At 42.5% G+C, this 286,025-nt stretch overlaps 14 protein-coding genes, 4 long non-coding RNA genes and 1 other non-coding gene across 41 annotated transcripts in view; 11 read left to right on the plus strand and 8 right to left on the minus strand.

The window, feature by feature from the left end:
• Positions 1-328: 328 nt before the first annotated feature.
• grhprb (glyoxylate reductase/hydroxypyruvate reductase b) lies at positions 329-3,927 on the minus strand. Its single transcript, XM_052084562.1, has 9 exons — positions 3,682-3,927; positions 3,190-3,323; positions 3,039-3,111; positions 2,397-2,513; positions 2,195-2,283; positions 2,008-2,112; positions 1,768-1,903; positions 1,364-1,494; positions 329-549 (listed from the first exon to the last, which is right to left on the minus strand). Exons 1-9 carry the CDS (start codon positions 3,852-3,854, stop codon positions 428-430), a joined length of 1,080 nt encoding a protein of 359 aa, XP_051940522.1. The 5' UTR covers positions 3,855-3,927; the 3' UTR covers positions 329-427.
• A 1,154-nt stretch (positions 3,928-5,081) lies between these two features.
• On the plus strand, positions 5,082-16,116 carry uba6 (ubiquitin like modifier activating enzyme 6). 5 transcript variants are annotated; one of them, XR_007966138.1, is made up of 33 exons: positions 5,082-5,334; positions 5,572-5,665; positions 5,823-5,917; positions 6,185-6,213; positions 6,681-6,775; positions 6,877-6,988; positions 7,062-7,142; positions 7,246-7,368; positions 7,516-7,639; positions 7,740-7,843; positions 7,935-7,997; positions 8,448-8,524; positions 8,665-8,731; positions 8,876-9,019; positions 9,114-9,260; positions 9,353-9,433; positions 9,530-9,607; positions 10,195-10,376; positions 10,502-10,607; positions 10,704-10,793; positions 10,890-10,970; positions 11,069-11,197; positions 11,724-11,775; positions 11,852-11,915; positions 12,007-12,076; positions 12,181-12,252; positions 12,335-12,458; positions 12,959-13,152; positions 13,268-13,395; positions 13,963-14,050; positions 14,138-14,232; positions 14,993-15,503; positions 15,550-16,116. XR_007966138.1 is itself a non-coding variant. In XM_052084246.1 (32 exons), the coding sequence occupies exons 2-32, from the start codon at positions 5,625-5,627 to the stop codon at positions 15,132-15,134; spliced, it is 3,078 nt and encodes a 1,025-aa protein (XP_051940206.1). In that variant the 5' UTR covers positions 5,082-5,334; positions 5,572-5,624; the 3' UTR covers positions 15,135-16,116. The 5 variants fall into 5 exon arrangements, 3 of the variants coding, with proteins under 3 accessions (XP_051940206.1, XP_051940208.1, XP_051940207.1); XM_052084246.1 differs by having other exon boundaries at positions 14,993-16,116; XM_052084248.1 differs by having other exon boundaries at positions 5,098-5,121; positions 14,993-16,116.
• Positions 16,117-16,152: 36 nt separating this feature from the next.
• Positions 16,153-32,470, minus strand: polq (polymerase (DNA directed), theta). Of its 2 annotated transcripts, none has more exons than XM_052084235.1 (35): positions 31,997-32,470; positions 31,839-31,908; positions 31,418-31,758; positions 31,125-31,345; positions 30,427-30,603; positions 30,202-30,332; positions 29,966-30,122; positions 29,779-29,890; positions 29,478-29,679; positions 29,247-29,388; positions 28,499-28,645; positions 27,751-27,963; positions 27,533-27,675; positions 27,275-27,464; positions 26,800-26,942; positions 26,465-26,658; positions 26,091-26,215; positions 25,137-25,380; positions 23,435-24,797; positions 22,012-23,278; positions 21,760-21,891; positions 21,492-21,682; positions 20,913-21,120; positions 20,644-20,837; positions 19,739-19,867; positions 19,498-19,672; positions 19,289-19,409; positions 18,807-18,910; positions 18,638-18,720; positions 18,464-18,565; positions 18,265-18,376; positions 17,390-17,514; positions 16,964-17,099; positions 16,772-16,878; positions 16,153-16,501 (listed from the first exon to the last, which is right to left on the minus strand). In XM_052084235.1, the coding sequence occupies exons 1-35, from the start codon at positions 32,068-32,070 to the stop codon at positions 16,388-16,390; spliced, it is 7,689 nt and encodes a 2,562-aa protein (XP_051940195.1). In that variant the 5' UTR covers positions 32,071-32,470; the 3' UTR covers positions 16,153-16,387. The 2 variants fall into 2 exon arrangements, with proteins under 2 accessions (XP_051940195.1, XP_051940194.1); XM_052084234.1 differs by having other exon boundaries at positions 21,994-23,278.
• Positions 32,471-32,495: 25 nt separating this feature from the next.
• ptpn9b (protein tyrosine phosphatase non-receptor type 9b) lies at positions 32,496-42,417 on the plus strand. The gene is made up of 13 exons (XM_052084251.1): positions 32,496-32,622; positions 34,858-35,001; positions 35,145-35,234; positions 35,359-35,483; positions 35,592-35,697; positions 36,421-36,531; positions 37,275-38,170; positions 38,677-38,773; positions 38,860-38,929; positions 39,050-39,128; positions 39,214-39,364; positions 39,920-40,127; positions 40,269-42,417. Exons 1-13 carry the CDS (start codon positions 32,590-32,592, stop codon positions 40,490-40,492), a joined length of 2,334 nt encoding a protein of 777 aa, XP_051940211.1. The 5' UTR covers positions 32,496-32,589; the 3' UTR covers positions 40,493-42,417.
• Positions 42,418-44,154: 1,737 nt separating this feature from the next.
• Positions 44,155-54,230, plus strand: melk (maternal embryonic leucine zipper kinase). The gene is made up of 18 exons (XM_052084254.1): positions 44,155-44,337; positions 44,510-44,606; positions 44,687-44,772; positions 45,281-45,397; positions 45,479-45,622; positions 45,717-45,785; positions 46,126-46,218; positions 46,413-46,511; positions 47,521-47,589; positions 47,688-47,786; positions 48,113-48,199; positions 49,886-50,017; positions 50,097-50,255; positions 50,933-51,203; positions 53,099-53,195; positions 53,283-53,439; positions 53,515-53,618; positions 53,703-54,230. The coding sequence occupies exons 2-18, from the start codon at positions 44,528-44,530 to the stop codon at positions 53,878-53,880; spliced, it is 2,040 nt and encodes a 679-aa protein (XP_051940214.1). The 5' UTR covers positions 44,155-44,337; positions 44,510-44,527; the 3' UTR covers positions 53,881-54,230.
• A 14,130-nt stretch (positions 54,231-68,360) lies between these two features.
• pax5 (paired box 5) lies at positions 68,361-113,882 on the minus strand. 5 transcript variants are annotated; one of them, XM_052084264.1, is made up of 11 exons: positions 113,607-113,882; positions 101,507-101,672; positions 98,104-98,301; positions 97,435-97,499; positions 95,190-95,315; positions 87,885-87,985; positions 79,849-79,981; positions 74,790-74,891; positions 71,386-71,472; positions 70,937-71,023; positions 68,361-69,922 (listed from the first exon to the last, which is right to left on the minus strand). In XM_052084264.1, the coding sequence occupies exons 1-11, from the start codon at positions 113,656-113,658 to the stop codon at positions 69,840-69,842; spliced, it is 1,200 nt and encodes a 399-aa protein (XP_051940224.1). In that variant the 5' UTR covers positions 113,659-113,882; the 3' UTR covers positions 68,361-69,839. The 5 variants fall into 5 exon arrangements, with proteins under 5 accessions (XP_051940224.1, XP_051940221.1, XP_051940225.1 ...); XM_052084261.1 differs by having other exon boundaries at positions 87,801-87,985; XM_052084265.1 differs by lacking the exon at positions 113,607-113,882 and adding an exon at positions 108,175-109,104.
• A 6,977-nt stretch (positions 113,883-120,859) lies between these two features.
• On the plus strand, positions 120,860-159,599 carry zcchc7 (zinc finger, CCHC domain containing 7). Of its 5 annotated transcripts, XM_052084257.1 has the most exons (11): positions 120,882-120,975; positions 121,893-122,033; positions 122,835-123,411; positions 124,333-124,555; positions 146,358-146,404; positions 146,497-146,634; positions 146,717-146,884; positions 149,382-149,417; positions 157,607-157,702; positions 157,858-157,975; positions 158,281-159,599. In XM_052084257.1, the coding sequence occupies exons 3-11, from the start codon at positions 122,902-122,904 to the stop codon at positions 158,820-158,822; spliced, it is 1,878 nt and encodes a 625-aa protein (XP_051940217.1). In that variant the 5' UTR covers positions 120,882-120,975; positions 121,893-122,033; positions 122,835-122,901; the 3' UTR covers positions 158,823-159,599. The 5 variants fall into 5 exon arrangements, with proteins under 5 accessions (XP_051940219.1, XP_051940216.1, XP_051940215.1 ...); XM_052084259.1 differs by lacking the exon at positions 121,893-122,033 and having other exon boundaries at positions 120,860-120,975; positions 146,361-146,404; XM_052084256.1 differs by lacking the exon at positions 121,893-122,033 and having other exon boundaries at positions 120,860-120,975; positions 122,841-123,411.
• A 947-nt stretch (positions 159,600-160,546) lies between these two features.
• pgm2 (phosphoglucomutase 2) lies at positions 160,547-169,632 on the plus strand. Of its 2 annotated transcripts, none has more exons than XM_052084253.1 (13): positions 160,547-160,770; positions 162,353-162,520; positions 163,012-163,203; positions 163,502-163,585; positions 163,660-163,853; positions 164,769-164,958; positions 165,037-165,134; positions 165,515-165,695; positions 165,783-165,876; positions 166,933-167,062; positions 167,427-167,622; positions 168,954-169,087; positions 169,166-169,632. In XM_052084253.1, the coding sequence occupies exons 1-13, from the start codon at positions 160,696-160,698 to the stop codon at positions 169,266-169,268; spliced, it is 1,839 nt and encodes a 612-aa protein (XP_051940213.1). In that variant the 5' UTR covers positions 160,547-160,695; the 3' UTR covers positions 169,269-169,632. The 2 variants fall into 2 exon arrangements, with proteins under 2 accessions (XP_051940213.1, XP_051940212.1); XM_052084252.1 differs by having other exon boundaries at positions 160,609-160,770; positions 162,433-162,520.
• Positions 165,883-166,691, plus strand: LOC127613301 (uncharacterized). Its single transcript, XR_007966145.1, has 2 exons — positions 165,883-166,033; positions 166,322-166,691. It is a non-coding gene; the product is annotated as an uncharacterized LOC127613301 (long non-coding RNA).
• Positions 169,633-170,015: 383 nt separating the features above from the next.
• Positions 170,016-209,937, plus strand: tbc1d1 (TBC1 (tre-2/USP6, BUB2, cdc16) domain family, member 1). Of its 5 annotated transcripts, XM_052084236.1 has the most exons (23): positions 170,016-170,223; positions 170,850-171,322; positions 181,916-182,518; positions 183,818-183,907; positions 183,988-184,092; positions 184,984-185,116; positions 185,239-185,330; positions 185,923-186,039; positions 186,166-186,288; positions 186,401-186,546; positions 186,681-186,947; positions 187,219-187,329; positions 188,256-188,369; positions 188,502-188,635; positions 191,683-191,880; positions 195,782-195,943; positions 196,232-196,390; positions 199,888-199,988; positions 200,068-200,211; positions 200,841-201,000; positions 202,094-202,263; positions 204,721-204,897; positions 205,514-209,937. In XM_052084236.1, the coding sequence occupies exons 2-23, from the start codon at positions 170,858-170,860 to the stop codon at positions 205,829-205,831; spliced, it is 4,089 nt and encodes a 1,362-aa protein (XP_051940196.1). In that variant the 5' UTR covers positions 170,016-170,223; positions 170,850-170,857; the 3' UTR covers positions 205,832-209,937. The 5 variants fall into 5 exon arrangements, with proteins under 5 accessions (XP_051940196.1, XP_051940197.1, XP_051940198.1 ...); XM_052084237.1 differs by lacking the exon at positions 187,219-187,329 and having other exon boundaries at positions 170,017-170,223; XM_052084238.1 differs by lacking the exon at positions 188,256-188,369 and having other exon boundaries at positions 170,018-170,223.
• Positions 209,938-217,297: 7,360 nt separating this feature from the next.
• On the plus strand, positions 217,298-233,118 carry klf3 (Kruppel-like factor 3 (basic)). Its single transcript, XM_052084266.1, has 6 exons — positions 217,298-217,568; positions 225,571-225,631; positions 226,026-226,602; positions 227,116-227,263; positions 229,737-229,903; positions 231,307-233,118. Exons 2-6 carry the CDS (start codon positions 225,590-225,592, stop codon positions 231,486-231,488), a joined length of 1,116 nt encoding a protein of 371 aa, XP_051940226.1. The 5' UTR covers positions 217,298-217,568; positions 225,571-225,589; the 3' UTR covers positions 231,489-233,118.
• Positions 233,119-236,815: 3,697 nt separating this feature from the next.
• trnap-agg (transfer RNA proline (anticodon AGG)) lies at positions 236,816-236,887 on the minus strand. The gene has a single exon. It is a non-coding gene; the product is annotated as a tRNA-Pro (tRNA).
• A 413-nt stretch (positions 236,888-237,300) lies between these two features.
• Positions 237,301-248,126, plus strand: fam114a1 (family with sequence similarity 114 member A1). The gene is made up of 13 exons (XM_052084260.1): positions 237,301-237,420; positions 238,430-238,729; positions 239,959-240,031; positions 240,117-240,343; positions 241,050-241,184; positions 241,272-241,424; positions 241,505-241,640; positions 242,667-242,758; positions 243,278-243,478; positions 243,571-243,716; positions 243,813-243,885; positions 243,986-244,039; positions 247,487-248,126. The coding sequence occupies exons 2-13, from the start codon at positions 238,436-238,438 to the stop codon at positions 247,610-247,612; spliced, it is 1,710 nt and encodes a 569-aa protein (XP_051940220.1). The 5' UTR covers positions 237,301-237,420; positions 238,430-238,435; the 3' UTR covers positions 247,613-248,126.
• Positions 248,127-248,294: 168 nt separating this feature from the next.
• LOC127613299 (uncharacterized) lies at positions 248,295-249,570 on the minus strand. Its single transcript, XR_007966143.1, has 4 exons — positions 249,536-249,570; positions 248,811-248,852; positions 248,705-248,737; positions 248,295-248,513 (listed from the first exon to the last, which is right to left on the minus strand). It is a non-coding gene; the product is annotated as an uncharacterized LOC127613299 (long non-coding RNA).
• A 1-nt stretch (position 249,571) lies between these two features.
• On the minus strand, positions 249,572-251,337 carry LOC127613505 (uncharacterized). Its single transcript, XM_052084569.1, has 5 exons — positions 251,122-251,337; positions 250,413-250,694; positions 250,149-250,298; positions 249,639-249,787; positions 249,572-249,580 (listed from the first exon to the last, which is right to left on the minus strand). Exons 1-5 carry the CDS (start codon positions 251,207-251,209, stop codon positions 249,572-249,574), a joined length of 678 nt encoding a protein of 225 aa, XP_051940529.1. The 5' UTR covers positions 251,210-251,337.
• A 22-nt stretch (positions 251,338-251,359) lies between these two features.
• Positions 251,360-285,987, plus strand: klhl5 (kelch-like family member 5). Of its 2 annotated transcripts, none has more exons than XM_052084250.1 (13): positions 251,360-251,488; positions 270,922-271,110; positions 273,089-273,225; positions 274,125-274,321; positions 274,534-274,746; positions 276,066-276,252; positions 276,480-276,704; positions 277,776-277,851; positions 278,812-278,898; positions 279,348-279,422; positions 279,521-279,658; positions 284,800-284,971; positions 285,426-285,987. In XM_052084250.1, exons 1-13 carry the CDS (start codon positions 251,463-251,465, stop codon positions 285,480-285,482), a joined length of 1,779 nt encoding a protein of 592 aa, XP_051940210.1. In that variant the 5' UTR covers positions 251,360-251,462; the 3' UTR covers positions 285,483-285,987. The 2 variants fall into 2 exon arrangements, with proteins under 2 accessions (XP_051940210.1, XP_051940209.1); XM_052084249.1 differs by lacking the exon at positions 251,360-251,488 and adding an exon at positions 266,263-267,016.
• Positions 251,495-252,201, plus strand: LOC127613300 (uncharacterized). The gene is made up of 2 exons (XR_007966144.1): positions 251,495-251,959; positions 251,992-252,201. It is a non-coding gene; the product is annotated as an uncharacterized LOC127613300 (long non-coding RNA).
• On the minus strand, positions 279,518-280,524 carry LOC127613303 (uncharacterized). Its single transcript, XR_007966146.1, has 2 exons — positions 280,383-280,524; positions 279,518-279,754 (listed from the first exon to the last, which is right to left on the minus strand). It is a non-coding gene; the product is annotated as an uncharacterized LOC127613303 (long non-coding RNA).
• The window catches only part of rfc1 (replication factor C (activator 1) 1), a 14,354-nt gene continuing 12,346 nt past the window's right edge, over positions 284,018-286,025 (minus strand). For all 4 annotated transcript variants that reach the window (XM_052084245.1, XM_052084244.1, XM_052084243.1 and 1 more), the window contains one exon: positions 284,018-286,025. This exon is cut by the window's right edge. The gene's annotated coding sequence lies outside the window, so the exon portion shown is untranslated.

Consider the following 286,025-nt stretch of genomic DNA (forward strand, 5'->3'; position numbering starts at 1 on the left):
CTTCTAAACTTAACAAGATACAAACTTAGGTTTTTTTCTGTTGAGACTAAATTGATGATTCTGGTTTATGCCTTAGGGTCTTTGCGATGAAAAAGCTTTTGTTGATTGAGGCCAAACTGTCAGTATTTCTTGTTTTTGTTCTCTTTGATGTTAACATAGCGTGACCATACAGTATAGACAGCCAAGGGGTCTTGTTGATTGTCCATTCAGTAGTACATGCACTCTGAATTAAAAAAAAAAAAAGAAAACTATACATGCACATGAATAAACAAAAAACTAAAACAATGAAAGTTGAATTGTTTGTGATTTTTGACAAAAAAATTATTCGTTTTTTTTTTAATGAGCAACTTTTATTTGAAATGCTATTATGAGCGTCTGCTTCAGTATTATTTTTTTGCCAGTTCTCCTGGGCAAAAACAGTTCCAGCTCACAGTTTTAGCTCTTTGAGCATTGGTTCACCCCGGAGGCCAAGCAGGAGGTTGTTTGCCGCCAGGCTGGACATGGCGTTACGGGTGCTGTAGGAGGCACTGGCGATGTGTGGCAAAATCACTGTCGAAGGAACAGACACGAGGGACATAATTGCGGGCAGGCTAGGAATTGAATATGTTGACAAATAATATTGAGGCATCTGAGCATTATTTTGGTGTGTGTCTGGGAATTTTAGTCCATCGTGTGAGGACAGACGTCACTGATGTTGGATCTGATAGAGGGAAGAGCCCACAATAAAGTGAGGGCTCAAGTTCTTCTCTACACACACACACGCACGCACTATATATATATATATATATATATATATATATATATATATATATATATATATATATATATATATATATATATATATATATATATATATATATATATATATATATATATAAGTGGAAGACTTTTAAAAATTATTTCCCATATGCTAAATAGAAAAATCTCAAGGGATGCCACCAAAAAAAAGGGAAAAAATACACTGAAATAATGACGACCTCGTCTTAATTTACTCACAAATTTGTGTGAACTCTTGGCCTGTTTAGTGCAACACGAAGCTATTATTCTGCGATGTAAATGGCAACAGCTACCGTAATTGTAATTTCTAGTATCTAGTGGAAGAACATTTAATTGTTGTGCCAGATACAGTTGCGTCTTTCTTGAGATATTAGTTATTTCACTCTGCAAACTCAAAGCACTGAGATCTGAAATCATCTTTGTCCACTAAGTGAATCAAAATGTCATTTATCTGTTCCAGCCTCTCTTGTCATAACCCAAAAAATTTCTTAGCAATTATATGGAAAAAAATAAAGCTTCATTTCGTGTTGCACACCTGATGATTTCTCACAGCTTATGCCACAACCATGAACAATCATAAACTTACCACAGTTTTTGAGGGTGAACAGTGGATGGTCAGTTGGTAGGGGCTCAGGGACGGTCACGTCTAATCCCGCGCCAGCAATCTGATTAGTGGCCAATGCCTCGTATAGGTCGTTTTGATTCACCACGCCGCCCCTTCAACAACAATAACTGTTTGGTTTCATCAAATCACTGAATGGTTTGGGTTGGTTTAGTAATTTTTGTTCAGTTTTGGACTTGTGCTTTCTCAACTTTGCTTCTGAATGTTGTTAACTGTTGTGTTTGTAAATGCTTTTAGGTGTTGTGTCTTTGCTTGTGTGAAGCACATTGAGTTGCCGTGTGTATGAAATGTGCCATATATAAATAACGCTACCTCGCCTAGTATTAGGTATGTGTTCTTATTTCAGTTGAAAATTGTTTCTGTCTTACCTGCTTGTGTTGATGAAGATGGAATTTTTTTTCATCTTGGAGAAAAGTTTCTTGTTGCAGATTTCATGTGTTACAGGTGTTAAAGCACAACACGCCAATAGGAAATCGGACTGCTTTGCCAGCTCATCAAAAGACACTAGAGCAAAGTGATCAGTAGTAATTCACAGGAGAGCACCTTGACAAAATTCCATAAAGAGTATTCAGAATTCCCAAGTTAAAAGGTACCAGACTGGTTCTTACCATACTCTGCGTTAATGTCACTGGCCAGATCGGGCCGGGGAGACATGTCAGTGTAGATGAACTTTTTCACTTTAAATGGAGCCAGGCGTTCAGCAATGGCCACACCTTAAGAACCAAACACACATTTGAGTTAGACGATCCAAAATATTTGAGATAGGTTGACATGTTTGTTGTCTGGAGTTCTCACCAATCCTCCCCAGGCCTAAAATACCCACAGTGCTGTTTGCCAGCTCATGTCCACACAGCCACAGAGTTCTCCATGTCCCCCAACCTCCACTGAAGCAAAGGTTAAAAGGCAGCTTACAATGTGTGCACGATAGATTTGAGGAAATGCAAAAGTGTGTGTGTGTGTGTGCATGTGTGTGTGTGCGTGCGTGCATGCAAATTACGTCTTTGCTTCGTGTGTGGCCTCGATGAGTCTCCTAGAAGTTGCTAACAGCAGAGCTACAGTCAGTTCAGCGACGGCATCTGTCAGAACGTCGGGTGTGTAACCCACACGGATTCCTCTGCATGGACACACATCCATATTAAAAGATCACTATTATGTTTATTATTATTACTACTACTACAACTACTACCACTACTAATATTACTAATACTATCATCAGGTTCCTTCATTAAGTATGACATTATCCTAAACTTTGAACATTCTCTGTTACCAATCTTTCCTCCTAGCTCGCCTCGGGCTGTTGGGCTACTGTTAATATTGAACCCTGCTTTTAAACGGCTAAGTCTTTTAGAATGCCACACTTTTGCTAAGACTTGAGGGCTAGAAAAGAACAAATCATATTGACTTGGGTATTCCTTGTTTCTTTTTTCTTTTAGAACATGACAGTAATTTTCACTGCCATTGACATCTATAGATGTCAACTATTCATGATAATTGGGAGGACTGGCAGGGAATCAATCTGACTAGTCTTTACGTCTGGGTAGTGCGCAGAATACTGCCAGTAGGTGGCATAGGGATCCAATAGTGCAGTTTTCTAAATGCTGACATAATGGCTTTGAGGATTGTGTGACATCAGAATCACCTTCTCTTCAGCTCCTCCAGAGAGAGGTGGTCAAAGCCCACAGACATGGTGCTTAGAACCTTCAGGTTCGGACCTGGAGGAAAAACCCGAACATTCATGTGTGTTGAAAGTGTGTGAGATCATTTACGTTGAGCGTGGGCAGTCCCCAAACCTGCAGCATCCAACAGTTCGGCATCTATCTTCTCGGTCAGGACACAGAGGAGAGCATCAACACCTTTGACCTTCTGAAGAAGCTCCTTCCTTGGTACTGGTACATCATCAGAATCCCATAGCTCAAATTGTACCCTGGGAAAATACAGATCTTTTTCATTATTTCATACCGATGATTTTTTTTTTTTTTACAAAAGAAACATGTCAAGTGAAATCAAACCAATCGAGTCAAAATAATGACTTTTTTGTATGTATTGTATTTAGTATAGTATGTATAGGAGTGTTTTTATTTCAGTCACATGTGGAGATACCCTTGAGTCTACATGTCTTATCTCACCTACTGGATGACAAACAGCACCCATGTCTCCCCTCCCCCACAATAAACTCCACTGATTGAATTATTCAAGGTGCTATGTGATATGAAAAGTTGACCACCTCCAATATTCCTTATAGATACGGCAGCAATAAGTTTACAGGATGCTGGATCACTCACTGTCCAGATTCGTGAAGGATCTTCAGGCCCTCTGGTGGGATCTGGCGAGTGACGTACACCCGTGGTAGAGTTGACATGTCCCTCTGTATGAAGCCTACTGGAGCCCCAGTGAGTGCCAGCGGCTTGACAGTGGCCCGCTGGAGCTGACGCAGTGCTACACGACTGCACCACATTGCCAACAGAAAGAAAAACCACAGGGGAGGGGAGAGTTCGCTGGCACTTTGAGGTTGTGTACCGGCTGCGTGCAGACTTGGCCTCTGGTTGAGTGGGAGGTGTCTGCAGATCACTGGCCAATATGATTAGAGGGAGGATGTCTCTAGAGTCTGAAGGTGAATGTGATTCTATCATGTTTTCAGCATTAAGCAATATTATAGAGTACAGTAATTGTATTTGACACACATATGGGGAGAATTTTGAATTGATTAGGAACAACATTTGACTCGCTTCTCCCCTATACAGTCTTAATGAGTGTCAGGACTCAGGACAATGTAAATGTTTCACTTGATTGTTGAACTTTGCCTCTTTAAACAGGAAAGATACCAAATTCCAAAAGTTTGGCCGTGACGATAGTTTTGCAATCTCACGTTATCAAACAGAACACACACAAAACAAAAAAAAAAAACATGTATTTGCTTTGACTTTGAGCATGTGTGTGGCTGCTGGTAATATCCTGTTGTGGAATCACTAAACTCAACTTTGGGTACTGCTTCAAAATCCGATGAGCTCCAAAGTAAGACCTATGCCAAAGCCTTACTCTCATTACATAAATAATAAACACGACAATACAATAATGCTTAGTTTTGATTGACACTGATATGATTTATTTTAAAATTGCATTTTATTGCTGTGGCACACTCTTGTGGTTTTTACAGAAACGCGCTTTAGAGTGCTTTGTATTCATTTGTTGTCAGAAAAAGAAAAAGGATGATTCATTTGCATTATTGTTTCGTCACGTCATTAAATAAAAAATAAAAATCGTTTTTTTTAAATACGAGTGTTTACTGTGCAGCGTGTACTGTATATCTTAACGAATTCCTAATCCTTATAATGAACAAAGCACGTCCATAATTTAAAAATGATACATACAATTGAAGAAAAAAATCAATTGACATTTTTTTAAAGTAAGGTGTATCTAATTTATTGTTTATAATAAAGGAAAGAGGACAAATATGTTTTGAAGTCAGAGGTTATTGATCCTTGGATGTCGTTTTTTTAGGAGCAAGGCGAACGCTATTTGGAATCGCTCTTTAATTCAATATTAGTAGGTCTTTGATTACAGCGCACCACAAAACCGTCAACCGTTTGTCGTCAGAATTTTACTTTGGCGAGATCATTCGACGGTCCCGATCACGTGATCTTGTGACCCGGAAACGTTCCAAATTTCTAACCAATCACAACCATTTACTCAACACCGCTCCCCACGCACTCTGATTACTCTACGTATGAAAGATTTTCTTCATCGTAATAGTTTTAACAACGTTTTTAAAATTGTTTCGGAATTAGCAAGACGTTAACAGATGCCTCCGTTGGCAGCGAGACTATATGACACATGCGTCAGCACTTTCAACTAGTTTTGCCATGCTCCATGTCGGTGCTCGTCACCGGTGTCAGGCACTCGCACTACGATAGCTAGCTACAGCAACTCAAAAAGATGTTTCTGAGCTATGTTCTTTCATACATATTTTGTGTTTTGTATCGGGTAAATATGTGCTGTTTCGATAGTCTGCAAGAGGTCCGTATTGGGTAAATACCACTTTAACGATAAGTACAGTCAGCTGACGTAGTTAGCCATTCAGCTACAACCACGGTGCGTTATAGCTGTATTTTTTTTTTCAATTAGAAGCAGCAACATATGTTAACAGGTCATCTGGTCACTCTGGGTTTTTATAGGTCGCACCTTTATCTCTCAAGCAGTTGATTTCCACACCTCTTCCCCTCCCAGCATGGCTGAAGACTCGATGGAAATAGACGACTCTCTTTACAGGCAAGTGGTGTCATCAGAAAACGCAAGTTATTGACTGTTGATGGGGATTCAAATGACCTCAATGCTATATTACAGAACTGGCAAGAGCAATGCTTTGGGTTAATACTGTCATATAAAAAGCATCTTACTGTTCTGCTCACTTTCCCCTTCTGTCTAGTCGCCAGCGCTATGTGTTGGGAGACAGTGCCATGCACCAGATGGCCCAGTCTGCAGTCTTTCTCAGTGGATTGGGAGGGCTGGGAATAGAGATAGGTACTCTATCACAACATTGTAATATATGTACATTTGCTGATCACAGCATTAGTTGCGCCTGCACAATTGTGAGATTGTGTTGGATAACCCCAATACAATAGCCGTATCAAAGATTCTGCCTTGCATCGATAATGCTGTTGCTCAGTATAAAAAGCTGTTTTATTTTATCATTGAATTGTGCTAGTGTACCCAATGAAGTGTCCACTGTCTCTTCTACAATCATGAACAAGCAACTGGAGATTTGACAATAGATGTGCTTTTTCACAGCAAAGAACATTGTCCTGGCTGGTGTGAAGGTAGGCACTCTCTTAATGTTTAACTTGGGTAATATTGCACAGCTGTTGGGAGTAGTGATTAACACTTCTGACCCACAGTCAAGAGGTTCTGCATGGGTTCAATCAAGCCTGCCTGTGTGAAGTTTGCATGTTCTCCTTGTGCTTGCTTGCCTTTTCGCGCTATGGCTTCTGACCACACCCTAAAATGTGCTTGTTAGGTCAAGTAAAGACAAATAATTGTTCCTAGGTGTGAGCGTGAATGGTTGGTTGTCTATTCTGTGTGTGCCCTGTGATTGTCTGGGGAACAGTCTAGGGTGTACCCCACCTCTCATCGACCATAAGCTCCAGCTTACCCACGAGTCTAATTGTAACAAGCGGTATTGAAAATGGATGAATATCATCGATATCTTGTGGAAAAGAAATTCTCATTGCTGCAATTGTTTAGACATTATGAGAATGTAGTGTACAGTATGTTCTGTATTGTGCAGGCAGTCACCCTCCATGACACAAAGCAGTGTGAAACCTGGGATCTGGGCTCGAACTTCTTTATTCACAAAGAGGATGTGTTGAGCCAGCGGAAAAGGTAATGGGCGTCAGACACGAGCCATTCATCTTTTCTCACACATCAGAGTGATGTCCATCCATGCCAAGCTTTTATATCTTATTTTAAAATCCTTTCTTAAGGGCAGAAGCAGTTTGCCCCCGAGTTGCAGAATTGAACCCTTATGTCCATGTTGACAAATCCATCTCTGCTCTGGATGACAACACTGATCTCAGCTTTCTCCAAAAGTATCAGGTAAGTGCAGGTGCACCGAATAGAATAAATGAAATCGCTATGTTTAATATCTGACAACTATTTTTTTTCCTAGTGTGTGATTCTAACTGAAGCCAGACTGAGCCTGCTGAAGAGAGTGAACGAGTTTTGCCGCTCACAGCGCCCTCCTATCAGAGTAGGCCTTTTAAACGCAATCAAGCAAAAACTGATGGCTGTCCTACAAATGCATTTCAAACACAGTCTGTGAAATGTTAACACAAACTACACTGTCTCCGCAGTTCATTGCATGTGACACATATGGCATCTGCGTGCGGGTGTTCTGTGATTTCGGAGAAGAATTTGAAGTGTTGGATCCCACAGGGGAAGAACCAAAGGAGATTTTCATCCAGAGCATCACTCAGGTGAGCGGTTAAGTTTTCAACCAAATGTTCAGAGTGAATTTGGAGGACAAATTTGTTTTTTGACCATTGTTGCTCAATAGTACCCCATTAGGGCTACAAACTGTTGGAGAAATATCTCATTATTTATTTCAATAATTTTCCGCTCAGGACAATCCTGGTGTAGTCACCTGCCTGGACAACCAGCCTCATGGGCTCCAGACTGGCGAGAGTGTCGTTTTCAGAGAAGTCAATGGCATGGTGGAACTCAATGGCACTGCAAGACAGGTTTCAGGTATTGTATTATTTCTGGCAAGGCTGTTTTTTTTTCTGCAGAAGCTGTTATGATTGTGAAGATGAGTGAGAAATGTGTTGTTTTACTTGTCTATCTTTAGTCCTTTCCCCTCACAGTTTTGCAATAGGAGATACATCCCATCTACAAGAATATGCACATGGGGGTTTCTTTGTCCTTGTGAAGACCCCAAAGATACACTCGTTTGTAAGTCAAAAGTATCGAATAAATAATGGTTAATAATTAAGAAAAATACAATTGTGGTTTTTTTTCTCTGAACATCTCCATAACATTTTAGGAACCACTTGAGAGACAGCTGTGGGATCCTCAGGTCTTGACTCCAGACTTCAGTAAACCAGAGGTGACTTGAACCACAGGTGTTGGGGTTGTACTGTGGTGTATAATACAACTTGCAATCTCTTTTTAGTCGCACAGAAGCACTACACCCTGTCTTTTCCCCAAAATATTGGGATAGAGTTTCCCACATTTTTCAGGAGATGTGCCTGTCCGTACAAAGATTCACAAATAACTGACCCCAAAAAGGATTAAAATTGGTCATAATTGGTAAGATGGTGACAAAACACTCATTTTGTCTGCATATGGCAACTCAACTCACTTGAACAGAGTTCCTTGGCTCCAAGTGGAGCACAAAAACAGGAATTAAGTGGAGGATAGATTCCAAAACAAAATCAGTGAATTTGCGAATCTGTTGTGGCCCACTGTATTGATGATAATAAGTAAACGTAACCAGAAACATAACATTTACTTCTGCTGCAGCCTCACCAAAATTTGCTTGCCACCTTCCTATTAGGCACCACTACAGATCCATGCTGCCATGTTGGCTCTGGACACCTTTCAGGAACAGCACAATAGACTTCCCAACACTGGGTAATCAAAACTTTTCTGTGTCCAATCTGCCTTTTGTATGGAACATTTCAGTGTGCGCGCGCACACACACACACACACACACACAAAGGTGTTGGGCTTTGTTACGGTAATTCATGACAGAATTCACTGTATGCCACCAGCTGTTTACAGGACACCGAGACTCTCCTGAAATTAACTGAGGAAGTGAATGCCACACTTAGGAACAGCGTAAGTGGACCCACCACAATCCCAAACATGTTTTTTGAAAGAAGTATTTTGTGAGTTTCAGGTCATTCCTGTAGACATAAAGCCTATAAAATGTTAGCTAATCTTACCTTGCTGATGTTGCTATTCCTGCCTCTCTATATTTAGGCTCCTGTGAATGCAGAGTTGGTGCAATGGCTCTCGAGGACTGCGAGGGGGACGCTTCCTCCACTATCGGCTGCTGTAGGAGGCCTTGCCAGTCAGGAGGTTCTTAAAGCCATCACTGGGAAGTTTGCACCCCTGCAGCAATGGGTAGGCGTCATACTGTAATATCTCATTTGGATTTGGCACTCTGACGTGATCTTGTCGGCTATGTGTATATTGAGTCTACTTGTTTTTGGTGCAGTTTTATCTTGATGCCATTGAGATAGTAAAGCCACTTCAGAATCTGCCTGCTGAAGAGTTTCTTCCTCGAGGAGACCGTTATGATGGACTGCGAGCTTGTATTGGTAAATCATTGTGTGGGGAACTGCACAAGCTCAGGGTCTTCATGGTAGGTTTTTCCAGCTCTTAATTAAGTAAAAATGTTAGCACGGTCATATTCAGATCAATTTAAAATTCATGCCCCCATTTCCACCTTTGCAGGTGGGCTGCGGCGCCATAGGCTGTGAAATGCTGAAAAACTTTGCCCTGCTCGGAGTGGGTTTGACTCAGAGCTCGGGCCAGGTGGACACTTTACTTCTGTTTGGTTTTAACGACATATCTGTCATGCAATGATTTTCTTTACTATATGAAAAATTATTATTCCATATTTGTCTTCAGGTGTGTATCACAGATCCAGACCTCATAGAAAAGTCCAACCTCAATAGACAGTTTCTTTTCAGACCACAGCATATACAGGTGAGATGATTATTTCGATTAGCCTAGACGTTTTCTATATATTTTCCTTTTGTTTTTAATCTCGTACAAACCCAATAACAACGATATGTTAAACATTAAAAAAAAAACATGTTCAACCCACATTTAATTGAATACACTCCAAAGACAAAATAGTTAATCTTGAAAACAATAAACCTTTGTGTTTGTAGCAAGTAATGATGAATGTAATGGCTAAAACATGTGACAAAAAAGCTTGGATGGGTGGCAAAAAAACCAACTGTTTGGAGCATCCCACAGGTGTACGGGCTGACTGGGAACAGGTGGGTGCCATGATTGGGTATAAAAGGAGTGGGGAATTGTTCAATCATTAACAAGCAAAAATGGGGCGAGGTTCACCTCTGTGAATAATTGTGTGTTGAAATAGTCGAACCGTTTCAGGACAATGTTCCTCAATATACAATTGCAAGGAAGATAGGGATTTCCCCACCTCCAGTCCAATAATATCATCAACGCTTAGGAGAACTCAACTCCAACTCAATATTGGTTACCTATCCAGTCTCCCCAAACTCCCTACACTTCAAAAAGTTTCCTTTTCTCCTTCATGTCAGAAACCAAAGAGTACTACAGCAGCCGAAGCCACTCTGAAGATCAACCCAGACCTGCAGTTGGATCCTCACCTTAATAAGGTGTGTCCTGCCACGGAGAGCATCTACAATGACTCCTTCTACTCACACCTGAACCTGGTGGTCACTGCACTGGACAGTGTAGAGGCCCGGAGATATGTGGACAGGTGGGTCAAAACTCGTCTGGCTCTCCAAGCAGTCTCGGTGATCAAGAATTAATAATAATAATAACATGGATCTACAGTGCGCCTTTTAAAGGGCCTCAATTCATTTTTATTTTGTTGTTTTCCAGCCGCTGTGTATCTAATCAGAGAGCGCTCCTGGACTCTGGGACCATGGGAACGAAAGGACACACGGAGATCATTGTCCCAAATTTGACTGAGTCCTACAATAGCCATGTGAGTGTACTTGCAGACGCACTTCCCTGCAAATGTGTACTCTTCTTCAAGATACAGAATGAATGAATTTTTTGCTCCCCTCACTTTGTTCACCAGAGGGATCCCCCAGAAGAGGAAATCCCCTTCTGTACTCTCAAATCATTCCCTTCAGTCATAGAGCACACCATCCAGTGGGCCCGGGACAAGGTAGATCCCCATAAAGCTCATCAGAATTCATTCCCGCATTATACCAAAAATGGTGGTTGTTAATCCTATTGTCCTAATTTGGTCTTTACCATCTAGTTTGAGAATGCATTTGTCCAGAAGCCCTCCATGTACAACTCATTCTGGCAGACCCACAAATCAGCTGAATTTGTGCTCCAGGTGCAAAAATCACTCTTTTGTTATTAATCCTCATGATGAAGTGCTTCTCTTCCTATTGTTGTTTTTAGTTCTAATGATTTCTTTACATTTGTCCACAGAAAATGCAGGCGGGTGAAAGTTTGGAGGGCTCATTTGAAGTCATTAAACTGCTTAACAGGCGGCCTCATTGTTGGGAACAGTGCATAACCTTGGCTCGGCTGAAATTTGAAAAGTATTTCAAGAGAAAGGTAAGGAAGGACTCTTACAATGTCTTTATTTTGAAAACCACTGCACAAATCATTCGGTCCACTTGCTTTACATGCACTGTGCACTGAGACTTGATTTGAAACCTGCATTAATTTAACAATGCTTTTTTGGGGGTTGAATTTTCAATGCTGTAGAAATTCTATATTGGAAACTCCTCTCAATAAATAACATCAGAGAGGTGCCTCTCTCTTCACCCTAACGCATAGCTCAAGTGTACACAATTAGCACAGAAGATTTCAGAGACAGTTGACACAAACGGAGATGGAGTATTTAATTGCAAATCAGTGGTCCATCTCAATATTTTCTTCCATTTCACTTCCCAGTGATGCCATTTTCACATGTCCTAATAATTTTGTTCATGTTACCCATCAGGAACATATCAAAAATGAGCATTATTTTTGTGAAAGTGAAACATCTGGCACTGCTCTTGGGCTTGATATGTTTAGGGATGGTGCAGGTGTACCTATCCGCCTTTAACATTTTGATTGAAATGATCTCTTCATGTAGGCCCTGCAACTTCTGCATGCTTTCCCACTTGATACAAGGTTAAAAGACGGAAGTAAGTTTTCAACACATTCCCATTAAAGCATATTCTACACTTGGCAGCCAAACATACCACCGTCTCCGTTTGTCAGGTTTATTTTGGCAGTCTCCCAAAAGACCGCCAGCCCCCATCGATTTTGACTTAAAAGACCCCCTGTGAGTAAACTGCTTTGACGTTACCTTTCTTGTGTACTGCACAACTTATCTTACCCCACTGGACAACTCACTTTCCCCTTCATCCCTTCAGACATTTCACCTTTATTGTCAGCACGGCCCGGCTCTCTGCAGGCATTTATAACATTCCATACTCGGAGAAGGTGAGTCAATATGACATTGTGACATAAGAGCTTTCAGCCCGACGCCGGCAATATGCAACACGTATACAGACTGCTTCATTGTTGTTTTCACTTTCCCCTTTCAGGATCTCTGTGAAGAGGCGGTGGCTGAAATCCTCTCTCATGTGAAGATCCCTAAATACCAGCCCACTGTCAAAGTATGCTTCAATGTCACTGATATGGATTTCACCATAACGGGTAATGAACTCAATTTATCTCGGTGCATCGCCTCCTTCACAGTGTATCGAGACAGACGAGGCGGCAAAAAAGCCTGATCAATTGAAGATGCCTCTAAGCAGCGAAGAGGAGAGAGCGGCCATCGGGCAGTTACAGTATGCCATTGCTGGCGACTTTGTCAAAGCAGGTTTGTCTTCAGATATTTGTAATGCGGATCAGCACCAAGTCGATGCGGCGACTTCCGCATTCTGAAATCAAGGTTATTGCTTGAAGTCAATTAATCGCCACTGCGTGTTTTGGCAACAACACGGGTGCCTCGCTGAAATCAACAGGTGGGGGTCTATGCAGCAAACCAGTATCAGTTCCTCAAGCGTGTGGTAATAAAATGACTGTTAGCATGGGCAACATGAAAACCAAGTGTATCCTCAAACACTGTTTGTGTGTAAGTTTTGCTTTGGGGCCATCTTGTCGCATATGCCAAAGGAACTCTGTTAAAGTGAGATAAAGAGCTTCATGTAGTGCTTTTCTGCCACCTTCAAAACATGTATTGAATATTGCCTTTTGTCTTGTTAATTAGCTAAATGGAAAAATTAGATGGAAATTTTAAAACAATCTCACCCAGCCCTAGAACCGAATGAATATATTTCCTTAACTCCAAGTGTGGTGGTGTTCTCATGTGATCTCTAGACAGGTTGCAGATGTCGCCGCTGCAGTTTGAGAAGGACGACGACAGCAACGGCCACTTGGACTTTGTCACGTCGGCGTCTGCCCTTAGAGCCAAAATGTACTCCATCGAGCCCGCCGACAGATTCAAGACCAAACGCATTGCCGGCAAGATCATCCCTGCTATCGCCACGGCAACAGCAGCTGTGGCTGGACTGGTGAGAAGATCCCTTAATTCAACGGTCCATCTCAAAATAGCATGAAGTTCTGTTCAGAATGGTAACACAATTCGGTGCCTGATTGTCATCCATTCAACTACTTGTTATGGCTTAGGTGGCCCTGGAGCTGATCAAGATAGTTGGAGGCTTTGGCTTTGAATCTTTGAAAAACTGCTTTTTCAACTTGGCCCTCCCTGTAGTAGTCTTCACTGAGCCAGCGGCTGTCAAGCGGGCACTCATCAGGTACCACCGTTCGGGTTCTTATTCACATATGCGGCGAATTAATTGCATTTCCATTCATTTCAATGTGGAATGAGGATTTTTGCGATACAATCGTGTTCACTGAACAAATTATACTAGTCTCTTAAGGTCACTATAAGTGAAAGTGCCATTATGCTGAACTGTTGTTGTATGTTGTGAGGGTGTTGGTAAATGTTTGTTGCATTCCCTTACATATTTTTCTTTACGGCAATTAATACATTAGTGGATGATGTTGGAAACACAATTAATACTGTGACTTGAATTGCTGACAAGGCTCAATCCATCGTTTACCGCCTGCTTAGAATAATACTCAGTTTGGATCGATGGTGTCACAGAGCGTCTTAAGGGCAACATGATGGAGAAATGGTTTGCGCGTATTGGGTTATCGCTCACACATTCTGCCCCAAAAAACATGCTGAGTGCACCCTGCCTCTCGGCCTCAAAGTCTTCTGAGAGAGAAACTCCAGCTCACCCGCGGTGACTCAAATAAGGACAAGCAATTTCGAAAAGTGAGCAGTAATGTTGTGACATCCTCATGATGTCTTTCAGGGAGAACATCTACTTTTCCATCTGGGACTGCTGGACTATCAGAGGTCATGAGGACTTCACCTTGTCTGACTTCATGAATGCAGTCAGGGTCAGAAACACTCACTCACATTTTTGCAGTTTTTTTCCCGTTTATTCTGAACTTTCTTCAATGGTTATGTGCTTTTCTTTATTTCAGGAGAAGTATGGAATTGAACCCATAATGGTCGTCTACGGTGTGAAGATGCTGTATGTGCCTGTGATACCAGGACATTCAAAGAGACTTAAACTGACGTGAGTGCTACATTGAGAAACGTTTATTTCTTTGCAACACTGGAAAACAGCAAATTTTAATTAGAGGTTACCTTTTTTGGGTGTCCGTAAATCTAAATTTGACAGTCATTTTAAAACTGTCCGAGAGATATTATTAGATTTTTGTTTTTAAGTTTGAATGACAGACACAGCCGAGGCTCCCTCTGTGGTCACCCAGCCTGACAGTCCGTGCTGGCTTCAGGCGGCCGCCAGAAACTGATGACGACAGAGTTGTGCATTTCCTGTTTGACACAACTTTTACCTTTGCTGCTGGATACTCGTGGACTGAATCGAGAGTGGATGACAGGACATAATAACTACTTCTAGCGACTTTTCACCTTCAGCATCCCGGACGAGCCTAAACTTGTCTACTACTTCAAACATTTTTGTCCCATATAATGGACATGTCAAAATCTGTTAGTTATTACAGTGGTTGACAAACCAGGAAAGCTGGGGTTTTTTTCACTTTTTATGTTAATGAAGCTTTTTTTAAGTAGCAGAATTGTTCAACCTGTAGAGCATTGAACCCTCATTGATAATAAAGTTTAAAGTTTAAGATAAGATATCCTTTATTCGTCCCACACTGGGGAAATTTACAGCCTCCAGCAGCAAGAATGTATGTAGAAAGGACAAAGGAGAAAGACAAAAACAACAAACATGTTTCAATTAAATACAATTATATCCTTCTTACTGGAGACATGCATAACGATTCAAAATGGCAACCCGTGTTTTGTACGTGCAGGATGCAGAAGCTGATAAAGCCATCGGCGGGCCGCCAATACGTTGATCTCACGGTCTCATTTGCTCCAGAGAGAGCCGAAGACGAAGATCTCGCCGGTCCTCCCGTCAGGTACTTCTTCAGCCCCGATGATCACATGCCCTGACAACGTCCCACTTCTTGTCACCTTCATGTACGGCGTCAGAATGACCAGGAAGTGGTCGCAGCACACACTCCTCCTCAGCCTTGGTTCCTGGTTTTCTTTCCTCTGATCCAAACATAGGAATATGAAGGTCGCTGGGTAGCACTTAACTGTATTTCTGTACATACAGTATGTTCTCTCTTTTTGTTTAGTTTTTTACTCGTGATAATAAAGTGGACAGCACCGCCTGTGTTGATGCCTTAAGACCCCTTTTTGTGTTACTAAAGCTGGATTTTAAAAAAATTACAAAACCTTGTAGACACCACACAACCACACTTTTCTCATGTGTGACAAGCTGTTGGGCCAGATTTAAAGCCAGTTTACACTTTAGAGGTTATATCAGTGGAAATGCCGCCATACATGCCTGTTATTTTGAGAGGTTATATCAGTGGAAGTGCCGCCATACATGCCCGTTGTTTGCCCATTTAGCCACACTTGTACCTAAGTCAGTGCAACACGTTTCCAAGCATTGTTTGATCATCGTTGTTGCTCCACCTCAATGCTTATTTATTAATTGTAGACGGACTTGAGGTGGCATCATGCTGCTATCCCTTCTCGGATCACAAGCAACATTTTCTAGATTTTTATTCTGAATTTGTTTTCCCAAGCGTCCTGATGTCGCATTTATTTACTCCATGCTGACTTGGTGTCTGTTTTTGTGTTGATTAATTGTCCGGCTAAAAGTCCTCAAAGTGCTGTACATCATGTATGTTGGAAGCTTTCCTGTATATAGTATTTTGAAGAGGGATTGTTGGAAGAAAAATAATGTGGCATTGAATTCCACCTCCTCAAACAAACAGGTGGTTCCTTCCACTTTTTACTCAAAGGTCTGTACCACATTATTTTCAAATCAAATCAAACCTGTCAATGGGCAATGCTGATACCGTTAGTTCTAGTGACATTCATTCGGTGGTTCAATTAAAATGTGATTTTTCAGCCTGTTAAACCTGCAAGTCTCGTTTTGTTTAAAAGCACCATGCACTTTTTACGATATTGTCAAAATTAATTTATTTCATTGCTTAGTGTCATTGATATACGTGTTCAGATCCTCATCAGTACAGTTTAAAAAAACATCTCAAATTGGAAGTTTTCAAATAAATATGTTCACCCACTTCCTTTACCTTTAAAAATGCAATTACTATTTCATTATTTATGCTATTGGTTAAAAACATACTGTTGTTAAATATGACAGACTATACACAGAACAGTACAGTATATTAAATATCCAAGTCCTGCAAATTCCCCCAGCTTGGTCCTGCTTTGACTTTGGCTTTTAGCTTCACGTAAAGTTTTACTGCTGACTCCATCTCCCTCTTCACTATCTGAGCCACCTGTCAGAAAATAAAAACGGGACATAATTATGGAAAAACAATTACCTTGTCAGCCATGTTGTTAGGTTCCCCATAAGGGTGCTATCTTGCCACAATGGTGTATGACACTAATACATTTCGTGCAAATATCTCACGACTACAAACTGAATATAATCTTTTTTTATCAGGCAGAAATGGTTGATACCAGCTCTAAATCTCCTTTTAAAATGCAGCTGTACCTGATGTGGTGGCAGGTGAGTGTACAGTTAGTTATCTTCAACACTGTCCTACCTGTATGAGATTATCTTCTATAGTTTCATAAAACAGTTCGTCATGGAGTTGCAGGACAAAGTAGGCTCCTCTCAAGTGTGCGCCCTTTCGAGGATGACCGGCTGTACCTACAGCACACAGTTCCCCATCACACATGCACGTCACGCAAACATGAGATTTGGTCCTGACTGAGCATGCGTGGTTATGTGTCACCTGCATGTGTGTGCTGATGAGAGAGTGGAGATTTCGGGTATGTTTTTCTCAGCCGCCTGTGGATGTTGACGGTGGCGCGTTTAACGATGTCTGCTGCTGAGCCCTGGACAGTTGTGTTCACTGCTTGACGCTCCGCCTGGTTAGAACAAGACGTAATTGGGATGTATTTCATCATTCTATGATACATCAATGTCAATAAGATACATTACATTTGGCACGCATCACTACCTATCATCTGCCTAGGTCTATCCTAATGATCAATAATATAACAAATTCCCCCCCAAAAACAATTATTGTGATAATCTGCGTTTTTATTTTGTTGTTGGAGCGCCATGAATCTAAACGAACATTAAAACTTTCTACAAGTTCTACAAAGTGATCTGCTGTTAAACAGGACTTTCCACGGTTAAGCTATCAAGCGCATACGTGTGCTTTGACATGAGGATTTGTGCTGGTGATCCCAGGCAGGTATCTGCGACGTCCCATCAGAGTTTGAACGTAACCATCCTTGACGCACTTCTTCACCGTGTCTCTGAGGAAAGCGTTGATCCCTAAACACCCACAGAAACATCTAATGAGAGCCACTATTTTTAATAACAAACATAGGAATCTATACTATTGTTATTTATAAAAAACAAATAGACATTATTAAATATAATGGAAAGAATTACTAAGTTTTTGCCACATTCTTTGCTTTAATTCAATGGATGTTATGCCTCTCCTTATGTGTGTGCCTTGGCCACCTGGTGGCAGTAAAATACAGACATAGAAACATATATGGAGACGTCACAGTAATATTAGCTGTTGCTTGCAGAGGATAAAGAAAATATCCCTGTGAGTATTGTTATTATCGGACACAATGTTTTGCTCCACTGTTTGTGTTAAAATATCCGTTGGCTAAAGGGTTATAAAACCATGACACAGATGCTGTTCTTTAGCCAGCTTATGCATGGTGTGTTAGCATTAAGCTAGCAGAATTTCTGAAGGCAAAGTTACGTGGTTCTTTTAAATATAGTACGTGTGTAATTGTCTTTGTTTTATGTTTAGTTTGACAGGATTCACTGCCACCACATAGTGCTTATATCTCAAGTATACACAAGGCTTTAGGAGCCGCTTTGGGGCCCAGTTGGAGGTTGCTCAACAACAACAACAACAAAAACTAAATTGGCCCAATGACGCCTAGTATCTTCATGTCTACATAATTAGTGCGAAATGAAATGATAATTTTCAGACCAATTAAGTGAAATAGGATCATTGGTAATGATCTCTGGTCAAGTGTAAAGAGAAAAAGTGGTACCGACCTTTGTATCTGGCCTTGAAACTCTCAATATAGCAAGCTGCGTCATTCTCCTCCACGCCCATCTGCTCCCCTAAAGACTTGGCTCCCATCCCGTAAATGATGCCGTAGCAAATCTGGAAAAAAAACCCCAAATTAAAACGGATTTGAGGGCGAAGTGATTTTGAATGTCCATGTTGTCACACTCATGAGTCATGACGCACCTGTTTGGCTTGCTGTCTGAGGTTGTCGTTAACAGTGTCTGGGTTGATGCTTTTCCATTCGGCGGCGATGCAGCGAAACACGTCGGCGCCCCCATTTAGCACCTGGCGCGCACACACACGCTTTTTTGCACACTTATTGCTGTTTAAGTATTGACACCGTGAATCAGTCAAAACCTGCAGAAGACGTTGATCTTTGGACAGGTGAGCCAGTACCCTCAACTCCAGCTGGGAGTAATCGACCGCCAATATCATCCCGCCTGCAGCAAAACGAGGGCAACAAATGTGAGACATGGGGAAAATTCTAGGCGAGAAGGCATCGCATAGACTGAAATGCATCACGGACCTGAAAAGGGGACAAAAGCATGTCTCATGCTCACGGAGAAAGACGGGCCTGGATTGGCAGCCTCGCTAGTGGAAACCGACGGGGCTAAAGAACGTCTCTTCTTTCTGCAACATAAAAACTTTGATTTCTAGATGAATGGTGATTTTTAAGTCGTTGCTTAAAAAAACTTTCACTGTCCCAAAAATGCAAGCTTTATGGTTTTTCTTACCATGGTCATGTCAGACACCTGTTTGTAATTTAAGGCAACTGTTCAACCCTATTTTGGAATGTGGCCAGAAAACGGAGTTCACGGAAAAAACCCACGCAAGCGCAAAGCGAACGAGCAAACTCCACACAGGAAGGCCAGATTCCAACATTGTCACGCAGGTGTAAGCATGATCCAATGCATTTAATCCCCTCTGTCTGACAGTGACAATTCCAAATGAGTATCAGTGTTAACTAATGTCAAGCATACAAAGTATGTCAAAGCAGAGTTGCCGTACCCATATTTGCTCTTGTAGCAGCCATCTTGTGAAGACGGGCTCTCTCCCACCACGGTAGGCATGCAAATGTCAAAGTCTTTGGGCACATTCTGTATGTTAGGCTCTGTAAAGCTCACTCGCCCTATATCAATAAGGAAAAAAATAATAATAATACAGATACATATGAGTATTGTCCATGACGTCTCGATGGAGTGATGTGTGCAGCGTGCCTGTAGCTGTGTGCGTCTGGGCAATGGGGTAGATTCTATCCATGGCCAGTGTAGCGTGATACTGCTTCTCCCTCTGCAGTGGAAACACCACTTTAGTCAAAGCATTGGTGATCCTCCTCCACTCTAGAATCACGCCTGGGAGGGGATGCAGAGGCCGGAGCTTCTCCAGAACATCCTGTCGAAAGCAGTTTAGTTTAGTTGGACTCTTTTACAGCTTTTGGGGTAGAAACACGCCATTCACCTTGGTCGTGCTGAACTGCTTCCCCAGCCGAACTCTCCCTCCGGCTCTGCGGGTGTATCCGAGGGTCTTCTTGCTCTTTGATGTGCTTATGTCACCGTTTGGAGGCAGATGGAGCTCTAGGAATAAAACCTGCAAAAGGACGTGCATGCTGACAGATACTTTTTGAAGATCACGTTTCTTAGACACTCCTCTATACAAACCGATGACAACTTGGAGGGCCACCAGTAGAGCATTTACATACTGTAAATCACAAACTCCACCTCCTGCATATGCTTAGTTTTGTCACGAAAATCCACACATTATCGATTATTGAGAACTTGAGGAAAACTTTCAAAATTACCTTTCTCACGGTGATAAAAGTCTGTCTTGCATCCGTTTGGATTCAGCTGTTTGTGGATTTTTTCCCAAATATTTGTTGTTTTTTTTACATTTTTAAAAACATTTTGGGGGTTTATTTGTTTTTTTGGTGGGGATAACAACCGTTTTTGTAGAAAATGTATATCAGGGATGTATCTGTGTTGTTTGAAGAATTTTGGATGTTTGCAAGAAAATAACAAGATAAATACATTTTTTTCCTTGCCATGAAATTTTCTCATTTGTATTTCCTTGGGCATCAACTGTAGTTTAAATGGACTTTCGGCACATATTTTGGCAAGGAAATTTCTGTCATACATCTGGTAGGAAGCGTGTGGTCCTATGTGGTTTATCAATTAATTTATCAATTAAATTGCCCATCTGGTTCACACTACTGTATTCATATGAACATTCTTTGGTGGGCATCAGTTACCAGCGTTCTTTTCGTGGCACAACTCAATCCTGATCATCCCCAAAATAACAAGGTTTTACTGTACTCCCCACCCAAAAAAAACTTCCTTGGCCAAGCTTAAATATATAAAGCATCTGACCTGCGCTATGTCGTCAATGCTGGTAAGGGAGAAGCCGTGTCCCGCCAGCTCGTAGGCTTGAGATTCCAGCGCTTCCAGTTTGGCTTGCATCACATGCTTTTGTCTCTCACACTCGTCAACACTGAATCCCACTCCATTGAGTTCCAGCAGAGCCAGACAAACTTGCGAAGGCATCTCGACGCTCCTGAAGTATTCTGAGCAAGCCGTGACAGGACATGACCTGTCAAAATTGCTCAGAGTCATGTTTCTTACATCTTATCTAATCTTACCGAGTGTGCCTTCTTTGTCGAGTAGAGTATTGAGATGGTTCATGGCGGTGTATACAAGCACACTAGTGGTCGCTGCCCTCACACGGGGACAGTGGGCATGCGCATTTCCAAGGCCATCCAACAGAGGGAGCTCTTCTGGACAGTAGACTGTAATCATATTGACCAGAGTCCTCTCCTCGGTGCCAGGGTCTATCAGCCAGCATGCCACCTTGGGGAAAATATTAGCAAACATTAGGAAGAAAGAAAATGTTTTTTCATGGCGAATTATCTCATGCATACAAGAGTATATGCGGCGGAGCCCCAGACATAAGTATGCACGAGGAAGCACTTTGTGGGCACAAACTACTTTGTGTTCATGGACTATTACAGAGTTGACTTTAAAAGCTGATTGAGACATTTTCAAACGTTTTTTTTTATAATGTCCAAATAGTTTTAGCATTGTGCCAAAAAAAACAACAACAAAAAAAAACAGTACTTTTTGTCATTTCATCATTTGTTCGTGCCTCCTCCCAAAATAACATTTTTGTAACTTTTTATTTTAAATAAGAAAACTGGCACTCTACAGTATTGTACGCCTACCTTGGGGTCTTCACAGTTTCCCTCCAAGCTGATGCTGCAGCTCAACACCAGCTTTTTATACACTTGGATGATGTCATACGTGATAACCGTTCCAGCTGAAGGCTGGCTGAGAAGGGTTTTCACCTGCTCAAGCCTCTCACCTACTGGCAAACTGTCGTCCACATCCGGAGGGGCAAGGCTTAAACTCAAACCTGAGAAGCAACAATGAGCAACTGTTTGACCCGATTGCTGTGAGTGTGAGTGTGAGTGTGAGCGTGCGTGTGTATACCTTTGTTCTGCTTTCTCTGAAAGGATATATAGAATGCATCTCTTGCTCCCCAGCAGACAGACAGTCCAATCAGGATCAGTCCATCACTGCCTCTTACAGGAAAACCATCAGCACCGTGAAGCTTCTGTTGTGCTGTTTACACAAAGGGCATTCACACTGCGGTCTGACTGGACTTATGGAATACACACTAATCACATTTTCCCGCAAATGCAAATAAAAGACCGCATTGATTACCTCTCTTATATTTCCCACCTATTTCCTCTTCTGGCTCCTGCTGGCGCTCGACCCTTTCACAGGCCAAAGCCAGAGAGTAGCGTTCTTTAGTTTTCCACTCCTTGACAAATGTCTCGAAAAGGCGCTTGTCACTTGAAACGTCAATGATGGAGAACGTGCCGCAGTTGCTGGAGGAGAACGATGCATCTTGGGAAAGCTGAAGAGAGAAGCCCTCGTAGGGGTCTGGCGACGTACTCTCGCAGGGAAGGTGCAGAGCGGGTCCATTAGAAGGACTTTGGCTTTTGGATTTATGAACAACTCCCGTTAGATCACTCGCAGAACATTTTGGAGGTCTTACAGGCAGGACGCCCGAGGGGGTCGACTGAATGAGCGGCTGGGTGGTGAGGGGTGACTGGATAGACGTAGTGGTTAACTTTATTCTGGGCGTCACAGGTGCTGTCTCCTGAGTGGGGGGTATCAAGTCTGCAACAGAGCCAGGTCTCTGCATTCCACTCTCTGTTGCCTCTCGTGATGGTTGTGGCTGAACAGAATCAGCCACTGGGTTTGTATTGACCGGCCTTGCGCATTTTTTCCTCCCCTGCATGGACGGAGGAGACTTTTTGGGAGCCTGTACAGGGTATGAAGGAGGAATTTGTTCATTATTGTTTCTGTGTCCCAATGTACAGTTTTGCACAGGCTGATCAGACATACTGGGCCAGCAATCGAAGATCTCCTGAAGACCAGGACTGCAGTAAAAGCTGCTCTGACGTACAACATCGGTATGTGATTGTTTTGAAATGATATCGCATGATGGTCGGGAGATGAGTTCGCCTTCCTGTTCATTCTTGTTACATTCCTCAGTCAGCCTTCCCTGGCTTGTTCTGGGCAGTAAAGTTTGTGGCTCAGCTCGCGCAGATGTGAAATGATCCTCAGGAAGAACATCGCCTTCCATGTGATTGGCATCCTGTCTTTCCAGAAAATGCTCGCCCACCAGTAAAGAATCGCCCCACTCGGACAGGTTGAAAGAAGACCCACCCCACTGGATCGCTTCATGCTTCTCAACTTCCTGGTTGATGAGGACCTCGCTACGATGTTTTTCTTGGGGGGACAGTCGGGGGTGGATGCTTCTCGCCTGCTGGCTACCCTGCTCCTCGAAGGCTAATCGATCCTGATCTGTCTGGTGTGGGCTCAGAGAGTTCTCATACAAGCTGTCAAATAAGAAGCTGCTGCTTCTGTCGGGATCCTCCTCAGCACCGCCGGCGCCAGTGCTATTGTTACCGTCATCCACGTTGTCGACAGCAGAATTCTGCAGAAACATCGCAATCAAGATTATTTTCTGTCTTTTGGTTTCGGGTCGGTTAAATCAAGGTTCCACTGTATTCATTTGTATTTAGTACCATTTGGGTCAAACAAGTACCGGTACATGTGGAAAAAATGATCGAGTTGTAATATCATGACGCACCTGATGACTGGTGTCAAGGATGAGGTTCATCTGGCTGTCGGTCAGAGAAATATTGAACAATGGGCATTTGCTGTTTAGGGTTTCAAGTCCGGCACTTCCTCGGTCTTCGTTATCCTGCTCCGCGCTGGCTTCTACCATTGCCTCATTTTGAAGATGACCACTATCATTCAAATGCTGTGGATGGCCATCATTTTCATCGCAGTGGTATATATCTGGCTGGACAATTATCCGTTCAGTCTGAGTGTCCAATTCAAAACTGTCACCAAACGTCTCTTCTCCCAGACTGACCTCTGGCCGCCCTTCTTCACTTGGATTCTCTCCTATGTAGAGCTCTGGAGATGAAAACATGTCCACTTCTGCAGCCTCCGCCCATCTTCGCTTGGTCTCAGGCGAGGATCCTGGGGGTGAGGCAGGATGAGAGGACTCTAACACATCTCCATGTTTGTCCAGACGAAGTTTGGCTCGAGCGTTTTGAGCAGAACCAGGTGCAGGATCAGCGGCGGCGTTTAAGGCATGTGAAGTCAGCCCAGTTGAGTTTTGTGGCTTTTTGTCAGTTTGTATGGATTGAAGGACTTTGTTTAGGATCCTTGAATGCTTTAGTTTCCCTGGCTGCATAGGTGACATGCCAAGCCTTGAAGCATCATCTGATGTCTTTGCGTGAACACTCGGGTCTTCTTCTAACCTGGCACTTGGTGCTCTCAACCGAGGAAGAGGCATTAGCGGGAGATCTGGTTCAGAAGGTTGTTGGAGTTGAAGCATCGGGGTGGACACAATTTCAGCCAATTCTTGTGTCATACTTTTTACTGGACCATTAGGCTGATGTGTTTCCTTTCTGATTGAACCTTGAATTGGGACTCCTTCCTGTATTAATGTTCTTACCTCCTGGCTATTCGGATCTCTCTTTTCCAGATTAGTTTCACTTTTTGAGTCCGCAGCTTTGGATTTCTTTCTCTGCTCACTCAATTTTTCCTTGCTTTGCTTATCTAGTTCTGCTTCAAAATCGGTCATCTGAGGTTTGCATTTCCCGTGATCTCTTCTAGGTTCTCCTTGAGATCGTTGTGCAATCATATTAGCATCCACCATCGTATATTTCTGAGCAGTATCTTCCTCTTGGTGGCCTTTAACACCATCGGTCTCACCTTGCGGCGCGATACGGACAGCGGGAGCACAAGAGGGAACCGTTGCTGGGTCCCACTGAATGCCCAGCTGCGCCAAGTCTCTCTGAAGAAGGAGCTTCGCCTCCGATACTATCGCAACGGCCGCTTCCTGCTCGGTCAGCGCCCGCCCGCCACTCACCCAAACGCAGCGGAGGTTCCGTCGCTCCACAGCCTCCACTTCGTTCTCATCCACTGCACGCTTGGAGCTGAGGAAGAACAGTACATTTACAGGTGTCGAATCAACAAACTTTTCTTTGAGATGCTGAAGTGGCCAATAAATACTTTTTCATTTTAATTAGAGATTGCTCTACGCTTCTATTGCCGTCAAGAACACTATTGAGAACATGTTTTTGGTATTTAAATTTATTTAACAAAAAAAATCTGCAACATAGCGGGACCATGATACGTGAACTGTCATATTGCGGGAGATTTCTGCAGTTATGTCGAATTTTTAAAAAGATGTAAATACCATATAATAAAACAGTCCGTGTGGTGCTAAGGAACCGCAATTAGTGCACATTTTATACACACTCAAACCCTCTTACCTCTTAAATGGGACAGCGTTCCTCAGCGCTTTCTGCACATCGGCTACTGAAGCCCTGGCTAGTTCGGAAACAGTGCGCAAGCCTTGTGTGTAGAGCGCTCGGGCCCTTGTTGCAGTCAGAAGGGAAACCCTTACCAGGTCCACAAGCTCACGCTGGACGCCGAAGCTCAGGCGAGTCTGGTACTGCGACAGCAGCAGCTCCATGTTACCCCAACCCAGACGCCTACAGAACATTGTTACCATACCTGAAAGATGAATGGAGCATTTAATAATGGTGTGCCCTTTAGTGTACTTAGTTCACAGGAAACAACATTAGGTACAACAGTCCAATAACATATGCATCAAAATTCTACCCATCTATTTTCTGTATCATGTATTATGGTCACGGGTAACCTGGAGCCTGTTCCAGCTGAATTTTGTGGCATTAAAATTATGCCTCTAAGAAAAAAAAAATAATAATAATAATGCTCATGAGCGTTTACCAGAGAACTACTTATTTTTCAATGAAGCCAGGGGATAAACTGCCTCTTTTTGTTAAATTTGATTAAGTGATAATATTCTTACAGATTTTAATGTCATCCAAATGTCTGCTATCGGTTTCCTTTGAGTTGACCGTAGTATTATCGCTTGTTTGGCATGTATAAAATGGCATCTACAATTGGACGCTGCCTATGCGGTTGTCATGTGTCATGTGGTTTTTATGCTTGTTGGCTTGTCTGCCGATAGAACTGCATGCAGTTTTTTTTTCTAATACTGTAGGTAGGTCATTTATCTGCAATATGAGTGATAAATACTTACACTGCCAACATGTATGTATTACTTTGAGACATTTGACACAGAATTTTCTCACAGATCTCCATTGAATGAATTCTGCTGAATTTGAATACATTAGGGTGTGATGTGGAGAATTGGATGCAGTATCCCCATCTACATTTTCTCATTCATTCACAAGTACCTGCATATGTGGCAGCAGACTGTTGGAGAGACTGCAACTGCCCACGATTGCAGTTGTATTTGGATGCCACTGCTGCCAATGGTACCTCTCTGACCAGATCGTGCAGTACGAGAGTGGTGAAGAACCTGCGAAGGCATATCAAAAGATGGATAGAGTTTTTATTTCATTTATTTTGAAATTAGTACTACAGTGAAGGTAAATCTGGTTTTGACAATCGGAAAGAAATCATCCATGCACAACTTTGCAATTTTCTCCAAAAGAATATACTGTAAATCTTTATTAGCATTAACTCGACTCTTCTGCATTCAGTCAATCAGTGCCTCAAAAGACATACTGTAATTATCTCGTTATTAATACATAAATGTACGTATGACCTTTTATGGATTGCCATTTGTCTGCATTGCTTCTCAGTCTTGGCGACAAGTTTTGCACCGACTGAGCGAGCCAGGAAACTCTCCTGGACACCCACCAACTCAGCCACTCTCTTCATCGACGTGGACAGCTGTTCCCACAGACAGAAGAACTGATACCAATCTATTGTAGTCCACTCTGCATACAATGGGGTGATCTGGTGGGGAAAAAGCTTTCAATAAAATGTATGCATTGACACTTAGACGACCATGATTTGGAAGGCGTTTAGGGATCCTCAGTTGTGCATTTACTGGTACAAGTGGAGATGGGTTTGGACGACTTTCATTATAAACAATACCAGATAGAGAATGTGCAGGTCGTTTTCCAGCACAAAGCCCTTCATAGCCCGCTGCAGATCCGCAAATATTCCCAGCGCCTCGGTAGGAGAGAGGGAGGAGGACAAAGTGGCGGCACCGAGTTGAGTGGGACAATATTGCTCTTCTGCAAATGCACACACATCAGTTGATGAGAACGATTTATCTGAACGGGAACACAAACGGCGCTTGAACTCCCCACCCGAGAGCGAAGTAAGAAATCTGCCTTATTGAAGAGAGGTTTTTGACAGTGTCAGAAACAATACGTTAACAACAAAAAATGAGATAAAAATCGGAAACGTATTGTCAATGGGTTAAAGTGTCAAATACTTTTGTGTCTTGTCGCCCCGCTCATACTTGTGGAATTACAGTCTCTTTTAAACCACATTGGAATGTGTCTTCCAATTTAATCGAAAACACTTGCTAGAGAAAAGATACGTAAAACAATGAAATACTTACCTTCACCGTCTTTCTGAACACTGATAAATTCATTCTCCATGAGCCATTCAACACAGGCCTCAATTGCCCCCCTGTTGCCGTCTTCCTGTGAGTCCTGTTTGCCGTTACATTTCATGCCAGCGGCCAGAAGTGAACATGAAGCATATAACCTCACGTCCTGGGGGGTGCTGGCTACTCCTCCCACAATGATCTGCAGGTTGGAGTGATGTAATAATATTTGACACCATACTGAAGGTAGTCAATCAGTGACAATCACACCTCCAGAATGGCTCGCAGCATGCTGGTGGTGACGCCGTCTCCCTGCCTTCTCACTAAGCAGCTTCCGATTGGCTGAAGATCGCCTGTGAGGAGACTAACACCTTTCTGACGCTCAGCCTCCTTACACACCAGCACACTCTCACCTGGAATGAGGAAAAACTCATCGTGATTCAACTAAAGTGATTGTTTTCTGTCATTTATGCTCTACTTTTTCATACCCGTGGTGTCCACTCCTTTCCTCCCTGCTCGTCCAGCCATCTGTTTGTATGTAAGCGAGTCTAGCAGGTGTCCATTGAAGGTTGGCGTTCGAATGATGACCCTGCGGGCCGGGAGATTGACCCCTGACGAGAGCGTGGAGGTGGCGGCCAAGACCCTGACCATGCCCTGACGAAATGCCCCTTCCAAAACGTCACGTTCGTCAAATGTCAGACCTGCACAGACCCATTTTATTCTGATTGAACTCAGCAGAGGAGATTATTTTTTCATTCAATCAAATTCAGGCACCTGCAGCATTATCAAGCTTTTCTAGCAGCTGTCGTAAATTATACGTTGAAAATAAAGGCAACATATTATAGACATTTCACCCGAACTACTGCTGACTGAAACTCGCATTATGAAAGTCGCATTGTGAACATTACGGCTCAGCTGTTTTGTGGATTTGGTCACGTGACATATGACAGTTTTAAAATAAATTGTTCTTGTGATATCTGGAAAAAAATGAAACAAACACATAAATAAGTTCAATTTCCATTCGTTTGATGTTTATAATAAAAGCTTTTTCATGATTGTTATGCCTCCATCAGAGCTATGTGACAGATTTTATTCAAGCAAGCAATATGACATGGCGCCTCCATGGTAGAATTGTGGTGTTTTTTTTGCCATTTAAAGATATTTTTCATAGGACTTATGGTCTATGAGTCCAAAATTATTTGCGAGGTGTTTTTTTTTAAGTGGTTGTATATTTACCAGCATGGTGAAAGGCCACCCCCCATGGCACCGCGCGCTTCAGAATAGGATCCAATCCCGCCGGTGTCCGACTCAACTGGGCTATGACATCCACTAGTCCCTCCTGATCCAGGCACACTGGTTGGGGTTCTAATTCGCCCTCGTGTTCTGAAAGATATTTATACAAGAACTACAGTCTACGTTTGCATATTCACTGTTCGGCATTAGCTCATTTATGATGTTTAACAACAAAATTAAACAATGTTGAATTTAGTATTGTTCATTTGTACAAGAAGGAGTTCTTCACCACCATTTTGTCGCATTTATTGGCAACAAAACATCCTAGTGTTTTGTATAACATCCGGGTATACATAGAAAAAACATGGCAGTGAAAAATGGCAGCCTGCTGTAGGGAGATGCTCCCTAATTGGCGATTACTTCACCTACAATTCCGTGTATGAAAAAAAACTGTTTATGTTGATGTGATAAAACATTTTTTTCCGTATTATTGAAATTATTGGTGGGTTTTTGAAATAACGAACATTGACCAACATTAAGAAAAACCTTTGACAGGAATAATAACTATTAACTAACAACTAGTATTTCAAAATTATGTTCAAGTCTCCAAGTCTTATTACCGTATATCTGAGGGGTAAATTGTGTTATAGCTAGCAAACAATTACACAAATGTATTTGCACTTAAAATACTGCAGTAAAAGAAAAATAGCCACAAACAGTTTTTGATAAAATGTGTGAAACCGAAAATTACCAGTATGTTTGAGGTTGAAGAACTCTCTGGCAATACTGTCGGCTAGTTTCTCACACCAGTTCTTGGAGGGGCAGAACAGCAGCACGGAATGGCCCTCCCGCACTGTCTCATAACACAAACTGACTATGTGCTCGTCATCCCCCTTGATAAAAGTACAGTAGCGGTTAATAACAAGGATGTTTTCTTCTAATGTATCAAGTACCACATCAACCTACACTCAGTATCATTTACCTTTATTGGGAGTGCTGGAGTGAAGTGGCGAACCACAGAGAGGCTCTTGTCGTAGATGCTGCAGCCCACCTTGAGGCGCTCCTGCAAGGGTACCGGTCGGTAGTCGGTCTGATAAAGCTCTGCACCTAACCAGTTGGCCAGGAGGGACAAGTTGGGCAAAGTGGCACTCATACCTACTATCTGCACCCCCTCAGAAAGTGACCTATCGGAACAGGAAATCTCAAATAAAAGATTGTGCGCGCGCGCACGCGCACTCACACACACACACACACACACACACACGCACACACACAAGACAAACCCGGTGGTGTTGCGCTTCTGTGCAATGTAGCGAATTTTGGTCAAGAGAAGTTCAAGCAGATATCCCCTTCCGGAATCTCCAACCATGTGCAACTCATCCACCACGACCATACCTAGAAGCACAAATATCACCAGGTACATGTCACACATGATCACCACTCGCAAGCTGACTTTTACAGCTGTATTACCGAGTAAAGCTATGTTGTCTTCCTCTATTAGTCTGTTAATGAGAGAGTTGGCCTTCTCTATGGTGCAGACAGCCACGTCCACAGCGGTAAAACCGCCAGCAGCTGATGTACTTCCCATGTAGCCATCCACACGCACACCCGCCGTTCCAAATACGCTCTGCAAGGCCACAGAAATCTATGAACAACACCGTTTACACAATTGCGTTATTTACCATAATCTTCCTCCTATTCCTCACCTGAAGGTAGTGCATCTTCTCTTTGGCCACAGAAACAAATGGCAAAATCAAGAGAGCTTTTCTTTTAGTCTCCAACACGCGCTTCAGCATCAGCAACTCAGACACCAGAGTCTTTCCAGCACTTGTTGGAGCTAATAAAATCAGAAGAATACATCTTTAATTTTTTTTTTTTTAATATTTCAAATGTTTTTTTTTTTAACTCAGTGGAGATGATCAGTGCCTTACCAGAGTAGACCAGATTACCTCCCTGCATAACCTGACCAAGGCTGAGGCACTCAGCCTGCCAGGCAAACATGTGGGTTACTCTGTGCTTGTGGTAACACTCCAAGACTGGGGTGGGTAAACCCCAACTGGATAACAGCAGCTTGTCCAACTGTGTGTCAGGAACACACAAGGCCAAGCCTGTACAGTGGAGAACACACATCACAATACAATTAAGACAATCAAATTACAAACAGACATGATGGCTAAAGTGACAACATTTCTCCTTTACAAATATAGTCTATATATTATAATATTAATATTTTTGTGACCACATTTCTGTGACTGATCATGGGGGTAATAAATGATCCAATTAAAATTGGGAGGTCATACTGTACTTCAGACCTCGACATAATAAAATCTGGGGGCCGTATCCGGGGTTTCCCACAGACCGGCCCTCATAGAGAGCATGAAGTCAGACTAAAATGTAAAATATATACGGTGCTTTTATTTTGAAAGTTGTGCTTTTTATCTGCACACGTGAACTCTAGTACAAGCGAGGTAGCAAACATGATCTACAACTTATGTCTAAAGTGTTTCCAATTCAGCAAAGCTGTAAAAGACAGACTTTTCCCACGCCTGATTGAATGATGCAATAACCTTTTCGTTCACACAGAACAAAGAATCCATGACCATCGTCTTATGATGTAAGGCTGTTTTACCTGGCTGAGGTAAGGCGTCGCTGTGAGTATCAGGCTCAACGACGCTGGGAAACGTCAGCACGGAGGCGGACTGATTCTGTGATGATTGCTGCGGTTTAGCCCGCTTCACAGCAGCAGCTACGTGTGTAGGACTGAACAAAATGTGGTCCCCAGAAACATCATGAGATGGACCTGCACTCGTATTTTCAAGTCCTTGTTTGTTACAGCAAAGCTTCGGCCTCCTGAAATACAAACAATACGACATTAACAGTAAAAACAGCAAAAATATGAGATCAGTGCAAGTTATGACTCACAAAGTGGACGTTTCATCCCCTTGTTGACGTTTTGTATATTTTCTGACGCATGCAGAAGCTGGTCCTGAATTGTTGCTTTTCTGACACTCAGCAGGCTGTTGTGATTCCTCCAAGTCCTCACTGAACAGAAGCCGTTGAGCGAGGTCTTTGCATTTGGGTCTTCTGGAAGGTTTCTTGACTTTTTGTTTCAAGGCATTTTCCTGAACACTGTGAAATTCAGAGTCTGCAGAAACGTGCGCTTTCTTCTGTGCATCAGACGCAGTATTCCCGGGGTCGTTCACCTGCATTACATTCAGAATCTCTTCATCAAGGGCCAGCGTGGACTCTCCGAGAGCAACCCCCTGCACGATATAATCAAGTGACCTCTTGTGTAAAGATCTGTCATTAGACAAATACAGTAGTATACTAATATCCAACTCACCATTGTGCCGCCTCTGCCTGGCAGACAATTGGTTGTCTCTAACAAGTTATCACTGCGAGCTGGCTCCTCGCTGGTACGTAGAAAAAAGAAATTATCACATTTACCCGCGAACAGATGAAATAAAAGTACATATCTTTAACATCTACAAAAGAACGTACATTTTTTTCTTCTTGATCTTGTGTTGACCCATGTAGCATTTTCTTTTCAAAGGAGGACCACCAAGAGCACTCATGATGTGCTGATTTTGATGAGCGTGTTTGAAGGTTGCCGTTACTTAACATGACATCGGTTTGTTTAAAAACTATTTTTGAATGACAGTAGAAAAAAACACAACGGAAGACTGTTACGATGTGTCCGATCAAACATATATACCCTGCTTGCACGAAACTACGAATTCAAAAGTTCCGCCGCTGTAGCTGCACTTGTTCCCCAAAAAAACATTCCGATGGGAAATAATATCTGCATATAACGTTCCTGCATGATTTCGACGCATTAAAATATGAACTTAAGTCTTACATTTCTTAAAACATCGTCTTCTGACACTGGTTGGCTATAACGCAAATGAGTAAAATGTTTGCTCCATGAATTTAGTCTTTGTCTCCTAAAATAATTTGCCTGCGAAAAGGTCGTGTTGCAGCACGCGAGTGTGGGTGGGACTTGACTGTCAGAGGGAGAAGGGCGTGAGCAAGCAGCTGGTGGGCGTGCTCCCGATGCCCCGCCCTCTGCTCGTTGCGACGTTGCTGAGGCTAAGATGGCGGAACCCCTGTCAACTCAGGAGCACCTGGTAAGCGTTTTTTTTGGCGAAGTTTTCACCTGATTTTATGCAGCGTGTACCTTCCAACTTGATACAGTTAATTAAAGCAACCACTGAAGAGTTGCCGTAACATTCTCTGCCACTGACTGGTCTGAGTAGCAATAAGCTGCTGTGACTCGAACGCACCCTCCTTCAGGGCGACTGTCTCCGGTGTGCCTGACAGCGGTTAGCATGAGCAATGTTGGCTAACCCAAACTGCGGGCAATTGCCGCTGTTTATTTACCCACCCCAAACTATCAATTCCCCACTGTGTTTTACAAGTGTTGTTCATGTTTAACGGAGATATGTCTTTTTTTCAATATTACGATCAACGTGGCGTAAAGTGTCCGTGAAGCTATGGTTAGCATTTAGCGACCACATGCAATTTAGCCCCCGAGCAAATGGTAACAACTACTCTTAAGCAGCAAGGGAATTCTTGCACGCTGGTCTTTCTTAAAATATATGTACCTTCTTATAGAGCGATGCTCGTTTTAGAGCGTCGTCATACTGAAAACTTTCCAGGGTTGTTATTCTGTCTTATAAATCTTTCGTTCAGAGCTTACTGTCAAGTAATGTCATAATTTTCCTCTGAGACTTCTCAGAATTTACTCTTCCTATTCTCAGCAATTATGTTGTTGTCAATGCCGTATCTGTATTACAAGTGCAGAAGGCCTGTCATCAACAGCACAGCACGACATTTTGAACCAAGCGGGCAAGTCAAATTACTAATAATAAAGACGTGAACACTATTAAAGTGTCATCAAAAAGTATACAGCTTTTTATCTATGTTTTTTTAATGCATGGGGGAAAAAATAATCCCGGTATGATCTGAAAGGATTTAATACAGTCACTGTGCAAGATGTTGACAGAAGATTGCTGTGGATTGTCGGATGATGAACTCTCACTTATTCGACACCCTCCTTCCTGTAGTAGATGTCAGGCTGTCCAACTATGTACCCTCAAGAGAGCCTGCCTTCCTCATCAATTTATCCAGTTGGGAAGCGCTGGTTTTCTTGAATCTTCCTGTCCCCAGAGCACACAACTGCTCACTCAAGGGAGCTGACTATGACAGAGTGGTAGAACAGCTTCAGCATCTTTGTGCATATGATAAAGGAAGAAGCAACGTTAGCAAGGTCAAATGTGTAATTCCATCCATACAAATACTAGACAGGTGTACATTGCACAAGCCGTGTGAATATTTCTGAACTGATAATTGTCATAATTGAGCAAATTACACCATGAAGATAAACTGTTTTGACCAATTTAAGAAGTGTACCAAACTACTATTTGAACTATGGTGTGTACAACGTGACTTGTGTCGTTATGATTTTCTGCTCATCCCATAAGCGAGTCACTCAGGTGATTGGTTTCGCCACGTTTTTATGTTGCATGCCCTATTTCTTGCAACCCTCCTTTAATCTGGGTTTGGAACCAGCAGTGACTGGGTGTATGAGCACTGGCTGGGAATTGATCTTGTGCCACCTGCGTGAAAGGCCCCACAATAACTGTGATGACTATATGCGGTATTGTTTTATTCTTGTAAACTGAATTGGTTGGAGGTTCCTTACACCTTAAATTCCTTCAATACCTGGTTAAATCGTAACACGGTCAAGCGTTTTTGGTCAAAACCAATGTCGAAGGAGTGACACTTTGACGCACACTTGCATGTGCAAAATGTCTTGGGCTGGATACTGGGTAATTATAATTACCTGTATTGATTGTTGCACTATAAAACACCACAATATTTATTGACGTTAAAATGCAAGGAGGGTGCTTTTGTTGCTAAATCAAAACATGTGCATGGTTGGTTGGCTGCGTCTGTAAAATAAATCTTGTATCTGCAATGTGACCTATTTGTCTCTTGGGTTCATCTGAAATTTGTGAAAGTAAAATGCAGTATTGTTGTACCTGTATGTCATCCTCCTTGTGCTAGTTCTAAATTTGAGGACAGATGCAGCTGAGTTGGCTGTTGTGGCTTGGCTGTTGTGGCTGCTTGCTTCCATCCATGTCATGTTCCACAGAGCACAGCATTTGCGTCTGACTAAATTATTGCATGAAAATGTATTGTAGCTTCATTAGAGAAAAAGTTGAAGGCCCTGGTAGACATGATAATTTGATCCCAAGCCTCTGCTTATTCTGTTTCGACATTCTACACACGTGCGCATATACAGACACAGCCACAGACAAGTCTCTTTTCCATCCCTCTCTATCTGTGTCATGTTCCAGGCTGTGGAGGAGTTCCTGAGTGAGGTGCGTCGCAGGGAGCAGCTTCAATGCGCTGGGCTCGTCTCCCATCCCACAGCTGTTAAGTTTCTTATGGCCCGCAAGTTTGATGTCTCCCGAGCCGTCGACCTCCTCCAAGCATACAAGGTACAACTGGGCCCAGCGTGGGGACACCACTGAAATACCCTTTTCAGCTGTCAGTGAGATCTTACAGAGCAGGCAAATATTTACTCCAGAACTGCAAACTAATGAGATTATGCTTCTCTCCTGCCACAAACATAACGTATCAGAACACAAGAATCAAAGAGGGGATCATCAATATAAACCCTGACGAGGAGCCACTCCATTCTGAGCTGCTCAGTGGCAAGTTCACCGTCCTGGTTAGTGGTGGAGACCTACCGAAACGTTGCTGTATATCTACACAGCACAGATATTTGTATTCCTACCATCTTCAAACAAAAATATTTATCTGTGTGCCTCCTTTTCTTTTTATGTTCCCTCCAGCCTGGACGTGACGCAAACGGTGCTGCACTTGCACTCTTCACTGCTCGCCTTCATCGGCCAGATGTGACCACTCACAAAGCTGTGCTGCAGGCCATCATTTATCAGCTTGATAAAGCCATAGACAGGTGACGCGCACACAACCACTGTGCCCTGAAACTCCCCCTTTTCTTTACAATTAGTGCACCATCATGAAGCTATCGTCAATTTCTAAATGGTCTTTTGATTCTTCACAGTGTTCAAACTCAGAGAGATGGACTTATATTTATATATGACATGACCAACTCCAGTTATGGGAATTTTGACTATGATCTCTGTGTCAAGATTCTCAATTTGCTCAAGGTAAGTAATAAAGAATTTGGTTTTGCAGTGTGTCCAGATCAGTGATTCACAACCATTTGAAAATTATAGAGTTGTAAAGTTGAAAATTAAAACTACAGTGTGTCTTTTAAATAAATGCGTAAATATCTAAGTACGCCTAGATTTCACTTTGTGTAAATTTGAGTAAATTGTTCTTTAATAAGTCCCCACTTATACTTTTCGTGACATTTTTGCTTGGTGGTGTCATAACACCAGACTAACTTTTTGTCTTTGTTTGTTTTTTTACTAGGAACGCATTGGCCGCTAATCTGAAGTTTTAGAGTGCAAGTACAAAATTTAGGGCCGCACATGAATCACAAATTGACTTAGTACTGTAGTAGTAAATATTCAGATATCCACCCACTTTCACTATATTGTTGATACATGGGCAGAAGTATGGAGCAGATGTTTGCTATTTGCAAAAAATGTCCAAGATTAACACCAACAACAACATAAAACATGATACACACACGATTAGATACAATACATCTGTATTTGTATAGCGGTTTGAGATGAAAAATGTACCGGTAGTTGCACTGTCTCGAATTTTAGGCCAAAATGTCCTACTTGAGTGGCAGTCTTGAGCCCCGGGTGTGCTGTGAGATTTTGTCAATATAAAAAATGTCCGTCTGCTCTATAAAGGTTGGGAATCACTGGTGTTATTTTAAGATCACTGATTCGCTACTTACCGTTTGTTTCCTATAGGGGGCGTTTCCTGCTCGCTTAAAATGTGTCTTCATTGTGTCCTCGCCTCTTTGGTTTCGAGCACCTTTTGCAGTCCTTCGCCTCTTCGTGCGTGAGAAGCTGAGAGAACGGGTAAGACTGGTTTCACCAAGAAGGCCATAGTTTATCTTTTAAAAAGCTCCTGATCTTTTGCTATGAATTGAACCCCTGTTTATTGGAAGTCATCCATTCTCTTCCACCCTGCTGTAATTGAAAAACATTATCACAAAAAAATTGCAAGAGAAAAATGCATCAAATAGAAAATACTGTACAACACTGTATTAATTAACTGTGACGATCCCTGATGGGACAAGCCGAAAGATTTTCAAATGTATTGAAAAGTGCTGAGTACTGTGGATTACCGCTAGTTTGGTGTATGTTAAGACTCGACACTGACATTGTTATCTTGCGTTGTCAAGACAGCAGCTGCAGAACTCCCCCTATTCTCTCAGAAGCATATCGCAGAGTTTTATGTTCTGGGTGGGCAGGATTTTCCACTGGGTCTGAGGCTCACTAAGCTTTTGAAGACTTGGGACACAAGGGGGCATCCATCGTTTGACCCAAGAATGCTTCATTTTACCAGCAGCCAATCAGATCCCAACACTGCTTAAAAATGTTATTTATTTTCATCATACCCTTTTTCACAGTACTTTTTAACCAATATTTATGTATTGTATGTATTGACACAAAAAGCTGTACTATCCATGAAAAACCTCGCCGCGTCGGGAAAAAACACTGGACACTCGAACAAGGGCGTGAATGCTGAAACACGGTAGAGTTGGGGTTTACTGCATATGTCTATTGATATGTGTTTCCTTTTCTTTTTCATCCTCCAGGTGTGTACAGTGAAGGCTCACGAGCTCGCCAGTCACATCCCAGTCTCCTCCCTCCCTGAGAACCTAGGCGGGACATCCCAGTACAGCCATGTGGCCTGGATCCAATCCTGCATAAACGCAAACACTGTGGAGGGAGACACACAAGTACATGACACACACGACTGCGTGGGAAGCCTGCTGCGCTCTTACAGCCTTGAGTGCAAGGAACCGAGCATTGGCGCAACGCTGACCCATAGTCATTTAAGTACCCATCTGGGCTCTGAGCTAGCCGCGGCTAACTCTAACTTCTACGACGACAGCAATGCGAACCCTCACAACCACTGTGGTGTGGATGAGGGCAGGACTCTGGGTCATCCGAAGCTGAGCGCGCATTCTGCTGCAAACAGGCTACAGGGGAACCACCAACACTGGAACGGATCAGCTGGGAGTGGAAACAACATGGCCGTCAGTGGCTTGAATCCCAATTCAAACATGAATGGTCGTGGACGGCAAGCTCCTCCCCAGTCGGACACACCCCCTGACACGCCGCTCTCTCACAAAGGTGATACTGACGCAGTGGATGGCAGAACAATAGACTCGGATCACGGACTTCTGAATGAGCGTATTCAAGAAGTGGATGAGGAGGGTGAGGAAGAGGAGGGTGTGCCTCCGTTGCCCCAGAAATCTTTGCCTCGACCGCCCCACCAACCCGCCTCCCAGACATCACCCATGTCCTCGTCATGGGGTCCTGATGACGAGGACTGCGGCACGGAAGAGTCAGTTCACATGCCGGAGCAGGGAGGCATGGCGATGCAGGAGCTGGTGGATCATGTGAAAAGGAAGAAGAAGAAAGGGATCTATCAGGAATATGAGGAGATTCGCAAGGAGCCACCAGCAGGCACCTTTGACTATTCCAAGTGAGATATCGTCAGATGATCCTTATTTTTGCTGATTTTATAGATTCATGTTACGATAATGATCAAACTTCTAAGAACAACTGCTTCTTTCACAGTATGCACAGAACAGCAACACATATAATACATACTGTATACGTCCTTGCACGTAGAACCATATCTACTTGGCACTGTTTAAATTACATTTAAACAGTGACAGTGACGTAGGCATAGAGTAGTGATACGTTGTAACATGAGGATATTCCATATAGATAATAAATTGTTCATTTATGTATTATGTGTGTTAAGCATATTGTTTTGTTCAGGTTGTTTTGGGGACACCTGCATTGTGTTTAGCTAACAAATTCTTATTTCCTGAAAGCTACACCCTGGCAAATGTAATCCTGTCGTTTTATCTGTCAAGATCACCTATCCAGCACTTCCGTTCATCCTCATTATCCCGTGTGGGCAGCTCAGCTCAGTAAACTCCCTGTTGCGAGTTGACATTTTGTTTGTATGTTCATTTCCAGGAAACTCTCCAATCAGCTCAAGAACCGTTACAGCGATGTTCTGTGTCTGGACCAGTCCAGAGTGCGACTCAGCCAGCTCTGTGATGATGAGGACGAGGTAATGACAAATCCATCTGAAGCCGACTGTGCGGGAGGCCTCGTAGAGGACTGTCACACCAAGTTCTTTTGCTGTGTGCCCTGCAGACTTCAGATTACATTAATGCAAGCTTCATGGATGGCTACAAGAGAAGAAAGGCATACATTGCTACTCAGGGTAAGAAGCACACAATTCTACTCTTGATTGTTTTTAATGAGATTCACTCATATTATTATTATTATTATTACTGCTCCTGGCGCTATTTCTAATAAATCGGTTGCTATTTTTGTTCCTCAGGTCCTTTGCCCAAAACATTTGGGGACTTTTGGCGCATGGTGTGGGAGCAGATGGTACTTATCATTGTTATGACAACGAGGTGAATTCTTTTAAAGTGGCAGTTGCAAAAACGTGTACATGACCGAGTAAGAACATCTCATCTATGCACATGTTGTCTGTATCAGAGTGGTGGAGCGAGGACGTGTCAAGTGTGGTCAGTATTGGCCACTGGAGGAAGGCAGAACAGAGCAACACGGGTGTTTCCTGATCAGGAACACCCACATCCAGGTCTTCCATGACTTCAAACTCTCACATCTGGAGCTCTATAATACTCAAGTGAGTTCTTACCACCTGCACTCTGAGCAGTCCTCCACCACTTTTGTCCCCAAACACCTTCAAGCCATATCCGGTGGAAAGGTTAGATGGCATAACAGTTTCCGCTGCACATGTTACAAGTAACTGAGATGTTTTCTGAGTGAAAAATACTGATTCAAGTTAAAACATATGATAACCTGGGGTTGTGTAATAGGTATATTGAGTAGTTCAGTGCAAGTACTTTTCAAGGTTGAAATGTTACCAAAAGCACTTGTGATGGATGTAATCAGACCTGCTCCCCAACTCCCACCAACCCACAGGAAAACGAAACAGAAAAAATGAATAAAACAAAGCATCCATTGTAATAGTTGCAGGCGCAGACAGCATGACACATTTCAAACTCAAATTTTCCATCACACACTCTCAACTGATGAATCATGTGGTTGACTTGAAAAGAGCTATGGCAAAAATGTTCAAATTTCCGTTGCGCTTCCCCACGCTGTGGTCACAGGTGAGCAGGAGGGTATCTATTCTAATGTTGTATAACATGAGTCTAATCGCCCTCTCTTTGTCAAGTCTGGGGAGAGACGGGATGTTTGCCACTACCTCTACGTCAGCTGGCCGGACTTCGGAGTGCCCAAGAGTGCGTCGGCCATGTTGGACTTTCGTGAGCATGTACTTCAGAGGCGGTTAGACACAGTCCAGAGCCTGGGCTCCAGTTGGAAGGGGCCTCCAGGGGGCCCTCCTGTGGTGGTACACTGCAGTGCGGGCATCGGCCGGACAGGTAAATGCAAAGATGATGTTTTGTCAAATTCTGTTTTTTTTTTTTGTTTGTTTTTTTTTTGGTCTTTCAATATTATCTATTCTGTGATATCTATTACCGGTTTTGATTTCCTCGTTATGCTGGCATTCCTCCTGGCTTTAGGCACCTTCTGCACACTGGACATCTGCCTGTCCCGGCTGGAGGACATTGGCACAGTAGACGTCCACGAGACTGTGCGGCGCATGCGCACGCAGAGGGCTTTCAGCATCCAGACGTGGGACCAGTACTACTTCTGCTACACCGCGGTCATCGAATATGCCATGCGCCGCGGCAAGCTGAGCCCGGTGCAGTGGTCCGACTCGGACATAGAGACCGACAGCGAGTGAGAGACACACGGGCTGGAAGTCGACCTAAACCCAAGTCAGCATGGAACGTTTGGCAGTAGAAAATTGAGGGCGACGCCTGCAACTTCTATGACAAAAGAGCAAAGTGGATGTCTTGGTCTGGCTCTTGATGTGATGGGGGTGCCCCTCGTGTGAATGGACACGCAGGGCCACCTGAAGAGCTCTCTAAGAAAACGTGCGGAGAGCCCTGCCAATGTCAGGACAAATGGCGGGGGGAGCTCTGCTTACCCTGCACTTGTCCCATTGACAAGAACCTTGTAGCATTTTTCTATTGACTTGCACATGAGGAATGGCAAACTTGAACCCACCGACACCTTTATATTCTTTTCATCCTCAAACTGCCATTTCCTTTTTCAGGGGGGGTTGTGGGTGCTTTTGAGTGAGACGCGTTGTGAGAGATTATTTTGTGAGCCATTTGAGGATTTTATTTGATGTTCTTTTTGTCCCATGACGTTTTTGGTTCTTCCTATGGTGCATTTTCTACACGTGTTTCATATTGTGTGCATGTGTAGACTAACTTTCCAAAGCCAAAGTCATCACCCCGAATGTTTGGATGTACTCCTTACTAAGATATTATAGACTGAAACCGTGTATATTCTTGTAACATACAGCTACATTTATACATCGTTGTGCATAATAACCTCTTGAAGAAGTGTAAAAATGCCTTGTTTTAATACATGTATAATGGTTTTAAAGCTGGACAGGTAAATCGATCTTGTAAGCCAGGCTATATAAATAGCAACAAAATTATTTTAAAAGTGATGTCTTGACATTTTTACTCTTCTTTGATTGGACTATTTTAAAGTAATTTGACCTTAAAAGTCCACCGTTTACCTGTTTAATCTTCCGTATTTCGTTACCCTTTCCAGTATTCCTCCTTACTCTTGAGACATATTCTGTCTCCGATAATTGTGCCTTCAGGTTGTTCTTTTTGTTTCATGTCACAGTACAAGATCAATAGTAATAATGACAGCCACGCTCGTGCACTTGCATAGGACACGACACACTTTTTTGCCTTCAGTGCTTAGGAGTACCGTAATAGGAAAGTCCTGAGTGGACAAAGTTCTGGTTCTTCTTATCATTTGACCTCAGGGGCAATTTTGGGGGTTTCTTTTAATATCCGTTATTGCATTTTTCATCTAAATTATCATACAAGCTAAATCTTTATTTTGTATTTTCACTGTATTTTATCCTACTATATTTATGTCTTTGTAAAGAAGAAAAAAAGTACAGGTTCAAAGTCAATGAATGGTTCCTTTGCCACCACAGCAGAATCATTCAATAAGCTGAACAAATCAGACGTTGAACTACATACAGTACATATATATGATTTTTTTTTTTCGTGGCGTGTGTTGGAGAATACCCTCCCATGGTATTTTCGTAACTGACTCAGAGAATCGCTGATTGTTCAAATGCTTTCTGGTGTATTTTTTTAGGAGGAGGGTTGCTTGACAATATATTATAGTCTAGCCAAGAAAAGAACGGTAACGGAACAAAAAGTTTCTTCTGTGTGTCTGAAAATTGATTGATTTGTTAGCATGAACGCAAGAGTCTTGAATGTTTTAACGGGCTGCTATTTCATTCATCTTTGTGTATTTGGACCCCTCAATGCCAAAGGCCATTTTTATGTATTTCAGCATGGATCTCCCAATGCAGCCACACATCCACCGATACACGCGAAGAGTCTCACGAGCACGTGTCATGAAACGTCTTGCTGGAGGTAGCAAGCGCAAGAGCGTGCTAGGGTCTGGATTTTCCATATTTTTAAGTTGTCACATGAGTTATGCATAAAAACAAGATCATGTGTCATCCTTGTTTTACTTTTCTCGTGTATATCTTGTGATTGAATGTTGGCTTTTTTTACACCATGTACGCCTGGCTGGCCCATTAAAGCAATGCTATCACTATCTGGAAAGTACAGTATACAACATGAGTGATCGCTTACTGTCCGGGTAAAACAACTAAACTAAACAAAAAACAACCTGATAGGTAGCATAGAAATTTTATTTATACTGATACACAATTTGAAACACCTGCATATGTGGCTGCCATAACTTTTATTGCATATAATCACATTTAAAACACATAAAAAAACTGAATAGCAATATAACTGAATTCCTCCTTATTGGCACTAAATCCAATCTAAACAAAATAAACAATTTCTCCATTCCCTTCGAAAGCTCTTCCATCTCCCCCTCCCCTCAGGTCAAGAGTCTGGGTGTCATCCTTGATAGCACCCTCTCCTTCACCTCACATATCAACCACATCACTCGTTCTGCATATTATCATCTTCGAAACATCCACCGGCTCCGCTCTTCTCTCACTCCTCAGTCCACTGCTATACTTGTACACACCCTCGTCACCTCGCGACTCGATTACTGTAATTCCCTTCTGTTTGGTCTCCCCCAAAAAACCGTCCATAAGCTTCAACTGGTCCAAAATTCAGCCGCCCGCATTATCACACTCACGCCATACATAAACCATATTACACCTGTCCTTCAACATCTCCACTGGCTCCCCATTTTACACCGCATTCAATATAAAATCCTGCTCCTCACATTCAAATCCATTCATGACCTAGCCCCTCCATACCTATCAGACCTCATCCATATTCCTACGCCTGTCCGCTCTCTTCGTTCCTCCTCCTCTGTCCTCCTCTCTGTCCCCCCTGCTCGCCTCGTCACCATGGGAAATAGAGCCTTCAGTCGCTCTGCTCCCCAGCTATGGAACTCACTCCCCGCTGACCTTCGTAATACAGCCTCATGAACACATTTCAAATCCCGCCTCAAAACACATCTGTTTCGACAAGCCTATTCACTCAGACCATAAAGCCATTATTTTATTTATTTATTTTTGTTGTATTTTTTCTTATCTTATTTGATGTAGTTTTTAACATTGTACTCGTGATTTTAACTGCTTGTTGTAAGGTGTCCTTGAGTTTCTAGAAAGGCGCCCACAAATAAAATGTATTATTATTATTATTATTTAGTCTACTACATGATTATAGATGTATGTAATTCATTCGAAGATAAAATAACCTGCAAAGAGGGGTTTCTGTAAATGTGGTTGGGAGCTATTCACAATCTCAATTTGCCTCAAAGACAATTGTCAAGTAATATAGTTTGGGAAAACATTCTTGTTAAACTCGGTGCTTGAATGTGTGTCTCCTCTGCTGACATTTAACCTTTTTTTTTTAATCTACAGCGAACCAAAAATAACCTCGTAATACTGTACTCGGGTATCAATTATGCATACAAAGAACATCAAGTGACTGGTCCAAAGTAATGTTAAAAAAAATAACAACATGGTACACATTGTGATGTCATGTGGGGAAAATGCCTTTTTCCTCCTCTTTTTAAAACTCAAAACCGATTTGGAAAATTACTATTGAAGTGTGTTATATTACACTGATAAAAAAAAAAGTTCAATTCTGACGAGAGGAAAAGAAGCTGTGAATTTATGAAGATGAATTTGTAATTTTATATTAAATACAAGATTATTTTTTACACAGCACGGGGTGAGAACATGCAAAAAGCGGCAATCACTTGATTGCCGTACTATCCATCTTTCTCTAGAATTGTATGGAAGCATTTTCACGGAATTCCAGAGCTCAAAATAATTGCGACAGTAGCGCATTTGGCCACTCGAGGGCGGTCGGGAGCCAAAGCGGAAGCAGGAAGTTGACGTTTAACGTGCGAAATTCAAATTGGGTCTGACAAAACATTCCAAGCTGGCAGTAACCATTTAGCATTTTTGTTTTACACATCGCCTCATATTCTGGTGACGGGAAGAAACGTCATTGCTACAAACGTGAGCTTTTTCCTAACGTAAGTCACATTGCTTTTGCTGGTCGTATCCTTGTTAAGTGAACACATAATTGGCGAGCTATGAATCGGCGTTAGTGGTCGTATAAATTTAGCGATATACTGTTTATTATGTCAGGGTTTTCACATTTTGAGATTAAGTGGATGCGTTCATGGCTGGTGTTGTGTTCAACAGTCGGCTGAAGCAGGCAGAATGCCCGTGGAGAGGACCGAGCCCCGCGGGGCCGAAGAGCTTCACAAGTACTACGAGGTTTATGAGACTATCGGCTCAGGTAATATGTTGAAAGCACAAACTATCCCGGCGTTTTCTTGTACCGTTTTGACATTTAAATGTGTATTTTTCTTTTTCCAGGGGGATTCGCTAAAGTGAAGCTGGGTCGTCACAAACTAACAGGAGAGAAAGTGGCCATTAAGATCATGAACAAGAAGGATCTTGCGGTGAGTCTTTCAGACACAAATGTATTATTAAGAATGGGAATACTGTTGAAAAATTTAAGGGCTATAGCAGCTACAAATAGCACAGATTTATAAAATAAACAGAATACAATATGTAATCGAATACGTTTTATAACATTTAAAATATGAGAACGTGAGAATAATCGGTGAGTCAATGAATGACAGCTAGTTATTTTTGGTTGAGATTGGCTACACTGTGTTTTACCTGTCCACCTTTAAAACCATTATTTTATCATGAAGGAAATTCTGTTTGTATTCCGCATTTGTATAACTGGTCATTTTTAGACGCATAACAAACTGGATTAAATACAACCCCAAGTATTCATCCTAAAGCAAATGTCCAACGGTTTTTCCACCAATTCAATCCTATAAACGGTTATCCGTTTATACGATTGGTGAGGCATATATGTGGTACAGCTCAGCGGTTATTTCCTGTACGACACGTCAAAGATGAAAGTGTTCGCTAAAACCGGTTGACATAATTACCTAGGAAGATCTTCCTCGAGTGAAGGTGGAGATCGAGGCAATGAAGAACCTCAGTCATCAGCACATCTGCCGTCTCTACCAAGTCATTGAGTCCCCCACACAGATCTTCATGATACTTGAGGTGAGCAGACAGACGGGGAAGTCGATAAACTGCAGCTGTGTATTTGTCTTCTATGCCTATCCGTCCCCGTATCTCTTGCAGTACTGTCCAGGAGGGGAGTTGTTTGACTACATTATAGCCAAGGACCGGCTGTCAGAAGAGGAGACAAGAGTGTTTTTCAGACAAATTGTGTCTGCAATGGCCTACGCTCACAGCCAGGGTTACGCACACAGGGACCTTAAACCGGTAAAACCAGTGAGCAGGAGTGGAAGATTTTGAAGTTGTTAATGTGTCCTTTTGAAATGCAAATCTCATCATCTGCTGTCTCTCTAAACATTAGGAGAACCTGTTGATAGATGGAGACCACAACTTGAAGCTCATAGATTTTGGCTTATGTGCCAAACCGAAGGTACTTCAACTTGTCAACACTTTCGTGTGAGATCCAACACAAGATCACTAATAATGCTCAGTGTTGACTGCCGCTGTCTCAGAGGTAAAATTGAACTGGAGTTGGAAGTGGTGTTGAACGGTACCTTCACCACACTGAGAGCTGCTCCTAAACTTTATAGTCACGCACAGCTGATGCAGTGGAGTTATATACCACAGCAAATTATATCCACAGTAAGCATTGTGTTAACTTAAGACCCCTCTCCCTGTGTCAATCAAGACTTTGGAAAGACAGAATTCTTGTTTTGGATGTATGTTCAGTAGATGCAGCATTTTGTGTAACGTGTGATCATGTGTCACAGGGAGGCCTTGGTTATGAGTTGATGACGTGTTGTGGAAGTCCAGCTTATGCTGCTCCTGAGCTCATCCAGGGAAAAGCTTATATTGGCTCAGAGGTGAGTGCTTCACAGCTCTTTTTCCTTTTTTTGGGGGGGGGTTATCTTCTCATACAAGCTTGTCCCTAAATAAATGCCAGGAATCTAAATGGTCTTCCACTAATCACATAAACACGGTTTTCCTGTAGATTTACCTTGTCTTGGTGCCCTGAAGTAGGAATTAATTATTTCAAACACGCAATACTATGTTCCAGGCTGACGTGTGGAGTATGGGCGTGCTGCTGTTCGCTCTGCTATGTGGTTATCTGCCCTTTGATGATGACAGCTGCGTGGTGCTCTATAGGAAAATTACTGTAAGAGCTAAATTTTCATTTTCATTGTTTAATAATTGTAATTTTTTCCCGCAAACATTGACCATACTTTGACTGAAAAAACTTGTGGATAGTTAGGTTAGAGGAGTGTAAAAAGTAAACATGGTGAAGCATCGTTTAGCTGTTATGCTGCACGCAAGTGCAATAAGATGCCAGCATATGTGACGTCATTCCCAAGTGTAAATGCTTTGAAAACATTTGGGGGGGGGGGGGGCCCATATGCCTTTTACTCTTTCCTGTGATTGAGGTCTCCAAATGATGCTTATTCATTATCCTGTGAAGGGGAATCGTCAAAGTCAGGACAAGACTTTGACGACGGCTTGGAGATGCCTGGACATTACCAATAAGCGCTTAGCCAGGGGAAAAAAGCATACATCCAGATGTTAGTATTTGAAATGTAATTATCAGAAATTCCTCCATAAACTTCAACTTGTTCAGAATTCAGCAGCCCGGATCATCACGAGAACCCCCTCCTTCCATCATATCACCCCCATCCTCCGACAGCTCCACTGGCTTCCTGTCAAACTTAGAATCAACTTCAAATTATTTCTCTATACATTCAAAGCCATTCACAACCTTGCGCGCCCCTATCTGTCAGATCTTCTTCAAATCTCCGTTCCCTCTCGCTCATTCAGGTCCTCATCCTCCCTCCACCTTTTTCTACCCTCTGCCCGTCTCAGTACAATGGGGTGCAGAGCCTTCAGTCGCTCTGCCCCCAAACTCTGGAACTCACTTCCTCCCAACATTCGTAATATTGACTCTTTCCTTATTCAAAACTCAGCTCAAAACCCACCTATTCAGACTTGCCTACCCGCCTTAAATCTGTCTTTATTTATTTATTATTTTATTTGTATTTTACCATTGGTCTTGGCTGTACAGTGTCCTTGAGTGTTGTGAAAGGCGCTTACAAATGTGATGTATTATTATTAGTAGTAGTATTTCAAGTTTATTACTGCGCCCTAATGTATGTATTTGGCACATGTACTTTCAGAGAGGAAAGTATGATAACCCCTCATGGCTATCCCCAGGAAGCATCCTCCTGCTCAACCAAATGATGCAGGTATAATTACATGTATCGTAATGGGGAGAACAAAGTTTTAAAGCCACATATTGTCAGTGGAATCATTGAGTTGTCGTTACAATTTTTTTGGTCTTTAGGTGGACCCCAAGTTGCGCCTGGAAGTGCAGCAGCTACTTGAGCATCCTTGGGTAATGAAAGACCACAACAGCCCTGTGGAGTGGTGCAGCAGGCAGCCGGTACACAAACAAATCAATATTTGCATCTATTAATGTATACATAAAGCATATTTGCAACACAAAGTAGCCAATAGGTTTAATTTAACAAAAGCTCAGCGAGTTAAATGCAACACAATCCTTTATTAATATAGCACTTTTACAACAGTTAGAGCTGTAGCAAAGAGCTTTTCAGAGCATCTAACATTAAATAAAAATACAGTAGAACACAACATAACATACCGTACTTATACTATAAAACCACGCAAGTTGCATAACTTGCATCGCATCAAAGTTTAACTTGTTTGTGCTCACGGTGCTGTTCAACCAAACCAGTGTTTATTTTGTAGCTGGGTCACATAGACGAGGACTGCATCACTGAAATGGCAGTCAATATGAAGCGTTCCAGAGAAAGCACCACAGCTCTTGTAAAAGAGGTATGTGCCACTTTTTTTTGAATGTGTCAACCATGGGAAAGCAGAGGAAATAAAACAACAACAAAAAAGCCAACATTCTGCCATTTATCTTGATCGCACATTTGAACGACACCACAACTCCCAACCACAATTGATCTTCATTTTACATTTGCCGCTGAGCTATCACGCAACTCTGGAGATCTATATGCCCTGCTTATATTTCAAATACAGATCTGTGGAACTTCTTTCTTCGTAATTTGCTCAAAACCTTGGTGGAAATTTCGTGTCTAAAACATCAGATGTTGAACAATGTCACGCATGACATCACACGAGATTAAATTCAGCATTACTATACGACAGTTCACCTCGTCACACTGTTATGATCATGGTTGTTCTTTTAACTATTGTTTTTAGATTACTGTGGTGCCTTTCCTCACCAGTTTAATTCTTTCGATGACCTCACCCATTCCACATAAATCATGTTTACCAAGTAAACTGGATGGACATGTAATTAATCCATTCCGGTGGACAATAGAAAATGCTTGCTACATGGTTTTTAATGCAACAAACTAGCACTTAACGGTATTGCACATTAAAAAAAAAACATATCGTAATGTTGGCGGCCCGGTAGTCCAGTGGTTAGCACGTCGGCTTCACAGTGCAGAGGTACCGGGTTCGATTCCAGCTCCGGCCTCCCTGTGTGGAGTTTGCATGTTCTCCCCTGCTCCGGTTTCCTCCCACATTCCAAAAATATGCATGGCAGGCTGATTGAACACTCTAAATTGTCCCTAGGTGTGAGTGTGCGCGTGGATGGTTGTTCGTCTATGTGTGCCCTGCGATTGGCTGGCAACCGATTCAGGGTGTCCCCCGCCTACTGCCCGGAGACGGCTGGGATGGGCTCAAGCACCCCCCGCGACCCTAGTGAGGATCAAGCGGTACGGAAGATGAATGAATGAATGAATGAATGAATATCGTAATGTTGTAATTAAATAAAATGTAAAGAATTGTGTGCATCATGGTAATTGTTTGGCCACGAGAGGGCAGTATGATACAGATATACAGTACTGTACACACGATATTGAAACAGAAGACTTCCTCAGCTGCAATTTAGTTTTTTACAATGAATATATGCCTTTGTGTATTGTTGTATGCTCTATCTGCATGTGCTACTAACACTTGTGTTCATATATAGGTTGTTTATATTTAACTCTGATGTCTTGCATGACGTGTTGAACTAGGCATTAAGATAGTGACTTGCTGGTTTGGTTAAATATATACTGCGCAATCAATTGCCTTTATTTTATATTTAATTTTAAGGTCAACTTTAATTGGGAGTATCAAAAAATAAAACGGCAAACGCTTGGACTCTTTTTTTTTATTTTTTTTTAAAAACTTTTTAAACAAACTGGCGTGTTGTGAAGTTGGCTGCCACCAGAGGGAGCGCCTACAACTCAAAACTGTTTTGCGCCAAAACCACACAAAAATTGACAGACGGTCGACTCCTATCTCTCTTGTGAGTCGGGTCAAGTCGAGGTAGGACATTTTTTACGGAAAATTATTCGTAAATACGAGCCAAACCAGAACATGTTTTTTTCCAACCCTCTCACTACGTTATAACTCATGCAGTCATTGAGAAAACTCTCACAATTACTGTACAATTAACTCGACCTCCAGTACAGTGATTTAAATGAGGTGTCATGTGTGCAGTGGCACTACGACCACATCACAGCCACATACTTGCTACTGCTGTCAAAGAAGCAGAGAGGCAAGCCAGTGCGCCTCCACGTGGAGCCCCACATCACAGAGGATGCCTGCTCTCCACTACATGGCCGATTACAGGTCCAACTGCGACTCCCAGCATACCTTTCCTGTTCAATGTCTTGTCCTCAGCCACTAAAAGAAATTGTCCCTTTTCCAGGCTAATAAATCTCTTCATTTTGTCGACGACGACGAAGCTGTAATTTTGGATTCGTTGGATCTTTGCTCAGACTACATCGATGATTGCCCGTGGGTACCCGTCTCACGTCATACACCTCAAGGGGTGCGTGAAAGGACAATACGAATTATGGACGACAAGGTTGGTTCAAGTAGGGACTAATGCTGAATGATTTTGAAAAATAACCTAATTGCGATTTATTTTTACCCCTCAATATTGCTACTGCGTTTATTCTTTCAAGGCCCGTTTCCTTTTTTTTCAAATGCAAGCAATAAGTTTAACAATAAACAATTTCAGATTTATGACACATCAGTTTTGATATTACATATAAATAATATATCAAGGCAAATGAACCATGAATTAATACGAAGCAGTTTATTTACAGTGTGCACTTGAATTAGAAATAACTCACTAAAACTTTGACTCACTATCTATGACAACTTCATAAAATTCTATTGAACAAATGTGGCAAAAACATAATTCATTCAGTCATAAATCAAATTACAGCAATAATGCAAACAAATCTGTGGCTGTATCACTTAAACTTATGTTTTGTGAAACAATATGTTATGTGGACTGCACATCTTCAGCACTCAACTTGAAAATTACTATATAAATATGCATGTTTTTTTTTAAAATGATGAGAAATATTTTACAATTTTTTCCCCTCCAAAGTGCAGCGTCTGCATTTTTTAAATAGCATTCTATGACATTGCGATGTCGATTTGAATTTGATTAAATGTTCAGCCCTAGTAGAGACAAGTGCGTCTATTATGCTTTACCGGATAAATATTCAACTATAAAATGTATTTCTACAGAGGATGGCATCGCCGGTAGAGAAACGATATGGTCGAAGCCCGCCGCCTGACAGAGGTCAAGTGACAGGCCAGCACCACCAAGAGAGGAGGCGCAAAGAGCAGCAACAAGCCAGTGAGAACAAAGAGAATGTAGCTCAGCAGGAGAAAGCGGTGGAGATCTTTGCACAGCCTCCACCTCGCACTCCTTCCTCCAACAAGAACACACGCCCCAAGAACGTGTTGACCACACCCAATCAAAATGTGTCCAGTGGTACTAGAAGCACACCAAAAGGTTGGAATACGACTCTTATGTTGCCTAATAAGCTCCAAGGAGATTGAATTACTCTGCAAAGGTTCGATTGCATTTTGGGTTCATCCATGAATTCAAGTTTTTCGCTTCCAGCTTTGTGGAAGAACTTTGGGGAAAGCCCTTTATTTTGTGTGTACATGCACAAAGCAAAATCCATAAGGGCGTGCTTCGGTGACTTTGGTGGAAGAGTTTGAGAGACCAACTCCATCAAACATTTGGGGATGAACTAGAGGAGAGATTAGCCAGCCGGCCCGTTCTCAGATCTAATGTCAGTGTTACTTGGATGAATAGTTCAAAGACTCCTGTCGACACACTCCAAAAAGTCGAAAGTCTTTCCAAGCGCGTCCCAAAGTTGACATTGCATCGAGTGGTAGGAGTGATCAGGTGTCCCGTTACTTTTGCCCGTCCAGTGTTATTGTCTCTTTCCATTAATACATTTGTCGTCGTGTTTCTCTAATTATTACAGCACCCCAAACCACATAGTGAACATTTGCAAATAAATTGTCTTGTGGTAATAGCCTTATTTGGGGGGTGGTGGTGGTGGTGGATTTTTGTTCTCCTTGTAGCTTTTTCTGTTTCTATGATTTTCCCCGTCATTAGGCTTTTGAAAGTGGCCGCACGCACTTCCCACTGTCAACTGGCTGCTCGGCTTATCATGACGCTAATTCTATTGGCTGAAATGGCGGATCATTACAGCCTTAATTATGTGCCAAGGCAAATCTGATTGCGGATATTGTGTCCTTCTCCCCTTTTTTTTTCCTTTTTAAAATTTTTTTTAAACCACCTCACTCCAGAGTTCTGGCTGCTTACATCACAACTCTTATGTACTGCATCAACCTGGTGGAACTTTGAATCCAAAAGTCACTGTATACTAGATTTAATACTACGCAACACAGCCGTAAACGGTGTCAGTAAACGCAGCCAGTGAGGGAACGTTGTGGTCATTGTTGCCGGGTACTAACATGAAGCTAGCATCATGTAACAATGATAACGTCTGCAGTATGGAAATATTTTAAAGTGGAATATGGAGACAGTGCAATGGGCAACCTGCAGTTTGTGAAAATTGACTAGTTCACGTGGGGGAAAGGATCGAACTGCGTTTTAACACAACTAATTTAATACGCCACCTGAATAACTGATGTCCCCACACCACCAAAATACGGCTCCTGAAGAACTCACATGCCCAATCTCCCCACAAAGATTTGAATGTTTTACTCGGTTTCACTGATCCGCTAGCCATATAGAGGGTGTCATGTTGGGATAGTTTTGTGAGGGAAAACAAGACAATTTGGATCCATTCATTCATTCATTCATCTTCTGAGTCGCTCGATCCTCACTAGGGTCGCGGGGGGTACTGGAGCCTATCCCAGCTGTCTTCGGGCAGTAGGCGGGGGACACCCTGAATCGGTTGCCAGCCAATCGCAGGGCACACAGAGACGAACAACCATCCACGCTCACACTCACACCTAGGGACAATTTAGAGTGTTCAATCAGCCTGCCACGCATGTTTTTGGAATGTGGGAGGAAACCGGAGCACCCGGAGAAAACCCACGCAGGCCCGGGGAGAACATGCAAACTCCACACAGGGAGGCCGGAGCTGGAATTGAACCCGGTACCTCTGCACTGTGAAGCCGACGTGCTAACCACTGGACTACCGGGCCGCCCTACAATTTGGATCTGTTCTTTTTTTTCTCTCTCTCTTTCTCTCCTTCACACATTGAAGAGGTGTTAGATTGAGACCCAGATCCTCAAAATCAGTTGACTGACCAAAGAAAATGTGATTGGGACATCCATGTATATCATTGTTGTTGTTACTGAGATGATCCTAGGGTGGTGACGTTTCATTCAGGTCAGGTGTGTTTGTCTGTGTGTTGCAGCTGAAGGCAGTGGTTCTAAGGAGCCTCATAAGAGGAGAGTAGCAGAGAGCAAAGAGTCCACCAACATCGAGATCCTCGCCTTTAGTCCTGAAAGAAGGCAAGTCACACCCCACTGCAAGGGGTGGGGAAAAAAATAAAGACCGACACCATCTGTTAAAGGTTTTTTCTACGTCTTCTTCCACAGGTCTCGTTCTTTGGACATGGCCGGCAGCGGAGACAGCGGAAAGAAGCGAAGGGGAGGCCGAGTGTTTGGCTCCCTGGAGAGGGGCCTGGACAAGGTGATCACCATGCTCACCCCCAGCAAGAGACGAGCGTTGCGAGACAACCCGCGCAAGATCAAGGCACGCACGCGCTCCTGAATGAACACGCTTTTTCCGTTTGTGCCTTTTCTAACTGCGTGTTTCACCTCCCCACAGGCCCAGTACAACGTGACCCTGACGGGGCAGACCAACCCGGACCAGGTGCTGAACCAGATTCTCTCCGTCCTGCCTGAGAAAAATGTTGACTTCAGACAGAAAGGGTAAGAAATATCTGCCCCTGTCTCCCTCATCACCCTGAATATGAATGCAACATCGAGAAACTTCGTTATTTTCCTTTTGTCCAGCTATACGGTGAAGTGCAGGACCTGGGATGACTTTGGCAAGGTGACCATGGCCTTTGAGCTAGAGGTGTGCCTGCTGCACAGGCCGGAAGTGGTCGGCGTGCGACGTCAGCGACTAAAAGGAGATGCTTGGGTCTACAAGCACCTGGTGGAGGACATCCTGTCCACATCCAGCATCTGAGCTTTACAAGTCACTGATTTTTAATACCAGCAAGCCTCAAAACTACCATGACACATTACATTACCATTACATCATGTACAGTCAATTCTCCCCCCATATCAAAATTTTGTTTGATTTCTTGTCAGTTCACAAACAAATCATGTATAAACTGTATTTAATGTACAGATTTTTAATCTGGATATAGGAATGTTTTGACCTCTAAATCTGGTTGATTTTGTCGCATAAAGCACAACTTAGTTGTCTTTTTTTAAAATGTGTGTTTACAACGATGTTTGTTTTGTAAATCGATGTTTGTCTGGCATGTTTGTGACAATGTAAAGGGAGCAAAATAAATGGTTTCTGCATCTAAATTGAGTCAATTTCTCAAATAATTAAACAATAGGAAATATTGTCGCATGTCACGGGTGATCATGTTGCAGTCCAACATGTGATAAATCAAAATCGATGGAGAAATCGAATTAAAGCTAATTCGGTAAATAGTTTTACCCCTCCCATTCCCTCCAAACACTTAACTTTAAAGTATTGCTTAGCTGCTGTTCTCATTTTGCTGTCAAGAAATAGGAGACTATTGCACATTGCAAAGAAAACGAACGACACAATTATGCGAATAAAAGGCAAATTGTGCTCACATCAAGCAGCTTGTCACTACCATTTGAAATGAACTTACCCGTAAAAGAGAATTAAACAGTGTGCAGTGATCCCTCGCTCTAACGCGGTTCACTTTCCGCGGCTTCGCGGTTTCACTGATTTTTTTCGTGCATTTTTTAAAATACTTTTAACCCTTTAAATCAGAACGCGCCGGCGGTGCCGCATGTCGACAGTACAGTATTTCCAAAAACTATTATAGCTATTTTTTGAAAACGTTTTTTGGGGGGGGTTGTAAGTGGGCCTGAAAACAGGTTTTGGTCTTTGATTTCATTGTATATATAATTAAGTATTGTATAATAACTAAAAAAAATTAAGTTCACAACTTCACGGATTTTACGTATCATTGATTCTTTTTGGAACGTATTAATGAGGGCTTACTGTATATTTAAACACAAAAATTTTTAACCGAAACAAATCATATATTCAGGAATTTTGTGGAGGTAAAAAAAAAAAAGAATAAATACGGTAAATAAAATAAAAACAAAGGGGGAAAATCATTTCAGTATTCTGTCACTGTTCCTCCATACAGACAGGTGGCGCTCTAATTCCAATCCTGCCACCTGTTTTGCAACTTGTGTTTTATTTTGCCACCTAAGAAGATTAAATGTGAGGAATGTGAAAGGCTACAGAGAGATTCCGCAAGCTGAAATCATTTGACATTTTCCGGCTTTGGGTTGAAAGTCAAATTGTTTGCAGGTGTGAGTGGTGGAGAAAGATGAGACTTCTGCTGGCAGTGGCTCTCATTGTGCTCTTCTTGTGTAAGTCGAGAGTAGGGTTTTTTTCTTGAACGAGTAATATTTAACACTGCTGTTTTGAGACTTATTGTTGTTCTTCTGTGGGCGAGTACAGGGCTACACAAGGCCTGGATGTCCAACAGCACCGTGCATGCAACTCCATGTGAGGTACGTAAAAAAAAAAATTGGGCCTGCTATGTGATCTGGATTGAACTTTGTGGCAACAAAAGTTTCATGCATGCATCAACATGGTGTCTGGGGAAAATGTTATATGTTGTGAATGGTTCACAGGCTGTCGAGTGCACACTCTGTTCCAATGTTAGTATAGTACAGGAGTGTCAAACTCAATTTGGTCACAGTGGTGATCAGTCAGGGCCAGCAAGGCCTTCTCTGCTGCAGCACTATCAGAAGTGCGCTGACTTTGCATGTTTGTTTATGTCTTAATATATTCACAACAGTCTATATTCTTTATTTTTGCAGCATTATCTGGGTTTGGCTGCTTCAAATATGTTCAAATGTGGAAGTTGGATTTTGTTTTTTTTTTTTTGTCCCATCAGATTTCAGCCTCTGTGTTACCATGTCAGTTTAATCTAATCAAAACATGTAGCCAACTCCAAATAACACCTGTGTAGTGAGCTGCATAAAGAGTTACGTAACTTAATTTTTTTGTTTAGGCGGACACTAAAAGGATGAAAGTTAACGTTGGCTAGTCACTGATGTCAGTATTTTTTTTTTCTTAGAGGCTTTGCAATATGGTAATCGACAGGTGGATCCCAGAAAATGTAAAAATCTATCAGGAAAGTCCATTTATTTCAAAAATTACTTTCAAAATGTGAAACGTTTCGGGTATATTCGTTCACCACACACAAAGTGAATTATTTCAAGCCTTTATTCATTTGGATGATTATGGCATAAAGATACGCAAAAAAAAAAACGATACAGAAGGCCAACATTTCTGTTCAAGATCCTTTCTTGTTGGTAACATGAAATATTTGAAGTTCCTGAAACTTTGGAGTTTTTATTTTATTTATTTATTTATTTATTTTTGCTGTCCAAACATGGGACATGAATTGTATTGGAACAGAGTGGTTACTGGTCAACTTTTTTGTTTTTAAACTCAATTAAATTTCTGGGGTAGCTGAAGGCGGGCTATACACATTTCTGACGTGGCTGCAGCACCCACTATCCCCGATGTGGCACCATGCATTTTTTTTTCTGATCCCAATGTATTTACAATTGTGAGAAGCCAAAATCAAAGTCACGATTCAATTTTGATGAATTGCCAAAGCCCTGGTTCGAAGTGAATTTGGTTTTTCCTGTAGGGAGCATCAATGAGTGAGACAGTGGTCTCCCTCCTCTTGTCTCCACTGTCTCTGTACTCCAACTTGATGTCCACTCTGGTCAGACTGGTCCTCTCCATCCCACCGTTGGTCTTCGGTGCCCTTCATCACTCAGTGTTGCTGCTGGTGGCGACGCCCGTGTGCGTGCTCAGCCTCTTCATATCAGCGCTCCTTACCTGTGTGTGCGCGGGCCTCTATCTGCTGCACTTGGCTTTGTTGGGGGGCGTGGCCATTTGGACGCTCACTCAGCAGCCCGCTGATGTCGGTCATGAGAAGGTCAAGCACCATGAGAAGAGACGACTGACAATCTTTGGTTTTGTCAAACAAACCTAAGATGCTTTAAAAAAAGTGCAATAAAAACACCTTATTCCTACTTTTCCCTTGGCTTATTTAATCAGCATACAACTTGATTTATTAGATCCATACACTCTCTGTTTAATTTGGCTCTGCAACAGGCCTGGCTTGAATGAGTGTGAAAATCTAAAGCCACTCGTTGTCCACTGATAGATCTTTTTCATTCTCCCTCTCCAGCTTTCTTTCAATGTGCACCCCCAATTATGTGTGGTTTGTTCCCCTGCTTTCTCATCATTAGCCTTGTCTGTCATATGGAGATGAACAGACGTGAGGAAATAAGAACAAGGAATTTTTTCCCCCCCCTCTACTCAAGTGTTGTTTTGTTTGTGTGCATACAAAACACAAGCTGAGAAACTAATAAAGCGAGTTAACGGCCAGAGAAACTACCGAGGAGATGTTGCAGACTATTGGCTTAATTCAAAGTGGCAAAAATCAATTTTCGACGCAGTATATTTACACAGCACCCGCGCAGCCCTGACATAAAAAGTAATGAGTGAACTTTGTGTCTGAAAGAGACAGACAGAGGGGGAAATGAGGCTGGATCATAGAGATTTATGACATGTCCGTGGCCTTCTAATTAGCATAAAGACTGGACCGGCCCATTCAAGCAGAGAATTAAAAAGCCTAATTGTGCTGTCAGCCTTCCCCTCTCGCTCTCGCTGTTGACTCGACTTCATTGCGCTCGCATTCACTCTCCTCTGTGTTCTCGCATTCGTTTATGAAGGAGGCCTGCTCTGATGTAGATTAATTGTTGACGATAAATGGATGCCGGGTTGTTTGTAATTGTCTCTCCGATGGCCCGTAGCAGGAGGAGGAGGAGAAGAGTCGAGAGACACTATGACCGAGCAGTATTGGGCTCTTATGAAATTGTCCAGGTGCAGCTCAAGTTGGAAATATTCAAGGGACACTTGATTGGGCTCAACATTGGTACTTACAGTATATAATAGGTTTCGATGTAAAAATGATTTCGCATTCAAATCCCGCCCCCCTGTGAAAGATTAATATAATGCATTTTTTTCATGACTACATTCTGTACATTTTAATGATGTCCATTGTTTATGGATGTGGCCTGCTCTTTTTTTCATCCCAGCCTGACTGTTTGTGAAGGAAGCAGGCAAGCATCGCAATATTGCTTCCTGACTTGCTTGGGCATGTTCTGTTGTCACCTAGTGTCTGAAAAGAATCACTAGTAGTCCCCAAAATTCATATGCACAGTTCTATTTGTGTTCTCTTCAACCTTTGAAAATATAAAAGCGATCGGTACAATATTTGGGATTTTATTGACGTTAAATGTGAGCTCCGATGATGAAAAGCCATTGTCACTTCCACAAGATTGAAAATATTGTGCCGATTATGTATTTATTTTATTTTTTTTTTGATTTTTTTTACAGCATGATGAAGAGGACAAGAGTGCACATGAACTTTTTGTGTTAATTGGTCACACTCTTCACGCATTTCGCAATGCAAAATTTTTGTTCGACTCCAAACCTAGGCAGCTTTTTGTCATGTTTCGGTTTATGACCAACAGGTGGCACTGTGGGGATTCTCCCTGCAGCTGCACACCTGTTGGTCATTAGGTAATTAGTGGCTTTAAAAGGACTCCCTGCCTGAGCACTCATTGTCGGGTCATTGTTTGCTCTTGGCTACTGTCATGTTTGTTTGTTGCTGTTTCTTTGCTGCTGTCATTTTTGTTTGTTCAGTCATGTTTTTGTTGGTGAGTTTTTAGATTCTGCCATGGTTTTTGTTTACTTTGGATTAGTTTTGTTCTGAGCACTTTGTTTTGGATTTAGTTTTCTCTGTTTTAATACAATTCAAGTAGAACCTGCTCCTCTCTCCTGCCTGCTTTTTGGGGTCCACCACCACCAGGCAAACGTAGCACTATTAGCCCCACCCCGCAGCTAACACGCTAACACCTCTACCTCTGTCCGGCTAGCAATTAGCGTTCGGCCGCTGACGCAGCAAAGGTTACTGATTTCTCATCGAATGTAATGGTGCAGGCTGTTATAAAACAATGGCCTGGCAAATGTGACATGTGCGAGGCTCCATTTATGCCTATTTCCCAGGAAGTAAAGGAGAACGGAGAGGGAAGACCTTGTCCAGTTTGTGCATTTAGACTGTCAAAGCATTCCTTGGAAGGAGTAACAGACAAGGTTAACACTTCGAGGCCTTACATCGCTTCCTCTTCTTCACCACTGACAGCTTCCACACACACTTGTAGACAACATTACTCCTTTAAACTTTGCCACTTTGCCCCAATCGTGCTACCTGCTTTTTAACCTCGATGCCCTTCAACTCCATCCCGCTGTTCCCCCTTGTGCTCTACCGCCTACCCCTCCCCCCCCCCCCTTCCTACCGCTCCCTCACTCTAATTGGTCTCCGCTAGGTTAGCTTGGACAGGCCTATTCATCATAGCACCATCCTCAGAGACAAACCCTGAGGGATCCTGCAGGGATGGACAGAATCAGATGGGAGGGTGAGAGGGTCTGACGCTTGTCAACCAGTTCCTCATCTTCTCGCTCTCCCACTAAAAAGAAAAAACGTCTCAACACTTTACGATCACTTCATAGCTTCATAGACAATTTTGCGGAGAAAGACGAAGCGGTGGAGGGAGGGGCAACGTCGACATATTAGTCAGGCTATTAGTTCAACAAGCTTCTTCCATGCTTGTCAGTGCTGCCCCAACACGCTTGCATGGTACTCACGGCTGACATTTAGTCCGTGTGCCGGTTGTGTGATATGAAGTGACATGGATCTAAATGTGTGTGTGTGAAGGGGTTGTTGGGCATTAGCACTCATTTTTACCACTGGTATTGTGTACTCAATTTTGTGTGTGTGTGGCTGCAAAGGGCAATGAGAAGCATGTAACGACTGATTCTGTGTGGTCCAAATGTCTGCAGTGATAAGGTCAAACTGGATGTTTTTCCACTTTGAGTGTGTGTGTGAGTGTGAGCGAGAGAGTGCAGTTTCTCATCTTTTGATGATTAGACGGCCAGATTAGCCTCTGTTTTTTTTTCCCCCATCACGATATGTACTGGTATGTTTTTAAAACTTTGGCGTCTTGAGATACAAGTTTAATGTAGTTTCATGACCATGCTTGGAACTGAAAAACCTGGATCAGAAATTATCTTTAACGGACTAGCAATGTCATGAATCCATTCCAGCCTTCCCAGAAAATACATTAAAAAATGTTGTAATGTGTATTTTAATGAGAAGAAATTGCACACCATAATATTTCAAAACATACAGTGATGACAATTAAATATGGTTAAAAATAAGTTCACCAGTTTTGGCAGTGGAAATCTGCTTGCCGTTCCTCAAAATTACTCAACACACAAACATTAATATCGAATCGGATGGCAACAAAACTGAGTCTACTCCAAAGTGAAAAAACTGTCCACAAAGTGGAATTCAGGCCATGGAATTCACCAGAGCTTCACTGGTTGCACTCTTCCACTTCTTCATGATGTCATTTATCTCATTTCTCGATATGTATTATCTATCAAATCCAGGGGTGGGCAATTATTTTTTCGGGGGGGCCAAATGAGAAGCAGAAAATATTGTGGAGGGCTGGGCCAAAAGTTAGAAATCGAAATAGAAACTAAAGAAGATGGGGCAATGTCTTTGTATGCCAGTAATAATGTAACATTCTCCTCCACCATCACACTCAGCACCGGTTCTCCTCAAGGATGTGTACTGAGCCCCCTGTTGTTCACGCTCTACACATTTGACTGCTCTCCGACTCTTATTAGCGGTCCAGTTTGCGGAAAGTTTTTAACCTGATAACAATCAAACCATTCTAGGAAATGTTCATTTACTCAAGCCACAAGCAATTCACTGTGAGCATGGAAATTGCCAGAATCGGACGGAGTAAGAAGCGTTTCCTTGTTTTTCAAAGTCTCGTAGATTTGAGTCTTTCCGACTCCAGGCATCTCCTGAATGTTTCATACTTTGTTACCCGCTTCGTTTAATCAGATACATAACACTTTCCCTTCCATGGTCATTACTCTCTCCCTCTTTCTTAGTCTTCCCCTCCCTCCCTGTGCTCTGCAACTTGAAGTAACTGCGCCACCTGGTGTTGAAATAGCTGTCATTACAAGTCCAAACGAAATGAATGCAATCAAACCTTAATTGTGCGCCAATCTTCGGCGGGCCGGATTAAAAAGACCAACGGGCCGGATCCGGCCTGCGTGCCGTAGTTTGCCCACCCCTGATCTAATCCAAACTACCATGGCGATGATTTGGCTCATTGTGAATTATATCACGTTGTGATCTCATCCATTTTTGTGCATGTTGATATCAGTTTCTCCTGCTCTCTACTTTTTCCATATCTCCTGGGCATCACTCCTTCTTCCTCTTCGTTCGTTCATTTGCTAATCAGGCAAGGCCCAATTATACTCTGTTGGCCCCCACGCCTCCTCTCCTAACGGGGCTCTGGAGGGCCAAAAAGTACATACGCTGATTGACGTTAATTTGCATGACTCCTTGGCCTCCATGAGTACCACTGTTGTCCGTCTTCTCATTTGTAGAGGAAGAGTGGAGGGTGTGTGGGGGCGGGCTTCAAATGTCACGTTATCTAATCCGGAGTGATTAAAATGGGGAAATTAAAAGTCGGAATCAAGATTCAACTTCATAACTTGATGAGTTTGGAAAATACTAATGGCAAGGTCACAAAAGCAAACATTTTCTTTAAATTGACACCACTAACATTAGATCATATGTGTCAAACTCAGGTCCTGGAGGGCCACTGTCCTGCATGTTTGCATCAGATCATCAGCTAGCTCTGCGCAAGCCTGACATTGAACCTGTTCATTTGAATCAGGTGTGTTGCAACAGGGAGACTTGGAAAACATGCAGGACAGTGGCCCTCCAGGACCGGCGTTTAACATCCATGATTTAGATTATACAATTTCTTCACTCTTGCACAGACTTGTCATAAACCATGACATGATTTGTTTGTACCAGCATGGGTCAATATATGCTCCAGGCCATATTTCATTTTTAAAATGAACAACAGAGCCATATTATCCGAGTAAAACTTGATCATGTAAAATACATTATTTTAAACAAAACAAACATTAACAAATAACATTTTCAGATTTCATTTAATGTTTAAAGTAAAATGCAAATGTAAAATTGCTTAATCTACAAAGTGTATTTATTTCTTTGCAAGAATAAAATTAACCAACTACTCAATTAACTCACTGAACACAAAATGAATGGGGTGGCGGTGGGCTAGGCAGCCCTTAACCCAAAAAATTCTCCACGCTTTCCTGCCTCACACATACCAACAGACTCCATTCACAAATAGATGTTGGAAATAAAATTAAGCTAAAGATTTGATTGACTGACTCGTGTCATGTAGGATGTATTGCAATGCATGTGCTAGCTCCCGTTTATTTTATTCTGTGTACACTTTAATACCGTGCGTTGGTTAAAATGAAACTCCTACTACCATTAATCCCGTCAAGTTTGCACTGAGTAAATTAGAAGTGCTTATCAAAATTATCCAATAATAGTTTCGGGGTCCATATAGAAAAGCAAGTGTGTCTAGATTTGGGTGAGAGTCAGCCTATAGGATCTCTGCTATACAATATGAAGCTTAATGGATTAGCTTTAGCTGGCAAGGACCCAAAGGAACAACACACACACACACACACACATGCTCACTTAATTTTTTGTGTTGTGGCATCTGGGCAGAGACCCAAAGTGAGGCCAACCCAGCCTTTGTCTCAAGCTGGCTATGTGCTGTTCTTGGTGTGCATGCCGTGTTGTCGCCATGTCATGGTTTGTGTCCTATTATCACCCCTCCCCTGCACATTACCCCCCATACACACACACACTGGAATTATCCCCCCCCCCCACACACACACACACATGCGCTGATTTAACCACCCCCCACCACCACCACCACCACCACCTTTGTTTCCTCCAAATCTACAGGAAAGGAGTGTGCAAATTTATCCAAGAGCCAAGAATAGCACCACGGGACGCTTCACCCATCACCCTCTTCTAATTTTGTGGCATCCAAAATGAATGTCCTGATGATGAAAGCGCATGTGTGTTTTGTGTGTGTGTGGGGGGGGGGGGGCTTCACATTGAGCATAAGACAGCCTCCCTCCATGTCTGTATATGAAGACCGAGGCTGGGAATGTGTCAAGGAATGTGGCATTTACACTGGTGGATTGTTGTTCTGTATTCTCGTTGCACTAATGCACTCACACTTCCCTTTCCAAAAAAAGTTTTTTTTGTTTTTTATTCTGAAGGATCAATAAAATTAATTCTTCGCTCCACAATACAGGTACAGAAATGGAATAAATCACCAACAGTCACTCAGGTGGACGAATGGACAAATGCACAGATGGAAAAGATGCATCGAGCAAACTGTCAGTCAGAAATTCACAGTGTAAACGCAATGCCAAATATGAAAAAAAATGACAACAATAGTACCAATGTAAATGTACCAAAATTGATCACATCTCCACTATTTCACCGAGTTTTAGTAACAGCAATAGGGCAGTAAAAGCAAATGGCAAAGCAAAAGGCGAGGTCTCCAGTGATATATGATATCTTTGGCAAATTTGCACTGCAGTCAAATACATTCAAATATTCAGACAACACACAAAACACAAAAAGAGGAAAAAAACAGCAAGTTTTGTTTTGCACCTACAAAAACAGTGAATAGAAAACATACACAGTTTCTTTTACGTCTTGTTTAAAATCCTTCCCCTTCTAGGATATTTGAAGGCATTTCTCGTCCTCGAAAGTCTTTTCTGAAACTTTTGATTTGTATTTATTTTTTATTTATTATTTTTTTTACAAGAGTTTTAAACAGGCATCACAGGCTTTGGTGAACGTTACAGATATGTCGTCTTTTGAGAGTGGTGAAAAACTACTTTGTGTTTTTCTTGTTGCTCACTGATCTCTCTTAGGGAGTGGCATTTGAACATTTTTTTTCCATTACCGACACTTGCTTCAAAACTGAATCACCAACTGATTCCACACGATTGACAACATTTTTAATCGTAAGTGAAGCAACTATTATACCTCTTCCTACTGTAAACATCCCTCGCACACCCCAAATAGGAAGCCATGATGTAAAATAAAGTCCGTATTGGAATACAAAAGGCCACAGTTAGGTGAAAAAAAGTCATCCTTCATTTTTTTTAACTCATTTTATGTGAGCCGTGTCTTGTTTATGAATAAAATTAAGACGTACACAACATGGCTGCACTTCACTATGAGATCTGTCCAGAGCGCGGTTCATATCAGCAAGCAGCAAACAGATTGTGCCACTAATTGCTGTCAAGATGTGATGCCGAAATCCCCTCAGGTTTTATATAAAGGCAGCGGCCATCTTCATGAATTCATGTTGAGGCTGCACGCGCACTCCGTGAAATACCAATAAAGAAAAAGGCTCATTTGCCTTTATTTTAACACAGGAAAAAAAACCCATCACATAAGCGGCCTTAATAATGAGAGGAAAGATCACAAGACACAAGTTTTGCCATTGAAATGACCTCACTTTGGCACAAAAAGCCTGACTTTTATTCCTTTTATGAATTACTGACAGGACAGCGAGCATCGCGACCGAATGGTCAGTGAGAGAAAAGTAAGAAAAAGGATTAATCGGTTGTCTGGAGAAAAAGGGAGAAGGTCACCAGGCTGAAATCCAACAGAATAGTTTAATATTCCTAATCCTGGTGGTGTGGTGGCGTAAAGTGGGGTGTGGGGGTGGGGGGATATGATGAGATTAGAGTTGAGCCAGAGAAAACGGGATGAGCTTCTGATGGCGCAGCAGCTTCGATCTCCCCAGGGGGAACACGGGGGCATGGGCGGGGTTGAGTGGCTCCATCCCACTAAGCAAACGACGAAAGGAGCGGGTGTGTTCTTCAATTTAAGTGCCACCGGTACCACCCACAAAGACAGACCACACCCCCACCGACGCGTTTTCTGCTCAATGTCATGGCTACCATTCGGGCAGGCCAATGAGTGGCCGCTTTCAGCCAGTGTGAGCCAATTAGGTCATAGCAATGGCAATTTATGTTGTGTGGCTATGCTTTTGTTGATAAATAATCCTGTTAATGTATCAGCAGGCTCCGTTGGGGCCTCCTTGGTGCTGAGGCGTCTACAAGGGAGGACAGGAGGCACCTCCGGCTTCACCTCCACAAGGAGAATGGCCTACGATCAATATGGTATACGCGGAGTGCGTGCGTATATGTCGGCGGGGGAAAAGATGTTCGTCTTGGATTGAATGTGGAAATACTTTATGCGTCAACTACTTGGCTTTTTAAATACAGTTTATGCCATTTTAGTGTCACTCTTCAGTAAGATAGTGAGGCCCATTTAGCTGAATAGAGTGTTCTCTGAGAATGTGACATGTAGGCTATGCATTAGCTAGTTTGCAAATCATGGCCCCAGCAGGGACATTCCAGTCACCTCCTCCAATCATATTTTTAGTAAAAACTACATACTCAAATTTGTTTGCAAATAAAATGTAATCAAATAGAAACAAGGGTAGGACAAATATATAAATGATAGATTAGTAAATAGTTTATTAATGGCGTATATCCAATAACATCAAGTAAATTACATACTGTATGGTACAGTGGTACCATGACTTGCGTGTTTAATTCATTCTGTGACTGAAGCTTGCTCATTCCTTGGAAAATTTGTAAATTGGGGGGGCTCATAGATCAAGGGGCATAGTATGCATAAAGCGAAATATGACAGGACAAAGCGCCAGTATTAATTTATAGCGATCAAACATTATTCGGTTACGAGTGGTGCATAGCATTTATTTTATAAGCGGTAAAGTACAACATTACATGGTATTTGGTCTGGCAAGTACAGTACCAAATGTTATATGATATGGCCTGTTATGATCGACTGGAGTAAATTGTGCTTGGTATGGTACCTGTGCAGCAGTAAATGACATATGATATACAAAGTAGGATATGCCATCCAGCAGTCAATGGTATATGATATGGTACATTCAGTAGCAAATGCTATATATTCATCCGGCAATAAAATGTATACCGTACGGTAAATGATGTGGGGTATACAATAATAAATTATATAAGATATGGTACCCACAGTAGCAAATCATACTGTATATTGTGTGGCTTATGATATGGTACATGGTCTGGTAAATTGTATGTATAGTATATACTGATTCCCGACCACTGTGCCGTGGCATGTTAGTGTCCCATGAGAGGTCATGTCGCCTGTTGGAGAAATTACGCATTTTCACTGAATTGCTCTAAAAAATATTTGTTCTTTTATCTATGCCGGCGACGTGTACTGACATACAGAACAATTAGATGCTGTTCAACTAGATGGCAGAAACTACAGTACATAACTAACCTGCCTATCTGCTTTTTTTGTAACATATTTGTTTGCTGGTGTGCCATGAGTTGATTCTATTTTATTTTGTTTTAAATAATTTGCATTCTGAGTAATTTGACAAACACTGCTGCAGGGCGTGATCTGAAACATGCAGAAGAAAACTGCACATGCAGTCATAAATGTTATACGGCATGGTACCTACAGCTTTGGTATCCTGTATGGCTCTTTGTATAAATTTTCCCAGCATTCAAACAGGATCCACTTGAACTGATCCAAACCGGGGGTCGCCAAGCTTTTTGAAAGTCAGCGTTATTTCTCGATTACTGGTTAAAGGGCTATCGGTTGAATACACATTTCTGAAATAACGCATTGCCTCAAAGTACCTTTAATTAAATGTTAATAATTTAATAGTATTCTACTCTTTGTCCATGTGAAGACAATGATCATAACTTAAATAATTTCAATAATTCCCAACAATGATTTAACAAAGTAAGGGGGGGAAAAAACAATTGTCAATATGCAATAAATTAACTTTATAAATTTGTGCAAGAGTTTTGCATTTTGAAATGATCACAACATTCTGCAACATTCCAAGGAACCCTCAGTGTCCAACCACTAGTGAGCAACTTTTTACAGCTGGCGGGTTACTCACATGGTGCTTGTTGAGCTACTTGATGACCGCGGGAACTATGTTGGTGACCCCTGGTCTAAACCATTCCTTCTCACTGAGTTAATATTGAATACTCACGTTCAATTTTAATGCAAAGAAGTGACTGTAATGTCCATGTTGTGATGTCCGCGCAGGACCATGAAACACAGTTCAACTCTTGTCATTGGAGCATCGGTGTAACTGGAATACAAATGAGTGTCTATCCTATTGTAGTTTCCAACTGTGCCTTGGCTTGTTTCGAATTTTTGTTCACAGGGCTTGTTTTTTTCTGACATGCGGTCATGTTGAAGGGGTGTTAAAGGCACTGTCCTTTTCAGCTGGTGTGGTTCAGGTTTAATAATGCCTCAGAAAGATTTAGAAAGAAAGGGAGAACTGAAAGAAGGCTTCGACTGTGCCGTGTGGGCTGGCAGCACAAAAAGAGAGCTGACAGGAGATTTTTCTATAGAGTTGCGCACTTACAACTTTCAAGGACTATGAATACAAAAGAATACGCTCAATTCTGATTTCCAATCTGCGGACTAACAAAACCTGAAAAGCTAATGCTGTTTATATATTAGGATTTGGTGCATCCAATCGATCACAGAGGCAGTGGAGTGCTACAATGAAAAGAAACTAACACCAGAAAACATTTGTTTTTTTTCATTTAAACCTTAAGGAACTCATTATTACTCAAATCTAAATCCAAAATGTGAATAATTTATATTGTTATGTATCTCTTATCTTTCAGTCTTTATGGTGTATATGCTGTAGGATGTAAGACGGGAAGCACATTCAATTTTAGGAAAATTCTGCCCATGATCATAGACCAGCATTGTGGTTTTCAGTCAGATCCATGTTGACGGACCAATCAATCTTCTACTGTGTGTAGCCGGATAGTGATAAGGCCTCGACCCTGGTGTCATAAATTGTCACAGCGCAGAACTAACAGATGAAATAAAAACAAAATCTTTTTTTTTCTTTCACAAATGTTTTTTTTTTAACTGAAACAATTTGGGGATGTAAAATAGCAAAGGGGCAAGCAATTAAAGCATCATTGAGAAGAAGAAGTCCAACTACATTTCATAAGAAAGTCCCAAAACTAAAATGGCGCCTTTTAGCAATGATTGAGTCTCTTTGTGCTTTTGTAGTTAGTCAGCCGATCCACTAGGGGGGCGGGGGGGGGGCATCTTTGGGGAATTTAAAGAGAGCGCAGGGGAAAGAGAGAGAGACAGGGACAGACATACAAAGAGAGAGAGAGAGAGAGACTGAAAAAGTGGTGTCATCACTTCCTGATTTCCTGACTCTTCTTTGTGAATAAGCAGGAAGTGGATAAAATGGCTGTGGACAATTTTTTTTTAAACAAGAAAACCTCAGAACACATTTATAAACGGACAACCATTCTTGTTTGAGTGTTTTTTTTTGTTTTGTTTTTAGACTTTACTGCATCATCATCACTATTCTAGCACAACAGCATGACACATTATAAATGGTTACAGGCATTCACTCTCCTCGCTGAGTGCAGAGCAGACAAGCTTCTCAATATATTACTCTTTCTCCACCATTATAAATAGCTATTGATGACTACGAAATCTTGGCGGGGGAGATTGGATAGCACCTTCCTGTATGGTAACACTCCCTGTTTGAATTTAGTTGGGTCTCATTTCAACATAGTCCATAATTCATTTTACACTTGAGGTCTGTGCTTTGTCCGAAAGGCTCATCCTCGTCGTCGTTATTTTGTTGTCATCCAGGGGTAGGGAACCTATGTGGGGCCGTTTCAGATGCCTCACTAAAGCAAACCAAGTGTGTCTGTGTACTTCATGTTTGTAGCCAAATTGATTGGTTCTTTTCATTTGGCAGAACATCTTTACCAAAACGATTGGTTTTGCTCAAATGTTATGCTCTTAAAAGCATTACAAAAAATCTTTTTAACATAGACTGAAAAATTGGTGTATGCTTGAATATTGGGTTGTCACTTCAACTTCAATCTGTTTAAATAAACAGTATCAAACAACCATTAAATGCAGGTGAAATTATAAAGGATGAAGTAGTATAACGAAGATGAAGATTAATAAAAATGCATCTATATGAACTCGACAATGTGGCCGTCAATAAAACGTAGTTTGCCACCCCTGATAATTAATTAGCTGGCAAACAGCCCTGTGTGTATCGAGCCTCTCTCCCAAAGTTTGCAGGGTATGAAAAGGATGGCTCGATAAATTCTGAACAATTGCAGATAATTTGGAGCATTTTATTTAGCGGGTGGGCCGAATAAAATGCTGTCATGGCCCGATATGGCCCACAGGCTGTAGGTTCCCCACCCGTGTTGTAATCCAAGAGGCTGGCATTAAAAGGTTTTGGTCATTTAAAGTTATGCAAGTTGGATTGTCTTTACTTCAGCGTAACATGGCATAGAACATTGAATTGATTGACCACTGGTTTTAAAAAAGCGTGGTTTGATTTTGCTCTAGCCAGGCCACACTGTATCACCAGAAAAAGAATAATCCCAACCGTCACACACAAAGCAATCAGCCCACAAGATTACGAAACGCTAAATAGTGGCTTGCGGATATGTCTCTTGGATTTGTTAGTGGTTGAAAATGAACATATCCACGCCTGATGTAGTAGAAGAGTCCTCAGAGTTGCAAAAATGTACTCGAAATGCATGGATGGAGCCTACCTGTCGCACTGCATCACGCGTGTCCTCAGAGTAACCTTTTGACAGGGTGGCAGTGCGTAGGTCGGTTTCAATGGCAGTCCAAAAAGGATTCACAATTGTCAAAATGTGATTGGTCAGTGCACGGGGGCAGACTTGTTGAAGTGAGCAGTGCTGGTGCTATCCGTTCCCTCCCTCCTTCCCTTGTCCTCTCCTCTTCTCAGCAGGCGTGGTCAGTGGCGATCGTACGCCGTGGCTGTGGCCGTGGCGGTGGGTCCGGCCCCACGTGATGTCGCACTGTAGTAGTACGGTGAGCCTGAGGGAAACGGATGTCGTGAAACACACTTGCTTTGTCTCTATTTCAATTATACTGGACGCACCATGAAACTCAGCAACAGCAAAATGTCTCTCGGGATGACGAGTTTCAAATTATTATGATCAATCCATTTTCAACTCGACTCGACTGTAGAGTTTTAAAGATGGCCAACGAGGGGTCATATGTAAGCTGGAACCTACCTACATTTCTTTGTTGCTGTCTTGTATGTTTGTCATGATTTTGGTCATGTTTCTGTTCTTTATAGTTTTTTGCCTCTGCCATGGTTTTTGTTGGCTACTTTGGATTTGTTTTGTCCTTAGGACATTGTTTTGGATTTCGTTTTCTGTGTTTTATCAATACACTTCTTCAAGTATAACCTGCCCCTCCCTCCTGCCTGCTTTTTTGGGGTCCTCCACCACCACGCAACATGACTTAAGGTCGTATTTGAGGAAAAAAAACTAAAAACAATTCCCAAACTATTATAACCGTTATTCACACACAAACCAATGTACACACAAGTGACAGGCTAAGGTGACACTCAGTACAACTCAACTACTGCTTCTGATCCCTTGAGTCTATTCACTCCATTGGAAAGAGGTCAACGCACACACACACACACACACACACTTGTCGATGTCGCATCCATCAATCTGGCTGGCTGCGTGCTGACAGAGTATGTCCACAGTCCAGGTAATCTCAGGAGGCTCTTTGGGGAAGTGAAGCATTAAGCCGGCCTGACAAACTATTTAGTCTCACTCATGATTTCAGGCTCCCTCGCGCACCATTTATTTAGAACACAACTTGCTTTCGTTTGTCACCTTCACTCACATCCTGCGCCTCATTATGCGAGCCTAGTCCTTTTCCTTGTCATTTAGGCAATAAGCCCCTCGTGTGTCTGAAAGTGTCCAAAGTGTACTTAAAGGGGAAAAGTCAAGTAAAAATGATTTCTCTCCTTTTTTTCATTTTATTTTATTGTATTCATTTATTTATTTATTTTGAATGTTTTGCACCTACCTTGCATCTGTCCCGCCTGGCTGGTGAAGAGACTCGAGGAACAGCCGATTTCAGTACCTAAGAGGGATCCGTAATCTTGCTGAAACACTGAGGGCAGAGGAAGGGAGAGGGGTGAGTTCATGGAGCAGTGAGTAAGCGCAGCCTGACGACCCCTGCCTTGATTGTTTCAGGTTTAAACGGAAGCACTGAAATGGCTCTCTGCAATGAACTTGACAACGACATCTCACAGTAAAGATCTGTGGACTGTATTGGCGTTAAATATGATTGCAAATGGCATAATCATGCTTTGAAAGGTAGAGTAGCACCGAAGTCCAAAGCGATCGTGACCATGGGAAGTCAACCGCAATCGTTTCCAGGAGACACTCAAATCTGTTCTGATGAAACCTTGGATGTCAAATGACATGAATCAACTATGCTTTTTTTTCTCCCTACATGTAGTCGAAACATACCTAATAAACTAGGGTTAGGAAATCTCCAGGATTCGTTGTATGTGGAATACTGTGGATGGGAATAGGGGCTTCCAGAGAAATCTCCTCCTGAATAGGGAAACCAAAAGAAGAAGCAGATCATGTCAAACAACAGTTGACTTTATAATTGATCTATATTATAACAAGTACCGTTTTTTCCGCACTATAAAGTGCACATAAAAAGCATTACATTTTCTCAAAAGCTGTCAGTGCACCATATAATCCGATGCGCCTTGTATATGACCAATAGTCTTTCTTGGACGTAGTATTTTAAATGTTCTGTAAAGCGCTTTGTTGCAGCTGCAGTGGCTGTGAAAGCTCCGTATAAATAAAGCTGTATTGTATTGGATTGTATTCCCTTTAGCTTCACTCCATCTAGTGGATGCAAAATGCTACTGCAGCCACAATTGTAGCTTCTATTCTATGCGACTTATAATGCAGCACACCCTGTATGTGAAAACAGTTTTAAAACAGGTCATTGACTGAAAGTACGCCTCATACACCGAAGCACCTTATAGTGCGGAAAATACGGTAGTCTTGCATTTCTCTTTATTCAATGTCTTTTGTCACACAGCGGTAACGTGCCATCTGTAAGTTCAAATCTTCCCTAGTAGTTAAAAATAACAAAATAAAGCAGTCGGATTGTATTGTTTGTTTACCTTTGGCATTAACACACTCTCAATGTCTTTCTCGGAAACGTAATGAATTGATGAGAGTTCGCGAACACAGAAAATAGCATCTTTCTGCCATCATGCTTGCGTTACGCTTCACAAACTAAGTGCAGTATCTTTCCTCTGTTATGATGCGTTAGTCTATTAGCATCAGCTCGTACAGTCACCAAAAGGCACAATGCATTCACGGAACCTTCAAACTGGAAACCCCTTTTGGAAAGTTATTTAGAAATGTGAGTGTATCTCACAAGATTTCAGATCAGTCATCTTTAAAACTAAATCTGTGTCTGCGCTTTCTTTGGGTTTTGTGACACCATACACTTGTCAAAGTGGAAGTTGAGTTGCATGTTTTATTGTTTTTAAGCGGTATTGTGGTTCACTTGATTTCAAACACTTGTGTTGCAGTTAAGAATTTCAAAGATTAGATTCGTTTATAATAGTTTGCGACTTCTCATTAGTTAGTTTTTTCATTTTGACTTTTTCATTTTTCAAATTACCAGTAGGTTAGATCCGATTAGTTTTTACGAACCTCTTGTTACATTTCCTTAGTTGTTATTTTTATAATCCTTCAATTTAGTTTTTTATTCGTTTTAGTATGAGTTTTAGTTGTTTTTTTTTAATACTGTACAAGTTATTTTTGTGTTAGATTAGAAAAGAAAGACAGATAGATGGGAATACATAAAACCCCGAAAGTTTATGTGTGGAATTGACAGACAAAACAAAGCTCATTTTCATTCTATTTAGTTGGTTTCAGTTAGTTTTGTAACTGTGTAATATAGTTTGTTATAGTGTAAAAAAAAACCACCAAAAAAAATCTCCTCTTTATTTAATTTATGAAAATGTTTTGTCAATGTTAGTTTCATTTATTTCATTCGTTTTTGTTAACTATAACCTTAGTGAGTTTCCTTTCATTAAGGAAGATACATCAACCATTAACTCATTTTTTTTTTAAGTCTGGTAAGAATTCAAAAATATTTACTTAAAACCTTAAGGCAAGTGAAAGGGAATGTGCAAAAAAGGAAAAGGAGGGTAAATCTGGCTCAGGGCTTCTGAGGCAACATGCAAGTTTTCCTTGCAGTCCAGTTTGCAGTCGAGCTACGAGGGAGTGCAAACCGTGCAGTGGATGATAGTGTAGCTTTTCTCCCTCATTTACTACCCACTGTCTGGGATTTACTCATTCTCTTGTCTTCGCTTCACCCTTTCCCCTGTCTTTTTCTCCCCCTGCTCCTCCTCCTCTTCCGACCTGCCTGCGTGGCTCCAGTTGGTCCATCACCCTTCACATCAAAACAACATTCTTCCCCCATTTCTTCTCTCCTCACCCTGCTGCTGACCTGCTCTTCTTTTTTGTTCAATCGTTTCTACTCTTTCTTTCCTCTCTCCTGAACCTTCAACTTCTCCCGGGGGATCCCTCTCCCATCGCTGACAGTCACAGACCCTGGTGCACCCCCCACTCCCCCTGCACCTCCGACGCCACCTCTATCCCTCCTCTCCCTCTCTCTCTCTCTGTCGGTTCTGCCTCAATGCTCTCCAACACCCCCTCTGAGTGTCAGCCCCCCTGCTGCACTGAGGGAGAGGGAGAGAAAGAGAGAGAGAAAACAGAAGAGAGTTGCTTATTTAATGAAGGTATGATATTAGACAGGGTGGACTCAAAAAAGGAGGGTAATTTCGGAGCGATAAAACACCGCCAAGGCAGAGGAGCAAATTTTGCAAACGATCTCCATCTCGGCTCGGAATATTTGCATATTTCCACTTTGCCACAAAGTTCTCCTCCCCGCATTACCCACAAGTAGAAGTGTTGGTGTGTTTGTGTTTGTCTGCAACTGTCAGGTGGGGTCGGGATGCGCTCTCCGTGGTATCCCCGGGTGCAAACATCCGCTCCTTGTCATCACCGTGGTGACGGCAACATGTCAGGTTGTTTAGGAGACGAGGGTGTGGGAGGTAAGGAGGAGAGATGAGGCTCGCGGGTCTCCCTGGTGTAGCGCGGTGTCAAGGTCGCACACGCGCTCTGTCAAAAACAAACCCACGCACACACAAACGGCACACAAGTGAAGACGCTCCCAAATATGCTGTCAAACCTGAGGACAGGATGGGGTGAGTGCATGGGGACAAGGCGACAGGGTTAGCCATCTTCAGACGTGCTGTTCCAACACGTCCACTGAGACTGCGCGAGTGTGCATGACTGGGTCTGGGCACGCGTGTGTGTGTCAGAAATGAAATAATTGGGATTCGATCAAAACAAACACTTTGAAACAACATTATTTCAGCATTTTGGGTTTCATGCGCTGTTCCTCCTTTCCTCCCTGTCAGCCCCCGCTGGAAATGTGTGAGCGCGAGGCAGCGAGAAGGAGCAACGAGAGCAAGCGTAGCGGCCCAGGATTGAAACACAAAAGCGGCGAAGATGGCAGAGTGGAAGGGAATGAATGAATTAGTCGTGGGTCACTGGTGATTCTCATTAAAAACAAATTACTAATGTTGAGGAGGGACATCTGTGCGACTGTGGCTGCTTTCTAATGATACACGCACACATACGCACACGCAAGCATGCGCCACCCCACTGGGAACACTGTCAGCCGTAGCATTGGCAGACAAAACAAGAGGAAACGGCAACACTAGATGAATATCCCGAAAACAGCCGCACCCGCACGTATCCACTGGGATCCATCCTCCGAGATGTTTGGCAAAGTGATATGGTGTTAAGTCACAAATTGTGAGTACCTGGTACCATGCCAGTGAGGGAGGGGGTGGAGTAGCTGCCCTGTCCCGTGGGGGGAACGTGAGGAGGGTAGCCTGGCAGGGTGGTGCTGGCGAGGTCTCGACCTGTAATGAGGCACACGTAGATGTCAATCAATGCCTGAATAAAATGATCGAAACGTGTTCAAATCTTTGGTTGCAAGGATACTGTGACAGCGTTATCACTTCATTAAGCCGCAGCAAACAACACACTGTGGTGTGGCATGTTAAGTAAGGAGAAATAAATGACAGTATGATAAACTCACTTGAATTGTCCTGTCACCCGTTGACTTTATAATTGATCTATATTATAACAAGTACCGTATTTTCCGCACTATAAAGCACACCTAAAAGCATTAAATTGTCTCAAAAGGTGACAGTGCACCATATAATCCGATGCGCCTTGTATATGATCAATAGTCTGATTTCTTGGACGTAGTATTTTAAATGTTCTGTAAAGCGCTTTGTTGCAGCTGCAGTGGCTGTGAAAGGTCCGTATAAATAAATCTGTATTGTATTGGATTGTATTCCCTTTAGCTTCGCTCCATCTAGTGGATGAAAAATGCTACAGCAGCCACAATTGTAGCTTCTATTCTATGTGACTTATAATGCGGCACACCCTGTATGTGAAAACAGTTTTAAAACAGGTCATTGACTGAAAGTACGCCTCATACTCCAAAGCGCCTTATAGTGCGGAAAATACGGTAGTCTTGCATTTCTCTTTATTCAATGTCTTTTGTCACACAGCGGTAACGTGCCATCTGTATTGCTACTTGTATTCCACAAGATTTTACATTATTCTTTGTCTCAGAGTTCGTCGTTTGAGAAGGTGCTCCTGTCATTCAGACAGAGATATACAATGAATGAAATTTGGAATCTTGATTTTTAACTGTGGGCAACCCGGTAGTCAACTGGTTAGCGCGTCCGCCTCACAATGTAGAGATGCAGTGTTCGGTTGCAGCTCTGGCCTTCCTGTGTGGAGTTTGCATGTTCTCCCGGTTCCTGTGTGGGTTTTCTCCGGGTTTTCCGGTTTCCTCCCACATTCCAAAAACATGCAGGGCAGGCTGATTAAACACTCTAAATTGTTCCTAGGTGTGAGTATGAGCGCGGATGGTTGTTCATCTCTATGTGCTCTGCGATTGGCTGGCAACGAGTACAGGGTGTCCCCCGCCTACTGCCCGAAGACAGCTGAGATAGGCTCTAGCACCCCCCGTCACCCTTGTGAGCATAAGCGGACCAGAAAATGGATGAATGGATGAATGGAACTGTTAGTTTTATTGACTTGATGCCTATTTAGTTTAGATTTTGGTGAGTGTTTCTGTGTCTGGCTGCCATAAACTTCACATCCTCGGGTGTGATTTGTGTTATTTGTACCATTTATGTCTGCTCATTGTTCTTCTGTTTCACCTCCCCTTCCCCCCCATTTGCATCCTTTCATTTACAAACTCACCCCATTCCTCCCATTAACAGTGCCTACGCCCTGACTGTCAGTAGCTAGACAGGCTATATAACCGCAATAGACCACATGACGGCGTGTCGGCACGAATCATTTCTCTCTGTTTGCATGTGCATCATGGTATGTGTGTGTGGACTAGAGTGCCATCACTACCATTCGTCATCATCATCAACATCCTCATCATACACAAACGCACCTACACATGCATCAATACCCTGCCGCATGCACATTTATCATCATTATAAACAGCTCACATGCTAACGCCATCAATCCCATTCACTTCTTCTCCACTTAACCACAACTAGCTGGGAAGAAGAGGATGAGGAGGGTGGGAACAGAAAGAAAGGAAGGTCTTTGGGAAAGGGGAAAACACAATAATTACCAGAGAGAGGGAAGGGGGGGCAGTTACAATGCGCAATTCAACATTCTGTGTTGCCAATGTAGAAGTGTCCATACAAATACATTAGGTAGGTGATTTTTTTTTTCATTCTTCCTTTCTACAACCGCAAAGATAAACTCTGCCCTAAAGGCGGATATTTGTTTCATTAAAATCCAATACAACATCCCGTGACGTGAGGTGTTACAAAGATACAAAACTCACAGGATTAAGACAAGATGGCCCTCAGCAATGTCCTCCAGAGATTTTTCATAGCCATTTGTCTGTTATTAAGCAAAGACGAATGCAAAAACAATTGCTATAGTTCATTGTAACTTCACACTTTATAACGCATGGCTGTTTTAATCACAAAACTCAGACATATTTAGGTGACAATGAAGTCTCGATCTAAATTCGGCATGTTAAACCTCGGCAGCAGACTTCATTTTAATGAGTGCTATTCTAGTTTCACATCGAAATTGTCCCAGCCGTTATATCACCAGGTCTTAACAAAAACAGAATAATGAGTGCTGAGGCGGAACTTTGAAAGTGAATTGAGGACTAATGAAGCTGTCCAAAAAAAAAACCTGTAAATGAAATATGGACCAAATATGCAATTCAGATACTGTCTATGCTAGCATTTCCTTCGGGGTCGAAGGAGTACCTTTCCCAACGTACATTTTTACTCTGCCTGATCCCTTTCTCCTCTGTCCCTCTCCACCTCATCTTTGCTGTCTTCGTGTAGTAAAGTTTTTCTCAGTGTTTGACGCGACGGCGAGGCATTAGCTCAGGCGGGCTGCTCATCCGATAAGGGTCAGTGCACAGGGCAAGAGGAGGGGGAGGAAGGAGAGAGGTTGAAACAGAGCCGAGATGGACCCACTGCAACCCAACTTAGAAGGGGCAGACAGGGCCAGATCCTCGGAGGTGTGCGTCTACGCCTGTTTGTGTCTGTGTGCATATGTGCCAGCGCCGCTTGATGTATCTGTTGTCCACAGCTTTGCCGTAGAGGTCAACACAATGTCAACAAGTTTCCTCTGAGCTCATAAACTCAAGTCCCTAACACGTGCGCTTTATATGGACAAAACGATTGAGACGCGCAACTCAAACTGACAATTTTCATGTTCCAGATTTGCGGGAACACTTTAGGAAAGACTTGTTCTGCACTCAGTGCACAAGGCAAGGTCCATGAAGGGAGGCGGGCAGTCACATACTCATTTAGTCTTTCATATTTACTTCAATAACCTTTTGGATACATTGTACTATCGTCAGATTAGTTTCCGTTTTACTTAAACCCTTTCAGGGACAACAATTACTAGAGTGGACAGCTATTCAAATGTTATTTTCCCTCCTATTAATTCATCTTAATGTCACAATTGTGCATCAACCACTACAATGGACCCTTATGTGTGTTGCCATCCACTGCCATTATTATTTTTTTTTCCTGCCAAAAGATGCATAAAAAAACACTTGAGAAAAAAAAATCCGGATGTAGGTTACCATTATTTGTGCATGAAAGGATTAACTTCAGTATTTTCATTGAGAAGAAATACTAATTTTCGGAGGTAGGCTTCATCAGTCCAGTCAAGTCCGTCAGTATTTCAGTTCCGGACGGGTCATCGGCAAAAAACAAACGGCATCGAGAACGAATTTACCACATGCGGCAAAATCAATCTATCCATCTGTCCATTTTCTGTAGCGCTTCTTCTGTTCAGGGTCACATGTTTGCTATGGTCTGTCTCAGTTGAATTCAGGCAAATTGCAGTTTACACCCATGACTGGTCACCGCGTGGCACAAATATACTGTAGATGGACAATCCGCACTGCTTGCGCTGAAGTCACCACCCCCGATGGCAAACCATCAGATGTGTCTGTACCCAATTACCAAGAGCCAAACAAATCCCCACTTAAGATTTGACAAGACATCAAAGACCACCAAATCAATTTACGAATAGCAACACGCGGGATGTGTCAACACCGCACCGAAGGCGCAGGCATCGCACCCCCTAGAGGCAGCTCTAGTCTGAGTCAAAAGACAGTCCGTGAATGTAATGCAAAATATTCCAAACACTTGTGTGTGTGTGTGTGTGAATATGAAATGTGCGCATGCATAAGCAGAAATGGAAATGTATTTTTTTGCCGTCTCTGCTGCGGCAGGTATGATTCCTCTGTGGTTTCGGACGGCCAAAAAGAAGCAATTCCCAGATATGCCAAATTCCCAGCTCTATGATTCCCCTCATTACCAATGGGAGCAGTGAAGCCTTGTCCGAACGCTCCCTGGTCTACTCTTAATTAACAACCGCTTCTCCCAGTGTCCCTAAATGGAGACGAGCTTTTATACCGCTCCTCTATCTGTCCATCTTTCTTGCCATCATTTCCTTCAGGCATGTCTCTCTGGAGATCGAAGGCACTGAGCTCTTTATAGACCTGAAAACACTTTCAAAGTGTGGAGCCCACGGCGCTGCTCAAGTAGACTTTATAAGGATTACAGTATTTGGCGTATATGAATGACTTAATTTTTTCATCTAATACGTGGATTAAGCGGGTGCACTGGGGGTTGAAGCATCATTGAAAAACATTGCGAGGAAAGGTTTGTGTGCATATATAAAGAATTAATAGTGTTTGCACAACTAAATTGTCCTCCTGTCACAGGAACATATTGAACATGCACGGGCGCGCGCACATACATACACACACACACACACACACGCACGCACATGTAGCACGTAGTGCATATGGAAGTGGACTATCTCGTAAATGGATTAGAGAGACTGAGGCTGTACATTAGAATCAAGTCAACATCCGTTGCGTTACCTCCTTAATAGCAACAATCTGCATGGTCCCATGTATCTAGTTTTCCACCATACATTATTGCACATTTCTTGGTCAAAGTGCTATTAACAATGCTGAATTATCATCAGGTTTAATCGGAATATGTTATGGCCTTGTGTGAAAAAACAATACACCATAATGCAGCGGTTCCCAAACAAATACGGTACATGCAAATTGATCATTAAGAAAACGGCAGATTAGAAACAAGCAATCATTAAACAAGAATCAAAAAACATGAAAATGTGCCAGCCTGACAAACCACAAAAAAAGCTTACAGGAATTTACTCTAGCAATTGGCACACTTATTGTCATCTCAGCCCTAAAATTAGTTTATTTATTTCATTTCTTTTTACATTTATCATGTGTTTCTTGATCTCCCTTACCTGGAACTAGTGAATAAGACTGTGGGCCGGCCACGCTGGCTCCTAATTCTGCCCCAGTGCCGGAATTGGCCAAACTGTTCTTCATCTCGTCCAGCCCACTGGCGAGCGAGGCCATGGTGGAGTAGTCCGATGACTGGGTAGAAACAGAAAGTGGAGGAAGCTCAAAACATCATGACTTTACCTGCTGACCAGACACGTAGAACGTGCAGCGTTTTGATCCTGCTGCATGACACTGCTTTCTTCTTCAGGACTCGATTTATGTTCACACACACACACAGACACACACACACACACACACACACACGCACACACACAGACACACACACACACACAAAACAGAGTGCCTATTGATCTGTTTACAACGACAAGGATTTACTCTCCAACCAAGTCCAACAGTTTATAATCACAGGATCAACTTGCTGTTTTTCTTCATCCATCTCTATTGCACGCACCTCCCCACACAGACCCCCCCCCCACCGACACACACACACACATAGTACAGGAGTGCACAGTACACTCATGCTGTATACCACAGCTAACACAAAGCTCAAGTAAAGACATTTCTACAGGTCTATCATGAAGAAGAGTGATCGATCGTCACCTTTAGAATATCTCGTTTCATATACGCCAATCGATTGTTATCATCAACTGCTTATTAAGTCATAGCTGCCACTGACAGCATCTGGCAAAATGCAGACACAATGATAGCCTATGGTCACGTTCCCCTTAACCTGACCCGTGCTTGACCCTACAGAAGCAATTTATTATCAGCTACTGGTAATGCGTTTGGACACAGGGGGTTAGTATAGTCGGTCAAGTACAGGAAATAAAGAAAACCAGCCATTTGATATACGGTATGCATTAAATCTAATGCTTTAACATGTTGAAAATCTGAAGTAAAAAGTAATTTCATTCTGAAGCAGATGAAGTAAAAAGTCGTTTCATTCTCAAACAGGATGGGGTTCAAGTTCAAGATAAAAATAAGATGATAAGAATAAGAATACCTTTTTTTCGTTTCACAATGGAGAAATTCCCAATTTATAGCAGCATAGTTATGAAAGGAAGTAAGTAAAAGAACAAAAGTATAGGAGTTGCTGGAAAGGTAGCCACTCTTGAAGTCATAATAACCTAATAACAATATAATACAACACAACACATTAGACACAATCATTCAATCTTAACCACTTTTCTGCATATTCTTGAAAAGAATATAATTGGTTTTTATCCATTGTATTTTATATAAATAATTGTATAATTGTTTTGAATTAATAAGCGGCCTAAATGAGCATCACAGATTATCCAATTATAACACCCTGCAAATGGGAGAGACACACGGTCAACAGGGCTGGAGTCCATGCAAGACAACTACGCACGCAAAGTACGTTTATAAGGAGCGCGGCCAAGGGGTGGTTGTACAAATGTATTAAAGACGATAGTGATAATATTATATTCAATTGATTTATTCCAGCAATGATTCAGAGGGTTCGATGCATGCAGTTATATTTCTGAATGAAATTCGATGACGTCCATCACGGAGTTTGATGAAATACACTAAAAACGCTTTACACCACTTGCAGCACAACTTATACTTGTTTTTTATTTTATTTTCAGCCACCAAATTGTCATGTGCGCTGGTGGTGTGTCAAAAAAATAATAATAATAAAAAATAAAGCCCAGTGAGGTGCAGCACGGTCTACCAAATTCCCAAACATGCTCAAGTCAGCTTGCTCCGGCATGAAAATCAAAATTTACCACGAAATAGAGCCTGTTATGTTGCTTTTATACTATTTATGTCCTAAATCTAAAGATGAATTCATCAGTTAATGCTTTTTTGTTGTTGCATGAATATCTCCTGTTGTATATTCATTCATTCATTCATTCATTCATTCATCTTCCTAACCGCTTGATCCTCACTAGGGTCGCGGGGGGTGCTGGAGCCTATCCCAGCTGTCTCCGGGCAGTAGGCGGGGGACACCCTGAATCGGTTGCCAGCCAATCGCAGGGCACGCAGAGACGAACAACCATTCGCACTCACACTCACACCTAGGGACAATTTAGAGTGTCCAATCAGCCTGCCACGCATGTTTTTGGAATGTGGGAGGAAACCGGAGCACCCGGAGAAAACCCACGCAGGCCCAGGGAGAACATGCAAACTCCACACAGGGAGGCCGGAGCTGGAATCGAACCCGGTACCTCTGCACTGTGAAGCCGACGTGCTAACCACTGGACTACCGGGCCGCTCCTGTTCTATATGTAATTCATATTTATGGTGTTGAAAGCATTATTGGACCAAAAAAGACATTTTATTCACGATATATTCTTAAAACTAAGCCTCAACAAATCCATTGTGGTCAGGCCCAAATTATTATTATCGTAATTTCGTCTATCGCATGTGCCTGGGACTGTGACAACAACCCATTCCAGTTTGAGTGGAGAAGTATTATGTGTGTCTTTGTGTGTGTTTGCAGATTGCGGACACTAACGACAGCGATCAGAACTTCCTTTCGGTGATTAGGTGAGCGCTTTGCAGTGACCCTTTTAATATCTCTGAATTTGTTTGAGGGAACGAAATAAGTGTGAGCGTGTGTTTGTGCTCAGTGACCTCTTAAACACCTCTGTGCTCGTCAGCACACAACACAACCACTGGACTGTGACCTGCCAAATAAGCGCTTACCACGTCCTCCAACTTGCACGCACGCACGCACGCACACACCTGCCTGCCCAGTCTCTCCTCCTTAAGACTTGATGCACGTTTTAAGCTTCCGCTCTTAATGACTCCCACCTCACCTCCATCCCCTGCATTCATACACCTGTACATTGTCTCATTCCGGCAACTATCCCGAGTTACCCCCCCCTCCCCTTCATTTCTTGGCTGCCGTCAGTCTTATTATAATGGCGCCTAATGAGTCCATGTAGATGGAGGGAGGGGGGGGGGGGGGGGGCAGAGGCAGAAGTGGAGAAAAAGGGGACTGTTTTGGTAATTGGCCATGATGAAGTTTGGCCAGCAGGGTGACAGGCCTGCTAAGGAAGATGGATCATTCTCATTCGCCCCCGTAAATGCTGTCAATTCTGCCGCTCATACGGCACCATCAGCCCGCATCAAAGAGGAGGGACGCAGCTGTGGAGGCGGCGCGGGGATTTGGGGGTTGAGGGTCTGGGTGGTGGGGGGCGCGGTTGCATGGGGCAAGATGGTGGAATGAGAGAAAAACGGAGGCATACCGGATTTTGGGCGAGGGAGAGGAAGTTGGTGGATGTGACGTCAGCGACTAAAGTTTGAGATGATTGACCGGCAATGACTTTCAGCACCTTGGAGAGAGATCTTGTTTGGGTTTTTTTTCAGCTGGCATGGAATACACTCGCCAAATAATACAGTAACTCCTGCACAGTCAAGCAAAGTAGCAATCAAAAATCCTACTTTTTTTTTCTTTGAAATTTCTCATAACATTCACACTCTCTGTGTGAACTAAAGGGGAAAATGCTTGAACTCGTAATGTAAAAAAATAAAATGTATAATAGAGGAGCCTCTCTTTCTTTAGCCTGCCTAACCCCGTTTTCTCATGCCGAATCTTTGAGGCAATTCTTGTTACAGATTGGAATTAATCTAATGCGGGGAGAGGGCGGGGCAGCAACTTTTTCACACTGAGAGCTACTGTTATGATTTTGTTTTTGTTTCGGTTACAATTGGTTTTGTTCCCTCATGGGCCCTTTTTGTCTCCACCTGTTCTCGTCATCCGTGTCCCTTGTGTTTAACCAATCAGCTCGCTCAACCCTTTGGGTCTTGCCCAGGTGTTTCTCGTTGTCTCGTCACTTTGCTTGTATTTAGTTCCCTGGGTTCTGGCAGTCTTTGTCAGATCACTGTGTTGCTGTCATGTTGGGGGGGGGGGGGTGTTCTGCCATAGGTTGTTTGTTACTTACTTTGTTTTTCATGTGGTTTTCAGGACTTTGTTCATGTATTTGAGTTAGTTTTTTCAGTATACTCCTGCAAGTATTTTTTTTTGTTCATGTATTTTGTTCAATCCACCCTGCTCCACCCTTCATGTAACGGGCGACCAGTTTGATACAAATTCAGTGTAAATACCTTTACTAATACATATGATATTCATAATTAATGATGTTTATGTGGTGACACAAATCATGTTAATTTCTCACAATAATTAGGAAACCAATGAATATCAATGTGCAACACTTTATTTCTGTAAATCCCATCCCATCATTTTGAAATGATCACTTCTACAGCATTCCTACAAAACCAAAATGTTCAATCACTGGTAAACTCATTTTAGAATAGACCTGCAGGTTACTCGTTTGGTCGTTGAGGGCTACCTGGTGCCAGTGGGCACCGCTTGGGTCACTCCTGATCTGCTTGTGAGTGTGGAACATTTACGGTACTATGAATGGTTCCAGGGTCAACATAAAAAAATTAAATAGCATCACAATGTTTCAAAACTGAATAAAGAGTGCGGGGTGGCAAACACAGCTGACAGTCTAACGAAAGAAAATTCATCACAGCACTGTGACATGTTTGGTTATTTGCCATTTTGTTTCATCAGTGGCTGTTCAGCGATTGCTCTCTCCGGGTAGCGAGGTGATGCTTTGGTCCAGATCAGATCTCACATCAATAAGTGATGAGCCTTAACCGACCCTCCACCACACACTCACACACACATGCACCTTGCCATGTTGCAGTAGGGCATTTGCATAATGGTATTTCCCCTTTTTCCCCAATCGCCAAATTGCCCCGGCGCATTTCTCAATCTCTGTCTTTGTCGCTCCCTCTCTGCACATTCTTGTGTTCTGCTGATGGAAAAAGGCTTGACTGTAAACAAATACAATTCACACTGATGGCCTGAGAAAGGGAGTGTGAGGAAGGAAATCATCTGCGCTTAGATTGAGCACAGCAGGGCTGCATGGGAATGTGCATTTCGGCTCCATCCTGCAGAGGGACTGTAATAGCTGCGAGATTTTGATTTATATTATGGAGCACTTCGTTAAGTACATATGCTGAATGAGATGTAGAAGATTTGTATCCAAATATTTTAACTTTTACTTTTTTTTAATATTTAAGGTGAATATTGGTTATAAAAATTAAAAAAAACTTTGTACCCCTCAATGAAATGAATCTGTACAGGATTTTTTTTAATACAGATCTGAAGATCATAAAGGAAAATGTATCATTTAAATTAGTACATATGTTTGATATCTAACAACTCATTAATATATATTTTACTTCAATAGCTTCATGTTCATAAAACAAAAAGGGTTGTTGTTTTTTTTCCATTTTCACATTCTTGTTAGAAATCTAGAATAATCTATTTTGAAAGTAGTTAAAAGGGCGCACTGCCATTTTGATGTTTTTGATTAACTGCTCAAAATTTAAACAAGTGAAATGTGACACTCATTTTTTTATCCTTCCAGATGGAAAGCATGAGAGAAAAGAAACAAAACGTTTTGTCGTTCTCTTTTTGGAAACGGGAACTGACATTGGGACCCGGCGTGGTACGGATGGGTAGGAGGTGCTGATCTGAGCTGATTTATCACCTGACTAATGGGAAGTGATTGAAGGGAAATTCTAATGAACTCTGTCTGACAAACACACGTGCAGACACACCTTCCGCCTTGCACCCACAAATTAATTGTGCAGCTTAATAGACTACGGAGAGAGGGAAAACGAGAGCAAGGGAAAAAAGGTTTAGAAAAGGAAGGACGAGTATGTTTTGATGACAGGCAAAAAAAGATCTGCCGATGAGGGATGTGAGCAACTGATAACTATTAAAAGGAGAAAGTATAGTCGAGAGGTCACCAACATGAAGCCCCCGAGAACCACATGAGTAGCTCAGATGCCTGTTCTAAAAATAGCTCACTAGTGATGGGATATGGTGAATTTTCTAGTAATTTTCTCTAAGTGATCATTTGAAAACGTAAACACAGATTTGTAGAAATGAAGTATTGCATATTGACATTTACAGTTCCTGCCTTGTTATATGAAAAGTATAAGTATATGCTTATTATTTTGAGAAAATAATTGGCAAAATAAGTGTCTTCACAAATAGGAACCTCATTTGTCACAACTGCAGCTTTTGTGAATTGTTCTATAAATAATGGTGTAGTGTATTGTATTCATCATTGAAAATTAACAAATGGGTCATTTAGACAAATTTCTCGTCAGAGGTTTGTATCAAACTGGCAGCTCATTCCATTGCAAGGTCACACTAAAATCCCAAACTCAAAATGTAGGCTAACTATACCCCATTTATATTCAACTATGCCTAGATTCAAATTGGTCCCCACAAAGATAAAAGACACACACACACACACGCACACGCACACGCACACGCCCACACACTCAACATCAACAACAGGTCCGAACCCTTCTTGGCATATTTTAGCAAGGTCTGTCACAATCCAACATGACCATCCTTGACCACACACACACACACGCACACACGCACACACACACATGTACATGCACAGAAAAAAATCTCAAAGAGGCTGAGCTGTGGCTGTCAGTGTTAAGCATATGACTGTCAATCATCCCCTCTGGGAAATTCAGGCTGGGAAAATGTGAAGAGGGTTGTGGGGGGGCATTTTAGTTGACTCGACCAGATGATGGAAGGGGGAGCGGAGGTAGAAGAACAGATCGTCCGTCAGAATGTGTGTGTGTGCGCGCGTGCACTTGCACCTCTTTGTAATCACAATGCAGCTGCTAAAGCCAGTCTGACCCCGAGGCGACCCCGCATTTAACACCCCTGTCTGCCACCAGACCTCAGTGGCTTGACTTAGCTCACAGAGGACATTGACCTATGAATCATGGGTATTATACTCTTGACTTGAAGTCTATAGAGCTACTTCAGCCAATCCCTGTCGACCTCTCGCCCTGTGCCACTCCACTCCCCATGTTGGTCAAAAAAAATGAATGGGCTAAAAAGGCCAACTCTGCCCTTAAGGTCTAAGGCTGCAGCCGATCTGTGTTTCTGGATGCCATGACCCTACCGCTGTGTTTGCTCTCTTGCCCTTGACACTGCTCAAATCAACAAACGTGAAAGAGGCATGTATTTGAAGGTGGGCCAATAATAATTGTCATTTTGCGACTTTGGCAAACTTATTTCCTTAATATCAACCTAAGGAGCGTGCTTGAGAAGCATCGGATGGAATACAAATGCTAGTTTCTTGTTGTTTTGTTATTACACCTGTCCCTTCCACTCACGCTTACATTATTGTACGGCCGGGAAAGGGCGTGAGGTCAATTTGAATGCAACGACACGATGCAGCAGGCGCAACTTTTTGTCTATGCTCCGTGCTGAAGATTCCCAAGACGCATCAGTACGAAACTCACTGCTAAAAGTAACAGTCAGTAAATGAGAGCCAGCTAATTAACATCTTCAGTGGAATTACGTTAGCCAGCCAATAACTTTAAGGTGATGAGGGTATAGCTGGTTATGGCAGTTATTTCATTTGAAATTGCAAACGTTTTGTCTGACACTCACGGAGGAATGACATCCAATCACGTGGCAACTGATAAAAAGGGTCGTATGGTCTGAAAAAATTTCTGTTGGCCATGCATTGTCTCTATTCGATTCATTATTGAACTCCATTCATCCGAAGCAAATGTTCCAATCAGTTTTCAGCTTTGATGCCTTGTCATGCGCATATTATTTGCCCAACGCCTTCAGAATCCCAAGTGCTGGTGTCAACCATCGACATATCGTTGAAATCGCTGTTTCTCTTTTCAAGCAATCAGAATTCAAGATGGGGATGATAATCGATGAATTTTTAAGAATTATGTTGTTTGTGTCGGGTGAAACGCATCAGAACATTCTCAGCACTATACAATTAGCAATATTAAAACATGAATGACTCCATTATTGGTTCCCATAGTTGACCAAGCAGCCAAAAAAATGATCTGGCCCGTGCCTGACCTGCCCCCCAAACTCTGCACTGTGCCACGCCCTTACCTTGCCAGGGTCTGGGCTCGCATAGAGGTCAGAGCTGGATTGGATTGGACAGGATGGCTGTCTGTCAAACAGGCGGTCCAATACCTCGATCTGCTGCGGCGAGAACAGCTCCCCTCTCATCTGCTTCCTGAGGAAGTCCCGCCCGTTGTGGCTGTGCCCATTGGCCAGCGGCGACTCCTGCACACCTAAAAGGGAGGGAGGATATGTCGATGTTGAGGACCGTGGCAGACAGAGGCTATTCACAGGGAGGAATTCTAGACGGATATGAGTAGGGTGTTAGTGGTTCAAGTGTTGGATATCAGATTAGGAAGCTTGACGGAGGCGGGCAGCAGAGAGAGGTGGCAGATATAGTAAATCTCTGCAAAAGAATTAAATGAACCTCAGCGGGATGATTTAAAAAAGCCTAGATTGTGGAGACCGCAAGTCAACGCTATACAAATGCAAGCTATTACCAGGCATATGCTGTCTCTCCGTTTTGATCTCTCAGCAGCACGCCCCCTCTCTTTTCTCTCCATCATTCTGGTCGCATCAGCCATACACACCCCGACGCCAAAATATATATTGCCGCGGTATCAGTATTAGACAGTGAGCTCTCGTATCGTGCAGTTACCGCAAGGCTGAAGGACCGAACGAGACAATTATAAGAACTCTGAAAAGTCACAGCCCGCAAATGATTAGAAAAGGGAGAACCAGAGAAATAGATAAAGAGAAAAAGGGGAAAGGTGGGGATGAGGGTGAAAATCCCCTTCGCTATAGAGCCAATTCATTGCTTCAAACTGCTCCTGAGAGCCTATTTTAGTCCTGCGGTCACTGTGTGTGAGTGTGTTTGTTCAGTGGGGATATGACAGACAGTGAAGACGGCTCAGGGACCGTCAAATATTTCTTTCTTCGATTTAGATTGAAAATGCATTTGGGCAGCCTGATCTAGAAGAATAACAATTGAGTGTTGTGTTGTAAAAAAAGAAAAAAGAAAAGAAGAGTCAATGAGAGAAACATTTTCTGGCCGTCGTTTTCTATTGGTTATGCTAACCACACATTCATGACAGTGAACGCTAAAATATGTAAATATGGGGGCTACAGGTCCAAATGAGTCAAAATGATTTACGCAAGTTGAAAGGCAATGTTTTCATTGCTGTTTGTCGGTTCCTGGGCTAGCCAGATTCTGCAAAAGTAACATGAACAATCTCCGTGAAACGTTGAAGAGAAGTGACACATTTTAAAAAACTTCACATTTTAGGAACATTTGCGTCAGAGTCAAGCACATCATGATTCATTTCTTTGTTTTATTTATTTATTTATTTATTTACATAAAATGAGTCAAACAGACATGCTTACTTGTTGAGGTCTGGACTTAACGGAGTGGCCATCTTGTTCCTTTTGTGTTTACCATTCTCGATGATCATGAATCTTTCCCGAATATGTTGAGTACCGTCGCCCTTGCTCCTATCATCATATTTCGAAACACGGTGGCTACATACGATTTGTTATTCTATCCCGATGATTGAGTCAAAATGCAGTGCACGGAGGCACAGTTGATTCAGTCTCGACCAGTTTTGCCAAAGAGCAACCGTATCATTTTGAAGCCTTCAGAAGCCAACGCCACACATTTTTAGATTAACTTTCAGTGTGTGAACTGCGTGATATCAAGGGTCAGTCTTGAGGTCGAACAGACACAACCCTGAGTCGGTATCATTCTTGGCGGCTCACCCTCAACACATAGTGCGCCTGGGAAAAAAAAAAAAAAGAAGTTGCCATACCTTCAGGACACAAAACCTTTCATCTACTCTGACAAACACGGTCCTCGATCATAATCTCTCTTTCTCTGCTTCTCCCCATAACCCACACAAGCGAGTGCGCGCACACGGCTGCTGCCGTATGGTTGTAACGTCCGCGGGTCTCTGGTGGTGACAGACCAATCAGGCTGGAGATAAAGCCAGTATGATGCTTCAGCCTGGTAACCCACAGTGACCCATTTAATCCTGTCGGCCGGTCCCCATGATGGAATTAAATTGATCAATCATGTAGCTCTGATGGCACCATTTCAGCCATCTTATTGCTTTTTGCCGTCTCTCCGTCACTCCCTCACACGGACACATACAAATAGACACTCTCAAAAGTCGGACTCAGGCTTGCCCAGATTGTGCAACCACAAAGCACCAGACAAAAGGGAGAGCTTGGAGAAACAACACAAACTACAAGTAAGAACAAAGCTTTTGTATTTATGATGATCAATATTGTCCATTCGTCTGGATGGAGTGTGTGTGTGTGTGTGTGTGTGCGTGTGTGTGTGTGTGTGTGTGTGTGTGTGTGTGTGTGTGTGTGTGTGTGTGTGTGTGTGTCCGTGTGGCTGGATGGGCGGGTGCGGAGCCTGATATCCGGCTGGTTTCATTGTATCCATGGATGGGTAAAGAAACTCATTGCCGTGACGGGTTAAATCCTATTCACCGCTGGACACGCACACACGCATACACACACAGCTGCCTCTATCTCTGGGAGTCCGTCTCAGAAGGGAAGTGTTTCTCTTCCCTCTTCTTCAGAGCAGAACAAAACAAACAATGAGCCATTATTGTTCTCTTCTCTGCCTTTTTCCTCTCTCTTCCGCCTGCTTTCCCTCTCTTCCTCCCTCCATCGTCCTTTTGACCCGCTGTTGACATTTTTTTTAATATCCCATCAAAATAGATTACGCACAGGAAGAGAGGTCACCTGTTGGACTATTTCAGTATTGTGCGAGTGGATGTGTGCGTGTGTTCATGCGTATGTGTTTGTGTTTGCAAGAAATGCACTTGACGAATATTTTACTCAAGAAATATTTCACTGCGCACCAACAAACAAGAATGTCCAGTATGTGTCCCGGAATTTCTAAAGTATACCGTGCGTTAATCATCCAAAATCAAGGGAGCGTATTATACGCGAGTGCATTAAAATTACGACACCTCATCACATTGTAAAGATGTTTACCGGTACCTTGAAGATTTGAAAACAGAATGCTATCCTTCCTATATGATGTGTAAAATCTAATGTTCAACTGTATTATCCTCAGTGTGACTCACAGAGCATTGCAAGTGCAGCCATATTGGTGATCATGTCATTTCATATCTGTTCCTACCGTGTCCGTTTGACGTAACGCGGCATCAGATTTTGCGTCTTACATTACTCGGCATCAGAAATGCTCAGCGGTGAATTTGTAACATACTTGCATCATGCACAGAACTCCTCATACCAGGTAAGAAGTTACTAGTAACTTCTTCCAGACACTGAAGTATCAGTGTCGTCAGCGTAACAGAGAGGTTAATACCAAACAAAACACAAATTACTAATGTAGATAATAGTTCCGTTTTGGAGGATAGTTGCCATGTTACCAGCATGTCTTGAGACAGCTATTCCTTCTTATGTGTGAACCTGAGTGCTGTGAAGAACACGGGAAAATCCACCGGAGAACAAAGTTTGTATGTGTGAGGGCCTCTATGCGTGCTGCTGAAGGATGAAATATTTGTTTTAAGTTGAATGAACGTGACAACACCCCGTCTAATTGTTTTTATTCTTCCACACCTTTGCAGACACCAAACTAAACAGCAGCAAGTTACCATCTTAAGCTTAAAGCAACCATATTCTGTGGAACATCTGGGCACTGTCTAGCTGAACACAAAGCTGATATACTTACAGGAATTGAAAAAAGACACACAGAGATCTTAAATCATTTTTGTGCCAATTAAGTAAAACGGGGTAATTTTCCAAGACACACCTGATGATGGCAAACATAGATTGCAAAAAAATGCAGTGAATGTGACCTCATGGTGCTAGCCTGTGCATGTGAGTGTGTATGTCCTTTCTAAACTCCAGTGATCAAAGGTTGTTCTTTTTTTGGGGGGGAGGAAGGGGTGGTGGGAGAGACTTGAGGAACTCTGGGTGAAGGGCAGAGACTCCCTCCCTATTCTCCTCCATCCTCCCCTCTTGACTGCACCGCCTCATGCTCATTCCCAGCATCTTTTTATCCGGTAAGCTGTTGCGTGTCACAGTGGATGCACAGGGGGTTCAAAGGTCAATTTGGCATGCTGGTTTAATAATCTGAGTGAAATGATTTTGTTTCAAGTTTTGTTTTAAGCAACACCTGGATGTTTTTTTTCTTCTCATATAGTTAAATAGTACCATGTGTCCCAATAAAAACAACAACAGTAACAACAACACGCGCACCAAGATAATCGGTCAAGAAACAATAGTCCTCTTTTATCCCCACAAGTCAAGTTCTTCCATTCAATCCCATTCATCTACATTCTGTCCCCCATCACCCAACTCCCCCTTCCCTAACCTTTACTTCCCCTTGGTTTGGTTGGGGGGCACAGGTCATCACAGGGCTTTACCAACCCCCCCCCCCCACCCCCCACACACACAACTTTCTTTCTTGTGGCGGATGTGTGCAGAAGTAGCAGGTGCATATTAACTTTGAGAATACAAACAACAGAAAAATAACTTTCCTGAACACAAGTTTATCTCGCTGTCAAATTCATTGGGGCCTGTGGACAAGAAGTTGAGCATCATGGCGATTTGGACTGACAATACCCAACTCTGTTCTTTAGCATTCTAAAGAAGGTGACAACCGGGCGGTATTGCACCTCGAGTATTTGGCAACCAACAGAAGAAAATGAACATGGGGAATTTGGGGTGCCAGTGCAACCTTTCATTTTAATTTGAGTATAAGTAGCAGGACCAGCCAAACTTAAAAAAAAAGTGTGACTTACAAGTAGAGAAATACGGTAATTTATTTTTGCCGTTCCAAAAATGCACTTGGTAAACAAGATTTTCATCTGAATTCAGTCTTGTGCAAACGGCACTTTAATATGATTTTTTTTCTTAAGTATGGTTATTGTTGAGTAGCGGGTCTTCATTCATACACTATAAATTCAAATGTCTCCCTGGGCCAACATATGGGGCCAAGATGAAATAATTGTGTCCTGTTTGCGTTTGTCTATGTCTATCCATGTCGCTGCATGCTGTTCCTCCTGTCGCCCCTCGCTGTGCCTGTGTGTCATTATCCGGCGGGGGTTGCTCTAATGGAAGCTGTGATTAGCAATGCTGTTAATTAGACCACCGAGTCAAACAGGCAGACCTCCGCTGCAGCGGGGCTGATGGCACATGCACGATTGAGACGACGCAATGCAAGTTACGCTTTCTGGATGCTTCAGTGAAATTTGAATGAGAAAGTTCAGTCAAACAATCAGCGTGCTACACATAAAAAAACAGTGTGGAACAATCACGCTCCAAATTAGATTACAGCACTCGTATTTGAGGCTCTGCCATCGTTGCGAGGGCACGCATAATAGTTTATCCATACAACATGACATTTATTATTCAAGTCAAAGAAATACAGTCTCCAACTAAAGGATCCCAATTATGGGTCATTTCCACTGCAGATATTTGGGCTTGTCAGCTCAAAAATAGCACAGAAATTCATTGGTACCATAATGAGGATGGCTCTGCTCCCTGTAAATGATGTCTGTTTGACAGCATGCCAAAATGAAACAGTGTGATCACAATATGATGATAATTAGTGGACTGGGGGTGTGGGTGGGGGGTATCTTTTTATTCCAAAACTCATTATTCATTAATCAAGTTAACTTGTTCAAGATCCAAGTGCTCACGAGGCGTTGAACCAATTAGTTGACTATTTGAGAAGTAATTTTTTACTACTCCACATCAGCATTTACAGTTTGAGGTCAACTAGCGGTGACCGTTAATCACGTGTTTTTGGCATCTCGTTTTTTGACTTGCCCTCGTCTGCTGTTTTAACCGGACTATAATGTCTTCCGCTTTCCGCCTCTGACTTGTTGCATGTATATGACGTAAGCGTGTTGTGCTACTTGTACGTCAGTTTGCAATTTTCCTTTCAGTTTGTCTACATGAGGCACAAAATGCAAATTTTGACTTAATTCAAGCCGTGGTCTTTATGTGAGACCAGTCCTTGACACAAAAAAGGTTGAGGACCGCGGTCAGCTATTTGGCATTATAAGGTTCTTAGCTGTGTGTGGTCCGGTGTCTTTTCGCTGATGCGTAACAAGCTTGTAATCTCACCTGGCTCTTTTCTTGTTGTCTGCTGAAATGTTTTACAAATGGACACTACATTAGGTACATCTGCACAGTCTAACAAGGTCTAATACATCCCTCCATCCATTATCTGATCCGCTTATCCTCACAAAGGTGACAAGGGTTCTGGAGTCTATCCCAGTTGTCTTCAGACTGGTTGCCAGCCAATCGCGGGGCACACAGAGACGAACAACCTTTCGTGCTCACACTCAAGCCTCGGGAGAATTTAGAGTGTTCCATTAACCTGCCATGCATGATTTTGGAATGTGGGAGGAAACCAGAGTACCCAGAGAAAACCCACACATGCATGGGGAGAACATGGAAAATCCATACAGGAAGGCCGGAGGCGGAATCAAAGTCTGCACCTCTGCGGTATGAGGCGGACGTGCTCACCAGTCCAACACCGTGCCACGATAGGTCGAATACATGAGTTGTAAAATCTTCCTTTACAATGCTAATAACGTTTGAATGACACAAACAGATAGAGTTTGATTGTAGTTGCATTTGGCAGTGATGTAACTGCACTACTTCACGTGGAGGTGTGTTTTAGTTACGCTATGAAGGTACATCAAAGAAACAAAATCAAAATGAAATGATTCAGAAATTGATACCTAACTGACAGTGTAAATCGAAATTATTTCTCCAAAGGCTGAATTTTAGATACAACCACAGTTCTGAACCTCATTACATTATGCAAGTGTACCTAATATTTCACCAGTGTGTAGTGTGTGTGGGCGTGGAAGAGGAGGGGTATGGGGGGTTGGTTTGGACGGCAGCCCCCAGTGGTTTTCGCCAACCCTCAAAACCCCCTGTTCAGACATCTGGTCCTGTCTCATTTACCGTAGGAGTCTTTCTGTGTGATGACTTTTTAATGCCTCTGACAGAACCACATACACACGTACTCATTAACATACAGTCATATTTACAGTATGTGAACACATTCACACAGGCTCCCACCACCATTGACAGACATACAACATTGATCAACAGTGAAAACGATTGGGATCGATAGCGTATGAATAAACTTCCTGCTAAATGGCTTTCCAGCAGGGTTTGTGAATGAAGATATTTGGTGTTGTGTTCAGGTGTTGCATGTGCACACACATCTGTCATTGATCGTCATGTGCACGGCTATTCCCAACTGGGATTTCCATACTGGAAAGGAATTGAGGGCGATCCTGTAATGGGTTTATCTTTGTTGTTCACTTGTGAAAATAAATGTGTGAGCAGAATAAATAAGTATAAAATGAACACAAAGCAGGGGAGTAAACATATAAACTTACATGCAAAGAGATTCTCTCTTCAACCCACCTTCATCTCTCTTCCTTTTCCCAACATCAGCAGCTGAGCTGATACCCAGAATGCCGCTGATGGAGTACGAAGAGCCGGCAGAGTCGCTGGTCACCGCAGAGACCTGTGTCGCGGCCACTGATGTGGCTGAAGGCAAAGAAAGTTGCATTTGTTAGCAGTCTGTCATTCTGAGATCTAAGATAACACCCCCCCCCCCCAAAAAAAAGTGTGTTGTCTTAATTGTGCAGTGATGTCATGAAATAGTTTGAAGTACTTGTTTAGTGAATAGTCTCACAGAGCTCTGGCACTGTGGGTAGGTCGTTCAACTGTCACTCAAATTTGTTTATACAGACGGTGGCTGTGACACATCCTTTTAAATTAAAACGGGAAAAAAACATCTTATATAAATACACTTAAAGCCTCCAATGGCTGGAATATATTCCATGGTGTCGTTGTGGGGCTTTTCCTTGCTGCGATGAAAGGCAATAGCCACCTGCTAGCTACCGGGCTAACCGCTTCCGGGTCATCCGATATATTACCGGCTCGCTTTTTGTTGTGTGTGGGTCTATATAAAGTTCTTATAAACTTAATTTGACCTCCTGCATGGGCTCCAGCAAATCAGTTTCTTTTTTCGGCATGCCAAGCAAGGACTGCGTCTCTTTGTTTTATGTTTAGTTTGACAGTAAACTTCAAATGAGAATTGAGTCTCAAATTGGTGCTCACAACGCATATCGCTAAAAACTCTAGTAGTTGTGTTACTCGTATCTCAAAGCACAAGTATAATCTCATGTTTTCCATTCCTTGTCAACATCTGTGACTTGTGACAAGACACTGTTTTAATCTTATGCCTCTGTCTCCAAACACACTTTGCCTAGTGAACATGGCCATGAAGACTAACTAGAAGCAAGAAAAAGTCTCAGTGGGGGATGAGACCGTCAGTATTTGTCTCTTTCTTTAGTCTCACCCACCCTCGGGGACCCTGAGGGGGACGAGTTCTTCGTCAGGCGACACGGCAAAAACGTACTTGTCATTGCTTTAGACACGCACACACATTAACAACATCCAGTCACTCATGCCTGGTCTCCTTATCTGTGCCCTTATAAGCAAGCGAGGGGCTGAGTGACAGTCTGGTATCCCATGAGGGACATAAAGGTGAGAAGGAAGACATCCTAATCCTACCTCCCAGCAGACCCCCCCCCCCACATCCCTTCCCCAACAACACAGAAGAACAAGAACTTGAAGAGGAAGTTTTAAAACACACACCTACACACACACACACACACACCAATCCCCGAGGATCTAGACGCCCCCCTCCTCCCTCCACTCTGTTACACCTTCGCCAACAACGGGAAGATGATAATGAATGCATATCCTACCTTTTCCTATCAGTTGATTTAGCACTTGAATTATCTGATTTTCCTTCCTTTTCATCGCCACTGTTTTTTTTTTTAATCTGAATGTAATGCTTTTATTCTGCAAATCCAAATGTTCAATTTTCTGCCTGGGAGTGGGACACATTTATCTGGATAATCTGCGAGCGTGCGAGTGTATCTGTGTGTGTGTAAGAGGAAGAGCCGGGAAGCCATGCATCTGAAATTAATTTAGATTAATAGATGATGTGTAATTATGAAGATATGAGAGACACCAAAACACAATCCGGTGCTTGAAAGTGCGAAAATGATGAGGGGGGGCAAAGAAAGGCTCTCATATTTATTTGACATGATTTGACATGATAAAGTGATATTACGATTTAATTTTCATCATGACTCAACTTTTATGCGGTATAAAGACAATAATTGAGAAACGACAAGTATCACAGGTAATGTTACTTTAATTCCTCAAAAATCAAAGATTAGACCAAAGATTCAATCTTGAATCGTTTTCGTCCTAATGACCAAATTTTATTGGCTGTATCCATCTGAGTGTACGTCAATGGAGCTCGCTAAAATACTGTATAGATTATAGGTGCAACGATGAATCAATTAATTGACAACTAATCAATCATCATATTAATCAACAAACAAGACCAAAAGAGTGTCCAAATCCTCAGTGAAAAAGGCCCTTGTGATGTTGCGCGGTGTGTTGATTACACGTTTGTGCCACGTAATGGCAACCGTTATGCAACCGAAACACTCATTAAAATTATTAAAATAATTAAAAAGTTATGCATTCAAGGGTTTCGCTTGAATGCAAGATTATCCTGAGTTTTAAAGTTCATATCAGTGCTGCTGTAAAATGTGCTTCGACAAGCGAGTCAGGTGCCTACCTAAGTTGTGAGCCGCTACCGAGCCCGTTTGGCCCGGTGGCTGCTGAACCTTGGTCCGAATGATCCTACAGGAGAGAGCAGACATTCATGTGTGACAAGTGGTCATTTCTTGTGTGTGCGAAAGAAAGAGGGATGCATCAAGGACATGAGAACAAGATCGTCGTGGGAGCCACGCGGTGTGTAAGCATGCAAGTGTGCGTGCGTGCGTGCGTGCGTGCGTGCGCGGAGAGGCTTGCGGCCGGCCGACATGGCAGAGGGGCCTCACACTTCCTGCTTGGCTGCTCATGCAAGTCCCTTTCTTCCTCTTTCCTCGCCTTTCTTTTCCTTTCCTCCCGTTCCCTTTCTCCCCTTCTTCCTTTGTGTCCAGTATTCCCCTTATTCCTCCCTTTTGTCTGCACTGCTTCTCTCTCCTATTTCACTGTCCCTCCCTCTTCGGTGGCTCCGTTCATGCTCAAGAGAGAGCCTTGTCATTGTATCATCGTGTTGAACCACTGAGCTGCAGCCACTTCATACATATGGAGAGGGCTCTTAACTAGGCTTACCGTCGTCCCAGAAATATATCGACACAGCACACTGCGTGACACTCATTGCTATACTGTCAGTGGCACGAGAGTTACTACCTTCCAATGTAAAGTTGCTACACGCAAACACTGATCAGAACATTGGTACCTGTTGATGGAGCTGACGCTGGGCACGCTGTCGTTGTCGCACACTCTCTCGGCCAGGAGCCTGTCCCGGATCTCCCAGGCAAACATGGTGGGGTTTTGGCGTTTGTAATCGGCAATCTTGTCAACCACTTTGGGTGTAGCAACCTTTGGTTTGGATCCTCCGATGACACCTGGCCGAATGCTGCCTGTTTCGTAGTACCTGGTAAAGCGCAGAGGAAGCTTGTGTTGGCCATGATGCCAGTCTGTTCAATAACGGTGGTCTGCAGTAAATTTTAACCAGAGCTGGCTTTATGTTTCCTAAAATGTACTTTGGATTTTTTTTTCCAACCATATGAATCTTTTTTTGTTTGTTTTTAAGCTTGAACTATAATTCCTCATTCAATATTGATTTTACCATGTGCCGTAATTTATAGCTATGAAATGAATTCCAACGACTGTTTAACGTAACCTTTAATTCATAAGTATTATTGACGATATTAATATGCAGTATCACTTATTACAATCCATCCATCCATTTTCAAATCCGCTTATCCTCACTTGGGTCGCATACGCGTTGGAGCCTATCCCAGCTGTCTCCGGGCAGTAGGCGGGATACACCCTGAACTGGTTGCCAGCCAATCGCAGGGCACACAAAGACAAACAACCATTCGGGCTTACAATCACACCTAGGGTTAATTTAGAGTGTTCCATCAACCTACCATGCGTGTTTTTGGAATGCGGGAGGAAACTGAGTACCTGGAGAAAACCCACACAGGCACAGCCGGAATCGAACCCTGCATCTCCGCACTGTGAGGTGGACGTGCTAACCTGTCAACCCCCGTGCCGCTCAACAGAATTATGTGACCGTAATTTATATCTATTTTGCTTGCATTCTATAGATAGTTGAGATGACCTCGATCAAAATGACTACAGTGACAATAACTGTAATGCACTTAAATGCACTCAAAACGCCGGTGTGAAAATACTCACTTTTCGACAAATGGTTGCCACCTAGATTTAGGCTAAACTTGTAAACAGATACCATAGATGGCTTAACTATGTTGTCCTGAGCAGCGTAGGTGGAGATTTTTCTACAGAAGGACGAGTTGCATATGTTATTTGCATTCGATGCCATGCCTACTCTGGACTACATTATTGAGCATAGGTTTGGTTACGTAAAAAATGAACCGTTGCCTCTTCATGTATCACCCTATAATTAAAACCAATTTTTAATATGCAATCCAATGTTGTTTTACAAAGTATATGTGTATGTATATGTTAATTGCTCCATGTACAGCACTTTGTATGCAGCAATGGCTGTTTGGAAGTGCTCTATAAATACTGTTGTGTTGAGTTGAGTTGAGTTGAGTATCATCACAATCGGACTGGACAAAGACCATATATCAAGCGGCTCGGAAGATGAATGAATGAATGAATGAATATTCATTCATTCATTTTCCCAACCGCTTTATCCTCACTAGGGTTGTGGGAGTAAAACCGGAGGACCCAGAAAAAAACCATGCAAGCACGGGGAGAACAGGCAAACTCCACACAGCCAGAGCTGGAATTGAATACATATATGTATATATATATGTATATGTATATGTATATGTATATGTATATGTATATGTATATGTATATGTATATGTGTGTGTGTGTATGTACTGTATATATGTGGTGGTCGGAGCACTCAGGGCAGTGACCCCCAAACTAGATGAGTGGTTGCAACAAATCCCGTGAACAACATCGGACATCTCAGTCCAGAAATGTGCAGTGCTGGGAGCAGCAAGGATACTACGCAGGACCCAGGATGAGGGGTGAGGTGAGGATTTATATATATATATATATATATATATATATATATATGTAATCTAAATTAGGCAAAACACACTTGGAAAATTACTCCTTGACAGTACATATACGCTCACTGCCCAGTAATGGTTCGAATCCTGGGTTTTAGTGTGACGTCAGATCTCAATTTCTTGAGATAATGCTGCTTTGACTCCTGTCATGTATTAAATTGTATGACCTCACGCACATCTGACGTGACAGCGCATCACACTGAGATTCAAATGCAAGACGAGGGTGACACTGACAGGCTCGCCCGCACAGAGATCCAGGAGTTTTCTTTCTGGCGTGGCTATTTCATGAATGTATTTGCATGCACAAGGGGCAGGTGGGCTGCTGGTGGGGGTGGGGGGGGCTGCTGGTGGAGGACAGCAAATGCACTACTCTGCTTGCAGAAAAGGGAGGGGGAGGCAGTGTGTGGATGCAAGCTGTCAGTCAGTCTTAAACCTGCTGCTCTTTCTCTCTCACCGCGACTACACGGTGGAGTAATCCCTTCCGTGATGTTTGTTTCTTTAAGCGTGTAGTTCTCTGGTGTGTGTGTGTGTGTGTGTGTGTGTGTGTGTGTGTGTGTGTGTGTGCTTCCCATTTTCACTCTGCACTGCTGGACTTTAAACACGGTTAAAGGAAAAGAACAATCTATTTTCAAGTGGAAACCAATTTAAATTATTCACAGGCAAATCATTGGTGAATAAATGAGCGTGGTTATTGATATCTGCACCGATGAGAGACCCCCCCACACACACACACACATACCCAAACAAGGAGGCAGAGTTAGTGTTTTTGTTCTGCTGGCAGTGGAGAGACAGAGAAAAGAGGGTAAAACAAGCCTCCCTCCTTCCTTGCATCCCTCGATCCCCTCCTCCCCCTCTTGCGGTAATGCTTCAGTGAGTTGAACGGCCAGGACAGGGGGGAGAAAGGGATTGTGGGAGACTGAGAGAAGGAGCAAGAGAGAAAGAGAAAAGAAGCAAGGGAGAACAATGAGCAACACATTTTTTGATATAACTGAGGGTCGCTGTGGCTAATCCTTCCCTGTCGTCACCACAAATGGTCTCTCCGTTTCTAATTCCTTTTTGACTTCTCCTTACTTCTTCTTCAGCATGCCCCCTCCCTCCTCTTTCCCCATCCTTGTCCCTATTCTCCTTTCGCTATATTTTGTGGTGCTGGAATATGGTGCCACTTTCATTTTGATGCTAATTCCAAAAAGTGATGAATCTTTCCCCCCTTTGTGCCCCTTTCTTCTCTGGCAGACGGAGCGAGCCGGGATTTACTTTTGAAATTGGCCTCATAAAAGGTGAAGGAAAAAAAGTAGTTGGACAGGAGGGGAAAGAAAGGTGAAAAGGAGAAATGTGAGTCAGGATAAAAGGGAACGAACAAGACCGGGAGAAAACAGAGGAGATGATGGCAGTGGAAATGTGCAAGCTCGGGGAATTGGCAGCTTGGCAGCAGAGGCGATGGAGGACCTACGAGGCGATCTACCTTGATGACAGAATCCCTCATTAGTTTTATTCTCGTTATGTAAGAGCCCAGAGTAAAGTTCAGAGGTCACATGAGTGCCCAGGCGTACGTGTATTCCATACCTGCCCAGTATTTTGCTGACACATCCATGGCTGACGCGTAACTGGCGGGAGATATCGCAGGGACGCACACCTTGGTGGGCGAGTTCTACTATTCGCTGTCGCACAACATCTGGGAGAGGTCGGCCATTTACAAACACGCCCCCAAGCTGGTTGACGCCGCCATGCCCTGTAAAAAGCAGACAGTTGAAGTTTGGTCTAAGACAGATGAACGAGCGAGTCAGTTCCTAAACATTCGAAAGGGATTTACTATTATTAGGGTGCTCAGAGTCGAACTGGACTGTGTCACACCCCCAACACCACCACAACCAAACACACATATACACACACAGTTAGGGCTAAATAAATCCTAGCTTACCAACATAATACTCCCCTGACCCTTTTAGCCAGACTAAACTAAGATTTCACGTAAATGAAAGGATTTCAATTAATGATTGATCCACAGGGGCTTGAGTGACGCCACCAATTTCCCCCTGAGGGAAGAGGGAATAAAGAGATAGGATGGGAACAAATTGGAATGAACCACCACACAACTTCGATACTTTCTAATGACACCCAGTAAGAATATAGCATTTCGAGAGATCCTGTTTAACACTCCCTTTTGATCAAAACATAATGATGCATAAAGAGCAGACCTTCATGAAGGCTGAAGAATTCTGAAACTAAGTGGTGCATTTTCTGACACAACACTTGTGTAATTGCGTATGTTATGCATATATTATTTTATTGTGAATTCAGTAAGCAGCCGGCGATTAGCTGGCATCCAGTTCAGGGTGTCCCCCGCCTATTGCCCGAACACGGCTGTTATAGGCTACACCCGTGATCCTCGTGAGGACAGACGGTTCAAATAATGGATGGATAGATGAAGTAAACAGCAAAGCTAAGATTTCACTTTGCTTCGTCTACTATTAAGCATTGTTAACCGGAATGTAAGCGATAGGTCTCAGTGCGATAACAATTCAACATACAACCACAATCGTCAACTTATTGTCAAATGAATACGTCAATCACTTAAACTGACAAGAAGGCACATTTAAGGTAGCTGCGTCTATTGAATTTCATTCAATTGCATGCTGACCTGTAAATACACAAAATAATTCAGAAGGGAAAACTAAGTCATATCTTCAAATCTACACTCAAAACAAAAATGTTGTCTTCGGGTAGCCACGGCGACAACAGTCTGAGCAACTTAAGGCATCCAACATGAATCCAGCCTCCATGAGGGATACGAGATATGCATCAGGGACTGGCTCAGGACACTGTCACTCCTACTCCCCCACAATATGTTCATGTACAGTATATGTTGTACCAAAAGGCAATGCATCATTTCTGTAATCCACTGCTTTTGTATTACCATAGTGATTGTGTCTTCAGGGGAAACACAAACACACACACACACACACACACACACTAATCCCAGCTGTGAGGGTAATAGATTTTAAATACATGACCCCTGCAGGGATACCCCATAAAATACAAAGCTCTTCCTTAAACCTGATCACGTCTTTCTTTTCTGCATGCCCATGAAGCAAGCACACAATCACACTAAACCGCCTCCATCTCCAAAACAAATACGTCTGCACATGAGGGCTAACTGCAATGAGAAAGTCTGGAGAGTCTTGTACTTGGAAATTAAACAAAGCTATTTCACTTTCTTCATCACTTTATTTCTTTCTCGATAGAATGAAACTCATTATGCAGATGTCCCCGCTGCCACGTTTTGAAAAGCAATCACTTTTTCGAAAGATAGCAACGTATGGAGTCGCATCCACCAAGGCCATACCCAGGAGTGCTCGTCTGTGTAACGGGCAGGTTAGACAATGTTGACAAGCTGGAACTTTAAGTTCACTTGTTGCGGGGGAAAAAGAGATGTTGCCAAATTGGGCTATCAACACAATGGAATTGTTATGGGACAATACAACGGCGTACATCAATACCTCCAGGTTGGACTTGTCATGTTTCGGTTTGTGACAAACAGGTGGCACTGTGGGGCTTTTCCCTGCAGCTGCACACCTGTTGGTCGTTCAGTAATTAGTGGCTTTAAAAGGACTCCCAGCCCAAGCACTCATTGTTGGCTCATTGTTGATGTTGGCTACTGTCATGTTTGTTTGTTGCTTTTTGCTTGTTGCTTGCTGCTGTCATGTTTTTGTTCCTGTTAGTTTTTTTTTGCCACAGCCGTGGTTTTGGTTTGTTACTTTGGATTCTTTTTGTTTTTATGACTATGTTTGTTCTTGATTTATTTTCTGTTTTAATACAACTCGTCAAGTTCACCCTGCTCCTCTACTCTTGCCTGCTTTTGGGGTCCAACCACACAACGTGACAGTACGTCATCCAAAATAAGTACAGCAAAGCTAAAATGAATGTAACGTGTCGTAAATGCCAAAGTTTATTGTACTGTTTTTTTCTGGCCATCAGTAATGTTGAAGGGTGGATATAAAGGAATTACATTGCTTTGGTATCAGTGAAATAATTATCCAGGCACTTTTTTTTTAATCTGCAGTTTGAAATTATGGCCAGACCTGCGGGCTTCTATTTATATGCCTATTCCAATGTCCCAAACACATTGCTGGTACACTAGAGCCTCTGCTGTACAAAGTCGAATGGCCAAAGTCTCAAGATGTCAGCGTGTCTTACATTGCAAGCAACAAAACATTCACTCTGCTTTTTACTTCTGCACAGTAAATTTGGGATAGTACCTTTTTACTCGGATAAACTATATTTGGTCCCACGTTAAACAGAGAAAAATTTAAGAGCAAAATACTCAATTTTACACTGAAAGAAAAATCTGAGCAGAGGGATATTTTACTTGATTGTACTCAATTTAGACTGGGTCCAAATATTTGTCATTTTAGGCTAAAATGTACACTGTCAGAAAAGGACCGTGTTGAGATTTAAAAAATGGGAGAAGATTCACTACAATTTGAAAGGGCTTTATAAAACTTCGGTTCGCGACACCCTGGCAGTTCACAGATAGTGTTTTAGTCTTACTGGTCCTGTTCCTGTTACTTGTTAACAAATTGTAATGATTCTGAATGTTTTATAGCTGTCCAATATGTCATTGTAGAGGTTTTACCAGGAGTTCGTTTGTTTTTATAGCTGACAAGTACACGAAAACTTTATTTACAAAGTTGCATGGAGAGTTACTAAAAGTCTTATGATTCAGACATTTTTGTCACGGACCGCCTCAAATGATGTGGCGGGCCAGATTTGGCCCCCGGACCTCAGGTTGACCGTCTTTTTTAGCTTATTGCAATAATTTTGTGTTTCAACATATTACAATAATTTTATTTCCTGTAATTGTTTTACAATTTTTACAAATCAAATCTTTAATAAAAGAATGGATTGTGTTTGTGCTACATTTGTAAAAGGTCATGCCCCATATCATGATTTTCATTTTCACTTCCATAGAAGCCCACTTTGCAGCAAACTGCTGTGCGCACGCAAGTCTGCTGCTGCTTTTTTCTGCTCTTGCTCTCTCAGATAAGAGCAAACAAAATGATTTCTTTCACTATTCCTATCCGGGCTGGACCACGGAAAATATTGCTAATGTCTGGTAACCAACAAAAACAACCTCCAGATAACTATTCACTTATCTGTGTATTTACTGTTGGCATTAGACGATTCTTGGAGTAAAGCTCTTTGGATTATGTGTCCAAATTTTATTTCCCTATCCTATAGACACTGATAGGGAAGGTCGGAAAAACACAATAAATTGAACCTGCTATTTGGACACAATCTGTTCTGTGACATGTCAACTTTCAAATTTAATAGAAATGAGAAGACAGTGAATGAATTTGCAAAAGGTTGAGAATGACACATCATAAAAACTTTATGAACTGCAAGACAAGCAAGAGACTAATCGTTCGAATGTTTGCTGAGCTGGAAACTCGAAACAACGCCTCATTTCATCTTCCAAATGATGACATTGGAATTTTTGAAGAGTGGATTTGAACTTCAAATGGTCAAGGTAATTTAAGAGCCATGTTTTCAAAGGAAATATTCCCATTGAAGACAGTAAGCAATATTCAAAATGACCTCAAACTTCTAAAATCAACATCTGCATGTATACTGTCAGAAATCAGGGTCTGATATTTCTAACTGTGACAGATTAGTGCAGTAATTTCAAGCCACTGACCAAACAAATTAACCATTTGCTTTCAGGAATTCAATCACAGCTGGCAGCTGGGGAGGTTTTGTTGCAAATTAGATACAAAGATTTTTGCCAAATCGAGGCTCTTGGCTTCTAAAGGTCTTCCTCCAAAAGCTTGAATCTCAAGAGAGAGAGGAACTCTTGGCACGTGCAGCAGTTTTATTTTCTATCCTGCAAGAATCAAATGGGACGCAGCCTGCCAGCCTGCCAGCCATGGGGACCAGGAGTCATTATGCATCCCTGTTGTATTTTCATTTATATATCCTTTATAGGAGCTGACTAGGGAGCAAAGCACCTCCCTAAATGTTTGATTCACTGTTTCTGGAGGAGGTAAAAAAAATACAGAGATAAAAGTATAAAATAAATTAAAAGCTCCCCTATCCAGAAAATAAAGCCCATTAAGCTCTCCGTCTCTCTTTTCCTGCAGCCACATTGCTCTGTGTCACGGCCTGAAGTCTCAAAAATAAATACATAAACAACAACAAAAAACTGCAAGATGCAAATCCTTTTTCCTACTGTCTTTGAAAAACAAATACTGTACAGACTGGGCAGCAGAGCTTTTTGAGAAGTTGTCAGCGAGGATACTAATTTAAGTGAATTTCGTTTCAACACTACGCAAGGGGCACGCCATATATATATAAATATATATATATATATATATATTTGTGTGTGTGTTTTTTTGTATAATAATTTCACATTTATTTTTCCTTTTCTTCCGTTCATGATCTCCGGACAGCTAACAGCCAAATGAATATTTGGGATACCAGCATGCAGCATTAACATTACAATATGCAGCTCATTATCATCACAATTACCTGGAAGAGTTCCTTTTAAAACGGACATAAATTGTTCCGAGCTGCTCATAATTTACTGGATCTGTTCAATGTTTTCATATTATTGTGACGGTATCACGCCGGATGAAATTGCTGCTCAAATTGTGTTTTAAGAAAAAAAAGGAGATAACGTGGAGAAAATATTACCAACAGCGTACCAAAAAATCTACACACTCACACACACACACACAAAAACCCATACACGCTCGCACACACACACACAAACAGAGCATTTCCACGCGTCAAAGTTCATTCATAGCAACCTCTCTCACTCTCCCTTTTGACATTTTTAGATGTAATCGTTTTAAACCGTCCCAGAACTTCTCTGTTGCCTTCGAGCGCCGCGGATCATTGACTTTGGGCCAACTACTGCGAGAAGAAACACAATTTGTTCTAGCCTTTGGGTGTGTGTGCGTGTGTGCGTGTGTGTGAGTGTGTGTGTGTGTGTGTGCGTGTGTGTGTGCGTGCGTGTGTGTGTGTGTGTGTGCGCGTGCGTGTGTGCGCGTTTCACATAATGCGCTTCCCCCCAGGAAAATGAATGAATGCAATATCTATTAAATGCTTCGGAATGCTGTTATACGCTTTGTGTGGGCTTTTAAGTGAGAAATCCAACATGATACGATTTTAAAATATGTTTGGTGTAGATTCACAACTCCAAAATGAAGTTAAGGGAGACAGAATTTTATCAAATATTTATGGTGTCAAGTCCATAAATTTAAATTATACATTTATATATAAATTATACAGTGTAGAAACATGATGTGACTATCAAGCACATATTTCGCATTTGTGTGTGTAATGTTTTATGACAGTTTCACCGATTTAAGCATACCTGTAAGCTTTGTTAACACGTTTATTTCATTTCTGACTACAAAACACGCGTCTCTCCGTCCATGCGGTCAACAAAAATATTACGAACCGCCTCCAATACTGCAAGCACCCATGCAATAATATGCATATACATATATATTTTTTAAATGTACATCCTTCTCTAGTCCCATTCAAAACCAAGCTTTTATTATTTCTATCATTTTTGTTATTGTTATTAATAAATGACAAAGGGGCCATTGATGTCTGAGGCCGTGGGATGTGTTTTCCTCTCGGACCCAACGACGTAGTTCTGATTCCAAGACCACATGTACTTGCACCTGCAGCGCGAAAAGTACGGTTTCAGTCTGTCCATCCACGTTACACGCAAAAGCACAATGGACTTCGCACAACCGCTCTCCCCTTCCCTCACTCTCTCTCTCTCTCTCTCTCTCTCTCTCTCTCTCTGTCTGTTCTAACCCCAGACCGCCCACCCCCCAACAACGAGGTCTTTCCTTTGAAATGAAAGTCTGGTCAACAATTGAAACACCGTGCTTGATATTTCAACTTCTATCGAGTAAGTTCAGAGTCCCAAAAAATGTCAGTAAAAGAAAAACATCATTTTGTATCAAGATTTAAATAAAATAGAAAAAAACAAATCACCACTGCAGACACCCTAGACACTTCAGGATGAAAGAATAAATAAATTTTAAAAATTGGGGGGGTTGGGTTTTTTGTGGGGGTTTTTTGTTTGTTTTTTGTTTTTTGCAGTGCACCGAATACATAATTGGCCTCAATATGAGTGTATCTTCGAATAAAGCATCGATTTAGTTGTGGAGTGAACATGCAAAAAAATAGAACATTAGAAGTTAAAAACTTACTGTGCATAGCCGCAAACGGGTCGTGCTTACAGTGGATCTCCATGTGAGCTAGGGCTCCAGGGCCCCGATATAAGAACAAAATAAAAGAAAAATGCGCAGTCTCGGGCCACCCTTTATTTTGATAGATCTGTCCTCCAGTTGATGCAAAGTAGTTCCTTAAAAAAAGACAGAGAGACGAAATCTATTTCTGGTTGGTTCGTTCACTTGTTAGTGTCCCCGGGTGGGGTGAAATAAATGAAAAATTGAGGAATGAAAAATCAGGTTTGGAAAAGGAACGAAGGAAGCGGTGTCTTCAACGGGACGAGATACCAAAGTCGGTCAAAGCAAGTAAAGAACGAGATTGCCATTCATCCCTTGAAATCTTCACAGTGATCGGGCCAAATAAGAGGGGAAAACCACGTAAAATGGATTTCAAAACGTTTGAAAAGAAGACATTCCCAGCCCCCACAGACTCAGTTCTTGGTCGTGGTCCCCCTCGGGCTCAACTTTCTCCGCTCAGTCTCACAACGAAAACAAGTAAAAACAAACAAAAAAGAATCAAAAAGCTGTTTCGTTCACTAAAAATGTCACAAATCCACAATTAGGTCTGCTTTCCATTGCTTTCTTGTGTGATGTCCCATCAGTAACGCTTGAGATGGCAAGTGAATGATCCCACGTCCAAGTGTCATATCCACGGAGCCCGAATGAATAGAAGGCACCGTTCAGAACCGCTCAGGGTTTTTTAAAGCGATTCGCTGCCCAAGTCCAACTGAGCCGTCCCGCGCGAGTTGGAAAGGAGTTGATTTGCTTTGCTCAAAACTCAAAACATAAGAAGAAGGCGGCGGCGTTGGCGTAAATGTGCGACAATCGGGAGGTTTCCACCGAGAGAGCGGCTGCTTGCTGGTGCACCCCCGCGTTTCAGAACCTGTTCTCTTGCGGACAGCGCCCGCGCTCTCAACCCCCTGGAAGCCTGACGTCCAGCCGCCGGCCAGCTGCCTGTCACTCAGCCACCTTAGAGCCAATCATAACGCGTGATCTTCATTGCGTCACGACTTGCTTTGAACTGAAAGGGCGGGGTTCAACGTGGCTCCGATTGGTTGACACGAAAGATAGCAGCCAATGACTCTTTAAAGTTTATTATAATCCCTAACCAATGGATGAACTCGACCACACCCCTTCCTACTGAAGGAATCACAGACGGTTTTACATTTAATTTCAATTAAGCGCGTAGAAACCTCACGCTTTGATGGGCATTTGCGCTCAAGTTATCCGTGCCAATATTAAATAGCCGATTAAATGAATATTACTAAAATGAGGCTTTGTTGCAGCAATGTCTTATGACGCCTCAGTACAATTCTCCTGCATTGAAAATGCATTCGACTCCTCATTACAACAATTTTTTTTGCAGTTTACATAACATATGTCCTTTATAAACCGTGCATGTTTCTGAAAGCTGACTGAAAACAACTGACATGTTGTCAATATTACAGAAGTCATTATAAAGCTTAAAGTTGAGGAGAACCCAAAGCATAAAACAAGTATTACCTTCCATGAGCTGCCTGTGAATTCAACCGGGCGTCGTTTTTAATGAACTGCAATTATCCAGCATCCCTCCAAACTGCGAGGAGAGCGGGAAGATTCAATAAATGTTCGTCCCACCTGATTTTCTAAGGCATATCTTAGCCGCGATCGTGTAATATTAAGCACACAAATAGCCTTAAGCGTGAGCCAAATTAGAAAGTAGTTATTTCCATGTGCTTCCCGCTCCTCGATATCTAATGATTTCACTTTCTCTGCTATTCTACCTCATGAACAGACCTGCAGATCCACAACTAAAGAACCATATGACGTCCCCGAAATATTATTGGGAAAAAAAACAAGATACACGATAATATTTATTTCCATTAAAACGGCATGCCAGCCTGAGGTGTCAAGGAATGAACGTGTTCATGGAATACTGTACTTCGTGTTATTCAATCAATAAACGAATAGCGCCACTTGAGAAATGTGCTTTGAGCTTTAGGTTTCTGGACTTTTCACAGCCTAAGCGGTTTAAACTCAAAAACACCAGCACTGCCAGTTGAAAGAAATGCCTTTTTGATGAATGTTTAGATTTTGTTTTCAGAAAACACGTCGTTTTTTGTGTGTGCTTCCCCAAAAAGTCACCAGGGGGCGTTCAAATGTGCATATAAACAAGCAAGTATAGTTTGCACAATGTGTACGAAAAAAAACAAAATAACTTTAGCAGTGCTAAATGTGATTATGTGTTCCGTTTGCGGAAATTGTAATTCATCCATGGAAAATATTATCATTGCATTGTATAATTGCTCTGATCATGCCCTAAAAGAACCAAATTGCACATTTTCAAATCAACAAAAAGTTGTATTACTGGCGTCAAAATGTCACGATGAATTCACGTTTGATGGTTCTTTTCTTGACTGGATGAATTATAAAATATCTTTCGTCCGTGCTAAACAATACTTGTTCCGTAGTCTGTAGTTTCAACTTTTTTCATCGGGAGTTGGGGACTGTTAAAATGGAAATTGGGCAACTTTGGCGTTTTCACTTTATTTAGGCCATATATTGGGCAATAATAAAAATGATAATAATAATATACGATCATTTGTTTGACATGTCATTACTTCAAATTCAAACGTTTCAATTACCTAGTTAAAAATACGGTATATATGTTTTCTGTATGTTCTCACCCCTGAATATCGCTTTTAAGTTACAACATGGCTGCAATGAATTCAGAAAATGTGAAAATATTATTTCGTCTAATTTTGTCCTCTTCTGTTTTGGGCTCAGTTTGAATTACAGATTTGGAAGAAACAAAACGCTTTCTGGTCGCATGCCTCCCATTTGCAAATTAAATACATAAGCAATTAAAAACAGCCAAACACAAGCAATCATGTATACAAATTGTTGTTGCTTTAGGCTTGGAAATTTGGAGAAAACTTCCATCAGGGTGGGACGACTTTAATCCGGGGTCCTGATACATTACCATATTTCATTAGTTTACCTCTCGGTGTTGGAAATGAGAGCGCGGAGGAGGGAAAGGGGAGATTAGACTTTTTTAAACATTAGTAAGAAGAAATGTGCTCGTGATAATCATTGGGAGGCAAATTGAGGGTCATGTTGTAGTGTCTTTCTTCCTTCCCTCCATCCATCCACCGTGAAAGACTGTTTTGCCTTTTTGCGCCCGAGCCTCGAAACGAAAAAGCAATGAAAAATTAATAGCGCATGTTAACTCCACCAAGCTCGTTTATTACACGCCCGCATGGCTGTCAACGTAATGAGAAAGCCCCTTCGTCTCAACTCTTACATTTCTTTTTGCTTATGAGATGTAGGCCTCCTGTTCAAAATAGAAATCAAAAAATTCCTAAATAAAATATATGTCGACAAATTGCGCATATAGGCGATTCACACTTTGTCCATTTGTAATGACTTGGTTGGCTGGTAATGCTCCATAATGAGGAGTCAAGTGAGGCCTGACCACAAGCTCTCACGCACTTTGAGGGGCACTTGAGGTCATCTCTGTCCCCCCCCCCCCCCCCACACCTCTCCCCTCCCCCTTTTCAACCAGTGCAAAATCGCATTTCTATTAATTGCTGCCATTAGTACAATTTCGTGACACTTGTCTATCGAAATAAAATGCCGTTTTAGCAGTAAATTTTGGATTTGAAAAAAACGTTATGAAGACTCTGCCGAGGAAACGTGGATGACGTCTCATTCATTAATTGCTTTTTGACCTTTCATTACATATCATACCGAGTTAACATATTTATTAGAGAGAGAGAGAGAGAGAGAGAGAGAGAGAGAGAGAGAGAGAGAGAGAGAGAGAGAGAGAGAGAGAGAGAGAGAGAGATCCTTGCTTCCTTGTGCCTTCTGAAGAACGGATGGCACACTTTAACACATGGCCAGCGGCTTGGGACATCTCATATTGGATTCTTTGCACCCAGATCACGTATTTCATGGAGTGGCTGCAAGCAAAGGCCGTGGGCCCTTACTACTGCACCAGTCAACAGAGAGGCCCTCCTAAAAACTCTGATTTCCTCTGTGGTTATTATTCGTGTCTTTTCTTTAAGTTCGTCGTGGCAATAGCCTATTTGAAAAGACTGAAAAATGATACGTGATTTGTCTTGCTTATATCTCATATATCACTGTTCATTAAGTATAAAGCTTGCTAAATGTTACATATTTTCTGTGTATTTGTCCATCAACCCAAGAAAATAAATGATGAGGAACAATAATGAAGCTTAGCTTTCCACTGTCCAGAGGACGTTTTATCAATACAGAGCAGCAGGCATGGATATGAAATGATGTGCAATCCACTGGTTGCCATACAATGGTTGATTGTGCTGTTCTGGGAGCCCCGCTGTTTTATGAATAGACTCATATCGCAGATGAACTACTTGTATTATGGAAAACACACAGGAGCCAATTAAGTTATTTCAGAATGTTTAAAACTGGAGTGAAAAATTGCTTCTCTGAACCAGGAGCAGAGATACTTAACAATTAAAAATACATACAGGAATTCTCAGACTTTGCATATCAAGTAACTGTATCTGCCTCAAAAAAGTTCCACCATCAAGGCCAAAATTTTAAAAATCAGTAGTCGTGTAGTAGGCCCAAGCGTTCGTCTAAAAATGCAGCCCTCCAAAAAAGTACAATATTATCATTTACTTTCATCACAGATTGGCTGACAATCACATTGCTCTCCTGCCTTTTTGTAACAAGTGGCATATTTTAAACATCTACAAAAACATGTTGCTTTCCTTACAAAGTGCTAAACTGCTATCAGCTATCAGTTTTTTTTACATTAAACAAGGCATAATGGAATAAACATAACATAACCAACCCATGAATAAAATGTTCATTAAAGAAATGGTGGAGAACCTACGGTACATGGGCCATATATGGCCCTCAAAATCATTCTACTGGAGCAAATGAAACTGCAGAACTGTATAAAAAGCCCCAAAACACATAGCCCCAAAAATAGTCATTATAGCATCAATTTTTATAAATTTAGTATGGCCCTCTGATGACTTTGTAACATTGAAATGGTACCTGCAGAAGTCCCATTCTCCTGCTTTGAACAAGCACACCTATGGCAATAGTGAAATATAGGTCAACACAACAAGCTAGTCAACAATAAATAAATAAATCTTACACTGCCACTGTCTTACAAAAAAGCTGTCCCCAATCTTATAAGCAGAGCGAGTTTGAAATGAGTTCTGTTGAAGCCTTTGAAAGTTTGAATGGCTTGCCAGAACTTTGAAATAGTTCACACAATTTGTACAACTCGACAGCAGTTTGAAGATTTAGAAGGAAGCAACTTTAATTAAAAGCGCCCTAGAAACACGTTGCTGTCACACACGCGCGACTGTCACTTGATCCGAAAGTTAAATACAAACAAGGCGTGAGATGGAAGTGACCCGATGCCAGCCTACCTGCTCTTCCCTGCCGCAGTGCACTACTCATGGGCCCCTGCAGGTCCATCATGATAGAAGAGTGGAAGGGGGAAGGGGGGGGGGGATAAAGGGAAAAGAGCAAAGTTTTTGCTATTCTCTCTATATCTCTCTCTCTCTCGCTCTCTCTCTCTCTGACTTTTTGTAAGTCGCTCGCTCTCTTCTTTCACTCTTGCAGCTGTGTACAGTTGGGGGGGGGGTGCAATGCAAGTTGAAATAATTCGACCCTTCCGCTCCTTATTGCGCTGCCTGCAAGTGTTCACTCAGCTGCAACTAAACGCTTTAGGTGGAAAAAAGGAGGGTCCTCGTGGAGGCGAAGGGAGGGGGGGGGCGTGAAATGAGTAAAAGTAGAGCCGTCCTCGAAATGTGCGCTCATGTTCTCTGTCCCTTTCCGGGCACTAAACTGCACACACCAATAGGCCCAATAGGTCTCGTACACGAGCGTTTGCGCGTGCATGTGCGTGCGCATGCATATGCAACCTTCAACCTACCGTGCAAAACTGTCGCACCAAAGTTTCCTCAGAAGTTAACTTCGAAGCGGTCTGTTCAACTTGTCCTCTCTTTTATCTCCGTTTCGATTGGATTACTGTAGGTATACAAGAACAACAGATTTCACGGAGTTTACTCTAATATGCACGATCGCAGATAAATACACTAAATGTGGAGATCTGACGTATCTTCATGTTAACGTGTTATAGGCTACCGGGAGAAAAGTTTTCCTTTTGGCATCTACAACCTTCTTGTTCTTTTGCCTCACTGATGAGTGCTGCGACCAGTCTACATTAAAAAAAGTGACATCTTTAAAGTAAAGTTTCTGGCAATTACTCAGATTTTGCTCAACTCCATTCATCAGTATTTGAAATGATGTATTTTAAATTGTTAGTTCTAAAAGCAACAATATAAAAAAAGATTGTGTTTACTTTTATTGTGGAATAAATACACGTTGCCCATATTTAGTGTTTACAATTTTCCTGAATTCTTCATTTGGCTCAGCCATACGATAAATTTTCAATTATTACTATTAATTTATTTATGCATTCATTTTTACGGACATACTGCCAGTTTATTACTACACACAAAACTAATGTGAAATGCAACGTTAGTAAAAGACAAAACTGGTCTCACTGAAAAAAACTTTTCCCATCACCGGCTTAAACGCAGATGGTGTACATTTTTAAGCATTTGACAAGCTTCTTCTTTTCATTTGTTTGTGACGATTTGCTCACTTTTGCTCATGTAGCCTTTCAAACATTCTGAAGTACCGTGTAAGCCTGTTGCAAGGTCACAAATACGAAGTCTCTTGTACACGATATGTACAGTACTTCACAATTAGTTGTTAGAAATAATTTACCAGATTGGTTGTTGGATAACAGATGTTTTATTTTGTTTGCTAATGTGCTTCTAGGTCAAACTGAAATATTTCTTTGAGTGCAAGGAAGTAATAAAATAGAATATCCAAGACTTAGTGATATTAATTATTCCATTATGTCAAATTTACGTTATAATTCCTACAAAAAAAAATCTTCACTGCCTACTTCCTCTGACTGCCAATGTCTCTGACATTCTCATCTATGCCAACATTGATATATTTTGCCACACAGCTATTTGCACTTCATGGTGACTTTAAACACACGCAATGCCCATTTCATTTGAATAACTATTTCAATTGAACATTTCACATAGTATTGGATTTGCCCCCCCCCCCTCTCTCTCAATGGCCTACAACATTATTTTCCAATTTAAGATGTGTACAGCGCACCGTGGTTGTGTTTTATAGGCAATTGAAGAAACACATCACGGTGATGTTATTGCTATTTTTCGTCGCAGCGAGGAAGAAAGAAGCTTATGATGAACCCGTGTGAATCCATACATAAAATCAAAATTGCACTCGTGCCTTTATCGTCCGTCACATTTCACTTTGAGACGAGAAAAGAGATCTCGCTTTGTGCAGCAAGCATATGTCTCCCCAAATATAAAGCGGCTCTACGTACGGCATTACACATCATGTCGAACTTGTCTGGAGGTCTGCAGGTCGGGTGTCAAGGGCTCACGCACACACCGTCGGAAAACAACCGAACGTGGAACAAAGCGCAGACACACGTCAGTCCATTTAGTTTACAGTAACAAATAGACCCTGACATTCTCCGTCCACTCACTGCTCCAGCAGTACAAAATACACTTCAATTTATTAAGGAAATACAGGCGGATGATGGAATTTATTTACTCTCTAGACGTGCACGTCTACATTAGATGAAATACTTAATTTTTTTTCCAGGAAAAAAAAATTGGACAACCTGCTGAAACGAATAATCACATCATTTGGTTTATGTATTTCATGTTTTACTGAAGAACAATGTGAGAAACCTCCATCTTCATGCTTGCAATGAAGAGCATGACTCCAACGTGAATTGCCATCATTATTTCTCAAACCCCAAACATCAAATTGTATGCATGAGCATGACAACGGTGGATTATTTAGTGCATTTCTTCAGCTCACGGGAGATTATTTGAGTATATTTATTGTTGTAAACGTTTTTATTGAACATCCCCCCCCCCACACACAGTATGAGAAATAAGAAGAATTTAATTACAGTACAGCTATGTAAGAATAATCACTGTTATATATTAATTGTAACTATTCAGCGACTTTAAAACTATCACTATCATATTAATATTATTGGCCTATTATTATATGACTAGAGTAGAATTTGTTGTGTTATTATTATTTCTATAATATTTTTTTCAGGTTATGCTTTTTTCACACAACATGAGAAAAGTACTTTTGGCATTTTTTTTTAGAAAATAATAATTAGTAACACCATTTACTGATGTATTAAATAAATGAATGATTTAATAGGAAGCTTTTTTTATTTACCTCTTCCGTTTTCAGCATTAATTGAGGTGGTGGCGCTGGTTCCCCGCTAAAAAAGAATTCTGCGTCGTTTTAAGTCATTAAAAACCACTTGTTTGTCTTTCATCCACGTGCTAATTAATGTAATTAATACGGGGGTGCTGTTGAGGAGGGATGTTGGGGAATGGAGGGGTGGGGGCTTTGTGTTTGGTGACCCGAGATGTGACCGAGCGGAACTGGAAAGAATCGCATTAAAGGGTGAGACAATAAGTAAACACGTAAACACAAAGGAAGGTGCATGGTGTCCCTTACTGTGGGATGTTCACAGCACTGTTTTAGATGCACTGAAAAATGCGGCAAAACTTGTTTTAAAACAAAAGTGAAATGAAGAAATGAAGAGTTGGAGTCACTAGAAAGCAGTCTTGCCCTGAAGGCAAAGTTGTAGTCATGGAAAGCTGCACACACACACACACACACACACACACACGCACACACTCACACACACACACACACACACACACACACACACACACACACGCACACAAAATCTGCCTCTACAAAATGACTCAGTATTTTTTCTGACGTTTGTTCTTGTATTGTGATACTAGATGTGATGATTCTCTATTTTGAGAAGTATTTCTTTATCAGTAGGTTTATGAATGTGGTTACTGTTTGTTGCAGGATGCAACAAATAAAATAAAATAAAATAAAACAGAATATGTGCCTCTGTCATTCAAATCTGTACAATATTGCTTGGTGTAGTTCTCTATTTCAAATGCTTTGGACTACCCTGTATGTGCACAACTATATTTAGTTAATTGAGCTACATGGAGTGTAAGCACATGGAGGATATCAGAAAGTATTATAAATTCATTGCTTGTGCCCAACACATTCCCATTTTATCACCCTTTATCCTTAAAGGTCTTTTTTTGTGTGTTCTTTTTACTTTGCTTTTAACCTATTGGTGCTTCTGCAAAGGAGCAGGTGATTCTTCACTTTGAATCTTTCTTTATCCAGCAGACGTGCAGTGTTTTGGGATTGTTTGGTGTGAACTTAACAAAGCGATACTGCCCTTTTTGTGTCTGATAATCCAATTTTTCCCTCTTACGGTTAAGAAAAAACCTTGATTTTAATACTTTGGTGTGGTGTGTCTGCTCTCCGCCCAGATGACCTCAACATCCTCAGGATGTAATTCAGAGTGGCACTTGTGTGCGGCAACACAAGATTCCCTTTCTTGCAGCCAGGCTTGCTGTTGCTGTGGCTATTCTGTCAAAGGCGGCTTAGGGGCAGTGGGGCGGATTGAGCAATTGGACACATTGTTTGTCCATGAAATATTAGATGACACAACATGACACCAAGCTATTTATACGTAAAGGTATACATTTCAGCGTGACCATTCAACAAGAGCCAACAAGGTTGCTGTCAATGTTGTTTTAGATTTGTTGCCGGGAAAGAGGTGTTGCGGCATCAAGAACTGCAAGTGTGTGTGAGTGTGTGAGTGCATACGAAGCTTTCTTTCACAAGTTTTTTTTCAATCCCCATCGGCACCAGGCACAGGCCCTGCATGCACAGGGAAGGTGTTGTCAGCCTCCTTCTACATGGAGCATCTTCAGACCACCGACTGGTAGTTAGACCTTGACCCTGAAAGCAAGTCATTAAATTGGTCTGGACATAAAATAAAATGTTGTGTTAAGTGGATGCGGTGTAAGGATGCCCAAGTGTAAGGCAATCATTTAAATATTTTATCGCTCATTGCAAGATTTTTATTTTTTACAAACAACCTTTTTCCTCATAAAACTGATAACATTCTTACTGCAGCAATGATGTCGTTTGTAATATGTCTGACGACAAGTTCTTCGTTCTATGTAGCATGCTTATCACAGTTGCTCCTTTGTACTATTTTAAAGCAGAAGAGTGACTGACCCAAACTGAGCTGGTGGAGCTGACCTGGTACTGTTCAGCAAAACTTACACATTTTTGTAATTCTTCCAGTTCAATCATTTCTTGACGTATTGCAACAATGTCTCCAAATTTAGACAGGAAAGCTTGTTCTGTGTTATTTTGAGAAGTGTCCGTAAAACCCATCATCAACATTTCATCACAACAAATGACTCCAAGCAGTAGCATAGCTGAAGATCCAGTTGGGCCCATCACAGACCTCAGTCTGATGTATTTTTTTAAACAAATGACCAACAGCTTCAGAATATTGGCAATAAATCAGGAGGACACATTGTGTGTCTTGGCCACAGCATCGGGCAGCGGGAGGCATACAGTGTGAGGCACACAAAAACACCATCAAATGAGAGCAATGACATGCTTCTTTTAACTCCTTTTCTCCAATAAAGATCATTCATCAGGCAGAACCATCCTCCTGGAATGTCTGATTGGAAATCAGTGGATTTTAAATCCCTCTCCCGGACAGTCCATCCATCTTTAACACTCCACTGGTCCACACACGTAGAGATGAACTGGTGAACCAGATGCCTCCATTCAGCCGGTCTCCAACCTTTTCTAAAATAATAATAGTAAATACCAGCAAATGCATGGAAGTCTAAATCAGGCAGCCACATCACAATTTCACTGAGGCAGTCAGGCATCCCGAACCGGCATCCAATTTAGGGAGATATGAGGAGCAGAGGAGGCGCAGACTCCCTCCACCCACATGCACCTCCCAAAAACAAAGCGGATGCAGGATTAAAAATGTGTGTACGTGCAGACAGAGACAGACCGAAAGAGTTGATAGTGAACATATAGGTGCAGTCTAACCTTTGGAGGGAAACAATCCAACTCGGCGATGGCCTTTCCTGTATTGACACGCATGGGGACACCTCAAGAATCAGGTGGCATTCACTCCCTGAATCCTTATTATAATACCATTCTTCACTATTATTATGAAAGTGATTCCCATAGTTGCATACACAGAGTTTGCAATTATTCTCTTGATTTAAAGAAGTGGAAGAGGCGGATGCTAATGCAGGACTGTCATGAAAGTCAGGGGGGTGGAATTTTTCTGCATTCACCTTGTTATGAATATGACCGATGCCGATAGCTAGTCTGTTGAAGTACATTTACATATATATTTCCATTCCAATCAACGTGCAATAATAGTGCTGGCTTGAGGATTCCGAGCTGTTGCTCAGACATGCACGCAGCGAGGGTTTTGTGCACGTTGTGACATTTCATATTTTGGGCTGAAAGAAGATGAAATTGGGCTGGATGTGACTGTAGCAAAAGCAGAACATGACAAAATCAGTTTGAATAGTGACAGTTCAATAATCAAAGGCGTCACAACATTGTGACAACAAATATATTCCGCTGGAGGTTGATATGACTTGAATGTCTGATTGGAAATCAGTGGATTTTAAATCCCTGTCCCGGACAGTCCATCCATCTTTAACACTCCACTGGTCCACACACGTAGAGATGAACTGGTGAACCAGATGCCGCCATTCAGCCGGTCTCCAACCTTTTCTAAAATAATAATACCATGCGTGTAATACCAAAAGCAGAACATGACAAAATCAGTTTGAATAGTGAAATTTCTATAATCAAAGGCTTCACAACATTGTGACAACAAATATATTCCGCTGGAAGTTGATATGACTTTACATGGCATTACTGTATAGCTACTGTATATCAGCAGTGTTATTTAGAAGCAATGTATTTTGACATTTTTCATGGTGACAGAGAAGCGGCGATAGGAAATATACTGGCAGACTTGAACACCCCGCAACCTCAAAGTACAGTATGTGTCAGATCACATTGTGTTTCATTTTGACTATCATTTGGCATACAAACATACTGAGAGTAAAATTAAAGAGAGAATGACAGCCGCTCTTAAAATCAATCAAGCAAAAAAAAGCAGTGTCATAGCTTAAACAGTGACTCCAACTAAGGTGCCGTGAAAGATCATAAGGGATATCGCTTCAAGTGATACAAATTTCACTAAATTTGTTTGAAAATTATTTACTAATTACAGATATGTCTTTATTCATCTCTCTTTGCCAGTTATGTACAGTGACAGTCAGAACAACTGAATGCTGTTCCGTTCGATGGTAGAAGTGTCAGTGTCAATCTGTTGACACCGGGAAATTCGTTCATCATAAAACGATGAAAGTTAAAGTTACATATTAAAAAATACATAAACAAATGGCACATAACTACAGGCGCACTACTTGATTTAGTTGTTCACTTCTTCAGCGACCAATCACTCATAAAAATAGTTAAATATTGTCAATTTAACTGTCAACTGTTTAACAATGATCAAAAGGAATTCAAAATGTACTGAATAATGTCAGCCTCACGTTGCTGTCTGGCTTCCTTGCAAGACTCATGGTAATCTCGAGTGTTGGCCGGGGAGAGCTCAACGATCCGGACTTTGGTTGGCCAACCTTTTATTCCATCGAACAAACCCGGAAGTACTCTTTGGTGTTTCCCTTCAGAAGAAGTCGGGACTTTACTTTGTATATGTGAGCACAGACATCAGTTTGAGGTTTTAAGGTAAGGCCGTGGACCGTGAATGTATATGTACATACAAAACTACGTCATCATGATGTAGGACACATGCAGAGATTGATGTTTCCCCCCTTCAAGGGTTTTCGTGACCGGTTTGCTTGTTGTTTACATCCTGCTATACTGTTTCGAGCACGTGGACACAACTATAAGGACACATGCTTGTCAGATCGCTCGATATTTTTTTAATTAAAGCCCATGATATTTAATTTGTCAACCAGCATAACAGCTAAGCGTTTTATTGGACTTAAAATACCTTAATGACAGAGCCAACATGCGCTACAATGCATCTGCCGGGTAGTTAGCATTTTGCTAGCGAAGGCTACTGCCTCTGCCACATATATTCAAGATAGCTCGAGCTATCTTAAATGATGGTGCAACACGTCACTTTTTACCTACTTCAAACGTAGGCAAGCTTGCTTGTGCGCTCCTGGCGTCTCAATATAATTTTGTCATTCTCGTGATCGTATCTCTATTTTAGAACCATAATTTTGAGTCGTTCCCCTTTATTGAATGCACTAATTTTAGTTTCGCAAGTGTTGCAGTTGTTTTTTTTTAACCGGATTACAGTTTCTGCGATCATCTCAATTTTCACATAGTAGACGGTTTTTGCAGAGATTGTCCGATATTCTTTTCTGTCTTTTTAATCCCCTTGGACTGCTTGTGACAGCCTAGCGTGGCGTTTCTGCAGCCTGTGGCCATTCTTACAGGCCAATCATCTCCAGCCATCATGGCACAGACACGCTGGACTAGACAGGGCAATGGGCCTGTGCCATTTCTCAGTTCACTGTGTCTATGTATGCACGCAGGAAATATTGTGCAAATTAACTTCCAACATAATGATTATCCTAGTCCACCTGATTTGTTCTTGTCCATCAATTGACAGAATATGTTTCTTTGCACAGAAGCTGTAATTAAAAAAGAAAAATAGAAGAAGCTCCCTGAAACAAGTTAAAACAAGAGGGAGGAGTGAAACTCAACCGTGTTCTCCTGAGCTTGGGTAACAAGCCCGTATGGATTTCAGAACCAAGGCCAACATTCGTCCTGTAATTGTTGTCAGCTTTTGAACTCTTACTCCTAAACGCTGAAGATAATACTTCAAATAGTTTTACACCAAGGGCACTGAAAATGGTCAATTTTGACTGGGAAAATATATATTAATTTTGAGGAGCAACACCGGTGAACCAGCCAAATCTATTTTAGATTCCACAGGTTAACAATTTTTTATTTATTTATTTTTTTTATCAGAGATGCTAAGAAAAATCTATTTTTTTTTCACGGATTCAGAATCTGCCCTCGTTATTTTTCTTGTACATCAGGGTTTCGTAAATAGAATAATAATAGTTAATATCGTAATTAGGGTTGGGCGGTATTTTGGTGATACGGTATCGGACTGTCGAAAAATAACACCAGTGTCACTGTCAACACTGTCACAGGCTAGGTCCTCCAAAGGACACATTCGTTGACCACATGATGTCACTCCCGGTGCGACGCTAACGCACGTGTTGTCCAAATTCACATTAATCCTGTCCATATTCGCTACGGTTTACGCGGTCTACTGAGGCTACATAAGGAGGAGACTTGTACAAAGGACTCTGAAGGTCAAACATAATCGTTTTCATTTGAATTTTGAAAATCTAAGTGGAAAATAACCACTGCTTTTGGTAAAACCTAAAAACAAATTAACTTTAATGGCAAAGGCCAGAGAAAGGTGCATCGTGTCACATAGCACTGCTCGGTTCCTGTCACGCAAGTGTAAAATTAAGTTAATCGGTGTTCTTAAACTAATTTTAAATAATGATAATCTTGACACCATTTTTTTGTTGTTTTCATTTTTGTGTTCATAGTGTAAGTGGCCTGGGCAGCGTGCATGTCTGCATCTGAGCATCTGTGTACGGAGGTTCCCTTGTGGTGATGTATTGCGGCTCTCAGGACCGGCAGGTGTTGGAAGATGATCTCTACCAGGGAGATGGGGATGAGTCTGAGACATCAGAGGCCATCAGTGAGCTGGAGTTCCACCTCTATAGTCAGCTCCACTACTCTTCCAACTCTGGGCATTTGGAAGTGGAAGATGGAGAGGAGCAGCCTAGCCAGGAGATTGATGCGGTTGATAAGACTACAGAGATGGTCATTGATGTAGACCTTGAAAACTGTGCCAAAAACGGACCACGATCATTGAAGACTGTCAAGCTGCAGGAGCAATGCAACAAGAGTGAGACACTGGTCAAACGGAAGAAGAAAAAAAGTGTTCCAGAAGTCCAAAGACCATCACCGCTATTTGAGGACGTCATCATCATTGACTCCAGCCCCGAAGTTATAAGCATCTCTGAAAGTCTCTCCTCCTCTTCAGATGATGACTATGGGGTTTGTGCCTTGAAAGGAGGCAGTGGACTCCCACTGCTGACATCCACCCTGGTCCCAAAGGTAAATGCAGAGTTGCCAAGTGGTCTGGTTTGTTACGGAGAAATTGCGCATGTTCTCGAGAGGACTAGATGACTTGCGTGGTATATAAACTTGGAGTTCACCAGCGAACGAGTGGCAATCACCAGCTTGGCCTGTAACTACCGGCGCTGGTGTTTGACGTAAGATTTGACGTAAGTCTTGCGCAGCCGATTGGAATAATGTTTGTTGATGTCCTCGCATCTTCCTCCTTGTACTAAACTAACTTCAAGCCCATCTGACTATCATAAGACGAGGAGCGATCGGAATAGCCCTTGGTCGTGAGTCTAGCAGGCGATATTCTCATCCACTACCAGATTTCATACAGCTGTTGCAAAATGAAATTGAATTGAATTGAATACAACTTTATTGTCAAATGAACAGATGACATTTCTTCCCTCTCAACATAAAACAAGATGAGCCGCTGCGGGTGTCCGCGCCGCCATCTAAAGAAAAGCTAACAAAAAAATGACAAAATAATACAACGCAACACATGAGACACAGACAATCGTGCAATCTTAACCACTTTCCTGCATACACTTTGTTGTCTGAAGCAGTTCCAGATGGCAGAGGAGCGAAAATATAGATGCAGTTCATTTTTACACCGCCCAAAAAATTATACAATAGTCGTTTAACAATATTATGAGGGCTCTATTGGGCAGATATACATCAAGTTATTATATGCCTAATCATCCATCATCCATCCAATTTTTGAGAGTCGCAGGAGAGCTCGAGCCCATGCCAGCTAACTTGGGATGAGAGGCGGGATACACTGTAAATTGGTCTCCAGTCATTCACGGTCTAAAAAAAAAGATTGAATGTTGCTAAATGTACAACAAGTAAATTTTGTTTTTTATTTGTAACCTAAGAATTTGTTCTCTTTTTATTTTATTTTTTTTTAAATAGACACCACATAGAAAGGTGGATGTCATCACTCCAGTGACTTTGGATTCAAGCGCCTCCCAATCTGATTCTGAGTTGGAGTACAAATCTGATTCAGATTTATCCCTTTCATCCAACTCCTCCCATTCGGATGTTGTGGAAAAATGGATGATCCTGGGTCAAGGGAACGAAGATGGAGACCAATGCATTTCACTCAATCTGGAAGGCGGGAGTGACAGCAATGCAGGTGTGTGTGTTTGTGTTTAACTACTCGTTGTTTCTTCTTAAAACAGGAATGAGCAACTTAAATGTTTAAGGAGGCCAGAATTTTTCATCGGTGCTCCAGGGAGGGCTACATAGGACCAGTATTTATTCAGTTATTTATTTATTTTTATGCGGAGCGGAAATTATTCAAAGGCCCGCCACTTGTCCATCCCTGTCTTGACTCTTTAGATCCATTTCTGGTTGTATGTGGCCCGGCTCATTCAGAAAATATGACACAACTTTATTCAGCATTTATGGCAAACGGTGGGCACAATGAATTCATGAATCCCTTTTCGTATAATTAGATGCATGATATCATAAGCGCTACCTTCTGTTGAGGCATATAAAATACTTCTTCTTGACTGGTGGATAGACTCACTCCTAAAATTGCAATTCACCAATAGTGCTGCTGACTTCCGATTAGATTCGTAACTGAATATGACATAGATCCATGGACAAAACATACGTACTTGGTGGAAAAAAATAACTTGCCTTAAACATGAGATGTAAGAAGAAGACTTATGTAGCGTTTGATCTGCGCTATCTGGTGCCTAAAGCGTTTTACAAAGCCCGACATTCAATTTGGAAACATTTTAATATAATCAACAGACACTGTGGAATAGTTGTTCTTTTTATTTTCAAATGGCTTTCCTTAAATAGAATCTCACATTTCATTGTGGCCAATGCTAGAATCTGTGTCGGTTATTGCACACTTTGGTCTTGTAGAATAGTGGTAATAAGTCCTCACGGCAAACATCCTGAATGCTGGATGGGTTAGCCTGCATGCTACTTGTTAGCTACTAGGTAGCTGCTGAGACCATAGACATCAGCTAAAGCAAGCCTTGGCTGGTTGATGACGTGTACAGTATATCACTGCCACCGTTGGTGTGTTTGTGCCAAGTTCATTATAACTCCTTGAATTCTTGAGCAATTTTGACACGTCCTGGTTTGTAACAACCATCAGACAGCATGCAGCTATGATACAAGCCACATGTGTCATTTTATAATCGGGCCTTTAACATAGAGACCACGGTCTGTTCAACACAGCAGCCACTCAGAATGAAAGGTGAGTGTCAGGTCTTGAATGCCAAACTCCTGTCCAGGTATTGCACAATTTTCCGGCACATAACTGTCGTCCTGCCTCTGGTACGGCTCTGACACTGCCTTTGAAGGTGGGTGAAATTGCCAGCTCAGCTTCGTTGCTTCCATCATGGAGAACAGAAACACAAAAAAATGTTATCTTTTACGAGCAGTGAAAAAGGCTTGGCTTTGTTGAGGTAACATCTTTGTCTGCAAATTAGTAAGCGCTCTGCATTTGCTGCACTGTCGGCTCAGCTGCTTTACTCTCTGATGCATCTTTAAGTATGTTTGTGTGCATCATGTATTGATATTTACGTGGTGGGCTTGTGCCAATTTGTGTTTATAAAATATTCTACTTCTCATCAGCATGCATGTGCCGCACGCACACAAAGACACACGTAACGCTAATGCCAAAAACAAACAAAACGGAAAGACAAGAGCATCAAAGGAGAATGTAAGGGGGGCCAGGAGGGACGGGAGTAATCAAAAAATGAATAAAAATGTGTGGCGCAAATCTTTTCAGATCTACACATTATCTTAACCTGCAGCCTCAGCAACCCCTCCAAGCCGACCCCGCCGTCCCACCTACTCCCCTCCTTGCTACCTACGGCGCCTCCATCTCATTCTTTCATCCAATTTCCTCACTATTGTCCTCCCTCGCTGTCTCCCCCATTCTCCCTCCCTCTGTCTCTTGCACCGCTTCTTCCTCATTTGAATTTCCCTGGGCTGTTTCTGCAACAGTGCTCCCTGACTTCCGCACACGGGCTTTGTAAAGGAGGGCGCCTGTAGCTGAGACTTTGGGCCTGCTTTTTTTGCGGAAAGGAGGAATTTGGAACTCCGGTGTCCCCTCCTTTTTGGCTGCCTTTTCTCACTGTGTCGTCTGGCTCCTTTCTGTGATCTTTGGAGCTTGACCTCATGTCTGCACATGTGGGGTGTGAAAGGGGTCTGAAAGTGAGTGAGACGGGGCGGTGTATTTTGCCCCCCCCCTCCCCAAAATGAAATGAAAGTTGAAAATTTCATGGACGAGCCTCATTTGTCTTGAGCTGATGCATTTGTCACAGAAGAATTGCTCCTTTTGCCATTATATGCTATATTAATCATGAAATTAAATTGAGGATCCAGGAGGCTAATGTTCCCTCCATGTAATTTCTCTGGGTAACTAAATATTTGCAAAACATTGAGCCCTTTTTCTAATCAGCTTATTATTGTGTTAATCCTTGAGATTCTCACTGAGCTGACGTCCCTCAAGGTAGGCTGTAAGTGTCGCGAGAGACAGTTTGCTATATTAAAAATCCTTCATGTGCTTTTGTTTTCATGAAAAAATGCCATGTTCTGATAAAACGGCTTCTTCTGACGCATTCATGGAATGCCATTGTTTCGTTTGGTGACTGTGTGTGTGTGTGTGTGTTCCAATGCCATACCTACTGAAAGAGGAGGATGCATATTGGTGTGGCCATTCAAAATCTAATTAATGTAATTGATTTATGAGATTACTTGTGGTCTTGCATATCCACTTTCTTCTTAAGGTAGAAAAACATGTCTTGCCGGGCGATTCTAGAAAAAAAAAAAAATTTAACTTTGATTGATATTGAAATCATGCTCAATATAAATGATTATTCACTGACTTTATATCATTTATTCTGCTGCCAAAGCTCCAATACTCCAATCTGCCATGATGTCATGCCCATTCATCCCTGCACGGTGAACACGTTATTCATAGACGCTCTATTTGTTTTGTCGATTGTGAAATGACCTTGTAAATATAATTTGAAATTTAAGCATCCTGTATTTTAATTCTGCTACAATTAATGCTTTCACACATTCAAACTGTGGATAAGCATTTCCCTTATATCTTTTTCAGTGTGATCGTGTTTATTCAATTTTTTTCCCACAAGTCTTGGGACTAAGTGGGCTAACACGGGACCTCAGATATCGTATTTCATCTCATGTGCGTCGTAATTCAAAATTCCTTGAATCCTTGAAAACTGAACTTGATATAAAAGCTGGAACTACCAGAAAATAATGTGATGAAAATAAAAATATACTGAAATAATCATAAAAACAAACAAATCCTGTGTGATCCTGTTGTGCGTACATTAGCGGCAGTGTGGAGTACACCCTTACAATCGGAGTAGAAGAAGAAATAAATGAAGAAAGTTGCGAATTAGCTCTATGAATAGAACCCGTTTTTCACACATTAGAAAGAAAATGTCCCTTAGCTTTGAGTATTGTTTCTAATGTGTGTGTGAATGTTGGCCAATGTCAATTTTATGCTTGCATGTCAGTGGGATTTAACATTAGCTTGAGCATTAGCAATGGTGATGTTTCTAAAACAAACCTTGTCTTGTACTTAATGTAACTAATCCAGTGTGTGTAATTCTTTTTGTAGTGTGTTTAGATTTATGGTTATCCCAATTGGTGTCATTAAACAGCTTGAAGCACACTCGGGGAGGGCTGAATCACATTCACGTCACACGCTTGCTGCACCGCTAACATGGTGCACTCAGAGTACTTCTACAATCTTAGGAACTTGTAGATACCCTGCACCGTGCTGCATATTAATACGTTTTCTTTGATTATAAGGATTTTAAAATCGTGATAAGCCAAAATGGAAATCGTGATTCCATTTAAATTAATTTCACAGCCCCAACTTAAAATACAAAGCATTTGCTTTTGGTGCAAACCACTGGTAGTGCTCAGCCACACTCAAGAAAAGTCTGGACACACGTCTTCAGCTTTCAAACATAGAGAGAATGTACAGTATGTCATACTTGCAGGTTTACTGGTGTTAATTATGTGTGGGTGAAGATATGCTCACAAAGATACATTATTTACTGTATTCAGCAATCGACCAGAACATTTTGACAACCTGCACAATGTATAGGCTATGTAGAACAAATGCTGTTTGAAAAATTCTGCCTGTTTTTATTGACAGTCAGAGTGTGATTAATTTAACTCTGTTTATTATTGTGGTTCTAGTGTAATACAGTCTTGATCTCCACTGCTTCTCACAGAGAGCTCTATTACTGTATAACGTACAGTATATTGTTGAGGCAGTACTCAGTATGATGCAGTACAGTTCTACATCACTGGAAACCACATCCACAATATGCATTGTGTTAAAATTATATGGCCCAGAAATGCGTTGCGAAATGATTTTGTGTTGTCATGACAGGCTTGTATCTTGTGGAGCTGTCATATAAGGGCTTTATTCATATTTCATTATAATGTAGTATATAGCGTACGTGTGTGTGTGTGTGTGTGTGCGCGTGTGCGTGTGTGTGTGTTTGTTGTATTGGCTGGGGGGGGGGGTTCCTTGTACAGGTCACCAGTCAAGTTTTCACCACCAATGAGGCCATGTGATGGTTCCTGGCATTCAACTATGCAAAAAGTAATGCAACCATATGTAAATATGTCCCGCTACTCAAAGGCAGTTTTCGAGATTCCTTCTTTCTTTCGGTTTTCAGGTGTGGGTGCAGGTTTCTGAAACGGAATATTATGCTCACGTTTGTAATTTCCCTATTTCTTTTTCTCGTCCTTTTTTGTTTGTGTGCATGTGTGTATGCCTAACAAGTATGCACAGTGCGCCTAATAGTATTTGTAAGCCTTAACATCTCTGCATGACTTTCAAATCCCATTTGCTTAACTTAGCCTCTCCTTCCACCCCTAGCTCCTCTAAAAAGTGAGTGGAAAAAGTGTGTAAAAGTGGTCAGGGCAAGCTCAATCTGCATCCAAAGGCAACCAGAGGGAACAAAACCGGACCTCCCCAAAATCCGGCTTGTACCCTAAGAGATGTGAATTACTTTGGGGCAAAGGAGGGGAGTGTGCTGAAGCTAAACTTTGAATAAGTGGTTCAACTCTCTCCCTCGGTGGTCACACTCTCTTGTCTCCCCTTACCCCTCCAGTTGTGGTAAGTGCTCACCAAACTTTGTACGAGGCTCACTCGATGTGTTTGTGTGTGTGTGTTTGTGTGTGTGCGTGCGTGCGCGCGCTGAATTGAAAGAAGCATAATTTTCACGTTTCGAGGTGTTTTCCCTACTTATATTATCAGGGATGCATTTGACTTTGTTCTTTTGCCACAATCTACTGTCTGACTCCTTACTAGCCCCGTTGTATGTTTGGAACTTTCTGGGTTCTAACTCGCGTGCCAGGCTGCAGTGCAAATACAGACGCAATGGGTACACTGCATTTGGTTGCTGCAGTTCTGAGTGTTTGTGATCATGTTTTGGACATTGGTATTCTAAAATGAGATTACAGTAACACGTAACTGGCAGTGTAAAGAAGTGTGTGTCTGTGTGAGTTTGTGTGTGGGTGGGCGGGCAGGCACTGCAGAAGGGAGGCATGGATAGGATCAGTGCTTATCTTGGCTGCCCAGTGCCACACGAGGTGTAACGCCACACCCACACTACCACACAGTGTGTTTGAACAGACACGCGCACACACACGAAAATGCTGTGCCAGTTTTTTTTTATTATCATCCAGTTTTTACAGGGCATATGCAAATGAAATACTGTATCCACCCTATATGAGCAAATGTGTATTTATCTATTAGAATGGTAACATTCTTGTGCCAGTCGTTTTTAAATACAAAATACGTTTTAATCAAAAAATGGCAGTTTTTATTTACATTTTGTTGTCACCCTCTATATGAAAATATAGATATATAAATAAATGCACACCTGGATTTATGAATATTTCATTCATTTCAGAAATACTGAACAGATAATGTTTTGCTTGCGCTATATTTTCACTCTTATGTAGTTATGTTTTGCTGCCATTTTTTCCCATTGATGAAAATAATCTGGACAACTATTTAGTTTTTGTAATTTATTTTTTGGGTCTATTTTAATGCTGTAGTTGGACAGACCCAAGTGTATTGTCCGATAGAAATTAGGAAAATATTTGCAGAGAAAGAAGTTGGTGCACGGCTACGCTGTTGTTGGACCCGGTTCATCCCAAGTCTGAGATTTTGGTTTCGGTTTGTGCGGTGCCGTATGTAAAACTCTTAGTCAGGTCAAGCACAATGCCACAAACGGACTGGTGTGGTTGCGGGAAAAATTGGGTTTTCAATCCAAATGACGCTATAGTTTGTGGCGGTGCCCATCGCTGTCACATTACATTTTTCTTCACATTGTAAGTATTTATGAGTGCTACTGTAATTAAAGCTATGAGTGAATTACGCAACGATATATTTAGATATTTGTGCAGAATTGGCCTTGAAATTAATTTCTACTATACCTATTGACTCACATTTTTTAATGTGTTTATAATTCCCAGAATTAGTTGTCGTTACTAAAAAAAAAAAATCCTGCCATTAATTGATATCTAGATTGTGTAAGCCACTCCGTTTCAAAGCAATGTTTGTCAAATAATGTATGAAAATGTCACAATGTCTTTTTTGGGGGGAAAGTAAAAATAACCAGAACCAGCTGTGGTTGCAGGTGCTCATTTGTATTTATGTGGCTTTTTGTTCTTTACTATAAACAGCAGGAACTTAATGGAGATGAAAATATTGAAGTGCAGCCCAGCTGTCTTCTCATGCATGTTGACAGTTACTTTGAGGTTTATAGCTTCAAGAAAAGGTTTATTTGGTACATCAACTCGTATTCTTGTATACCTTTTGTACATATGTGAAACTGATGTGAATCGGTGTCCCCGCAGCATGCCTGAGGGGAGCCCAATAAGCGTGCCCTCGTCAACTCTGACTTTCACTGTCTCTCTCTTGTTCCTTGTAGCCAGAAATGCTACATTATTTTTAGTGTGGGACAGTTAAACATGTTAAAGTTTTTTGGGCAGGGGGCCGCGGCGAAATCTTTGCTTGATATTATTGTAGCCTGGCAGAATTGGTAGTAAATTGTGGATCCTATTTGCAGTTTACTTTTTATGCATATTTTGTACCCCTTTACCAGAATATCTCACAGAGGTCTCTTTTTAGCTAACCCTCAGGGGACATTGTCCCCCAAAGCTCATGGGTGATACATTCACATGAACACCCATGAAGAAACGCATAAGGTTAAATTAAATAAAAGGGAACAACTATAACTCCTTAATGGCACATTTTTACGTACAAAAAGGGTATGATTTATTGACTGTAAATCCCCTTGAGATGCACACAATCTATTTTTTGTAAATCAATTTGAAAATATATTTAAATTGTATAGGTACAGTATTTTTGTCATGCATCTGTGATAAAGCGAGAGATACAAAAGTATCGTAGGTGATTTCTGACACCGTTTACCTTTTAATAGAGCAATCACTTGATAGGAAATATATTTATGGTGTGGGGTGGGGGTGTGATTGTTCAGTGACGGCGACAGACTGTATCAATTTCTCTACTTTCGTTTTGTACGGACAACTTTCCCCTTACTGTGCGTCCTTGATTGCGGGGCCGGCAGGGGTCGTCAAGAGGGCTTTATTAACTAGTAGCCCTAGGTGGTGTTTTATTTTAGGGGCGGGGTTGTGGCATTAAAGCCAAGGGGCTTTAGAGGTTTATGTATTAATATTAATGCATGTTTCAAATGAGGAAAAGGAAGTTGAGGGTTGGGCTGGGCGGTGAGCAAAAGAGGTCACGGATCCCTTAACGCGATTTTCTTGGTGTACCCAAATTTCTGCGTGACCACCAGCAAAGGAAGAGTGTTTTGTTGCAGTCACAAGATCAGACACACAGATGCACATGTAAACGCACATATGCATATGTTTAATGGACTTTTTTTATGTGTTGTTTGTTTTTTTTACAAGATTCCACTTGTGCTTGTGTAAATGTGTGTGTTGCATTTTTGGCAGTTGTGGAGCCCACCTCTCCACACGCGCGCCTGTGTTGCTATGTCCCCTCCAGAGACTCCTCGCTGTGCGCACGTTGGCCATTCCAAGACTTCTCCTGGTGTCTCTTAATTAAAGGCCTCGTCAGGCACAGACCAGCTGGGCCCGGTCTGGCTTAACTGGCACTCGCTGTAATTGCAGTGCAGTGTTTCCATGTCCATGTTGGCCCCTCGGTTGAGAGTGCTTGTTTGTCAGCTGTCGTTTACGAATGTATTCGCCACATGTTACTACTTGCTTTTATAATTGATGTGCCAAATGGTTGCTACTCTTGAAACTGACCAAAGCCTAACCTGGAATCTTCTTCTCCTTTCGGCTTGTCCCTGGATAACCATACATTTGAAAAATGCTGGAAACTCACTTATGGAAATCAGGTGTATTGAAAAAAAGTCAAAATGAGGGTGTCCTTAACTTAATATTGTTTTGCATAACCTTATGACATAAGGTTGACATGCAAGTCATAATTTTGTGAAGGTCTCAATGAGTTATCTGCACCGAAGGTGGGTATTTTGGACCACTCCTTGTGAACAAACTGCTCCAGCAGTCTCTGGGTTGCAAGGAGCCTTCTCCAGATTGCATTTCAACTGCTTCTACAGTAAAGTAGACTTTAGAACAGCACTCATGGAAGGCCACTGTGGAATAGTCCAATGCTGTTTTTCAGCAGTATTTTTGTTTTGTTTTTGTTGTGAGTTTAGGGTCTTTCATTGTTGCAGTACCCATGTCCTGCTCCCGGGGATGCGCTTTCTGACACTGGCCAGCACATTTCACCCCAGCATGCATTGATAATCCCTTTTTTATTTTTTTAGATTTAATTTTAAGTTTAATTCAAAACAACCCGAAGTATGTGAGGCTACTCCAGTTTTCAGGATTGCAATCATGTTTTCTCGGTTTCTTTGTTTTTGGTCCATTTAGCGCTGAGGTGGCTCACTAAAAAGATAGTTTTGTCGCATCTGTCCAAATGAGGGACCGACAATTTGAGAGATTTGGGAAGAAATCCACCTAGTATGTCAAACCAGGTACAGACTTGACTTTGGAGCGTCAGTGCAGCTCTACCAGCACCAGCTTTTTAAGCATCGTATGTGTCCATAAAATTCAAGTCTTTGCTCGTGGACATTTTCCTGCATACACACACGGCAGTGCATTTAAAAGAAAGGCTTCCCTTTTATCCCACGGATTATGGTTAAATGAAATGCCGGCCGACGAAAAAGCCGAAGTAGGCGTGTTGGGGAAAAAAAATAATTGTCGTGGATAAAATCAGAGCCAAGGAGATAGTTACCTGCTCGTTGGGGAGTTGAGTCATTGGTATTTCTGAACAGGCTGTCAGACAAACACACTCATATACAAACAGATACACTGTCACACACACACACGCTTGATTGTCGTTCAACAAGACACATGTGGGTGCGTATATATGCAGGGCTTTTCACACTTTGGGTCTTGGTGAGGCATCATACATTGAAAACACGCCTTGGCTTTCCACTGTCTTTGCACACTTTTTTCAATTCTTCTGTTGGACCGTGTGCACTTTGGTGATGCAACACAAGTTGAAGCACCCAATTGTACTTGGTCCCTGAATGCGCGTTTACTGTTCAAACAAAACTATCTAATATAATTAACAAAGTTGAGTGTTTCTACTTGGACTGATGCAAAGACACTTGAATAAATTATAATGTGCATGGGATTTATTGAAATTGACATATGAGATCTAGTTTTCTGGGCAAGTTCTGGGCACCATTGCTTTATATCATTGTCATCATTGTCATCGCTGCCCAGTTTTGTAAATTAGTTTTCCAGGTCAGCCCAATTAAAAGGGATGCTGCATATTATGAAGAAAATTAAATGAGAAGAGTGAGTTCAACGCAGAGAGCAAACTGGCTTGTTCGGATAAGAGGTAGTAAGTGGGGGCCAGCGCTGTGGATTTTTTGAGGCTAATGCCGACTCCGATATTTGGCAGAGTAAAATTCGGAGAACCGATTGATCCCAATTAAAAAAGCATGTATTTTGTATTTATATTGGTGTTGTCCCTTAACACTTACCGTAACAATATGAAATATAGGCAGAACTTTAACTGTTTTACATTACTTTGTCCTTGAGTTATTGGTTATTTGTTATTTGTTTAAATTTACAACACAGAGAAAAATTGACAAAACTTTGTTTTTTTAATCATTATGTTTGTTCTTCGTTGTAATGTGTATTAAAAAAACAACAAGAAAATTATGTTGAATGGGATTTTAAAAGAGCTAATATTGTCCCATCAGATCAAACGGTCGGGCCCTCGTAGCAATGACAAGCAAATGTATCGTATTAAGAGAACAAATTATATAAAGCAAACAGGTATTTGACCATGTTGGTATCTATGGAATTCTGAGAATCTCTCACTGGGGGATCGTGCAGCCATTCACACGTCTTTATTTCGGCCACAAATGTTCATATGGAGAAACGGTTTGAAGTATCCATCTTGTCTCTCCACCTCAATATCTTTATCCCTCTCAGGTCTGTTTGTCTCGAGTCCACACGTCAGTCTGTGATTGTGCAGCAGAATCTGACTCGTTTGCAGCAGATAGAGTACCACATGCAGTGACCTCATTCAAACTGTCAACAACTCTGCACAGCTGGCAACACCGCCAAAAAAAAATTTCATCCGCAAACAGCAGCTTAGTACATTTTTAGTACAAACACCAATTCCTATGAAGTTTGGATGTTGTGTAAAATGTAAATGAAAAACAATGATTTGGAAATCATTTCCTACCTGTATAATGTCAAGATACTGTAATTAGTGTTCATAGATGTCGTGTCTTCTGGGCCAAAGAGGAAAAGGACCCACCAGAGTATTAATGGCGCAAAGTTCTAAAGCCAGCACCTGTGATGTTCTGAATGTGTGGTAGTTCTCGGCTGTGCAGATTCGGCTGAGAAGAAAGATCAGGGAGGAGAAGAAGATATACAGGATGAAATTGGAGGACCAGTTACAGGCCAGCAATGTCACTGGTGTCTGGAGGGGCCTGAAAACCATCTCAGGCCATGACAGCCCAAAGACATTGACTGAGAAGGACAAGGACTGGGCAGGTGGACTGAACCGTTTTTTCAACCGTTTCGACCAGTCGTCTGTCCCTTCCCCCACCACCAACTGCAACCACTCTCACTGAGGACTTCTTCTCCTGCTGGGGACCAGCTCTCATCAACCCAGTCTGTCACCTGGTTCCTGCCTGTCCGTCACAACAGAGCAGGTGAGGAACCAACTGAGGAAGATGAATGTGAGGAAGGCGGCAGGTCCAGACAAAATCAGTTCCCGACTCCTCAGGACCTGCTCTGACCAGCTGTGTGACATTGTCCAGCACATGTTCAACCTGAGCCTGAAGCTGGGCAGAGCTCCACAGCTATGGAAAACTTAATGCCTGGTCCCAGTGCCCAAGACCCCCCCACCCTAAGGAGCTGAACAGCTACAGACCGGTGGCCCTGACGTCTCACCTGATGAAGACTCTGGAGAGACTCGTCCTCGCTCACCTTCAATCGCTGGTGAGCCCGGCACTGGACCCGCTGCAGTTTGCCTATCAGCCTGGCATCGGCGTGGAAGACGCCATAATCTACCTCCTCCACTCAGTGCTGTCACACTTGGAGAAGGCTGGGAGCACTGTGAGAATCATGTTCTTTGATTTCTCCAGTGCCTTCAACACCATCCAGCCCAACTTACTGGGAGGCAAACTGCAGAACGCCGGAGTGGACCACCATCTCACAGCATGGATCATAGACTACCTCACAAATCGGCCGCAGTACGTGAGGTTGCAGAGCTGTGAGTCGGACAGGCTTCTCTGTAGCACTGGAGCGCCGCAGGGGACTGTTCTGGCTCCATTCCCATTCACCCTCTACACCTCGGACTTCAGACACCCAACTCCAAACTGCCACCTTCAGAAGTTCTCCCATGACTGCGATTGTTGGCCTCATTACAGAGCGGGACGATCGGGAGTACAGGGGACTGACGAAGGACTTTGTGGACTGGTGCCAGCAGAATCTCCTCCAGATCAACCCTCGGAAAACTAAGGAGTTGGTTGTGGATTTCTGCAGGAAACGGTCCTCACCAGCACCGATGAACATCCAGGGTATGGACATAGAGAGGGTGACCTCCTACAAGTACCTAGGTGTTCTTCTGAACAACAAACTGGACTGGTCTACAAACACGGACACCCTGATTAGGAAAGGACAGAGCCGACTCTTCCTACTCAGGAAGCTGAGGTCTTTTGGGGTTCAGGGGTGGCTCCTTATGACTTTCTATAACTCGGTGGTGGCCTCGGCCATCCATTATGGCATTGTCTGCTGGTCAGGCAGCATCTCAGCTCGGGACAGAAAGAGACTGGAGCGACTGGTCAGGGAGGCCAGTTCTGTCCTGGGTTGCTCCCTTGACACTCTGGAGGAGGTGGGGAACAGAAGGATGCTAACTAAGCTAAAAGCTATGATGGCCAGTCCCTCCCACACCCTCCAGCCCGACCTGACAGCACTTGGTAGCTCCTTCAGCCAAAGACTGTTACACCCGCGCTGCAAGAAGGAGAGATACCGACGCTCGTTCCTACCGACTGCTGTCAGGCTGCTGAATTAAAAAATAACAACAATGATAATAATTAAATGATGTGAAAAAACAATTGTAAATAGCACTGCGATTTATCCATTTTGTATTTATATTGCGCTTAATTGAACAGTGTTTGTTTTTTCCTCTTTTTACCCACATTTTTGCTGCTGGTGGCTGTAAATTTCCCCAGTGTGGGACAAAGGATATCTTTTATCTTTTTTTTTTTTTTTTAGTGCCCATGGAATGGGTAATTTACACATCTGTGAAGACACCATTAATGCTGAAAGTTACACACAGGCTTAGGAGCAACATACCGTCTTCCACAGTATTTTAGCACGAAAATGAACCACATTCTGAACGTGTTACAACAGTGTGGCTTCGTACTTAACTAGTGTGAGGCCTGCCAGCAGTCCAGACCTGTGTCCCATTCAAGATGCCATGCACATTATGGAGTTCCCCGGATCATGAAAGAATGGGCAAGAATTCCACGTACAAAGCTTCAACAATTTGTGTCCTCGGTTTTTAAACGGTTATTGAGTGTTGTGAAAGGGAAAGGGGATGTAACACAAAGGAAGGCTTTTTTTGGAACATGCTCCAGGCATCAAATTAAAAATGTGTGAATATTATTTAGACTTTTCAACATTATCTTGTCCTTGTTTATGTATTCAGTTAAAAATAGGTTGAAACGGATTTGCAAATCATTCTGTTTATTTATTTTACAGTCTACCCAACTTTATTGGAATGTGAGTTTTTACATTCTTGTCCACGAATCAGGGAATGGCAAAGCAATGGATTTTAATAATATTTTCGTGTGCTCACTGTTAACTGTCTGGCGTGAACAAAAAACACATTTTGATCTACCAATATTTTGTGGCTGGACAACATTTGTCAGGTGACTGGATTTTGGTGCCTGTAGCAGAGAGTGATCAATAGTAATTGTATTGGACTGTCTCGTGCCTGTTTCTCTTCTTTGTATTGTATTATGTTGGTCCTTTGTGTGACGGGACCAGGAGAGAAAAGGCATGAGGGAGTACCGTAATAGAAAGGAAGGCCAGAGGGCTGGAGAGAATGGAAATGGTTGATGTTTGATTGATTGGTTGATTTAATTGATTTGAACTTATTGTATCATCAAAATGAACAAAACAAAATACGTTAAAAAGGCAATAAATTACATAATTTTGAACAGTCTTTCACAGTTGTGTGACCTCGTCTTCATGATTAGATATTCTATTTTAAAATAAAAATACGTAAAGTCTGTCTTTTTTTCCAGGTCCTTATTTTGAAGAATAACAAAATATATATTCAATACTGCATCGATCAGTATCGACTGATATGAAATAATATCGTGATACCCTGTTCAACCATATCAGCCAGCCCTAGTCAAGAGTATCTATCACAGAAATCTATGCGTTCAGTCATTGAAAGATGGTGATCATTTACAGTCTCTCTATTTATCCCCTTTTCTTTTTAACTCTTACCCAACTCATCCCTTTGTGGCATTTTCTTTACAATCGTGCCATGTATTTGGCCAATAATACAAAATAATAGAATACAGTGTGGCCAGCGCTGTATGTGGGGCCTCTAAACCCGAGACAGGGCCTCAGGTTTTCTGTTACAGTGATCTGGTAGATGTGCGGTGCTCACTCGCTTAAGATTCATGGCGAGGTCTCGCTTAACCGTTTATTGATTGATTGATCTCTAACTGGCAGCTAAGTGATGGCGTCATTTCTTTGGGTGAGCTGCTCTCCAAACCACGTTTTTGGCTTTCCTGTATTCCAAGCCTAAAGTGCCAATTCTACCATATTGTATTGGGGCTACAGTGGCAGATCCCTGCATGACACAACGAACAAAAAGCAATGCATTGCTTGTGGAAAAGAACAGCTGTGTTCACGAGCTGTATTTGAATGAAGCAATAAAGGACTGTATTAGCAACCGTGCTTCTAATCCTCTATTGTTCTTCTGTCCCCCGTCTCTTCAGAGGGGCCGCTCTAATTAAAGACTAATAATTGTATTGTTTTAGAAAGTCCTAAGAGACGCAGCTTTCTGCTACTTCAATCATTCTCTCTCCATCAAAGGCTATCTCACCGGACGTCCTGGTGCATGCGTACGTTGGCGCGCGCGCGTGTCTCCCATGTAAATTAAAACTTTAAAGCGCTATTATTTAATTATCCCAGAGGCTGTGGATTTAAAGGACTAAATGGGGGGTTGGTGTTGGTGTGTGCGTGTGCATGCGTTTGCATGTCTGTGTTGTTGGTTCATGCGAATGACTGGTGCTGTCCAGGATTATTTCAGTTTTTCAATTTGCCCCATCTCTGTGTGTGTGTGTGTGCGTGTGCGTGTGTGTGTGTGTGTGTGCAATATGTATTCGTGTGCGACTGTTATTGGTTCTTCCTTAGCCCTCCCACTCCCACCTGCTACTTCCCGACCCTACACACAAACCGACGCACTCACACTGTACTGCCAGCAGATAAAAATGCATTATGGTAAATTCCACTTAATGACAAATTTTTTAATTTGGGGAACAGGGCCGAGTGAATGGAGCTTAATTACCGGGGCCAAAGATCCTTGGAAAATAACCCCCTTGACGACATCCCCAACCAGCCCCCATAATGGAGCGCTTCACAAAATGCCTCTGATTAACCACTGCCGTTTATCTCCCACCCCACAACCCCCTTCTTGCTGTGTATAATAACAAAAATAACAATCATGAAAATTCTCTCTGCCTTCCAGCCCCCCATTACTCCAACTTCCCACACCCGCCCGCACTCCTTTCCATGCTCTCACCCTCTGCCTGTCTCAGTCCCACAGGAGGAAATTCATCAAAATGAAATTGAGGTTGCAACTCACTGATTTTATTAAAAACTATTTTACCCCTTACAGACATTGTGTGCCACACTATTTGTGTTCTTTGCTGCAAAAGACAACAAGGAAGGTCTGGAAGATTATATTTTCTGACACACACACACATGCACACACATTAATTGATCGATATATATACTTACATCGATTCATATAGACGCGCACAATTTTAAGTCGTGAAATGTATGTGCTTCTTAGTTTAACCGCCTTTTAGGCCTTTTTGCTTTGAAATGTGAAACTGAAAGAAATGTTGAGAGCTCCAGTTTAGTGGCAGTATTAGCTTTCTAAACTATAAAATAGTTATATAAAAATACTAATAAAATAAGAGTTAAAAAAATAACAAAATGTAAATACTTCAATAATAATAAAAGCCTGAATTATTTCTTATGGTAAGGGAACATCACTTGCATTCATATATTTCTTAAAACCCTTTTTCATCCATTTGTCCGATTGGTGGTTTGTGCTGAAATATGTCTCATTGATCAACATTTTTGTTTTTCTGACCACTACTTTCCAACCTATTTTCATACTGGAGCTGAATCTATTGAAAAATAGTACATACACAAATGGGCAAAAATGACTTCAAAGCTATGAATTCGTGTTTTGTGGCCACATTTTAAACTAGCACCAAAGTTGTTGTTGTTTCAGGCATGAGTCATTGAGGGTTCTGTCTCTTTTTTTTCTTTTTTTCTTTTGAGGTGCTCATGCTTGATTGGTGAAAGTCTGTTAGGAGTCACATCTGTGTGGTCAGTATCAGCCAATAGATGGAGATAAATGTAGTGCTTTGAATAGGAAATTCATGTTGCAGTGAGCTAACGGATATTAAAACAACACAATGCCTACCTGTCTTTGGATACGCAAGCTGCTTTTGGATAACTTGGTCATGCCGTGTGCACGCTCACACCGATGTGCCAGTTGACTTTTGTTGGCCTTCTCTAGTCCCTGTTGATGAGCTCCGTGATTGGGCCATGCGGTTGCCATGCGGTTGCCAGACCGCGCCCCTGCTGCGTGGTAATTGGTGTCTATGGTGTTGCCACGCGGCCATGGGGCTTTGACTGACAGCTTGGCCACCTGCCCTGCCATGACTGCCAACATGGTGTGTAAGTGGCCAAGGGGTGCGGGGTGTCATGGGCTGGCAGGGGGTGAATAGTCAGCATGTCATGAACAGGAGGGGGGAGCGGCCTGTGTTGGACAATCAGATGGGCTGATGGGAAACTCCACCAGGGTTATGGCACCTGCTTTTACGGTAGCACCTCGCAGATCGAACACAAGGCTGTTATGGAATGTGTGCCAACTCCCGAAGGAAATAATGGAGCTCTGATGAAGCCGCAGGAGGACTCCTTAGGAGAAGTTGGTCCCCCTCAAAATCCGGCTCAGGTGGTCAATGCGTAACTCTCCACAGTAATGCTTCCGGTGAAGTAGTCCACCTCAGCTCTTGTCCCCGTCAGTCAGTAGAGAATCTGTACAGCGAGATCCAATTGAGTGGACTTTCTCAATATTATTGAGAACTAAAAGCTAGTTGCCAAAAATAAATAAATAAATAAATAAATAAATAAAAACATTGCACGGCAGGTCGAGTGTTCGGGTCATTATCAAGTTGCAGCATGGAGTATCTCCCAATTGCTTTGGTTGCATATTTAATTGGCAGACAAAATGTTTCTGTCCACCTCTCAATTCATTTTGCTGCTACTGTCATGTGTTACATGATTAACAAACACAAGCAAGCCTTTCCCAGAAGCATCCAAAACATGACCTCCATTGACCTTTTTCGTAGATGTTTGGGATCAAGATGACTTTGGTCAAGGTGTATCTTTATCTAGTCAGTATATAAATAGTCAGTATATAAATATTCCTCCCAGAATTTTTGAGGCCTGTCTCTAATTTTCTGCAAATTCCAGGCTGGCATACATGAATTGCGTCATCTAATCAAATCATCTGCCACCAAGTTTTTGCAATACCTTAACTCAACTTCCTGGTTATTGCTTGTTTGCGATCTACCCGTTTGACGTTACTGCGTATGCCAGCGCTAACTTCTTTAGGATATTTTTGCTATGGTCTCTCGGCCCCCCGCCCTCCAAAACAGCCTCTCGCCGATAACTGGACCACTGTGCATTGCAGCCCAACTTGCAGTGTCCCGAGAAAGCACCACCGCAGTCGACAGATCAAAAGAGCATGAAATGAAGACAATTCGGATGCAAACTCATTGAATCCTAAAAACATATTTACGTCTTTTCAGAGTCCGGACATGATATTCCAGGTATCTTATTTCAAATCTTTTAGGTGTTAGTGTAAAGGGCGGTCTGAAAACGACTAGCACTGAATGTGTTAAGTCTATCATCGCTTTTCCCGCTATTGATCTGTTAGCTGTGCGTTAACCTGTCCACACTCCATGTTTTGGATTTTTTTACATTCATTTTTCTTAATTTGGTCAGTCTTCTATTGTGCTTTTTTTTTCTTATAAATGTTGTCGTGCCTGTGCATTTCCTCCTCTTGTACTTTCTCCCGGGTCACGCTAACCTCGCTTGTTCCCCTATCCCTTTCCTATTGTACTTTTACATCCTTGGCCAGACTTTTCAGACCCCCAAAAAGAACTCATGAAAGCCGTTTGCGTTGGCCAACCTCTCGTCTTGTTTAACCTTGCATTTGGCGATGCGGCTGGGCAGGGGTGATGTCACAAAGGAAACACTTTTCACGCACACACAGACATTCTCCACACTCATCCCAACCCTCGCCATTGTCATGTATAGTTTTGCTAATCCGGCCCTGTCGTTTCAGTATCAAATTTAACCTCCATTTGAGGGGGCCCCTCTTTCATGCTGGCCTAGTGCGTGTGTGTGCGCGCACGCGCTTTGCTTGGTGTGTTAATGGGCCCAGTCAATAGTGTGTTACAATGCGCGGGCTGGTTTGGGATTCCCATTTAAGTGTCTGGACAGGCAAGGGGGATCAGGAAAAAGGCTTTCATGTTTCAGTTAGTTAGTGGCAGTGGTTGCTATTGTTGATTAAATGAGACCATATTGAAGAATGGATATGTATCTTGACGTGACTTGTCTCCTGCTTTGGTTAGCTGTTTTGAACCACTGTGTCGGGGCCACTTCCCACGAGGATGGTCCCGACCGTGTGCGCGAGTGTTCGCATCACCCCAGGAGAGCCGGGAGTTCGTGGTTCATTAGCCACACATACACTTCCGTTCTGTTGTCAGTGGCAGCACGCACGGACACACACACGCACACACTGCATCTCAGAGTAATCAGAGTACCTAAGAGGGAGACAGGTAGCATCTGTCGTCTTCTCTTTCCCGATCTTCCCTCCCTCTGTTCTTGTGTGTCGCCCTCTTTGACGCCATTGTTTTGAACGTCTCCTGACATCATGCTGATGGGATCATGGGAAAGTTGTATTTTATAAGCCAAATCGGAATGGGTCACCCTTAGATTTTGCTACAGCTGAGAGTTGCATACTGATTTACTACTCAAATCTCATTACAGACATCTGATAATTGGGCTTTCATTGGCTTTTGTCGGAGGGAGGAATTATCTTTTAGCCTGGAATATCCTCTCCAACTTCTGGGTTGGCTGAAAGGGTTTGTGAGGAGCAGCCAACATGGCGGCGGTGGCATCTGCCTCCTCAGCTCCTTCACATGGGTTGGGTTAGCACGTAGCAAGCAGATAGGTCATTTTGGTTTTGAACAGACCCTCAGCGTTGATTAGCATATTTTTCTCCTCACGTAAAGTCCACCACCCCCACACACCTTTTTTCTTCACCAATCCCGTCTTCTGACCCTCCCACTTGCATGTGTTTGATTCCTCGGCCGTGACAAAGAGCTTCACCCTTTATCCATGTGTGTGTGTGTGTGTGTGTGTGTGTGTGTGTGTGTGTGTGTGTGTGTGTGTGTGTGTGTGTGTGTGTTGCTGAGATGGGGGGCCCTTAGATTAAGGGAAAGCTTCCTGCTCTTTATTTGTGGAGTCCTCCTGGGAGACACTTTTGGACTTGCGTTGATTCACCGTCGACGCGCGCATGCACGCACACACACACACACAAACACACACACACACACTTCTTCGTACATGCACACACTTTTAACATCTACCGTCTTTCAAACTACTCATGAACTCTATCCCAGTTGTTTAACGCCAACAATGCATGCCCACATCCCACTGAGGCCCCACAACCTGTTCACAGGAGGCGAGCACCACCGAGCTTCCTGGTTCATTTCTCTCTGCTAAACTGACCAGAACTAAGTCGGCTGGGATAACGTTCAGTGAGATGCATGTAGCCACCCACACATGCAGATGGTACAAACGGAATCAATATGACCAGAAACCCAAAGGAAATGCACATCTAAATGTGATTATCAAAAGTTTCAGGACCCCTTCAATCATGAAGCAAAGCTGTTTAAAGTGCAGATATAATGGACATATTTACCAATAGTGTTATTAATAGTTGTCCTCTTTGTGATTACCCTTTGAAAGTGTCTTAAACGGATTCACATACAGTATCTGTAGAGCATCTTTGCTTGAATAATGAACCAATCAGAAATTGTTTCAAGATCTCATTCTTCAGCATTACAACTTTTGTGATATCCTTAAAAAAATTAATTAGGAGCACGCCAAACAAATGTCTCGAAAAAGTGCGACACTTATGTACCTTCAGCCTTCAACTGGAAGAACATTTAATTGTCACTCTACTTTGCTACCGTGGAAACTTGAACAAAGATCCATCATTTGTATTCAAAGAATAATTTTCCTACCAAGTAAGTGCTGTGGGATACTTTCATATGACACACTTGACCATATTTAACTCATTCACTCCCAAAGACGTTTTTAAACGTCTTTTCAGACCTGGTCTAGAATTGGCTGGTACTGAATGAGTTAATGCACACTGTTTGCAAATCACTGGATTAGAGCAACAACACGCTTAATCTGGGAAATGTCCAATTCAATACATTACGGTCATTAACAATTGTGGATGTTTAGTTAACGCACTACTTTTACTTGACTCAGTGAGTTGGATATTGTTTGTGAGGGGAAAGTCATGGTGGAAAGAAGTGCCATCCAAACAACAGTCATTTTTAATTTGTTTGACGGGGATGAGGGCTGATAACTCCCCTATGCTGCCCCACATCGGGACTCAGGCAGAAAACGAGGCGAGCGAGTCAAAGCAAAGAAGCGGCGCTGAGCAGAATAGCGATAAGGGCTTGGATACGGCGAGTCAGAAAAAGAAAGAGAGCGAGAAGAGTGTAATATTTGATTTTGGCTCTAGGCTACGTGTTTGTCCAAAGGCTCAAAACTGTCAAGCAGCTAATCGCGGAGATGGATGCACGGCTGTGTCTGCATGCATGTGTGGAAGCATGCGAGCCCGCGGCGGGTCATTGCCACCAGCTCATAATTAATGCCAAGAACATGTGTCTGTGTGTGTTTCCGTTACAATTTCGGGATGTCAGTTAGTGTTTTGTGCCTCTTAAGAGAATACGCTGCTCTCCCCGGAGGCGCTGTTAGTGTCTCTCGTACAGATGTGCCGCGCTGCCAGTGTCAGTTTCGGTGTGTGCTCGTGTGTGTGTGCGTGTGTGTGTATCCTACTCTTATGGGAAAATAAGCTCACGCCTCAGGCTTTTAAGGTCTTCATGTTTATCTATCAGTTTTGCTTCTTCTGTTGACGAGTGCTGGGACAAAATAGCTGCATCATAATACAGTAGACGGCATTGTGGATTTCACAGTACAGTTTTGGTACACAACATTTGAACTCGATACAGTGGATGTTAGACATGTCAGACAATGGATATATAGAAGAAATTGAAGTCTACACATTTCTGTTCAAATGCCATGCTTTTAACTCATTCAATCCCAGCCATTTTCACTAGAGGAACCCCCTCAATCCCAGCGTTTTACTGGATTTTGACTGACTCTGGATTTTGACTCTTGCAAGGCCCACAAAATATTTGGTTCTAATGCTATATAAACATGGAAAATAAAGTCTAACAAAATAATGTTTGGACTCGCTTCTTTCAACAGAAAAAAATGGTTTCTATCTTTATCCATTCTTCAGCAATCAACATTACAAAATGGCTAAGTTTCGTGAAAATGGCGATTCCTGGGCAAAAAAAACGAAAAAGAGCTTTTTGTAAAAACATGCGTTTCAAGCACATGAGGCACCACTGCCACCTACCGGTCACATTTTTTACGTGATTTACAATGCAAACGACTTATTCTCATTCACAGATTGTATCAGACCCTCCTCTCTATGACGCAGAAAAAAGACGTAGACGTACAAGTATGTCCTTGGTAGGCGGGGCCTAATTTTAAAAAGATGTACAAATACGTCTCGTGGACTGAAAGAGTTAAAACAAAATGAGACCGAGATTATCATTTCAAAACGTTTCCCATCATTTGTGTGATCTCAGCTCGAAAGCAAAGTAGATGTTGGGGAAAATGCTACTTTTGTACAACTGTGTTAAAGCCAATGTTTTCTGTTTTTCCAGAAGTTGAAGAAGACGGCAACTGGCTGATTTCAGTCAAGGACAGAGAGGTATCTAGGAAGAATTCATGGTTATATGACAAATAATCTGAGTGGTTGCCTGTCACTGTCAATTGATGATGTATTTACGGTCTTTGTTTCAGGCTCAAATCTTCAACAAAGATGGGCGAGGCAGAGCAGCCGTATCGCGTGTTGTCAACAGATATTATACCGAGAAGAATGTCCGTTGCCGAAGCTGTGATAAAATGGGACATCTTTCCAAAAACTGCCCCGAACCCAAAGTCAGTGCTTCTTTTTTGGGGGCAAATTGTACATTTGTCGAGAACATGTGCACAACTGCCTAAAAAATGTTTGACTCCACAGACGCCCGTTTGCTTCCTTTGTGGCAATTCTTGTCACAAGACCACTGGGTGCCCACATAAGCACTGCAACAACTGCGGCCTTCCAGGTCACGTGCACCGTTCCTGCAATGAGAGGCCTTACTACCGCAAACAGTGCCACCGCTGCGGCATGACGGGCCACTTCTTTGATGTGAGTACAGCTTCCTGTTTTGACAGGAAACAATATTACCAATTGAGTATCGAGACTGGGCAAGCAAGGCTAGGGCTCGGGCCGCTCGCCGCGGCCCACCTCAACTCGATGCAGCCTAAGAGTAGTTGGATGCCATGTGAATCAGGTCCTTGTAAGGATTGAAATCACATACAGCCAGAGATGTAAAAATGAAAGGAGCTCAGTGATTGACGCCTACACGCGAGTTACCTGTCAGGGTTGAATGGGATCTGCAATGGTCGGCACTGGATTGCCGATGCACTTTGCTCGTAGTACTCAAATGTGCAAGTCCATTATTGCAAATTAAGAAGTAGCTTTAAGAGACTTTGAGACACAATGGTTTAAAACAAGGAAGAGAGAGAGATGACGACCTCTCTCTTTTCCTGCTTTGCCACCCAGTGTAGAAAGTAAGTTCAATGTGGGCGGATGACACCTGGCGTGTGAAATGTTCATCTTATTCAATGCTGCAGCCTGCTAAAAAGTCGATGGCAGTCGTTTCGATGTTTGACAGCCCTAATTTGAACCATGCAAACGTTTTTGACCCTGCCTCTTAAAAGAATGGAAATTGCGAATCGTTTGGAACCCGAATCAAAGCGAGGAACTGCAATCGGATCTGGAATCATTCAAATTCAAACAAGGCCCAATCCTAGTGAGGAGAATAATAAAACCCCCGCACTCTCAAACCACCAACTGATTCACAATTATTTTGTCTATGTGTATGTTCTGCTCTCTCGATTGCAAATAAGGTCATCGTAAATGGTTGGAAATTAAAACGTGGGTTTTGAAAATCCAATTCGTCGATTAACCGACAAAATAATCATCGGTTGCAGCCCGACGGCAGTCAAATATTCACTTTTGGTGACCGTTGGCAAGTGTCCTCACATTTGCTCTCAGAGTAATAATGACTCAAAGGGGGTCAGCACACGGTGCTGTTCACATTAATTGATACACTTGAGTAATTACAGCTTAGTTATGTCTCTGCCATGCTGCATATACGGGGGTAGGTGTGTGTGTGTGTTTGCTCACACTGAAGGGCGAATCTAATGAGCATCAATGACAATTATCCCACCGCAACATCCATTACCGTGCCCACCGGCACTACGGCGGCCGTAGAGCTGGAAAATGGCGCGCGTATGTAAGCAGCCAGCGTGTGTCTCGATGTGCCTCACTTTCTTTTTTTGCACTCCGTCAGTCAGTCATGTACTGTGCCCTGCGTAATGGATGAGTAACCAGGCGAACGCCAGAGGGAGACCAGCATGCGGGTTACACACCGCACCCGCCCCTTTTTCCCTCTTTCAGACAGTTTTTTCACCCACTACACCAGATTTTCCATTTTCTGTGTGTGAAAAGTTGGCTGGAAATTGTAATTAGTTTTCTTGGGTGGTAAAACTTTATTTCTTGGACTCAAAGCATGTGGGTGTGTGTTTCTGCGAGCGTGTACGCTTGTTTTAGCGCAGAAGATGGCTTTGTGCGTGTGCATGGATTTGTGTTTGTGGAGAAGTGAGAGTCAGGTCTCTGTCCCTTGGGCCTTTCTGTGTCTCTCATTAAAGACAGACGGTTGACGGAGCGCAAGTGTGTCGCTCGCCTCGCCTGTCGCCCTCGACAACAACACGCCACCCTGGCGGTCTGGAGGGAGGAACAAACGTGGGGCATGTGTGTGTGTGTGGGGGGGGGTGTCGGGAGGTTAAAAGAACGCTTGATGAGATGGCGAACGACACAGCTGTTGAAATTCACATTTATCTTTGTGTTTATGTCTGGAAAAAGTCTGGCTGCTTTAATCGGTGAGGCCACAATCTGACCAGTTTTAATTTGGCAGTTTTGTTTTTACTTTGGATCGACCCTGTCGCTGTAGAATCCATTCTTCATGGTCGTTGTGTAGAACAACTCTCAGTATGATGCTGTGCAAGTTATTCACTCACTACAACCGCAATGATAAATAAGCGTCATGTTAAATGAATATCTTTATGGCACAATGAAGCATTATCATCTTTATCTCGCTCTTGTATTCCATCTCATGATGCGCAAGTGGTTACAATGTTATGTCTGGTAAATCTACCTTTCTTCCTCACAATAGCTTTGTACTCGCAGGGTGTGTAAGTAGATAAACCTTATTGCCGGCGGCAACTGCGGCATTTTCAATTTCCCAGTGGGAAGCGGCGGCATTTGAGAGAGGATGTCGGAATGCGACGGGAACAGCGTGCCAAAGCCCCGGAGATAATGCTTTAACCACACCAGGACCGAGCGACAAGACAAAACCGACTGTCGAGAGATTCAGTCATTGGCGGAGATGTGGCTGAGGAGCGCAGGAAAGATTTGGGTTGCGGCCTGTTTTTAAACAGACCCCCCCCCCCCCCCCCGCCCTCACTATGGCACGACTTACTACACTTACAAAATGTATCCGTTTGCTTTCTAAAGTCTTTTCAGTGTTTACGAATTTAATCAACATACTGTAACTCTGTAACTTTTCTCCTCCCTACAGGCATGTCCTGAGATCTGGAGACAGTACCACGTCTCGGTGAGTGTCTTACAGTAGAACAAAACACACAACTGTCCAGAAGGATATCTTATCTTTTCTTATCTTAATGATGTGATAGCCACTGCTATCAGTACCCTGGTGTCAATATTTTACCCCCCCCCCCCCCCCAAAAAAAACAACCACACACACTTGAAATCTCCCACATGTGGGGAAATAAACTGAGGTTGAACCTTTTGGCCATCGTTCCAAAAATATATGTTGGGCACAAACACATAACTGCTCATCACCAAAGGAACACCATACCTACAAGGAATTATGCTTTCTCTTCAACTGGAACCAAGTCCTTTGTCAAGGAGTAGGCAACTTTGATTAGTTCCAAATAGCAGTCAGTGCTAGTGTAAAACCTTCAGGATACTGCTGGAAAAAAAGTCATCATAATCATATGTATAATCATATTAATGTCAGGAAAGCCTACTCGCAGCTGAAATTTATTTGGGGTTAATCCGGGGCACTTGAGGTGTGCGTTGGCTCCCATTTAACGTAAGTTTAAATGTGATTGGTGAATTCTGAACACAGTCACATCCTCAGTTGTGCAACCACAAAGTTTTTCTTTTTAACTTCTCAAAAAGAGTTCTCCCTTGTCCCCTGTTTGGATAATAATACAGATTACAAGTTACATTAATGGTGGTAAAAGTTTCGCATGTCTCATTATTTTACACCAAAACTTTCGGGGGGTCTAGACTCTCTATACATCTATCTCTCTCACTTTTTCACCATTTTTCTGCACACTACCAGGTTGCGATTGTCACATGGAATACATCCAACCAAAAGTATTCTTCTATACAACAGATGTTGCCCCCCCCCCACCCCAGGAATACTTGGAGTCATGAGTGTTTTGCCTGAAATGCTACGTGCTAAACCTCAGCTTTACAGATGCCCTGGGTACTTTTTAGTCGGTGAAACGGTGTCGTGTCATTATAAAGGCAATTACCGCCCCCTAGTGGCCACACATGTTATATACTTTTGTCCTGTTGGAGGTGTGACATTTACAGTGTAAAGTCAAGTGGAGACAGACCTGGAGAGTAATTGGACCATAGCTGTATTATATTTAGGAGCCAAACTATTTGAGGAAATGCGGTGTCCTAACTGCTAACTGCCTCATTGAGATATTTTGCCTTTCGGCGTGGTTCTACGTGCATTGTGTACGTGTGTGGGCTTGCGGTTTTATAGTACAAATGTTTTACAGTTAAAGCGGCAATGCCAACAGGAAGCCGTATTTGCCTGTGGGGGGGGGGACTTTTCTGGAAAGAGAAGTACTTCGCTCCGTGTGTGTGTGTGTAGGAGAGGGTGTGATATAGACCTCAGCCTAAGAGAAAAGAGCAGCTTGTTTGTCAATTAAAAGATGTGATAAAGCATGAAATGTGCTGCCAGCGCCACACGGGACAAACAAGTGAGAAAGAGGCAAGAGTGTGTATTTGCATATATCTCTCTGCGTATCCTCTGTATGTGTGTGCATGCTCGGGGAGGTCTGTCACTCTCCTCTGTGGAGATTAATTAGCAGGGGCTGTCTCGTGAAAAGGCAGCATCGTTAGTGTCGGGGTAGCGCGACTGCAAAGTTCCTGGGGAGACGCCGGCTTAAAAAGACAGGATTCGAGTTGAATGTTCATATTAGCGCGTTAGCATGGGATGTCCTTTGCTCTCGGGCACTTTAATTCGAGACCACAAAGGCGAGGAAATGAATGTCACCTCACAAGATGGTGCAACCGTTGAACGTTTGTGTGGCGGCATGTTTTAACGGGTGGTGGATTATGACCCAGGTCTAATTGAAGTATTTAAGCCGTTTATGCACAGGGAACAGAAGGTCGTTACACATCCAAACTGGCACGGTGCTTCAGCGGGGTCTGCACAACCCCCCCTCACCCTCCCAAAAGCACTTGCACTAGCACACGCTCACACTCTGCATGCATACACGGGCACGGGGCTTCCTTCTGTTTAAGACAGCCTCATTTTATTCATGATGCCGCTTATGACCCTGAACTCCCCAATGTGAGAAGGTGTGTGTGTGTGTGCGTGTGTGTGTGTGAGCTTTGGGAGATGCGACTCTGTCACCTTCCGCTGGGCTCAGCCAGGTGTGAAAAGGCATTCTGTCAGACCTCCCCCTGCAACTGCTCCTTCCTGTGTGTTTGTGTGCATGTGCACGTACGCTCGGTCCGTTTCTCTTCGCGAGTGTGTGTGTTGTCTGAGTGCACCTGGCCTTCAGCTAACAAACTCCTTCAAACCGCACAGTTATGACCACAATGCCCTGGGGTGCTTACTGAGAACATACTGCGATGTCCTCATACATGCACAAAAATATTTTGAGCAGCTATTGGAGTAAAAGTTCATCCTATATGTTCTCAGGCGTTATCTGCTTTGAAAACCTCGTGTAACATCTTAAGATGTAGTCATTTCTTTCTATTTGTAGTGCACTGCCCATTTGCCCGTCTTTCTTTCTTGCAGTTCTCGTTTTTCGATAGGCTTTGAAAAGGATCATTGCGAAATACTTGAACATTATTTTTGTCGTCAGATTGCATGTGCCGCTACCACACCGTCCATCTTCTCGTGGACAAACCCAAGTTAAGTCCATCCGTCCGTTCATTTTCTGATCCGCTTAATCCTCAGAAGGGTCGCAGGCTCCAGCCTTTCCCAGCTGTCTCCGGGCAGTAGGCGGGGGACACCCTGAACCGGGTTGCCAGCCAATCGCAGGGGAGACAGAGACAAACAACCATCCGCACTCACACTCACACCTCGGGACAATTTGAGTGTTCAATCAGCCTGCCGTGCCAACCCATGCAGGTTAAGTCCATCAGAGTAAATATCGTCAGAGATATGGGTATTTTATTGCTTATGCTCAAGACTTGCTCAAGTAAAAATTGGCTTTTTTCGATGATGATAATGTCTGGGTGTTACACTCATATACATCACTCAGATACACTCATTGATCATATACTCAACATTGGATTTAGGATATCTGGCGGGGGTGAGGGGGGGGGGGGGCAGAGAAAGTGATGTAGCTGGGGGAGAAGGGGTGGAATTCCGGAACCCAACATGGGGAGGGACTCTAGGTAGAAGACAAATGTGAAGGATGGAAAAAGACTGGCCTTATGCACGGGCAAGAGTGTCCTTTTATACACGTATAGATCATGCATCAATAAACAGGTGCGCGCACACACATGAACCTCAGTCACTTTCTTCCTTTTCTTCTGCCGGGAGCCTTTTGTGCACCGTCGCAACTGGGGTGTCCCTTGTGACTGCTGGGGGACAATCAAAGGCAATGCGGTACCTGTTCATCATTTTTCTGTGAAAAGGAAGTCCGTTTGCCCAATTCTTTTGTCGTAACTTTTTGAAAATGCGTTATGGAGTTCTTAACTCAGCTCAACATATGGGAATGAAATGTTAAAACGGCAGGGCCTCGGAGGCGCATCAGGAACAAGGTCGGCGCTGGAAGCAGAGAGAGTGAGCAACTCTGTGAGCATAGGTTTTGTCTTGGCTTAGGTATGATGCGATGCTGTGTGTTTTTGTGTTTTGAGTCTTTGGTCATGGTGCTCAAACGCACAGTATGTAAAATACAATTTGGGAGTGTTTCTCAAAGTTTGGTACTTGTAGTGGTATGTGGGCTCCCTCTCTTGCTACCTGAAAGAATCACTGGCTAATTACAATTCAGTTGTATTTAACAATGCATTTGTGCATACATTTTTAGAAACGGTTTTTAAACTCTTCTCTTGATACATTTGTAATGTACTGTGTGTATAATACATTTTAATGGAATCTGTTTTTCAGTACAGTGTTTTAATTTTCCAATAAGGTCATGTTCAAATTATGCATAATATTACAGTAGACAACATTAATATTACATTGTTCTTATGAACAGTTGGGTCTACTACACTCCCATATTTAAATATTTGTCATGGTGATGATACTTAGAGAGGGAAGTATTATTTTTAGGTGGTACTTGGTCTCAGAGATTGCTAACCATTGGCCTAATGGTTCGCATTGTCTTACTGACAGTGACAGTACTGTACTGTATAAGGTATTGGGTTCAAATCTTGGCTCTAGCCGTTCTCCGTGGGTCTTGATTGATCTGTCCGTGCTTGCCTGGGTTTTCCTCGAGTACTCCAGATTCCTCCCACTTTCGAAAAAGGATGGATGGCAAAATCAATCTGATAAATGAACCTGTTCTCTTTTAGTCTGGGTTTGAGTCCCCTAAATGGCTGGAGATTATAAACACAGGAAATTAACAATGTAAATAGAGGTATTGGCAGTTTAACGTTTGCTGTTTTTACCAAACTCAATTAATTGTCAGACAGTGAAAAGGAAATGCATTATTTTCTCCGTCTTTAATCGGCGCTCCCAAACTGCAGTGTTAGAGCGCACTCCAGTGGTTCAACTCGGAACTGCATTCCAATCCGAAGAATGAACTTCGCACTGGTGTTTCTTGAAAGTTGTTAATTGTAACCGTTGGATCCTTTAATTCAACTTTAACCATCTTCAAAGTCTCTGTGTTTAAGACATGTCCTATGTGTCTCCATAAGGGAGAATTTAATTGAGGGCTTGGCTCTATTTGTAAATGCCCTATTTTACACTAACATCATCTGCATAAAAATAATAACAAAAGGCACTTTGCCTTAATTCCAAAGAATATCTTTTTTTTTTTTTAACGCTCATATAAATGAGTGAAGCAACCAACAAATACACCATTCACTAATGACTGCATCACTTTTAGAATGTTATATAAACTTTGTCTTAAATTATGTTTTGGCTATAGATGCAAGGATACACGGTTGTTGATTTTTGTACAGGTGTTTTTGCATTCTCTGCTTGGTTGTACATGACGATGTGCACGCACGTACACACACATGCACACGCATCGAAAGGTGCCGTGTTATCAGACGTCTCGCAGGCTTTGCAGGTCTTTGTGCCTTTCCGCTTAGCTGGATGGTTTCGATTTTGTGCAGCGTGGAGTTGATTGGCAGAGTTGTAGAAAGAAGGTTTCGCCTCCTGACCAGACCAGAGGAGATTGTATTACTTGTCATTGTCATCCAAAACACGATGGAATAATCAAACAAGTGTGTTCGATGATGACCATTTGCGGTTTAAATGTCTTTCTTTGGTCTGTTTGTAGCAGTGTGTCTTGATGTTTTGTTTGTTATTAACAATTAATATTTTGCATATTTCTCCATTTGCACATTTCTGCCGACTCTACTTCTTATCTCCCGATGTATTTCCTGATAAATCACAGCTCGAGTTCAAACTCTTTGCTCACTAATACAGTATGCACAGTGACATGCCGATCTCTCTCTCTCTCTCTCTCTCTCTCTCTCTCTCTCTCTCTCTCTCATCCACTCACTCATCCACTCACTCATGATGAGCTCTCTGCTTTGGTGTTGCAAACCTGTTCTCTGTGATCAAGTGTGCAGGTTTGGTCCCTTGTTGGCCCTGTAACAAATGCAAACCTCTCCCAAATGCTCCAGTAACATATGCAAAGCGGTGCCACTCTCTCCATCCCGCTTATTCCTGCCCCTGTACACACACACACACACACACACACACACACACGTCTGGTTTGTGTGCGTGTGTGTGTGCGCGTGTGTGTTTTCCTTCCGGTTGTCGTTTGTAACAGTCTTAGCTTTGTGTTGGTCGAAGGATTATCACGGCTTTGCCACCAGCAGCCAAGCAAGGACCTGAGGAGAGTGGGGCTTAAAAGGACAGAGTGCTGTAGTGTCCAGACAACTGTGGGAACACCGCGCGTGCTCGTGTGTGTGCGTGCCACGGTTGGCTGGTTGGCCATGTCGACACAGCGAAGCCTTTAGCTCGAAGCTTCTGGTTCTGCCTTCTATCCACGCCCTGCCTAAACTGTGTGTTCTGTCTCCCCTTTTTACTGAACGGCTCAAGTATCGCTGCTCCACAAAGTCCTCATGTCATCTCAGCAGGAAGTGGATCACATTGTTCTTGCCGCCAATGCACCCAGACTCAATCTGTGCTTTCATGCGGAGAGATGTTGAGTAAAGCGGATCTGCTTAGGCCACTTGTCATTTTGGGGTTTCATGGAGGATGAAGTAAAATGTTCAGGAGATGGTGTCATTTTTTTTTTTTAATCCTGAACACCGTGGATAATTGCAATGCTGACTGAAACCACCAAAATATTTGTGCGCACTTCATCAAGATCATTTTTTGTTGTTGTTGTTTTTTTTTTTTTGTTTTTTTTTTAGTTATGCCAGTGCTAAACAAATTGCAAGACTGGTCCATTGCAAGTGCTGGGCACCTTCAGAGTTTGAACGACCACTATGTACAATGTCACATGAGATGTCAACATCGCTTAACACAGCTCACTTCAGCAAGTATCTAAGGGTTTGCTGTAGCTTCGGATTTTTGCGGCTTTGTTGAATAAGCGACGTCAGCAAGGAAAGTTAAGGGAAAGAATATATCGCTGCCGTCAGGTGGCATCCTTGCATCTTCCAGACGGTCACTTTTCAACAACCCCTTTTCAAAAAAAAAAAACTAACAAACAAACCTGGCTCCTTGATTTGCGAACTTTACATCATCAAACAAGGGCAAGCTATTTTCAAACTTTTAAACCGTTCAGAGTAAAAGACTAACATCCAACTCATAACTCATCAATAGTATAAATTTGTAATATGTATGTATGTGCACACAACCAGTGTCCCAGAAATGACCGAATTGTTAGAGGTTCACAGTAAACTTGATTGAATAGATGTATGCGGGATTTTATTTACCATTGATAACTTCTGAAGCAACATTTGTCCGGTTCTTGAATCTTTTCTTCTCGCTATGTTAATAGTAATTACCAGAAGATTCCAAACTCTCAGTTGAACGATTTAGAGGGATACTAAACTTACTCTGCCCCTTTCACCAGTAAAATGTTTACATTTTGTGTATATTGAATTTGATAACTTCATTATTTTTTTTCATGGACAGTTATGAATGACACACAGAGACACAGAGCCTTTTTGGAGAGAATGAGGAACAAAGTCTGAATTTGTCCAAAATGGTTCCTGTTCTATCTACTCCATTGACTGCTGACCCACAGTGAGGGCAAGTCTCCCTAGCTCATGTGTGACCCGACAGGCTGCAGTTTAGAAAGTGTTGATGCACGGTTTCGTCGGGTCTTTAGAATAACTTAAAGTGTCTACCAATTGTGGGTGGAATAAGAGAGGCAGGAAGAAAGAGAATCACAAACTCTCTGTCCACAAGTTCGATCTACCCGATTCGGGGATTGGAGTTGGGGGGTCTATGTGTTGGATCCTAGCAAGTTGAGATAACACAAGCCCAAGGTCAGAGTTGCAACGACATTGGAAAACCTTTTCCTTGAACGCTGAATAGGATGAGGGGCAGGGCGGGTAGAGGTCGGCGGGGGTTGAGATGACGAGAACTGTGATCTCTTTGGCGTGCGTGTGTGTCTACATGTTCACTGTGTGCGCGTGTGCATGTGAGTGAGCATGCAAGAGGTCTGTGATCTCCTGGCTTTTGTGATGGAGATACTGTAGGCCCGGCCGGTTTGACCCGATAATGACGCAAAGCTCTAATAGCATTCATCCTTTCTCCCGCAAAACTACTCAAGCGTTAAAGAGGGAGAGAGGGAGGGATGCGGGGAGAGATGGAGAGAGAGAAGCTGGGAAGAGTCTGCTAACGCTAGCTGTGGTTAAGAAATGACATGGGCCTCATATTGTGATCTCTGAATGAGGGGGCATCTTTAGAAGTGTGTGTGTGTGTGTGTGTGTGTGCGTGTGTGTGTGCTTGTGTGTGTGTGTGTGTGTGCTTGTGTGTGTGTGTGTGTGTGTGTAAAACACATCAGCAGTAAATACACTGTGCTGTGTCTCTGCTCTTGCTCTTTATCAGTGTATATTTGCTGTGCTTACTGGAGCATGCAAGGCTTTCACAGCCCTGGCCCATCAGGGACAGGACCCCATCACACACACACACACCACACACACTTATCATCCGGGGGTCATTACAGGCGCCTACCTATAGCCGCGGTAATCAGTGGTTTATATCGGCGTCCATATTCACTACAGAGGCCGGTATCAATAGCATGGGAATGATGGGAGAGAAGAGAAAGATTAAAGCGCATTGTATCCAGCAGGCTTATTATTCGATCACAACTCGAGAGTCATTTTGAATGTTAAACCTTCTTGTCCAAGTTTCTTTCAATCGTGTTCTTCTGTGCTTAGACCAAGGTGGGTCCTCCTCAAAAGCCGCAGCGGGAACACAATAGCCGAAGACCGGCATACTGCTACAACTGTTCCAAAAAGGGTCACTTTGGCCACGTGAGTAATACCGTGCTGTATATCGTGTGTTTTCAATGCGTGGATGCACGATGTGTATTAAAACTTTCTGCTCTTAGAATTCTCTTAATGCGCACTTTTGATTGCTAAATTTTAATGACATGGACAACTAAGGCTGCTTTTTGTGTGTGCCTCAGGGGTGCACCCAGCAGAGGATGTTCAAATGGACATATGCTACCAACCCTGGCATCAATTATTACGACACCTCGATAGATGTCAAACGCAGACAAAACAGACTGAAGAGCAAGGCTGAAGGTTGGTCACACGGCAAAGGAATACATCAGGCATTTGAAGCAATTATGTACGAATGTGAATCACAAAATTCAAGGCAATTTTGCCAGAATTTCATCAGATTCTTAATCTATAGAACTTGATTAGACAAGCATATATGCTTAGAGGCAATCTAAGGTGATCCACTGCCAGAAGTGTATTACATTAATATAATCACAGTCCTCCCATTAGCTAAATCAGGTCACAAAAATATTTAGAAAAAACATCTTCGGTATGATACAGTGTGGCGTTGTTTTTGAATTAATAATATTATTGTCCCCCCATCCCAGAACTGAAGAAAATTGGCTTTATGCCCGACAATTCTCAGACTTGGCTTACTAATGGATCACCGAAGAAGAAACAAAAAATCAGCCATGCAACCAATGGTCACCTCTTCAACACTAAATTGGACAGGACTGCTTGCAACCCCAAAGCCACGCGCAACCATATATTTTTTAATGACGGCAGTGACTCTGAGGCTGCACTCTTTCCCAAAAATAAGTTTAACAAGCACCGACGACAAGCGAGCGCAGGGAAACAGTGGAAGCCCAAGAGAGCGGTGCCGAAGGAACGACCCGCGCTGCCCAAACTCATCGTAGATGACGGGGGAGATTTTCCCAGAGGAAAAGGTGGAGGAGTGAAACCCAAGAAGAAGAGTAAGAAGAACAAACAAGGTTCAGCAGCGGAGCTCAAAGATGATTTTAGGACAGTACCTGGCAAGACGAAGAAAGACAAACATGAAAAGAGAAATCGATGTAAAAAAATGGCTGTAAAGATGTATCCAACAGATGAGAACCTGTTTAACATAAAGCAAAGGAAATGCAAGCGATAGCAGTGTGTAGCATTAGCCTCTCTAGGTGCCCGATTGTTTGAGTGTGTGTCAGGGCTCCTAACGGGGTCCGACGTTCACGGTGACCACGTGAATGAGTCGGGTCACCCAGCGTTCACAGATGCTGGCCCGACTGGGCCTCCAGCACAAGTTTAATAAATGAATGAGACAAAATCAACACGTTCTTGATTTTTTAGTGTCTAGTATTCAATATTTGGTGTTATCACTTAAATTGATCGGAAATCATCGCTGCTCTTTTTACTCTCGTTGTGCACATTAGATAGCCCCCATTCATTGACACATGGCGTGCGACATACAAGCGTGCGCATTCTCCACTCGGTCTACATGCTTCACCATTTCATCCACCAGTAGGTGAATATATTTCGTTTTAAATTTTAAGTTTTGGTCTAAATCTTAATGTCTATATACTGGGGAGTGGAGTGTGGATATTTTTTTTAATAAGTGGCTGCCTTGATACCCCATACTTGCGTGCATTTTAGCCGCTGAGACGACGCGCTTCGTTTCACCCACAGGAAGGCCGACATATATAACTGAAGTGTGGTTTTAAATTAGGGGCAGTGTCTGTTCTGGCAGGACCACTTCAACTTGGCTCAGGGTGGCCCGACTATGACCATCCCAAAAGGGCCTAATATCGGACCCTGGCTGTTAGTAATTTTGCATTAACAAAAGTCTTGTGTTAATTTGTTCTGTTCATTCCTGTTTCAATTCAATTTGTCTCCATTAAACCAAAATAAATTGTATGTTATTTTGTTCTGTTCATTCCCGTTTCAATTCAGTTTGTCTCCTTTGAACAAAATAAATTGTTGCTTATTGGCATTTATTCCTTTTTTTGGTTTTGCTTTCTCACGTTGTTAAACTAAAATAGCTTGGCTCTTAAAGATAAATGTTTTTATGCCGCAGGTTTTTAATCATTTTCTGCTGCTTGGACTTGGAAACAAAGACAAACATTTTTGTTCTCTGTAGAATTGCCAACAGTAGTGCTTTGAACTCCTCGCCAACTGACTTTTTTGAGATACGACAAACGCCGTCTGGGCAAAATTTTTGCTTTGACTTGTGTATTTAAAACAGCCTTAGCTTTGGTTTAGGAAGGTCTTCTTAGATTAACACGAAGAAACAACTCAAACCGCCTGCTAAGTACCGATACTGTTGATCCATTGTTAGGTGTCTTGGTCTCATGATGTCAAAATGTTAATGAACAGCATGATTAGGACGACTGTTTAAACACCTGCTCTAGTTGAACCAGGACATTTATTTATTCAATATCAAATACCTGCTGTGAATTTTGCAGTTAAACTCATTAGAGAACAACAACCTGTGCAAAATGTACTGAAACATTTAACAGTTGGACATGTGCATTCAAAAGCTTAGAGAAGGTCGCATTAAGTTAACCTGTTGAGGTTTGAATGCGTTTTAGGCTCGTCCTTTTTTAAAATCAAATTTGAAATTGGGATTGAGTTGATGCTGTATTCGTTTAAAAAATGTGACATTTGTTCATTCATTACAGCGCCTCAAGTGGACAGTAATATTTAAACGGTCACCACGACTTTCTAACGTAAAAGAATAGTGAAAGCATGATGAAGTGTGAATTTCATATCAAGCGGACAATGTTAACAACTTCAAATGATATTTCATTCTTACTTATGTATAAAAAATGCTGGCCTTTATATGACGGTTCTCACCGATCAAAAAACAGGAAATTCTGTGTTTTCCCATACAACATGAACGCAGCAGCTCGACCAGGCAGGGAGTCCGCATTAGCGTGTACACTTCCGAGTGGTGGATTATCTAGTGATACATGGCGATTGCACTTTAAAAGAGAAGAGATCTTCCCTCCGTCATCGGCCAAAGCACCAACATGGAACACGGTATTTCCAAAACCGGAGACGCTAAACTGGACCAAGCTGTCAACCAATGGCTGCAATATGACAAGGTATGAAGACAGCTGACCTGTTAGCAACCACAGGAATCTAAGATATCCTGTGATTATTCCTGCTGTTCATATAAAGTCTGCTGTATTTTTTACACATTATCGAGATGCAGATATTTTGTGAAGAAACATCTAATGCTGTAAAAAAGTGTACTTTGTGAGGGCGTTACATCCGCCAATGTTCGCTGGTCTTTAGTGTTATACCCTTCTGGCCTTCATGTAATTTGCATTGATTAAACTCTAAATTCTGAACTCATGGGTCGTTGGTGTATTTTACAATAAATTCTAATCGCCAAACTCATGGTGATGACTAATTCGTCCCGAACTGTCCCTGTCTGCACGAGCACAGCAGGGCATCTTGGATAGGTAACTGGATGAACTCTTTCAACCCCCATAAAGGTAAAAAATCAAAAGTGTACTGCACTCATTGACTGGACAGAGCAAGTACAAGAGCTATATAATGAATTCTGCCTTTGCAGAGACATGCTCAGTTACTCGTTATTTATTTTTAGTGGGAGTTTGCTGAGAGGCATGTTATATTTGTATTCTGTTTTTATTACACTTTCATGTTGTTTTTATTGTTTCATCATTATTAATAATTTAATTTTAGTTTTAATATTGTAGTACAAATTGATCACCATTGGTGGCCTTGTGGTTAGCATCACAAGTCTGAGTTGGGTTCGAATCAGGACCCCAGCCAACCTGTGCGATCCTTTGCATGATCTCCCACTGGTTGATAAGATGCGATAAGAAAACCTTTATTTGTCTAACGATGGAGAAATTCCCATGGGCTTTCTCGCCATACTTGGCCTCCTCCCTCATTCAAAATTCTCTGGTGTGAATAAAAGTGTGATCGATTGTATGTGTCCTGGTGACCATTCCAGGGTGTACCTTGTCTGTTGCTGGAAGACAGCTGAGATAGATTCAAGCTCACAATTGAATAAATTAAAAAGGACTATGGAAAATGGATTGATGCATCACCATTTGGTGTTACTCATATGACCGCGAAAAAAAAATACAAATCTCATTGGGAATTAAAGTAAAACGTGCTGCAATTGCACACAACAAGAAAAAAATTATTATCTGCATTTTCCTTTCATCTCCATCCTTCTTGAAAAGCACACTGAGCTGTCCTAGTACAAACAGACTTGGAAGATAGGAATGTTCAATGGATGGTATACACATTGTGTGTAATACGTGTAACGTGCATGCAAGCACTCGGTTAGCACAAGCAGTCATTTATTGCCTCCCAATTTACAAGGAATGTCACTAATAAGGTCACATTGGAAAATGGACGCAGAGTCCCCAGGAGTCAGCACTGACATAAATTGAGTCAGGTCTTGGCTAAAGCTGGAAGCCTGCAACTAACCATTATTTTAATAATCAATAAGTCTGTATTATATTTTTCAATCACTCGATGAATTAAATGAAATAATTGTTTAAAAATGGCCATCCTTTTTCTAAATTACTGGACTTTATTTCAAATTGGCATTGCAGAAAAGTGGCACAAAAGTTTGCTGCGCACGCCAACATTTTGACCCAAACATCACCATTTTGGTTTTACATGTGTGTTTTCAATCCCTAGAATCCAAAGACGGTGTCTGCGGTAGAGAAGCTGCTAAAAGACGGCGCCGTTGAGACGCTAAAGAAATATTTCTCATCCAGGATGGAGTTTGGTACGGCAGGTCTTAGGGCAGCCATGGGCCCCGGCATTGCTTGTATGAATGACCTCACTATCATCCAGACTACACAGGTTTGTTAATGCCTATTGTGCACACACACACACACACACACACACATTGGGGCGGTCCACCTGTTTTGCTACTCCATGTTCTATTTTGTCTGTCTGAAATTCCCAAGGCAGACAGACAAAACATTTTTTTGGTTTGTCTTTATCTGTCTCAAGAACAAATTCCCTTCAAAGGTTTGGTGGAGGATTTGTGAATGAGTTACCTTGTTTTGCAAGAAAGTGTGCCTGTGTTAGGAATCGAGTGAGGAGGAACTGCTTCATTAATAAAGTGCAAATTTTAATTGGAAGATCCATGACTAAAAGGATCTGTTTTATGATTCAGGATGAAGAATTTTATTCTAAAATCATAATTTAAAAGGTGCAAATTTAAAGTGTTCTTTTGTGTGGTCAATAAAAAGCCTTTTCTGTCTATGTGAAGGAATGAGCTGAACATTGATTTGAAGTCAGACTGCCCACTTGTATTCAACTCATTTTTAATTGTTCTCACTCGACAGGGCTTCTGTCGCTACCTGGAGGAAAATTTTGGGAACGTCAAGGAGCGAGGAGTGGTGATCGGCTACGATCACCGAGCCCACCCTCCCAGCGGGGGCAGCAGCAAGCAGTTTGCCCGACTGGCTGCAGCTGTGTTCATCAGCCGAGGGGTTCCTGTGCACCTCTTCTCTGTCATCACGCCTACTCCCTTTGTGGTAATGTGCCCTTTCATTCTCACTTTTTACAACTGCTTAAATGACTTCATCGCCAACATGTCACAGTAGAGCACAGTCAAGCACACTTCCGGTACGTGATAACTGGGGCAAAAGTAAGCAAGGTCAAATTCCATTCGCAAAGCACACTTTTGACTACACATGACAGAACATCCAATATAGCTGATCGGCTTGGCTTTGCGCGCCCCTTAACGTTATGTTTTGAATGCATCCACTGAGATGTTTAATCCAGTTTGAGAAAACGAGGCTAATCTTTGCTGGTGTTATTTTTTTTTTCTAGCCTTTCACAGTTTCACACCTCAATCTTTGTGCTGGTATTATGGTGACTGCCTCACACAACCCCAAACAAGACAATGGCTACAAGGTAACACTGCATTTAAACGTATTTGTTTTTATTTTAAGAATGTGCTCATTTTAGAACTGTTTCCTGTAATTTAGGTGTACTGGGCCAACGGTGCCCAGATTGTGTCCCCTCATGACAAAGGCATCGCCAAAGCCATCGAGGAAAATCTGGAACCTTGGTCAGAGTCCTGGAATACGGAGAGTGCCCTGAAGAGCCCCTTGCTCAAAGACCCCTATCAGGACATCCACATAAACTACTTCAAGGCCATTCAGAAACACTGCCTTCACAGGTAGTCGCATAAATAGCAAACAAGTGGACTATTTTTTTTAATACCGAAAGCAAAGAATTGTCCACATTAAAATGCATCCATCCATTTTCTAATCCGCTTATCGTCACGAGAGTTGCGGGTGTGCTGGAGCCTCTCCAAGCTGTCTTCAGGCAATAGGCGGAGTACACTCTGAAGTGGTTGCCAGCCAATCGCAGGGCACACATGGACGAATAACCATTTGCGCTAACAGTCACACCAAGGGTTAATTTAGAATGTTCCATCAGCTGACTATACATGTTTTAGGAACGTGGGAGGAACCAGAGTACCCGGACAAAACCCAGGCAGGCACAGGGAGAACATGCAAACTCCACACAGGAAGGCCTAGTGGAGTGGGAGTGGGAATCGAACCCTGCTCCTCTGCACTGCATGTGGGGTGGACTTGCTAACCAGTCGACCACCACGCTGCCCGTTAAAACGCATTTCATATTAAAATGATATCACACAAATGAAGAATTAGTACCATCATGTTAAATGTACATGCCATTCATGAAGAATGCCAAAATGCAGAGCTTTTTGTCTTATTGTCTTTACTTTTCAGCTCCTAACCCCAGACACACTTTTCTTTAGATCAGGCAAGATTTTAAAAGGATCTGAATTAAGCTTTGTAATGTAGAAAATATAGTTATAGTCACAACACAAAATAGTAAACACAACGGTAAATCTTAAACCCTCTTGTTTTTTGGTATATTTTTAAGTACCCGTCTTCATGTTGTGGATATAGCCTGTTTTGCACATGAAACCTCCATATACTAAAGTATGCTAACACCTACCTGTATCCAAAATATGTTGTTTCCATATGCAAGGTATGCATTATTACATTGTTAAAACGCAATCACATTCAAAGTAGTGGGTGTGTGCCTTTTTTTTTCCTTCCAGGGAATTAAACAAGACTTCTGAGGTGAAAATTGTACACACATCAGTGCACGGCGTTGGCCACACCTTTGTGCAGTCAGCTTTCAAGGCCTTTGACCTTCACCCACCGTACGCCGTGGCGGAACAGAAAGACCCGGACCCAGAGTTCCCTACTGTGAAATACCCCAATCCAGAGGAGGGGGAGGGAGTTCTGGTATGCACAGAACAGTCACCCAAGAACGTGGATTATCCTGTTGTGTCGGTGCTGTGAAATTGTATATGTGCTTTGCAGACCCTTTCCTTTTCTTTGGCTGAGACGGAGCGGGCCACTTTGGTGTTGGCCAATGACCCGGATGCTGATCGGCTGGCTGTTGCTGAAAGGCAGGAAAGGTGTGTTTATATGCGTACATGACGACTCAGGAAAAAAATTATATTTATTTATTTTTAACATTACAGTATATAAAGAGCGTTTGTCTTTGACTGGCAACCATTTCAAGGCATGCCTTGCCGAAGTCTACTAGGATCTGCACACAGGATAAGTGGTATTGAAAATGGGTGGATTTATATGTAGAAGTAAACATTTACAGATACAGTTCACCTATTGGTATTGCTATGAGTACACGGCATATGCATGGATTTTCTTTTTGGAGGTTAAATTAATTTGGAAATGTCATTTATGTAGTTTGGACAATGTCTTTACTGTGGACATCATCAGAAAGGTAGAAATGTTTTGGCCATACAGTGTACATTGTATTCTTCCTGTCTGCTAGTGGACAGTGGCGAGTGTTTAGCGGTAACGAGCTGGGAGCGTTACTGGGCTGGTGGATATTCCACTGTTGGAAAGAGCAAACCCCCGATGCTGGTGCTGTGAAAAACGTCTACATGTTGGCCAGCACTGTTTCATCCAAGATTCTGCGTGCCATCGCCCTCAAGGAAGGCTTTCACTTTGAGGTAACGGATACGCATCTCAAAAATGCCATTTTTGGCATGATCTTTCACTTGGAAATACTGGTTTAATTTAGAGCGACTTTCAAATAGGAAACATTGACAGGGTTCAAATGGATGGGAAACCGAGCACGAGACCTTTTGGATCGAGGCAAGACTGTTCTGTTTGCCTTTGAGGAGGCCATCGGTAAACGCACACGCTCACACTCACACTCTTAGCTGAACAGCATATATTGCCAAACTACGGAAAACAGAAACTGACCAAACCAGAAGGGTTCCAGTTTCTTTGTGGATATTTTTACTTTGATTACTGAGAATCTATGAGAACATAAAGAAAAAAAACAGTTTTTTAAAGAAAAAAAACTTTATTAGTCTCACAATGGAGAAATTCCCAATTCACAGCAGCAAAGTTATGAAAGTAAGAAGTAGAACAACAAAATATAGGAGCTGCTGGAAAGGCAGCCACTCTCGCGGCACCATTTTGAAGTCAAAATAACAAAAATAACACAAGACAACACATAGGACACAGACAGTCGTTCAATCTTCACCAATTTTCTGCATACACTTTGTTGTCTGAAGCAGTTCTGGATGTAAGAGGAGAGGATCAAAGTGTCCTTTCTCCAGTGGATCAGAGATGTCATTTTAGCACTCTTATCAAGTATTTTATTGATGTTGTGACACTAAGTTAATAATGACTTTGGCAATCAACCTATTGAGGTAATGATATAATACAGGGGATCTCCTGATTCGGTCTTTGTGGTGTTCAATTCCAGTAATCCTGATTATGCTTCTGATGTCACAAGCTAGTTTTATTTGTGACCTCACAAATGTCCATGTGATTTAGATTTAGTACAGCTTCCTGTTGATTTTCTTTCACAAGACCTAAAACGAGCTGCCAGTCGTTACAAATCACTGACAGACATTTGAATTGGGAAGTCCTCCTTTGAGAGCCAATTGTGTCACTTCACACATGATGATGGTTGCCAGTAAAAAAAAAAAGGGGGGGGGGGACAACACACTATGTTCTATCTACCAGCGATTCTGAATAGGAATAGCAGTATCGACAATGGATGGCTCAGCTTTTGTCATTAGTGTATACCAGCAGAATGACTTTCAGAACCTGATCAAACTGAATATGGCTGTTACAGCACATTGCTCTATCCTGTTTATTGTGTTGAAAGTCAAAGCAGCACCAGTCATCAAATTGCATTGCACGTTGTGTGTGCGTGCATGCGTGTTGCAGGGTACATGTGCAGTCCCTCAGTGTTGGACAAAGACGGAGTGAGCGCTGCTGCGATAGCAGGAGAGATGGTTTCCTACCTGGCTGCTAAACAGAAGAGTCTTTCTCAGCAACTCACAGCCATCTATGAAGAGTAAGATTGCTCAGTTAGACATTGAATATTATCCCCGCCAAGCACTTTGCACTGCTGCCAAAGTAGCTTAACTAGAAACCTCATCCATTTTCAGTGGAGTGGATTTATCAATAGCAAACAAGCAACGTTAAAAAAATAAATGCATAAAAATGAAAGTTTCCAACTTTGGCACGTAAATAAATATGTAATTGTTTTCAGCTTTGCAAAAGTAATTCTGTCATTTATTTAACCCAATACCGCTTGAAGACATGTGGCCTGTCAATGTGACATTAGGACTGCAAGCTGCTACAGCGACTCTACTCTCTCTCTCTCTCTCTCTCTCTCTCTCTCTCTCTCTCTCTCTCTCGCAACCTCTCTCTCTCAGGTATGGTTACCACCTCAGTAAGAACTCCTACTTCATATGCCATGACCAAGCTGTGATCCGCAGCTTGTTTGAGCGCCTGCGGAATTTCGGAAGCGGCGGCAAGGACTCCTACCCGAGTAAATGTGGTCCCTTCTCTATCACTGCTGTCCGCGACTTGACCACCGGCTACGACAGCAACCAGCCTGATAACAAGGCTGTACGTATCAACTTTGTTTATTCTTATCTTTTTTTCTTTTTTTTAAACACGCTATTTGAGGTAATAGATGCTTGTTTGTTTAAAAAATGCAGGTAAAAGCATCATCACAAAATGTGGAAAAAAAAACTCGAGGCTGCTGAGACCTCGGACAATGCCTCACCTCAAACCTTTCTAGACAATTACTTTGGCAACTGAATTTTACACACCAGTGTTTCCCCAAATTTAATAAGCCGAGGAAAAAAATTTAACGGCACAACACCAAGGAAAAATGTCAAAAATGAATATCGTGTGGCACAGTGGTTGACTGCTTAGCACGTCGGTCGACTGGTTTGCACGTCCATCTCACAGTGCTGAGGTGTAGGGTTCGATTCCGGCCCTTCCTGTGTGGAGTTTGCATGTTCTCACCATGCCTGTGTGGGTTTTCTCTGGGTAATTCGTTTTTTTTTTAACATTTTTAAAACATGCGTGATAGATTAATGGAACCCTCTCAATTGTCACGAGGTGTGGTTGTGATCGCGAATGCTTGTTTGTCTATACTGTATGTGCCTCGCGATTGGCTGGCAACCAATTCAGGGTTTCCCCCCCCCCGCCTACTGCCTGAAGACAGCTGGGATAGCCTCCAGCACGCCCGCGACCTTTGTGAGGATAAGCGCATTAGAAAATGAATGGATGGAAGAATATCTTGAAATTAGAATGGTCTCCTCTCAATTGTCTGTACAAATTTATGTACAAGCTTTTATTCTGTTCTGTGAATGGTAACAGCTTGATGCACTGGTTAATTTTACTTTCTATCATCTAGTAATGGAGGAGCGTGTCATTGTTCTGCTTGTCACTATATGTTGCTGGCATTCTACAGGGACAAAGACACATTTGTAATAATTTTTTTTTTCGTTTTCTGACCAATTAAGTAAAATTAGATAATGTTCCGACAGCACATCAGAGGATCTCTCAACAGGTGTTTGATTCCTGGATTCACCAAAACATTTCCTGGTTCAATTAAAAAATAATAATATTGTTTTATTATTAAACAGTCCTCTTCCACTTGCTTTTCATCTTTTGACGGCATGAGACAAAGACAACACCTAACAAACGATCAGCAGTATTTCATCATTGCAAGTATTCCAAGCAGATGTTTTCAGAGGGAAGTAGCCGCTGAGCTTAGTGTCACAGTGTCACCAGCAGAGTCACAGGAAGACAAAATACCAGTACACGAATATCGGCCACCTCACATCCTCTACTACGTGTAGTTGCGTAAATGCCTTTCTTTTCTAAAAATGGGTTCATTCCTCATCCTTAATCCTTTATTCTCTGCCCCATTGTCTGGTCCCCAGATTCTTCCCACCTCCCGTTCCAGTCAGATGATCACATTCACTTTCTCCAACGGGGGCGTGGCCACCATGAGAACCAGCGGCACCGAACCCAAAATCAAATATTACACCGAGCTGTGTGCAGCCCCTGGTAACAGGTACAAAAAGTACAATCACACCCGACTAATGTCAGAGAAATTTGCTCATTCTGGCATAATGACATAATCTGTTGACAGTGATTTGGAGCACCTGAAGAAGGAACTGGACCAGCTAGTTGAGGCCATCATTGAAAACTTCTTGGAGCCACTGAAGAACAAACTGCAACCAAAGCCAGAATAGAACTGATGTGTTCAATCACATAATGTTATTATGTCTGTCTTGATTACAAATTTGGCGTCACACAGACCAGAGGACCAGAAGCGACGAGAACGACATTCCTTATGACTTGAATCGCACCTAAAGCTACATTATCTTTCAAAGATTTTTAAGTTGGCCATTTTTTAACAGACTTGGGATTCTTTATGTTCTTAATTGAAATGGGCTCTGGAGCGTTTTGGTCGGTCGTTCAACTGTCTTGATGCACACCGTACATTTTCAGCTGTTACGATGTGTCGTGAAGTTATTGGGACTTCTTTCACATGAACAGATAGCCTTTCCTGTTTTCTCTGTGTACTGTGGTAGTAAACCTATTTTATTCCGTTGATCCTGATATTTTTTGTATTTAAATTTTTAATGTATTTTTTCTTTAACACGCTTAGTAATAGTGTTGATAGTAATGGTATTGACGTTATCCAATAGTCTACATTATAAATATTTCACATGCAGATAGTTCACCTTTCTCTTTTTTTTAAAGAGGCATGCAAATACATCATGAGTTCCAACCACTGTCATGAAATTTCATCAGTTGGCCAGCGAGAAACGATCAAATGAAGACATCGGTCATCATACGTCGTAATTAATTATTACTTTTTTGCGTTCATCAAAACTTCATGATCAAAAAGGATAGTTAGGTGTACTTTCTGTATAATGTATCGCGTTGTATACACTTGACTTGGGTATCCGTGGGCGTGCCCCGAGTATTGTGCACGCAGTCTCCACGCAGTCGTCATGTGTCCTGGCCTGGTGGTTTGTGGAGACAGAGAGGAACCTAAATTTAACTCAACTAATCACCACGACACAACACCAACCCCACCGTCTCCTTCTGGTTCGTTTACGCGGTTGTGTTCACGGGGTCACGAATTCCGCGGGATCTCTGGACTCGACCCGGCTTTCTTCCGCGTCAAAATATAAACAAGTAAGGAGATCGGAGAAAGAGATTTGCACATTTCCTAATGTTTTTTTTGTTTGTTCGATATTGTTTAAAACGTGTTATTCGCAAGGCGACGATTCGATGGGTAATATAAAGTTATGGTACCACAAGTGTACTACTAAATAGCATCTTTTTGATGGGTTCTTGACAGTTATGCCACAAAAGATTTTACTGTGGACATCATGATGCTGTCCTATATGATTTCATAATTACAGAATGGTTGTTTCTCCGAGTCAATTCATGAGGGAATTGTAGATATTCTGCCATGTTTTGTCAATGTTGAAGGGGAGATCGACCTTCATTTGTTTCTAAATAAGATCCCGGCATTCGTGCGTGCGTGCCCTTGTCACGGTGTTAAGTGCAAACAACACCAGGTGATCATTTCAGCACACCCTCTGAATGACCACCCGTCAACCCCCTGCGCTTTCGAATACTGTCAAGGGCAGCAAATTGGAAAATATTTATGGGGGCACCCTGTGAATTGTGGAAAATTTGCTGCTTGCTGGGTATTTGAAAATAATTTTCTGTTATAATTTGCCAGCTGATTTGAATTTGATTAATTGTTCTCTGCGCTCCTTTAAAGTGTCATTTCTCCCTATTTTACTTTGCAGAAAGAAACATGAATGGACTTTATTTTGAAGTGAAACCCACAAGGAATATCTCCCGTGGGGTTCATTTATCTTCTGAGTACAATCCATCCATTTCTTCTGAGACGACTTGTGACGATATGATGGAGGAGGCAGTGGAGGAAGCGCAGTACAAACTGACATTAATCGGCTCTCTCCCGGTCCATCGTATGACCACCATGGCGATGCTACCCTGGGTGGTGGCCAACATTAGCAGGTCACAGGAGCCCGGTCCAACTGTGTCGCTACGCGTGTCGCCGTCGTGGGTGCGATGTGTTTGTGTGCGGACCGAAGGGCTGCTCTGGGACCCCCTGACGCACACTGTGCTGTTTGAGTGCCCACCCCACCAGTTGACCAAGCTCATTCACAATAGCCAGGAGCCCAGCAGTTTTGGATGCCTGCTCAGAGATGCTCCATCCTGTGCCTGTTACGTGTTCAAGTGTCAGGACAGCAACAAGGTACATGTATGTGTAGCTGTACAGTGAAAAAAAAGACTGACTGTTTACATCTGTTCGCTGTAAAGCTCACCAAATGTGTTATCTTTTTTGGTGCTCTTTCTGGAGTACCATGAATTACCGCCAATCCAATTGCTCAAATGAACAAACAACAGAGGAGGAGTTTAAAACACTCAGTGAGAGGTTTGTCCAATCTTATTTAAACTGAAACAAACCTCAGAACTGAGGTACACGTCAAACATTCATTCACCCTGCTGAATTCTTCCATCTCTTTAAAATACATTATTCATTCATTCATTCATTCATTTTCCGAGCCACTTGATCCTCACTAGGGTCTCAGGGGTGCTGGAGCCTATCCCAGCTGTCTTCGGGCAGTAGGCGGGGGACACCCTGAATCGGTTGCCAGCCAATCGCAGGGCACACATAGACGAACAACCATCCATGCTCACACTCACACCTAGGGACAATTTAGAGTGTTCAATCAGCCTGCCATGCATATTTTTGGAATGTGGGAGGAAACCGGAGCACCCGGAGAAAACCCACGCAGGCCCGGGGAGAACATGCAAACTCCACACAGGGAGGCCGGAGCTGGAATCGAACCCGGTACCTCTGCACTGTGAAGCCGACGTGCTAACCACTGGACTACCGGGCCGCCCTAAAATACATTAAAATAATATTATTTCAAAATAACAACTTTGAAATTTTGTCAAATACTCAGAGTGAAAATTCAGTACTCGTAGTTTATGTGCAATATTGTATTAAGTATGCCTATGATACGTAACAATGAGGTAGCATGCAGCCAGCATGAACATTACCTGTGTGGTGCACTGTAAACATGGCACTGTGTATACCTAAACAGTATCATTAGAGTACGAACGTTTTTTGTCTTTGGAATGCTTCATATCAACTTTACCATAACTGAATACACTAACACAACATTTTTTAAATAAAACAACCACATAGTGATTAAAGTGTAGGTATTCATCTTGGATATAAGTGATTTCACGAAACTATGACATACTATTTAAGAATTACAGTACTCCCGTTATATGCAAAGTACCCCCATGTGGTATTCCACAGGTGTCTATTCTCAGAGCCCCCTATTTTAATCTATAAAAAAATGTTATGTCCTCCCTGTGCTTGCATGGGATTTCTCTGGCAGCTAGGTGTCCTTCTACATTCCACAAACATGCTTCTGAGGTAAACCAAAGACTCTAACCATCTGTAAAGTGCGGTTACTTTTTGCCAATGTTCCTTGCAATTGACTGTCAACGCGTTCAAGTGTGTACTCCCAATAAGTGTCACAATACTGGCTACTTAGTACAAAGTAGGAGAGGAATAGTAGTTAGGAATACTCTTGGCCTTATCTTGCTATACGATCTTAACACAGGCTGCGTATTGTTTTGATATTTGTCTTGGGTTTGTGGGGTTTTCGTGTTTAGTACAAGCTCAGAACAACTTGTACCAAGCAGGATGCCCAACTATGTTACTATGGAGACTATTTCCTGTGGCTCTGCGGCTTTTGTGATGTTTGTTGTACAGTTTGGTAGTGTGTGGGTGTCTGGTGGGAGAAGGGGGGAGGGCTGACCACCTGTCACACTACTCTGTCACTGACATTGGTTTTGATCACACTCACACACAGAGGTTTCTGTGGTCCCTGGGTGCAGCTGTTAGGCTTTGAACTCTTACCTAAAATGTAATCAGCAGCAAGTACCAATGTCACATTAAAAAATGCACACACTCAGACCTATAAACATATTTACAAAGAAATAATGAGCCAAAAGAAGGCTCCAATCCTGCGACCCCCAAGTGACCTTTTCACCGGGATGTCACACTAACGTCCTTTGTCGGGACCAGATGTTGATCGAGCTGCAAGACTGTATCAGGGTCCTTCGGTGACCTGTGCTCCTGCTGATGGCATCTTGCTTTATATGTCTGTAAACCATTTCTTTGCCTTTATGTTTGTTTCCCCTGGATGTTGTGTTTGTATGTTCTGAGTAACACCTGGGAATTTAAATAACGACACAGAGCTGTTCTGTAAATTGTGGCATTCAGGGAAGATGTATTTTTTTTTGGGTGCTGGCATTGCTAGCTACCTTACTGCAAGCTGTTGTAGTAGAACAAAGGTGCTCAGTTGTTAGAAGTGAAGAAGAGGCAACGTTACAACACTAAATTGAGTACTACACAGTTCTCAGCTTTTGCATGTTTTGAATTATCTTCATACAAGTTTCACTCATGTTTATCTACCTAGCTGAAATTGAATTGTTGATCTTATTTTTCCTTGTGCCCATTACTGACACCTTGTAAGGTGACATCACAAACATTGAAAAAAAAACGCAGACACAAACTTTTTATGTAAATTACCCCTTTCGATGCTGACTGAGCTGAGGTTTTACTGTGACGGTTAGTGGTGCATTTGTAATTTTTGGTTTGTGTTCAATTTTTGAAATTACTATTAAAGTAACCACTAGATGTCACTATTGCTATTACTCCATGTACAGCACATTGTATGCAGCGATGGCTGTTTGGAAGTGCTCTATATATACTGTTGACTTGACTATAATAATAATAATAATAATACATTTTATTTATAAGCGCCTTTCAAGACACTATGACCTGTTGTTTGCCGGGATTTGTTTTTATTTCAATTCCATTTGCAGTATGCAGTATTAATCTGACGAACAAATTGATTTCGTTTTCTTAAGTACACATTGGTGTTGATCGTATATGTTTTCCCGTTATTTATTTTTTTCATTCCATTTGTCAAGAGGATAATAACAACTGTCTACTAAATAGATTATGGTCTCTTATCACAACAATCAGAAATCAGTAAATCCATCAGACATCTGTTTCATTGTTGTACAGTATAAGATTTGATGGATGCTGATTAACTAAACAGTTCTTAAATATACTTTTGGGATTAAAAATCTGTTGTCTGTCTCTTATCTGAATGTTTACATTATCTTAAACAAAGTTGTTACTGGTGTAACCTGTTTTTTGACTATTTTGTGTGGATTTTTACAGTGCGGGTCAAAATGACCCACAACATAATCAATGTGATTTTTTTTCAACATAATATGAGGGTGAAGTGAGAGGTAGCGGTTCGGAAAAAAATGCATGCATGGATAGAGGGATTATTTTATATCACGCAAACATTATTTTTGTGTGATTTAGAATTATTTATCCGCCATCCATTATACTGCTTGTCCTCATTTGAGTTGTTGAGCCGGACCGTATCTCAGATGATTTTTGTGCAAGAAATTGGGTACATGCTTGACTGGTTGCCAGTCCACTGATAGGTACATGTTAAAAAAAAACACAACACTCAAATTCAGGTGGACAATATCGAGCCTACAATTAACCCAAAGTTCATATGAGTGCAATATGCCAACTCCGCGCAGGAAAACTGGATTGAGGCCAACTTTGTCCAACTCAAAGAAGGCAAAGATAATAAAACTGTTATTTTTATATTGCAAATGGGGGACTCCAAAAACAGACACTTGTGTAACTCCAATGCCAGTCCTTTAAATTTGTGAAATCAATTCAATTAAAACTGAACAACCAACCCTCACTCTTAAAAATGCGTATAAAAAGTGTTAAATAAAATAAAATGTATAAACTAGTTAGGCATAATATAACTGCAAACCGTTGGACGGTTGTAAATACTGTACTGTATATCCCAGGTGGTTTGTTCCTCTGATTGGGTGTGTTCCACACAGGAAATGTTTTATATTTATTGCCCAGTGTAACGGTGCAATTACTTCTGCCGGCAACCGCCCACTGGAGATTTGAGTGAGGGTCTTTCCTTATTGGTGGATTTAGCCGCATTATTTTTTTGTGATACCAGGAATGAAGACGGAAGAAACTCCGCTTCATGTACAAAACAAACACACCACCCGTGTCACGTGCGAGGGAGAATGTGTAAAAAACGACTCGGTGGTCTTACTTTGGAAGGTAAAAAACGGATGTTTCGCTGACAGTTGTTGGCAATTTGACGCTAAATCTCTGGCTCCTCGGAGTTTCGGAGTGAGATTAATTTTGCAATGAAATAATTTTGGAGCAGGGTTTTTTTTTGTTTTTGAACAATTTAACAACATTCACCGTGTATACCGAGTTTATGGCTGATGGGATGAAAGCGCGACTCCAGCGATTCAACCTGTTCAACACCAAGCAGGGACCCAAAGATGTAAGTCGAGCTCTGGGAAGTTTTCCTGAACTTTTTGGCACAGGGAGAAGTGGACTGTTTAGGCTAACAGTAGCCGACGCCGCTTCTGCTCTTTGAGAGTGGCATACTGTCGCACTTGGACATTTATGTCGAGTTTATGGCCGTTTATGTTTAATAGTAAACCGCACTAATTACACAACGTTGTGGAGTGACTACCGAATGGTCACCACCTGCCGTGTAATATTGAATATTGTTTTCATTTTGAATAGTAGCATGATAGCTAACGTAATCACTTGACTTTAGCATCATCGAGCTCAAGTCTATCTATCAACAAATAGAACTCAACTCAATTTTAAAAGTACTTATAAGAGCAAGAATCTTTCAGTGAATTAATTTCCAATGTCCGTTTTGATAACTTGGCACAACGGACACCCAAATTGATAATCCTCTTTTAATTAACACTAATTATGCTGAGATTAATTGTAGTTTTTTAATCACTTGAGCGATAGACTAGCTTGATAAACTGAACCCTCTGTGAAGGTTCCCTGGTTCAAATTCCTACTTGTCTTTGCTGTCCCTGTTTTTTCCATCTTATAGGTCCCAACAAGTTTAATTGATTTAGATGTTATCAGACTTGAAATCTCTCTATGTAATCTTTTTATGTCATGGATATGGATAGTGAGCCTACTACTTGGTGTGGCATATGTACTGGATGTGGTTAGGACAGCCAAAGATCCAGTCAACCCATTAGGTTCCAAACAAACTTGACTGTGGTTTGGTTGTAGTGGGAAAGCAATTCTGAAACAATCCAATGGTTTCTTGTGACGTAGTTTGATTTGCTTGGATTATATGGTGTGGAAAAAGAATGCAAACCATAACGGAATGCAAGTATACAAACTCACAATATAACAAATTTGTGCACCCAACGCAAAAATGTCATCCTGCCTTGGAGGTAGAAAAATATAACATTGATACTTATAAAGTCTCGTTGGGAAATAAACAAAAATGTTGTCCTTCATCTATATCAATCTGCACAAGTGAAAATCCACTGCGCAGAAGCCAAATGGAAGAAAGAACCCATCAGTGATTCATGGTGATATCACCTCCAGAGACATTGTGTAAATGGAAACGTTTCACACCACGTTTGCTGTTTTTGTGCACTTCATTAGTCACTGTGGTTCACTGGAGAACCTGTACCACCATCCAATTTGGTCCAAAACAAAAATTAAATTTTGGACCATTTTCAGTGGCTCTGATCTAAAAATGTACATAGGCTTGGTCAGGACAGCATCTGAAGGTGGGTAGTGGCACAACACAGTGGCTTCGTGTCCACGGTCCTTCGGGCCACTGCTAATGTTGAACACTGGATATTTATAACTGAAATGTCGAAATATTCCAGTTTTTCCTAGCCACAAAGACTTCTTTTAAACCCTCCATCTCACGTCTCCCTTTCTGGTTACACATTCTGTGAAGTGTAACAAAACTACTGCGTTAGCTAGCTGCGTCTCCGTGTTTTTACATTCACGCTAATCATAAATTACTGTTGTTAATGCTCATCATCATTATTTGAAGCCACTACTGGAACAAGGCACTGTGGTTATCACTGAGACTTTGTGGTTTAATTTCTACTTCAAGAGTTGATTGGGACTCAGCAGAAAACTTAAAATTCAATGCCAAGTTGTCAACAAATTGTACCACCATTGTTATAATTACAATGCTTTTTTTCTTGCTAGGTTTTTTTTTTATGACCTCAACTGGTTCCTCCTTCAAAATAGTGATGTCAGTGTTTCTCCTCTAGCAAAACATTTCAATGATGTTTCCTGATCTCTTGTTTCACTCTTGCTGTCCTGTCTGCGATGTGCCTCCTGAACTTTGAGCCGGTATTGGCTCTGGCTGTGCTTCAGAAGGCACATGACTAGGGAGCTACCCAAGTGGGACAGTATGCTGACTTGTGAGGATTCACTAAGCTAGACAGAATGCAATTGGACACATTTCAAAGCTAGGTTTTATTCCCACACCCGCTTTTTGGCATTTTCTTTTGACATTTAAAAATACTTTGGGGCCACCGCTTTCCACATGAGGTTTTACTGAATTGTCATTGCCTTTTCACCTTGTTACCTTGTAAGTGAATGGCCAACGAAGTAAAGAGGAGTGGAGTGTAAATACATGGACACAATTCAGGATCTCTGTGATTTTTTTTTTTTTTTGGAAAAAAAAACACATCCTTACACATCAGTCTTCCCAATATTTATAATCTATTAACTCATTCACTACCCAAGACATTTTTAAACATTTTTCAGACTTGGTCCAGAATTGGCTGGTACTGAATGAGTTAAATGTGTTGTGGTTTATTTATTTATTTTGTGCTCTTTTGTGTCAGGAAATGGTGTAAGCTTATTGCTTGATAACTAATCCACAAGTGCACATATTCTTTATTTATTTTTTGGGGGGGGGGATCACTTCTTACGGTAATTCACGTTTCTTCATCCAACTATCTATTATTCAAACCACTTTTCCTCATGTTATCAAATTAATATTCTTTGTCTTTTTTTGCAGGGGTGGGGTAATTTCTTTATAATTCATACCGTGTATATGCCAGCATTATGGCAATACCACATGATATATTTTTGCATGTTTAGGTCTCAGAAACTAAATGATTAATTTGGGTCTTGAGCTGAAAACGTTCAGGAATCTCCTTTATTCACTATCCTCACCCTTTGATAAACACTGAAGCTTGTGTTGCTCGTCGGCCCGGATTGCAGTTTCTCATTCGCAGTGGTGGTACTTGTGTAACTTCCCTCTTTTTGAGGGCACACTAACAGTAGCTCTATTTAACGCTGGCTTCGCGCAAGACTGTATGCTTTTTTAGTTCTGCTCCTCTGTGAGAACCCACGACTCTGGATGGACACACTCAGGCAGTGTCGAGCTGACTTCCTGCTACATATCCCCCTTCATGGACATGTATGTTGAACTTCCAACCAACGTGTCCCTTTCAGCGTGAAGTCGTATCTTCACTCTCCTTTACTAATTTCTGCCTTCAAACCGGGTCGTTACGAATTTTTGGCAGTCTGTGTTGTAGTATCTCTGCCTTCACGGCCTTAAGTGGAACTGTGCTATGGAATACTTGTATTGTTCTTCCACCAGTTTTACACAAAACATACACTTTGCATCTTGTCCAAATGTGTGGAATATCATTTGTTTTGGTATGTCTGTTGTACCATATCATTCTTGTTGTCTGTGGTGCCACATCATTCTGATGTGTTTATACGACTTTGAGAAATTTGATTGCGTTTCAGTCTGACATCCTGTTAGAGGAATCTATGAGCAAAATTGTATCATGTTTAAAGTTTCATTTATTTGGGCACATCGAAGCGTTTGGGTGCATATCCAGCACCCCCAAATGCCTGCACACAAAGGCGCCGGCCATCTGGCCGGAGGGCTGTTGAAGTCCACATTAGCACGTCAATACAGGTGGGCAGCCACAGGGGAGAAGGCGAAACTCGGTCATAAAAGGGGAATGAATAATTTGGGAACAGCGGTTGAGCAACAAAAGACGAGGTGAGAACGCCCGTCGTGCGCAGGCGACATTGGCCATAAGCAAGGTCTGCAACGTGTTGATTCAATGTAGACCAGACAGAAAAGGCGCCAATGTACTGGTGGTTCAAGTATGAAAAACAGGTAACCAATCACTACTGAGGGGTCCGACCGGGGGTGCGACATGCAAATATCGGGGGCAGTGTTTTTCTTGTATTTTGCATATGTTACAATAAAATGTCGGACTCGCGGAGACGGGACATTGAGTGTGATCGCGGAGCAACAACCGTCGTTCGCTCTCAGAGGTCCGCTTCCGCCGATATTGAAGACAATTTTCCTGTGTGCCGAGTCGTTTCTTTAACTTTGTCCGAGAAAATCTCTGACGCATCCATCCATCCATTTTCTAATGTGCTTATCCTCACAAGTGTCGCGGTTGTGCAGAAGCCTATCCCAGCTCTTTTCAGACAGTAGACGGGGTATAACCTGAACTGTTTGCAAGCCAATTGCAGGGGTTACTTGAGAAAAAATGTTTTTTAAAAAACTTTATTTATAAAACCAATGTGGTGAGTATTATTCCCTAGTGCAAATCTCTTGCACATGACGGCAAAATATCAACGTCTAGTATGTTGCCGCAGGACTCGTCATTGTTTTGGAATATGTTTGCACAGGTGCAACGATTCTCACGTTGTTGGGGAAATGGCCCAGTTCAAAATTAAGATTTTCAAACAGAAACTGCTGACAAAACAAATTACTCTTGGGCTTATCTGTGAGCTTTCGTTTTAAGGCTGAATGTGTGGTTGCTCTAATCCCTAATAGATGATAAGAAGTAACTGATAGCATCCTTTGTATCGGTTCAAGAAGTCGAGAACTTTGTACATTGTGTAATTGAATAGATTTTTTTTTTTTTTGGTACGTGGGCAATACTGGAAGCATCGAGACTTCTTGGTTTCTTTACTTCCTTTCTCTGCGGCTCTATATCTTTTAAGATAGTGTTTGTGACTTTGTGGAAATAGAGATTGGAAGAGATTATAAGGGTTATTGTTATATTATAAGGGTAACAAATAAGGGTTGTTGTTGGAGCACAGATAAGTAATGCACTGCTCACATGCCAGCATGATTTAAAAACAAATAGAATTGAGGCTTCAGAGTAAGAAACGCATTGTTGCTGATATCTCCAAAGTGTGGGCAGTGAACAGAGTTTTACAACCCTAAACTGAAAAACAGCCGCATTCCTTTTCAGGTCGAGACAATCCATTTTACTTTAGGCCAGTGGTTCTTAACCTGGGTTCGATCGATCCCTCGGGGTTCGGTGAAGCCTGTGCCATGGAGGTTAAGACATACCCGACTCATCATGTGAATTAATTGTGACACGCCCGCTTGGCCATCACTGGCTGCAGATGATCACATGGCATTGCTTGTCCAATCAGTGCTGTTGGTAAATTTAGTTCGCTCAGTAGTCAACGTGTGACTGTCGTGATAGTATATTGGAAAACAAACAAACAAAAAGTATTTTTTCTGTTTTTTAATTAATGTGTTTTTTATGTCTTGAATTTGTAAAAAGTTTGTTTTTTTCACGAATGAAGGGTTCAATGAATGTGCATATGAACTGGTTGGGTTTGGTACCTCTAACAAGGTTAATAACCACTGCTTTAGACATTCAGCTAATAATACCAGCTTAACATGAAAACAAAGTGTGCTTCTGGAGCTATAATCGGAAAGGCTATTGTTCTGAATACAACCATAAAAACCTCCTTGCCCCGACAAGACACAGCAGGATCTGGCAAGAAAGAAGTCAGCAGTTGTAATTGCTGCTCAGCTAACTCACATGAATGACATCACTCACGTGACTCAACCAAATCCACTTCCTCCACTGTCTTCTTTGCTGTAGTGGTGCAATATTGCAAGGACAATCTGCACAGGCGTGTGAGGATCAAATGTTCCCCTGTGACTTTGTTATCATAAAGGAGGTTGTGACATACAGATCTATTGAATGTGTGTTTTCGACTGAACCAGTATACGACCTAAATGGAAACCGCGGGTTTCTGCTGAATATGAGCATTTTCAGCACACACATCTGATAGCTGATTGATGTCTTTTATATTTTAAAACTTTTTTAAAAAGTCATGGAGACACATTTTTGTATGGTGTGTTTTTCCGAATAGGCCCCCACTAATAACTCAGAATAAATCGTTCTCAAAGTAATCTTACAAAAATGTTTCCATAGAGCTGCCATGCTCTACTTACTTTGACTAGCGAAGTGCATTAAATTATGCAATTTTACCTCTATGTATGCTGGTACAAATATTCAGTAAAAATACCAGTACTAAAGTAGACGTCAAGATACCAACATTTTGACTTCAATATTGTCCCTGCCTAAAGTACCTCAGTACTGGTACTGAAACATTATCATGGCGAAACCCTATGCTAGTGATTGATGGAAAAAATAATAAAAAGATGGATAAAAAAAATAAAAAGATTCACTACTGGGAGGCCCTAAACGGAACTTAAGTACTAGTCCATGGCATGCCCTAAAGAAAAGAAGACCTTGTATTACACCTCTGCTGCAAATGATTGTACATTGGTATTTAGGTGACCTGCCAAGTTCAAAAACACAAATACCGTACATAACAAATGCCAGTCCATTACTCCCTTTGCTCAACTCAAATGTCTTGTGACCATCACCATAAGAATGTTGCGAACTGACATGATGTCAAATTGATTGCTGAACTATTTCTACACCAAAATTGCTGGGATGCATGTGCAATTGCTTATAAGATGCACGAGATAGTGTTTAGTATTTAAATAATTTAAAAAAAGAAAAGATATGATCCATCCGCATGCATCTCAAATTTGAACACTTCAGCTTACAATTCATAGTGCAAGTTTGTGTGTTTCAGGTCCCTGAAATCATCAGTACACTACGGCAAGCTGGCAAAAGCTCTGCACGCAATGATGATGCTTTTACCATTCCCAACAAGACCTTGGCAGATCCTGGAGACCCCAAGCCATTGGAAACACACATCACCTTTTCTTCTCTTCCCGCAGCAGGTTCTGTGGCGAACAACCCTGCCCTGTCCCCGACAACCTTTGCCAAAAAGTTTGAGGTGCTCTTTTGCGGCCGTGTGACTGTTGCTCACAAGAAGGCCCCCCCTGCTCTAATTGACGAATGCATTGAGAAGTTCAGCCAGCTAGCTCAGGGCTCAGGGACCACTAAAAAAGGGGTAAATGCCGGGGGATTAGTCGGTGGACTGAAGAGGGCATTAGCTTTCCAGTCTAACGGACTGGGGAGTCCTACTTTAGGTAAAGGTGCTACCGGGAGCCCCACCAACGGAAAACGGCCATTGCTTTTCAAACGGGACCCCAGCTTCCCATCTCTGCAGGCCCTGGATGAGAATGGACTCTCACCAGAGATCTCTCATGCCAAAACTACAGATGCACTCACTTACTCACCTGGGGTGCAGCCCACCAGCCTGCAGGAGAACAGGACCATGCTGTTTACGGTACGGTTACAGCCTGAAGAATATCCATTACGAGCCTTCGAGAACTCACAACAGTAAATACAACATGAAATCTGGGTTCATAGTTGGGCCAGACAAGTAATCCAGTAAAATTCAACAGTGTGCCTGTGCATGATTTTCAGTTGACATTAATATTGAAACCGGATCGCTGCATTTATTTTTTACTAGGTGCTATCCATGCTTTAACAATTGGATAATGCCTGTTAGGAGCATAAATTGGGTTCATTGACACCCATATTTGTTTGTTTTATAAATATGATAAAATACCCCATACAACCACACCCTTAGGACACAAATTCACATCACAGTATTTTGGCAAGTGTGACAATTTGTTTTGCATATGGCGCATTTTGGGGTTGCAGGAAAGGATAATGAGCGATAGTAGTGTGTAAACCTGGGCAGCAGACAATAAGTGGGAACGAACAAAAAGCAGATACTGGCATGACTTAGCTGCACTAGTGCTGACTGCTGCTGAACATGAGTCAGGGCACACAGTCATTGTTGACCTTAGTCACCCCCTGCCAGCACAAATGTTCCTGTTTATCTATCATAGATGAAATGGCCTGCGCTGACAATGGAAACCAACAGACCTCTTTGCTTTTGCTCCTCGTCACACACCATCATAGCATTCTTTTAGTCTCCTGCTCCAGGATGGAGACGGTGACCTCATTGTGGTGATATCATTTCACGTTTGTCTTTCCGATGAAGACTCATTAAATCCATGGCTTCTGCTCGGTTCAGGCTGGAGCAGAGCAGTGAAGGGGAACCCCAGACAAGAATAACCTCTGATTCTGAGGACTCAAAAGACATGAGATCACTAGCTCATTGCAAACCACCAGATGTCCTCTTGAGGCTCAGCGATGATAGTGACTCGTGTTCTAATTATGTTTTGAATGGGGGACATTCTTTGGAGCGGAACTATCTGAGCAGAGAAGAAATGAAACTTGTGATTTAACATGTTCAATGGTTTTTAAAGGAATGTAAAAGATTATGCCATATTTCTCATGTAGTCATTAAACAGACGTAATGCAATGGCGTAGTTCATCCCTTTCAGCAAGATTCCCTGTCTGTTATCAGTGTATTCCGAAGTCTTCTTACTGTATGAGCAACTCCCAAATTTTTGAAAATACAGCATGTGATCACACGCCCATTGGTTGAATCCCCCCCACTGCAATCAGATTATTGGTGATGTGACTTATGATTGATATATGAATACAAAGTGTCCTTTTTTTTTTAAATGCAACATGCATAACTGTAAAAATTACGATCTCTCTGTTGTAGGTGGGCAGATCACAGATCTTTTTGGTTAGTCCAGACACTAAGAAGGTTGCCATCGAAAAGAGTTTCCGTGAAATCTCTTTCTGCTCACAAGTATGCACCTCTGGTTTTCAAAACAATGGAATATTAAGACCTGTTGAGTGTCACTTATGCTACTGATGATCTCTTTCTAGGGTATTCGCCATGTGGACCACTTTGGCTTTATTTGCAGGGAGACTGTGGAAAGAGGAAGCTGCCACTTTGTTTGCTATATATTTCAGTGTACGGATGAATCTCTGGTGAGTGTTTTTCCAAATCACTAAATCTGAGTTTTTCCACTGAATCAGATTGAATGGAATGTTGGTTACATTAAAATCCCCCGGCTATTAGATTGAGATCATGGTCACATGTATGCAGACCACTTTAAGTCAAGTCAAGTCAGCTTTATTGTCAAATATGCTCTATGAACAGCATACAGCATGCAGTGCATTGAAAACACACAGAGCTGAAAATAAGGGCAGCGAAACTGAACTGCATAAAAAAAGACGTAAAGACATAAATATAAACAAAACAAAATTACAATGGACAGAATAACCACACTGAAAATCTTAACACGAGTGAGACTATTTCAGGAAGACTATTTTTCTGTGACCCAAGGCAATTTCCGTGCAGAGAATGTACAGATAGACAGCGTTAAAACTAAAGATTTGTTGATGTTTTCTGAAACATTTCGTTGTGTGTGATTACATTTGGGAAATAAGCTCATCTGTAAGATTTGGGGCTTTGCAATTGGAGGTATAAAAAAAAAGCTCCTTGTGAGAGAGAGATTATAGTCTGCATGCACACTCCGTTTGAGAAAAACATACTGTAGATAAATGAGAAATTTTCACGATTGAACAAAACAGTATCTTTATGTCCTTACTTGCTTATGCGTTTCAATATACATGCAAAAGCAACGTCGCTTGGCACATTTGCACATTCATCAGTATTTTATGTGGTTTTTGCTTTACAAAGCTAATGCTCAGTTTTGGTTAACATCATCAGATGTACTGCATGTAATTATGCAATTTCAAAGGTGGTAGGTAGGTATACTTTATCGTCGCTGATTGAAAACGTACATCATTCAACAATAGAAATGTGCATGCAAGTGTTTTGTACGTCTTGAAAAGAAGCTTGTTTTGCTGTTGCAGGTGGATGAGATCATGCTGACCTTGAAGCAGGCGTTCTCCGTAGCAGCTGTGCAACAGAATGCAAAATGCCAGAACCAGCAGTGTGACAGTTGCCCCATGCTGCAGCTCCACAAGCTGTGTGAGAGAATAGAAGGTAACGAAAAATTATTTAGCATTAGTTTCAGGCAGTTAATGCCATGTTTTACATTATTTGTCATTCAGTTTCAAATTAAGCACAAACAATTGACAAATTCTTTATTCTGGATTTCTGCATAGGTCTCAATGCGTCTAAAACCAAACTAGAGCTTCAGAGACACCTGGCTAATCTGGACAGCCAGGATCAAGCTGCAGTTTTTGAGAGTACTATGGTAATTTAGACCTGGCTGCAAAGTCAGCTTCGACCGATATATGTGTGCGGGTGCAAGGCTTTCCACCTAATTACACTTCATAAAACCAGTTATTGCTTTACGTTCTCTTTTCTTATGTTATTGTATTAACATTTTAGAATGCAACACTGTTTGTATTCAGTAACAATGTATTAAAAAATGTTTTTAATACATTATTTTTGCAGGGGGCTGGAATGAATTGAGAATTACATTAAGATCAAAGCAGGAAGTTGATTTGCAATATGAGTAATTTTTGTCAGTAGCATGTTCACGAAATGAATTAAATTTTCGTCAAGGCTCTGCCAGAAATTTCTATGTAGAAATAAACTTTGGCTGACATCTGCTGGTGATTTTTCTGCAGTGCAATACTGCTGTGCACATCTCCCGGAAAACCATATGTATCAGAGCAGCAATGTATCAGATACCTTCAACTATTCCAAATTGTTTGACTAAAATAAGGAGTGTTCTAAATGAATCCCCTTTTTAAACTACTATAAACTCCCACAGAAAGAAATATGGACAGTAAACAGGTTTGAACACATTAATATTTATAAGCATGTTTTGTGTCTTGTAGAGGTCTCGTCCTAAAAGCGAACAGGAAGAAAATGAGCTTACAATGGCATCTTTGAGGAACTTGTATGAGGAGAGACAGAGGATTCATCATCACACTCTGCCAAATGACTCCAAGCAGGTCATTTATGTATTTTATTTTCGATTCTCATTTGATTGTGCTAAAGTTCTAGAAGTGCATGGATGTCATATTTGGTTGGATCTGTTACTCTGGCATTCACTGCAGTTTCTCTGTGTCTCTATGTAGAATGATGAGGCAGCGGCCGCTCCAGTTGAGGTGCAGCAACAAACTAGCAGTCGACAGCGTCTTGAACAGTTTAAGAGTCGAGCGAAACGCTCGCTAACAGAGTCCTTAGAGGGTATATGGAAGGTAAGAGTAAGGATAGTGTTTTGGCTAGGCACATTGTTTTGAGGTAGCATTGGGTCTTTATACCATAAATAGTGACATTCAAACTTAAACAGCATCTATTTGTTCTTGGTAGGGAAGCAGCAAGGCTGTTGCTCTGAGGGGCAACAGTGAAAGGAGCCATAGTGTATCCTCCATTTCTACTGTCAATAGCCAGGACCAGTCCTGCCTGGATGACTCCCGATCTAAGTCATCCCAATTGCACCCCACCAGCTCCCTCAAGTAAATGCATCTGAAAATGTTTATTCCGAGTTTTTTCTGAAACCAGAATTTTGACCTAACCTTTTTTTTGGGGGGGGGGGGGGGGGGTTATTATACTGTAAACATTTCAAACCTTGTTTTTTTTTTCTCCTTAGGTGCCACAACTCAACAGGAGACCTGAAGCACCTTGACCCCTTTGCTTCCCCATCTTCCTCCCCCTCCTCCTCTTTACCAGGTGATGGCCAGCCATTAGGCTTCCGGAAACGAGCCAGCACCTTCAGCCACCCACCTACACCCTCCTCAGCAGATGATTCACCGGCACGCACTTTAACACATACGCCACAGCAGGAGCCTGCAGCTGCTTCAAAACCCAAGCTCTTACGACACTACTCTGTCAGCACTGACACGCCACACCGAAACAAGTAAGAGAAACACAATCATCTTTTTGTCACATCTGGTTGGCATGAGGAATTGGGATTATTATTATTTGCTGGATACAAAATTATTGTGTACAGGTTTCACCACTCACTCATGTTAGACCTGTACTTGGCTGGGAAAAAAAGCACATTTAGAGTTAAATGCTCACATTCTTTCCCTTGACTTCCTTCTCTCCCTCTAGTCAGTGTTCACTTATGTTGCTGTGTCCTTGACTTCTTCTGATTTTTGACTATCCACATTTGCACAACTTCTCAGACGTATTCCATCCAACACCGCCCTTCCTCCCGTTCCTTACTGCTCTTCATCCTCCTCTGCTCTGCTCCTTCCTTCCTCCCCTTCAACTGGAGCAAGGCTCAGTAAAAGACGGTGAGAATGTTGCGCTGGTTTTGCTTGCACTGTTGCATACAGTGCAAATTTCTGTGTTCAGATTTGTATGCAACATTGTTCATGGCTTCTTCTTTACTTGTTTTATATTCATGTGAGGCCCGGTTCACACAGAGAATAGATTAGACGATTTGCATCAGATGGCATCTTAAAACATTAAAAATGGTAACCTCACTATTATGAAACCAAAATGCAAGCATGACTGCACTGTGCTGTTGAGTGGAATTTTTGCATTGTCAAAACCACTACTTTTATTCCACTCATTGATTAGAAGGTTATTGACATGTTGCCACCAATGCCTATAATAACAATTTTTGCTTGTTATTGCCTGAAAGACAAATCTTCAGGCGACATTATATGCTAGGCTCCCGCAGAGTCAAGAACAGGGGGAGTTGTAGGTTATGACACTTCTCAGAGAGTTAAGTGTCCAACTGGGGCTGGATGATAATGGAAAAAAAAATCATCAAAGTTATTTTGATTGAGTTTGAAATCACGATTAAGAAAATTATTCATTGATGTATTTATTTAAAGACTAAAACTCAGCAGTGTCATCATAGCCTCATGCCCATTCATCCCTGCACATTGAACACTTAATAGTTATATATCAATTTAAATCAGTAATATATCAGTTAATATATGAATCTTTTTTCAACACTTTAAATTGGTTATTAATTTGTAAAAAAAGAGATAATAAATATACTGTGTATATATAATGATGATGATAATAATAAAATGATAAGACATGTGTTGTTAGTATTGATTTGCACAAAAAAAGAGTAGTAATATAGAAATTGACCCAACAGTGACAGTTTCCATCCAACAGTGACTCTGACATACTGATTGTAATGTGTCTCTGTGTGAACGGGACCTGTGTCTTTCTTTTCATCCGCTTACACCGTCTACATCAGTCCTCTGGGTGGACTACGTGCTCGACTCCACGCCTCATCCTCTGTTCCTAATTTTTTGAAATTTCAATTTCTGGCTCCTGTCGAAGAAAATGACAGCACAGAAACAAAGAGCAGGTACACATGTATCTCAAATAATCATACCAATGTCCATATGAAGACCCATGCTTCATAGGATCCTCTAAATTGTTTGGTACATGTATCGTGTGTGTATTTTCACCGAAGGCCATTGTGTAACTTTACTTTTAGAGATGGAGCAGCCCTCTATTTATCAAGTACAGAATATGAAGTTGGGGAAAGCCCTCTGCGTAGTCACCGACACTCCTGGAGGCAGCAGATCTTCCTGCGAGTTGCAACCCCTCAGAAAAACACAGAAGTCAATGGTAAGGATTCTGAGCAAATAATGAATTAAATAATTACATGTATTGCCTTTGAACTAAGACATTTACAATTTCATCTATCATTGGCAAGCCATGTTTTAATGTAAAAGAAGAAAAGTTAAATTTAAGTCAGTTATTGCATTTTGATTGATGCTCTCTGAAAAGCCACTTTATTCAGCTCAAGGGAAACATGGGTTTAATTATAATAAAACACACAGTAAGTAGACATGATTATCACATTTACATTTTCCAATCACTTGAAAACACACTTCAAAACAATCTTTCAACCGATGCAGTAATAGAGCCTTACCATGTCGTGTCACTCTTTCATCTGAAATGATGTTGAGATGCAGTTACACTAGAGGAAGTACAGTAGTTTTGTCCTCCTAGTTGTGAGATGTCCACATTTTTCTCACAGCCACGATATATCAACTGCATATTATCACGAGCATATAGTACATGATTATTTTTCCTAGTGTTACAATTTCTTATTACCAGTAATTACCATGATGAATTCATCGTGGACCATTCATCTCTAGGTTTTAAACTTTACTGATAACTTTAGTGCTTCTAATCTCAACAAACAATCAATATTGTTCAGTCGTGAGAATCATGCTTGTGCCTGCCCGTCTTCAGATCTTGTGTTGTGATAACAACGCTGCATGTACTGTCTGTAACTTTTTGATAGTGTCATTGAATTTGTGACAGATGAGCTTGTTTGGTATGTCACACTGCCCCATTACTTTGAAAATGTGAACCTTTTAGGGTAATGTTCCACAGACACCAAACACTCTTATCTGGCTCACAAAGAAAGCAGAGATAATCAGTCATATTGTTTGTCTATATTAGACATGTAACAAGTAGAAAAGAGTGTGGTTTCCACATTTTTGCTTGCAATCATGCTATGGTGTTCCTCGTCTTCTTTTTTTTTTGTCAGCAATTTAAGAAATGTCACTTAACTGAAAAAAAATCTATATATTTGTCAGAACAAAATTAATCTAAAACCAATCACATGTTGCCCATTTGGTCATTTCCATGTCACCGGTGGCATTGAAAGTGGAATAGGGACTTTGTATCAACTGCTTGGACTGGGTGTGTATTTATTTATGCATCTGCATATATACAGTGCATGAGCTCATGGGTGTGTCAATGAATTTGTGTTAGGGAGGGCGTTGGAGTCTCAAGGTCGTGTTGACTGTCCACACAGACAGCGCCAAAGGAAAGCGCCAGCCAGCCTAGTTGACCCACTTTTCATGGTGTGCGTGTGTAAAGGAAAGATAAAGTTGTAAGTTGGGAGTGTGTATGCAAGGTTGTGCCCAATTTATTTATTTTTCCTAGGCGTTTAGGAATCAATGGAGCATTTCATAATTCCAGATTTGAAAGCATGTTGATGGTACTCTGGTTTATGAGGACAATGGCACTGTTGGCATTGCATGTCACCGACTTGAAGGGGCGTTTCTAAGTGAGTTCTATCATCCAATGATTGTTTAACATTTTTGTTCACTGCTGAGGACTGATTGAAGTGGTGTAGCAGTCTTTGTCTGACAAATGCATCAATCTCAAAGACGCGTGTGTGCATTTGTTCAGAGCCTTACATTATGTTTGCTTAGTGACTATGCTTAATGTTTCAGTACATGTTTGCAAGCCTCCCTGACACAGACAGACAGAGGGGTAGACATCAACGTCATCCTATGGCACAAAAAAAAAAAACAACAAACCGTATCGTTACCATGTGTGTTGTGTGGATGTACAGTACAGTATATGTAGTTGAAGTGCCATCTATCTAGTTGTCACTGGATGTCCTTCTTCCAGACAACACAGGGTATTTTGAGGTTTGGGATCCACCCTGTACTTTAGGGTGGAGTCTCACAACATGTTTTTTTTTTATTCTTAGTGTTGTGTCCAACTGTGTCAAAATATACAAAACTGCAATTTCTATCCATCTATCCATCCATCCAGCTAGCTAGCTTGAGTGGCCCAAATGGTTGAAAGAAGAGCTCTGCCAGCCATGTTAGAGTATGAAAGAAATGCTTATTATATATTAGACTTGGGCTGTCATAAGAGTTTGTATTGTATGTTTGTTTTTCTTTTTATTTGCTCTTAAAGTATAGCTAAGTGATGAGACATTCCTAGACAATGTTGTGAATAGTAGTCTGATGATTAATTGATCTTTTATGATCATGATGTATTTTCATTTTATGTTTTTAATTAGTATTCAATTTGTTGCTCATTGTTTTTATTGCTGGTAGTGAAAATTAAATATGTGTGAACCTTGGAACGCAATTTGTTCAGTGATGCTGGTTATTTGCAGTCCAAAACGATTTTTCCTCTGGAAAATACTGTCAAGTGAATTATGGTACTATCAATGGTCACTATAAAAAACAAACAATCAAAAAAAGCTCAACCCCCCCCCCCCCCCCCAAACTTATTTACTGTGCTGTTTTTTATAAATCAACACGAATATTCCTAACTGTTGTCCATGGGTTCAGAAAAATTAACTGCTATACACTAGAATACGAGTTACCCTTGGAAGACACCTGACAACTATTAAATAGTGAGCAATTGTTGACAAGGTTCTCTTCTCATTTCAATTCTAGTGATTATCCATGTTCTTGCTAACTGCTATTTATCGTAGCATCAGCCTGGAAAATTTTGATTTTGGTGTACAACATTGATTTCATGTCCTAGGTTATGTAATTGACATTAATACTGTTAACATCACTGCTTCTCTGGTTAATCACTCATTTTTTGCTATCCTAAAAAACATCACATATGAGATTAATATCGGGGTGATCAACTCCTAGTTTCTGGAAAAGTTTGTTGAACTCCAGATGAGGGGTATTCCACTGTATACACTGACTGTGTATGTACGTAATTCAACCTGTATCTGTGAACCATTTTGACAGTATATTTGCAATTTGCGCTTTTATTCATCCATCCATAATGGTCAAAATGCAAACTTTTTCCCTGGTAATTGCCGCAGCAAACACCTCAACTGGTTTAAATGTTTTCTGATCTGGTCTTGGGCCGCAAAATCTTGTGCCTTTCAGAGCGCGGAGACAATCTCGATGGGGGTTGGGCATGTGGAGGCCAAGTTGTCGGTGCAGGAAATGTGGACTTGCCCATGAGGGCTCTCCCCGTAGAGCGAACCAGAAGGAGCAAAGAGGAGTTGAGGGAACTATGGAGAACAGCCATTCTGCAGCAAATCCTCCTGCAAAGGATGGAACGAGAGAACCAGAAATTGCAGGGTAAGTTAAACAGGTGAAGGGTGGGAGGACTGCATTTGCTTCCACCCTTCTGACCGTGTGTATATTTTAGTTCGCACAGACAAAACACATTCCCAGTAAGTATTTACATTTGTATATACAGGTTTATACAACAGTCTTCATCATGTTATATTGATAATAATGTAACATAAGTCTAAAAGTCATGTGTGGCAGTCTGCATTTTGAGATATGCTTGCACATGCAAAATTGATTAAGTGCACACCTGTTTTTTTTTCTTAACTTAAACTCATCACAAATAAAAACACGGTAGATGTATAAATGCATTTCTTTTTTCAACTTGTTTGGCGCTTGGTACATCCAAGGGTGTGCTAAATGCTCCACCCATTTCCAAACCTAGTTGCCTTGTATCAACACACAGCCAAGTAATGTGCCACACCCTGCTGTCTTCTAACCATTTTTCCACCACATCTTAGTCCAGGGAATAATATTTAATTCCAATGACAAACTTTGTATTTTAGAATTGCCAAAGTACAGCAGAAAATTTGAAGTTGAAAACAAATTGTTTCGGGAAGCGGGTTGACTTCTGATTTTTTTTGTATTCCACCATGAGCAAATATTGGAAATATAAATAATTTAGATTGCAACATATAAAGATTTGAATCGTCAAATTTGTTTTGATGTGACAGACCGACTCGACTGTTACATTTAAAAAAATCTTTGCATTCTTGAATCCTATCATGTCCCATGTATTGAGAAACCCCCTGCCTTTCAAGTATTTATTTAGAGTAAAGACTACCATTTCATTTGGGAAATGTAAGATATCCTTTATTTGTCCCACACTGGGGAAATTTAAAATGAAATGTAGGCAATGGAAAGAAAACAATGGGGGTCATGATCACCTTTCCAATTAAATGAGCTCAGGACACATGGATTGAAGCACAAACGTTGCCTGATGTGAAAGAAGGTGGGTCATTTATTTAAATTTGGTGGGAAAGCAGCTACTTATCTGTTTCTTGTCACTTATGGGTAAACTGGGTGTATCTTTTTATTTGTGTGCATGTGCCTGAGCATGTGAGTGTGTGTGTCCATGCGTGCGTCCGTGCATGCGTCAGACAGCTCCTGGCTGTCATGTCAACAGTGCTTTTTGCATGTTATCAAGGGAGGAGTTTTCCACAGAAAAGCAGCTCTGCTTTAAGAGGCGATAGGGTTGTGCTGGGCCTGACCGTGAGCTAAGCCACAGCCTGCGAGTATTTCCGAATGGACTTGGCTCCCGTCTGCTGATAAGACCAAGTGTCTATTCTTACCGTGTGTGACAGCTTTGTGCTCTCTCCAAAAAACATCCTAGTATTGCCTAGAGCAGTGTTCACCGATCTTTTTTGAGCCAAGACACATATTTTATGTCACAGTGTATATTGAAATGCAGATCAGATTGTCTCAATTTACTCACAAATGTACTTACTCTGTGAGAAATCTGGGCCTGCTTATTTGAACACAACACTTTGGTTTTTAATAGGTTTTTATGGCAGTCATGCTTTTTTAAAGCATAATTTGCGAGCCAATAGTGTGAAATGTGTGATTGAATTGCATAATACATGTCATATAGAAATTTTAGCACAATTTTTACTGTCACTTTTAGAATCATGTCTTGATCAAGCAATTTTCCATAAAGTGCATGACTTACAACCTAAACCAGTTGAAGTGAATTTGCCTTTGTGCATGACCCCACAAAAATAAAACCAATAATACTGCTAAACAAGGCTTAACAGAAGCAGCTGTTCTGGTTGATCATCCATGTACTGTTGGTGATGGCGCAAGCACACTGTAGCACTGAGTAAAAGTGCCATACTTAGATTTACTCAAACCAGAAAGACCTTTTCTTGGATATTTTTCTTCTTGTAATGCCTTCTGTCCTCCAGAAAAAGTGTCACAAAACATCAAAAAGAACAAAACGCACAATTGTGGAGAATCAAACGCACACATGATATCCTCTTTTTTTTTTTTGGTGCTGTCAAGCAATTAAAGTTGTTTTTTCCAATTAGGCGCAAAATATTCCGTAATTAGTTGAGATTAATTGCATTTTTGTTCTTATACTTTCTACAAAGCTTCTAACATATTTGTTTGAGTAAAAAAACAAGATATATATTTAAATTCAAATCTCTTTAAAACTTGAATGCAAATGATACAAACTGCTACAGTTAACGCTTTGACTTTGACACACTTCATTTTGACAAGTAAAGCTCAATATTTTCTGATCTTTAAAACTGTATTCTAATTTAATAATGTCTCAGTTCAACATTGTCGCTCACAATCAAGCTTGTAATAGCTGGAGTGTTATCACAATGACATCACATGACTTTTGTAATCACTGTGGTCGTTTCATAGCACTTAATAATCTGGGGGGGGGGGGCTATGAAAACATTTTGGATCAGGCTGTGGCCTCTTTCACTCCTCTTCTGTCATGCGGCGATGGTGTCATTCTTAACACATCTGCCAAGTTGCAGCTGGTCACATAGAAAAGACCATGGACGGAGAAAACGAGAGTGGGAAAGCAGTTGACAGACAAGACAAATAAGAGTTTGAGCAAGAGAGGCCTGTTGAGTTTCAGCACGACAACCGCAAGAGTAAAATGGGGCGGTGGGTTAAGAGATTGGGGAGGCAGCATGAGGAAGGGTGTTGTCAAAAACAGGAACGGATTAAGCCCTCTGGGTGTTCCCTCACCTTCTTTGATCGTGGTTAACGGAAATTTACTAGTCATCCCTTGATGTTTTTTTTTTGTTTTTTTTACTTTTGATAATTCAGTCAGTGGCTGAAAAGGTAACGGGCTCAAAAAACTCAACAGTGTCTCCATAAATAAGCTATGACCTGGTTGCAAACACCTATATTGGAACATGATTATCTTACGTTTATGATTGTGGTCCAAAGTATGTTGAATTCGCACCGCAGAATATTGTAAGAGCTGTGATCCTATGTTCCATTTTAAAATAACTTTCCTGAAAATAAAAGGTCATTGATGATGGGGGAGGACATGCTGCTTATCTTGCTTCAGATGTGAATCTTATGTCAGAGTGATTGGCAAACCTTTGCTCTGATATTTCCTGATGACATTTTTTCCTTCTGAGAGTGTATAATTTCTTCCGTGGGAGTAATTAATACAGTATATTGCGTTTGATGAACTTTCCCTTTCGTCAGTGAGCGGAGCAACAGCAGACAGGTACGGGGATAAAGTTGTGGACAAGTTTAAAGCAGGACTAAGATGTGGAACGATTACGCAAGCTTTAAACATCTAAAGTTTGATCAATCATTCCACAATCCATAATGAAAGACTTTGTACAAAGGAGATGCCTGGGCCAAATGGTGGTCACATCAGATACTGACTGACCCGGCCTCAGAATATAGTCTGCCTATAGACAATGGTTTTTCATTGGTGGGCAACCTAAGGCACACCTATTCTCTAATCATGCTGTCAAAATTCACATCTTGATATGCCACATCACAGAATATCTTGACAGAGGAGAAGTGCTTGATAGCACGGCTTTAGATTGATTTATGAACATCACATGAAAGAAATAGGTCCTTTATGTACTGTCTATGGAAAAAGTTGCTGATCTTGGATTCATGGAAAATGGGAGCAAAAATGTGTTAGATTTATATTTCATTTCAGTGCAGAGGCATACACGTGGCACAAAATGCCACGACAGACTACTTACTGCATGTTTGGACTTCCACATTTGTGTAACGTTGCAGCCGCAGGAAAGGAACTCCTTCATAAATCGAAGATTCCATGTCTGTCGTATGATTTTGATGTCAGGTTCTCCCAGTTCCACTTGTGGTAGCTCATCCCGAGGCCACCCGCATGACAGGCAAAGTGGTTCCTGCCAAGTCACATGATTGATGTGCGTTCCTTGTGTGTTGATGTTTGCAGCTTCTGAGAGTGATTTGCAGAACAAGCGTCTCAAGCTGGACTATGAGGAAATCACTCCTTGTCTCAAGGAGGTCACGTTGGTCTGGGAGAAGATGCTGGGAACTCCTGGAAGGGCAAAGGTCAAATTTGACCATGAAACCATACATTTGTCAGTTGCACAAGGTGTGTTTGCCTTTTTTTTATCAGTACTGGCTCTGCCACTAGCTGCAAATATTGACCAAAGCTTAATGTATAATGCGCCTGACGGCAACAGTGTCCTACAGCCTCTTTCCTTATCAGCTTTGCCCCCCCCCCAGCTCTGCAAAGGAATCTGAGTTGATCCAATTCATTTTTTTCCTTTGAAGAAGAGGGATTCTTTCGTTTTCGATTGTTTAATTTTTAATTTTTTTTAATGAGGAAATATGTTAACCTGGGCTGCAACCAAGCTAAGTCTTGTTCTACTGCCAACAGGGGTGCCGAGGCAGCATCGAGGAGAGATCTGGAAGTTCCTCTCTGAACAGTACCTGCTCAAGCAGACGGTCCCCTCCCGTCCACCGACCAATGATACGCCATACAAAGAGCTGCTCAAACAGCTGACCTCACAACAGCACGCCATCCTTATAGATTTGGGTAACACAATGCACTATACACTGGAACCTCAGTTTTTGCGATGAGTCTGTTCCAGGTAGTCTAACATAAGCGCTCTTGCGCTTTTTGTCGCATTGTGAAAAAAGTGGTCCGATAGATGGCAAGGCGTATTCCACAATTCAAGTATTCATGAACAAGTCAAGTCAAGTCAACAGTATTTATAGAGCACTTTCAAACAGCCATCGCTGCATACAAAGTGCTGTACATGGAGCGATTTAACATACACAATAAACGGTAAGACAAATCCGTAATAAAGGCGGTAGAAAGCACCAAGCAGTAAAATCAAGAACAAATCTAAGTCATGCTGAGTCGAACGCCAAAGAATACAAGTGAGTTTTGAGGAGGGCTTTAAAGATGGGCAGCGAGGAGGCTTGCCGAATGTTCAGTGGGAGGTCATTCCAGAGAGAGGGACCAGCAACAGAAAAGGCTCGTTCCCCTCTGAGCCTCAGTTTAGTTCTTGGTACTTCTAACAAAGACTGGTCCACAGACCTGAGGCGCCGGGCAGGTGTGTAGGGGCGGATGAGCTCAGAGAGGTAAGGTGGCGCGAGATTATTCAGAGATTTTAAAACAAAGAGGAGGATCTTGAAAATAACTCTAAAATGAATGGGGAGCCAATGAAGGGATGCCAGAGTAGGAGTTATATGCTCCCTCTTACGAGTACCAGTCAAGAGGCGAGCAGCGGCATTCTGGACCAGCTGAAGGCGCTTAATGGAGGACTGGCTGACTCCAAAGTACAGGGCATTGCAGTAATCCAGCCGGGATGTGACAAAGGTATGAATTACGGTCTCAAAGTGTTCATGTGAGAGAAGAGGTTTTATTTTGGCCAGCTGTCTAAGGTGAAAGAAGCTTGATTTAACAATGGCACCAATTTGCCGATCGAGTTTGAAATCACTGTCGAGTTTAAGGCCCAAGTTTGAGACCATTGATTTAAGGAGACAGGGAGCCCAAGTCTACAGGATGGAATGTACAAGGGCTACTGGGACCAAACAATATCACCTCTGTCTTCTTTTCGTTGAATTTCAAGAAATTTTTTGCCATCCAGGTTTTGATTTCTTCCAGACAGGATAGGAGTGGCCTTAATGAGAAGGCATCTTTCTTGCTCAGAGGGACATAGATCTGGCAGTCATCTGCATAGCAGTGGAAGGGAATACCATGTTTCCTTAAAATGGAACCCAATGGGAGCAGGTACAGGGAGAACAGCAGAGGCCCCAGAATTGAGCCCTGTTGAACACCACATGACAGGGGAGCAGTGCGTGACTCAGAGCAGCCAAGGCTGACACAACAGGTCCTGTCAGCTAGATAGGACCTAAACCACTCAAGAGCACTGCCGCCAATGCCCACCAAGTGCTGCAAACGAGTCAGCAGAATACTGTGATCCACTGTATCAAATGCTGCAGTTAAGTCCAATAAAACCAGACACACGTGGTCTCCAGAGTCATTTGCCCGGAGGATGTCATTAGAAACGCGTAACAGGGCTGACTCCGTGCTATGCATCGTCTTGAAACCTGACTGGAAGACCTCCAAGATGTTATGTTCATCCAAGAAAAGTTTCAACTGCATGTGCACCACTTTTTCCAGAATTTTGGAAATGAAAGGCAGTTTGGAAATGGGCAGGTAACTTGACAGCACGTCTGGATCAAGACCAGGTTTTTTTGATCAAGGGTTGGACCACAGCATGTTTAAACTGTTGGGGAACTACACCAGAAGAAAGGCTGCTGTTGATGATATCCAAGACCGATGCACCAACACTCGGGAGAACCTCCTGAAAGAAGCGTGGGGGAAGAGAGTCACAAGGGGAGCCAGATGAAGGCAACAACAACTCTCCCGGTCTGCTCAGCAACAGTGATGACAGTTGGGGCGACAACACATCCTTCCAAAATTCAGTCCTTCAAAATGAAAGCACGCTACCAGTATATGAGCACAATTTCGCCCCGCTTCCTTGTATTTTGAAGCCCTGACCTTTGACGTGATGCGTTAAGTTGATGTTGGCCAAGTGAAAGCTTGCATTGTGATATACTTCTTGCCGTAGGTTGACTCCTTGTTCATTCATTTAAAATAATTGACTAGTTAATCCTATGTTGAAATGCTTCGGATGAACGTGTGGGGACAATAGTCACTCAACAAGCAACAAAAGCACATCTGAGTAAATGGAATGGCGCACCGTTTCCAGGAAATTCATAGCTGAGTCCTATGTTGTTTTATTTTTGTATGTCAATCATACAAAGACAAATGCATCTGAAAACTGAGGTTCTACTGTATTATATACAGTATATTTGGACTGCAAAGCTAACATCAATTACTCCTGCACAACAGAAGACATCAACACAAGATTGTAAAAGTCTGCAGTTGATTGACAGCAACGTCACTGTATATTAATATATTTATTACTGTTGTGGTTGCAGTTTGTAGGTGCACACCCACAGTGCAAGATGTGTCTATTGTATTTTCTACACAGGTCAAGCATGTATTAGATTGAGCATGTTTTAGTTTACACATATTCATTTCAACATTTGCTTTCATACTATTATATTTTTAACGTTCTTCACCCTTCGCACTTTACACCCCAAACCCACACAAGCGTAGTGGCAGTCACCCCACCCAATTTACTCCCAACACCTACACTTGCACACACGAAGTGCACACACAGCATGTCTTCTGGTGTTTAACTACTTAAATCCCCAGTACACATCGCAACTGTGACCTCACATAACCCAAAATTGAGTGGTTGTTATTACAATGTCAAAAAACAGTTACAGTGTGAAAACATCCCAAACACAGACCTTAGGAAGGCCAGGTGACATGAGAACGGCGTACAATTTATGACTGATGAATGGAAAGTGCAGCCCTCATACACGCTCCTTAGATTCACAATACACACACACACACACACTTTTCCTTCAGGCGGGGGAGGGAACCGAGGTATAGTCATAAGCACAAAACAAAACAAGACCCCACAGCACATTCCACACATACACACTCACACGGTTGCCATTGTCTTTGCCAAAGTTTTGCCGCCCCTCACTGTAAGTGGAGAAGCCCTCAGCCGCAAACTGCACACACCTGCCAATTATCAACACATCCACCGAGGGATGACTTCAAACAGTCTTCACTCCTCCTAATGTTATGTCTTTTTTTTCTTCTCAAAAGAGACATGTCATGTCAACAGTTTCACATAAAGCCTTTTGAGGGAGGGTGATGCATACCCCACGAAGCCACATTAATGCTTGTGTCTTTATGGACATGTTTGTAAGCATGATGCTGTAGAATGGGTTGGCACTCAAAGTGAAAAGTCTTGCTTTCCTCAGTTCAGAACAGGTGACGCATGCACACGCACACACGCCAAAGGCTTTGGTATCTGATTCGGGGTTGGATATAAATTAAGTGAAACTATGTTTGTATTCAGCCCAATGTTTTCACATAACAAAAGGGAACGATGTCCTGCAGCCTAAGTGTTATATGCCGTTTGTCTGCTCTCTCAGGTCGCACTTTTCCCACTCATCCCTATTTCCAAGCCCAGCTGGGTGCGGGACAACTGTCTCTATATAATATCCTCAAGGCCTACTCGCTGCTGGACCCTGAGGTATCAAATGGATTTTGTGCACATTCTCTTGTCCCCTAATTACTGCATGAATGTCACATCTATCTCATCTATCCAATAGGTGGGATACTGCCAGGGCTTGTCCTTCATTGCTGGAGTTTTGCTGTTACACATGGGGGAAGAGGACGCCTTCAACATGCTCAAATTTCTCATGTATGACGTCGGCCTCCGCAAACAGTACAGGCCCGATATGATTATCCTGCAGGTAAAGTGCACCAGCAATGCCTTCTTTATTTGTTGGTAATTAAGGAATCACTTAAGTATTCCTCATGATTAAATTGCACGAATGTCACTGCAGCTCAAAGTCCACAGCGATTCATTCACACTCATCAAGCCGTCTGGGTAATGAAATCACTGTGAAGGAAGTCTTTTGATCCTCTTCTGTTGCTATGATGACAAGGATTATGTTAGCCAATTATGAACAAAGATGAACAAGTTTGCTTAAGTAAAGCTACATGGTAACTTATGTGTGGTGTTTGAAAATGAAAATGTTTGATTTACTCTTGGCAGCAGCAACACTTGCAGGAGTTGTGTTACTTCTTTTTATTCTCAGTAAAGCTTCGGCACTCTCGGTTGTAATAATGGAACCATGTTCTTATAGTTATTATTTCAAACCGTTAACATCATGTGAGGAATCAAAGTTGACTTTGAATAATGCAATATTGTTTAGAACTCACCTGAAAAATATTCCTGTGATAGAAACGCAAGTATTTTGTTGCCCTTTTTGGTTGCTTTGAATATCTTACAACCATCAATAAAAGTTTGCTTGAAGAAAATAACTCAGCCAAGCTACGGCATTGAGTAAAATCTCAATTTCATGTGTGCCTCCAACAGATTCAGATGTACCAGTTGTCACGTCTGCTCCATGACTATCACCGGGATCTCTACAGCCACCTGGAGCAACAAGAGATCGGGCCCAGTCTGTACGCCACGCCATGGTTCCTCACCGCTTTTGCCTCACACTTCCCCCTCGGCTTTGTAGCAAGAGTCTTTGGTAAGATTGATTCATCTTTTCTTTCATGGAGGGCAGCATGTTGGTGAACCCTGTTTCAATTCGCCAGCGCACTGCATGTTGGAGACAGTGCAGCTGCACTGAGGCAATTTTTTTTCACGTCTTTTGGTCTTCAGTCCTTTGTCAGAAACATTTACGTTTACAAAGACATTCCATTTAATTTTGTTTCTTTATGTTTATCACCACCATTTTTTCTTTCATGATAAATACTTCAGGTTCTTAATTTAGCCTGTAGGAAAATGTGGAGGTGATTCAACCTAGAAACAAACGACTGTGGATGAGTAAATGAACTCTATCTGCTTGATTTTTAATTACATTTGCTATAAGACTGCAACCAAGTGTGTTTCTGAAAAGATGGGACAGATGTATCAGATATATAACACCTGTATGATCATCTTTTAGCTATTCCTTAATTTTATGTCGCTCTTTTTCCAAATATATAAGTTACAACCCAGTATTCTGACACTTCTTCGACACCTTTTTCTAATTCATTTAGATTTGAGATAAATGGAAGGCACCGAATTAAATATTTCCCTTTTTTTTCTCCATCTTTTTTTCATGAATGTAAACGGCATGGTCACACCCAAACTCCTGTGTCATTTCTGTACTTTCCCTTGTTCATCTCCATTTTTTTCACGCCCAATTTCTTACTTGGTGCACAATTACTGAATGAGACTGTGCCTCCTTGGGCTCATTGCAGCGTGGCTGGGTGCGTGTGTGCGTGTGTGCGTGTGTGCGTGTGTGTGTGTGTGTGTGTGTGTGTGTGTGTGTGTGTGTGTGCGCGCGTGCGTGTGCGCGCTAGATTTATATATTGGTGATGATGCCTCCACTCCCATTTCTTTTAAATGGTTGTATGTTCTCATGTAACCCTCACCACACCCTCATACATTCAAAGCATGTATTCACACACCTACTCTGGCTCACTATATTGTGTCACAAGTTTCCCTCTTTGCCAAAACAAGTTATTGAGGCCAATGAATGCACTGGTTAAAAAGTAATTCCAATCATCCCATGTTGTGCAATTATTCCATTCCGGTCGCGTTATGACATTTTTTGGTTTCTTTCCTTTTGTCAGATATGTTGTTCCTCCAGGGGCCAGAGATCATCTTCAAGGTGGCCCTGAGTCTCCTGGGGAGCCACAAGCCTCTGATCTTGCAACATGACAGCCTGGAGTCCATTGTGGACTTCATCAAGACCACACTGCCCAACCTGGGCCTGGTGCAGATGGAGAAAACCATCAATCAGGTGAGACCGATGAAAGCAATCACCAAACTCTTTCGTGGCTTCTTGACTCGAGTCATTGAGCAATTATTTACAGTATCTCTTAATGAATTTGTTCACTGCGACGTGCCTGCAGCAGCCAATAACAAGCTTAAAATATTTAGGCTCAAGAAACACTCATCTCCTTGTGTGGAGGAGGCTGCCACAAGCTTCTCCTCTAATTTCTTTGTTCACCGTAGTGACGGGTCCCTCCTTTCTATGAAGTATCTTTCTATGAAGTGTTTATCTGAAATGGAACGGCCGTGTTAACAAGGCTGGCTCAACTTTCAAGTGCGAGCACTTGGTGTGGTCGCTCAGCTGTGAGAGCTGCGCTCCTCCATCTCTTTCCTGTTCTCACAGGCTTGTTTGAACTTGCTGTGGCCTCAAAGCCACTTCCACCCATCCGTGGACATGCTCCTTTTTGTATAATCTGCAGTTGCCGTCTTCAGAGGCGAAATTTAAAGGAGTTTGTGAAGATTGGAAAAGCACTTTTTTCTCCTTTTTTTCTTTTTTGTTTGATTTATTGCTTCAGGTGAATGGACACACTTTATTTATATCTAGCTAGCCTGTCTGGGTGTGGCAGTGCTGCCTTTTTAACGCCTGCAGCCAGGAAGTCACTCGAGGGCAAAAAGCTAATATCTCAACCAGATGTGCCGACACCTGATGAGCAGGTTCTCATGGAAAATTCATGTTAAAATATATGCGTACTTTCATTGGTTCACCTACGGTTTTAATTGTGGATGTTAATTAAAACATACCCTAGCTCTTGTTTATGTTGTACAAATGTCGATAGAGATAACACATTTTCATTGGACAATGACATTAAATTAAAATAAAATCCCAAGAATTTAAAACCTGGCTTGCAGAACGTTGGTCACATTGTCGTTAAAAGTATGTTTGTATGTTTTAAACCAAAAGTGCCCAACAGTCGATCGTGGTCGACTCGTAGGCCGCGGACTGGTCCCAAGTCGACCGTGAGTGCTGCATGGGTATAAAAAAAAAGAGAGAGATTTTTGTGTGTGTGCTTGTTATATATTCTTTGCAGTAGTGTACACTATCAGAAAAGCAGATCTTTGGTATAGCTCACGATGAGATTGACGGCAAAGGTGAAAAAGTGGGACCAGGGGTGGGGTGGCCATCTGAAATTTGGGGAAAATATGTAAATATTAAATGCCAATATTAATATGCCATCGCGACAGCTAGCAAACATCTTTTTTGGCCGCCAATGAGGACTATTCCTGCGCCAAACTTTGGTCCCAGCACGTCCCTGGCTGTGACAGATATCTTGAGTAGTGTTTGATATTTCAGTGAGCCTGATCTTCATAGTCAGCGAAACAACCAATAGGAAGACACTATTAACATTAACATCGATGCATCCATGCCAGTCACAAGCAATTAGCGCGAAACACATAAATGTAAAATCAACATGGACTCGGAAGTGCATTGTGCCCATGTTACCTGGCTAAACCTTCATTGTTGGAAAATGTAAACCTTTTGGCTCACAGTTGCCATAACAACAACATGCAGTGGACTCAATGATGCTGCGTTTAGAGCCCAACATTCATTTTGTCCTAACCAAGATTCAATGTCTGCTCCATGGGACGGTGTGAACATTCAATAAATGAATTGATTCCTTTGTACACCAAGCTGTGTGATTTGCTCTCATCTTATAGAAATATTAGATCAGTATTGCATTGTTAACGGTGTTTTCATGCACTTGTTGGAATTAACGAGATTTAGTGGCCATCTTTCAGGCAACGTAAATTTCTTTTGTGTTAAATTTACTGAAAAAAATGGTTCAATTCACATATTGCCAGCAAAAACCTGACCCATTGCGTCTTGTGATGATGTGAGCTGTTGATGGGTGGAGCCCATTTAGTCTCCTGCTTTTGGCATTCGTGTTGAAGAGGACTAGAAAAACACTGAAAATCATCAGCATTACACTCTGCGTTAACTGACTCATCATACACTTCTTCAGCCATGGTTTTTCCTTCTCGTGTTATTATTTTGACTAATGCTTAGTGTGACGGTAATTTTTACCTTTCCATGTGTCAAACATATTATCAGGTAGCTCCGGAAGCGTGCGTTGACTATATAATTTGAATGAAATGGCAAGTAGTGGCAATCGAGTCATGCAGGAGCTTGCAGGTAATTTCCCTCCAGTACCATCTGGTCATGTTATGTTGACTATAAGCAGCCTGATGTGTGACTCACATTTTCTCATACACAATACAGAAAGTGAGTTTAAAAGATGGCGTTAGAGTGAAAAGTCGCTTTTAAAATAATGATAGCGGATAGCTGCCCTTGAGGACCCGAGTTGTACATGCCTGCTGTAGATGCGAGCCAGGCAGCAGCTAGTCAGTTATCTCTAGCGGCTAACATTAGCAATCCACTCGACCACTCTATCATGCTGAGGTTGTACATTTTTGCACCTAATTGCAGGTTTGTGAGATGGATGTGTCCAAACAGCTTCAGGCGTATGAGGTGGAGTACCACGTCTTGCAGGATGAACTCCTGGACACGCCCCCGACCCTCAACCAACATCAGCGCGCTGCACAGCTGGAAAGGACCAATCAGAGCCTGCGACAGCAGAACCTTGATCTCCTTGAGGAGCTGCAGGTCCATACAGTACACTCATCAATAGAACATTGTTTTCTCCTTTCTCTATTGCAGTGATGTTTACGCTTGTTTGCATCCTTAGTTTCCAAAATTGTAGATAAACTATGGCATGTCGAACTTACCTCAAAAGAAACGGGCAGTGCTAAGATAGAAGGGACATTTTTGGCTGTATTATGTGAAATTACTCTGGACTGTCCATTTTGCCCAAAGATTTGAGATAGCTCAAGAACCTTTTCATTTACTTGCTATGTGATGTGCAGAAAGTCAATCTGCCAATTTATTGATCCATTTCACTTTTGAAATTGCTGCTAAACTTATGCTCCATATTTCAGCCCAATTTTTGGCGACAATGCACAAATGAGCTGCTTTTCAACTGTTTACACTGACATGCCTCTGAAAAGAGAGGAAGTAGCTCGTCTCCTAAGGAGGCAGGATTCCTGTTACACCCCGGACTGGTCGCCAGTAAATGACTGGACTCATATAGACAAACCACCACTTAAACATTCTGTCTAACATGTTCTGGGGCTGTTGTCTGAGGTGACATTTAAACCTTGCCTCTTGGGCGGACATGAAATCTCTATGCTCCTCTCTGCTGCCCCCCGTCTTTCCCACCCAGGTCTCGTATGCTCGGGCGTGCAGCCTCGAGAGTCGAGTGGCGGCACTGGTACAGTCAGAGAGCAAGTTAAAGGAGCAGGTTTCTTCCCTGGAGGTGGAGAAGCAACAGCTGGCAAGCACGGCCACGCGTCTCCAAAACCTGCTCGCCAGCCTGGGCATACAAACGACTCCCGATGGCCATAGCCTGCCCCCGGCCGACGCGGAATTACACGCACCCCAAATCACAGCGGGAGCCACGGTGGGTATGCAAGGAAGTCATGAGGATTGGACTGTGGACTCCCTAGTGGAGAAGGTGGTCACTGGACAAGGGGAGACCTGATTCTCGATGCATTACACCCTCTGCTTTAGCTCCAGGCCTCTCAGATTAAAAGCGGAGCAGGTCAGAGACAGGAGCATCGTTTCGAAACCTCTTGTGTGATAAACCAGCATGTGATTCAACCAGTTTGTCCCAAAGATAGCACTGCTCCCCCCAACTCCCAAATGGTCCTCACCTTAGCACTTGTACTGTGAGTTACAAGAAGCCAGCACACCATGCGAGCCATTTGTTCCCAAAGAGTGTAAAAGTGAGCACGTGTACGACTGAAGAATTGAATTTCACTCATAAAGCATTGAAGAGTCCAGAAAGACGCAAGCTAAATGATGTTGGCTCGTGCATTTGATATTTATGTTACAAGAAGAACAATAGTCTGCAGTTGCGTCTTCAAGTCAGACTTTCTCTTTTTTTTTTTTTTTTTAACTTAAAATGTCCTCGTGAGCATGACCCTTTACTGTATTGGTTACACTGTATCCCTTCCACCAGACCTGCCGTCTCAAGCCATGTATGCGAGTGAGTTTGTGCACTGGTCGCAGCAATCAGTTTGCGTTACACTGTAAACATATTTTATCCTCTGCACCTGTTTTGTTTTGTTTTAACTGATTATTCTATTATTGCTAATTTACACTTAAATATATTCAATATCATTTCAACACAAACCTGTTTCTTTGTGGTTGTGTGTAAAATGTTCTCACGGGTGTCACACGTGCTTAAAGATGGTGTTTGTATCCCTCTTGTCTAAACACGTCAAGTCAGTAAACACTACGTACCTCATATAATGATTGAATACATGGCAAGAAAACTGCAGGACGCACAGCATTTAAAGAGTAAACGTGCGCTGGTTTCCAGGAATTCCTCGTGGTTGAAAGAAGAGTGGGGAGAATGAGCGTGTCGGCACAAGTTGTCTCTTTGTTAGTGTGTGCCGCACAACTCTACCAGCAGAAGAATACAATAGGCATCGGTAGAATTTCAAGATTTCACACTTAATCGCAGCTTAATTTCTAGAAAACTGGCCCCGGGGAATTTCTGGAAAATGTGTTTATTTTCTCGAATGGCCAGTAATGGTGAAGATAAAACAACATGCCCAATGTGGGTATTTGTCATTTCTCATCGAGGTTGAATGCACTTGCCCTGCAAGTTGGGATTCTTTGCACTTTTTTGTAGTGGCCAGTTGATTATTTTATTTGTTTTCAATGGTTTTGTTGGTTCACAATTAAAGAGCATTGCCTGCTTTCTATATGTTCAGTTTCAGTCAAAGTCTATTACGTTAATTTCAGCATATAAAAATTGCCTTTAGTGGATTTCACACAACAAATGTGTTAACATTATTTCCGCTTGGATGCGTGATTGATGTTGGCCTTGAGGTGATGATGAGAAAGTCTTGGCAGGGAAGTGTGCATGTGTGTGTGGGTCACCCAGGACATTGCCCCACGGCTGCCGAAGCTCATGTTTCCTCATACTCGCCAGAAGTTGCGATGTCTCACATGCCCGAACTTCTAGTTAACATGTTGTCCTTGCGTAACGTTCATTGATGCCCACGTGCCATTTGAATACAGATGCTGTACATGTATAAACAGAGTGCTTCTTGTTTTGGACTGATGTGATTTGAGAGCACGAACTCACCCTTCACCATTCTCTGGTTGTTATGCATGTCACGGAAGCAAGAATCATTTCAACTGCAAGTTTGTTAAAGATTCAAATGAAAACCTCGGAACTCTTTGTCATGAGCAGCGCACTGCGCCTTTGTGAAATGCGCTAACTCCTCAGTGACTACGGCTACACAGAAAGGCAAAACTGCGGACTTTTGTAAGAAAATTGTCATGGATCAAACCCTTGTGGATTTTGCTGTTCAGCTCCTTGTTAGAAAGCAGCCCGCAATGCAAAAAGTACCGAAACATTCATTGAGTGGACTGTTGCATTCAGAAGTTTGGAGAAGGTCAAATTTAGTTCATTTCTAAATGTACTTACCGGTACTCAGTAGGAAATCTGGGGCTGTTTTGCGAAACACAATGCTGTTATTTCACTGTCGGAAACGCGACAGCCGCATACACAGGTTAATTGTTCCATCTGTCATCTAGTAGAAGAGCATTTCATTGTTCCACCTGTGTCCCTGCATGCAGCTGGCATTGATAAATGAACAAAAGTACATTGTTCCCAGGAAATAAATCACAATTTCCTGACCCATTAGGTGAAAGTGGATTATGTCCAAGTTAATGTGATGTGGCACATTGCTTGGGAATCAGTGACCTGCGCAACCAGGTTGACGTCTATGTTAAATGTGGGATGCCGTAGAGAACGTGTCATGGTAAATCAAGCATTGAGAAAAGTTGGCGTGAGCTCAAAGTAGGCAGCAAGGAAATGACCATTGAGATCAACATAAACAACAACAAGGCACGTTCCTTAAGCATTGAGCAATGTCATCGTCAAACGACTGTCAACGTGACACATTAACACGTGCATGTTTTCATTATTGCACAGGACTCAGGATGTGGCACTTTTTAATTTTTTTTACATTGTGAGATTTTTAGCTAGGCCAATACATGACAAGAATTTACTGTGCAATCTGCAGAGAGTAGCTCCTATTCCATCACTTGAAGACCATTTGCTCTCCGGATTATCCCATCTTTGTGTCACGTCAGTTTTGTCTGTCAAGATGATATTTATGAAAGGCGTGCATCATGTTAGTGAATATTTCTAGAGAGATTTAATGTTTTGTTGTGGATGAACTTTGTCGTGGCGTAGAACAATGGCACTGCATTGTACAAAGGAGCTGCTCCTGATTTTTTTTTCCAGTGGGTTCTCATTAAGTTTCATGTTTATTCATGAGATGCTAAATGGAAAATATTAAATGAAAGTGAAAATAAATTGCCCCAAAATGAATTCTATTCTTATTGGCCGACGGGGTCACCCCTCTAATCGGTCAATTCTTGTTTGTGACTTCTTCACAACACTTTCCCATTTCCAACTCTTGTACCTTCCCTGTGGACTTTCAAATGGACGGATGGCTGCGAGTTGTCATGGCAACGTTGTACGTGGCCAAGAGGTGGACACGCAGGCACATTGTCGTGATCTTGCTGAGTCACACACGGACACATGGCCGCAGGGAGGGATGAGGTTGCACACACATTTGTGTGTGTGTGTGTGTTAGGGTGTTACTGTTTGTCGGGGAAGGTCAGGCGCCACAGTTTGGGTGTGACCGCCTGTGTCCTGTCAGCACATCCAGCATCCACAAAATGTCTCTCTCTTTCTTCTCCACCCTTCCTCAGAGCCAGGGTGTAACCAGGACTCCACTTGTCACTTATTCACATCTGTAACTGGCCAGGAAGGAGGGTGGGGGGGTCTCTTTTTGTGTGTTTGTGTGTGTGCGTGCATGCCTGTATGTGTTTTCTTCTCCTGACCGGACTCTATAGACTCCAAGGTTTCCCGTATAGTGACTGAAATTTGGAGCCTCAAACTCACTTTTGTGTGTGGGCCACATTGTAGTTACTTTTTTCCTGCGAGTTCCATTATTTTTGTTTGTTATCTTTAATGGTCTTTTCATCTTATTACGGACAATATACAGTAAACAACAAAATGATGAATCACAAACTAAAATCAGAATGTCCAACTTTTGTTCAAGTTACTGGAGTAGAAAATGCTTGCACTAGCTCTCCGTTATTTATTACGAATGACAAATTTTTGGTGTGTCGATTTTAGCAAGCATCATGGAAGCAGACATGCTTGCTTTGCTTTAGTGGACCACATAAAATGATGTATCCCTGGGCCTTGAGTTTCACACCTATGCTCAATGTGTATAAATAGTACTCATACATTTTTTTTACTGTACTTTGGAGGAAGGGAGGTGGGGCACAGACAAAGAGAGAGAGAGAGATTGTGAGTGACAGCAAGCTGGTTTCTTACACAATAAAGCTGTCGGTTCGTTATTTCTGAAGCCTGAGGAGGAAGCGCTACTCCCCACAGGGCGGGGAGGCAATTCAATGAGACACCACCCAGCCCATGCGCGCGCGCACACACACACACACACACACACACACACACACACACACACACACACACACACACACACACACACACACACACACACACACACACACACACACACACACAGGCATCTTTTTCAGGGTGCACCCAGCTAGAAGAATCCCGCAACCGCAAACCTAGCCTGAATTTTGCAGTTTAACCATAAGGTCCTCACTGTGACCCTTAAAAAAAAACCCCCATCAGGAGGTACTTGCCCATTGCATATTTTGCGCACGTATGATGTATTTGTTTATTTATGTATTTATTTTTGCTGTCGTTGACCGTGCATTCTGCCAGTTGTACTACATGTTCAAATGGCATCTGATGACCGTATGGAGGAACCTCCAAAGTCGTAGCATTTGGAGTTGTTCCAAAATTTGTCTGCCAAGATATGCCTACCAAAAAAAAAAATGGGTCTTGATATTGCAAAGAGATTCAAAGCATGGTGCCAGAGCAGGGTACCGGCCACGGCAAAGGGAAAAAAAGTGTCGCCATAGAAATGGAAATTGAACTTATTGCAAGAAAGGAAAACGGTTCATGTGTCTCTGTCCTCACAACTCGGTACAGGTACACAAATCTTTAGTAATATTATTATAATAAGCAACTACCTTATTCAAATGTTTCAATCAGGGAACTAGTTGCATGCAAAGTGGACAATGCGAGTGTGATTTTAATGGCGCTAGATTTCTAGGTCATGGCAGGTTGTGCCTGCTTGTTTGGGTGTATGTGCGATTGTAGTTTCGTTGGAGGCCAGACCACATTGCAGGCTAACTATCATGTTGTTTGAACAGCAAATTGAGCTAGCGATTGCGAGCGGCGCCGGACAAAGGCCACCTGACGGGATTCCTGTCACTGCATTCAAATATTTGTCAAACAAGTGTCGGACAAGAAGGAAGTCCCCCTAAGAAGTCATGCAGAAACTTTCTGGTCCTGCTGGCATCACCAGCAAGACCAACAGTAAAAGCACAATAGAAAACGCTTTCGTTTTTTTTTTTTTTTTTTTTAGCTCGGGCTGTCAGGACAACTCCGAGAAATTTTGGCAGTAGGCAGTTTGGGCTGGGATTCAAACCGCTGACCCTTCGGTCACTGGATGACTTGCCAGCTGAACCAGAGCTTGAATTCATGTCGCTCTTACCCTGCTGGGGTAAACTGATGACACCAGTAAGACCTGCGTGATAGCCAGCATATGCTCTTTTTGTGTAATTTTATCATTCTGATTTGATTTGTGGAAAAAAACCGAAATATTATTGACCACATTTGGATAGAGGAGGTTTCCACCCGCAGTGCCGAGATATCTTTCCAATCACAGGACTACAAAACTTTAAGCAAGTTAAAATTAAGATTTTTAAATTCAATTTCAAAGAAAGACCAACATCCTAGTTTCCCCAATGTCCCATGTTGTACAAAGTTGCTCAAGGTCATGAATGACACACATCTGCTCTTTCGAGTCCAGACTAAAACCACATCACTTGTTTGTGCGAGTTTTATTGCTTCTGCTATCGTGATTGCGGGATGTTCCTATTTGAATTATTTGGTCAAGTTAGTTTTTTTTTAAGAATGTTTTTTTACTTTGAGATTTGAGACTATTTACAATCAAACAATCCTAATAATTATGTCTGACGAGTTTCACCACCAAAATTAATTTGAAACAATCGTCGGTGATCCCCCGCCAAAAAAAAAAATTTTGATTCAATGTGCTTTTTATGTACGACCAAATTTCAGCCAAAACAAATGAATGCTTCCTTGGTCCAATGTATAATCCTGAGGTCTATTTTGTGGTATTGCATTATACTGCTAACAAAAAGAAAGAATGCTCTTGCCACAGACAATTGATGATTAGTGTGATTTTGTGTTGCCAGAAGGCAAACCCAAGAAGCACACACACACAGTAACGCATACACACACACACACGCATGTTTGCAGACTTTCAAACACACTATTCTCCCTGTGGTCAACCTGACAGCCCTTTCGGCCTTCCCAAAAATGTTTAACTTTACAGCCCATTTTAAGAGGTGCATACAATGACACAATCATATTTAACAATGAACGTACTGTTCTGAAAATGTTCAGCGTGTGGTTGTCTCATGTTGACTGCTTGTCCGCGTGTGAGGTGTGTTTACAAACCTGATTGTTCTCCCGACAGAGAAAAATATGAGAGTCACCTTTCTTACACAACTGGCGCGAGTTATATGTTAGCTGTCGGTTTAAGATGGAAATTATCCAATGTTCGGTTACTGACGTGATCAGATGGAAACATTCTGAGAAATACTAAATGTTGCTCAATACTGTAGATTCATTGTAGATTCACCTCGGTTCTTTTTTTTTTTCTTTAACTACGTCACACACACGTGTGACAAAGGAGTTGTTGTTTTCATTGTCTACCCGCATTGTAAAAATGCAGATATGCAATACACTCTCCCCTTCTGAATTTCTAAACTTGTTGCGTCAGTCTTCGTGAATGACCAAGCTGTCTTCTAAGCCAATAGACAAACCTACTTTTTCACATTTGTGATAAGATTTTCTCTTTTTGCCATTTTGGTCATGGTGTCAAAAGTGCTTCCGTGGGAGGAGTGGAGATTGTGGTTGATTAATCATGTCTTGAAGCAACTGAGACAACGAGGATTTAACTGCAAAACCATTCTTGTCTCAGTCTCAGCTCGTTTGCGTTCTAAAGACCAACGCGGCGCCGGCTGCACCCTCGCCAAAGGCAAATCCTCAAGGAAGCATTCTTTGTGTCAATACAACACTTGAGCGTGGCATTAGAAACTCAGAATATCCGCAGAGATGCTTAAAAGTAATCTGCGCAATAAATAAATAACAATAAAATAAAAATGCTCAAGTCTGTCATTTGTGTGGAATCACTCGTGGATGAAAGGTGTCTTGACACACTTAAGCCAGAATGGCGTGCACCACTTGGTTGCAATTAGCAGAGGCACTGTTGGTTCAGTTTCAGGAAAAGAAAGGCTCGCTCTGGTGACCAGAGCGTCTCTATTCTCTTGAAATGTACTCTGAAGAACGGGGGTGGGGGGGGGGGGACTCCACGGAAGAATTACAATCAACGAATCACTGACGTTTCCTTCACGAAAGTCTTTGAAGACAATGATGGATGGAAACTGGCATATGTCAGCCTCCACCATTGGGTTTTGGGAAGCCATTTTTCTTACAGGTATGGAAAACATGTTTGGTTAGATTGTCTGAATAATTTTCACATTTGTGCCATTAAACCGAGCAACAGGAAAGTCTGTAAAGTAATCAATCGATTAATCACGTTTCAACCATGTCTGTTATTTATGTATTTATTTCACTTCATGTGTTCTAATGTAGATCACAAGATCACACACATTTTAGCTCTGGCATAAGTTTCTTGTACTCGGGTAAAGCTCCTTCAGTGAAAAACTGCTTTTAATTTGTCTTTAACATGAATTTACCTTCATTTAGGAAGCGCAATTACATTTATTTTGCAAATACTGTAGTTCTGTTTCACATGTGGAGACATACACATCTTTAAAGGGAAACAAGAGTATGAATGAAGGTGTCAGTGTAAAAAGGTCCAAATGACGATGTTATTACCCATCAAGTAATTGCAGGTTGTTGTACAGACGCAATAATTAGTGTTTTAATCAAGTCACTCTGCTGTCAAAATAACAACAGGATGGAATCCATGATGCTATGGCTGCAAGGTGACATTTTAGCTTTTTGTCATATGCATTCTATATCTGGATTCCTTCATTTGCATTCAAAGGCCCTAGAAAATTGGCTTTTCGGTTTTCAACTCGCACGAAGGGCCCAATGTCATATTTTGTTTTGGCGAGGCCCCCCCAAATCCCTGCGAGTGTCCTTGAAAATGGGTGGAAAAAGTTTGTGACAAAATACACAGTCTGCACTCGGGCTGTATCAATTAAACTCAAAACTCAAACTGGAGAGACGTGTAATTGAAAATGAGCAGGAGGCTTTTCATAAGTATTCCTACAACAGAAACATGTAGTGTATTCATATTTGCTAAAATTCATTTGTTTTACGTAGTTGCCCTTTAATTAGATGTGTTGCAAATAGTGCACTGCGCAGCCGATGCTGCAAACGTCAACATTTGTGGTTCTGATCGCACTTTTCTAGTTGGTTGAGGTTTGGACCGTGTGCTGGGAACCAAATATCTTCCATATTTCTGATTACATCTTCGGGATTTGCCTTTCTCCAGTTTGCATATTTGCACAGGTTCGCTGCCATTATTCTTTATCAGATGAGCAAGCCCCGCTGTTGTCACAAAAGGCTGGCGGAAAAAAGAAGAATGTGGCTGCAGAGGTATGGATGGGTGATAAGTGAGCATATCGTCCTTTATAGGGCAAGCAATCGTATTTGGTAACTGGAGTTCATGTTTAAATTGGCCTAAATCATAATTTAAAACAGAAAACAAACACATTTTTGCCAGTGCGGAAAATTTTAGTATTGGGGGTCACATAAAATGACGATGGCCGGATCTGCAAGGATATGGCACACGGGCCTCGAGTTTGACACCCGTGATTCGAACCAAATCCAGGGAAAGAAGTTCTGATTTGATCAAAGCAAAATTAGGAAGCGTCACGTGATGCCGCTTGTGATCTCAAGTCCCATAACACTTTGTGTACTTTGGAGTGTGCTACATTGCGTTCCGTCTGAGTCATGCTTGACACAGAAACCCATTTTGAATGGCGGCACTTCATCCCGCACTGCTATCCTTCACCTCGTCTCATTCTCCTCACGTAACGCTCCACTTGTCACGCTGACTGAGCTCCATGCACCCATGCGGATGTACGTTTAGAGTTGAAAGGCTCCTATACTCGCATGTAAATCATCTGAGGCGTAGCAGGTGTCTCAGTTCTGCAGTCGGCACATACGGGGCTGTGATGACAAAGGCCACCACATACACATGTACCACGGCATGTGTTTGAACAACTTATGTTATGCAACATTCGGGGTAAACACTCGAGATATGTCAATTTGACTAAGGTTAAAGTAGTAAGGAAAAAAAAACGAAATATAATTCCATCTATCCATTTTACAAACCGCTTATAGTCACTTGACTAGGGTATTTATATAGTCAAAAACGTTCTTATTATTGTTGCCCGTAGCAGATGTGCAAGAGAAAATGTCTGCGCGGGTGTAGTTCCGCTAAGTTGAAGTCATGTTGGTCTTCTTTAAACAGCACATTAATCGAGAGAGAATCAACAGCTCCAGACACGATTACAGTCCTCGGCAATCAATTCCACACAATCAGTTGAATTCTGACTGGTCAATTACTCTGTCATTGTCAGGTTTTGAACCGAACCGAATAATGTTTTGGATTCCAGACATGCAGCCTCAGACAGTGAGCGATAACAAACATATTTATTGCAGGAAAAGCGCACCGACAAATTATCAACGTAAATCGCTTGTCACAACAAGCCGGGAAAAAAAACAATGCATAAAACAAGAAGTGCTTGCAATGGTACAAGAGAACATAGAGAATACACAAACTGAAGTCCAATTGCGCAAAACCAAAGATCAAGATCGATAAAAATGGAGAATGAAAATACAAAGTTCAATGACAAAACGAGAGCAACTGTGAATGATAAGGAGAGATTTAAAATCGAATAATGAGTGCGGTCAATAATCTCACCAGGGACTGAGTAATTTGGCAGTCCTTAAATATATGGCAGGCTTGATTCACTAGGTACAGTTTAATATTTCATGATTTCTTTTTTGTGATGATCATGATGATTATAGCGTACAGATCATGAAAATCCCTGAATCCCCATCACAAGAAATTAGAATACGACACAAGAAACAATCAAAATTATGTCAATGCAGAAGTTAGGTCAGACTTCCGAATGAATGCCAGTTAAATTTTCCCTTGAGTCTTAACTATGAACTATGTTGTGGAAAATATCAACATCTTGAATGTGATGTTATTGTTTTTACACGAAAATATAACAGACTGAGCAACTGTTGACATTGTCCAAAAGCTATCCACGTCCTTTCAAAAAAGAAATGTTGCAATTAGAATTGCAACCATGGCAACAAACAAAACTACAAAGTACCATGACTGTAAATACACTATGTGTTGTGTTGATCAACCTCCTGTCCGAGTGTTCCTGAGATGGCTCAAAATCAACCGGTTCTTTATCATATGATGGTTATCTCTAATTTTAAAGGCAGAGCATTATAAAGATTCAGCCAATCACATTATCCTATCTTCTGCAGGTGCACTGTGGATCTAAAACTATTACCTTCATGTATTAAACAGGTGGCTCTTCTTAGATTTTAAAAAGATTTTTGCAGCGCAGCCTACTTTTGTTCTCATAACAATTTCAGAGCTACAGTTACATAAAAAGTTCGGCAAAGAGTCCACCTGTGGCTTTGAGCAATATCTGCAGTCGCACACTCCATAAAAATGGTGGATAAAACATTTCAAATGGGGGAGACTTAAGGAAAATTATTTTGAGATGATGTATTCATTTACCCACCTATCCATTTTCTAGACAGCTTGTTTTGATGAGAGTGCCGTGGGAAAAGCAAGTTTTGTTGGGCAAAATACGGACAAAAACGTAGCTCTAGTGATTGCCAATGAATCACAAGCCATACATAGGCTCTGTTATTCTCGTTATTCTCCATCCAGTCAGTTGTGAGCAGAAGCCGATCCTAACTGAGATAAGAATTGTGACTATAAGGAGGATATGCTTTTTGAAAATGAATGAATGGATACGTGGATGGACATACAAAAAGGGCGGCAAGTGGTTACCACAACTATTTCACAACTCTGAGGTCGGGGGATTCAAAATTGTACTAAGTCAAGTCAAGTCAACAGTATTTATAGAGCACTTTCAAACAGCCATCGCTGCATACAAAGTGCTGTACATGGAGCGATTTCACATGCACAATAAACAGTAAGACAAATCGTTAATAAAGGCAGTAGAAAGCACCAAACGGTAAAATCAAGAACAAATCTAAGTCATGCTGAGTCGAACGCCAAATACAAGTGAGTTTTGAGGAGGGCTTTAAAGATGGGCAGCGAGGAGGCTTGCCGAATGTTCAGTGGGAGGTCATTCCAGAGAGAGGGAACAGCAACAGAAAAGGCTCGATCCCCTCTGAGCCTCAGTTTAGTGTGAATGTGAGTGTTGTTTATGTGTATATGCCCTGTGATTGGTTGGTGACCAATCAAGGGTGTACCGGGGCACAACAGGAATGAGAATAAGTAGCATTGTGAAATGAAAAACATAATAGAGCCTGCTAACACAGAATGTCATTACTGTAACTTCACTATGGGTCTAAATATACCTTTTATAAAATTTAAATAAAACAAACTTATTTAGAGAATAAATTTCTCAATGCAAAATAATTTTATTGACGAACAGTAAAGACAACACAGACACGCACACACAATGGAGTGGACCACCCCGCCCCGGTCCCGCCCAGCGGTCCGACCCCACCGAGAAAACAGAGTGTGGATCATGTGACAGCACAGCAGCAGTTTCTACACCACACACGCACGACACACACAGACACAAAAACACCAAGCGAGTAAGTCAGTGAGTTTTATAAGTTTGGGAAGTTGTCGCCCGCTCAGCGTGTAGATACCACCGCGGGGAGCTGACTGGCTTGTTCTCATGTGAGCGACGCCGAAGCAGAGTGACTTTGCAGCGGACTAAAACGGAGAGAGTTGTTCCAAGTCGTTGTCCAGCAAGTAGACGGCTCCCGCCCTTTCGGAAAGGTGAGTTTGACCACGATGTGTTCATTCAATTGAAAAAAAAAAGTAAATGTGTTGTGGAATATAATTACCCATCGACTTACAACTGTAAATGGCCATGGCTATTGTTTCATTCACGTTGAAAATTACACTCTTATTAATACTACATTATTATTGTTATTGTTTTCGTATTTTGTAGTGTGCGTGTATGTGACCAGGTGTTCTTTTGGACTTTAGTTGTGGTGGGGTTGTGGTTCGATTCCCGGCATGTACCATGTGTGCGTTTCCCCTCAGTCTGATAAATGGTGACAAAATTATTGCATTCTGTGACCAAGGATTGAAGCTTCGATTACTGTGGTGTTCAGAATACTCGAGCTAATGATGGGATGTTTTGTAATGGGATTCAAATGTGGTTGTGAATGTACACAAGGGTTTTCGGGTTCGGCGGTTCGATTCCCAGGATTCTGTACTTGGGGCTCTTTTTGAAGTTAGGTGTGTGAATACATTTTGCCATTTGTTCTTTGACTTAATTTTAATTTGACTACGGGCAAGAAGTGGTAATTGTTGTTGTTTTTAAATCCGTTTAAACTGAAGTGGAAACCAGCAGTTACAGTCGCGCGTGTGTGATGTGTGTGTGTGTGTTTTGTAAGTGTGTTTTAATGAGGACATCTGCACCATGTGACAAAAGGATTCCAATATATCAATTCCCTATATGTCTGTGCAGTTGCAAAGGGTAGTCAGGTTATATTTACAAGGGCTTTCAACTGTGTCCTGCGACTAAAGGTTTCCAGGTTCGATCCCTCACATTCACAGCAAGGCACTAATTGCTCCGAGCGTGCTTGAAAGCATAACGCTGCATGTATAGTTATGTCATTTGGAGTGAATATGATCCCAAAGTCGGTCGTGTGGACAGAGTGGGACAGCCGAGTCCCCGGTGTGAGGTGACAGGTGTGTGAATCACACCTGATGCGCCGCGTTGCCTCCCCTGCGTCGCATCCTCTCACCGAGGCCCCCCCCCCCCTCCATCTCCTGGCTATGTGTCTCTCCACGTTTCCTGTGCTTTGTTTCAAGGCTGAGGCTTGCGTCACACATTCCTCTTGGCATATGAAGCCCTCATCCTGTTTAGAGGCCAACGAGTGAGAACCGAGGGAGGAGAGAGGGATGTGGACTTGGGGGGTGGGGGGGTCAGATGAGTGGAACGGGGGCACCCTCAGCCTCTTTGTCTGACTTCATTGTCTTTTGTGAGCACTGGTGAAGTTTTAAGGGGAGTTATTTATGATTATTTGGACACTAGTTTGTCTCAAGGGCCACAAGCCCCCCTCCACACAAACACACACCCAATACCCCACCCACCCCTGCACCTCTTTCCCTGAATCAACATGCTGATGTTATCTGGTGGAACAAAATGCGTGAGAGTGCAACACACACACGCACACACACACACACACACACACACACACACGCTGCTCAAAGGGCACATCTTGTGGAACATAAGAGCTAAACATTAAACTAGTGGCAGCTGAATATTTGGTCATCCTCAATGAAGAAGCCGAGGAAGTGAGCACACTCAGACGGCCCGTAAACCGAAACGCACACAGGCTGTTACACAACCCCTGCGTCTCAACCACCGGATCTGCCGCTTCCCGCCTCCCACAAACAGACACACATGCACACACACCACCTCCCTTGTTAGAGGTTGATGGGAGTTTTGTCATATTTGCTTTCGACCAGTTTGATATAGTTTAGGTCAGAGGGGCTATTTTCTGGTTTTCTTCTACTCCCCTTCTCCTATTATTTAGGTAGGGAGGTGAAGTTTTTTTTTTTTTTTTTAGGGGGAGACAGGAAACCACAGTCCCCCCAGCAGCCCCCTCCAACATCCTCCCCTTGTTCTCTTCCCTTTCTCTGGCTTCCCTCTCTTCTTTGGCGCCCCCGACCCATCACGCCGTTTGGAAATAATAACAGTGCGAGGGCTTCCGCTGTTCTCTGGAAAGCTTCACCTCTCTGCCGAGTGCACGACTTGAAGATTGCGCATATGTCGGCATATGTCAGCTGTGGCATGTCTTTCTGTGTGTGCGTGTGTTTGTGTGTGTGTACTGAGAGATTTTGGCTCATCTTTCCTGACTGATGGCCCCCTTGTGCCTGGCTGTCCTGAGACTCTCGTTCTGCAAGAGAGGGGCCCCATGTTGGTGTTGGTCAGGGCACGCGAGGGGGTAATGGGGGGGTTCAAGGGAGGTGATCATAATAATGATGGCGAAGAAGCTCATTGGTGGATGTTGAGCTCATCTAATGGAGTCTGAACACTAGGTGGTTGTTTTTGACGGAAAACAGATTAAAATAGTCTTATTTTTTTTCACTGATTTGGCAATTTGAAAACGCATCAATTTTTAAGTAGTTTTAGTGAATAATTTATGTGGTAAAATCAGTCATCTGTTGAAGAAACAGTATGTTAAAATAGTTTTAAATATGATTTTTCAATGTTCATTTTAAAAAAAACATTATTTATTTCATTAATTTTTCAATCCGCTTTATCCTCACAAGGGTCGCGGGGGGTGCCGGAGCCTATCCGAACCGTCTTCGGGCAGTAGGCGGGGGACACCCTGAACAGAGACGAACAATCATCCACACTCACACTCACACCTAGGGACAATTTTGAGTGTTCAATCAGCCTGCCATGCAAGATTTTGGAATGTGGGAGGAAACCAGAGTACCCGGAGAAAACCCACGCAGGCCCGGGGAGAACATGCAAACTCCACACAGGGAGGCCGGAGCTGCAATTGAACCCGGTAATTCTGCACTGCAAGGTCGATGCGCTAACCACTGGACCACCGGGCCGCTTATTTATTTCAATAATATGCACACAAAAAAAGATGTTTTGTCACTTCAACGTACATTTTTCTTCTGTAATTGTAGTAATCGCTTATCACATTACTTTGGGCGCACCTTCCCCTATACGAGGCTGCCACGTTTCGTCGCCATCTTTCTGCTACGGATACCCGAAGGAGGCAAACTTAGCAAAGGTAGTTGCTCCACATGAAAACTGCGGGATGTGCAACAAATGGCATGTACTTAACCCTTCACTTTCGTGAATACCAGACGTCATTTGAGGTGACATTTTGCTTCCATCTCTCCAGACGAAATTGGTGGGAAACTTGAGAGGTGTGGTCTCTCTCTGAGGCGCTGCCAGCCTAGGGCGTTGCATTCTCTTAGTTCGCCACCATATAGCACTGTATTTTACACACTGTACCCTTAAATATTGTCTTTGGACATGCGGAAGTATGTTGCAGTCAAAACCTTAATGACTGTAATGCTGCAGTAGCCACCAGAAAAGTGCTTTATGTACTTCACACCTACTACACGTAGTAGACTTTGTCACAAACGGGTCAGAGCATATATATATATATATATATAAGTCTATTGATCTCAGCTTAGCATGCTTTGGGCAATCTTATTTCCAAATTGTATCATGATGACAACAATAGCAATTAGACACTAACATAGAACAACATGTTCTTTTTTTTCTTGACAATAAGTGACCAGACGTTGATTTACACTTTTGGTATCTTGCCTTGTCTGCTTGTCAGCCTAACTGACCAAGTACTAATCACATTGTTGTTTGCTGTTTTTCAGTTCTTGTGAATTTTGGCGGCACTGTTGTCTATGTGTGAAGTAAAAAAAATACATAAAATAAATCTTTACTAGGTTGTTGTCATCTCAACATAAAAGTTCAACTACATGGGGTTGTAAATAAAAGCAACTCTGATATTACCTCACCACTTTGATGACTCATGCAGCTAGCATGCTAATCAGTCAGCACTAATCAGTTCCGTCCTTTAAGGGTAACAGGGATGCATAGTGTGTGTGTGTGTGTGTGGGGGGGGGGGGGGGGGGGGGTTAAAGTAGGAATGAGCTCAGAGTGGAAATGAGTCCGTAAAGACCGAGAAGACGAAAAAGAATGTGGAGAAATGTGAGTTGTGGCGTGTTTCTTGGACAAAGCTGTCGTCTGGAGGTTTGTGCTCTCTCTGGTGATCTCATCATCTCCAGCAGTTTTGCCATTAGAGCATGCACGCGCAAGCCCCCTTGTGTGTGTGTGTGTGTGTATGTGTGTGTGTGTGTGTGTGTTTATGCACGGGTGAGCATGTGTCCATGTCTGTTATAATTTAGGCCTTTAGTGATTTAATGTGTGTATTCTGTTGAGCAAGCAGAAACGTGGTGTGTGGTTGTGTGCACTGAACAACTGTGTACGTGCATGCCTGTTGTGTATGTGTGTGTGTATCTGTGTGCATGTGGTTAAGTCGGTAGCCAGGGACTCCAAACCACAATATTTTCCCCCCTCAGTCATGTTGTTCTTTATCATTCATGGAGTGAGAGGAGAGTGGAGATCGTGCGAAGCCGATAAATAGGAAACGAGCGACCGTTGAGGGGTGTAGAAGGAGACGCGTTCGGGGGAGAAAGGAGCTGAAAGTGGGAGGTGTCTTGAGAGGTTGAGCACACAGTAGCTCCACTGACCTAAAGGGACAATATTTGCTGACCAATCTCCACACACACACGCGCACACACACACGCACATAAAGAGTGCACAGGTAGGCTACTTATATTTACAAAGTAGGCGTCGCACATTCTGGCACCTCAACTACGTGTGTGTGTGTGTGCGTGCGTGTGTGTGTGTGTGTGTGTGTGTTGTGTAAATTCTACTAGGTCAATTTGAGCCGAAACCAAAACACTTCCTTTATACAATGCTTGTCAATAAAACTAGGTCAGCCGACTAAATTAGGTACCCATGCACCAACTCATTCGGACAAATAATGCTCAGATTTTAATGACGCCGTCAGAGAAGTATCCATTTAGCAAGGTTTTTATTCTTGTGGTTGTCATTTGTTGTAACGTTGAGCTGTTTCTAGTATTTTGTCTCACATTGTGTTCATGACTTGTCAATATTGGGCGGCCCGGTGGTCGAGTGGTTATCACGTCAATGCAGAGGCACCGGGTTCGATTCCAGCACCCCCCCCCCACCCCCCTTCCTGTGTGGTGGAGTTTGTATGTTCTCCCCGTGCCTGCGTGGGTTTTTTCCGGGTACTCCGGTTTCCTCCCACATTCCAAAAACATGCGTGGCAGGCTGATTGAACATTCAAAATTGTCCCTCTGTGTGACTGTGAGCGCGGATGGTTGTTCGTTTCTGTGTGCCCTGCGATTGGCTGGCAACCGTTTCAGGGTGTCCCCCGCCTACTGCCCGAAGACAGCTGGGATAGCCTCCAGCACGCCCCGCGACCCTTGTGAGGATAAAGCGAATCAGAAAATGGATGGGTTACTTGTCAGTTTTAAATGGACTTATTGTCTAATTAGACTTGTGTGACAGTAAATGTAATGCGAAATTGTTACTGGCTGTAAAAATTCACCGTGCATTTCATACACAAGGTGAACACCTCGTGAGTCAACTAGCGTCCCATTTTCAACATATCATTTGGTTGTGCAGGTGTGCCTAAAGTGTGCTGGCATGTATGTATGTTATTTCTTTTGGTGTTGTTTCGAAGTGATCATGAGGCATACAGTACGTTACCACACAATTGTTTTACCGCCAACAAGAATTGAATATCTGATTCCCACTTCATGGTTGGTCGATGTTGGTACTTGCGTGGCTGGTTATTGTTATTCCGTAGCCTTTCCTGGTTGACTTTCACTTGATGTTGCGTCTTTGGCATCTTGCATTTATTGTATTGGTCACATCCCGTTTCAGACTCTTCTCTTTGTGATACATCTTTAGAGAAGAGGTCATCTCTTGTCATGCAGTAATCTCGCTCGTTTCCACTTCTTTGGAGATAATCATAATTGATAAGCTTTATTATCTATGGACCTAAAGATGCTTAAGTAACTAAATAATATCATTGAAATGTAATATGCACAAAAGTGAGCACCTGCATGTGGCCTCACATCTGTCACTGTCAATTTGTCGTGTTTGTTGCATGTTTTGACAAGAAGATTGAACCCACCGAGCATAAATCAACCTTAGAGGACATGAAATGCATGTGGGGAAATGTTTGACAACTCTCTGTGTCTTTCGAGGAGTTTCGGGAATGCAGAGCACTTGGGAGGAATTTTCGGACTGCTATTCTTATCTATTTAATTTTTAGAACAGCTTGACACACTAAGTCAGTCGCGAATTTACGTAACACTGGACAGTAGGTAGGAAAATACTTCGAGGCCATCCAAAACCATTAAGATGAAGTCGAGCAACAGCCCCGCATCTGTGACACACTCCAAAAACCTCTCAAAAGTCTTCCCAGACGTTTGCCCTATTTTATAGCCCTCCACCCGCAACTTACCCCAATGCGCATTTTCACTTTCTCAAGGGGACGTTTGAAAATGTCCCAATATTTACTGTAGGCCTGTAGTTGTCGAAACGGGCTCAGGCAAAGTGGATTATGAAACGTGGAAAAACACTCCAGCTTGTTTGGAACACACTCGACAAGTCGAAGTAGAGCACATACCTTCAGGGCTGAACAATCCTGCCCTACACTTTTATTGTTTATTCCTTCACGTAGAAACACTGCAAAATAGCCCCATCGGAACCACGACAAAAGATTTGACGATACTCAGGCAGGTTTTTTTTTTTTTACCCATCACCCAGCAAAGCAGCATATTTCTTTCCATACAGTATCTGTGCCCTAGTAAAAATCACAAGCGAAACATGTGTAGGAGCAAGGGCAAACGCAGTGGTCAATATATTGTTGACATGAAACCATTTCCTCATTGTTGAAAGTGCACGAGCTCAGCGTTGTTCAAACAGTTGCAAGGGGAAAGGCCGTTGAATATGTCGTCAGATATGGCCGTGAAACGTCTGTTTGTGCTCCTCACGTCACCTGATTGGCAACCACAAACGAACAACTGCTTGACCTCCAGTTGAACTGCAACACAATACAAACCCGGTCTATAGAAGGCACGCGCACGCACACACACACACACACACACACACAGGCCACACCTGACTGCTCGCTCTTTGTTTCTCCGGAGCTGCGCCACGGTTGCGGCCTGTGTCGTCATGTTCACACCCTTCCTGACCCAGCGAGGGAAGCATCCTGCTTCCCCATTGGTCTGTTCGCCATCTGGACTCCCAGTGTGCATGTTTGTGTGTGTGCCTGTTTTGGATGGGGCGTGAGGGCTTGTGTTCTTTCCCACTTGTTAATAATTAAAGGCTAACTTGTCTCCCGACTGTGGACTTTGATCAGGTCACACACACATACACGCACGCACCTCCTTGAAGGTACATTCTCAGTACAGGTCATGTTACCTAAAGGTTCGATGGAAACACGTACACACGTATTTTGAACCAGTCCTTGTGGTTCCACTTGGTGTGTGCATGCATATTTTCCTGGTTTGCTCGTTACGCTTCATTCTACGCTGGTCTGATTTAGTTGGGGGGGAGGGGGGCAGCTAATCACCATTGCAAGGGTTGCAGTCGCGGCAAACCGGGAAAGGAACTGGTGTCTATGAGTGATAGAGTTGCTGTAAAAACCTTCAGAGGAAGAGGACAAAGATGAGGGAAAGAGGTGAAGAAACGACAAGAGAAGCGCCAATATACAGAACACAGAAGCGCTCAGGTAGAGGTACTCGGTGTAATTGTCCATGAACGCTCTCATTCAGTGAAATACTTGGAAAGCCCCAGATCACTTTTTACTGTTGGGATTTTTTTTTCTTTTCAAACGTAGTTTTCTTCATATTAAAAACAAAAATGTGGTCTTTATGTTCTCGATGCATTTGATCTACACTTATTTAGCATGAGATGATCGCTTTCATTTCTGCGCCGTTTATCCTAACTTGACAATGAACTCCAGTTTTTGGAACATTAGAGGAAGATGGCATACTTGGAAAAAAGAAACGTCACACTGGGAGGCCGTGGCTTGGATTTGAACCACAACCTCAGAACTGTGAGGCGGATGGGCGAACCGTATATCATCTGTTTTATGTCCTAAATTGAAACTAAGATTACCTGTAAGTGTCTTCATATATGTATGCCTGTGTTGTGCTTTTACAGGCTTTCGGCCATTGCAGCCATGCTGATGTATGATTACCCTCTGAAAACAGACATGGAGACGGTAAGGCACGTGTGTGTTTTGTGCAATGTGTGTGTGCTCGCATCATGCCCGAGCATGTTTTTGATGCCATGCAGCAAGTAGCCCGCACATAGCGACCCGCAATCATGCTTACGTGCCGAGACAGCCCGGTTCCCACATTCCGACTCTTCCTGGACAAACAGGCTGCAGCACAGTGGACATTTGCATACAATGGCCGCGCACGCCGCCATGCAGCGGGCTAATCAGCACTCGGTTGTGACAGACATTCCCGAGCAAAACTGTGCTGACGTTTCTTGGCTGGCTGTAGTTGTTTGTGAGGCAGAAGCCTGTTTTCGCCGGCATTCCGTGCTGAGCGGGAATGTTCAACTCTGCTCTTTTGTTCCCTTTCCTTTCTCCTGCATCCTCTCTTCCGCAGTCATTCTACTCACCGCTGGTGAAAACGCCGGATCCGTACGGAGTCTACTTCTCCCATCCGACCCACGTCTACCACCACAGCCACATGCAGGCCCTGACCCAGTCCCGCGCCGCGAGCAACCCATCGCACACCCAGCTGGAGCCCGTTGATCTGTCCCTGAGCAAGCGCTCGTCCTCCTCCGCCACCTCCTCCTCGTCCTCCCCTCACTGCTCGTCCGCCTCCTCCCCGGCCTCCTCGCGGAGCACCCCACCATCGCCTTATAGTACCGCCAGCCGTGCCTCCCCGCGCTGCTCCCCCCGGCTGAGCCAGCGGCACTCCTCGCCGTCCCACGCGCTCCCGCCGCCCGCCACCTCGCTGTCGTACCCCACCATGGTGGCTCCTCTGATGGGCGCAGGCTCCGGCGTCATCCAGAGCTCGGGGGTCATGGTGTCTCCGGTCATGGTGCCTCTGTCCGTCCTCTATCCCTCCCCGCTCCACTTGCACCAGCCCATAATGGTGAGCGCACCTGTTACGGCGGACGATGAGCATCATCACCGTCATCATCATCATCATCATCGAAGCAGAGACCACAAGACAGGTGAGCCTCATTTGTTGCTTTTATTTACTTTGAGCATTCTCCCGCAACAAAATGCGCACATTCATTCTTCAGACAACATTTTCACTCATATACAATGGAATTTTAACCGTATAAAAATGTACTCCCTTGCCACGTGAACAATGCAACAAAAACATAATGGTATTGTCGATATACAAAAATCTTAAATGTAGCTTTTGGTTCACATAAATTGTGCTGAACGCGCTTCAAAAACAACTAGCAGGCAGCACATATTCATATCAAATTAATGAAAGTGAGGGAATGCAAATATTCTTAACACAAGCCACAGAGCAGAGTATTCCAAGGTTAACTTCATTAGTTAGCCACATTTATTACATGGCATAAATTGCATATATAATATAATACATATATAATGAATGTACTTGAGTAGAGACAAAATGTTACAATTTTACACAATGCTTCTTGCTTGGCGAACACCAAAAGGCTGCTTCTATGTCTGTGTGATCGTTTCAAAATGACTTTCTTTCTGCCCAGTTCAATCCAGAAAGTCATTGGATGGGCGAGGCGATGGGCACGACTTGCACAAGCTCATCAAAACCGAGCCCCGTCCCGAGCTCATTCATGAGCATCACAGCAGCCACGACATGAAGTCATCGGTCATCAGGATACCACAAGAATATGAGTAAGTTTGACACACACACACACACACACACACACACACACACACACTCACACACACACACACACACACACACACACCCACACACATGTATCATTACATTGTTGCCATGCCCTTGGCCTCTTCGTCCCAAAGAAGGATGTCGAAGTGACTTGAGGAGCTTCGTTTAGACAGAACTACAATAGCACTTTGCCACCATTTTTGTGGATTTTTGCTATTCGCAGCAGGGCTCAAACGCTCTCTTTCTTAGATAGTGGGAGGGGGTTCATTCTCGTCAAGGATGCTCAATTTACAATTGGAGTTTGGGATTAGATGAGCGCTTACACGATTATTCCTTCAGAAACGACAGTACACATTTTACAAAAAGAAATACTGTACAAAGTGCAGTTTTGGAGGAACTTAAAAAAAATAAAAGATAATCAAAACAATCAAATCAAAATGTGTTCAGTGATATTGTCCACGACGGTAACCATTCTTGTTGTAAATGGGGGAAAAAGTTTCTTCTTTAAACAATTGTGGATGCCAACAGGAGATACATTGGATAACATCTCCATTCCGAATTCCTTCGCCCCACCGTTTATTCTTTTCTTTCCAGTCGCCTGTGTCCTCTGGTACGGGTCTCCATGCGACGAGGCTGTCCTACAAGTTTATATCAGCAATCCGAATCCTGTCGCCGCCACTCTTCCACTTCCTGTTCTGTCTTTCGTAACCACCTCCCTCATTTTCGCTTCCTGTGTTGTTTTTTTTTAGCGCTCGTCGTCTGGCATCCGCAGGCCCCACATCTATTCTGCTTCTCCTCTCGCTCATCTGTTCTTATTCCTCGAACTTTCATCCGACATTTAATGGACAAGTGTCGTCAGGTAGTTGTTGGCTTAGTTTTAAAGTCGTTGTCAGTGTGCCAAGTGTGGCTGTGGGTGTGTCCAGTGCTGTCATCACCTCTCAAAAGTCATTCAAGCGTGTACTGTACGTGAAATATAGGTCATGTTGGCTCACCACCGTCACCCAGGATTGGTCTTAGTGCGTGTGTGCGTGTGAGTGTGTGCATGTGTGTGTGTGTGCCTGCCTGCCTGCAAATTCCTTTGCAGTGAACCAATGTGAAAGATTCATATTTCAACACCCCGTGTCTGCTTTTAACCGCCACTTTATCACGCCGTTCTACACACATGCACGTACGCCCATGTACATACTGACACACGCGCGCGCACACACACAAACACACGCACGCGCATGCGTTCATCTCCAGACTCCTTTTCTTTTTCACAAATCCAAAAACAAATGAATGATGTCACAAAAATGTCTTCTATTGTTTTCAATGTGAATAGCATATATGACAGTCCTACTTCGTAAGCAGTGTTACCTTCCTGCAAACTATTACTTTTAAAGTGGAAGCTTCCAAGTCAGACACCCTGAAGGCAGTAGATTTTGTGGAATATTCCACAATTAAGGAAAATGTATAGTTCAGTGTGTAACATCAAGTATTTGTCATCAAATCTCATGCGACTTGAGCTCAGTGAGCGATCTCGGGCCACCAAAATCCTATTTTTCAGTACTTTTTATTTGAATGACTGCTACGCCGTGTCTCAAGTAGGATTTCAAATGAGTTTTGATAAATTCACATGAAAAAAAAAAATAATGGGACTTGGGAGGGGAAATTTTTTTTCTTCAAGAATGAACCCTTCACGTTTGAATAAGTAAAGATAATTCAAACAGGATGATCAATAATAAACATGTTCCTGTTGACCTCCCCTTCCTCTTCAACCATTGACACTCACACCAAAGGACAATAAACTTTCAATTAATGGTACATGCATGCGTTTGGAATGTGGGAGGGGCCTGGACTGCTCAGAGAACACGCCAGCACCACAGAAGGCAGGCCGGAGCCTGGATTTGAACGCCCAACCTCTGAACTAAACAAAGAGCTAACCAATTATGCAATTCTTGTTATCGTTCTTCCAAAGTACACCTGGAATTTTGTTAGCCTGGTCTCAAGTTTTTTTTTCGTTACAATCATTTTGTAGTACTTTAAATGCTTAAATGACAAAGAAAACAACTCGAACCTTTAAATTCAATCACAAGATAGTCGTGAATTTAAAAAAAATGTAGGTAGAAAAAAAAAGTGTGTGACCTAATGAATTATGTTCCACTATTACCATTTTATGTCGAAATAAAGACTCATTAATTGATGAACGTTGTGGACTTTTACACAGTACTTGGACTATTTTTAGCCCGTTCAAAGACAAAAGATGACAAAACCAAACCAAAAGGTGTGGTGCGCTGGAAAAAGTGGGAGGTGTTTTTCAACTTCCCGACAGGCAGTTGTTATTTTTGTGCCGGAGGGTTGCCTGCCACTTGATTCTGCCAACTAACAGTTCCCTCGGGTGATTTCAACATCCTGCAAAGGAGGCCGCAATGATGTGACACCGACTCCTCCTGCTGGTTAAATCTCAACCATTCTCTTCTTCCCGTGTGTGTTTAGGGGCAACAACCCGTCCGTTATTGTCCATTCGGCCACTCAGCATCCTCTCCCCGCTGACTCTCCGGACACGCTGAAGAAGAGAAGAATCCACCGTTGCGATTTCTCTGGTTGCAACAAAGTCTACACAAAGAGTTCACACCTCAAAGCGCACCGTAGGACGCACACAGGTGAGATCTTCCGCTCTGTGACACAAGATTAGGTACATCCGCACTGTCGACTGTCACCCAGTACAATAAATACAGTACCGTGCAAGAGCTCGTGTGCAGTGGTGCTGAATTGCACTGCATCCTACTGAAAAGGGAGATACTGTAGAAATTCTTTTCTAAAATATACTGTATATTTAAAAAAAACAACTCCAGCAAGTATTAGAAGCCGTTCTCCGTGAGATACACTACAGAAAATGTCATTCACAATAAACTGCATACAAATTTATTCCAGCAAACAGTAGTGTAACTGCAGGTGGTGGGAGGTGTTTATTTTTACATATTTTAGGAGCACGTCGTTGCTCCATTCTCACGGTTTAATGTTTGTCCTACCATTCCTCCTTTGTTTTTGTTTTTTCAGCTATTGTTTTTACTTACTGTATTTTCCGCACTAAAAGGCGCACCTAAATGCCTTCCATTTTTTTATTAAAAAGCTCACAGCGCCTTAAAATCCGATGCACCTTGTGTATGGTCATTACGGTAATATTTCTACCCCAAAATGGCTCCTTGCTCGAGACATCCTGACAACGCAGAGTTCAAACTTAAGTCGACCGGTTCCGCAGTTGAACATGGAAATAGAGCAGTGGTAAGAGAGTCCAACGCTCACGAGTCAATGCTATAACTTGCTGTTGGTTAAGTGAACTGTGTCACTGCTTTATTCAATACGTTTTACTGACATCTGATCGTTCTGTTGTCGTGACCTTGAGTGTAGCTCTATCTAGTGGAGGCATTGTAGATTGCGTCTTATAATGCCCAATGTATGGAAAAAAACTACAAAATAGGCCATTCATTGAAGGTGCGCCTCATAATCCAGTGCGCCCTTTAGTGTGGAAAATACAGTACTGTAATGCACCTCGCATGAGGGAAAGGAGAATCATGGCTGCCAATGCACTTTTCAACCTTTTCAATGAAACATAACGCCTGCAGTAAATAGGGTTTTACTGTAAGTATAAAACAGACAAATCACAGCGAAATGCAGCAAATTTTCAGTAAATTCGGCCACCTGGGCAGATCAAAAATGTTGCATAGCTGCCCAGAGCATGAATGTGGATGTGCACAACATTGTGCGGTCACGGCAAGGCCACCAGAAGGGAAGTTATTATCATTTTTTAACACATCGTAGGGAACTTATCAACAACATATGGTAAGTTTAAGCCATTGAATGTTTCAACGGGTGCTACTGTTTTGATTAGCAATTGTGTTAGAACGTTAGGTGGCATGCTGTGAGATGTTTGTAATGTGACGTGTGTGTCTTGGCTCAGTGAAGCTCGACAAACAACGCCTTAGCTTGTGCAGTTTGTGTTGCGACAGTGTTCAAGCATTTTTTTTTTCCCTTGAACCGTGAATGTGTTTGTGCACTCCCGCAGGCGAGAAACCGTACAAGTGCATGTGGGAAGGCTGCACATGGAAGTTTGCCCGGTCCGATGAGCTGACGCGGCACTTTCGCAAGCACACGGGAGTGAAACCTTTCCAGTGTCCTGACTGCGAGCGCAGCTTTTCCCGCTCCGACCACCTGGCCTTGCACAAAAAGCGCCACCTCCTGGTGTGAAACTTCAACTCAGGACAACTTGAGCTGAATTCAACATTGGACTGTACCACTTGGACTTTGAGGGGCGGGGCTGGGGGTATAAATATCGGACTCCAATGTACGGATTGGGGCAAGCTGTGATGCTTTCACCTCTTTGACCTGAATATGAGCTGGTATCCTACTGCATCCAAAAAAACAACAACTTTGAATCATTCACAGCATGTTGCCATTACATTTTGGGGAATCCAAACATTTTCTCTTTTGAAAGTGATTGCAACATCTCAGCTGGTTTGAGAGTGCTTCCCCCTTGTGGCCTTACAAAACACGTACGGAAAGCCGTTGGAGAATTTATGCCAACGCCTTTGATTTCCAATTTTGGGTCCATGTACTTGTACTTGTAACCAGCTCCCTATGAGCATTAATTTGTTATCCTATTTTGTGTTTTTTATGGTCTTACTAGTGAGGCCAATGGGCATACCAGTGGATGGACTTTAAACTGGATAACAAGGTTCTGGAATAAATGCTTTAAGTGCTTTCCATACACATATGCACCATGAACAAACTTTTCATGTTAAAGGAAACCCTTTTTTTTTTTAATTTGTCTTCGAGGGCCAACGAAATGTGAAGTTTTTCACATGGTATTGCATCACACCTACTTGTGGGCAGTGTGGCTAACTCGTCTAATGCTAGTCCCCCAAATTGAAACAACACACACCTCATCTGCTTCGAAAAGCTTGAATGATGCGTTCTCTTATGTGCACACTTTAATGGAACACAATGCAGGAAAAATGCACTTAATGAAATTTGGGTTAGAAAGTATTTTGGTTGTTTTTATTTAGAAATGTGAACATTGCTGTACCTGGGGCATTATATTGTTTCGATCAGGACATGCATAAGGATATTAAGTGCAGCAAAATATCTCATTTCTTATATCAAGCTTCAAAAGTATATCTATAATATGATCGTTTTGGAGGGCGGGAAGGTTGTGATGCAATGTCAATCTAAGTTTTTTCTCTTGAGACTCTTACTTGGGGAAATGTCAGCGTTCAAGGCAAGGAACCGGACGGGACTTTTTTTGCTTTCAATATTTCTGCGTACCAACATAATTCCAATCGAATTTCCCTTATTTAGCTATCCGTTCTTTACAGCCTCCCGAGAACAAAGAGCGAATCAAGGAATGTGTGTTTGTGTGAGTGTGTTCATGTCTCCATGCTGTGTGCACTTTATAGGTAAGATTCAAACCAGCATTCCCAAAAGCATACATTGATCCACATAAACTAAACATACCCGAATGTAGCGGCTCAACAGATCAGCATTTTCCTTTTTTTTTCTTGTGATGGTTTTTGTCTGTCTGCAAATATAAGTTGTAATATATATTATATATTATATTCATATATATTTTCTAATTGTTAGACTGAAAGGGCAATTACAGGTTTTTATTAAGCATGATTTTGATACTCATAATAATGAAAAATATTACACATTTCTGCAATGTTGTGTCTCTCATGAACTTTATCTCCTTTTAATCTACATTGGTAATTCAAAGGGAATGTGTAAACTGTGAGCATAACTACAGATGTGTGTGGAATTCTGCATTTGTTTTAAAACAAAATATTCATACCACTTAATAAACTTATTGCTATTATTATCAGCATTGTGGGTTTTCTATGTTTATTTGCTTTAGTCTGTAGTACCTCCTTCCATCCATTTTCCAGTGTGCTTATCCTCACGAGGGTCGCGGGCATGCGTTTGTAGCCTATCCTAGCTATCTTCGAGCAGTAGGCAGGCTACAACCTGAACTAGTTGCCAACAAATCGCAGGGCACACATAGACGAACAAGCATTTGCGCTCACAATCTCACCTCGGGACTATTTAGAGTGTTCATTCGACTACCATGCATATTTTTGGATTGTGGAAGGAAACCGGAGTACTCAGAGAAAACCCACGCAGCCACGCGGAGAACACCACCGAGAAAGGCCGGTGCTGGAATCGGACCCTGCACCTCTGCACTGGGAGGCAGACGTGCTCACCACTGGACCACAGTGCTGCCCTGGACTACCTCAAAACATTTCATTCAGTTAGTCTTATGGAATCAATATTTTAAGGATAGGGTTTTAAGAATCACAAGTTCTACTGTCCATCCATCCATCCATCCATCCATCATCTACCGCTTATCCGGGGCCGGGTCGCGGGGGCAACAGCTTTAGCAGGGAAGCCCAGACTTCCCTCTCCCTAGCTACTTCTTCCAGCTCTCCCCGGGGGATCCTGAGACGTTCCCAGGCCAGCTGGGTGACATAGTCTCTCCAGCGTGTCCTGGGTCTTCCCCGGGGTCTCCTCCCGGTGGGACATGCCCAGAACACCTCACCAGGGAGGCGCTCAGGAGGCATCCGAATCAGATGCCCAAGCCACCTCATCTGGCTCCTCTCGATGTGGAGGAGAAGCGTCTCGACTCTGAGCCCCTCCCGGATGACTGAGCTTCTCACCTTATCTCTAAGGGAGAGCCCGGACACCCTGCGGAGAAAACTCATTTCGGCCGCTTGTATCCGGGAACTCGTTCTTTCGGTCACGACCCATAGCTCGTGACCATAGGTGAGGGTTGGGACGTAGATCGACCGGTAAATTGAGGGCTTCGCCTTTCGGCTCAGCTCCTTCTTCACCATGACAGACCGATACAACGTCCGCATCACAGCAGACGCTGCACCGATCCGCCTGTCGATCTCTCGCTCCCTCCTGCCCTCACTCGTGAACAAGACCCCAAGATACTTAAACTCCTCCACTTGGGGCAAAATCTCCCCCCCGACCTGGAGGGGGCACTCCACCCTTTTCCGACTGAGGACCATGGTTTCAGATTTGGAGGTGCTGATTTTCATCCCAACCGCTTCACATTCGGCTGCGAAACGCTCCAGTGAGAGTTGGAGAGCCCTGTTTGAAGGAGCCAACAGCACCACATCATCTGCAAAAAGCAGGGATGCAATACTGAGGCCACCAAAACGGACCCCCTCAACGCTTCGGCTGCGCCTAGAGATTCTGTCCATGAAAGTTATGAACAGAATCGGTGACAAAGGGCAGCCTTGGCGGAGTCCTACCCTCACTGGAAACGATTCCGACTTACTGCCGCTCAATGCGGACCAAACTCTGACATCGGTGGTATAGTGACCGAACAGCCCGTATCAGGGGGTTCGGTACTCCATACCCACGAAGCACCCCCCACAGAACTCCCCGAGGGACACGGTCAAACGCCTTCTCCAAGTCCACAAAACACATGTAGACTGGTTGGGCGAATTCCCACATACCCTCGAGAACCCTGCTAAGGGTGTAGAGCTGGTCCACTGTTCCACGGCCGGGACGAAAACCACACTGCTCCTCCTCAATCTGAGGCTCGACTTCCTGACGGACCCTCCTCTCCAGCACCCCTGAATAGACCTTACCAGGGAGGCTGAGGAGTGTGATCCCTCTGTAGTTGGAACACACCCTCCGGTCCCCCTTTTTAAAAAGAGGGACTACCACCCCGGTCTGCCAATCCAGAGGCACTCTCCCCGTTGACCACGCGATGTGGCAGAGGCGTGTCAACCAGGACAGCCCCACAACATCCAGAACCTTGAGGAACTCTGGGCGGATCTCATCCACCCCTGGGGCCTTGCCACCGAGGAGCTTTTTAACCACATCGGTGACTTCAGCCACAGAGATAGGAGAGCCCACCTCAGAGTCCCCAGGCTCTGCTTCCTCTAAGGAAGGCGTGTTGGTGGAGTTGAGGAGGTCTTCGAAGTACTCTGCCCACCGGTTCACAACGTCCCGAGTCGAAGTCAGCAGCGCCCCATCCCCACTGTACACAGTGTTAGTGGTGCACTGCTTCCCCCTCCTGAGACGTCGGATGGTGGACCAGAATTTCCTCGAAGCCGTCCGGAAGTCGGCTTCCATGGCCTCACCGAACTCTTCCCACGCTCGGGTTTTTGCCTCGGCGACCACCGAAGCTGCGTTCTGCTTGGCCTATCGATACCCGTCAGCTGCCTCTGGGGTCCCACAGGCCATAAAGGCTCGATAGGACTCCTTCTTCTGCTTGACGGCATCCCTTACTGCTGGTGTCCACCAGCGAGTACGGGCGTTGCCGCCACGACAGGCACCAACCACCTTACGGCCACAACTCAAATTGGCCGCCTCAACAATAGAGGCACGGAACATGGTCCACTCGGGCTCAATGTCCCCCGCCTCCCCCGGAACATGGGAAAAGCTCTGTCGGAGGTGGGAGTTGAAACTCCTTCTGACAGGGGATTCCGCCAGACGCTCCCAACAAACCCTCACTATACGTTTGGGTCTGCCAGGACGGACCGGCATCTTCCCCCACCATCGGAGCCTACTCACCACCAGGTGGTGATCAGTTGACAGCTCCGCCCCTTTCTTCACCCGAGTGTCCAGAACATGCGGCCCCAAATCCGATGATACAACTACGAAGTTGATCATCGAACTGCGGCCTAGGGTGTCCTGGTGCCAAGTGCACATATGGACACCCTTATGTTTGAACAAGGTGTTCGTTATGGACAATCCGTGACGAGCACAGAAGTCCAATAACAAAACACCGCTCGGGTTCTGATCGGGGGGGCCGTTCCTCCCAATCACGCCCCTCCAGGTCTCACTGTCATTGCCCACGTGAGCATTGAAGTCCCCCAGCAGAACAAGGGCGCCCCCAGCAGGAGTACTCTCCAGCACACCCTCCAAGGACTCCAAAAAGGGTGGGTATGCTGAGCTGCTGTTTGGTGCATATGCACAAACAACAGTCAGGACCCGTCCACCCACCCGAAGGCGGAGGGAGGCAACCCTCTCGTCTACCGGTGTGAACCCCAATGTACAGGCACTGAGCCGTGGGGCAATGAGTATGCCCACACCTGCTCTGCGCCTTTCACCGTGAGCAACTCCAGAGTGGAAGAGAGTCCAACCCCTCTCGAGAGAACTGGTACCAGAACCCAGGCTGTGTGTGGAGGCAAGTCCGACTATATCTCGTGGGAAATTCTCTGCCTCACACACCAGCTCGGGCTCCTTCCCTGCCAGAGAGGTGACATTCCATGTCCCAAGCGCTAGTTTCTGCAGCCGAGGATCGGACCGCCAGGGTCCCCGCCTTTGGCTGCCGCCCAGCTCACATTGCACCCGACCCCTTTGGCCCCTCTCATGGGTGGTGAGCCCATGGGAAGGTCTACTGTAGTTTTTAAAATTTAATGCTTAGTGGCAAAACGTAGTGGCATTATAGTTGATTAATGCAAAAAGGTTTGTTTAGTTGGAGGGGAATTACTCTTTAAGACTATTTATTAGTTATCATTGTTGTGTGTTTTCCCGAATCAATGAAAGGTGCAAAAGTTGGGCTCGTCCGGGATTTGAACCCGGGACCTCTCGCACCCTAAGCGAGAATCATACCCCTAGACCAACGAGCCATACACCATAGACTTATTATTTATTTTTTAACGCAAATTTATGATTTAATTTCCGTTTGGTTCGACTGCCAACATCGGTCATTGTTTTTTATCGCCGATTGCCTTGCACAGCACTTGCACGTCAGTGTTGACATTGCCTGAACCAAAAACAAATCATTATTGTTTTAGCATGTGTGTGATAAAACATTTTAACTCTTGGTGATGTGCAAAAAAAAAAAAACAAAGAGTACCATCCGAGGACGATATTTGCGCGTAGGCACAGATGACTATTTTTCACATATTTTACTCGGTGGTGAACATCATCTTCACCGTTTTTTATGAAAAAATGCATACAGTTAATGTCTGTGGGACCCAGGAGGACCAGGGAACTTCTTGACGGCTGTTGCTCTTCGGTGTTATTCCGTGGATCTACAGACGACCGTTTGAGGAAGTCGCGATGAATTCTCTTGACTGTTGTTACTCTTCGATGTGGAGACTCACCGGCCTGCCGACGTGGCGGGGCGGAAGAGGAGCCGTCGGCTGGTACCAAACGGGTGAGTTGCGCTGTCATTTTTTAACACCAAAACAATACAAAGTTGTCCAGCTTCCAGTTTACATGACAAACATATTTCTCTAAACTATCTGCCCTGCTGGAAGCGTTTTTCGCCAGTCATACAATGTATAGGTATAGAATTGCAGTCTTGTGCGGTGCTACGTATTTTGCTGTTTCTTGAAAGTTCTCATGTGCATTCGTGGTACGAATAGTTAATACAAATTCTGACCCCCGGCTTTTACTTTACTGTCATACATTTAAGTGGATGCTTTGGTTTCATTTAACAGATGAGGCATACAAGTCAGTGTGTCTTCGTCATTGTTTCTCTCGAGCTCTACCGCCCTAAGGTCCTATATTTATTTTACGCACACTGGTTGAGGTCTAAAACTCGCCCCCCCCCCCCCCCCCCCCCCGCGCATCAAAGTTTCTGCACAAAGTGAGTGTAAACAAAACAAGTGCTGTGATTGTGAATATATGTGCACTCAGTTACCAGCAGGTGGCAACGTGGTACTCTTGTTTGATTACCAATCAAATACTGCATCTCAGAATTTGTCTGTAACAGAACGGAGAATATGGAAGGGTAAGAGGATGTTATTTTCCATGTACTAGATGTAGATTGGCAGTTTTATGCACATTAATAGGGATGACTTGATATCAACATCAATCTGAAATTATTTTCATCTAATTTTATCCTCTCTACATACAGTGAATTTAGTATTGATGCCATTTTGCACTCCTCTTCACTCCTGTATTTAAATCATTTTTTTAAAAATTATGGCACAATTGAATAATGAAGAGACTGTAGATTGCATGGTGTTTGCACATCAGCCTCACGATTCTGAGGGTCGGCATTCAAATTTTGATTCCGGCCTTTCTGTGTTGAGTTTGTGTGTTCTCATTCAGTCCTTCTGATAATGATGTAGCCAGCAGGCTCCCCACCGCAGAGATACCATCCCAAATTCCCTTATCATGTACAATATATTAAGGACAGTAATTATCTCCACTTCCAGATCACGATGTCCCAGTCTGCCCCGTCTGATGCCGAGAGTCTCCCTCCACCTGGACTGACCACGCACTCTGACCACAGCTGTGGGCACGATGTCCCTGAGGACCCCGCAGTGTCCGCTGAAACACGGCAGCCTCCACAAATCCCCGAGATTGCCCTGCAGACCACCGAGGTGGTGACAGAGGACACCGGAGAGACCCTAAGTTCCTGCGAGAGTCATCTGAAGTGTGACGGTCATCTGACTGAATGTGACCAATCAGTGAGCCTGGAGCCAGATGCAACAGAGGAGGAGAAGGATCAGGAGGTTAGTCATTCAGCAAGAGAGATCGATGCACTCAATTCATTTTGAGAAATGTTAAGGATGCACAAGTGAAGCTAACAATCGGTCCTCCCAGCTTTGGAGCCGAGGTTCCTATTTTACGACACAAACACGTGCAGTGTTCGGGACCGAGCCTTGTTGCAAATAGTGGAAATGTGTGAGTAACTGGCGGAATTTGTAAGTTGTGTAACATTTTTGAAAGAAGGGATGATTGGCCAGGCAAAACCCCTTTGGTTATTTTTAATCGGACTCAAAATATGAGGCATTCCAAAACAGCACAGTGATTCAACAAAACAATTAAGAATTAAGAAAACCTTTATTAGTCTCGCAATGGAGAAATTCCCAATTTACAGCAGCAAAGTAATGAAAGGAAGAAGTAGAACAACAAAATATAGGAGCTGCTGGAAAGGCAGCCACTCTCGCGGCGCCATTTTGAAGTCAAAATAACAAAAATAACACAACACAACACATAGGACACAGACAGTCGTGCAATCTTTACCACTTTTCTGCATACACTTTGTTGTCTGAAGCAGTTATAGATGAAAGAGGAGAGGATCAAAGTGTCCTTTCACCAGTGGGTCAGAGACGTCATGTTGAAAATGTGCAGACGTCTGCTCCAAGCTAAGTTTTGAAAGCAAACACGAAGCTGTAGCGTTCATTGACGAAAAGAGATTAGTTCACTTCTCCTGTCCCACGTAATCTGCTTCAAACTCTAAGCCCAATGAAATAATGAAAAGATGGTCCCTGTTCAGTCGCCAGTCATATTTTCCACCAGAATTGCCAGTATTTCACATATTCAGCCGTGGTATGTGAAAACATGAGCACAACTGTAATTGCATATAGATGACATAAGATGTCACCAAAGCAATCCATGAACCTCCTCAACTCACGCCAACATAGTTCATTGGCACCCAGATGCCACAAGATGAAAGCAATACTTTCATTTTCAACAGTGTTTTGGCCGAAGAACAAACGCGGCATACGACAGGTGAGTATGCAAGGGAACACTGTCCTGAAATAAGGATGCGCTCATCGCACTTTGTTCAATATTGTACCTAAATATCCACAATATCTTTTTTTGTGAGAATGAAATGGGGTGAAAATGTGAAATTCCTCCAGCATACCGGATGACCTATTGTAATGTGTTATGGCACAGTCGGTGTGAATGAAATAGATGATGAGAGGTTGCGACATGTACATGTCATTGTGTGCAGAGCTCACGTCAAGCTTGGGGAGGTTGGGGCTCATGGGGAAAATCCCTCCTGAGCAGCGCCACCTCCACAGTGGGTACGTCTCACACATGACCTCATCCTTCTCCCCTCTATGTTCTGTCTTCGGTGGATTTTCATGTGTTTCTCTTCATGCGTAACAGGTCACAGTCTGACGTCGGTCAAGGTGAAGGCAGGAGAAGCTCTGCGTCTCCACAGGACCTCCGTGGGGGAGGAAGCCAGAGAGGAAGAGGAAGACACAACAGAGGAGAAGCCGGAGGGAAGAGGGGAAAGCGACCAGCTGTCAGGTCATGAAGAGTCGACTACGACCAGCGCTGCTGCCTCCAACAGGGGTGTCTTCTCTGCTATCTCCAATGTTGTACAGAACACGGTGAGCAAACATCATCCTGCTACTCATGGAAAAACTTGCCTCAAAATATTTGATTGTTGTTACCTCTGCCAAGGAAGTTCTGGCCAATGTTTGTGCACAATCCCCAGCTCCACATTTGATCCAGTTTTGTTTTCGAGGTAATCATTGAAGTGATTAAATAAAATAACTGCTAAATATTCCCACCATTACTACTAATCAAGTTTGTATGTGCAATCAATTGCAATTTAAAGAGTTGAAATATTTACCTGTCAAGCAGAAATGTTGCCAATTCTGCACCGTTTCCGCTCCTCCATTTCCTCCTCTCGGCTCTGTACCTCCACATCTGAAAAGTAGCTCCTATATGCTTTATCTTATTTTGTCTTGGGATTTCTCCAATTATTTTACTTGAACTTTTGTTGCTCGCGGTAGTGGATATTCACCCATGGTGTCAGCAAAGCTCATCACTCCCAATGTAATGTTTTTTTGTTAAAAATAGAGGAGGCCAGAATGGGCTGAGGGGCGGGGGTCTGTGTTGTTTTTTTTCCTAAAGACCTTTTTGATCATGTACAAAATACTATCGCTAGATCACACTGACAATTTTAACCACAATGACAAAAAGGGATTAGTTCTGAAAATTACAAACTCCTCTTTTAGTCCCCACAATTTTGTATCTTAACCTGAGTCGATAACCCCCCGCCCCTGTTTTACGTCATGTTGGGAACCGCAGGGTAAATCTGTGATCAGCGGTGGCCTCGATGCACTGGAGTTCATTGGAAAGAAGACCATGACCGTTCTGGCTGAGAGCGATCCGGGTTTCAAAAAGACCAAGACACTGATGCAGAAGACCGCATCGCTGAGCCAGGTATAGTCATGATGCTCTCCCTCACACTTATTCACAGGACGCGATCACACTCGGCATGGTTCCACCTTGGTCCCTGTTGTTTTGTAGATGTTGAAGGAAGCCAAGGAGAAGGAGCGAGCACGTCTGAGCAACCAGCCCATCAGCGCACCAACGGCTCATTATGGGATTCTCTTTGATGACTACCAGGGCTTGTCCCACCTGGAGGCTCTCGAGATCCTGTCCAACGAAAGTGAGGCCAAGGTCAGCCATAGTTATAGGGAAAGAGGAAATATTTAGTCCAGCAGAGTGCGAATCGAGAAATAAAGCCAAGTCACCCCCAGGTCCAAGAGTACCTCTCCTCCCTTGAGGAAGAAGAGCAGGAGGAGGTGAAAAAGGAGCTTATTTTCATCAAGGATATCTTCATCAAGAGAGAGGAGGAAAAGGAAGAGGAGGCTGGGAATGAAGAGCAGGCAAAGGGTAATTTATGTGGTGACAGTTTGAATTTAATATCGTTTTCCCTTTTGAATTTTTCTATTACAGGGTTAACCTCTCACCATTGTAAAATCGTTCTTAGCTGTATCAGCAATTTTGAAGCAATAGTAAAATTTTACTGTAATACAAGTGTAAAAAGAAGTTCATCGCGCGTGCTATAAACTATTTTTCAATTTAATAATACGTTATATTCACTGTAATGACAATCATTATTTACTCAGTTTCCTAAGTTAATTTTACGGATAAATTGTACTTGTCAGAGTAGGTATAATGCCGTCTACTAGTCACCTATTTCCAACCCACTCAGATCCATTTACTGGAACTTTGTTTGGTTGTCCTCATTCAAAAGGTAGGAAAAAAAATTGTTCACAGTACTGAAGGCAAAGATCTAAGTTGGCAGAACCTGTGTTGTTTTTGAGTAATGAAACAGAGGTCAGCATTGCTGATAAATGTTTAAAAAATCACTACAATCAAATTATATATACTGTATACAGTTAATAATGCCTGCCAGGTGAGCCTACTGTGTGCTACGTGCCTGTAAACCAGGGGTCACCAACCATTTTGAAACTGGGAGTCACTACTTGGGTACTGATTGGACACTTCATTTTACTCAAGTTAAAACCATTTGCTTTTCGTAAGGTTCTTTGAGGATAATATTTGGCTACTCACCTCTGCAAATTGTCATTCTCCTGTGCATCGCTATACATAAAGATGGGAAAGCATTCTCAATGGACCGTAGTGGCAACATTAGCAACTTTGGTGACCCCCATTCTTTTCAAGATGGTTACTATCGTTGATGAGAGATGCATCTCTTGAGTTTTGCTGAAGTGTCACAAGATTAGTGCAAGTTACGCATGCCATTACACAACGGCCTTTGAACCTCAATGTTGTTTTTTTTCTTGTGGCTGTGAAGGCTTTTTTGACAATATCGTGATATGCTGCGCTCCGAATGATGACCGTAAGTGATTCAAGTGTCTCTGTCCGTATGTGTTCGTGTGCGTATTTCTATAGGCGCTGATCAAGTCGATGAAGAGTTTATGAGTGTTTTGACTGAGTTGCTGTTTGAGCTTCATATTGCTGCCACACCGGACAAACTCAATAAGGTAAAAGATGTACACAACACAACTGTTTGTATCTTGCGCTGCAGAAGAAAAAGGCACCGTGCCTTTTCGGTATCTACAGCAGCGAAAGGGAAACTTTTGTACTCCGGGGCCACTTTTAATTTTTAAAATCTCAATACGGACAGCCAGTCCATGTCATTTGTAGATAGAGGTAATAAAAGATAAAAATGTCTTATGGTATGTAAAATCTATAAAATTGTTGAAAGAAGGGAGTGGAGTGGCACATTTTGCCCACCCTCATCGACTGCTAAGTCTCTACGGTGACTGATCTAAAGTACAAACAAAATCAATCTTTCGTCAATCAATTCGCCTATTATGTCGCCATGGTAGGAAATAAATGTTGATCCCAAACTGCAACCTCATTGTTGACATTATGACCAATTGTATGTAAATGAGACCGACTGTATGGAATCCACATATTAGCATCGAATCGTGCAGATGCACGTGATGCTAATACATCACGATGCAGAGCTTTGACAGCTCGTAATTGTGCATCCCCAGGCTCGGATCAGCGCCCATGAGTGGGTGAGCAAGGTGGAACGGCCTGTCACTACGGAGACAGTTGGCAGGGAGACGCGGGAGCAGCCTGGGGGGGAGCAGGGAGAGGAGGGGGAAGATGGAGTGGCTAAGGAGGAGAAGAGGGAGGAGGAGCAGGAGAGAGAGGAAGCAAAGTTGGAGGAGGACGGATTCAAATCTGTGGAGGTGAGGTGTCGTCACTGTGATGGGCCATTCATGGAATGATCAATACCAGTGATCTCATTTCGTCCATGTCCACATCCGTGTTTGTTCTGCAGGCTGTGTACATGTCGTCAGTGGGCAGCCTGGCGGAAGTCACGGCCCGGAGTATTGAGCAGCTCCACAAGGTGGCAGAACTCATCCTACATGGCCAAGAGCAAGAGCAGGAGAAACCAGCAAGGGATCAGGCACATGTCCTCACCAGGTAAGTGTGTGTTAGTCTTAGTGTGTGTCTGTGTGTATATGCGTTTAATGCGGTGACTGTGGCGAGGCCTGTTCCAACCTCCATTTTTCCTGGCAGGTTGACGTGCGCCATGTGTAAGGAGGTGGAGTGTTTGGCCGGAAAGTTCTCTGAAACGCTCCTCCTTGTTGGGGTAAGTGCGAGCCAGTGTGTGCAAGATTTGAAGTCAGTATGCTGAAAGGAGATGACCAATTCTGTATGAATTCATACACACTCTTGTCATTCATCGTCAGTGTCAGAGGAAAGCTGAGGAGCTCAGTCCGTTGATTGAAAGCGTGCTGCTGGAGGTGAGAGCCAAACTCCATAGGTTAAGAATCAGTATTCCATTATCCTGGAATTAGAACCTGTCGTTGTTCCGATGTTAGCCGGAAACATATTTGGTTACATGTACCTTTGATGTTTGTCGTGTGTTCAACATTCATGCTTACCTGTGAATTTGTGTGAGTGGTTCTAGCCAATTGGTGATACATATATTTTTAATGAATAAATATGTGTAACCATATTCTACTAATATATACCAAAACATATTTTTGCAATTCAAACTGTCAGTCACTGACCAGCATCCTATAATGTATTGACGTTTTTCTCCATTGGACTACAAAACAATTTGTTGTCTTTTTGTTAAATCCATGTGCCCGTATTTTCCGCACGATGAGGCGCTTCGGAGTGTAACGCGCACCTTCAATGAATCAGAATCAGAATCAGAATCAGAATCATCTTTATTGGCCAAGTATGTAGAACACACAAGGAATTTGTCTCCGGTATAACACGCTGCACTAGTATCATCGTAAACAACAAAATCATTGAACCATTTTAGAGTATACCAGTAGTTTTGTAATACCATTTTGTGGTGCAAGAAGAGTGACTATGTCAGTGACTGTTTAAGGAGTTAATGGCTAGAGGGAAGAAGCTGTTTAAGTGTCTACTGGATTTGGTACGCATAGATCTGTAGCGTCTGCCTGAGGGGAGTGGCTGAAAAAGGTGGTGGGCAGGGTGCGGGGGATCCAGGAGGATTTTCCGTGCCCTTGTCTTGATTCTTGCAGTGTGCAAGTCCTCAAGAGTGGGTAGGGCGGTGCCAACGATTTTTTCTGCCGTCCTAACTGTCCGTTGAAGTCGGATTTTGTCCTTTTTTGTGGCGGCCCCAAACCAAACCGTGATGGAAGAACACAGGATTGATTCGATGACTGCCGTGTAAAACTGTCGTAGCACCTCCTGTGGCAAGCCATGCTTCCTCAGCAGCCTCAGGAAGTACATTCGCTGCCGGGCCCTTTTCAGGATGGAGATGGTGTTGACTTCCCACTTCATGTCCTGGGAGACTGTGATTCCCAGGAACTTGAAGGTCTCGACGGTTGACACAGGGCAGTTGGATAGTGTGAGGGGCAACTGAGGAGAAGAATGTTTCCTGAAGTCCACGATCATCTCTACAGTCTTGAGCGTGTTCAGCCCGAGGTTGTGTCGGCCGCACCAGAGCTCCAGCTGCTCCACTTGTTGGCGGTACGCAGACTCGTCGCCGTCTTTGATGAGACCGATGACCGTGGTGTCGTCTGCGAACTTTATGAGTTTGACAGCTGGATCTGTTGAGGTGCAATCGTTTGTGTAGAGAGAGAAGAGCAGTGGCGAGAGGACACATCCCTGTGGGGCTCCAGTGCTGGTGGTGCGTATTGATGATGTTGTTGCTCCCAGTCTCACCTGTTGTGTCCGTCCCGTCAGGAAGCTGAGGATCCACTGGCAGATCGCAGGGGACACACCGAGGTGGAGTAGTTTGGGGGTGAGGAGTTCCGGGATGATGGTGTTGAACGCAGAGCTGAAATCCACAAACAGAATCCTTGCGTAGGTCCCTGTGCTGTCGAGGTGCTTGAGGATGTAGTGCAGACCTATGTTGACTGCGTCTTCCACAGACCTGTTTGCCCGGTAGGCAAACTGGAGAGGGTCCAGCAGGGGTCCAGTGACGTTCTTTAGGTGGTTCAGCACAAGGCGTTCAAAGGACTTCATGACCACAGACGTCAGGGCGACAGGCCTATAGTCGTTCAGTTCCGATGTTGCCGATTTCTTGGGAACTGGGATGATGGTAGACTGTTTGAAGCAGGATGGGACCTCACACAGCTCCAGGGATCTGTTGAAGATCTGTGTGAAGACCGGAGCCAGCTGGTCAGCGCAGACTTTCAGGCAGGAGGGGGACACTTTGTCGGGCCCCGGAGCTTTCTTGATCTTTTGCTGCTTGAAGAGCCGTCTCACGTCCTGTTCGTGGATCTGTAGTGGAGAAAAAGAGGGTGGGGGGGTAGGTAGAGTGGTTTCTGGTAGAGGTGGGTGTGTGTGGGAAATGGGGGTGTCCTTTTCAAATCGGCAGAAAAACATGTTTAGTTCATCAGCAAGACCCTTATTGTTCACTGTTTGGGGGGATGGCATTCTATAGTTAGTGATTGCTTTCAGGCCATTCCATACAGATGGCCTATTTTAAAACCGTTTTCCTATATGGGGCGCACCGCGTTATAGGGCGCATGGAAGCTACAGTAGTGGCTGGGGTTGCGTTCTGAATCCACTAGATGGAGCTATGCTAAAGGGAATACAATACAATACAGCTTTTTATTTATTTATTTATTTTTATGATGGTGCCCCCTGAGTGGCTGCCTCTCCAGCAGCGCATATCCCTGTTTGAGTTTCTTTTCGTCCTTTTATTTTATTTCTTCTTCCCATTTTGTTTTGCGTGGTTTTGTACCTCAAACCTACGAGGGGAGAGGGGCAGCTTCATTTCTGCTCATCTCCTTTATTTGCTTTAATCTTTTTACATATCCTGTGAACGGAGATCCCGATAGCACACGCAACTCCATTGTTTACCGTAAGGACCAGCAGTTAGCATTGCGGGGTAACAGCGGGCTACTGACCGGTGACAAACTGGATATCCCACGCGAGTTGAAGAGGAGGACACGAGGGTGTCGTGCCGGGAAGGACTGCCGCACAAGGAGGAGAAAGTGCAGACATGTCCTCCCGTCCGTCATCATGGGGAATGTAAGATAGCTCCCTAACAAGATGGATTAGCTGGCGGCGCTAACGTGACATCAAAGGGAGTACTGCGAGGCTAGCCTAATGCTACTCACGGAGTCGTGGCTAACAGCAATCACTCCGGACACACGTATGAGTTAGAAGGCTTCCAACTCATACGTGCGGACAGGAATGAAGGGAGTGGAATGAGAAAAGGTGGGCGACTGGCTGTTTTTGTGAACGACAAATGGTGCAATACTGATCCATATATGAGGCGCATCGGATTATAAGAAAAAACGTCTGCTTTTGAGAAAATTGAATGCTTTTAGTGCGGAAAATACGGAAATCTTTATCAGTTCTTCCCATCGGAACAAAAATGAATAAAAAATCCAAAGCAATTTTCCACTCTCACATGTTCATTTAACTTTAAATTCAACACTGTTGATATTAAAACACTGAAGCCTTTTCTTTCATGACCAATGATTATCACATTAGGCTGTGCACCTCGGACGTCCAATTACCGGTATGTGTTCTGAAATGGCACACAAGTGTAAAAATACGTTCAGGACTGTCAGTTAAAAAGCATGAAAACAACTCCGCCTCAACTTTTAGAACAAGTGACAATGCTAGAGTCTTGCTGACCGCTGTCTTGCCCAATTGTAGAAAGACTTAAACATTTCCCTACTAACACAATTTTTCTGTTTTGAAATTGCGTGTTCTAGTTTTAATTGAGGTCTTGGTTCTGTCGTTCTCAGGGCTCTAACAGTACCAACTACATCCAAAATGCCTTTCAACTTCTGCTGCCTGTCCTGCAGATCTCCCACATCGAGAGTCAACGCTGCACAACATGCACAGAACCAGCAGCACATTTGCAACACTAACACACGCGCGCGCACGCACACAATATTGTACAGAAAGGGTAAAGAAATTCCACAAGAGCTTCTGTCTACATTGTCAGAAGCTGTTTATTTATGTGTATAATGCAAAGTTAACATTGACATGTTAACTGGTCTACAGGTAGCCTCTGTGTGTGGCTAACCCTGATGTTGTTTGTTTTCACATGGAGGCTTTTAGCCGTGTGCTTAATACAAAGATAATCTCCCAAAAATACAGCATAACCAAAACGTGTTGGTGTTTACATTAATATATATTTGAAAAAAATACACATGTATGTATAAGCACACTTGCACTCCATTGCCTTGACTGACATAAGAGGATTGTTCTCTTTTTAAAATGCCAGTATTCAAGATTAATGTTTTTTTTTGTTATATTAATGACATCTGACAGCTCCAATTGATATCGCCTAACTGGGCGAAATGTATTTCCCCAACATTCACCCTACCAGGATCCAATGGAAATGGCATGCGTAGCTATGAAATAAATGCTCTGATCAGGTACGTGCTCAGATGTTTTGTTATTCTTGTTTGTGTTGTTGTTCCACACGTTTTTACTGTCCTGCCAAATGTTGCCTTTTAAACCATCCACTGCGGCATCAACCCTAAGTGATCCATTAAAAACAAAAGTTTCTTTAGCCATAGTCTGGGAAAGATGATCGGTTACGTCCAGATACTTTGCAGTGTCATGTTTATGAGCGTTTGAAAATGAAGTCACTTTAAACCTTACTTGCATCCCAGATCTTTTTTTTTCACATTAAAGTCGGGGACGAATGATGATGATGATGTCATGTTCATTTTTCTTTGTGAGCCTAAAGCTGTGTCCTGTCCAGCACCGGCTCAGCTCCACCGTGAGGGAAAGTCACTGTTGGATGGTGATGAAGATTGTCTGGAAGAGAAATATCGTTTACAATAATGTGAGATGCATGTGGTCAATGATTACAAACGAAATATTGCGTCGCAAACTTTTATTTTTAAACACAAACATCGTAAACAGTAAGATTCATCCATCCAAATGTATTTTTATGACTGTTATCATCATCTGTGCTGAATTATGTTTTGCGTGTTCTGATTTCCTACCAGCTACTTCGACCTCTTCAATAGATGTTAATCCTGTCATGGAAAAAGAAAATCAGTTACGGGAAAAAGAAAAATCCATGACATTTTCTTCTCTTTTCGTACTAACCTGACCATCTTGGGCGTGGCTCGTAATTATGAAGGTTTCTCCCTGAAAGCATTTCAATTCATAATTAAAGTCATGTCACTTTCAATGCATGCACATGAATTAAACATGTCCCAGAAGTTACTGTTTGGATTCTAAACTTTAGAATGTTGATCTCTGTCATTGCTTCCATTTGATCTAGAGGCACATCCGATTTGTATCTTATTTGATACAAAGTGTGACATGGAAAAAAAATGTCAACCCTAAACCGAGTTGAGAACCCCACTTTCAAATCCTAACCCAGTTTTTAACCCAACTTTGAAAGCCTTAAGCAAGTTTAAAACCCTAATTTGAAACCCCACCTCTCGTTTTAAACCCTAGTTTGAAACCGTAACACAATCTTTCAAAACCTTATTTGAACCCATAACCACCGTTTGAAACCCTAACCAGAGTGTGAAACCCTACTTTGAAACATGAACCTCGTTTAAAACTCCACTTTGAAACACTAACCCGAGTTTAAACCCCGTAATTTTGCTGTCCTCCTGCCACATACTCTGCCCTTTTTAATGCAGTTCACACCAGTTCAGGGAATAAACTAGTCAAATAAATACATAAATTGTGAACAAACAATAATGTTTTTAGTGCCTTATGTGCACTTAACTAAAAATAAAAAAATCATCGATAGCTATCCGTAGTATAGGTAGATAGCAATCCTAGCTAGCTAGCTAGCTAGCTACTCATTCATTTACCTGTCAACTGCTGCCCATGGAAGCCATAATCAAGATCTACTTTCCCTGATGGACAGAAAACATGTGCAGGTAAATTTGAATACATTTGCCACTTTGGATACGCCGTGTGCAGTGAAGTGAAAATATAATCGTGTGTCTTACTGCAACAGTGTCCGCTGCGCTTAATTCGTCTGAGGAAAGCTGAGGTCAAAGTCAGCAATACCGCACACAAGAGAACCAGCCAGAGGATCCTGAACACAGCACCCCACTCATCTGGGACAGAGATCGCAGACACAATAACTCAATCTCAAGGACAACAGACTCAACATTAGGTACCCTTTGTACAATTTCTTTATCAACAAGTCTGCCGTGACGACACTGCCAGTAACCAGAACATCTGTAGGCTTTCAATCTGAAAACCGAGCACCATTACAGCAAAGTTGTACAGTAGCGAATGTGTAGTGACGGTACACGCTAGTCATAAATTCCCCACGCCAACCTTCTTGTGTCTTTTGAAACTTCTTATTTTCTGCGACAGAAGAGAGGGTGTCATTTGAGAGTCTCAGCAGACAAACGATGTGATTGATTGTCTCCAAAGTGGGATGGACTGGTCCACAGCAATAAGATGCCGCACCGTGACCTCCATCATCATCCGTCTCCTCGTCAGCTGGTTGAAGATGCAGGGAGCTGGAATTACTGCGGCCATATAAGGTGAGCTTCAGGAAGTTAGCATCTCCAAATTCAAACTTCATTGACACCTCCAGGTCACTAAGCTGTGGCAACACTGTATTAAACATGAGAGAGGCAATTCAGGTTTACTCGTACCCCTTCTCTTGTGTCGAGAGAGGTTATTTTAAGGATGTTTTCAAACTGCAGCCAATCGTATCTTTGCTTGTACCTGAATGGGAGTTGTTACTCTGCAATTCCGCCGCACTCCCTTGTGTTTCACAAATGTACCATCTTAGGTGTGGGTCTTCGCTCCTCACATCCTTTGTCGTAGGGCTGCTGTCACCTGCTCTCTCGTCACACGTCTCACGCCATCGCTCCCCTCCTGGGATGAGAGGCGGGTCACATGACGTTTTTCTTCTCACCTCGGCCTCTGCACTCCCATGCCAGTTCTCCCTCTTCCTCGCTCGCTTGTCCCGCTCACACGGCAAACAGACAAGGCTGACTTTGGACACTGAAAGGACAGCGCGGACAATGCAGATATTATTTGAACATGCAAGAAGTGGAGAAAAAGAACCTTTTAGGTCAACAAATCGAACAAGGGTACAATTGAATAGTAAACATGTCTGACATGACAAAAGAAGACGTGAGGAAACGTCTGAGTGCCAGCACCGTGCTCGGAGCCAAGAGAGGAAATTGCGTTTTCACAGTTACACGTTGCGGAAGTCATCTACTAGTACAATCGTGGTGGAGTGGAGCTCCGTCCATTGCATTAACATGTAACACAAAAAGCCCAAAATGACTTCTACCCAGGCCAAATGTGGAATGAAAGTACATTTTTCAGGTTTGTTGGTTTTGACCAACTAAGAAGGACTTCTGGCGGAAGGCCTTAAAAAGGAATGAACACAAACACGTGCACACACATTCACTAAAATCCTCACCTCCGTATGGAGCGAAAAAATCTGGAAGGCAGACGATGAAGATGAAGATCACGAGGACGAGAAGCTTCGTCACGATTGACCTTGTCATGTTCTCACATACGCGCAGACAAGCGCACGCACGCTCTCGAGTATGACTTTTAACCTATGCCGCCTGCCTCCCTCTTCTGTTTCAAAACGTCCCGCCCTCTTCGTTCATCTTTTTGCCGCAGGCCAAACCTCCGAAAGAAGACCTCACGACCGAGGGCGAGGTGGGCGATGAAGCAACGGGGCCCTCGGCACGCGGCGTGCCGCTGCTCAACGCTTCTCTTCCGCTCGTACTTCCTGTCGTGTTCACACAGAGGATGACAAAGGGACCAACTGGCACCATGTGAGTCGAAATGTCATGTGTCTGAGCGAGCGTTGAGGGGGGCTGCGATGTATTGTATATGCTGGGAACTATGGCATGCACCAATCGACGATGTAAACAGTCACATTGTAATGGTTGTGTTGGGTTTCGAGTCTCCTGTTGGTGTTAACGGAACTGTCCGGAGTGGATCGACAGACATGCCAAAACAAATTAAGTCACATCAGACAATATTACAGTTTTTCTCGGTTGCGTTGGTAATACGAAACGTATTAGGATGAATCTCTGTTGAATTGTCTTGGCATGAGTTTGACATGTAAAACGGTTGAACGGGTGGTCATAATATGTCAAGCATATTTCTACGCATCTGCTTCAAACTTTTTTTTTTCCCAGAGGCAAAGTTTGACTTTCTAACCGAGAGAAATGTGTGAAGCATTTGATCAGCAAGCGATGAGCTGGTTTTCTGAGCTCGCTAGTTAAGATAATTGTTGTGATGTGGATGAAAATCTGTGGCTCAAAAAAAGCAGGAACACTGCAGTGTAATTTCGACAGTGTTGCACATAGTTTTTTTTTTTTTTTTTTTTTTACCGAAGGGCATACTCCCATGTCCGCATGTCAACTTTTTTTGTTGTTGTTTTAATTTCTTTCTGTGTGCTTGGCAGTGCTCTTTTTCTTTTTGTATCTCAACGAAATGGTTGTCAACAAATTACCGCGCAAACAGTAAAAAATGAAATGAAGTCAGTGAAGGTGTAACTTTTAATTTATCATCAAAACTTACCGTAAGCGGCACTTTACTTCAGAGCATCCATTCAAAGTACACCGTTAGGCTCTATTGACAACATAAAGAACTAATTTGAATTTCTTTCTGCGTACACATCGGCACACCGTCGTGGCGTCGCTGACGTTCCGTGACACAAATATTTACTTTTGAGAGGTGTAGGAAGGAATTGGAGAAATGGCATTTCTGCAGCAAACATGATGTTTTGCTATTTGTGCAGATTGTTTTGAGAAATGCACACAGTGTTTTGCAAATTTTCAAGACCCCTCAAGATCCCTCGCTATTTCGCGGTTCGTTTATCGCGGCTTCATTGCATCGCAGATTTTTTCATTAAAAAAAAATCCATATACATGGAGTACAGTACTTTATATGTTGCTCTATGTTACTTGCTGTTATTTTGCAGCTTCTCGCTGACCGTTTGCGGACTTTTAAAAATAAATAAATAGATAAAAGTATTTATTTACCTGTAGATGTTTATTGGTCGCTACTTCGCGGATTTTCGTTTATCGCGGGTGGTTTTGGTCCCCAATAACCGCGACAAACGAGGGATTACTGCATTGTGACCTCCAAGTGTTGTCGTTAATGCCATCAGATTTTCCTCAGTTGTGCAAACTTGATCAGACAGTTGTTGTTCCACTGTGGTTCTTCTTCATTCTTCTTAAACAAAACTTATGAAGTGACAGTCAAGAATCCATCTTCTAAATTTGACTCTCCATCATGTTGTTTAAAAACTTGCCAAATTTAAATGGTTGAAAAAAAATTGCTGCAGTGTATACTTAAAATGAGGCTTCAAAATCATAATAAATAAAAAAAAGAAGCCTTTGTCTTTCTCTCAAACGCTGGAGGCGTATCTGCTTAATGTGGTGAAAGCAGGCCTTGGTCAACTGTTAAATCTCAAAGAAGCAATGCCGCTATTATGACTTGAAAACAAAAACAGTGACTTTCTTAGGCTACACATAACTACGCTGTGAAAATACAAAATATTTGCTTCAAACGTCTGGACAAAATGGACGGCTGCAGTTTCCAATGAATTAGCTACACTTCTTTTGAACAGATGGGATGGATAGATTAATTTATTTTAATTCACATTGTCACGGTTAAAACGTTGGTCACTGTGTTGCTTTTGCAGTTGGAAATGATCATCATTTAGCAACACTCATTTCTAAAAAAAATAATAATAATAACCGAAACACACTCTCTCTCTCTCTCTCTCTCTCTCTCTCCTCTCTCTCTCTCTCTCTCTCTCTCTCTCTCTCTCTCGCACACACACACACACACACACACACACACACACAATGCTTTTGAGAAACAATAGAGATGAATAATCGGGGAGAAATATCAGGAAATGAAAGCATGCTTTTCTATGAGGAAAGAAAAGGAGGAGGAGGGGGGAGGAAGGAGAGCACGATGATTTAGTGCTGTGCAAGCACAAAGGCGTTGCCTCTAATCCTTCATGAATCATGACGTCGAAATGACAGGGTTCTTCATATAGGTGAGCTGCTTTTCACAGGTGAAAAAGGTTGCACTCCTCCATCTTATAATCATCTCGGGTCACTTTCTGTCTGTTTGCAGAAAGATATCCAGGGTTCTCTTTTTTTGTCCACTAAGGGTTTTCAAGGTCACTTCTTTGCTGACGAGAGTTTCTTAGGAGAGAGCCGCATTTCCTTTTGTATCCCTTTCTGGCTCACTCCTCTTACCTTTTATGCAGAGGGTGAAAATGCCACGCCAATAAAAAACATTGCGAAAAATCAATGAGCTCCAAGTGCATCTCACCGAACCAACTCTCAGTGCAATCGAAGAAAAGTGCCTTCACTCCATAAATTGACTATGTGAAAGTACTCATGCTCATCAAGGTCCTCGAGAATATCTAGTTGCGTTTTTATGACTCGACATAAACATTTACACTTAAAAGGGGGCTTTATTGGTCTCGCCTTGCGTCAGCAAATTTTACGGGCCTCTTGGGAAAATGCATTTTTCATGCCAAACCTGCAATAAAACGGGATCCAAGCACAAACCAGCAAACCCAACGATACATGACAAATAGCTGATGACCCAATAATAAGACAGTCAAAGGGACAAACGGTTAGATGGATGGATGGATTTTGTTTTTAGATACATTTTGCAAAAACACAGTTGAAATTGTTTAAATGCATGTTCAGCTGTGATAAAACCAAGTTTGACCTTTTTGGCTCATCACGGGTTCTCCGTGGCTGTTTTTTTTTTCCTGAGGTGGAACTGGGACCTTAGTCAAGAAAATTATGAACAGTTCCAAATAGCAGTCAAGGTTCACACAAAAGCTTTTAGGCTTCTGCCATAAAATAATGTCATAAAAAGCCTCTTTGAAGATATGAAATTGGTATGGGGTGAATCAGAGGCACGTTAAATGGTTGCAGGTATTTTTTTAATATGATAAAAAATTTAAAAACGGGTGTGTAGACTTTTTATATTGTGATGGACGTATAGGGAAGAGAGAAAGAGAGAGTCTATAAAAAAAGTCTCTTTTTGGAAAATTCTTTTTTTTTAAACACAATAAGTTAAACATAATGACAACAATCAGTAATGGCTGTCATCACAGAAAGTATGAGCGTGTGTGTGTTTGTGCGTGTTTGAGCGCGTATGCGCAAGTGCTATATTTAGAGCCTTTCAAGAGGTACTGTTAAAGCACGATGAAAAACAAGCACAGCATTTTTATGCCCTATAACTGCTGTGATGTCGAGACAACGTATTTTTATCACAGGCTCATCAGTGACAATAAAATGGGTCTTTTCACAGATTTTTATTTCTGGATAATGTTATTCATGATCTTGCTGGAAAAACAAGCTTGTCGGGCCGGTAGGTTTATGGGAACTACTATATGATACAGAGCAAGCAAGTTTATCATCTGTGAACCGAATTCCATCAGCTATCTCTCCTGTTGATTGAATTCATACTTTCACTCAGCCAGTAAAAGATGTGGAAGCTAAAAGCTCGCCGAGTAGTGAGCTGATGTCCTTGAAATGACCCCCTTGAATCGTTATCCCACAAAGTGCTGATTAATACTGAGTCACTCTTTCTGGCTAAACGCTAACAACATGCTCATTTGTAGTCTCAACATGTTTTATCTGCCTGTTTCTTTTATCCTGAATTTAGCCTCAAACTGCCATTTGGCGATTGGTAGCCAGATTGCCCATTTTACACTCATGTCATGAAACCTGCTTGAGGCCAGTGATTATTATTATTATTTTTTTTTATTTATTGTAAGCGCCATAAAACAAACCGCCCGTGACTTTCCCACTCACGTTTTAGCATGTACAAAGCTCAATTTGATTTAAGTTTGCTATGTTTTTTCATTGAATGTCAGCAATTTATGACCTTTTGAAGTCATGATTTTTGATCTCCTCACGACGATGCCAACAAGGTGACATGAAAGACAGACTTGTTTGTATCCAAAGATGGCGCTCTCTGAAGTGGCTGCACCCCAAGTGTGGAATTACGGCGCCAATCATTTCTTTTTTTAACTGCCCGTGACAGAAATTGCATCATTCTTGAGAAAGAACTGCATATGTTAAAATCGTCTTTTATATGTTGGGATCTTTTGATCACCAAGCTGAAGTACAATAATGAACTCATATCTAACTATATTATCAGATCGTGCTGTGTGGGTAGGCGTTTCTACAAAATAACGATTTCTTGAAATATGAAGACTTGATTCGAAAAAATATATAAAATTGGCTAGCTTTGCCATTTCAATGCCACAACAAAATATTATTCTCTTAGGCCCCTGTCAGTCAAAGGCTCATACGATCGACATCACCTTTTTCCCTATGACGGCACACTTCCATGACAATCGCATCATTAAAAAAAAAAAAGTGACACACCATGTCCTAAGCATATTTTATTAATCCAATTTAATCTCATCCTCTACTTGCATCCGTATTGCAGTATGCCTTGCTCGCTCTTTCATTCATGGTTCAGGTGACCTTCCTCAGGTCGAACAATAGATGAGCTTGTGCATGTAACCCAACCAGTTAGACTGCCGTATCCACCCAATATGTAAAATTGATTTGTGTGCTCCTTTTGCCGGGTCGTGCATATGAGATGGATTCACAGCAAGAGCTGCAGCATCCGTCACAAAATGGTACCACTGACTGCAACAGCAAATCTGTGATGATAACCATAGAATAAGAAATGACAACACACTGGGACATAGGAAGGCTCTGGCTGTTGAAGTGTAATGAGCGACAATAATAGAATGAATTCAGATAAATACAGTGCAACTCCTCTACAACGAAATCATGTTTACAGCAAGAAATATTTCACAACAGGGGACTTTTCACTGTAGCAAATGTGATCTCAGACGTAAAGACGAACACACACAAAAACATATATATGTACTTTTTATTTTTATTGCCATAGTGCTTAAGTATGAACATACACTTATTTGACACTTCATATAGTCAGCGTAGGAAGAAAAAAAGGGAAAGAAATTGCGAAATTTACGATCAGCATTTACTTTCACTTGCATCAATTTCTTGCACAATGTCTTTTATTTTGCTTCCTACATTTTTCATTTTTATTACCTTTATTCTGTCTTGAAGCGGTAAAGCTTTTCTTTTCTTAACTCCATGGTATGCAAAGGTCCGTTTTGTCACTGTCATGATGCTGTTTTTGGTCTGGCCAGCAGGTGGCATTTGGTACGCACCTGCTGCCAATCTGTAATTTGTAAACTCTGTATTTAAGGTCTCTTCTGCTATGCACCTGTGTCGGAGTATTGTTTCTGGTATTGCTATTCTCGCCGCTCATGGAATATTTGGCTAGTGACCTCGTCGTGTTTCGCGTTTTGCACTCTCGGCACACCTGCTTTTTGTAAGTACGATTTGGGTTTTGTGATTTGGCTTTTCGCTCACGTGTATTTTGATACATTGTTTTAGTTTGTATTGGCGGTCTTCAATTTTCTCCCTTGCCTTTTGTGCAAGCGCTTTTTGTTATTCGTTTATGTTCTCTCTGGTCCTTGTTTTGACCAGCGCTTTATGTTACCTCTTTGTCGGTGCGATTATTAGCATTAAACCTATTTTTGTTACGGAGACTTTGTTTACGTCTACGTTTTTGGGATCCAGACTTAACTCGGCTTGTCCGAGTCGTGACAGTCACCTTTTTAGCAATGCAACGTTCGTGTAAACCGGTGTGGTGGTTGCTGTTGCCGTTTCCAAACAAAGCAGTAGAGGTCGCTGTGGCATGCTGAGGTTGGATTAGACTTTTGCGGAAGTCTTGTTTTTGTTGTAGTGAATCTCGTTGCGTGGCAAGAGCTGAGAAAAAGATTTCGTATAACGGAACAGGGGGACTTTTCGTCACGGGGCGGGGGGCAGAAAAGTGGGAATGGCTTTTGTGCATGAATATTTTTTCATACTAGGGCAGTGGTGGGCAAACTACGCCCGCGGGCCGGATCCGGCCCGTTGGTCTTTTCAATGGAGCCCGCCGAAGATTGGTGCACAATTAAGGTTTGATTGCATTAATTTCGTTTGGAGTTCGTTTGTAATGACAGGTATTTCAACACCAGGTGGCGCAGTTACTTCAAGTTGCAGAGCACAGGGAGGGAGGGGAAGACGAAGAAAGAGGGAGAGAGTAATGACCATGTAAGGGAAAGTGATTAAACGAATTGGGTAACAAAGTACGAAACACTCAAGAGACGCCTTGAGTCGGAAAGACTCAAATCTACGAGACTTTGAAAGACAAGGAAGCGATTCTTACTCAGTCCGATTCTGGCAATTTCCATGCTCACAGTGAATTGCTTGTGGCTCGAGTCAATGAACATTTCCTAGAATGGTTTGATTGTTATCAGGTTAAAAACTTTCCGCAAACTGGACCGCTAATAAGAGTCGGAGAGCAGTCAAATGTGTAGACCGTGAACAACAGGGGGCTCAGTACACATCCTTGAGGAGAACCGGTGCTGAGTGTGATGGTGGAGGAGAATGTTACATTATTACTGCCATACAAAGACATTGTGCTATCTTCTTTATTTTCTATTTCTAACTTTTGGCCCGGCCCTCCACAATATTTTCTGCTTCTCATTTGGCCCCCCCGGGAAAATAATTGCCCACCCCTGTACCAGGGGGTATTTCCGCCCATGTAGGTTCCATTGTAGAGGAGTTTCACTCCACTCCCACTGTATTAATATAGTTCATATTGGGTACACAAAATGTCTTTTGCCAGGCGGATGCCAAAGTACTAAATAACATAGATGAAAGTGTCACAAGCTATGCAAGCATGAGCGTTTTTCCTAAAATTGTTGCTGTCAAGATGAGTGAGTAAGAATGTTCGGTTGCCAAGGTTTTAGTGACAGTCTGAGTCTGGAACAAATGACTTGACATTTTTGTTGTGGGGGAAAAGATTTGTGGAAGAATGTCAGCATGAATCAGCAGATTGTGTTTGACTTTGTCGGCTCCACTGTTGTTGAATATGGAAACGCTTCACTTCTCGGTACCGCACAATGTTAATTTCCCCTCTATTGTTTGAGCCGCCCTCTGCGGGTTTGACATTTGACTGGGGACAGAGTCTTTAGACCAGCGTTTGACCTCAAATAATTTATCACGGTATGGAGGGGCTGTCAGCGGCGGCCCCCTTCGCTTTTCCTTTTTCCATGGGAGTGATGGACTGTCTGTGATTGGTTTGCGGCTTCGGAGCAGATTGAATTATTAAGGCTTGCTCTTTATTTGGCTGTAAATGCTCCCTCCATCTTGCATCTCTTGCTCAGCTGCTCAACCTCGTGTTTTCCATTCCCCCATTTCCTCTCCTCCCTTGCTCCGTTTACACAGAGAGGGAACAAGAAAAGAGGGCACTGCAGCAATATAAGGGGAAAAAGGCAGGGAAATGACACAGATACCATAGATGTTTGTTTTTTTCAGATAGGGAAATTGGGAGAAGAGATGCGAACCAGTGGAAAAAGAAAGGCTGATGAAATCTACAGTAAGCTCTTTGCAAACTGTGTGCATGCATGCACATGAACTGTCCGTGCATCTGTGCATGTGCAAGCGCATAACCTTGGCACACCGAAGTGGCTGCATGTACGCTGTATTCCAAACTGGGCACCAGTTGAGCGTCACAGTCATGGGAGAGCCGCACAGGTGCCAGATGGCTGCCTGGGCTAACGACAAGAGGCGAGAGAATTACCGGCACAGAAAGGGGGGGGGGGGGGGGGATTGAGTTGTTTTCATTTGCAGCAATAATTCATGATGTGTGTTCTGTCCTCTTGTATGCACGCAGCTGCAAAACTGATGCCTCAGCTATTCGAAAAGACATGCTCACAAGTGCCTGGAAGCACACACACACTACAAAGTGGGGATTACAGATCATTTGTGTAATTTATGTAAAATGTGTTTCTTGCAGAGCAAAAAGTACACTACAACCGAGTCTTGGCTTGAATATTTGTAAACCCTCCGCCTTGTATTACCTCTTCCTAGTTGTTAAAAGAGATGCCAGCTCACATCTTTTCATTAACAGTGCGCTCAGATATGCCGCAGAGGGGCAGGCAAACAAGCCCCCAGCCGAAGGGGAGGCCCCGAAGAGATGGCTGACATTGGCCAATGACAAAGCACTGCGACAATGATGTGTCGTTTGTTTGAAAAGACTTCCAGTAAATCAACCTGAAGCATGCAAAAAAAAATGTGATAGCGGTCATGGGGAGTGTGTATCTACGACATGAGAAAAGCAGCAATGCCAGATTGTCCCATTTCCACGACGTGCTAAATACACATTCTCAATTAACAATCGTGTACTGTCCGGATTTAACCAAAATAATGAAACGATTCATAACTTACTTTGGCTGGTGTGCTACTTGATAAGTTGATGACATTTTTTTTAACTTGGTGTTATACGGTTTTCGTTTTCTGTTTCCTGAGGCCGCTAGGAAAAATTATTGACAGTCAAGGGGTGAACAGACGCATAGAAACAACAGATGCGGTTCACTTTGGCAGTTTGCATTCTGTGCTGGCATTCCCAACTTTTTCTTCTCTTGTTTTCCCTCATAGGACCATTCGGGGACTACAGCAAGTGAGCCTATTGTGTCTGTGTACGTAAGTGCGTGTGTGTGTGTGTGTGTGTGTGTGTGTGTGAGAAAGACAGTTCACTCTGTGTTTTACAGCAATAAATAAATCATCTCCTCTCATAACAGTAAAGTCTGCAAAGCCTTGTATTTATGAAAGAAAATGAAGCTTTGTGTGTGTGTGTGCATGTTGTGTGTGTGTGTGCGTGCGTGCGTGCGTGTGAGACAGAGAGAGATAAAGAGACTTTTTTTCTAAACTTGAAAAAACGTTTTAAAAATGAGTGCCATCTCCTTTGACCCATCTAACATGGAGTCATGCATCTTTCAATTTAATGGGAGTAAACAATTATTTTTAAAAAATGTAAATATATGCTGGATCTCAGTTATTCTATTGTTTCCTCAGTTTTTTTTTTCAACACATGGGTTGTCCACCAGTTTCTTTGAACAGATGGTGTTTGACACTGTACTTTTTCCCCCCTCCCACTTTGGTCCTGTTTCGAAGGTTAAAATTCGATGCACGTTTTTTCAGCTTTCCTGTAAAATCCAAAGTGTTCTCCGCAAACCGTTCTACAGCCACAGTCTCTGCTGTACTGCCTATTGGTGGTGTTCACGTGGAGTCGCTTGCGCTTTGTTTTTCTCATTCACCGTCTTGAGTAGATAGCATTTGACTTGTTTTCATTTAATTGCATAACACACTTCTCGGTTGCTCTTAAAACGGTGCGCTCTTGCTGTGTCGTTGGCTGTTATAAGAATGCCAAGACAGGAAAAGATCAATGTTTCTTTTGAATTCCGAAGATAATTATGCGCGAGGACCGAGAGACGGACGAAAAGTCGAAAACAAGGCAAGCGAAGTGGCTGAGTAACATCTTCTGTGAAGACCAGTACATAGTTTGGGCTTATGTGATGCACCAATTACTTCGTGAGGGTTTGTTTACCTCTCTAAAAGCGTGCAGCGCGTGTAACCTCCCAAGATGGCTGCGGTCGAAAAAAAAACGACCTCCCAGAATGCCTTAGCCTGAGATGCGTGCAAGCGACCTCGAACTACACATTCGCGACACTTGTCTTGAATAAAACATGGCAGTGAACTCAGACACGTCTACTTTGTTCTAAGCCCCCACCGGCTGTTTTGCCATCGCTCACGTTCACGTTCACGTTTATTTTCAATGATCCTCTCACAGGCGTTCTCTGTCAAAAACTCTGACTGTATATTTGGGAATAAATGAGCTCATAAGGAACAATGGGAAGGACAAATTATTGAAAGGATAGATGAGGTCCCTGGAGGCGGTGATCGAAAAATGTAGCCAATGTGAAGCATTTTTGAGTGTAAAACCCATGCCGGTTTATTTACCTGTTTTATGAAAAGAAGGGAGTCGGTGCAGAAATGGACGTGCTGTTCCACTGATCATCACACTGAGACACTTAAGAGCTCCATACATGTATATACTGGCACTGTTCATTCTCTTTCTTTAAGAGGATATAACAATCAAAAGCTAAAACGCACTCCCTGCATACAGATGAAGTGTAGCACGGACACACACGCACACAGACCGCTGATGATGCTGCCCTTGATCTGTGTTCTTTCTGCATTGACCGATGTTCTGAAAGTTAACGATCAAGCGGAGGCTTTATTTCAATGGCGTAGACGCAGACTCAAACCTTGCCAAGTCTTTGGGTTGCGCGTGCTTGTCATTTGCTGTTTATTGGCGTGCCACCAGATCTGCGTAATTGTAATTCGCGCATGCACACGCCTCCATCTGTGGCCGTCAATTTGAATGGATGATGATTTGCTTAGCTCGTCAGAGCTAAGGTCTCCAGGCGCGGACCTGTCTGCATAACGATTGGCATGCTGTGCAATCACACGATATAAGTAGGCTGGGAGAACGTGTAGGATTTATTTGCACCTTGCGCTTCAGTATTTGATAAGGGCAGGCAAGTAACTTACAGTAAATTATTGCAATATTTTTTTTCCAATGCATTTGTGCGATAGTTGACCATTGGAAGAGTGTCTACAATTCAATACAATCTACGTAAGTGTACATGTGAACAGCGACACAAATAGTCTGGTTGCACACTGGCATATTTAATTTAAAAAAATATATCCTCTCAAGGGTCAAAGGAGCTGGAGCATACGTCAGCTTGCTTTGGACGAAAAATATTCTAGACCCTGGACCGGCATTGTATGTTATGGCATACATACGCATTTTATATGCACACAGTTGTTTGTGTATGTAAGTGGCATAAGGTGGTTGCTTTAGAAAAACGGCTTGGTTGTCTTTGCGGGTCCACAGCTGAAGGAAGGTATACACAGACCATCATTGGCAGCACAGTATTTTGTGTCGCAGCATAATAAACTGGTCTAGCGGACGGGAAATTGAATGTTGGGTTGAGATAGGGAAGTATTGTTCCCTGGGAGGAAAAAATGAGGTTTGGAAAAAGGACAGAAAGGAGGGGCGGGGGAGAACAATGATTGATGAAAAGCATCATTTACGATGTGTATGCTCTTTGCCGTTCTATGCTAATTAGGTGTGTTGCTTGAGTGCACATTAGCGCGATGATTAGCAAGTGTGAAATGTGTGAATGGGGTTTCGCTGTGTCGTGATCCTGCAAGTGTGCATGGAGTGCACTGTACATAAGCCCAGTTGTGAAGTCTTGATGAGAGCACAATACTACTGAGCCCTTAACCCTTTCAGGGGCAATGGTTACTTACTGCAGTGGACAGCTTTCAAGCCAATTTCAAAATAAAAGTCTAAATAAACTTGCACCTGGGTGAAAATGCTCCACCTTTGTTGCTTTCATTTACCTGGAAAATGACCCGGAAGGACATAAACGTGCATCTTTAAAAAAAAAACGTATTCCCTTGCAAAAAAAATTGCATTATCTCGCAAAACTTTGTGAGGGAACACCTTTTTTTTCTTTTCACCTTAGGGACTCTGTACCGTATTGTACAATATAGCCAAGAGACCAATAGTTTAGGTAACCATGGGACCAGTGTTTACCTCTGACAAGCACGAGGACTTTTAAGGAGAAAAAAAACTCTGCGTGTGTGTGTGCCTGCATGCCGGAAAGAAAATGCATCCATAAAGCAAAGGTTTCCATCTAACCTCCTCACACCGTTGCTTTTAATCTGCAACAGCAAACGACTGACTGAAATGTGCTTTCCTTCCTCGGGGCGCGAGTGGCTATGAATACATTACAGCTCTTTTGTCATGTTTTGACAGGAGCAGGAAATGTTGCCAAATGCGACCCCGGATGCATCTGTTTACTGGTAGAATATGCAAGCGCAGAAGGTAATGTGTTTGTCTTTCCACTTGCAAGTACAAAGTCAAAGTGCTGTATAACAAAGGAAAGAAAATACGTACATTCGCCCCACAAAAAAGTTTTCTACCAACCCGTTCTGTACAGTTTGGTACAGTTCACATTTTTGCATGTGATTCTCATGTCCCACTTTTCAGTAGGGGAAATGGTAAACCTTGGTACTGCCGGCTGTTAAACGGCTACTTTTAGAAAGGGAATGGGAAAAAAAAACATTATACGTAAATTGTGCCAACACATTGACAATTCTGAAGCTTTTCCAGAAACGTTCTCGTAATAGAGCAAAAAAATGTTCATCAATCACCAATATAGACCATACCAAGATGAAGCAAACTAAACCAGATTTGGTGAAACATTGCATTAGTCAAAGTTGTTGTGTCATAAACCCTCGGGGCCATTTTTTGGCTCTATTTTAGATGGCGCATGCGGAAATTCTGGCTTATCCTGATTTGTTTCAGTCACACACGGTTCGCTCCTTCCTTTTCCACACAGAGATGTCTCCACACAAGATGATTAAACACGGCGGTATCCAGCCTGTGGCTCACACTACATGACAGACATTTCAGCACATTCTTCCATCTCGTTATATAGCCACAATAATGCGTTAGAGCGTATTACGGTAGCCTGAAGAACACAAATTAGCCTACATAACACATGGGAATTGAAGGGACGACAGCGGTAGGGGAGAGGTGACTCATGCCCAAGCACAATTGGGTCACTATGTACTGATTTAGGCCCCCCCCCACCCTCCTAAAAAATCTGGTAAACTGAAACGACAAAAAGCATTTTAACAGTATTGCCTCTATTCTTATACATCGCAGCTGCGCTCAAGCGTAAAATTTTCGTGCCGACACAAGCCTCAATCCACTTGTTTTGAAATGTGGTTCATCTCTCTGTGCCATTTTGGGCATTTTGACATACTCACAGCGTTTTTAATTAGTTGGCTGAAAGTAGACTAAACTTTACTGTTCAAACCACGTCTAACTACTGGCACAGGTCATGTAACACGATTGTGGTGAACTTTGAGGAACGGCCAGACAGAATCTGTCAGCTGTGTTCACGTCGTCAATGCCGCAAAACATCTTTTTAATCCGCCTCGCTGCACCTGCTTGCATGGCTCGGCAAAAATACCAACACTTAGTCTAGCCTACCCCCCTTGACGCTTGTCTCTTTGCTGCAAGGGACTTGTGTGAGCACATATTTATCTACTTACGTAAATATTGACCAGATTAAGGTGTGGAATAGTCCTCCATCAGTATACCCTAAAAACTGAAACTTTTTCGGAGACTTACTGAAAAAGCAGGCTAAATTTCAATTTATTTGCTCCGTTATTGACCAGAAAAAAAAAGGTTGTATGAATCTGGTTGTTTGTCTACAGGGCCAATTTATGAAGTAAACATGAAAGTAATTCAAAAAGTCATCATAGCTGTTTGACTTATTGATTTTACTCAAGTGGGTCACTTCCTTCCTATTGATGAAAGTGCATCCAGAACTGCACCATACATCCTGGGGTCATCCTGTGGTCCCGGCAGAAAGCAAGCGTTCCGCTTGGCTGCTCTGCTGAATGCCTCGGGCACCTGGAAGAGATGGTTTCCCACAGGGCCCACTCCCACTGGTGTAATGGGTGGTGTCGAGCAATGGTTTGTGAAGGAGAGAGGAGGCGGGTACAGTATACGTACTATGCAAGGACAAACTCATTTCATTTTTAGAGGACGTGGCTTTTGTGGTCTTTCTTTGAAAATCATGCGAGCCTCTTTTGTAATGCAGCACTTTGTACCTCAAGAGCCAGTAGAGAGTCGCTGAAGCGTAAAAGAGGAGCATCACATTCTCTGAGCTCAATCTCACACTATTTGGGAAGGCTTCCCCCCCTGAGAGGAAACTCAATTTCACCAGTTGGAGCTATAATTTCTTGCTTTTGGACACTGCAAATTAGGTAATTAGTTTAACAATCTGTCTTAACTCCCGCTTCACCGAGACAGACCCATTCAAGTGTCGAAAGTACTCATTATAGTTCACACTCCTGCACTTACTGTGAGGCTGTTAACATGATGCTATTAGTGGCACCCCTGCTTAAGATGTGTTCTTTAGCTTCTAATATTTTACTTTCTTAAATAATATAGGAACAACCCCCCAGCCCCTCCCAAAAAAAATCCAATCTTTAATTCAAGTTCATTTATTAAGTGATGAATAAATTCCCACTCTAAGAAATATTTATTTTACATCAAATCATGCGTGCCACAATTATTAGCACCCCACGATGTTAATAATTTGTACGACCGCCCTTTGCCACCCAATCTTCTAGATTGTTGCACAAGATGCGAGAATACACAAAGCGTGATCTTCGACCCTTCCTCTTGTCACAGTGACCTGACTCCTCTTCAACTCGCTTTGCAGATTTTCAATGGGGTTGAGGTCTGGGGACTGACCATGGGGAGAGCTTGATCCTGGGTCCGGTGAACCTCCGCTACAGTCTTCAGTATGAGCTTATGCTTCTGCATGAAAGCTTTTAACACCTCTTAACCTCGGGTGCCAATAATTACGGAGCGTACTGTGTGTGCCTTGCCTCCATTAAGGTTATCAAAAACACTGCTTGTTGACAAGTATTACAATCAAAGACGTCATTCATTTGCACCGAATCAAATGTTTGTGGGTTTATAGATGAGATTCTTGGCGCCCCCCTCCCCCTCACTCCTCCCCCGGCTATTTCTCTCTCTCTCTCTTTGCTGGCCGTGGTGTTCGTCAGTCCAGGAGCATTTAACGTTAGTGAGGAGAGCGAGCCTCTGAGCTCAGCCGTGAAACGGCAAAGTGGCAGGCGCGCCTCTCGCCATTTCCTCCGCCTCGCGCGCTGGCTTGCTATGTCCGGTGGGAGCTCGAACTCTTCCTCGCGGAAGGAGTTCGATGTCAAGCAGATCCTCAGGATCCGATGGAGGTGGTTCGGTCACCCCGCGGTTCCTCCGTCTCATTCTCCGCCGCTAAGAGACTACTTGGCCGGGAGGAGATCGGGCGGCCACTCCTCCTCCCCAGAGGGACCTTCTTCTGCATTTAGCGGGGGAAGCTCGACTTCAGACGGCGTCGGCAGTAGCCACGGCGGGCTAGTGACGAGCGGCAGCGCCGGGTCGAACCTTTGCAACAGCAGAAAGTTTGTTGATTCGTCGGGGAGTCGTAGCGGCTCGGGTGAAGCTGGAGCGACTGGGAACTCCTGCTCTCGCTCAGCGAGCCAGCCGGAGTGCGGTAGCTCCCCCGCGGCGTGGGCTTCTCCGCCGCCACGTCGCCGTTCTCGCCCGGTATCGAACATGGAGCCCTCCGGCGAGGCCCCGGTGCTGCAGCTGGGAGTCGAGAGACTCGAGACCTCCGCTCGTGTAGGCGTAGACGGGGAGGCGGCGGCGGCGGCGGTCAGCGCCGAGGAGAACATGAACCACCCGGATACTGACTCGAGCTCTTGCAGGTAGGAGGCGGTGTTTTTACCTGAAAAGTGTGGCACAAGTGACTTCCCTATTTTTGGGGTAACAGACGAGTTGTGATGAGTCATCCTTTAAACTACTTATAGTTGTTGTACTTCACTAAAATTTTATGTCAGCGAGAACAGATATGAGTCGACCGAATCCTTGTAAAAAGTCCGATGGAAGTGAGTCAGTTGGGGCTGTGCAGACCTGACGCAGTGGTGGAGGACCACTCAATAAACACTGACAAGACAAGTAAGATGGAGCGCCTTTGCAAAAGCTTGAGGACCACATTTACCTCCAGTTAACAGCCCTACTGATGAGGCGAGCACACCCAATTTTAGAATGAATTGTAAAAATGAACACGACACGCCAAAGCCCTGCATTGTAGCTTCAAGGACATTGTTTGGGTAATCAGTCATGTAACATGAAGGAGGTTCTTCACTACTCGTACATGTGATGCGTTGAGTGACGCTCAATTCATTCGCGTATTTTTATGTAGCAACGTCGCAATTCCCAAATCTTCTTTACCAAAATCCAATGAAAACATGTATTGATTGATTGATTAAATACAAGATCATGGTGTGTACGTCTGTCTCTGCCTGTGTTCCCAAGATACATACACACAAACCTGAATAATAAGTGATACAGCTGACTTTAACGCATGCATCCTGCTTCAAGCAAATTTTTTTCGATGCTCTTTTTTTTAAATTAGGACACAGTAACATAAGGAGAAATGTGATAGATCTGTCGAGTATAATGCAATCAGGTCACAGCTGAGCAAAAGGAAATCATGATATCACCGTGAATTGAGGTTGTGTGGGTATTGTGCAGGCATATATTGTAGCCTTGTTCCTGCACATGTGTTGTTGCCATACCAACGCAGAGATGTGGTTCTCCGTGCAGCACGTCTGGTCTGGGTAGGTTGGAGTACAAAGAGCTATCACAGTATGGACTACATGTTTGATAGTTTAGAGCCACAGCGTAGAAGGACAGCAGAATCCCAAATAGAATTTTGTCGAATGCTTGGATGATCCCCACAGTGGACACCTCACTCATCTTCCCCCTTCATAGTCTCATTTGTATGAAAACATGGTGTGATGTGATATAATTGTATTTTACGAATGTGGTGGGAGCCTCAATGCAATTTTTCAGAATGTAATTCTGCCTTAATGTGGTTTCCTTTTAACCTCTGACTCTTCATCCTTTTTAAATACTCGTTACATCACCTTTGCACCTCCTCTTGAGTCATTGTATGTTTTGATCAGCTTGTTGTTTGTCAGAAGGGCTCCGATGGATCAGTTTGTTTTGAGTTGACTTGTACTCGAGTTTTCTGTGTGTTTGCAGAATGACTTTGATGGAATAAGGTACTGTGTTGAGACACACCCCAGGGATTGGACTTCACCCCTGGCTTAGCTCCTTAATGTTTTTAGATATTTGGGATAATCGAATTGTAACATTTTGGCATCAGTTATAGGAAGCATTGAGTCCAACAAACAGGTACCGGTAGTTTAGGTTGCAAATAAGGGATTTAATTTTGGTTCCATCTACGCTTCCTACAATCTAGGGGCACATTTTCAGATTTTTCCAAAGTAAGGGCTCTCTTCTACATTATAGTACTAGCTTGGCTCTGCTTGGCTTAGAGAGAAAAATAATTAAACACAGTAGTTGTAATGAGACTTCCTATAAAATAGTACCGAATGATTTACAATATACTTATTGTACAAGCATACCCTTTCATGTGGCTGTTGTTCATGGTAAGAATTAATTTGGTTGGATGGGAGAGTCTCTTGGAATCTTTGGAACCCTTGTTCCACACGATTGCAGCACTTAGCAGATTAATGTTGGACAAATGAGAAATTCTACAGCAGACTTCCGCGCGGGTGTAAATCAACTTTCCACAGTTTTGACAGCAAAGTAGGTGAGACAGAATCAAACGTGCCTCTGCTTGTTACAACCAAGCAATGCCCACTGCATTTTATTTCAATCTGACCAAAACACATTTAATCAACAATTAATTTTTCATCTCAGACTGATATTTATGCCTGCTTAATGCTCAAATTCATTGATTATAATAAGAGAAGGCTGGCAGAAAACAGAGTAATGTGTCAGAAATTTATTGTTAGCGTTAACTGTGAATCCTCAAAACCACTAATTGACGAGCAATAGTTTACTCCTGTTATCTGCCTGGCATGACCAAAATGTGGATTAGCCGTTTGCCTGCAGGCTCATCGGGTTTAATCACAAGGACGTGCAATAGAATTTCACGGCACAACAACAACAGTTTTTTGTGTGTGTGTGTGCGTGTGTACGCACACCAGAATCGCAGTCTGGAATGGTTTTAATTTGCCACAGACTCTCTCCTTCTCTTCACACCGAGTGTCTGCCAGGCTCAATTAAGGGGGAACTGCGAAGCAGCCTTTGCCCACTTCAAAGCATCTCCCGGGGCAGTATTTAGCCCCACCATCTGCACCAGAACGCTAGGTTTGGTCTCCAGGGTTAAAATTAGAACGAGCAGAAAAGTATATTGGCAGATGATGGGAAACCGTGAATAAGGGGCGTACAAGTGATGTGAAGCGAAGGCACTACTGTACACACAAGGTGCTCGTGAGCATTATCTGCGTTTGAGTCCCCCCCCCCATCCTCCACCCACAAAGTTAACGAGAGCAGCGAGCCTGAAACAAAGCACCTGAAAGGTGCTGTAAAAGTTCACTGAGCATCAGGTGATAAATCTCTGAGGGGGGGAGTCGCTTTGAATGCCGGCGGCGCTCATGTATAGGCTTTCATGCGCTTTGTTGTATATATATATATATATATATATATATATATATATATATATATTGATTGATTTGTGTCACCCTTAATAACAGGATTTAAGAGGATAAGTGATCTCCAATCGAGGTTTCATTGGTCCGAGTAGCACATTTGCGACTCGAGTGAGGATAAGGAGATTGATTGACGGATGGTTGGATGAAAGGCTGAGTCATATGCTTGAAAAGTGTACCACAATATAATTACACGCACAATAATTCATGCGGTTGTCACATCTCCCGCCAGACGTTAGGCAAAACCCTTCGCTGCCTTTCTTTAAAACTCATTTTGATTTTTTGGCTTTAGACTCAGCCTGTGACTTGGTTTTGGTTTTTACTGTTTTGTGCTTTTTTTCCTTTCTTATTAATTTACGATTTTATTGTTTGCTGCTATGTGCCTTCTTTTTGCTTTGCATACAGGGATGGTTGTTTTCAAGTGCTCTCTAAATACAGTTGAGTTGCGTTGAATCATCCGGCTGTAATGTTCTTTGGTTATGTCGAGTCTCGGTTTTTGAATGGCAATCATCCCTAAAGGTAACATCAGTTCATTTTTCATCACTTTGTGATGTGGCCACTAAATTAGAAATCCACTCCCATCAATGGAATGCAGTCTCGGCAGCCATGATGATTGAAGATTCACCTGGTAGCTATACTTCATTGCTTATCTGTGAGCTCGACACATCTCTCTTATCACTTCATCTGGAGTTGGAAAAGCTCCAGGCTTCATCTTCCCCGCAGAACTCTCCTTGCTTCCTTCCAATTGCCAACAATATCAACAAAGTTGGTGGAATTTTAAGGAGCACAGCAAAAATCATCAAGGCTTTTTTCATCCCTTTATCGGTTAAGTTTGGCTAAACGTATGCAGATTTTCACTTCTCAGATGTCGGGACCGTAGAGAGCTTTGTCTGATTCTGCTTCTATAAGTTTTGCCTTTGGTAACATTTATGAAGTACTAGGGTGACAAAGATGAAATGCAAAAAAGAGGCGAGATGAAATGCGGAAGAGGCAACTGGCAAAGTTTTCCACACAATGCCTCGATTTGTGAACTCAAATTTGTTTTTGTGTGTGTGTGTGTGGTGTGTGAATGGATGGGTCCACAGGACGTCGAACAGCAGCGCCACGCTGTCCTCCTGTGTGTCGATGGAGCCGTGTGCGTGTCCGGAGGAGGGCTTATTCACCGCGCTGTCCCACGCTGACATCACATTCCGCAAGATGGAGGGCTACCTGAGGAGTCGACAGTTGTGTGATGTTACGCTGGTGGCTGGAGACAGACGGATACCTGCGCACAGGTAAGCCAAAACGGCACAGAGAGAAAACATACACCTGAAAGAAAAATCTGAATGATTACAATACAATACAATACAATACATGCTGATTTATACAGCGCTTTCACAACAGCGGCAGCTGTAACAAAGCGCTTTACAAAACAGTTAACATAAAGTAAAATAATAAACACAACACATAACAGAAAACACGGACAGTCGTGCAGTCCTAACCACTTTTCCGTCACACGCTTTGTTGTTTGAAGCGGTTTGAGATGAAAGAGGAGAGAATCAAAGTGTCCTTTAACCAGTGGATCAGAGACGTCATGCTCAAAATGTGCACACGTCGGCTACAAGCTAAGTTTCAAAGTCAACAAGAAGCTGTATAATGATTACATTAAACCACGCTGTCTCACCACGCCTCCTTTCACTCATCCAATCATATTTTAGTGCCTCACAGGTCGTCGGAAATTGTAAAAGTTACCTCCCTCCCCCGAAAAAAAATCTTGAAATAATCTATCACTGACTGTGATATGTGGATTCCTTCTTGAGTTCTATAAATTCGGACTGTCTGGGAGGCAGTGAATGTGTCTAGGTGTGATTTGTGATTGGATGAGTAAGTCTCGGGCTGGGGGGGCTGGGAGGGGGATGAGCAGTGTGTCTGCTGGCTGAAGGCTTGATCCAAACACTAGCTGGATGTTTTTTTCTTTGAGGGGGTGGGGGTTATTGGGTTAGTTATGGCTGACATTTGCCGTTAATTTTCACAGGCTCTTGATTGAGCGCTTATGTCGATTTCATCGTAAAAGCAGACACAACAGTTTTTCCTCAGCCTTTTCTCTGTTCCAATTCGGCGTCTGCAGGGTTCCCATGGGTCAAATCCATAAAAAAAAGAAGTCGTAAAATCTGTTCTTAGTTGTCCTTAATTTTCAGGGAAAACTTCTAAAATCAATAAAAATCCTTAATAATTAACCTGTGGTGTTCATTTCATTTATATACTGTATGTCATTTCCCCCACACTTCCAATGAATAGTTTTGTCGGAAAATGCGCCTGGTGCCCTTCCCCTCAACCCCGCCGTGGGGCTACATGCCTTCCTGGTTCCGTCTCCAATCAGTTCCGATGAAGATCACGTGATCACTTCGGGTCATTTCGGGCCAATTTGACATCCAGTATGTCAAAAAAAGGGTTAGCTGATTGCCCCTAAAAATAAAGATGTGCCCTTCCATTGGCAGCAATGATTTGAACACCAGCTCAGTGATATGTGTCTTTCTGTTCATTAAATCCACCTGCTGAATGGAGAAAGAGTCATTAAAAATGGCAAAATTCGCCCTCAAAAGTCCTTAAAAGGTCCATAAATAAAAAGCAAGTGGAAGAGTGGGAACCCTGGCGTGAGTATTCAGACTATTCATCAGCTACATTAGCGGATGCCTTTCCGTATGGTCCGTGATGTGATTGGTGATTAATCGACTCCAAGCTCTCACCATCATTATGGAATGGTTAAGTCGACACATCGAAGAAGTAGTTCGGCCGCTATTTTACTGGCACTTGTGTTACATTTATCCAAAGTCAAATTCAAATTCAAGGGTAGCCTGCTCCCCCCTGGTCATCATGATAACGCAGGGGTCTCTCGGGTGGGCACACCCTGCAGCAGAGGGGGCGGGGTGAGCAGTGGCTCATTTGCAAAACACAAGATTCAAAGTCTGCCCCGTGGCTTTCAAGTGGGGGATGTATCATGACAACTGTGCTGTTCATCTTCATTTTTTTGGTGGGAAAGTTTAAAAAGTTTAAAAATGAATTCCTTTTTAAACTTTTGTGACAAGCAAGCCACAAAGTGAAGACTCTCAGACGGGTAATCGATATTCACCGTGTTGAAGACATGTTATTTCGATCGACCAAAACTAATTCAGTTAATGAAAGCTTTCTGTGAGCGACGGTGTAACCTTAGCGTGGAGTTTCAATGAATGCTATTTCTGGACCGATACTCATGTAACTTCTCACCTCTCGCAGGCTGGTTCTCTCATCTGTGTCCGACTACTTTGCGGCCATGTTCACCAGCGATGTGCGGGAGGCCAAACAGGATGAGGTGAAGATGGAGGGTGTGGACCCAGATGCATTGTGGATTCTGGTGCAATTTGCCTACACGGGTATGATTTGGTTTTATAGTGCTACCGTGCTGAGAGCGTCACCTTTTTGTCCTAAATTTTGTCTTAGCAAATTGCCGGCAATAATAGAGTTCTTCAGTAGTCTTCTCACATACCGGATGTTATGTGTGGAAGTGGGTGTTTTTTTGAGGGGTGTTGGGGGGGATTTCCGTGTTTCTGCGCATCTGCGACATGTCACTGGAATTGGCTTTCTTTAGTTTGCTTGCTTTTCCTGTATTCTGTGAAGCACTTTGTTAAATATTTCCGTTCACAACAAATGGCTATTTTTGTAGTTTGCTGTGAGATTCAGAAGTACAAAACACAAAGATGCATTATGATACCATAAAAACAGTCACTTTTTTTTAAATTTACATCTTGACAAAAAAAAAGTTCGAAATTCATTCCGTATTTCAGTACTAAGCATGCATATTGAATATTAAAAATGTGAACTATAGTTCGATCAGATTGTCGATTCGGTTTATGCTTGAAACTCCCTGTACCAGGAACCTTTTAGAATAGTGTAAAGAATTGTTTAAGTAAAATTATCTGATACAATCAGGCATATGATATATACAGAATATTTTAAAAAGAAGAAAAATATTAATGTATTTAATATTTTAGATTTCTATAATTTTTTAAAAATCGATACATATTTTTAATAAAAGTGACTTTACCGGATTTTGGGGAAAATGTATCTGGAATGTTTTGGATACATCTATGGTCTTCACCTTTATTTCATGCAATTCGCAATTGTTTGTCTTTTGGTGGAGGTGTGCACTCACGGAGTGTTGTGGTTTTGATCGGAACCCTGAAATAATATTGCTTTTTTGTTGTTGTTCCCCCCCCCCCCCCCCCCTTTTGTCATGTTTGACTTCCCCATCTCTTTGTCTCTTTGTCTTCAGGGCGTCTGGAGTTGAGGGAGGACACCATTGAGTCTTTGCTGTCCGCCTCTTGTCTTCTACAGTTGTCTTCGGCGGTTCAGGCTTGTTGTTCCTTCCTCCTGAAGCAGCTCCACCCCTCCAATTGCCTCGGCATCAGCTCCTACGCCAACGCGCAGGGCTGCCACGACCTGCAGAGGGCCGCTCACACCTACACCATGGTGGGTGCCCACCACTTCATCTCTACACGTCGAGAAGCTTTCAAGATAATGAATGAAGCAAGCGCTGGGCAAAAAAGAAAAAAAATTATCATTGCACGTCTATTAAAAACATGTTTGTTGTCAGCCTTTGCTGAAATGAGTTTACATCTATTCATCATGCATTGTTTTGAGACTCCCAATGTCTCTGTTGTCTCTCTTGCACCCCCGACCAGGAACACTTTGTGGAGGTGGTTGGGGGCCAAGAGTTCATGCTGCTTCCAGTGGATGAGATGGAGAGGCTGCTCATGTCGGATGATCTTAACGTTCCGGATGAGGAGACGGTGGTAACCGCTTTGCTCACTTGGGTGCATCACGACGTGGGCGCCCGACAACGTCACCTGCCGGCGCTTCTCGCTCATGTCAGACTGCCGCTGCTGCAGCCACAGGTGAGAGTTGCGCCGCATGTTTGAGGATGACTTGGTGAATTCAACTGCAATTGAATCATGAAGTAACGTTTCGAGATACGCTGTTCATGTCATGAGGGAAATGAAGGGCGCGCTAAACGGAGAAAAACGGTCAAATCCTAGTTGTGCACAGTCCCACGTGGCATTGATGATGTCATTTCCTTCATGGGGGAAAATTGGGTATCTCTATCTATACACGAATCTTTCTATCTAATGATACATCGCAAATGTTTTTCCAAATGTTGCCTTCGTGCTCTCTTGCTAAAGTAGCATTGGATGCATAAATACAAACACTATGTAAGACTCAATATCTCTCTTAACTCCAGCAGCAGAGACAAATCACTACTAACCGCAGACTAAGCGATAGCCAGAGAGCCTTTTCATGGGAGTCATCGCCTGCACGTTAAACTGGCAAATGCATTGACATTGAGCTACATCAGGACTTGTAAAATGCCAATAAAATGTGGGAAAAAAAGCCACTCACAGACAGAAGCATCGTAAATACTCATTTATTACCCTATTAGCAAGTTGTCAATCTAAATCGCTCTGGATTTACCCATCAAGAGCAGGAGGTTGATTTCTGCGCCTTCATTTAGATCACCTCAAACACACATTCACACACAATGGTAGGCATTCGGTGTAGCATATGTTGGCTGTAAATAGAACAATCTGCTGTAAGGCTGCAACCATCAATCTTTTTTTGTCGTTGATTAAATGTCACGACGCGTCAAATCGGCCACGGGATGCAATTACCTTGGGTCGGAATGATGCATAAAAATTTAGCATCGACTCAAATGTGTCATCATCATCCGTTAGGTTTGTGTGTGTTGGTGTGTGTCTCCGTCCTCCTTTATGACACACGCAGCAAATGGAAACTCACCCTAATGTGTCTCTCACCGAGTGAGCTCCATTGAAGGATTCTCCCTGCGGTGTAAGCTGCTTATCCATTTTGCTTGCCTGCTGGTACGCTCTGAAAATTGATTTATTTCCCCATTTGTTTCAAATTTCTCCATTGCAAATAAAGGTTTTCTTATCTTAATATTGATTTATTTATTCCGTGACCAGGTTCACTTAATTTTGGAGGCATCTTTCTATTTTTGCGACTAGGCTTGCAGAGTTGCTTTGCGTTGACCGTATGTACACAATAATGTTCAGTCACACCCATGTCTACATATGTTTTAATGTAATTGATGGCTCCAGGGTACACACAGGCTGTCGGTTGGCTTAAACTTTGATGCATTGAAGCGTATGTGTGTGTTCTTAAGAGAGACAGTATGGAGGGAGATCTTGTGTGCGTTCAGTTCTTAGCAGACCTGGAGACCAGCCCCATGCTCCGAGACAGCGTGGACTGCCAGCGGCTACTGATGGAAGGAATGAAGTACCATCTTTTGCCCCATCGCCGGCCCCTGCTTCAGAGCTCGCGCACACGGCCCCGCAAGGCCACGGTTGGGGCCATGTTCGCGGTTGGCGGAATGGACGCCACAAAAGGTAGCTTGATCGTTGGCCAACCCAACACAAGTGCACCCGGCAGAGCAATACGGATCATTCCTGTTGTTTTGTGATGGGAGTCACTCCTTTATAAAGATCTATTTACTCACTTACTCACTCACCCACTTCCCCACTCTCATCTTTGTATGACTGTATATTATGAATGAATATCAAGTGCCTTTTAACCTTACGGTGTAATTTAAAAAAACGGATCTGGCCGCCTGCAGGTGCTACTAGTATTGAGCAGTATTGTCTACGGCGGGACACGTGGAAGCAGGTGGCAACCATGAGCGGTAGGAGGCTTCAGTTTGGCGTGGCCGTCCTGGATGGCCGCCTCTATGTGGTGGGGGGCCGAGATGGACTCAAGACCCTCAACACGGTGGAGTGTTACAACCCTCGGTGCAAGACCTGGAGTGTCATGCCACCCATATCTACACACAGACACGGCCTAGGTGAGGAACCCATAGGACTACTACTAAGGCTCATAAACCAATAAGGCAGCCATCCCCAGGTTTGTTTGTTTATTTATGTTGTGCCAGCGACCAATTTTACATCAAGCAATATTTTGACGGTTGAAAACAGACAGAATAAATGATAAAACTAACAACTCATAAATACAGAGGCACAGACATAACATATTCAGCAAATGAATCAAGATTATTAGCATGTTTTCTTTCAGTCTTTCTGTTTGCCCTGGCACCTTGGCTTGCCTTATGATATTGGTGAATTATTTAAGCATTTGTTCAGATGCCTTCAGGCCTTTTCAAACTACCAATGCGCAAGGCACTGTTGATGAACCCATTCTTTGTGTATTATGGAATCTAGGAAATGAGGAAGGAATGCCGCAAGGCGATTGCGCATCTCCAAGCGAAGCAATCTCCAAAAAAAAAAAGTTCTATTCTCCATTGGCGTTGCGGCGATGTCATTAGAGCTATCCAATAGGAGAGGATCTAGCAGAGTTATTTGAGCCCAACCGGCGAGAAAAGCCTCCCCGTTATTTCCTGGTTGGCTCGGCAGCAAGCAAAGAAAACCAAGCGCAGTGTGGAAAAGGCCTCAGATCAATTTTTTTTCATCTGTTGAAAAATCGTCTTACGTTCTTTTCACAATCAATGGTTGCTTTAGGGCTGCCGAAAGCACATCAGCAGTCTGTGTTGTGTTCAAGGACACTCCCACAGGGTGGATGGTGAACCCTGCAAGCCCACCTATTCAATCACATGTCGACTAAGATATGCATTTGCTGTTTTTTTTGTTTTTTTTTGGGGGGGGGAGTGCTTGTGGGTGTGTGACGGGAAGAGGTTGAGAGCACATCTGGCAGAACAGATGTACTGATATATAAATCCTGTAAATGTGGAGGTGTCAACATGCTGTCAACTCTACACGCCAATACGGCGTGCATGTGCGTCGACACAATCAAGCCATGTGTGGTCCAGAACTGCTGTGGGTTTGTTTGCGTTTGTAAGAATTCTTTGCTGAGTGGGTGTGAATCCGTCAAACAAAAAAGCATATGTGATGGGGTGTTGCAGGTGTCGCCGTCCTTGAAGGGCCAATGTACGCGGTAGGAGGACATGACGGCTGGAGCTACCTCAGTACAGTCGAAAGGTGAGCGAGCTGTTCACACTCCTTGTAAAAGCTCATCTTGATAAGGAGGATGCACTTTTGTTGCATCTCAGAACCACCATAAAGAGACACATTTTAGTTCTCTTTTGGAGACTTGGTAGACCATCGATGTATTTTTTGGCTGCTAGATATTGCCCTAATCTTCACCAAGTTTCACCATAAGTTGACTCTAAATTGTCCCCAAGTGTGATTGTGACAGTCTTTGTGTGGCTGGCAACTGATTCAGGGTGCCCCACGCCTACTGCCCAAAGACAGCTGGGATAGGTTCAAGCACGCCCGTGAGAATACACAGATTAGAAAATGGATGGATAGTTGGATGAATGTAGGCTAGCTAGCAGGTTGCTTTCGTCTTAACGGAGAAAGACGTGAAGAAATAAAATGTCGAGACCACACTAGTTCTCAACTGTTATTTCCCGCAATTTCCTATTGATGCAAATTCACCACCCATTTTAAAGAAGTTAAGAATGCCTTTTTTTGTTTGTTTAAAAATAGCCTCCGAAAATCCATGTACAGTATGTTACATTTTCAAACTCAGTTTGACAAATTGGCGAAAGCATATTGCTCGCTGAGCCGCATTGTATATGCTTCTAGAGTAGCTAGCTGCTAGTGACTAGAGCACAAGTGAGTCACATTTCCTGACGCTTAGCCAATACTGCATGTTCCATGTAGGCACATTTTACGCCTCAATCCTGTTCTGAAAAGAATACAAATACTTAATCATTGCGACCCACTTTTAGTTCCCAACCCACCAATTAAAATTAATTGGTTTAGACTGTAAGTCAGACGACCTCATTTTCCTAGTTTCACTGTCTCATGGAAATCAGAGCATTGTAGACTTCTGTTTATATCGAGCTCCTCTACTGTTTTAGCTCTTATGGGAATGATAGTGGTCTGATGTTGGCATGAAATGAGAGCTTGTTACTCTTTATTTTATTTTTTTAGGTGGGACCCTCAAGCTCGCCAGTGGAGCTTTGTTGCCAGTATGGCCACACCCAGAAGCACCGTCGGAGTGGCAGTACTCAACAGCAAGTAAGTTATCATAGAAAACATAAACTGTGTGGTCGCTCCGGAGTCATACCAGTCCAAAAAATGCTTCCCGAAGAAGATAAAACATTTGTAAGTCACTCTGGAGTTGAACCCTGTTTAAAAAAAACTGCATAGACCAGCATGATTTTGTTGCATTTGCATGCCGGTTATGCTGGTATCACCAGCAAGCAAACGAGCGGCAAAACAAAACAGCAAATTTTCAAACAGCCGAAACTTGGTCTTTTTTTTTCTGAGAGTAACACGACATTGTGTGCGAGCTGACGGAGCTTGTTATCTACTCAATGCCTTCTGTTACTTCTCAGTCTTTGCTCTCTGAACTTTAAAGTGATGGGCTCACACAGAAAATTGTTCGTCTACAGTTGTTCCTCAGTATTAGCTTTGGGGCTCATTCTTGGTCCCCTATGGTAAGTTTGTTTTTTGTTTTTCCACAGATTATATGCAGTCGGAGGTCGTGATGGTTCCTCCTGCCTGCGTTCAGTGGAGTGTTTTGACCCTCACACCAACAGGTCAGCCTACATACTCTTGCATTATTTCCCATTTGCTACTGTCCGATTGGTTTCTGCCCCCGTCTGATGGCTTTTAAGATGCTGACCTTCATCTCCAGGTGGAACGATTGTGCTCCCATGGCGAAACGGCGCGGTGGCGTGGGCGTGGCCACGTGGCATGGCTTCCTGTATGCCATTGGCGGTCATGATGCTCCTGCATCATCTCTGGCCTCTCGGCTAAGCGACTGTGTGGAGAGGTACCTTCGCACTGGGGAACAATCTGGAAAAAAAAAAGTTGATTTAGATTTTTAGGCTGATTATGATTGGAATCATCTACAGCAGGGGTGCCCAAACTTTTTGGACCGAAGATCTACTTTTCGATCAACGAACCTCCCGGGATCTACCCTTACCGGCACGCGCGCGCACGCGCACACACACGCACACATGAACGTCATGATGAGAAACAGCCTGAAACTGAGGCATGCGATGCACTTTTGCAGCCTGTTTACTATCGTAGCTCTCACATAGTTTTAAAGTGCTTCCCTGGGCCCTCCGAGATTCCTATTCTTTGCCCGTGCCATCGGTGAATTGTACACGAAGCAAACTCTGAATGAGAATAATGACGAAAAAAGATAGAGCGCAACAGCTCTGATTACAAGCTGCAATTGCAGACTGCAGAGCGCAAACAACTTCCGGTGACGTACTCACGCGCCACTGTAAATTCAAGGTTTACCCGGTTTATTTCATTTTTTAATTTAATTTAATTTTTTTGTGAAAATGAGACTGATAGGATGATTAGGGTGCAGCGTACATTAACACAAAAATATATATATTACTAACATGTACAAAAACACACAAATGGTTGGTTTTTTTCTGTGCTTTTTTTGTTCTCCTCGGATCTACTTGGGACCTGTCTTAGATCTACTGGTAGATCAGGATCTACCTAATGGGCGCCCCTGATTTACAGCATGGATGTCAAACTCATTTTTGTCGCGGGCCACTTTGTAGTTACGGTTTGACTTGGAGGGCTGGTATGAATTTTGGGAAATCATTATAAATGTTTAATCACCTCTATATGTCACAGACACAGCGCACAACAAATGGATGGATAACTACCCAGTCAACAAAATTCCTCTGGCCGAGCACACACGGCACGTACACTCGGCCCACATACCTCAATGAATGACGGTCCTGCAGTGGCCCACGTCTGGCATCCATGATGTGGGCCGCATTCGGCCCAGATCTGAGCCGCATTGTAAAACCATATCTGGCCCGATGCGAGGCCAGAACAGGTTCCTGATATCTGCCTGAATTCAACCTCAACTAAGCCACATCTTTCCTGAGCCATATTTGACCCACATTAAAAAAAAACATGTTTATTGTCATAATTTGTGAACCTCAGATCTAACTCCACATACATTATGCACTTTTCTTTATTTAACAGTGAACACAAAGTCCAACTTGGGATGCAGCTTACTATTGAACGGTATTTTTCTGTCCAACAAATTGTTGCGCTCTTCCTGTCACCATACCGATCAGGAGCCAGATGTAGCCATCTTTTTGATTGTGACATCAATTTCCTGGTCTGAGGCCCAAGATGTTTGGCGTTTTTAGACGCAAAAAACGACCATGTATAGGAAGGCGTTTTTAGCCGAAAAAAAACAACCACATATAGTCAGGCGTTTTAACCCGAAAATAACGACCATGTATCGTAAGGCGTTTTAACTCGAAAAAAACGACCATTTACAGTAAAGCGTTTTTAGACGGAAAAAAAGACCATTTATAGTAAGGCATATTACCTCGGAAAAAAACAAACATGTATAGGAAGGCATTTTTAGCGGAAAAAAACGACCATGTGTAGCAAGGCATTTTAGCCGGAAAAAAAACCCCGACCGTGTATAGTTAGGCGTTTTTAGCCGAAAAAAAGGACCATGTATAGTAATGCGTTTTTAGACTGAAAAAAACCCCGACCACCTATAGTAAGGTGTTTTTAGCTGAAAAAAAAAACAACCATGTATAGTAAGGCGTTTTTAGCCGAAGAAAATGAACATGTATATTCAGGCGTTTTTAGCCCAAAAAACGACCATAGATAGTAAGGCGTTTTTGGCCCAAAAAAAACTACCATGAATAGTAAGGTGTTTTTAGCCGAAAAAAACCCCCGACCATGTATAGCAAGGTGTTTTTAGACGAAAACAACGACCATAAGCAAATAGGCGTTTTTAGCCAGAAAAAAAACGACCATGTACAAATAGGAGTTTTTAGCCGAAAAGAAACGACCATATATAGTAAACCGTTTTTAGCCGAAAAAAAAAGCTGCATCCAACTTGGGATGCAGCTTACTCTTGAACGGTATTTTTCTGTCCAACAAATTGTTGCGCTCTCCATGTCTTCTTTTCTTCTCATGCTCTCCTTCCTGTCACCATACCGATCAGGAGCCAGATGTAGCCATCTTTTTGATTGTGACATCAATTTCCTGGTCTGAGGCCCAAGATGTTTGGCGTTTTTAGACGCAAAAAACGACCATGTATAGTAAGGCGTTTTTAGCCGAAAAAAACGACCATATATAGTAAACCGTTTTTAGCCCCCCCGCCCCCAAAAAAATGACCATGAATAGTAAGGCGTTTTTAGCCGGAAAAAAATGACCATGGATACTAAGGCGTTTTTAGCCGAAAAAAAACGACCATGAAATAGTAAGGTGTTTTTAGCTGAAAAAAAACGACCATATATAGTAAACCGTTTTTAGCCCCAAAAAACCCGACCATGAATAGTAAGTCGTTTTTAGCCGGAAAAAAACGACCATGAATAGGAAGGCGTTTTTAGCCGAAACCCCCCCGGCCCCGACCATGTATAGTAAGGCCTTTTTAGTCGAAAAAAAAGGACCAATATAAAACGACCATATATAGTCAGACGTTTTAACCCGAAAAAAAAAGTACCGTGGTACTTAGTAAGGCGTTTTTAGCCGGAAAAAAAAAAAACGACCATGTAGAGCAGTGGTCACCAACATGGTGCCCGCGGGCACCAGGTAGCCCGTGAAGACCACTTGAGTAGCCCGCCAGTGCCTGGACATTGTGATTTGCTAGTAGAAATTATGATTTAAAAATGCAAACATTGGCAGTACTGTGAGACATTTCGAAACACGATCAAAGTCTGACAATTTAAATCATCAAGTATTAAAAATAACACATCCTCATATTATTGAAGGTATTTTGGACAAATATGTTATTTCAGACGTGTATCAATTTGGTAGCCCTTCACACAATCGGTACACATGAAGTTGCTCTCACCCTCAAAAATGTTGGTGACACCTGATGTAGAGTATGGCGTTTTAGCCGAAAAAAAAACGACCATGTATAGTAAGGCATTTTTAGCCGAAAAAAACAACCATGTGTAGTAAGGCCTTTTTAGCCGACCCCCCCCCCATGTATAGTAAGGCCTTTTTAGCCGACCCCCCCCCCCCCCCCACCATGTATAGTAAGGCGTTTTTAGCCACCCCCAAAATACGACCATGAATAGTAAGGCGTTTTTAGCCGAAAAAAAAATGACCATGAACACTAAGGTGTTTTTAGCCGAAAAAAAACCGACCATATATAGTAAACCGTTTTTAGCCGGAAAAAAAAAAAAACGACCATGAATAGTAAGGCGTTTTTAGCCGAAAAAAAATGACCATGGTCGGTTTTTTATTATTCTTGCTGCTGGAGGCTGTAAATTTCCCCAGTGTGGGACAAATAAAGGATATCTTATCTTATCTTATCTATTCATGGTCGTTTTTTGGGGGGCGAAAAACGCCTTATTAAACATGGTCGTTAATTTGTCGGAAAATGCCTTACTTTACATGCTCATTTTTTTGTTTAAAACCCCTTACTATACATGGTCATTTTTTTCGGCTAAAAACGGCATACAATATTCATGGTTGTTTTTTTGGGGGCTAAAAATGCCTTACTATATACATGGTCGTTTTTTTTTCGTCTAAAAACTCCATACTGGACATGGTCAAATTTTTTTTTTAATCTAAAAACGGCTTACGAGACATGGTCTTTTTTGTGTGTCAAAAAACGCCTTACTCTGTGTGGTCGTTTTTTTTTCCATTTAAAAACGCCTTTGTATACATGGTAGTTTTTTCGTCTAAAAACGCCTTACTATACATGGTCATTTTTTTCGTCTAAAAACGCCTTCCTATACATGGTCGGTTTCTTTATTTTTTTTTTGTCAAAATGCTTCACTATGTACATCTGTACATGGTTGTTTTTTTTCGGCTAAAAACGCCTAACTCTATACATGGTCGGTTTTTTTGGTCTAAAAACGCCTTACTATATACATAGTCGTTTTTTTTCGGCTAAAAACACCTTACTCTTCATGGTGGTTTTTTTCGGATCAAAACACCTTACTGTACATGGTTGTTTTTTTGGTCGAAAAACGCCTTACTATACATGGTCTTTTTTTGGTCGAAAAACGCCTTACTATACATCACTGGTGTCAAACTCATTTCACATCGTGGACCACATACGGCCTCGGTAGATGTCACGTGGGCTGGACCATTAAAATGATACCATACTTTGCTATAAACAACCAAAACAATATGTCTTTCCTTTGTTTTGGTATAAAGAAGCACAAGAACATTTGGAAAATGTTGAAATTTAATGAACGTATTTTTTACAAAACATTTCATGAAGCACCTTACATTTCCTTCAACAAATGTGCAATTTACTTTTATCATTCACATATATGCATTGCAACTGATCCCATTGATTGTACAAACTTGAACAAGTAATTGGTATTGAAAAATATAGTAATGCACTTTATGATTAAACAAGATTTATAAAGAAAGGAAGTTTTAAACCATTTACACGTGCATATAAAATCTAAATGTAATCCCTGCCTACACCTTACAAGCAAAGGAGAGTGCTATTAAATGTGTACATGTGAGAGTGCTATTCATAGCGTCTACTGTCATGGGTCTGTCTCAGTGACGGACTGAGGCTGCCTTCTTCTCTGGTCAAAACACCTTCTCTGCCACCTTCTCTGATCACTTCCTGTTGTGTGCCTGTGTGTGTGTGTGATGAATGGAAGTCCGCATCGGTGTGCAATTGTAAAACAAGGCTGTGTGTTGAAAAAATAAATCTGAAACTGCATTTAAGGGTGGCTCAATACTGGCTGGCCATATACGGGCCGGAGTTGTAAATTGATTTCTGGCCCAAATACTTCACTCCACAACTGGCCCTCATCTGGTTTGCCAGCTCAAAAACTTGCCACGATAGAGAAAAACTGAGATTTTTGGGGGGATTCCGCAGGCAAAAATGAGTTTAGAACAGTTGACTAACCTAACTCAACAAAAACAGTTGTAATTATTATGAGGTTAACTTGTTATGCCCTAAATGTAAATGTGTCTGCCTGTGAACAGGTATGACCCTCAGACTGATGTGTGGACAGCAGTGGCCCCCATGAGTATCAGCAGAGACGCAGTGGGCGTTTGTCTCCTCGGCGACCGTCTGTACGCCGTAGGTGGCTACGATGGCCAAATGTATCTCAACACCGTGGAGGCTTATGACCCTCAGACCAATGAGTGGTCTCAGGTACACACATAAACACACACACAAGCACACGCCTGTCCCAACGTATGCTAAATGTTTCTTTCCTCTGCTGCAAAATGTCACCCCCAGCGCATCCTAGACAGATCATATGTGGGCAAGTTCAGGAGGGAAACGAGGCAACCAGATTGAAACCCATTTCCAAATAAGCTGGAAAGTTGTGTTAAACACCAATAAAAACTGAATACAATGATGTTCAAATCACGTTCAACATATATTGAATTGAATACACTCCCCCCAAAAATTGACAAGACTAACATTTGTTTGTTTTGATTTACCGTATTTGAGAGAAATGGGTCTTTTGTGTACATGGAAAATATTATCGATTGTTCTTTCCTACCCATGAAAATTCGGATAAGCACTATTGAGAATGACAATGAGGGAGTGCATGTTGCGTGCAGCTCTGATATGCTGATGATGTGGTTCTTGCATTTACCAGGTGGCACCGCTGTGTCTGGGCCGGGCCGGAGCCAGTGTGGTGGTGGTCAAAATGTGAGAACATACCAGAAGGCCCAGCAAACTGCCAGGATCAAAGCCCGAATGAGAAGTGCCAGGGGACTTCACAATGTGAACAATAATTCCCCAGCCTCATTTTCTGAGCGCTGACATCCCAATCTCCGCCACTGGTGATCCAAAGCATTCTGCTGGCCTTGTGTGGGTGGGAGTCACTCCTCCACAGACCCTAACTCCTTATTTTGGAGATGCACACTTACACTGTTTTGCTGATGGAAAGGTGAAGGACTGTTCAGAAAGTTACACTCTTGATTTGTTTTTAATGTGTTCATTGGCAAAGAGCTTACCTCTCCCAATGACCGACATACACTAAAACAACTCCTCCCTCTGCTGCTGTCTTTCTTCCGCATTGTATCAGCTCACTTCTGAAAGACAAAAGTTTCTGTATGGTGATTGAAAAATTAATTGTCAAGATTAACTGTTTCATATCAATGCGCATTTTGGAATTGTGAGCCGAAAGTATTAAAATGCATCATGTCTTACCATAACACTTGTGACAAATGAAGCAATCAAAATCTGATTTTTT

Source organism: Hippocampus zosterae, chromosome 13 (assembly GCF_025434085.1).
Source record: "Hippocampus zosterae strain Florida chromosome 13, ASM2543408v3, whole genome shotgun sequence".
Taxonomy (NCBI): Eukaryota; Metazoa; Chordata; class Actinopteri; order Syngnathiformes; family Syngnathidae; genus Hippocampus; species Hippocampus zosterae.

Bases quoted from the DNA above. Each gene is read 5' to 3' on its own strand.
- pgm2 (XM_052084253.1), top strand. From the start codon at position 160,696: ATGGAACACGGTATTTCCAAAACCGGAGACGCTAAACTGGACCAAGCT. The intron at 165,696-165,782 runs GTAACGGATACG...ACTTTCAAATAG, and splicing joins AGGAAGGCTTTCACTTTGAG to GAAACATTGACAGGGTTCAA. The intron at 169,088-169,165 runs GTACAAAAAGTA...ATCTGTTGACAG, and splicing joins TGTGCAGCCCCTGGTAACAG to TGATTTGGAGCACCTGAAGA.
- LOC127613505 (XM_052084569.1), bottom strand. From the start codon at position 251,209: ATGACAAGGTCAATCGTGACGAAGCTTCTCGTCCTCGTGATCTTCATC. The intron at 250,695-251,121 runs GTGAGGATTTTA...CTGTCCTTTCAG, and splicing joins TTTTTTCGCTCCATACGGAG to TGTCCAAAGTCAGCCTTGTC. The intron at 250,299-250,412 runs GTACAAGCAAAG...TGTTTAATACAG, and splicing joins GAGTAACAACTCCCATTCAG to TGTTGCCACAGCTTAGTGAC.
- grhprb (XM_052084562.1), bottom strand. From the start codon at position 3,854: ATGTGGTGCAGTCGTGTAGCACTGCGTCAGCTCCAGCGGGCCACTGTC. The intron at 3,112-3,189 runs GTTTGGGGACTG...TTTTTCCTCCAG, and splicing joins CGAACTGTTGGATGCTGCAG to GTCCGAACCTGAAGGTTCTA. The intron at 2,284-2,396 runs GTAATTTGCATG...CCTTTGCTTCAG, and splicing joins GCCACACACGAAGCAAAGAC to TGGAGGTTGGGGGACATGGA.
- fam114a1 (XM_052084260.1), top strand. From the start codon at position 238,436: ATGTCCCAGTCTGCCCCGTCTGATGCCGAGAGTCTCCCTCCACCTGGA. The intron at 240,032-240,116 runs GTACGTCTCACA...CATGCGTAACAG, and splicing joins CAGCGCCACCTCCACAGTGG to GTCACAGTCTGACGTCGGTC. The intron at 243,479-243,570 runs GTGAGGTGTCGT...TTTGTTCTGCAG, and splicing joins ACGGATTCAAATCTGTGGAG to GCTGTGTACATGTCGTCAGT.
- zcchc7 (XM_052084256.1), top strand. From the start codon at position 122,902: ATGTATTGCGGCTCTCAGGACCGGCAGGTGTTGGAAGATGATCTCTAC. The intron at 123,412-124,332 runs GTAAATGCAGAG...TTTTTTAAATAG, and splicing joins CATCCACCCTGGTCCCAAAG to ACACCACATAGAAAGGTGGA. The intron at 146,635-146,716 runs GTCAGTGCTTCT...TTGACTCCACAG, and splicing joins AAAACTGCCCCGAACCCAAA to ACGCCCGTTTGCTTCCTTTG.
- polq (XM_052084234.1), bottom strand. From the start codon at position 32,070: ATGAGTGCTCTTGGTGGTCCTCCTTTGAAAAGAAAATGCTACATGGGT. The intron at 30,333-30,426 runs GTAAGGCACTGA...TGATTTTATTAG, and splicing joins AGGTAATCTGGTCTACTCTG to CTCCAACAAGTGCTGGAAAG. The intron at 19,410-19,497 runs GCACGCTGCACA...TTATTGATATAG, and splicing joins CCAGACGCACACAGCTACAG to GGCGAGTGAGCTTTACAGAG.
- klhl5 (XM_052084249.1), top strand. From the start codon at position 266,427: ATGTCCGGTGGGAGCTCGAACTCTTCCTCGCGGAAGGAGTTCGATGTC. The intron at 274,322-274,533 runs GTGGGTGCCCAC...ACCCCCGACCAG, and splicing joins CCGCTCACACCTACACCATG to GAACACTTTGTGGAGGTGGT. The intron at 279,659-284,799 runs GTACCTTCGCAC...GCCTGTGAACAG, and splicing joins CTAAGCGACTGTGTGGAGAG to GTATGACCCTCAGACTGATG.
- klf3 (XM_052084266.1), top strand. From the start codon at position 225,590: ATGCTGATGTATGATTACCCTCTGAAAACAGACATGGAGACG. The intron at 226,603-227,115 runs GTGAGCCTCATT...CTTTCTGCCCAG, and splicing joins AAGCAGAGACCACAAGACAG to TTCAATCCAGAAAGTCATTG. The intron at 229,904-231,306 runs GTGAGATCTTCC...GCACTCCCGCAG, and splicing joins GCACCGTAGGACGCACACAG to GCGAGAAACCGTACAAGTGC.
- melk (XM_052084254.1), top strand. From the start codon at position 44,528: ATGCCCGTGGAGAGGACCGAGCCCCGCGGGGCCGAAGAGCTTCACAAG. The intron at 47,590-47,687 runs GTATAATTACAT...TTTGGTCTTTAG, and splicing joins TGCTCAACCAAATGATGCAG to GTGGACCCCAAGTTGCGCCT. The intron at 48,200-49,885 runs GTATGTGCCACT...TCATGTGTGCAG, and splicing joins CCACAGCTCTTGTAAAAGAG to TGGCACTACGACCACATCAC.
- uba6 (XM_052084246.1), top strand. From the start codon at position 5,625: ATGGCTGAAGACTCGATGGAAATAGACGACTCTCTTTACAG. The intron at 7,844-7,934 runs GTAAGTCAAAAG...ATAACATTTTAG, and splicing joins CCCCAAAGATACACTCGTTT to GAACCACTTGAGAGACAGCT. The intron at 13,396-13,962 runs GTACCACCGTTC...GATGTCTTTCAG, and splicing joins GTCAAGCGGGCACTCATCAG to GGAGAACATCTACTTTTCCA.
- tbc1d1 (XM_052084236.1), top strand. From the start codon at position 170,858: ATGAATGGACTTTATTTTGAAGTGAAACCCACAAGGAATATCTCCCGT. The intron at 183,908-183,987 runs GTATGCACCTCT...ATCTCTTTCTAG, and splicing joins AAATCTCTTTCTGCTCACAA to GGTATTCGCCATGTGGACCA. The intron at 204,898-205,513 runs GTCCATACAGTA...TTTCCCACCCAG, and splicing joins ATCTCCTTGAGGAGCTGCAG to GTCTCGTATGCTCGGGCGTG.
- pax5 (XM_052084261.1), bottom strand. From the start codon at position 113,658: ATGATGGACCTGCAGGGGCCCATGAGTAGTGCACTGCGGCAGGGAAGA. The intron at 95,316-97,434 runs GTAGGCACCTGA...CTTTGCCTTCAG, and splicing joins GGTAGCGGCTCACAACTTAG to CCACATCAGTGGCCGCGACA. The intron at 71,473-74,789 runs GTACTCACAATT...TTCCCTATTCAG, and splicing joins CCTCACTGGCATGGTACCAG to GAGGAGATTTCTCTGGAAGC.
- ptpn9b (XM_052084251.1), top strand. From the start codon at position 32,590: ATGGCGGAACCCCTGTCAACTCAGGAGCACCTG. The intron at 32,623-34,857 runs GTAAGCGTTTTT...GTCATGTTCCAG, and splicing joins TGTCAACTCAGGAGCACCTG to GCTGTGGAGGAGTTCCTGAG. The intron at 40,128-40,268 runs GTAAATGCAAAG...TCCTGGCTTTAG, and splicing joins TGCGGGCATCGGCCGGACAG to GCACCTTCTGCACACTGGAC.